The following is a 288,358-nucleotide window of genomic DNA, read 5'->3' on the forward strand; positions in this document are numbered from 1 at the left end:
TAAATTTTTAAAATAAAATTTTTAAAAAAGGGGGTTTGTTATTTTAAATTAACGTGGGGGGGGATAAAAAGGGGTTTTTTTTTTTTTTAAAAATTTTTTTTTTAAAGGTTTTTTAAAAAATTTTTTTTTTTAAAAATTTGTTTTAAAAAAATTTTCTTTTTTTAAAAATTTTTAAAAAAAATTAGGGTTTTTAAAAACCCCCCCTTGGAAAAATTTTTTTTTTTTTAGAAATAAAATTTAAAAATAAATTTTTTTTAAAATTTTTTTTAAAAATTTTTTACAAATTTTTAAAAATAAAGTAAACATTTTTTTAAAAAAAATTTTTCAAACCCTAACATTTAAATAAGTTTTGTGGGAAAATTTTAAATTTTAAAATTGAAAATTTTTTAAGTAGGGAAGTGTGTGCATTGAATAGGGACATACAGATGAATTATAGGAATGAACACAAGAAAAGAGGACAGGTGAAACATCCTAATGTACAGCAGATGAGGGCAGGTCAATGGAAGACATTTGTAACAGGAACACTAATCGCATATCAATATGGTACAGTACAGACTGCACAGTGAAAAAGTATATTATGTGACTGTCACACAAAGTGACACAACAATGGAGAATATATCTTTGTGAGATAAGCATCCTGACATGAACAATGCAGAGGACATCTATTAGTGATATTATATGCAACTGGGTTGGGTCATGTTGCAAAGATGTGAAAAATGATTTGCCTGAATATGACTATAATCCCAATAGAGGTCTCCAACAAGTGGGACACAGTTACAGGCTCATGGACAACAGTAAAAGAAGCATGCACAATCATGGACAATATCAGAATAATACCTCCAGTAATCGCATGTCTGTGACACAACATATGTGATTCTGAGTAACCACAGATGGTTCTGCACAAACATACTTCACAACTATTCTGACTTGTTAGCAGTCTGAGGGTAATACAAGCATGTTGCCCTGACATTGTAACATCTGCTGAAGGTAGTAGGAGAGACACTGCTATACCTGTATATAATATTAGGATCACTGAAGGCTAATTGACTGCTGTGAATGGCAAATAAATATGGCACAATCCAGACTGTCACAAATGTATCCCATGCCATCAGTGTTAACAAACAGCTATGTATGTACTGTGTGCATCACCAAAGCAGATATCACACATGCAGCAAGTATAATACCTTGATGGGTGTTCCGCACAGTCTGACAGTAATGTTTATGCAAAAGAAATAATGCCTAGGTAGGGCCAATAAGATGGGTGACAGCTGACTATACTAAAGGTGGTACACTTCAGTTACACATCACTGGAAGATGTGTTGGGAGGTGCATGAAGAAGGGTGCATTGTACTCATTTATTGGTGTAAACCAAGGAGGTAGTGTGGCCTTTGATGTCGATGTCCTTCACATACTCAGTTTTGTTACATACAAGGGAGTAGTCAGGACTGTGACCACATGTTGGTGGATGTTCTACATACCATCTACCCAAGGACACAAGTCACGTACCAGCTGGTCTGCTTATAGGGTGTGAGATTTACATTATCCTTGGGTTGTGTGTTTGTTTTCATAATGCAACCATTCCCCCCTGTTTTTGTTACATCTCATGTGTTGTCATGGCTGTGGCAACAATCTTTGGTTTATGCTGATAATGTCTGCATTATACTAATAGCACAGCTGGAGTCAATGATTGCCCACAATCTGTAGTCCTTCAGAAAGATGTTTGGACACAGGATGTGTTTGTCCTTTGTGACATTTATGACTTAAATAATGAACACGAAAGGGCCTAGCAGACAGACCTGATGTACAAACCTGATCATTGGACCTGAGATATAGATCACTTCACACATGTCAACAGATTTAGATGTCACGTATGTGATCTACTAGTCTACCCACTTGATGTGTTTATTGCCATATCTAAGAGGGTTGAGTGAATAACTCATTGTGGATTTCTGTCAAATGTCTTGACCTGGTGAAGTTCCACAGGATGATGGTGTTGTCATCATGCATGCCCTCAATGACATTTTAGGGCATCTGACAGATGTGACAGACATGGATGCAGCATTAACAACTCACAAATGTCTGTGCACACAGCCAGAATATTGCTAGTGTTGATTTAGAAAAGGTCCCTGATGACATGTTGGTCTGCCTCACAGATGAAGAGAATCAGGATGTGTCTATACATGCATGCATCATGTTCTGTCCCCCAAACTCAGATGGATGCATGCTGATGTACACCTTCTGTGGGAAGATACTACGTGGGGAGTGTTTATCCATCTGTGTCAGGTAGGTGTGTGTGCTGAGCCATGCCACAGGTAATCTGTGATGTCAAGGCCCACTGATTTTGTTTGATAGGCCTGGATGAAGGTAGGACAGTGTATACTGCCTATCTTGATCTGGCCTAGGATTAGACATGCTTGCCCAGTCAGGTATCATTGAGAAATTCTCCCAGCTAGGAATTTACCCTTACATCACTAGATGGTTAGCCAATTGGCTCACCAACAGAACACATACTGTGAAAGTTGGTGAATCAACCTCTACCAGCAGAGCTGTCACCACTGGTGTAACACAGGGATCTGTGCTTGGCCCTTTACTGTTTGGAATGTATTTCTTGACAGTCCTGGCTAAAGTATATGGCCTTTGGCTTACCAGTTTGCTGATTGAGTGATGATAACCTACTACAGCAGGGGTTAACACGGACAAATGATTGTTGCCAAAGCCACACATTTGCACATAAATGCAAAAATGTGTCATTATTTTTGCCTTCTGTAAATGGAGTTCCCTGCTAATTACAGCATTGATAATACTCTCCCTATGCTGAAACCCATTGGTGCAAGACCTGGTAACACATTTAGATACTAATCTGAACTTCGAACACCAAGTGTCCACAGTGGTATGTACAGGCTACGTTGTGCACCTCAAAAGTCAGGGCATCATATCCAGAGCTGAGATGATATAACAGCACTGTACTTGAACCTAATCAGGGCACTAATAGACTATAGTACTCCCTTTTGCATGCACCTCACCAAACACATGCAACAGCTGGACAGACTACAGGGGTTTCCAACCAAGAAAATACAGGGCCTACAAAACATGCCATGACATTTGTGGATAGATTGAAAGCCTTGCGACTGTAATCTCTATTGTGTAAGATGAGGTGACTTGTGCCAGGCCTAGACGCCAGTCTCTGACCTTGCCCTGATGGGAATACTGCACATCTGCAAATCAACTAAAGCGGATGACATCAGCAGAGTCTGGGGACAAGAAAATGGTAACAGCAGTGTCCTACATGCTGTTGTAAAATGCCCTCTCTAATGTCAAGTAATTGCACAAGCAAACACGCACACACACCTCCCAACTGACTGCAATGAGAATCAAACCCCTACCTATATAAGTACACTGAGTAGAGACCTCTGTATTTAAGGCAAGTGCCACAGCTCAAGTTAGACTTGGAGAGTGTCAAATAACAGTTTATGGGTGATGACATCAGCAGTGTCTTCCTCATCCTGATGAAACCCAAAGTTATATTGGTTTAGGATGAAATGCTAAATATTTTTATTTCTGTACAACCTACAGCTTTATACTGATGACTTATTATAGCATTTTATTATCTGTGTAACTCCATTTGATATTTGGAGGGTCCTACTTCTGGATTCTCCTTGGTGTTTTTCAAGTGAGCATGTGTGCAGTTTTGTGCCTCTACTTTTGTTGTTATTTGGGTATACATTCTAGCAACCACAAAATATAATTACAGATTGCTCAAAGTAATCTTTGCAATGTGCATATATTGCACATATGCTTGGCCCAAGTATGCTAATTACAGTTAACAGCAGGGCATTTAAGAGTTTAGGTTATGTAATATTATGAAGGAAATGCAGTATTGTATAGTTGCTACTCATGTTATTTGAGCCCGCAACCTCTGACTACAGTCTTACACTTCACTCCAAAAGCTGGTTTGTGCTACAGCCTTATGCATGCTTACTTGCTTTTACAGCTAGGATATGCATGCTCACTTTGCTACTACCATATAAAATACAAAAAACACAGCTATCATTAACATTTAAAGCTACAACAATACTTCTGTTTTGCTGCATACACATCACTTTCTTCCCTTAGTCTCCCCAGACATTCAGCATGAGCCTGACAATTCGACTCAATTTTGACATTAGCTGTGAAAAGATAAGATAAGAAAAGAAAAGAACATCATTATGAACATGAGTCTTGCTTATATTTAGCTTTCTATATATTAAAAATTATCCTCATTAGCATACTTACACAGCTGTGGGATGTCACAAGTTTGAAACTCACTGAAGTGGTGCCTACACTATTATCCAGTACATGGGATGCCAGTCACAATGGATTAGACTTAGCCAAACTACTCCAATTCTCAGACTTGTACTGGGAACCACAATAGTCCTGTTGCAGAAACCTTTAAATGTGGGGCTTTATTATGAGTCCAATAAATATTCTGGACTCCTGGACAGCCCATTTCTATGCACTAAACTGGAAACCGTCCTTTCTAACACCAGGCATGTCTAATACCAAAAGCAGAGCAATGGGAAATGATGAATTCCTGTTATTGCATTTACTGGAAGTGTGCAAACCCGAGAAATGATGCCAACCAGGTTTCCCAATGATAAGTGGAGAGCAGCAGCACCAAGCAGGGAGGAAAGCAATTTTTTGATATTAGAAAGTTAACCTGACACTTAACATTAGTTTGATGGTTGCCTCGTATTGTTACTGTTAGGTGAGTTAAACTTCCAGAAGTGCACTGGGGGCATAAATTCCATGACCTGACAAATTTTTGTTTTGACTTTATACAGTAATAAAGCTGACTTTTAAAGTGTGGGACGCAAACCTATGCATAAGGGACAAAATATTTTCTTCCACAATGGTGATTTTTTGCCTTTGCCACAGAAAACGTGCTGCACAGAGATAGTCATGAATCATTCATAAATACACCTGACAGTTGAGGTGTTAACCATGTATGTGTGTGATGTGACAAAGTTCTTGTATATAGATTAATTTGTGTATGTGTCTTATTTAAGTGTGAAGGCTATCCAAGTCCACATGGCAGAATTATATTACAGAAATATAGTAGACAGTATATCATCAGTCATACATCCGAAAACACAAGGGTGTCTTATCCCTCATACATATAATTCATATAAGCTCCACTATCTAAAGTATTATAAGTGGTATTGACTATAGTGTGAAATGGAGCAATAGTAAAAATGTCTGGAAGGTCCTGTATTAGAAGCCATGACCACGTGTATGGCAGCCCTCCACTTATAACTGTTGCCACAAGAGTTTATTTATTTATTTATTTATTTATTTAACATTTGTTTACCAGGAAAGTCTGACTGGACACAGGTCTTTTTTCAGTGGTGGCACAGGGAGAAAAGCTCTATGAGTAAAAGTAAATTTTAATGCACACATTATAATAGTCAATAAAGTATAAAGAAAGAATGCTGAAATAGTACTTATATATTTTTATGTTCATTATTATAAACTGGATTTTCACAATAGTAAAAATGTATTGCACTTTCTGTATATATGTGTGTGTATATATATATATATATATATATATATATATATATATATATATATATATATATATATATATATATATATATACACACACACACCAAGGACCATCTATATTACAGCCCTACACTTACACCTGCTGCCATAGGAATAGTTAAATGATAGTGTGTGTTAACTGCAACACAACACTGCTTAGTGTGTTTGTGTGGTGCCCTTCAGAATTAATAGAATGTATCCATTTTAAATTATTGATAATCTGCATTTTGGCTGCAGGTGTTTGATGGTTGCAGGTATTGGGGAACCTTGCTAACTGCTGCACAACATAGCTTAGCGGTGTTGCTCAAGGGAAAGCAAAAATCTCAACAATGTATCCTTTTTAACATTTACACTGCCTATGCCCTGTCTACAGGTGTTCTGTCTGCTTCCTGTGTGGGCTAGTAGTCCAGGTTTCCCCACTGTTAGGCATTGTATAAATGAGATAAGCACAGCTAAGCCTGGCATTTATTGTGTTTCTTCATTTCCCTTGTTAGTGCTAAGACAAATGTTTATTGGTACACATGAAATATATTTACACAGGTCACGATTTGAACTCTCTCTCCAATGAACCTCTAGAATATAGTAAGGGTGTTTACTCTCTCTTTGCCACACAAACAGCTTTGCATCAGGGAACTGAAATCATATCACATACAAAAAACTTCAAAATCATCCACAGTACTAACAAAACATATGACAGCTGTTTGCACAATGCATTACTTTCAAATGCAGTGCAATGAGTGATCACACAACCATTTATAACTATTGCTTGTAGAAATGCAGTTCTGTCTTATCTTATCTGTGTTTGTTGCACAATCTTGTCTTATCTGAGCAGTAATCTGAGACATGCAGTCTGTAAGGCATTCTGTATCATTGTCCTGAAGATGTGTGCAAATACTAAATGACAAGAATATACAGTTGTCAAAAAATGAAGGGGTGGTTGGATGTTACTGAACAGAAACTGTAAAATGTGTGGTGCTTACTTACATTTAAAACCTTGATATAATTACTTCTACACTTTGCAAGTCTAACCTGGCTGACACACATTGGAGGTAGGTCAGTCTTAATTGCTCTTGTGTTTTCCTTCTCCCTACCAGTAGCCATTCAGACTTGCAATCCATTAGCAACAAACACTGAGGGAGTGCCTGCAATATGTTTACATCTACTACATGGAGCGAGGTAATTGGGATACAGCAATTATAATGAGCTTTCACCTCATTTGCAACTTCTCTGTGCTCACAGCCCTGAATCTACACTATAAAAGGGGAACCATGTAACTAGGGATACTGAAGGTGAGGAAACTTGTTTATCTCGATAACACAGAAGAAGATATTACTTTGGGATATATCTGCACAGAGGACTACTGACCTAGACAAGATATGCATGCATTTTTCAGCTATATACAATATATGCTGAAATGTCATTAAGAAAAAAACACACGCACACACACACACACACACACACACACACACACACACACACACACACATACACACACACTAGCAAATTCTACTTTTATCTGTATGCATTTCTAAGAAATGCACTGATGGCATGGGCATGTTTGTCAGGGCATTTCACTTTCTCAGATGCACAGTCTTATTTAGCTGTCATCACATGTGCTGATGTTATAACCCTTTTTCTGTGTACACTCTTCTATTGTTATTTCCATGAAAAATATCCTATATTGCCAATGACACACGGGTGTTAGCCTTCTAAGATGGATCATACATACCTCTAGGAGAGTGCTGGCCACAGGTAGGCATGACTGGCAATAGCTTAAAATGGAATGTTCTCTATTAAATCTGTGCATTTGTTTCAGGGACAGTTCATTTGATTGCACTTTTAACATTTCTCTGATGGTTTGTTATTAAAATGTGTCATTTACCTGTTCTTTTTGGGGTGAGGGAGCAAAGTTGCAGTTCTGCTGTGGCACAAACAAGATATTTTGCTATTCTTACTCCCCTTGTTTTGGATCCAGCATTTTCTCTGTGCTCAACTACAAAATTCTTTATATATATATATATATATATATATATATATATATATATATATATATATATATATATTTCAGTATCTTAACTGTTTTATGTTTTTCCAGTGGGTAATAGTGAAATGTTACCTTTTTATGTGTTATCTGGAAACAGGACTTTTAGTTATGTGAGACTTATGCGTATTATCCTTCTGTTGTGTTTTAGGTCACCTAGGACTATGGCACCCCAAGTTTCCTAATCCCCCCCAAAAAAATCATCACTGAGCCTGAGAATCAGTTCATTGTGGAAGCTTTTAGGTGACTTGGTGCATTTCTAAATGGGGGAACATGGAAATATGTCAGACAGAATACAAATTTGGCAGCAATGGTTGCTGATGCGAATGCAGTAGGCCGCGACATTAGGACATATGATCAGGTGTGCTATACAGCCAATGATATAATTTCATCTGCACAGAGGAGAGCAGCTGCATTGGCTTGTGATCAGATGGATACTGGAGGGGACTGCTACAGAGCCACAACTAAGAGCAAAAGAAAAGCTCCTGTCCACTGTCAGGGATCCAGTCAGCTCCCTGGAAAGTGCAAAACAGCATGTCATTGACATTGGTGATTCTGTTCCAGGGAGAACGAGTATGTCCCAGAAAGAGCTTCCAAGTATGCTTGTGTATCTCAGTTGTTAAATACTCATAATAAAATATTGACAATAATACTTAAATTCTGTTAAGCAATCAGTTCATTTGTGGGGAGTTGTAGATTGATACATTTAACAACACATTTTGATTGATTACACATTGGCTTAGGTTGTACTTGTCATCCAAGCTCTTGTTAAATATAATGTTAATGGACATATAAAGGACAAACATTTTAACCCCCTGTATTGCTATCTGTGATGATGCTGTCCTTACCTTTTGCTTAACTTCTTCCTGGACCATCATCCATGGGAAGCAAAGCATCATCTGCACATGGTAAGCCAAACAGTTTTTAGTCAATAGTGATGAGCAGTTCAAAGAAATACATATTTTATCCATACATGTGATGTGGGAGTCAGGACTGTTCTGTACTGTGTGCAGTACTGGCACCACTGTTAGGTTGTTAGCATACATTTGACTATAGTGGTATAGCTATTAATTTCTATCCTGTGTTTGTTATTTATTATCACAAGTGATCTTGGCAGTGGAAGTGTAGGACTCTTGCCACCTGATGTCAGAGTATCAGCAGACTCTGATGATGATGGTGGCCAAACAGAGGCACAGTTGGGGGGGGGGGTGCAGAGGTTGAATCTGACAATGAGGTTGACATTCAGCTATCCTCTATAATTCCATCAGACACAGCCAGTAGGCCTACATGAACCATTCTAGTAAACCCTCAGAATTTGGACAGCTGGAGGGTGAGACACTCAATCAAGGAAGTGAAGTTAGTGTGGCTTCAGGGCCTGTTGACTCTGTCCATAGCCAAAGTGTGGGTGAGATGCCACACAGGAGGGTTGTTAAGGGTGCTCAGAGGAGGCCTGCTGTCCAACCTCCACCCAATCTAGTTATCTATTCCCATGCAACATGATATATGTTTAGGGCCCTCATGAAGGCACAGGCACATTCTCATAGGTCCTCCAGAAAAATGGGTTATAGATGTGGCTCAGGCTGACATGCATGACTGCTTCCACTGTGTTATTGATTCATTGGATTGGATGAATGACATATTGGAACATGCAGTGTTTGTGAAGAAATGACAGCTGTGAGAGGAATGGCATCCTCATGGGTATAAGTCAGCCACATCATCTGCTGTTAGCTGATGTGGTCATGCCCAATTACGATCCTATAGTGGCAGCACTTCCACTGCTCCATCAGTGGTTGAGTTGTTGACACCCAGACATGACAGGACTTCAGGTCATGGTCCAGGGTGTCCTCATGAGGGGAGCTCATCTAGCAGAGATGAGTCATATTCTGGATTGCAGCAGTGCATTTGACCATGGGCATGGAGATGCTAGTTCAACTCCTGGCAGAGCCAGTTCTCTGGGGCAGGTACAACAACAATAAACTGACATCTCTACCATGCATGGCTCACACCTGTCCAGCATACCAAGACATAGAGCTGGCACAGAGCTTGGCTGCATTCATGCAGACATTTACACACCAATTTCACCTGGTGGACCCAAAAAGACACAAATACAACAGTTACATGTTTCAGCTGTGAAGCATAAAGCTCATTTGTCTCACTGTCCTTGTTTTACTTTATCCAACTGTCTGCTTATTTCTCTTTCTTATTCACACACACTCACCAGCTTTTTGTGTCAGCCTAAGCCTTCTGCCCCCCCCACACACACACACACAGACAACACCCTGTGCAAGTGAAGATAACTGCCCCATATCCTTGCTTTCTATATTTTAAATTCAAGGATGCATAACATTTGTGTCTGATGCTCAGGATGCATAGCTGACTTAGTGCTTAGTATATCTGCATTTCTGATGTTGTTTTGCTAATTGTACATATGACATTTTTGGTCTTGGAAAGTTATATAGTTGATAGAATCAAATATTTTTTGCATCACTATGTTTAATAATCTTCTGAGGGTTGTGAAATGTGAGACTGAAATGTGTCTCATTACTTTCTAATTTCTCTCTGTAATGATCTTCCAGTACAAAAGTATGATGCTAAACTGTGGATATTCAGTGACTGTCAGTACTTTTGAGAGGTATGAATTTGATGTCTGAGGTCTACTACTTGATAGAGGACACATGTAGTCAAATAGGTCTCTGCTGTCACATGTTAAAGTAATTTCTATACAAATCACCCACCTTTTGCTTACATTACCAAGTAACAACATCCAAGGATATGCCATTCATTCATATTACACAGTACACTGCAGGTTCAACACTTGAAAGAAGAGGCACTCTCATTCTCGTGAAGAATTCCTCACTTCTGCCTAATGTAATGGATATGTATGTTGATAACCATGGTATGTTAAGCACCATTGTAATTGAATGGAATATGAAAATATATACATTGGTAAACTCTTACTGGATTCCAGGTCTAGGAGCTAAAGATGCAAAAAATTATTGAGACACCATAGCCTATTGTGTGAAAAGTGTGGTCATAATGGTTCATGCTTTTAACTGTATCTTATCTGACAAGGACAACACTGCAAATAAGAAATCTAGAATCATGTCTTCAGCTAAACACTTATCAAATTCTGTAAACCTTATGAACTTAAAGGACGCACATGGAATAAGAAACATAAATCCACTTCAATACACCCATTATTCTTCTAGATATGGAACTCAGAGAAATATTGACAAGTTTGTTGCAGGCAATTCAATTTCAAATATATGAGAAGTTTCCATAGTGCCATGTCCATTATCAGATCACAATGCTATTGTGTACAACATTATTTTAAAAATAATATCTTAATTCATCATACAAGACTATCAGCGTACATTTTTAGACTAAAATGATTTAAAGAGTGGTATGTAAATGAGATCAATACCTTTATAGAAATAAATACAAATGGTGAAATAAATGATATCATCCTTTGGGACTCACTACAGGCTTGCTTAAATGTTGGGTAGAATTACATGCTGGTATAGGATTAAAACAAAACAATGGGATGAATAATTACACATATTACAAACTGAAACAGATTTTAAAAAGTTCGACGTAAAACCAAATTACACTATTAGTCAGAATAAACTAAAAAAAGTTGAATACAACATTTTTGAAATTCTGTATCATGATGTGTCAATAACCCTGGAAAAACTAAAGCTTCAAATGTTTTCAGTGAATCTATCAAGCTTACATAAACTTGCTAATAGACCTAAGAAAATGAAAAGACTAAATCACAATAACAAAATTAGTTTTCAATTAATAACAAAAAAGAAAGGAAAACGGATATTAAGGGTATTCTTGAGTGCTTTAGAATGTTCTATGAACATATAAATAAAAATTCAAATATGTAGCTTAGTAAATGATGAGATAGTAGAAACTTTATTAAAGGAAAATGAACAAATTAACACATTAAATAAAATTGATACACCTTTTACTTTAAAAGAAATGAAAGTTCAAATTAAAAAGTTAAAAAAAGTACTAAGGCTCCTGGTTTAGATAGTCTTATACCTGAACTATATAAACTATTGCCAGATAATGCAGTCTTTATATTAGAAAAAGCTTTCAGGGAAATAAAAACTACTTTAGAGGTTCCCACATCATGGAAATATTTCCTAATTTCACTTATTCTAAAACAAGCCAAAGATCCTACACAATATTCTTTTTATAGACCCATTCACTCCTAAATGTTGACTATAAGATGTTCATGTCTAGTTTAGCAAACAAAATTAATCTAATAATATCAACATTTACTAACAATGATCAAACAAGTTTTATTTTCAATAGACAGATACAAAATAATAGAATAAGAATACATACACTAATAAACTATGCAAATAAAAATAAAAGGAACTTTCTATCATTACTCTTGATTTAGACAGATATTTTGATTCAGTCCATTTGCTTTATTTATTTAAAGCACTTAAATAATATAACTTCTCAGCTGAGTTAATTTCAAAGTTTTACATTACTTTTTGTGCTTATGTCTGAATAGGTACCTTTTCTCTAATTCCTTTACACTACAAACAGGTATTAAACAAGGTTGTTCAATATCTCCACTGCTTTTTGCACTAGTAATAGAAATGGTTGCTAACTTTACTAGGTAACACAAAAATATTTATGGTATAAAAATAGAAGATGATTTGCAGCTAAAGATTCAGCTTTTTGTAGATGACATTCTTCTTGCAATAGGAGATATAGAAAAATAAATGGAACATATAGCTTGTTTTCTGAGGCAATTTGAAATTATTTTAAACTTTAAATTTAATCTTAATAAAACAAGTACATTATTAATCAATAAGAAATTAAAAAAAACATATAAAATATTCTTATTTCAGTTGGAATAATTCTAAAATTAAATATTTTGGTATCATTATTATATCTAATAAGGAAATTATACAAGTGAATTTTCAGCAGGCTATTGATAAAATTATAAGTTTAGTCATAAGGTGGAATAAACTTTTTTTTAGTATGCAAGAACATTTAATGTTAATTAACATGGTAATTCTACATCAAATATTATTTGTTATGCAATCATTAACATTGTCACCACAAAAACAAATAAATAGCATCCTACTTGAGTATCTTTGTTATCCAAATAATCTGAGTTTCTTTTCATTGGCACACAAAAGGTTGAGGAAATGGTGGACTAGGATTCCCTGATATTCATTTGAATGCTACTTCAGTTATTGTAAACATTATTGTATTGTGGATAAATTTATCTTATGAATCAAAATGGAAACTAATGCATCAGATATTATTATCTAAAAGTAACAAATATATTACTAATTGTCATAAGCAAATTGATCCTTACATTTTCTTCTGGCCAATAAAAGATTATTGTTTAAACAGAAACATTTCTTCTAATCAAATTCCCTATATACATAATATTCTTTCTTCTTTCTGGAAATTTATATATTCTAATAATTGTATTAAGGACTTAATCATTTCACAATTTTCCAATAGCTTATACAAATGAATGCTTAGACAGCCACAGTTCACTGGAATTATAGATCTAAAAGGACAAAATAACTTAATTTATTGGTATCGATATTTAAATAGAACTGATAGAAAACATAATGTTTAAATGCAATCTCAGTTCTAATAAATGGTTCATACTACAAATAACTAGGGATTTTGTCAACTTGAAAAAAAAATGTTTAACTTGGATAAGAAAGCTTTCCCCCAAAACTGGAATTCTTAATTGATATTTATAATAAAACAAAAGAAAAATAAGTCTTACTTATAGATTTATAGAATTCCCGTATTAGAATTTTTATACTTAGATGATACTTTTTGGAATTATTCCACACAAATTAATAATGGAAATTTTATTGATGAAGATAAACAAATAACATTAAAGTCAATAGAAAAAAAACTACATCCTCTTTATATTGAATACTTTTAACCTGGAAGTTCTTGCACTGAGCATTTATTGCACCTAACAAAGTTACAATTATGTATAAATCAAGTATAATCAAATGCTGGAGATGTTATTCTGAGGTAATAGCTGATTGGATACATATGGTATATGAATGTGAGGTTGTCTTCCTTTTTGGAAAGAAATTAATAACATTATTCAAGCATAGTGGTTGAGTAGATATAATATTTCCAAGTAATTAATTTTATTTAATGCTTCAGTCCCTGAAATAATGCCAAGGACTCGAGTGCCTCTTCTTTGGTCTACAATAGCAATAGCTATGAAAATAATAACCAAGAACTAGTAGATTAAAACTATTTCCTCTTGTACTGAATTCCTTATTATGGCAAAAATTGTATGTTGTAGTGAGTTACATATGACTAGGATAAGAACTTCTAATATTAGTAATTACTTTAAGTTGTGACTAAAACTTAAAGATGTCTTGAAAATATTAACTGTTATTAATTTGCATTGCATTGATATATTGTATGTACATAGTTATTTGTATTATTTTACTCTGAATGTTCTTTGTTATGAAAATAAAATATTTTTCAAAAAAAAAAAAAGGAAAAGAACAGGCCATCACTGCACTCTCTAAAGTTAGAAACATGGCATCAAATGGCCCTGATGGAATCCTATGAAATAGCTTGAAATATGAGCTTGCAGACCCATTAAGATTTATATTTAATCACTATCTCCAGACAGGCTTTGTCCCAGTAGAGTAGAGGATAGCAACAGTCACCCTCTGCACTGGGGGGTGGGGGGCATCAACTGAACTAGAAACAATGACCAGTAAGGCTGACTAGCCTCATATGCAAGGCCATGGAAAAGAATAGCAATGTACCTGATTAATAATGACATAAGAAATCTCCAGACTCTAGACCCAGCCCAGTTCATCTTTGTCAAGGGAGTTCCTACCTGCTCAGTCTGGTGAACTTCTTTTAGAAGGTCAACAAGGCCAGGCATGAGGGCAAGATAGTGCATACCACCAACTTTGACCTGGCCAAGGCATTTGAGACAATATCCCACATGAGTATTTTAGATAAACTCAGAAAATTGGGCATAAACCTCTGCATCACCAGATGGATATCTAAATGGCTCACAGACAGGACACATTTTTTTAGAGTGGTGGAATCTATATCCAGCAAGAGAACAATCACCAATTGAGTACCACAGGGCTAAGTGGTGGATCCTTTCATGTTTTAAGTATACTTTTCAGATGTCAAAGCAAATGTAGATGGCCTCTGACTGACCAAGTTTGCTGATGACTGCAAGTTAGGGGCAATCATTTACTCTCCAAATGATATTGATATCCTACAGAAAGGTCTGATGTAGACTAATGATTGGTGTCTGAGCTATGGCCTCAGACTAATGCAAAGATGTGCATCATAACAACCTGAAAAATCAAGTACGCCATCAACTTACAACATTGATACCACTCCCCTAATAGTGGTGCCAGTGGTGAGAGATCTGGGTACTGAGATAGATGGATAATAATCTGAACTTTGACCACAATGTATCCATGCTGGTGAAGAAATCATTGTATGTGTCTCAACATATAAGTAAGGGTATGGCATCCAGATCTAAGATGGTCATAGAACCACTGTACTCAGCCATCATCAGACCAATAATCAAGTACAATGCACCCTTTGCCATGTATCTTGCCAGGCACCTGTAACAGCCAGAGTGCCTCAGGTTTCTCACCAAATAAAAAAAAAATACAGGATATAACCAACATGTCATATGTGGACCAACTAAAAACCCTATCACTATATTCAGTTTTCTCCAATTGAAGGGTGATCTGTGCCTGACCTACAAGGTAGTCTCTGACCCAGCCCTGATGGAAATGTTGCACATTTGCAAAACTAACTGCTTGAGGGTTACGCATTCCAAAAATCTAAACTTTGCCTCTGACATGTATAGATCATGCTGGATAGACAGATATGTGTCCCAAAGATTGCCCCTCCTCTCTAATAGGCTTCGTATTTACATGAGTCAGAACCCTTCCCTGACCATCTTCAAGTGCACCTTGGATGAATGGATAGGAAATCATAAATTCACTCCTGTGATAGCACCTATGTCCCTTGTGGACAGAGACAGTTTGTAAAAGAGTCAAAAAACTCACTTGCTGACTCTTATTATCTTTACCCTAGGGATAAAGAATTGGGTAAAATGTAGGTAAAACTGGCTAGGCTTATCAAGGTTTTTGAGCCATTAGCCTAGTAATCTCCTATGAACATATAAACCTAGAAAGGTGCATAGTCTTGATACTGTGTGTGTGTATTGGGCATTTTTAAATATTGTTATACTGTATTTCTTTGACTACATCATTACATTACCCGATGCATAAAAAGTATTACATTAAAAGGCAAATAACTATTTTATATATTTGTTTCACTTTTCTCCCACTCTTTGTTGACTATCACAACCATCTTTTTTAATAGGACCATTTGTTCCCCATCACAGGTACAAAGGTTAACTGACTGGGACTGTCATTTAGAAACCACTTGGGTGGTTGCCATTTTCATAGTTTTCTCTTGACTCTGACCTATGTACATTAGACTGTATTGTGTAGTGCGGCATGCACTGGACTCTCCATGGAGGAAATCCATTCACTTTAGCAAGGGGCATTCCCTCCAAGCTGCTCTGCAGCATGAGTAGTGATCCGTCTCTAATGTGAATCTGGGAAATCCCACTGCTGAGTGTGCCTCTAGGTATATGCAAACCCTACTAACCTCTAGAAGAGTCAGAGGCAATACCCCTACAACTTCCTTCCCTGTCTGTGTCCTACAGTACAGTATTGCTAACTAAATCCTGTTTGTACAGTCTGTATCCTTTTGTGCTACAGATGCAGGTCAGTATTTGCTGCAAAATGTAACCCTCTCGAGGACAGGATCATCCATTAATATTTTATCACTCACATTGAGACTGTGCTTTCAGTATCTTATGAGAAAATATGACACTTGATTCAATGAACTAACGGATTTAACAGCCATACTAAAAAACTAGGGATTCTGCATATTAAGCAATAGATTTTGCGCTGCTATGTGATAGCAATTTTACTGAAATATTGCATGGAAAATTCTTGTGTCTAAAGCTTCCCACAGTGGTCTCATCAGATCCTAATAGAAGGGAAGGCCAAGAGAGTAGAAACTGTTCTTTTTTTATTTTATTTTGCTTAGATGTTTGTTATTGAATTGAAAATAAAGGTCTCTGAAGACTGAAAACTTGTTCCATTGAAAAATTGATGGGAAAAGGGAAACTTATGCAAGCTAGAAAATTAGACAAATTATTTTATTTAATGAAACATATTAGTAAATTTAATACTCTTGCTTCATGCAAGTTTAAGAGTGTGCAACTGAAAAAAATGTCTAAATAAATAGTTGTAGAAGACTAAGCTTTATTATATGAACCAGATAGTAATACTCCAAATTATGTGGAGCACCTACAGATAAGGTATGTTTGGAGCAATTAAAAAAAATGACCCAAGAAGATAAAACAAAATAATTGCTGTTTCAAATATTTCACTCACAGGTACTTAAACAATTTCTATTCCATTATACATAATTCAATAAGACTATTGGAGGCTCACCTTGTAGGATCCTTCCCTGCTTGTAATATGATAGAAGTTAATGTTTTTTTTTTTTTTGAGTGGCAATGAAAATCTAATACCTATAGAAAATCTGCAGAGTAGCAATTGTCATTAGTTTTAAAAACCATGTTGAACCTTGTCATTCATTCAATATGAACAAGGTTCTTTTAAGCCATGTGTCACTTAATGTTAAAGAATAATTCAAAACAAGTAAACATTCTTAAGAAGAGAATTGGCAGGTATAGAAAACTGGGTAAAATGAATTGTGGATTTCTGTGGATGTGTACATTTCATAGGTTTATAGGTTCATAGGTAGGTACTAGACTATTGGCCCTAGGTCCTATATAAGCCTAGCCAAAAAGGTTCCCTGGCTTTCACCACCCAAGAAAATTATTTTCCTATGCCCCTGGCAAGCAGTGCTGCAGAAGTGATCTCCGGGATGAATTTTCTATTTCCCATCCAGTCGTCAAGGTTTTTCTTAGAGGCAAATTAAGCAGCCCCTGCATGTACGGCAACTGCACAACCCCAAAGTACTGAAATCCAAGTAGCAAAACAGGAGCCCAGCAGACTATGGAAAATCAATGTTTAATCATGTTAAATCATGACATAGAGGCAAAGAGTAATAAGAGACCGGTTTCGGATATAAAAAACACATAACCTTCATTGGTGTAATACAAAACAATAACTCCATTGCAATTTTTATACTAAACATGTCATAAAAATTAAACCTCATTGGTCCTTCAAAAATACTCATTGAGACCAGGTGGAAATAAACCACCCAACTTAATAATTCACTTCTTTTCCTTGGTGTTTAATATTGAGTGCCATCCGGCTTTATCAATACTTTTACCCGTGATCCTATCAATAACAATAAATTTGAAATTTGCATTCTTATGTGTCAATGAATGTTTATAAAGGGCATTACTGGGTTTTTTTGTTCTAATGTCACTGCAGTTCAGATATTCGTAACAGTAAAGGTCTGGATGTTTGCCCTACATAAAAGGCTGAGCAGGTGCATGTCGCAAGATAGATTACCCAATCAGTACCATAACTGGCAAAAAACCTGATGTCATATACAGTTCCCATGTTCTTACTAGTAAATTGTTTATATTTAGTAACCCCTCTGACAACGAGTGCAGTGTCTACAAGGGACGCAACCCACAAGCAGATCAACAGTCAAAGTTCTTTGTGAAACTCCTGATTGGTCCTGGGGCTATATTTGAAATGACTAAAATGTGAACCCAAAGTTCTTCCTCTTCGAATGGAAAAAGGCATCTGTACTGTAAAAACCCAGAAAGCCTACTATCTGCTAAAAGCATGTTCCAATATCTTTGGATGCTGTTCACTACTTGTCGGTATTCCTCCCTAACGTGGTTACCATATGAATCACTGATTCATTCCCTTGTTTTTTCTCTTTGTACCTCAAAAGATCACTCCTATCCTATAATGATGCCCAATTTCTGGCATTGAGAATGCTGCCCATTTGATAACCCCTGTCTTTAAATCTAGTCATTAAATCCTCCTTGAAATGTTCATAAGTGGCTGGATGTGAGCAAATGCAGTTCATCCGAAGAAACTGAGATTTGGGGATGTTCCTAGAAATGTGTGGTGGATGAAAACTAGAGGCATGAAGAAAGGATTTATATTGTGGGTATTTATGCTAAACCTCTGTCTCTAGGGTATGATCAACATTCCTAATGACTTGCGCATGCAAAAAAGTAATTTTCTGGACATTATGATTAGCTGTAAACTGTATACCCCATTTGTTGCCATTAAGGTACTCCACAAACGCCATAAGATATTCTGCAACAGATCTTCATACCACCCAACCCTCGTCAAGATAACTCCTCCAGATGTCAATTTAATCTAGATACATGTTGTGTGCATTATCATAAATGCGATGTTCCGCTAAATGAGCCATAAAGAGGTCAGCATAAATGTGGGCAAAAGATGCCCCCATAACTGTGCCCTGAACCTGCCAGTAGCATTTATTTTGATAATAGAATGCATTTTTAGTTAAAATGTGTTCGGCAAAGCAGATCAAAAAGGTGTTACAACCTAGTGGATAAAGTTCTGACTTATAAAGTCAATATCCAAGTGCTTGTAACCCAGCCCAATGAGGAATGTTGGTGTAAAGCACTAAAACATCTAAAATGCATAACAACCAACCCAGTTCCATTTGCATCTCTGAGATAATTTGAAAGAATTCTGTGGTATCTTGAATCCTCGACTGAACCAATTTTGGTAAAGGTTGTAAATACTTCATCAGGAATTGTTAAAGCGGTTCCGTGATGGTGCCCCTCTTTGAGACAATGGACCTACCTGGTAGATGATAAAGATCTTTATGTATTTTTGGAAGAAAATAGATGTATTGACTCTTGGGGTCGGACCCTGTTAAATGATATAAAGTTGTATCAGTTATAATGGCCTCCTCTTTGGCAGACAACAGGAATTCATCAATCTGCTTCTTAAAATTGAAGGTGGGGTCTAAAGGCATACATATATAATACCGCCCATCATTCAGCTGCCTGTTCACTTCAGCATTACATTGTGTCCAGTTCATAACGACCACCGCCCTGCCCTGGTCCACAGGTAGAACGACCAAATCCTTATGATTTTCCAATTCCTGTATAGCTTTTTGTTCGATCTTTGAGAAGTTGTGAGGCTAAATCCTGAATTCCTTGGGGTGACAAAAAAGCCAGGTATAAAATTCAAGCCTTTATTACGTGATTGTATATGAGTTTGTGACAATGGTGATGACGAGATGTTTAACATATTCTTGTTAACAGTTATTTTTGAATCATTAATCTGAATAATCCCTCCATGCTGTCTACCCTTGGGGTGTTTCTTCCCTGCCCTCCTCTGTTTACCCCTAAAGGGTTTTGTGAGTTACGTTTGGAATCCAGCAAGTCTGGGGTGTGCTTTGTATCTAGGTCGGTGACTGATGAGGAGCTATCCCCTGATGTATCATAGCAAGAGGACATGGACCTCTTGAGAATTGACCTAGGACATTTCCATTTCAAAACCTTCTTGTTCCCATTCTCAAACCTAACATGTTTAGTACTACTAAAGGGGTTACCCCTATTATAATCACTTAAATCCCTCTGGAACTTGTGCATTTTCCTCTCTTTAAGCTGTTGTTCCAGACTAAGTAGTTCCTGACTGAGTTTATTTAAACATGTAGTATATGAAGGTTGTCCTTCAAAATTCTTAGTTTCCTCACACATCTTGGCTACCTCAGTTATACCCTTATCAATGGTCCAATCATAATAGGCAGCCAAAACCTCTACGAACCCAATAGAGGCTTTTTGTTGGGGTGTGGCCCATTGTTCCACCAGTTCGGTATCAAACTCACCAAAGGTTGTATACGTACCCGAAGGCTGCTGGGTGAGATTCCTTTAGCCTGGTAGGCCTTAGAGTTTAGAATGCCACACATTAGTCCATAAAGACCTCATGCATTTAGTTAATCTTTGAAAATGGGAATCACACATATTTTCAAGTTCTAATGAATCCAAACCATTACTCTGATTATTGGAATGCCCCAACCAAAAATATCTAGATCATCCCGATCCGTTGATAGTCCCTGTAAAATCCTGGTCAAATCCATGGGTGATAAACTTAATCAATAAAGGTTGCAAAAAATAATGTATATGTGACTACAAACCAATAACCACCCATTAATATGTAGAGTTTACAAATCTATTTGTATATGTGGGAAGTATGAAACCCACAATATAGAAAAATTGAATATGGCCAGATATACGTACACACCTGAGAGAATAAATCCCAATGTACACAATATTCGGTATCAACCATTAATATTCATAAGGTTCCAGACACTGTTTTGATGACAGGTTAAGTATAAAATAGAGCAATGGAGTTATTGTTTTTTATTACATTGATGAAGGCTATGTGTTTTTTATAGCCAAAACTGTCTGTTATTGCTCTTTGCTTCTATGTCATGCTTTAACATGATTAAACATTGATTTTCAATAATCTGCTGGCCTCCTGTTTTGCTACTTGCTTTTCTTAAAGAGGGCCAATGAGAAGGTTTGCTTGACATGAATTGGTAGTTTGCTCCAGAGTATGGGAAATCTCTGGGACAGGAATCTATCCCCCCAGCATGTTCTGTTTATTGTAGTGACAAGGTTTAGGTCCCTTGAGCATGTGGTTCAGAGACTGGGATTTCCTTAAGTGTAGCATGTCTAACAGCTCTGGGTTTGACATAGCTTTGTATGTTAGGCAGAGATCGCCTCTGAGTAGGTGATATGCGACAGAGTAGAGCAAGAGGTTTTTGAGAAGGTCTGCATATAGCATCTGTTTGAGGCTGGTAATCCTCTTAGTGAGGTATTTCTGTGGACTTTCCAAATGTTGTAGGTGTCTTGTGAGATACATGCCAAATGGGGCATTGCACTCTATAATGGGTCTGATGAGGGATAAGTAGAGAGCAACAATGACCTCCTTTTCTAGAGGAGAACCCTTTTCTGAGGAGGTTTGCCACATAGAAGAATTTTTTGACTACTGTGGTGATGTAGTTATCAAAGGAGAGACTACTGTCCAACTGTGTCCCAAGGTCTCTTATCGCACTTTCAGTATTTAGGGAGCTACCACCTATATGGTAGTTCATGGGTACCGAGTTTTTCTCAAAGGGGATGACAATCCACTTTTTGGCATTGAGCTTGAGGCCATGACTATCACACCAAGCATCTGTCTCTGTGAGGCCCTTTTATAGAATGTCTACATCATTAGGTGATTCTATTATGGCTCCCAGTTTGCAGTCATCTGCAAACTTTGTTAGCCAAAGACCTTCTGTGTTGGCCTGCACTTCAGAGAAGAAGATGCCGAACAGGAGAGGACCCAAAACCGAATCCTGTAGTACTCCACTCATCACTGGTCTGAAGTCAGACTTGGAGTCAGCTACTTTTACTGTGTGGGTTCTGTCAGTGAGCCAGTTGGCCACCCATCTTGTGACATAGAGAGTCATACCCAGTTTAGTGAGTTTATCTATAATTCCAGAGTAGAGGATGGTATCAAAAGCCTTGGCGAGGTCAAGATAGGCTGTGTGCACTACCTTGCCCTCATCTACGGCTCTAGTGATTGCTTCAAAGAAGTCAATCAGGTTTAGTAGACATGATCTACCTATTACAAACCCAAACTGAGTGGGGTCCAGGGTTTGGAGGTTACCTATATCTTTGTTTATAAGCTCCAATATGATACATTCCATGGCCTTGCAGACCAGGCTCATCAGGCTAATGGGACGGTAGTTTCTGGGGTCCATGGTGGCACCCCCTTTGTGGAGTGTGATAACCATCACTGCATTCCATTCGGTAGGCACATAGCCTGAGGTGAGGCTATGATTGAACATGGTACTTAGGTGGGGTGCCAGTTCATTCTGTAGTTCGTGCAGTATGCAGCCTGGAAGTTGTCTGGTTGCATGGATGCTGTGTTCTTGGCTTTGGAGAGTGCAGTCTTTACTTGTTTATCCATGATTACAGTGGATTTGCATTTGTCTGGTGTTAAGATGAGCCCCTTGGAGGGTGAGAGGGGGTAAACTTAGCACTAAACCTATCTTCCAGGATGTTGACAATATCGGTTGGTTCTGTATATTTAATGCCATTGTGCTGTAGCTCAGAGCAGATCTGAGTGTTGTGATTGAGATTCTTGACATGGCTGTAGAATGCTTTGTGGTTGTCTTTGGAATTAGTGGCAATTTTATTTTCATAACTGGCTTTGAGGATTTATGAGGGATCTCAGCTTCTTGCTGAAGCTGACCAGGGAGTTCCTCCAATTTTGGTATTTTACTCTTTTTTGCAACAGCTTCGTCCTTCTGTTGTATAGTTTGTTCATGACAGGGATCACCAGACTGGCTTCCTTTTTTTGGTGGATAGCATCTTGGTTCTGTTGGGGATGGCACGATCCGTGCACTCGTGTATGTGCTTATACAGTGCATTTGTGTAAGATTCAGCAGTCTTACCTCTATTTTCCATCGGCAGGGGTGTTATGAAGTTTGCCACTTCTGTCTTAAGAAGCATGAATTTGGCTTTGGAGTAGTTTTTGATGGTGGTTTCCTTAATGGGGGGGTGGGGGTGGGATATGGATGTCTAGGAGGATTAGCTTGTGGTCAGACCTGACCATCAAGGAGTTGACCTCTGGTGTGGAACACCAGTTACCCATATTGGTAATGACCAGGTCCAGGATATTGCTGCCCCTGGTGGGAGTCTGGACAAGCTGATCCAAGGCATTGGAATTTATGAATCCTAGAAAACACTGAGTGAATGAGTTGGTACATGAATAGTTTTCCCAGCTGATGGTGCGGTAGTTGAAATCACCCATAATTAAGGTATTGGGTTGTACCTTAATATTTTCCAGTATCTTAAGAAATGAAGAGTGGAAATCCTGGGGCATGGTCGGGGATCTGTAACAAGCTACATCTTGGATTGCAGTCTTGCCCAGTGTTAGCTGCACTTGGATAATTTCAGATGCATTATGTTGAGCAGCTAGCCTGGAGGTGTGGATATCCTTAATGAATATGGACATGCCTCCACCTTTAGTGTTTCAGTCCAGGTTAGGTGGCCAAAATGTGTGGTATGAATTATAGCCTGGTAATGCAGGGGTGCTCTCTTGAGCTTGAACCAGGTCTCAGTCATTGCACAGATGTTGAATTTCTCCATTTTAAGGCATGCCTTGAGTGAGTGCATTTTAAGGTTTAGACTTCTAGCATTGAGTAGCATTATCCTCAGAGTTTGCTTGTTTGTACCTGTTACAGTGGTGAATTTAGCATTTGAACCTTGCCTAAAAAAGGCACTATGGGGTGGCAAGAGCCTTAGCCAGTATCCGGAATCCCAGGGGCAACAGGTTCAGAACATCTCTGGCAAAGCATTGTGATCTGTCGACCATGTTGTCCCCGGCAGACAGATACTGGATCCCCTTAGAATGACACCAGAAGCTTAGTCAATTGTTGAAGTCAGTCATTTTGTCCCTGTACTTTGGTATCATTCTGGTGATGGCAGGATGCTACTCAGGGCTAGGGTCATACCTGCCTGGCCTACAGGATCCAAGAGCTCCTCCATGTCTCTTTTCATGTAGTCCAGGGAGGTACATCTCAGGTCATTCACACCAACATGGACAATGACAGAGTCGTATTTGTACTTGTTGTGGAGTGACCTGAGTGCGTGCATTATGTGGTGGATTCTAGCACCCGACAGGCAGCTGACAGTAACTTTCTCTTTGTTTTGCCTGGTATGTGGGACATCAGTGTGCCTGACTACAGAATCACCTATGACTAGTGTGTTGGGTACGTTGTTTTGCCTTATGGGCTGAGGGTGAGTGGCACACTGATTTTTGTGGGCTATGTGTCATTTGGGTAGTGTTGGGGGTGGTGGTTGTCTGCGTTTCAGCTTGGGAGGTCTCTGTTGCTTGGGCAGGTCATTATTGAGAGCCTCCATGAATGTGAGTGTGTGCTTTGTCTTTTTATGTGTGGGTTTTGGTAGTGTGGGTTTTGAAGGGCTATGATTTGAGTGTGGTGTGGTGCAGGTGTTAACCTTCTCCTGTTGACTGTTTAGTCCAGTCTTGACTGGAGACAGCTTGGCTTCTAGTTTGGCTATACAAGTGCATCTCTCACAGGTTGTAGTGTTGGGGTGGTAGGAGGAAAGGGTTATCAGTGTACATGAGGCAATTGCTACATTGTCCCAAGAAGCCCAGATTCATCAGGTGGACAGGAGAAAACACCAGGAGCTGAACCATGGATATGCCTGGATAAGTGCTTATTAATTTAAGTACTAAGGACTGTTTTCCTCTTGACAAGTGAGGAAGTAGAGTGCTGTAGCAATTCTTAGTTTATTTAGTGCTTACAATGAGATTTGAGCAAGTGTTGAGCACAAGAAAACAGTTTTGAGTACTGAAACTAAAAAAATGGCTAGTTCTAGCTAAAACTAGCTAGTTTTAGCACCAGTCCCAAGAAGAGAAGTAGGCCATGGCCTGTTTGGTGATCCACAGTCTTGTCCCAGATGATGCAAGGGTCTGCAGGCTTGTAGCTTTTTTTCTGATAGATGCCTCGAATAGCAACCAGACAGTGAGGTAGGGTAAGCACAGACACTCACCCTCCAGCCAGAAAGAGTCAGGAATCAATGCACTCTGCTCCTACTGTCACCAGAATCCGAATATAAGCACAGGTTCTAAGCTGTCACCTATAAAGCAGTTATTCCGCTTTCTGGTGATCAGCAGTCTCCAGGAAATAATGTAACTGCACTCCTTCTCCACCAGGAGAAAACAGAAGCACTAATCCCAAGATGACTACTGAGAGGCAGAATGCGGGCTCTACAATAACTGGTCATCTTGGAATAGATGCTTAAAGGTAAGATGAAAAAAAAATCAGAGAAATTAATTTACCAAAAGCTTATAGATCTTTAAGACTGAGTTTAGACACTAATTAAGTTAGATGTCACCAAATTTATTTAGTTTGCTGAGTGCAATGTATTTTTATTTACCTGTTTTTTCCACCAAAGAACTCAAATAAGAATATAATGTGATTTTATTAAATGATAACTTGTTTTGTTATGCAAAATATGCATTTTTTTTAATCTTTAGACATTGATTGAAGTCTTAGGATTTGAATGACAATGTGATATGCATTAATTTCATTGAAGCATTTGTTGCAAGTCTTTTAATTAGGTACCCATTTTATCTCATAGAACTGCCTAATATGTGTTAATTGCTTTCTGATAGACTGTAAGATTATGCTCAACAAGATATTAAGGTTGAATGTAACTTTGCTACAAATATGCAACATAAGTATAAAATAAAGCTTGCTTAAATGTAGAAATAGAGTTTAGTAATATGTGATTGGCATCCATACTAAATGACCTTGGCTTAAAAAAATAAGGAACTTGCTTATGAGTGTATTACACACACATCAAGAAAGCTGACTTCTTACAGACATGACAAGAATGTAATTTGCTTTCTTTAAAGAACTGACAACAGGACATGTTTTTCTAAGAAAGTTTAAAAATGTGCTTTTCTAATCCACAAGGTGTTTCCTTGAAGACAGTTTACTTATCAAAATTTGCAAAAGAACAGATGTGTCAGCATTTGCATCACCAAGGCAGTATCTTTCCAAAACCAAGAGGGTGTGTGTTTAACTAAAAATATATATAAAGTCTGTATTAAATCCAGTTATGTTAGGGACACATTTTGTCCTGAGGTAAATGTTATATCTCTCACATAATCTGTACTATATGAGAAGTAAAGCAGAACATTTTCTCAAGCTGTAACAGAAGTATGTGTTGTTTATTATAAACCTACTGCTCTTAAAGACAGGTGCTGCAAAGTATATTTTCTCATCAGTGTATATTCTGCAAGTTTCTGTATGCAACAGACTGTGAATGCAACTATAACCAGACTTTGATTCCAACCAGCAAGACTGAGTGTCTTAAGAAGACTTCATATCCATCACAGTAAGCATCAGAGTAACAGCACAGTGTTTTGGAACATTAAAATTAATTTTTCAATGGCAAGCTAGCCTGCATTTGAACCTAATACCTGCATTTTAAACTAATACCTGCATTCAAACACAGAGGGAAGGGTAAGCCCTGCAGAGGGTTACTTCAATCCAATTGCAGTAACTAACATTTGTACGTATGTGTAAATCCTAAACAGAAGTATTCCAGTTTATGCAGCTTGCAGTAGTGCAGTTTTTTTTTCAGATGTCTGATTGAGCCTGAAGTCCGGGACAGTTGCAGTGTCATAAATTCTCCAAGAAAAGGTGGACATCTACTTACACAGCAGTCTGCTGCCTGTTGTGTTCCCTAGCATCTCAAGTGACTTTAAAAATGTTTCAACCATCAGCAATAACAGCCTGATCACCTGTTTTCTTGCTAACTGGTAAGACTTTTTTTTATGTCACATTTTTTAGTATGGATATTATTAGACAGTTTGGATATTAGAGAGTTTGCATATTATTAGACAGTTTGGATATTAGACAGTTTGGATATTATTAGACAATATGGATATTTTCATATATAATTCAAGCAAATGTAAAAAAATAAATCAGTTCTCAACGGTGTGGCAAAAGAATGGTGAAAGCAAATGCTTTAACGAACCTCAGGTACAATAAGAAATGTAGAATCCAGTCAAAATAGCGTACAAAACACTTTAATACACGCTTTCATCTCACAACTTCATCAGAATACATTCACTACCCCCTTCATCCTGTTTAAATATACAATCAATTAAACAAACAATTAAACAATTAACATCCTTGTTTAAAACTATTAATTAAAACCAATTTAAAACAATCCCTAGCTACTAAATAAATGAAGCACATTACATTTCTTATTTATTCCTAGTTTCCTATATTTTAAAAAAAACATCTCACATTTATTGTTTCATTCAAACCAGGAAACTTATCCGAATTTAACCTGACTTGCCATAGTGTTTCCCTCTGTTCTAAATAATTTTTGAAATCACCAGCTCTACTGTCAGGTTCACATATTTCAAGCACAGAAAATACAAATTTTTTAAAACAATGACATATGATAGAGTGTTTATATAAGGCATTTTTGTCATCTTTACATTTTATACTGTATAAATGTTCTTTAATGCGGGTGCTTAAACTACGAGTTGTCATTCCCACATAGAAAGCAGTATAAAATGTAAAGATGACAAAAATGCCTTATATATTACAATATTTGACTGGTATCTCAAAGAAAACCATGTGGGGTATGACAAATGTTGTTTATTGTGTGATTCAGATGTTAAACAGTTATGTCCTGTCACCACATGTGAGTTAAATCAGTTACTGACAAGACCTTTAGTACATTTTGTTACAAAATAATGTAATAAACTTCTAAGAGACGGACACAATGAGTTCAGGAAGTTTAGACAAGTTATACAAACATTTTTTCAAAAGTGCGTAGGAATTTCAGATTCAGCAGAACAGGTTCATGAGGTATATCTGGCAGACCATGAGGAGACTCAACAACAGTTAAAAGATGAAGAAAATAGATTAGCTAAACTGACAGACTGACTTCCTACATACATTGCGAAAGAGCAGAAAACTACAGCTGATATGTACAAAAGAGATAGATTTTATAATATGTTTGTGTTTTGAAAATGGTTAAGCATACATGGTAGGATGATAAAATACGAATCATTCTGAAATGTTTAAAACTTCCATTCAGTTAAAGCAAGATATTTATTACTACTACAGTAAAGTAGAGCGTATGACTGCTATTCTCATAGCATAGTCAAAAGGTAAACAAAACAGTCCTAGTGTATAAAAAATTAAATAAAAATAGTTAATGAGTAAAGATTTAAAGTCACAACACTGACATGCTTGTATAAAGATTTAAAGTCACAAGACTGACGAAGTGCATGTATTTTCTTTTTATACAATGCACAAAAATAACAGGCAGACAACAGCAACTATAAATAATGTAAATATAAATGTGCTAGTTAAGCTAATATCTATTTATTTTTTACATTGTTTATATAATTGTATAGTAACACAACACCAAACAGTTAAAGTTCTGAATTTTAAAAATAAATAAAATAACGGATGGTATTAGTCAAGCAGTCTTTGTAAAATGAATGGCAGGGCAGTAAAATATAAAAATACTGAAATGTGAACTCAGACCTTCCTAGACTAGATGAATAGTTACAGGAAATGTTGAGCAGATAAGATAAGAAACAAGACTGCCAGACAAGTGGCTTGAATTTTTCTAAAAAATTATTATTAAAACATAATTGTTAAAATTAAACCAAACACCATAAGCGTAATCCCCTGATGGCAATAAAACGCTGAATATAATTCAAGATGTAAGACACTGTATACACTTCTGCAAATTCAATAAACTTTTATTTCCAAGATAGAGTGAGTGCTTTCGCCAATGGGCTTCTTCAGACTCTTAATACAAACAGTGCACGGAATGTCCTTTAAGATTGACATTCGCTGACTTTATTAAATACAGTTAAATGATATATTTTTTAGTGTTTTTATAGAGTCAATTTGATTGAACAGGATAGATGAATTCAAATCCACCTATCTGTTCACCAGATATGTATAATATACTATTCAATTGTTTATTAAATACAGTTATTTATTTATTATTTTTAGGTTTTACTAGTATAGCTATAGATTGTAACATTCCCGTAAAGGTTTTTAAGAGATGTTATAATAAAAGTACAAATAGATATAAAACATACTTTTTTAATTGGTTAGGTTAGGTTATGTTTTATGAGTTATTATATGTTTAGATATTAGGTTATATGTAGCGTTTTGCACATGATGAAATACACCTTTCTAAATTGGTTAGGTTAGGTTATGTTTCACAAGTTTTTATGTGCTTAGATATTAGGTTATATGAAGCGTTTTGCACACGATGAAGTAATATCCTATATTAAGGTATACATTCAAATGATATATAACATGTTATCTATCCTATCCCCTTGTCTGTTAATACTTGTGTTTATATTTGCCATCTATAAACTTTGAATTTACGAAATTATTTACATTTCCAATATTATGAGTGTCTTTGCTGACGCTGTTGAAAGCGGAATGTCCTTGTTTTTATTTTTATTTTTAATAGTAGTTGTAACAGATTTGTACATTTATATGTTACAATTTGAACATAATGCTATTAATTCCGTTAGACATTAACATATACATCTTTTAGATATTAGTTTTCTTGACAGACCATGTGGTTTTAAGTTTGTGGAATAGTATGACATATGATGTATATACCACTTTAAAGAATTTTATAACAGTGATGAGTTTCGTAACCAATGAGAATCTATGGAGGGCTTTATAAAGAATTTTAAAAAATCTTTTTGTTTGTATTAAGAGTCTGAAGAAGCCCATTGGCGAAAGCGCTCACTCTATCTTGGAAATAAAAGTTTATTGAATTTGCAGAAGTGCATACAGTGTCTTACATCTTGAATTATATTCAGCGTTTTATTGCCATCAGGGGATTACGCTTATGGTGTTTGGTTTAATTCGTTGCATATTTTTTGCGTGGATCCCCGTCTCAGTCAGCGGCTGCTCTGCATTTGGATTGTGATAATTGTTAAAATGTTCACATGCAACACTATTTGGTAATTATAATAAAACAACACAATTGTGCATATATATATCACTGATAAAAATAAAAACATTACATCAAGTATAGCCAACAGATGGGTTATAGTATACATACAGTTCAAATCAATTATACAGGAGGGTACAAATAACTACTAGTAGAAAAAGACAGCAAAGGCAACAGAAAAAATAAATCAGACAAAGGTCTATAGTTTAATAACCTAATAAAGCAAATGTATAACCAAAGTGTTGGGCTGACATATATTATAAAGCAAATAAACAATACTGCAGTACTACAGGGGGAGGGGTACTTTCTTAGTTTTACACTGACTGTGAGCAGTATGTGTTGCAAAAGGGTCTGAAATAGAGCTACAGGAAGAAATAATATCTCATTCCTTCTTGACAATACTCTTTCAGGGGGAGGGAAAAACAGGTATTAGTGCATTAGAAATATTGGTAAACAGATTAAACCTGACAGGGTAAGATATTTTACAAGTTGCTAATAGCTATCATTCTAGTTATTATTGTATTGTTTAGTATTAAATTGTATTGTTTACTGTAAAGTTATACAAGAGATGACTTAAAATTGCTTTATTAAAGCTATACAAGAGAAAGGAAAGATATGTAAAAATTGAACAAGAATGGTCACTGTTTTTAATATGTTTTTGGCAAGACAATGTTGGTATGCAAAAAGCATAGTTGCCTCTGGTGGCAATTTCTAAAGAAACATAAGAATTTTCCAAGATTTTGCTTGATGTTAATGTTACTAAATTTGTAAAATTGGACTAAGTGTACTTTACAGACTTTGTATGTACAAATACAAAAGAATTCAGTATAAATGAAATTAATGTCTAGCAATGAATATGTGTGAAAATCCATGTTTAAAAAAAAAATTGGGTCCAGGATAGCTGGTAGATTGAAATGCATGAATAGCAAACAGTCTGTGTAAATACATACTGTACAGGATACATTGTAATAAGTTCAAAAGTAATTTGTCAAGTTGTAATATTATCACTGATTTTAAGTTGGAGTCTTATTATTGGTTTTTAGACCATCATTTTATCTGTACTAGTATTGGTTACCCCAGTTAAAGGAAAATTATATTAAAATATTGTATTCATACAGCTAATGGCGTGATATGTACATAACATTCTTTAGTATATACATCATGTTTTTTTTAAATCCTTAAGTATTAAACATACTGAAATAACTGCATTCAAATATTTATTATCTAAGCCCAGTTCAGTACTTTACTAAGAGCAGTTCAGAGACATGACCAAAATGTTATAGTTAAAATGACATTGAAACTGTATATTTTCAGCAGTGTATAAATGCTTGGAGTAGCACATAGTTTTTGTCTCTTATAGATATTAGTCTATCTCTAATCTTTTGATATAAAATAATCAGTAAAAGTAAAGAGTTAATTCAACAGTTGCCAAGAGTTAATGAGAGTTCTAAGAAAAAGTTGTTAAATATATCCAGTTTTAGTAGTAATACTTGATATCACTGTATTAACTATGTAAAATTGCATTTTGGCTTGTGTTTCTTAATATGTTTTCTATAAAAAATAATGAGAGGATTGTAAGATTATGCTCAACAAGACATTAAGGTTGAATGTAACTTTGCTACAAATATGCAACATAAGTATAAAATAAAGCTTGCTTAAATGTAGAAATACTACTGAACTGACAAAATGTGATGAAGAATGCCAATGCCACAATGTCTTGAGCCAAAACACACTTTATAAAACCATAATTCACTGTAGTAGAGACTACAAAAATCTCCACTGACAAAAACCACAGTTGACCATTCTAAAATAGTAAAAACCCGATGATTTAATGTAATATAAGATCAAATAAGTTAAGCACTTTCACCCGCTACATTACGGGCTTCATCAGAACTTCTATTGAAACTTAGAATAAATGCACATGTCATACCTTGATTCAATGTACTTTATCAGTATATAATCAATATAAAAAGAGAAGCAATATTACATATTAAATACTTGATCAAATCATTGTTTTATTCAGAATTAACACTAAAAGTTCTTTTACATATATAGATGATGTTTATCATAGTTTCATTCCTTTCCAATAACTTGTTGGGTTAATTTTATTTGAACAAAATGGAAGCTATGAAAAACTATAGTTATGTGTACAAATAGCTGTTATTTTGATGCTTGTATGTATATGAAATCTGCAATCTGTACAGATAACAGCTATTTTGAGATTTGTATGCATATAAAATCTACTGTATTGTGTGACTTTATTGCTGTGTTTAAAATCAATTTATAAAATTCTGTTATCAATGATGTACTATAAATGTTACTAAGTAGACAGTGGTTTGTGTGTTTTTACAATAGACATTATTTTGCTTATAGGTCTAATAATTTCCAAATTGGTGTTATAATTTTTTTTTTTTTGCTGTATCAAATTCAATATAATGTAATCCTATATGCTTAGATTCAAGATATGCTGCTTCAGTTAGAGGTGACAATGCAAAAAATAATCATAGTTATATTTTGGTTAATACCAGTAAAATTCATGCATGGATGTTAGATCTGTAAATATGCAATCCTAAAGTTATATCATATTTGATTGCATCAACACATATGTCTTGTTTCAACAGAACTTACAAATGGAAGAATATCTAAAACGATATCCAAATAATGCAATTGCTTTGAAAAGTTAATTATTTTAGTTCAATAAAGTATAAATAAACATGTTCAATAAAGTATAAATAAACATGCTCAATAAAGTATGAATAAATATATTGCTTCAACTTTTAAAGAATAAAACAGAAGGCACCTCCCTCCCCACACACAAGTATGGATAGATAGAACAATAGACAGACAGATATTTACATAGATACATAGATTGAAAAACAACACTATGGGAAGTATAGAAATATATATAAGAAAAATATTAATTTTATTTTCAAAATCCTTAACTGATGTGATAAAGTAGAGTTTGTATTATTATATATGTCATTGTATTCTGCCATAAAGATGTACATGATGATATGGATCTTTTATACAGTATGCCCATTTATTAATACATGCAACAGTAAATAAATGCAATAAAAGCAAGAAAAAATGTTTGCTTAAGTTTTCATGCAGTTTGAAAAGTTGTGTCCAGCTTCTATAACATTAAACTCAAGTGTTGGTGTGTGTGTGTGTGTGTGTGTGTGTGTGTGTGTGTGTGTGTGTGTGTGTGTGTGTGTGTGTGTGTATCAGAATGTACTGTATAATACTGTTTGCAGTTGGATTGCTCAGAACATTATGGCGGAACACTCCATGCGGCCTTCAAGATTGGAACCAGGCTATCTAACAGGTCTGAAGCAATGAGGCTTAACACAAGCCAAGTTGTCCTGGGACATCTTCAAAGGAGGTGGTAGGTTGCTATTAAAGGAAGTTCAATGGGTTGGGGTGGTGAAAGGGTGGGAGGGTTGATTGGACGGAAATAAGATAAGGGTGGGAGGTACTTAAGGGATTTAGATGAGTGTAGTTGGGTAAGTAATCACATCATACCTTTTCTAAATTCATGGTAAGAAGGCTAGCACAACTCTTTGCAGCTGATCCTTGTGCATTTGTGACATGCCTTATCTGTAACACTTGCATTAGTTTAGGGTCACAGGTAGAATCACAGGGGTGTATTAACATTCAATTAATATGATTGTGTTAAAATAAAATGTTGTAATGTTAATGACAATGATTGATCTTATGAGAGCTCAGTAGATAACTTCCTAGAAGAATAAGTCCAAAAGACATTATCTCCATACGTAGCATCTATTTTGTTGTGATAACAAGGTTTACTAAGGACAGCCATGCACTGCAAAATGTACACTAGGGGCTAAAAGTGGACAGTGTTTGCAGGCTAGGAACAGTGGCAGAAGGGAAAGGGCATTTAAAGGCTGTTAGAACTTCACTCTACAATGTTTATAAGTAGAAATTGTCCCAGAGTGACACATTTAACAGTTTTTGAAGCCTTTGATTTCAGCATTTGTTTCTGCTTGCTGGCCATACCTCTCCCTTGTCACTAAATTTGTAGAACATCCCTGATTTTGTCTTATAATTTTACCCTGGCTGTTTGGTAAATTTGGTAAATAATGCCCATTCATCAAAGTTAAATACTTCTTATTGTTCTGAAATTCATGTTAAAGCAAAACCAATTGTTGTGTTAAACGTTTAAGTTACTAAGAGCAATATATAGACGCTGTCCATAATTTTGATTCTTTTTCCACCTATTAATTTTGGTGTTGTCCAGAATTTTAAAGATAAGTAGTTGAGAAATATGTTGGTTGGTTTCAAAGTGCTTGCTCAAAGCTGGTAGTACACTTTACGTACTTATGCCTTTTCATTTTTTTCTCTGTGATTGGTGGTATATAGACAAAATAAATTTCCATACAAAGGATTATGATCAGGTCTCCAATCTTAGCCATCTATTATGTGCTCCTGACACGAATGCCAATATTATCCTATATAAGCTTTGCTCTAAAGGTTATATTTTCTATTAATTCTGTTATTTATTTTGTGTCAGTTGGGAGGTATAGTGTCAGAGTAATCTATGCATGGTCCACATTGTTTGCATAGCCGAGCAAGAAGTAGGCTGCAAGATAAATTATATTGGTTTATGAAGTGAGAAATAATACTCTTTAAGTACAATAGTTGCATTGAGGCCTTTATTATGACTTGGTGCAAGAGGTGATCACTGGGATGAATTTGCTATCTCCAATCCAATTATCAAGGTTCCTTTGAAGAGGTTCGAAGAGGCTTGACATGCATGGACAGTTTATTCCATTATCTGGGGAGGCTTTGGGTTAGGAATCTATCCCTCCAGCATGGTTTGTTCATGTTAATGACAAGGTTTAGATCCTTGGAGCATATGGCCCTGATACTTTTAATATATTCCACTGGTAGTTAAATTTATCTTGGGTATTTGATATGTTCATAGTAAGCATTGCTTCAGTTATGGCTGCTTTGTCATAGATTGAAGTGTCTGTGGTACATTTCTTCCTGGGTTCGCAGGATAGGTTGTCCTTGAAGATGTCTTGGAATGTGTTATGTATTTTGGATGTTTTACATGTCTTTTCTTTCTTGCAGATGGGGTCTTGGAATGCCGTGGCTATAGTTTGGAATAGGTGGGTATAAGGTGGAGCCTTGTTGTCCCTATCTGAAGGTTTAAATTTGTCTTTTTCTTTGTAGATGGTGGTGTGCCGAGTTCCAGTGGTGAGATAGTGAGTTTGGAGATGATCATGATTTGGTGTCGAATAAGTGATGGGGTCATTGGGTGAGTAATCAGAAATGGATAGGTTAAAAGACAAGCACAGTGATTCAGAAGAAGAAGAAAGAAGCACAACCAACTTTTTGATTACTCTAGAATAAGTAGTATGTTTTATAACCTCGTTTCATTGTCATAGGGAGAATGGTTTTGCTGCATGTCTAAATCTGAATGCATGTTTCAGTGGAAGTCCTGATCACATGGGTGGGCATATTGAGGTTACAGATGTAGTGCTGAGTGAGTAACAGTCAATGCCCTGATGGAAATGGACTTGAAAGGCAATGGTTTTGTTTTGTGGATGTTTTGAATGCTGTAGAGGCTATAGTGTAGTAGGTAATTTTATTCAGTGGTCATTAAGGCACATTACAATTGGGGCAGTTGTGATTTTTGCAGATGTAGAACATGTTTATTTATCCAGTTTGGGTAGGTTACTTTGGTAGGGTTAATAGTTAATGTAGCTTAACTTTTACATACGGGATGGGGTTGACATGTTACTAATCTTGTGTTGACCAGGTGGCATAGGACAATTTTCATTCTGGTATAGTCTGGTTTTGACCTGTGGTATAGGGCAATTTTAGTTTGGTATATTGTTAGTGGTATTCAAGGGTATTGATAGTAAAGAGGGGTCAGACTGATAAAGCCATCATAGGGTTTAGGTGTCTTATTTTTGATATGGGTAGTTGGTGTTGGCAAGGCCATTGTTAAAGGGAATGTTGAAGTTTTTCAGGGTCTGCATGTCATTGGCAAGTAAAAGGAATTGTTTGGGAAGGGGGATATGCAATTGCTTTAATTTGGTGGTTGGGGATGAGTATTTTTGCTCCTGTGGCATGTGATGCTTTGGTAAGCATTAGGTAATTGCCAGGGGCTGGTAATGTCCTGGTAATTATTGTACACTGCATGATGTTTGGCCTTATCCCCTAAGGGTGGCTAACTGATGAAAGTTGGTGGTGAGGCGGAACAGCCTGGGCAGGCTGATGGCAGAGAAGAGGGACAGACATGTCCTCTTCTGTTCCCCCTCTGGTGTCTGGTGGTGCATTTCAAGGAGTTTTGTTGAATAGATAAGCAAGCGAAGGTAAGGACGCTACTTATTTGGTTTGGTTTAGTAAGTGAGCAAAGGTATGGATGCTGCTTACTGGGTTGGATGAGTAGGTATACTGTCCTGATTAAATATTTGGTATGGACGCTGCTTACTGGACAATATGAGCAGGTATGCTGTCCTAGGTAAGTGAGCAAAGGTATGGGTGCTGCCTATTGGGGCAGGATGAGCAGGTACGCTGTCCTGATTAACATTGCAAGGATGTTTATAAGTAAAGTAAGCGAGCGAAGGTATGGATGCTGCTTACTGGATCGGATGAGCAGGTACGCTGTCCTTATTAACATTATAAAGATGTTTATGCTGTGTTTAGAATTGACTACACTATGTCCAGCTGTATTTAACAAATTTTGGTAATCAAAGTGATGTCATGGAAGTTTTAATAGAGGTCGTCAAATGTCATCTGGTGTGTTTTGTTTATTGAAGGGGACCGGGACAAGTGAATGTTGCTGGCACCCTCTCTGATAATAAAATTGTAACTAATGGGGTACTGCAGGGAATCATTGCTGATCTCTCTTCTGTTTGTCATCTATTTTGCATACATCATTTATTTTGCAGACATTTAAGCTAATAAAGCTGAATTGTGGTTGACCGAGTGTGTCATTGACTACAAGCTAAGCACTGTTATCCACTCACCCACTAATACTAAACTGTTCCAAGTGCAGCTAGAATATGCATATCAATTACAACCTCAAAATAATGACAAAAAGTATAAAGTGGTATTCTTTACATAAATACACCCATAAGAGAACTGCATACTTATGTGGACAACTTTCTCTCATTCAATCATTCTGTTTCCACAAAAGTCAGAAAATCCTTCTAAATGGTATGGTGCTGCCTATTGGGGCAGGATGAGCAGGTACGCTGTCCTGATTAACATTGCAAGGATGTTTATAAGTAAAGTAAGTGAGCGAAGGTATGGACGCTGCTTACTGGATCGGATGAGCAGGTACGCTGTCCTTATTAACATTATAAAGATGTTTATGCTGTGTTTAGAATTGACTACACTATGTCCAGCTGTATTTAACAAATTTTGGTAATCAAAGTGATGTCATGGAAGTTTTAATAAAGGTCATCAAATGTCATCTGGTGTGTTGTGTTTATTGAAGGGGACTGGGACAAGTGAATGTTGCTGGCACCCTCTCTAATAAAATTGTAACTAATGGGGTACTGCAGGGAATCATTGCTGATCTCTTCTGTTTGTCATCTATTTTGCATACATCATTTATTTTGCAGACATTTAAGCTAATAAAGCTGAATTGTGGTTGACCGAGTGTGTCAGTGACTACAAGCTAAGCACTGTTATCCACTCACCCACTAATACTAAACTGTTCCAAGTGCAGCTAGAATATGCATATCAATTACAACCTCAAACTAATGACAAAAAGTATAAAGTGGTATTCTTTACATAAATACACCCATAAGAGAACTGCATACATATGTGGACAACTTTCTCTCATTCAATCATTCTGTTTCCACAAAAGTCAGAAAATCCTTCTAAATGGCCCTGCTAATTTCCAAGGGAATATCTTCAAACTCCAAAGATGTCACCTTGCCATTGGACTATTAACATAGCAGACCCATCATCAAAAACAATGACCCCCATTAGAATTTACAAATCCCAGAATATTGCTCAGCTGGAAAGGATGCAGTACTTGCTAAACCAAATAATTAAAGATCATAAGTCTTTCAACCTTTCCAGTACAGCAGCACAGCTATCCCCATACACAGCAGCTTACATCTACTGGAAGTTTTCTTGCCATACTAGTTGACCACTAACATCTTCACAGTATCACTGGCTCTACAAATATTCATAATAGGGTTCTACATTTTCACCAACTGTTAAGATTCGTTGGAGGGATAATTTCAAGCATACTACTGCTTTGTCTATGTTTAAGGCTAGTCTTGATGACTGGATAAAAAATCCAAATAACCGTTAACGCTATACACAGACACAGAAGGAAGAATAATTGATGTATGCTGAAAAAATATTTAAAAAATGATGTTGAAAATACTTATTCTAAAAACAAGGTTAAGTGCATTTGTCCATTAGCATCAGTAATGGGAATAATCAGAACCTACAAGTTCACAGAATAAAACCAATTTACAAATGTGATCATAGGACTTCATGAAATAATACCAAGCATGCACCTTGCCCCTAATTCAGCTCATAAAGGTGAAGTAACCAAAAATGTATTAAATGAATAATAATAATGCTGACACATAAAAATACATCGTAGAATAAATTACACAAACTACTAAAGTATTGCCGACTTCATTTTCAATACATACAATTAATAGTAACAGTTATTATAGACATAAATTACTACACGGCTGTCACATACAAACCTCATTGATTTGGGTGGTCAGCATGCTTAAGTATACCTGAAGGGTGGTAAGATGCTTTAAGTGCACCTACTTAAAGGAGTATATAGCTAAGGCTTTTATGATCACTGCTATCACTTCCCTAGCATTGTTCCTGTGTGCTTATGCTCCTGCTATGGAGGTTCACTAGTTTTACTGACAAAGTCTCCATGGAGGTACAGCAGTGCAGGGGCATGGCTAATGCTAATTAACCATGGACATTTCTCAGGAACTATTTCCTAAGATAAGAATGGTGCAGTGGAGCAATTGAAAGAATATCTCTACCATGATGTTTGGGGAGTAAGGTAAGTATTGTAAAGTAGTGTGTATGTGTGTGTGTCTGCACGTGTGTGCAGGTGCCTGGGCAACTGCCTTGCGTAAGTAGACAATAACAACACTAGTGAGGTTACTGTAAGTATGCAGTGTTGGATTCAGAGACATGACAATAACACATTATGAGATGTCACTTCTTGCCTATTTATCATGTCTCTGAATCACAGAATATCATCAGAAAAGTGCAGTGGCCATGATATAATTTTATGAGTCCTAGCCAGTGAATTCTTTTTTACAAATGTATGGAAAAATAATAATTTCAAAATACTAAACCCAAATTAGGACTCTTGTTGTTTTCAGGAGAAAAAAATTACAACCCGCTTAACATTAATCACGTGATAAAGCAATCAATACTTTTCATTCATGTATAAGTCATTTGATTTGATTTGCAGACATATAAACAAATGAGCAAACTATTAACACATTTGTTTAGAAAAAAATCATAATTGTCTTGATTTATAAGTACATTATATTTTATTTCAATACAGGAAAGGTTTAAATCTGCTTTTGAAGCTCTTTAAATAAAACATACTTATGTAAATGCCTACAAAAAACTTTCCTCAAAGGCATTCTTGTAATAGTAATGGCATATCTTGACAAAACAAATCTTTCTGTTTTTATTATGTCTAAAACTGTGCATATATAATCAAGCATTCTTAGTTAACTATAAAAAGATATATTTTGATTTGTTAAACTGATATACTTATATAATGGATGTCAGTGAAATAAAAGTTTGTTACTGACATTTATTAAAACATCTTTTTTAAAGCATGTATGATGACATTTTTTTATGAACTTCTCTCTGTAATCCACCAAAACAATATTATGAATATACAATAAAATTACTACTTCCAGCTATTAGAAAGAGTTTTAGTTTGTAATTTCAGTTTAAATATCCAGTTTAAACATTAAACTTGATCGATGATGATGAAAACAGTTGCATTATGATTACAATGTGTCAGCATCATATAGCTATCAATCTGTCTATACACAAAAGAAGCACACACTCATGACTGTGCACACACACACATGCATGTGCACACATACGCATGCATGTGCACACTGACACACACATACAGACACACAGAGAAACAGGCATATACACACCACAGACTCACACACACACACACACGAACATAGACACATACAAGCACAGGAACAACGACACACGCACACACACACACACACACACACACACACACACACATATGTACAAATACAGACACACAGAAAAACAATGGCACATACAAACACACACAAATACAGACACACACACACACACACACACACACACACACACACACACACACACACACACACACACACACACACACACACACAAGTTTGATGCTACAGAAATTGGGAAACATGGTAAATTCTTTGTAAGAAACTCTATCACTTTTTCAGCAAGTCCAGTTTTCTGCTTCACAGTTATCTGTATCACTATTTACCACAATCAGTGTTAGTGCATAATTACATATTCAAATAAGCATGCAAAAACAAATATGTCTTTGTCTGAGGGTCCAAAAGTTCTATTAAATACCTGGCAAAATCAAATCACTAGTGATACTATACCTAAGATGATGGCTACATTGCACAGATGGGGTCTGATCTAATTCTCTACATTCCATGTTTTACCTTATATAGCATACTAGAAGCAGCACTGTGGTCTAGAACCACACAGGCCAAGGGCAAATGTATGCCCATAAAAAGTGATGGAGCATCATATACACAATCCCATGTGTCCAACAGGAAGTATATACATATGCAGTTACAGGTACATTGCAAATCACGTAGAACACAAAAAATTTGGCATTAATGAGTACCAAACTATGCTGCCTTTACATAGCAATGATGATGGCATGTCACAGAATGTCATGTCTGCAAAATGAGGAAGCTCAACAAATTACCAGTGTACTAGGTTACATTCCATGGGGTCGAGCAAGGAAATGTCATGCATTAATTAGATGCTAATGCATACGGAATGCTGAAGTTATCAATGCAGTATCAAGAAAAGCTTCTGTTATTGAAAATCATACTATGAAGTGTCCCTCAGCTGACTAATCAATGATCTCTCTATTGACTACTGTATGTTGTGGTGAAGTTACATGTTAGACAGCTCTGTTGTCATCCTTTATCTTCCTTCATAACCCAAACTTAAAGATTTACACCACTGTTTTTCAACTTTTGTTACAATGACAGAACACTACAGAAGTAATCATTTAAACTCGTGATACTATGTAATTTTACAAGGAAGTTTATGATTGTGTTGCTGATTCTAACCAGCTTGTTATGTCTTTATGACATGGATGCCAAGAAATTCACTCTTGAGCTGAATCGTGGCATCCACGTCAGGAACACATAATAGAAGGTTAGTTTGGTGGGCAAATGCAATGGTTTCTTGTATCAAGGGTGTAGGATTTGAATCCCTCACCCTTTCTACTTTTACTAATTCCAGGGACCTAAATATGGCCTGCAACTTAAATAGGACATGCTGGAGGGAAAGAACTATTCCCCCATTAACTAGGTCATCTTTGGAATGGGCTACCAGTTCATGTGAAACAGAGCACCTCCATGACACTGTTCAAGAGGAACAAGGATGAGTGGATGGGGCACCATAAATTCTTACCTGGGATAGAGTCCACAACCTTCCTGGACAAGCACAGTCATCACTAAATACAGTCTTGGGTACTGACTAGCATTTCTATGGTATTACATTGGGATGAAATGGCTAGGCTTAAAATGACCTCCAGGGTGATAGCCTACTAATCTCCTATGATTCTATGATCCTATGTGATATCCTACTAATCTCCTATGATTTGATGATCCTATGTGATATCCTACTAATCTCCTATGATTTGATGATCCTATGTGATAGCCTACTAATCTCCTATGATTCAATGATCCTATGTGATAGCCTACTAATCTCCTATGATTCGATGATCCTATGTGATAGCCTACTAATCTCTTATGATTCGATGATCCTTTGATCATACGTTTTTTGCAGTGCATGAAGGTTTATCTGCTCCATGTTCTACTAGTTACAGAAAAACAGAAAGAAAAAAAGTGCTAAGTATTTTGCCAGATTTCAAAGTCATGAAGCACTTAATAAGCATTGTCACTCCATGCCTTACATTTACATCCAACTTTCATCTTCCATGCCTCTCAACTGTTCAGATTTTTGAAGAATGTCCAGATTTTTTCCTCATATATTTGGTACATTCCTCATAAAGTCTGTGGCTTTTCAGTAAATTTCTGAGGACTGGATTTATGAAATAATGAAAGACATTTAAGTTTCATCCCCTGCATCCTTCAGAAAATACTGGCAAATATGCATCCTGTTATATTAGTAGATTTCTAAGTTTATAACAGAAAGGTGGGGACAAGTTACTGACATGCAGCAGGCAGAAACACATCTTTTATTCTGCCTTTGTCATTCACTGGTTAGTATTGGCAGATTTTACAGCCTATCCCAAAACCTAACCTTAATAACTTAAGCAAGGGGGGTGCTTAACATTTGTTATGGTTGGGTCTTGTTCCTCTGTAGCACATAACTAATGTCTTTTTTTCTGAATATTATAGTAATAACCCATGCCTGGGTGTGGGTAATGCTGGATTTACCCACGGTTGGTGTGGATTGGTCATGAGGGTGAAGCCCGAGTGGCCAAACAAAGGCAACCGTGGGTAAATCTAACATTACCCACACCCAGAAGTGGGTTATTGCTATTATACAATGACATTATTTAAGAAAAAAATACTTACTTTTCTTAAATAATGGGATTGTATAATGCCTCCTTGCTGCCTTTCAGCAGCTGTCTGGTATTCTGCGGCAGTTCTGATGTACTGCGCATGAGTATCCTTATGCAGTACATCATAACTGTGGGTGGAAGCAATGGAGAAAGCAAGATCTCCGTTGCTTTTTACAAAATGTCTCACTATGTTAAAGGAGTTTAACATAGCGAGACAGCTTTAAAAAAAAGCAACGGAGAATCTCTGTTGTTTTTTTTAAAGCTGTCTCACTATGTTAAACCTATTTAACATAGCGAGACACTTTTAAAAAAAGCAACAGAGAAAGGAAGATCTCCGTTACTTTTTTAAAGCTGTCTTGTTATGTTAAACTCCTTTAACATAGCGAGACAGTGTCTAAAAAGCAACGGAGATCTTGCGTTCTCCGTTGCTGTAAAAAAAGACTTATACTAATTGAAAAATCTGTGTGACCGGACCTTTTTCCATTAGTATAAGTCTGATTTACAACATGCACGCTGACCAATCAGTGTGCACATTTTGGAATATTAATGGGGGGTTGTTGTATAATGGTGTATAATCACCACACTCCATGCAGTACAATAATTTTATAACAATTCCTTATCTATTAATGAAAAGAAAGGCCATTGTATCAACTTACCTTTGAAAAATGTCTGTGGTCACAAGTTAAATATAAAAAAGTAAGTTCACTCAGGCTTGAAGATGAATACAGCTTACAATGGGGTTAAGTGATCATATGTACATATGTTTTTTCTTACGGTGTGTATTTTAGATATGCTCATGAATATGTCTTAAAATCAGTTTTTTCATCTGTGACTGAGCTTTTCTTTCTGAAAATGATTAACAAATATCCTTTTCAAATTCTGATAATGTGAAATTAAGGTGTATAGCCCATTCTTTTTTTCATTTAACATAAAATGGAAGTAGAAATCATTCTGTATAACTGCTATCTTGCTTCAACGGAGAGGACATATTTATACACTAAAGTACTTTCTTTGTCTTGTTTTCAAAGTATAGAAGAACGATTTGCATAAGAGAGAGAAACTTAAAAAAAAAAAAAAAAAAAAATTAAAAAAACTACCAATGTTGCACAGTGGCATGTTTATCCGTAATGCATGCTACCTTCCTCAGGGGGTTTGATGATGGCACATTTACTTCAGATAAAAAAAAAAAAGTCTTATGAGATTTTGAGATATAAAAGTCAGCACCCAGGAGTCTTCTGCATGTTACACTGTAACTTCTCCTGAGACAAAAAGCTAATGCTTGACTATTCTAAGCTACAAGCTTTTGTGATCTAAAGTTCCATATCAAAATAGAAGCTATGCAAGTACCTTTCAAACTTTGTTCTTTTTATTAAAAAAAAAATCTTTCATTTTGTTTCAAAATTAGTATCATTTAGTTGACTAAAAGAATGCAGAATTACTTCTATAGCAGTCAATAATTAAAAAGAAGAAAGGAAATTCAGACTAGTTGTATCCCATCTGTGTCACATTATTAAACAAAGAGGATGACATTTTAGTTTTTGAATGTCAAATTGTCCTGTACTATAGGATCTCTATCAAATGACTGAATTTTCAGAAACTCGAAATTCATATGTTAGGGACTATATGATCACGTTTCCGAAAACTCAAACATCCAAAAAAAAAACCACACATACAAAAATTATACTTTTTTGCATTTTTGCTGGGGGGTGGGGCAAGTCCCCCTGCACCCCCATGTGGACCCCCTGCAAATTAAATATACCAAATCCGAGCCCGCACTACAGTGAAGAAAAGGGTAAATTTCCCTTTCCACACTCTACCTCAATTTCCATTCAAAACCTTCAGTAACTCAATCATATGGTCTTGACCGAATGAATTTCAAGTTTTTGAAAACTCAGTCATCTGATAAGGATCCATATTATATATAATCCCAGTGGGTTTCTGAACATCAACAGCTGTAGGCCTTAGGAGACATACTAACTGCTAATTAATTTAAAGCAAAAAACAATTTCTGTTGAATTACTGTTATATTGCAAAATATTCTAAATTCCTTATTAAGGAATCAGTGAAGAGCGTGCATTCATGTAGTATAAGCCATATTTGTTTTCTACACAGCATATTTTTCATAAGACAATTAACCAGAAGCAGGCTTCTGTAAGCAGTAGCATACTTTAATGCAGAGTTGTGTTTGATATCAGCATTTCTCAGCTGCTGTTACCATCGACTGCTATATTATAAACCATTTTAATGAGCTACTTAGCATACCTAAATTAAGCTTTTTTTTTGCTTCATTTTATATGGTAATAATACAATAAAAATTCTGAGACTGCTCATTTTATGTTACTGATAATTAGATGCAAAGCAAATAAAAAGGAGAGATTCTGGAGAAAGTGAATGTAAAATGGATTAGTGCATTGTCAAAAAGGCGATATGTGGGTATAAAATTATTAGGCATGTAATGAGGTAGAATCAATTGCACTGTTTGTCTTTTTGTAACATTTTAATGATTTTTGATGTATCACCTTCTTTGGAAATTTAATTTCACACCTTTGTGATCTGCTTACAGATTTGTTTGAATATAATAACAATGCTAGAAACCTCCTTATCGTATATAAAGAAAAAATATTTTATAGCAATGCAGTGGCCGCTAAAACCAGAAATTTCATTTTAGAAAGTAAGCAGTAAAACATTTGCTTATATCAGGATCAAAGATGATATTTCATTCTATCACCACAGTAACAATTTATGACTCGTTCATTATACTAAAGACAGAAAGAACGTATCTTTTCTAGCCTCCAGGACATTGATAACTATGGAAAAGATGGAATACGGAGGAGAATCGTGCTTGCATTTACATATTTTACCAGACACAACCTTTTCTGTGAGATAGAATTTGCTTTAAACAGCCATGCAAAGTAAAATGTAGAAGACAAAAGCATTACAGCACATTTGTTATTGTATGCATCATAGTTTACAAGAGTATATCTCTGTAGGCATTACCCATTCCTGTGTGCATGCACGCACATGCATGAGCGCGCACACACACACACACACACACACACACACACACACACACAAACAAACAAAGAGATAGATAGATAGACAGATAAACTTGTGTGTATGTACACACACACACACACAAACAAAGAGATAGACAGATAAACTTGTGTGTATGCATGCACACACACACACACACACACACACACACACACACACACAAACAGAGATAGATAGACAGATAAACTTGTGTGTATGTACACACACACACAAAGATATAGATAGGCAGATATATTTGAGTGTATGTATATATACACACACACAAAAATGCATGTGTATATAGATATAGATATATAAAAATATCGCATTATTCCCCATTCAACCCACCATGTATGACTTTAACTACTGCACTATAAATTGGAAATCATACACAACCCCTAACATGTAGGGCTTTGTACACATAACAGTCTGGGCCAGACAGTCCATATGTCTACTACCATCCTAAAGCCAGTCCACACCAACTAAGGGGACACTGCACCCTCCTGTCTCCTTAGAAATAGAAATAAAATGTAGGACACCAGGTAACCCTGGAACTGTCAAAAAGTTATCCAGGACAAACTTCCTACTTCTAAATTGCATCCTTTCAAAATTTCAAACCCCATCCCCCCACAAAACCAGGAAACACTGTTCTCATTCCCTCCAGTACAGCTCTTTTGATTGTGCACCTTTAACTCCTAGTGGGCGTGGCTTGAGTCTTTAAAAAATAAAGTTATCACTGTACAATTCTAACAAATACTCATTGACATAGGTCAAATATCAATACAATTGTGTTTGCCATTATGTATGCTTCAAGATAAAATATTCTGATACCTCATATAGGGCATGGTTTTGGAATTATTAATGCAAATATGAACAAGCAATATTTGACGCCTAGAGGAGCAGTAGGAGGTAACTGCAGATGCACCTGGAGGCGTCACTCGGATGTAATACACATGAACCCTCTGTAATAATGCATACAGCTGTATGGAGGATGCACTATCTATGCCAAGTAAATTTAAAGCAAATTCTAAAAGAAAGTTACCCTGATGGAATCAAAAAAGTAATAGATTGTATAACAAAAGCATGAAAATCTGGGTCAAAAATAGGAAGTACATTGCCCAGTATGACAAGAACACCCTCATGAAACTAAATAAACAATTCAGGGAACTAATTCAGTGACACAATGGCAAATTTGAGGTAAACAACAAGGCATTCTTCAGTTATGTCAGAAACCGCAAATGCAAAACACAGTTATGTGCTTAACTAATTGTAAATGGAGCAACATATACTGAGCTTAAGGGCATAGCAAATGCACTGATAAATACATTCATCTCCAGTTTTATCCTTCTTCTCTCTAAAAATTCCCCAAATCAAAGCTACGCCAACTATCACCGGGTAACTGGGCCTCAATGCACACTCCAAGACAAAAAACACTGCATTAGTGGAACCTAATAATATCCTAGGATACCTCCTTAATAGCATGAAACATAACCTTTTGAGAGGATTTGGTCCACTATTTATTTGTAGCTTCTAAATAGGCTTCATGCCAAGCGAATGGAGGACTACAACTGTACCTGACTACATAGGGATGGGACATTCACTGACACAAAAAACTACAACCCATTAGCCTGACTAGTCTCATATGCAAGGCCATGGAAAAACTTATCATGGACGTGATAAATAATTGCCTAGAATACCTTCAGATACTGGATCAAACTCAGTTTGGTTTCATCAAGGGAAGGCTATGCTTATTCAACCTGGTGGACTTCTTTGAACAGGTCAGCAAAGCAATGGATGAGAGCAAAATCATGCATACTACCTACCTATCTTTGGCCAAAGCATTCAATACCTTTCCATACTTGAGCATTGTAGATAAGCTTATTGAATTAGGTATAAATCCCTCTGCCACCTACTGGTTATTCAAATGGAACACAGATAAGTGCCAAGAAGTTAAGACAGAAGAATCTCGAGTCACTAACAGAGTCTCTAAGGGCTCAGTGCTGGGGATGCTTCTGTTTGTCATCTACTTCTCTGAAGTTGACCAAAGACTCTGGGTACAGTTCCTGACCCCCTTACTTCGTGGTTAACCCATAACTGTGTTGTCTAAAATTTTTGATCAGGAATGACTGTATTATACTGTTGGTCAGAAACATCAGTTAGAATGTTTTAAGCTAACATCTGAAACATAGGAAAAAGTTTAATGAGCATAGACGCAAGGCAGATGAAAGTGTGTGTGAATATGTTGCTGAACGGAGCACTTATTTTCATAGGTGGGTGAGTGGATATCAGGTCACCACATCTGAAGGGCTGGCAGAACTTTTGGTGAGGGAACAAGCCCTTAACACTTTGCCTGAGGACATGAGAATCTGGTTAGCTGATAGACAACATGCTACCTCAGATGAGTTGGGGAAGAAGGGAGATGTATACCTAGCAAGCAGGGCATCCCTGCACAGGAAAGGGACCCCAATTACTGCTCATGGGTCTAAAGGAACCCATGGTGGGCAGCACAGACTGCCTCAACAGAATCTGCCAGTAGCAGGAGAAGCCACTAGTTCAGGTACATGTCCAGGACCTAGGGTTAAATATTTTGAATGCAACTAGTGGGGCCGTGTGGCATACAGATGTCCACAGAGACAAGGTAGGGAACAAAAGGTGAAGAAGCCAATAAGTGAGGAAGACAAAATGCCAGTAGTAGGTTGTCTTGAGACAACAGGGGCACTGAACTACCATCCTGCAGATGTCCTGATAGGGAAGGATTTGGATGAGGCAGCACCTTGTGTTAATGCAGTTACACACAGTCAGGCTTGGAGACAAGCATGTGGGTCTGGTAGCCTGGGAGAGACCCAGACAGATTACATACTTGCAGCCAGGACTGGTGAGGTGCTTACTTCAGGGAGGGAGCTACTCTATAGCAGTGAGACTGATGTGAGCAACAGCTGCTTGGAGGTACTGAAATTCCCTTGGACAGAGTGACTGCAAAGGTAGAGTTGAGTAATAATACCCAGGCTGACAGTGAGGCACCACTAACAGAGGATGCCGGACGTCCTGTGGAAGGGGACCTGAGAAGGGTTACAAAGAGAGTTGAGATAGGATCAGCTCTCAGACCCTACATTGCAAGGCCTAATGCAGGTAGCTAGTGAGGCACCTGATTCTCAAGGGAAGGGGGAATCTGTATACTGGGACAAAGGATTACTGTATAGAGGATAGACCACTGAGGGAGGGCTAGAAAGTGAGAGAGTACAGCAGTTGGTAGCACCTAGAGCCTACTTTTTGTGCTTCTAGTCATAGCCCATGATATTCTTTTTGTAGGTCATATGGGCATAAAATGCACAAAGAGACATATTATGCAGACCTTCCATTGGCCTGGAATTTCCAGGGAAGTAACAGGGTATTGCAAGACCTGTGATCAGTGCCAAAAGGTAAGCAAGGCAGGAGACAAGGTGAGAGCTCCTTTGATGCCTTTGCCTGTGACTGAGGAGCCATTTCAGAGGGTAGCATGGGTCCTGTGGGCCCTCTGAGTACCCCGAGTTCCAGAGGGAAAAAGTATATCCTAGTGGTAGTGGATTATGATACACAATAACATGAGCCATTGGCTTTGTCCTCCATTGAATCAGAAAAGGTGTCAAATTCTTTGCTAGAGATTTTCAGCAGGGTAGGTTTCCCAAAAGAAATACTGACTGACCGAGGTACCAATTTTATGTCTGACCTGCTGGTTTGTCTGTGGAAGTCCTGTGGGGTGAAGCACCTGAAGACCACCCCCAACCATCCCCTTACTAATGGTCTTGTTGAAAAGTTAAACTCAACAATCAACCCCATGCTATGGGCATTTGCAGGCCAGTTTAAGAGGGAGTGGGACAAATCTTTGCCCCATCCGTTATTTGCTTACAGAGAGGCTCCCCAGGAATCCACAGGATTTTCACCCTTTGAGTTGCTGTATGGACATAATGTGAGGGGATCTCTATATTTATTTTGTGATGAGTGGGAAGGTGAGTGTAAATCTCACAGGGAGTCTGTTGTGGCATATGTCCTAAATCTAGGCACAAGGCTCAGGGAACTCATGGGCTTGGCCCAGGAGAACCTGGCAGAAGCCAAACAACTGAAAAAGGCATAGTATGACAGGAATGCTTGAGCTAGAAAGTATACTGTAGGGCAGCAGGTAATGCTTTTCATTCCTGTCACACATAACAAGCTGCAAGCAGCTTGGGAAAGGCCCTACAAGGTGGTAAGAAAGGTAACTGATGTTAACTACATGGAACTGCTAGGCAGGAATCAGGGGCACAAATTGTACCATGTTAGCATGATGAAACCTTACCATGATAGGGAGGCCCTTGTGCTGTGCATTTGCAGTGGATTGCAGGAGGAGTCTGAGGAAGATCTGGTGACTGATCTCCTCAGTGAAGCTCGGACTGAAACCTCAGTGGAAGAGGTAGCAGTGTCCCGGCAGGTATCTCCTACCCAAGTTTGAGAAATTTGAGAAGTGTTACAGGGGTTTGGGGACATGTAAACTGGGAAACCAGGGTGCACCCACCTGGTGCAGCACCAGGTGGATACAGGACCCCAAAGGCCTATTAGGCAGGCCCATTGTAGGGTGCCTGCAAGAGTCAAACAGACTCTGAGGGAAGAGATTCAGGAAATGTTGTGACTAGGGGTAAGTCAAGAGTCCAACAGTCCCTGGGCTTCCCCAGTGGTGCTGGTGCCAAAGAAGGATAGCAGCATCAGCTTCTGAGTGGTCTACAGGAAATTAAATAGTCACACAGCTACAGATGCTTACCCCACAGTTAAGGACCTAGAGCAGCTTTGTGGGGCTAGGTATCTTACAACCATTGATCTTACCAAGGGTTACTAGCAGGTGCCCTTGACTCCCAGTGCTAGAGAGAAGTCAGCCATTGTGACTCTCTTTGGCTTGCATGAGTTCACAAAGATGCCCTTCGGGATGTAAAATGCCCCAGCAACTTTCCAGAGGCTGGTAGATCATATCCTAGCAGGAGAAGCAGGGTTTGCCCTTGGTTCCCCTAGATGGTATTGAAATCTACAGCCATTCCTGCCAAGAGCATCTTCAACATGTCAGGGAGGTGCTGGGAAGACTAAAGAGGACAGGATTGACCATTAAGCCCAGCAAATGTGAGGTGAGTATGGCAGAGGTCTCCTACCTGGGACATAGAGTGGGGAGTGGTAAGATCGGAACAGAACCTGCCAAAGCAGAAGCCATTCAGGCATGGCCTGCAACTGTTACCAAAAAGCAGGTGAGGAATTTCTTAGGGACAGCAGGGTACTACAGAAAGTTAATCTCCAGTGATAGTACCATAGCTGCTCCCCTCACAGACTTGACAAGAAAAAACAGGCCAGATAAGTTAGTGTGGACCCCAGCTTGTGAGCAGGCATTGCAGAAGTTTAAAGAAGCTTTGGGAGGACCCCCTGTGTTAGCCAGTCCAGATTACAGCAAATAATTTGTTGTGCAGGTGGATGCTTCAAACCATGGGGTTGGGGCTGTACTTAGCCAGATTTCTTCAGAGGGAGAAGAACACCCAGTGGTTTATCTCATTTGTAGGCTCCAATGCAGGGAGGAGTGCTATGCATCTGTAGAAAAGGAATGTCTAGCCATAGTGTGGGCACTGCAGAAACGTCAGCCTTATCTGTATGGAAGAAAATTCACTGTAGTGACAGATCACAATTCTCTAACATTGTTAAACAGAGCCAACCTGCAAAATGCCAAATTGCTAAGATGGAGCCTAGGGTTGCAATCATATATATCAGTGCAGCACCACAGCAGGATTAGCAATGCCAACACAGATGGGCTCTCAAGACAGGGAATGGGATAAGGTATACTCACATAGACTTAACTCTATCAAGCAACGTTCCTCAAGGGTCACTTGAAAAATTAGCTGGAGTTCTCCGGAGGGGAGATGTGTGAAGATAGGTGAAGGCTGCCAGCCTAGCTAGATAGAATTTTGTAGATAATTCTGTCATTTGTAAATAATAATGCAAGCCACAGGCTTGTTCTCTTAAATGTGAAAAGACTGTATGGGATGTTGAACTGCAAAAATGTAACAACAGTGCACTCTGCTGTAAGAAAGCTGATAAGTCAAGCATTGTGTAATTATTTGATCTAAAACTCGGAACAGAGTTAATGGCTAGAATTTACATGTAAAATTTATTTTATTGCTCTGGCTTCATGACCAGCTGCAAGATCAAAAAAGCTATTAACCTTTGAGATCTGTTAGCCTGTGAACCAGAAAGAAATGATGTAATCTGAAATGAATCAGTGGTGCTGTGTTATAAATTTAAGAACAGAAAGAATGAGAGCATTTTAAGCATTTCTCTTGAGAATATCCAACATCACCAGCACTGTCTTACTCTATATCTAAGTTTATTTTAGAACTGTGTTTTCTCTTAGATATAGCTAGGAAATAGGAAGATTAGATTAGTCTTTTTTCTGTATTGATGTCAGAACGTTTCTACTGTATTATTTTAAGTATTTCTCTGTAATCTCTGAACTGTTGACTAGCACTGTGTAGTAAAAAGTATTTTATGTGTTTTTATTGATTTTTAAATATGTGTAAACCTTTCATCTGTGACTGTTTTGTGTAGAGATAATTTAAGTTCTAGAGTACATTGCATGTATATAGTGATACTGTACAAAGTCACTCCAAATAAGCCTTGACTGTTCAGTTGCACTACCATTTGGATAATAATATTGCACAGTATAATTAGACACCTTTCATAAGGGCATATTGGTAGCTGATAAATATTTGTGTGGTGGGAACTGGTACTATCGTATAGTCTGAGTAAAAGGGGCACAACTGGAGGACCTTTGCCAGCCTTTCCCAGTAGTGTCTGTGTGGTTGTATATGACTCTTATCTCAAAGTGTGTGCGTGTCAGCTACTTGGGCAGGGACATGAAGCACTGGTTAGACAGAGAGGGTGCTGGAGGTTTTAGCTTGCCCACTAGGCTGAGATCTGGACCCTATAGCTGTGCCAATGGGGGGACTTATTTGGGACCTGGAGAGAAACGGAGAAACCAGCCCCAGACTGACTGTGATCTCTGTGTGCTCTTAAGGGAAATTCTACTCTACTGTGTTTGTATTTATTATTATTTCCCTATATGGATGCCCCTCACTGATGTTAGTGTTGAGGATTGAGGCTCCTTTATTGATGGGCCAGTGCTCGGGCATCACAGTTCCACTCTCCTCTGCTCTTATTAGATCAATCATCAATTAAAATGTACTCATTGTAGCATATACAACAATGGAGCAACCACAGAGTTTCCTAAAAAAAAATATATGGTATGCAGATAACCTCAAAGCATTGTCCTTTTATTCACTCGCCTACATGCTGTTGAGAAGTGGTCTATGCCTGGCCCATAAACATAAGTCTCAACCTTTTAGCACAAAAATTCTGGACAAAAACAAAAATAATGTAGGGGTGAAGCCTCAAAAATAGAGACACATTTTAAATATTGCCTTAGAAACTTAGAGCGTTGCTAGAATAAAAGGCCTTCCATTATCATGCATTTTGTGATGGATATGAAATCTGAAATTAAAGTGTCTGTCATTATTTAGTGAACTCAGGCTTTACTGATTTGCCATAGAAATTAAGAAAAGCACAAATTTCATAGGGAACAGATCCAAAATATGAGCAAAATATGGACAGTTGAGAGGCATGCCCACAAAGTCTCCTCTGATCCAGCCTTAATGGACCTGTTGCACATTTGCAAAACAAATTGCACCAAACACAGCTGATCCACATACCCAAACCTAGCCTGCAACATAAACAGGACATGCTAGAGGAACAAGTGTGTGTCTCAAAGGCTTCTGCTTCTCTATATGTTTAGCAAAGTTCTTCCCTGCATTTATTCATGTAGAACTTGGATCAGTGGATGGGAAATCACAAATTTACCCTTTGTCTGGCAAATATGTTTCATTAACAGAGTGGAAGCTTGCCACTGCTTGACTTTTCATACTCAGGTGTATACACCCCTCCATAAGTTATGGGACCAATAACACAAATAACTTCTAATATTTCTGTCATGTCTGAGCTTGAAAGGGCCTTTAGGGTCATAACCTAGTATTTTCCTACAATCCTATGATCCTATGATGTGGTATTATAAATTATATTAAGATGTACTTTAACTTAGTTAAAATTAAAAATGCCATTGTTCTATTTACTTTCAAACAGAGAAGATAGTTAAAGACTGTTTTACATGGAATTGCCTTATAATTCTCAGAACACTTGATAAAGATATTGTCAACAATTGCAGGGAATCATCCCTGACTAGATGTAGAGTAAAATCACTTAAAATGCCAGAATTTGGGGAGCAACATTTGTGTAAATACAGTATTCCTCTCTCTGAATACTATGGATAACAAGGCATTATCAAGCTTTGACCCTCCCCTAGAGCAGTACAATGTCCCAGTGCAAAGGTCAGTGCTGGACTAACATGTTGATGTTTTCATAAGATTTTCAAAACTGTATAAGTTATACTTGGAACTCATTACATACTGATCAAAAGTCCCTTCAAGGTAGTCTCTCAATTTACATTAAACAACTCAGAGGAATGTTCATTTTACCACTAAATGTATAATTTATAGGGTCATTCTGACTTTGCACTAGCATATACAAAGCTGACGGCTGAATTACTTGTGGTACAGGGCACACATTTCTCAGCCTCCATTTGTCAACTGTGTGACCTTGAGTAAGTCAATTAACCAGACATTCCTCCCAGGTCTCCCCCTGAAAAAAGGCTGTGTGGCTAGTTGGTATACCTGGTTAACAAATGTCTCTTATTATTAAACAACCAAGGGTAAAACTAAGACTACCACTAGAAAGTGAGAGGTTTGATTGTCATGAAACATCTGGCCTTTAATGCACAAGATCTTCCTGTTAGATAATTAACACAATGAGCTGCTAATGAGTCCACTTCCTATAGTCCAGGGTATGGTTCTCTCAGCCATCATTTGCCTACTGAGTAGTTATAACCTAGTCCCTGATCTAGAAAGAGTTCTAGACTGAGTGGGGAAAGTGTCACTGTTCTACTCATTTAAAAAGAAAATATATCAAAACATACACATATACATAAACAAATGAAGCCTTCATCCATTGATGAAAAATAATGCCAATTCATTCTCCTCTTCTAGAAATATAAACATCGCTGTTTGTTCAGACAGTGAGTTGGTGATGTGCTAATGAGATAGCAGGTCTGAGACTATTCATGGTGTTGTATAAACTATTGTTTCTTGTATACAACAAGCACATACCCATCAAAGCAACATTATACAAAAAAGAAAATTAGCATCAACGTGTTGTTATTGGACTGGCTCTATGGTATAACAGGAAGCTTCCTTAAAAATGAAACAGATAACATAGGTACATGTATGTTGGGAGATCCAGTGACAGAAGACCAGTGATAAGGATCTGCCTCACTTGGGGAGGAGATGGGACAGCATGTTTCAGTGGGTAGTATTTCAGCATGATCACTGTTGGAAAGTTGAGACTGCATAGGTGCATCTTTTGAAATAGATGATCAATCACAGAAATATAATGTGATGACCATCTTACAGTTCTTCAAAGCTGTGCTGACCTTTTACTAGGCACAACTCACTATCGTGTGAGTATTATGACATTATTTGCAAAATATTAACAGAAGTAAACTCATACTATTCGGCTCTAGCAATGGTGATTTAATCTCAAGTGAGCCAAGCACATGGCTACAAACATGGGTGGTATAGCCAATCTTGTCAGATGCTCAATACATGCTCTCCATGGAAACAAAACTTTTCAAACAATCTGCATTTCTAAACTGCAATCTAAACTCATCACTGTTAAAAAAGTGCAGGCATCCTAAACATGTTCTTAAGTTAGGGCTACCCCAATTTTGTTCATTTTCTGCTCTTCCTCACTATGCCTCTTTACTTCATAGCAGGGACCCCCATGAGGAAATCAGAAACTTCTCACTTTAGGACTTTTTTTTTACTTTGTCCACTTATTATTATTGTTCCTTACTGCCAGCTCACAAAAATTCCTGGCTGTCACCCCCCCAAAAAAAAATCTTTTTATATCCCACTAGTTTTTCAAAACATTTCAGCACAGGACATTAAGTGGTATGTTGTCTCTCCTTTCAGATATGCTTCCAACAACTATACTCATACAACCATCCTCTCTGCATACTTTTAGTGTGTTAGAAAGCTGACCATATCATTTCTTCTTCAAACTTATTAGTCTCAGTGTAACTCTGGTGAGCCACTTGATGGTACAACAGAGTCCATGGCTGTACTCTTGTAATTCTGGCATTTTTTGCTAGAGCAGGCAATTCCCACTGTCTGTCTTTGATAGTACACCTTTATCGAATTCGTCTTTTATCTTAACCATGTTTACTGACTGATCCTTAGCTGACACCTAGTTAGAGCATCCTGTTCTTATTCTCTTTATACTTATTTATTGTTTCTCTTACTTCATTCTGCCATCTTTTTTATTCTTCTATTTCCATCCATCACTTTCTTTCACTTATTTCTTTGTACCGCTTCTTACTTTTTTTTTTTTCAGTTTGGCATGCTAAATATCGATAACCTAACAAAGTGTATCTAACACCTTTATCCTAATTTATAATCTTTAAAGATGCTTATTTTGTTGTTTCTTTACAGTTAATGTGTTTTTGAACTAGTATTTTACAGCCTCATAACTTGTCCTCTTAATATAGATATTTACTGGTGTATAGTTTTTGTAAACATTCTCTGTCATTTGTAAACATATTATTCTGTTATATAGTAAGTTCTCTGTATTTATATGCCCTCTAGTCAGAGTTCATACTTTTGTTTTCACCCCTGTTGTACCTGGCAATCCATGTGCGTCCTTGTTTATGATATCCCGTCAGTGTTTACTTTGTTTCACACAGTGTTTTGCCCATCATCCAGCCTATACCCGAAATGCTTCTTTATCAGTCACTTCTTTAACACAGTTAAGAATGTTTAATTAATAAAACACTTAAATAATATACAAATAAATAAATGCATACATGTATTCATATATCATACATAAAATAATTAAACAGATGCTAATTATCTCTTCTCTCTGCTTTAACAGTTGTTCATCAGAATCTTCTTTATATTCTATAACATTACTTAAATGAGGATATGTTGGGTTTCTTAATGTAATCCAGATACTGTTGAAGTAAATTTTATAGAATGTTTTGCTTTGCTTTGTGAATGAAAAGAATAATTCAGAACCACACACAGGCATACATATACAAAACTTATTTATTCATCAACTAATTTGGACAGCGTCAGTATAACTGCAAACACTTTGTAACAAATATTATATTAGTATATCTTATATGATCAAGGTGTCCATCCCTCTGATATGTTCCTTGTAAATATGATTTTTTTAGAACAGTTCTTCTCATTCACAATACATTACCAGCAGCATTCAATGTCTGCAGCTGATAACAAAACATTACATATATATTTTTTTCATTTTTTTGTTACAAATTTTCAATGAAATTGATTAGAAACAAAGAAAATTTAATATGAGAAAATAATCACTTGATTCACTTCAGGCTATATTTCACAAGTCATCATTTCAAAATTCAAAAGTCTGTTGGTCTAAATGATGACTTGCTGTAAATAAAGATACATGATATTTGTGTACTTAATGTAAAAAAGGCTTTTACAATCTGTTCACTATTATACAAATAAGCAAAACAAATTTCAAGAACCTTATTGATGTTTTGAGAAGGTTCAACTTTCTTTTTATTTCTCAGTTTAGGTCTTGATTTGTTACTGTTATGCTTCTTTAATATTATTTTGACAAAAAAGTGCTGAGATCTACTGCAAGAAATCTTGTAACTAAAGCTCACATGTTTGCTACCTTCTGTTTGTATATGACAAGGATTCCAAGTGTTAAGCTTATGAATAACAAGTTACTTTTCTGATGATTTGAACCCTGGGTTAGTCTTCTGGTGACCGATCTCCTGGTGGAAGTGGTCTCACAATCCTAACTTCTTGGGTTGTATCTGTGAGCTGGCCAGACATCCAGCAAGTTATGTTGGGATTTATGCCTAGTTCAGAGAATTTGTCAATAATACCTGAGGAGGGTATTGTATGAAAAGCCTTGGCCAAGTTAATGTAGGTAGTATGCACCATTTTATCCTCATCCATAGCTTTGGTGACCCTCTCGAAGATGTCTACCAGATTAAGTAGGCAAGACCTCAACTTAACAAAACCAAACTGGGATGGGTCCACAGTCTGTAGGTTGCTAATGTCCTTGTTGATCATTTGCATAATAATTTTTTCAATGGCTTTGCATATTAGAATTATCTTACTGATGGGTCTGTGGTTCCCAGGATCAGTTGATGGTTCACTCTTATGAAGAGGGATGAAAATTGTGGACTTCCATTCACTTGGCACATAACCTGTTTTGAGGCTGTAGTTGAAGAGTGCTACAAGTGGTTCTGCTAGGTTAGGTTGTAGGCTATTTTGGAGACAATGAGACATATTATCTGGCCATTGAAGCAGTGTTTTTGGCCTTAGTGAGCACCTAAAGGACTTGCTCCCTTTTGATAGATGGGGGGAGTAGATGGGATTTCACATGGGGTAGTGAGATGGGAGTAGGGAGTGAAGTTAAAGTTAGCTTTAACAGCCAGAAGATTTACTACCTCACCTTGGTCAGTGAGGACTTTGCCATGATCATAGGTTCTTAGGTTCATAGGTAAGTACTAGGCTATCTGCCGAGGGCATCTATATGCCTAGCCAGAATGTGCTGGCTTTCACTGCCCCGTTAGATTAGTTCCCTGTGCCTCTGTCCAGCAGAGCCATTACTTCCCTGTGCCTCTGTCCAGCAGAGCCACTGCAGTGATCCCTGGGGTAAACTTTCTGTTTCCCATCCACTCATCAAGGTTTCTCTTGAAGAGGGTTAGCTAGGAGCTCTGCCTAATGTAGATTGGAATCTTGTTCCAGAGCATGGGAAGTCTCTGTGACAGGAATCTATCCCTCCAGCACATCCTATTCATTGTTGTGGTGAGGTTTAGATCCCTGGAGCGTGTGGCTTGAGAGGATATGGTTTTCTTAAGGTGGAGCATGTCCATCAATTCTGGGTTGGACATGGCCTTGTATGTCAGGCAGAGATCACCTTTGAGTAGGCAGTATGCAACCGTGTACAACTGGAGTTTCTTCAGTCGGGCTGCATAGGGCATCTGTTTGAGGCCAATAATCCTCTTGGTGAGGTACTTCTGTGGTCTTTCCAGCTGTTGCAGGTGTCTTGTAAGGTACATCCCAAATCGGGCATTGTACTCTATGATGGGTCTGATGAGTGAGAAGTAGAGGGGCACAATAACCTCTTTTATTCTAGATGCAATCCCTTTTGGGATTAGGTGGGTCACATAGAAGGATTTTCTAATGACTTTGGCAATATGATTATCAAAGGAGAGATGACTATCTACTTGGGGCCCCAGATCCCTTATTACATTTTGTGTATTTAGGGGACTACCACATATGTGGTAGTTCGTGGGTACTTTGTTTTTTTTCCAAAGGGGATGACTATGCGCTTTTTGGCATTTAGCTTGAGGCCATGATTTTGACACCAGGTATCCATCTCAGTGAGACCCTTCTGGAGGATGTCTGTATCAGCTGGAGAGTCAATTATGGCCCCCTGTTTGCAGTCGTCTGCAAACTTGGTCAGTCATAGTCCTCCTGTGCTTGCCTATACCGCTGAGAAGTATATACCGAACAGGAGGGGTCCCAGGACTGAACCCTAGAGGACGCCACTTGTAACCAGTTTAGAGTCAGACCTAGAGCCTGCAACTCTCACCATGTGGATTCTATCCATGAGCCAGTTGCAACCCATCTTGTGACGTAGGGGTTTATGTTCAGGCTGGTGAGTTTGTCTATAATACCAGAATGGGGAATGGTGTTGAAAGCCTTTGCAAGGTCTAGATAGGCTGTGTGGACCTCCTTTTCCTCGTGTAAAGCCTTTGTAGCTGTCTCAAAGATGTCCACCACATTTAGGAGACATGATCTGCTCTTAACAAAGCCAAACTGGGTAGGGTCCAATGTTTGGAGGTTCCCAATGTCTTTGTTAATGAGTTCCATGATGATGCACTCCATAGCCTTGCAGGCCAGGCTAGTCAGGCTTATAGGATGATAGTTCCCAGGGTCCGTTGTGGCTCCACCTTTGTGGAGTGGGATAACTGTTGCTGTGTGCCACTCTATGGGTATGTCACCTGTAGAGAGGCTGAGTTTGAGCCGTGTGTTTAGGTGAGGGGTTAGTTCATTTTGGAGCTTGTGTAAGATACAGCCTGGGACACTGTCCGGTCCCATTGAATCTGTGTTTTTGGCCTTGGATAGGGCTGTTTTAACTTGTGTATCAGTGATTGCCAGGGTTCTACATTCTTCTGGTATGGTTTGGGCCCTTTAGAGGGTGAGAGGGGAGTGATGTTTGCACTAAACCTGTCTGCCAGAATGTTGGCAATATCAGATGGTTCAGTGTATTTTGTGCCATTCTGCACTAACTCAGAGCAGATCTGAGAGTTTCCACTTAGGTTCTTGACATAGATAAAGAATGCCTTGTGGTTATCTTTGGAGTCCTTGGCAATTTTTCTTTCGAAGCTAGCCTTGGATGATTTTATGAGGGATTGTAGTTTCTTGCTGATACTGATCAGGGATGTCTTTCTGTTTTGGGATTTTACTCTTTTCTGTACTAGTTTCCTCCTTCTATTGTATAGCTTATTTATAGCAGGGGTCCACCAGACTGGTTTCCTTTTTTTGGAGGAGTGAGGCTTGGTTTTGCTTGGGATAGCACAATCCATGCATTTTTGCAGTTGCTCATAGAGTGCCTTTGTAAGGGATACAGCAGCTTGGACAGCATTGTCCTTTAGCATGGGGGCTGTGAACCTTTCCACCTTGGTCTTAAGTAACGTGAAGTTTGCTTTTGAAAAGTTTTTCACAATGGTTTCCTTGATTGGGGGTGGGGGCGGAATGTGGATATCCAGAGTGATTAGTCTAAGGTCTGATCTAACCAGCGAGGAGTTGACCTCAGGTTTAGAACACCAGTCACCCATGTTGGTGATGACCATGTCCAATATGTTGTCACCTCTGGTGGGGGTGTTGACCAGTTGATCCAGGGCATTTGAATTTATAAATTCTAGGAAGTGTTGGGCAAGGGAGTTAGCACTTGAGTAGTCCTCTCAGTTAATGTTTGGGTAATTGAAATCACCCAATATTAGGGCATTTGGTGGGACCTTCATATTTTCCAGTGTCTCCAGAAATGCGGAATGGGGGTACTGGGTCATGGTGGGTGATCAATAGCAAGCTACAATTTGAATTGCAGTTTTGCCCATTGTTAGTTGCACATGGATGATCTCTGAGGCATTGTGCTGTGCCACTAACCTGGAGGTGTGGGTATCCTTGATGAATATAGATACACCCCCACCTTTTGTGTTTCGGTCCAGGATCTGTGGCCGAAAAGTATGGTATGAGTTATAGCCTGGTAGTGTTGGGGTGCTCTCTGGAGCTTTAAACCAGGTTTCTGTTACTGCACAGATATTGATGTTCTCCATACGGAGGAGTGCCTCGAGTGCATGCATTTTGAGGTTTAGACTTCTGGCATTGAGTAGCATTACCCTCAGTTTTTGGTTATGTGTGCTATTTACGGTGGTGGGTTTATCTTTTGAGCCTTGCCTAAAAAGGCACTATGGGGGCGGCAAAAGCCTTGGCCAGTATTCAAAAGCCAAAGGGTGACAGGTGTAAGCTATCTCTTGCAAAGCAAACTGGCTTGTCGAGCATGTCATCCCAGTGAATGACACCATAAACTTAGCCAATTGTTGAAATTGATAATTTTTTCTTTATACTGTGGCATCATTCTTGGTGAGGGCAGGATTCTACTCAGGGTCAGGGTCATACCAGCCTGGGCTACATGATCAGAGATCTCTTCCATGTCTCTTTTCATGTAGTCCAGGGAGGTACGTCTCAGGTCATTCACACCAACATGGACAATGACAGTTTGTATTTATACTTGTTCTGGAGCAACCTGAGTGTTTGTGTTATGTGGAGGATCCTGGCACCCGACAAGCAGCTAACTGTAACCTTCTCCTTGTCCAGCCTAGTGAGTGGGACATCAGTGTGCCTGACTATAGAGTCACCTATTACTAGCATGTTGGGTATGTTATTTTGCCTTAAGGGCTGTGATTGTGTGGCACACTGGTTTTGTGAAGTATGTGTTTCATGGTTTGTGTTGGGGGGGGGTGGCAGTTGCTTGGATGTTTGCTTTGGAGGTCTCTGTTGCTTCTGCAGATTTTTATTTAGAGCCTACGAGTATGTTTTTGTGTATTTATGTGTGTTATTTGCCAGTGTTGGTTTAGTAGGTCTATGTGAGACTGGTGGTGTGTTGCAAGCATTTTCATTCTCTTGACTGTCAGTTCCAGTCTTGGGTTGAGAGAGCTTTGCCTCCAGTTTGGCTGTATAATTGCATCTCTCACATATATTAGTGTTTGGTGGTAGGAGGAGAGGGTTGTCTGTGTACATGAGTCAGTCCTGGCATCATAATTGGCCTTGTTGGGCTTTAGTAAACCTCTTGTTTTCTTGTATATTTGAATCAGAAAGCTCTTGTCTTTATAAGAGTTGCTCTTTCTGATTTTGGACATTTTTTTTTATATAACCTCTTACGTAAGGATTCCACCAGTGGGGTTTGCTTTTGGTGTTAGATTTGGGCTTACTTTTGAAAGGTATGGCAGCCTCAATGTATCCATTAACATGCTTGTACAGGCTTTCTGTGAATAATTCTGCATAAGTAACTGTGTTCTCAGGCTTTTGTGGCAACTTTTTTTTTTGGAGGGGAGGCATGAATTTTGTCAAACTATTGCTTAATAGGATATAGGACTGGGGCACCTGTTCCTCAGAATCCCCAACCACCCATATTAACCTGCATGCATTTACACAAATTATATCCACCCCTACCAGGATAGGTAAACCCAACCAAAAAGAAAGTATACTTGACTGGGGACTCATAAATAGTCACCCCCAACTGAACCCATCTGGTACCCTCCTTGATGGCCTAGGCGATCACCTTCTCACATATGTAATTAAGCAGAAAACTATTAATTCCCAACAACCCTTACTCAGAAAGGTTAGAAACAATAAAAACTTTGACCCTGCCAAATTCCAACAAGAACTAAACTCATGTAATTGGTCTATTCTAAAACACCTCCCCTTAGAGGAAGCAGTAGCATACTTTAACAACAAATTCCTTGAGATCCTTGATTTGCATGCACCTGTTCGTTCAAAGAGAACCAAGGCAAAAACTGCACCATGGCTTTCTAAAGAGTCTAAACTCAAAATTACCCTTAGAAACAAAGCATGGGCTTTATGGCATTCTTCTAAAGACCCTCAAGATCACATTAAATACAGGCAATCCAGGAACGAAACCAAAAATCAATTTTACAAGACAAAAAACAATACTACTGTAATTTAAAGACAGTAAATCAAAATAACCCTCAGAAGTTTTGGGCAGGTTTAAATAATCTACTACATCCTGGACAAACTTCAACCCCAATCCCTGCTGCTACTATTGATAAAACCCCTGAAGATGTTTCTGATAGTTTTAACCAATTCTTTACTGAGACAATTCAAGCCCTAGCTAGCCAAATACCTCCTAGCTCCCCTGGTCCTGAAAGTAGCACCCCTAGAAACCTACTCGCGTTCAGCTTCCAACCAATCACCACTTCACTTATCCGTACCTTGATCAAAAAATTAAAACCCACTACAATTTCTGCTGATCAACTCCCTGCCGAGTACCTACAAAAATCAGCTGATGCTATTGCTTACCCCGTCTCAATACTAATCAATCGAACCATAGTAGAAGCTAAAATTCCCACCATCTGGAAAATATCCTATGTAATCCCACTTCACAAAGGAAGCAGCTCTACTGAATTCTCCAATTATAGGCCAATAGCTATACTCTCTCCACTTGCAAAGATTATGTAAAAATGTATTCATAGACAACTCATGCACCACCTAATCCAGAATCACCTTATGGCAGACACTCAGCATGGCTTCCGTCCTCATCACAGCAGTACTTCAGCCCTCCTAGCCTTTACCAACACCATAAACCATAATTGCAACAATAATTATATATCCTCACCCTCTTCTTGGATCTTTCCAAGGCATTCGATATGGTTGGTCATCAACTTTTAATCCACACCCTGCAAACAATCTGTCTAGATACTGGAGCCCTCCAATGGTTTCAATCCTGCCTGAATGATTGACAGCAGGCTGTCTTCTGGCAGAACAAACTCTCTAACCTTCTACCTAACACCCTTGGAGTACCACAAGGCTCTATACAAGGGCCCTTGCTGTTCTCCATCTTCATTAATGACCTTTATACTGTCATCCCAAAAGTCAGCTGTATCCAGTATGCTGATGACTACTCTGATTTGCTCAGCCACATCTCAAGTAGAGTTATGGTCAGCTACCCAGACCACCTTTAATACAATAGAAAACTGGCTTTCTGAACATCGTCTGATCCTAAATCCCAAAAAAACTAAAATGCTGTTATTTTCACCAACATGTAGGTCTACCGCTTTCACCTTTACCATAAAATCAAATGATGGCACAATACTCTCCCCTGACCACTCTACAAAACTATTAGGTGTCATCATAGACAATAATCTAAAATTTCACCTACATGTTAACCAAACTATCAAAACCATCAATAAAAGCTGGGGTCACTTTACAGAATAAAAGCCTTCCTAACCCCTCCAGCTAAAATTGCCATAGCTCGCTCTCACCTTCTTTCAACCCTTCTGTAAGCATCCCCTCTACTCTCTAATTTAAACAAGACTGTCCTTAACAAACTCTCAGTTTGCTACAACCACATTGTCAGGTTTGCCACTGGGCTGCCTTTCAGGACACATCATTGCATCAATCTAAATCATCTTGGGTGGCTTGAACTACCCAGCCTAATCCAGTATAACCAATTGATTATGGGCTATAAAATCCTCTATTATCTGGACAATACTCCTGCACTTAAAAATATTATCACCCCCTATAACAATCCTAGACCGCTTCGATCCTCTAACAAACTACTAATTTAGACTAGCAAAATTAATAACACAGCCGGTGATTCTCTCTTTGCAAACTCTGTAAGTAGATCCTGGAACTCTCTTCCAGCTGATATTACCTTACTTTCCACCTTAGGTCAATTTAAAACTAGACTCAAACAACATTTGTCACTTAAATGGCTATGTCAATGTATCAAGCCTGGCTAACTCTCTCTAGAATGTGTAAAAATCTGTTAACCAGTTTACTGTGTAATTTAATTTAATCCTGACTTGCGCTCAGGATTAACTATAACCTGTGGAACTTGTTGAACCTGCTTACTTATGTAATCTCTGTAAATAGTCTGTCTGTAATATGTAATGCTGGTATTATGTAATGCTGTATCTGCTTACCCTTGGAGCTTTTCTCCCTGGGCCTCCGCTGAAAATGGACATGCATCCAGTCGGACTATCCCGGTCAACAAATGTAAAATAAATAAAATAAAAAATATAGTTTGTTTTAGAGAAGTTCCTAACTGTTACAGGCTTAGTTGTGTTTTCCATGTTTTTTATGTCAAAGGAAACAGCTTTCTAGTCCAACTTCACCAATGAGGATGTGACATAGGGAAGGGTAAAATGTTCTCCTGTGCCACTAGGTCCAATATGTTATGTCAATATAATTTACTATTGCCAATATTAATTTTTATTTCCATTTCTATTTTATATTTATTTGTTGCTTTCATTGTGCAGCAATGTCATTTTCCCCGACAACTGACTTAAGCGGTGTCTGAAAAATCATATTTCGTTCAGTGCCCTTAACAAATGCATAATTAAAGTAAATCAGTAAATTAATATTTTCATTTCTCCGGTATCATCTGAAAATATTTTATATACTTGTAAAAGTACTATGTAGGTAACTTTTAAAGAAATATTTTTTCCATAAAATATTCAGTTTACTTACACATGTGCTGGGATTCATCTGACTCATCATGGCAGTCTGTTATAGAATCACATAACCATGCCCGAGGAATGCATGTCTCTTCGTCATCACATAGAACTTCATCTGAACCACATATATGTCCTGAATGTAAAATATGTAATAAAAAATAATAATAACCATGGGATGGACTGATGACAAGATAAAAAAAAAAAAAAAATATATATATATATATATATATATATATATATATATATATATATTATATGAAATAAATAAAACTGTGTAATATACATGAAATGTGTTAATAACAAAATGAAGCTAGCAAAGTACATGGGAATTTAGTACTACTGCATTTATCCACTCCAAATGAATTATCCAGTATTGACTTGAATATCGGTCTGTATACTTCAAGCTCTGCATTTTGCCTGACACTGTCAGTATTAATTCTCTCACTAATAATCATCATTCTTGGTATATGCTTACTAGTTACTTAACAGATTTTTCAAAATGAAAAGGATTTTTTTAACCAGCATTCAGTACTGCTTACACAGATTGCAAATATATACTGAAATATTTTTATAAACAAAACTGTACTAATTAGAACTACATTTGTTGATATAAAAAGTACAACAAGAATGAAAATGCATTAGATAATTAAATCAAAATATAAATTCATTCTCAGTAATCCTGACAAGACTCACCATAATGCGTCTGAAAAAAGATAATCATGACAGATAAATGCATCAATCATTAAGGAAGCAATATCTGCTGAAGTATAGATAGTGGTGATGTTAATTAGCTGTGTAGTATGTATTAATGTATTCGTCATGTTCATTATTTAGTAATGTATCCCTAGCCTGGTTCCCAGTGCTGTCCTTATAGTTGCCCTATTGTAGAAAACAGTACTATGACTGGCCAGTCATAAACAAACATATATATATTTTTTTGCAGTCTGTAACACAAAGCATCTTTGATAAAATATTATTACAAACAATCTGGTCAGTTAGTGGAGAACGTCCTCTATATGGCATCAGGTGGAAAGGATAAATAGTATTAATAGACACCCACAACTCATTATGATTATTTAGGCAAACCCAAAGACACACCAGAGCCATAGCTGGCTCATGTAGCAACCTGTGCAAACTTGACCCCCCTCTCAGTTCTTCAAGAGCCAAAAAAAGGACTTCTGCTTATTGCAGAAAGTGATTGGGTTCCTACAGTTAAAAAGGTCAGTTGCAAACCTCCAAGTCTAAGCCCCAGCAGTTCTCAAGTAAATTGCTATCTACAGTGTGGCAGCCAGCCAATCCAGATCCACCAGTTCTTCAAGACAGGAGTACTATAAAAAATACACTCTTGTTCCTTTCCATTACAAAAAAAAAGGAGCTCTGTCACCCCCACTAACACTTGGTACCCAGGGCAATTTATCTCATTGCTCCATGCTTACTATGGGTACTGTAGACGTACACACACACACACACACACACACACACACACACACACACACACGCTAGCACAAGAAGCCTACACTATGTCGATAGACATACTGATCTCCGTATGATATCACAAAATGACAAATTTCAACACTCTAAGTGAAGAAATTCAGAATTATTTTATGCATAAACTGATTTTCTCCTCAAAAATTATATTTCTTTCTAATTAACAAAATCAGCAATTTATAGAGGAATAACAAGATGAGTGGAGCGCGCTGTGATTCATGAGATACTAACTATTATAACAGAATAAAAGAATGCAGCAAATCGCCTGTCGATTTTTTTTTATGGGAGGGGAGTGGACTTTAACTTGTTTACATGGAAACCTTCTGTACTGGTAGATAGCTGTTATGAGCTTACCTTTTTCACTGCCTTTATTGTTTTTATTAACAAATTTTAGATAATTATCATTTTTTAATATGTTATAATAACCACATAATTTGATTAACATTAACTAAAAGGTTTTAATGATGAATATTTATTATATATTTTTTTAACTAACATTTTTATAACAACATGGTTATTTTATATTGTGAATTTTGGAGTACAATTCAGTACACACACCACACTAATATACAAGTGTCCTATTTACCATAGTTATAAATTTACTTTTCTCATCTTATTCTTTTTTATATACTCATATGGTCTTCTATTTATATGTTTTTTCATCTATTAGCCCTGTCAAGTATACCTAACATTTATTATTTATAAGTCTTATTATATATAAGTCATATTATTTAAGTTTATTTTTTGGGATATAATAACCCACATTGTAGTTCAAAACGACATAATTATAATAAGAAATATATTTAAATGCCTAACTAATTAAAATATATCAGTACACATTAACAATATATAAATTATAAAATATATAATATAGGTAAGACAACATCAGTAGTTTTAAGTATTTATATGCACATTAGCACTTTTGACAGTGGATTAAATAGTAGAAACACACCAGTGGGTTAAATTCAGTTTGGATAACCTAACTAGTTATATTCATTGTTATATTAACTGGTTCATTGAATGATTGATTTGATTGTTGTAATTGATTAATTTGTTAATTATTGAATAATCACTGCAGTAACAGAATAGTATAAAAATGTGAGACACTGTTTATTAATTATTCTGATGAAGTCTGCTTAGGGCAGATGAAAGCGCTCAATTTGGTGGATTTTAAGCTACATTAAAGATTATCTGTTTGTCTGAACGGAGCTTCGGAGTATTCGTTTTTGGTTGCAGTTTGGCTTTTTCTACACTCATTTCTTATGTGATAAACTTGACATTAATGTTAGACATACAATCGCTTTGTCACCTTATGGATTCTCATGTCTTCTGTGACATATGTTGTGCTATTTATCTTTCAGGTGAGGATTTTATCTTTTTTGTTTGTCATATTTTTCCAGGTCAAGTATTTTGTTTTTTTCTCAATTTTTTGGAAAATAAATCATTTTATATAAAACAGATTAGAGATCCTTCTTTCAAATCACTCACTAGTCCTTCCCAAAATAACATTATCAACTTGAGCTGGTTGTATAGAAGAAGAATTTCCCGTTTAAGGTCTTAGTGGTCCAACCTTGATAAGCAGCTTGTTCACTTGATGGAGCAGCAAAAGAGGACAGGTGGGCTTATCCTGGAAGAAGAGATGGTGGTTCCTACTCAGTTCATACTGTAGCTCTTTCCACAGAGGCTTAGCTGGAGAGTCTCAACATGCTGTGGCACACTGCTACAGAGTAGATATGGACATGATCCCCCAGACTGTTGAAATTAGCCCCACTCATCACATTTGATGGTACATATAAGTGTGCAAAAACAGAATAGGTGGTACTTTCAATGATGCAAGTGTTCATGTTATCATCAGGGGATGGTTTAAACATGCAAATCCTACAGAGCTGTGGACTGAAACCACAATTACTCAAACAGAATCATATAGGAGAATAAATAATTTTGTTAACGAGATTTGACATTATGAAACATTTAAACAACAATTTCCCATTTCATATCATATGGCTTTATACCTACATTTATTTCCTGGAAAAACATTTTACATAAAAAAATGCCTCCACAAATTAGGATTTGTTTCTCAAAGATCATGTTTCTTACCTTGATGATGAACTTTGATTCAGCATTGCTACAGACAATTTTATAATGTTAGCAAATGTATGTTATGAGCTTAAATCATTAAAAAAAAAAAAAAAAATCAGTCAATTTTCAAAAGTAACATAGTTGTGAAATAGGTTGACGTGACAGCATTCCTTTCAACACTGTTGGCTATTCTGCTTAAATTAAGCCATGACCATAACAGCATTTTCATTTACTTTTCCTTTGTTGACTGGTTATTGTCATTAGGCTAGTAACCTCTATTCAGGGCAGATGCAAGACGGTATTTATACTACTAGGGAAATGTGGCCAGGCCTTTGGGAAACTTCCTTAAATGTTGTCAATAAGTGTTGTAAGATGTTATACCTGAAATGCTACCAACTCAGGCAGACTGGGCCTTGTTTTAATGTGTCATTCGAAAGACAACACAGTCCCCCTTCTGCTGCACTGCAGTGTCAGCAATCCAGCTCCCTGGTGTGGGAATATATCACACAGCCTTCTGCTCCAAAAATTGATGTGCTCCTCACTGAGCAAGTGACACAACAAAACATGTCATCAATTAAAACTGATGCCGACTTTCATACACAACCATAAGCCATTCTTTCAACTTTTCTTGTTACAAATGAAAAAATCTATTTCTCTCTGAAAATGTTGATTGGTGAAAAAATGTAAAAAAAAAATCTGAGTTGTTTCTACTCCAAATAAAACAGCAGATAACTAACAAATTAGATGCAAAAATATTACTCAAGGTGATTTAGCCTCTGGTACAGATGGGTTAGATGCCCATTTCTGTAAGCAACGTAATTATAATCTAATAACAATTATGTTAAAATTATATAATTATAGTAAAAATGAATGGCCTTACCAATCAATACTTTAACAATTTTATTTTCAAACCCAACATGGAAATTATAGTTTAACATGACTGACACATTTCCTTAATGTTTCTACTCATTAAAATTTAATTATCTATTTTAGCTAGAGAATTTATTGGTAACAAAGGCAGTATATTAGCTGTGGATACAAATAATGCCTTTGACACTGTTCATTATCCTTCCTTTTTTTGATGTTTTTAAAAGATCACTACCATATAGCTTTGTCTAAGCTTATAAATTCTGTATGACAAGAGTTTCTACTTATTTCTGAGTGAATGGCTGGCTGTCAGTTCCCACTATATATTCCATACAGGGATTCCCTTAGATATAATTTATTTTTATCATATAATTGGAATTTTAATTTAAAAAATTATCCTTAATCCTATGATAATGGGAAAAAAAATCTACAATAAGATATGATGTCTACTCTTTTGCATATAGTATTGTTTTATACTTTTAGAATCTATCAGACTTTCCCTGATAATTGAAAATCATCACTAATTACAGCACTGCATTCAAGTATAAGCTACACCTTGACAACATTTTTCCCCTTGAAGACACCATCAGCAATGCCAGAAGTCTTGATAACAGACTGTTATGTATTGAGTTTGTCCTGCATAAGAAGTACATCCATGCTACTGCAATTACTGAAACTTAGTTTAAATGTTCAGAAAGCAGTCCATCCATACTTGGTGTTGCACTTACTATGCTTTCAAACTCAGAGGTAACAGTGGAGGCATCTCCATATTTGTTAAGGAACATATCAACTCTAGGCAGTCACCAGAGATCCATAAACAGTGCTCATTGTGCTACAAAGTACACTAAAGAAAACCAGATATCAGTTTATAGCCTGTTACAGGACACCATCTATGCTCCCTGAAATTCATGAAATAGATGTAATTAAATTAACTCTCTTTCAACAAAAAATTCAATAATTTTAGGAGACTTTAACCACTCATCGATAAAATTATGTACCTAAACCACAAATGTTGGATATTCCCAAACATTCATAGATTTCATAAATAGAAGCTCCCTGGAATAAATTATTAAAAAAAACCTACTAAAGGTCAAAATATTCTTAACTTGCACCTTACAAACATAGCTTCTCCGTGTACTATTCTGCCAGTAGCTCCTTCCCAATGTACTATTTAAACATGTTAAATAGCCAAAGCACACTCGGGCTGCAGAAGAATTCTATAAATTCTGTTAAAATGAACTTTAATAGTACCAAAATAATAAAGATGAAATAAGAAGATCAGCACTTTCATCTTCAAATGAAAAGTTCAATAGATAATAAATTAAAAAAAAAAGCTCAATTTAAAATCAATCAACCAGATAGAATAGGTCACATGACCCCTGAGCCCTCTATGATGAAAGCTGTTATTTAAAGTGCATATTCTATTCGCTAAACATAAGCCTTATTTTTTTGTGAAAATCACAATGTAAAAATTATTTCAAAACTTATAAATAATGAAAATACTCAAAGATAACATAAAATAATTCAAATAACTCAAATAAATAATTAATAAATCATCTTTCCAGTGACTTTATTTTCAGCAAATAAGAAATTGAAATTTAGTCATTCAACCCCAGAGAGTTTATTGCATCCGGTCACAGTTGCCACTATAATTCATGTTTTTCCAATTTCAAAGACCATGGGGCACTGCTTAGGGTTGGTTCAATTTGTTCTATAATAAAGAATTTAAAAGCATGTTCAAGATACTCTGAAATATGTTTAGAGTGTGCATCTGTTACCTTCTTTGTTTTGATATCATAGATATGTTCATATAACCTATCCTGAAATCTTCTTTCATTTTTCCCTATGTAAAAACTATTACAGAAAGAACATTTAGAACAATAGATCACTTAAGCTGTATTGCAATTAAACTGTTTCTAATGTCTTATTTGGAATCCATTTCCAGGAAAAATATCCACCCTCTATACTTAGAATATGGGCAGCACCCAAATTTTGACATTCCATAGTTCCTAATCTCTTTTTTTTTCTCACATGGCTTTCAGATTTAATCCTTTCATAAAAACTACTTTAGGTACTGGTCTGACATTTTCCCTAAAGTGTTGATCATTACTGAGGATACTCTAGTTCTTATTTAAAATTTCTCTGATAAGGCAACTGTCTGGCCAAAAGACTGCAATAAAGAATTCTTAGTTCATAGTTTAGTACTAGGCTAACTGCCCTTGTGAGCCATTTTAAGCCTAGCCAGTTATCCCCTGTGAGATTCAAACCCTGTACCTTGGGCTTGTAAGGCAAACACCTTAACCATTAGGCCACCCTCCAAGGAACTGTTATCTTCCCCAGACATATTTAGTTCAATTGTTAATATATTTGACTGGTTTTGAGGAGATCCACTCAAAATGGGTACAAAATATTTGTGTTCACGCTTGTTGATAACCTCGACCATTATTTCATTAATAAATGTGTTATGATACCCACACTTTAAAAATAAGCCTCTCAAAAAATACATTCATCTGGGAAGCTGTCCTCACCAGTAACCATTTGAGCAGCCCAGACAAATTGTTCTTTAATGATAGCCTTTTTTTATGCCTGTAGATGTGAGCTTGTATAATGGAGGAAGTTATTGGAATATGTTTCCTTAAAGTAAATTTTAGATATGAAACATTAACTTTCATTGTCTTTGATGAGCCAAACATCTAAGTGGGCTATATTTTCATTGTGAACCTGGTGGGTACATTTCAAAAATTGAGTAGTGCTACTTATATACTCAATAAACTGTGGGATTACATTGCTGTCTCCTTCCCACAAAATAAAAACTTTGTCCAGGTATGTGATATAAAGTTTGTATGAATAACTGATTCAAAAATAAATTGTCTCTCCCACTGAATCATAAACACATTTGCAAAACCACCACCACACATTGGATCCATGGCAACACTTTGTTTTTATTTTTGTAAAAAACAATTGTTTTTCAAAAGAAATAAAATTATTGTTTAATACCAGTTCCATTAATTTCTCATACACATTAATATCATCCTGAGATAGACCTTTTTCAAATACAAAAAAAAAAAATCACAAAACCAATCCAAGCCATTCTGATGTGGAATTGTATTATAAATCTTTAACATCAATTGTTATGAATTTAAATGATTCATTAAAGGGAATATTGTTAATTTTCCCCCCAAAATTCCCTTAATCAAATGTTTAATTTTTACATTCAAAAACTTAGCTATTGGATGTGTTACGGAACCTCTAGCATCCACAAGTGGATGTAATGGTGGTTGAAGCATGTAAGTCAGATCATAAACTAATGTTCTGCACTATTAAAACCTCTAAACATAAGTATTCCAATATCTCATAATTCAAGGATTGCAGGCATATAGATCTCATTAAATTCTATGATGAAGTTTCAAGATTCACTTATTCTAGCAGAACCAAGGCACTCAACCCAGCAGTAAACCACAAAAAAATTATATATCCACTTAGATAAATGTATAGAATTGACAGTCCCCATTAGATCTTAATATAATTTGAAGTTTTAAAGCAAACAGCCTTGGTGGTATGTAATATAAATATAGTCTACAATAAAAGAAAAGCACTATAAAATATTCAGGAGATCTATTGACCTTCAAATCAAGGTAAAAATAAGAAAAGTGAGTAAAAACTTTGAAGAACTCATAGAAACACTATGCCAGTTCATGAGCTAAAGTTAGAGTCTGAAGCTAAAGACAATTACAAATCATTTGTTAATTACATTAGAAAACTAAAATTACAGTTCAAAAACAGCCTGCACAGTAAATCAGGACAACAAAACTAGTGTGCCCATTGTAAATCAATACCAACAGTAAAAGGTCCAGCCACTGAAGTATCATTGATTGACCAGACTTTCTTTTGCATGTGGTGAAAGATGAGCAAAAATATGGGAAAAATAAGGTATATTCTGCAAAATTAAAGAAATAGAGACATACTTAATTTCCCTTTGTTTGCAGTGCCCCACACAATATCTCTACTTTTTTAAACAGTTAAAAAAGTGCATATCATGTACAGTATATCAGCATATTGTACAGTTACCAGTAACCCTGAGATTTACTGATGATTGTGAATTAATGGGATGTGATTTGATGACAATGACAAATACTCATGTGTGACCAACTTCATACTCATTCATGAGCAGCTTCTAGTGTTATTGTATTTTATTCTTGCTTAGTTGGTGCCCAACAGCAAATAATAGTGGTACAATTTACATTAGCAAAGTAATGTCAGAGAGGATTTTATTTAACCTTGAGTCTCTTCAGCAAGAACACGTTTATTGGGAGAATAAAACACATCTCTTTGCAAAACTGGCTGTATTCTATAGATGTTTAGTACATGTTCACATGCATAAACACACACACACACATAAACACACACACACACACACATACAGAGTTCAATAGCAACAAAGAATTTCAGTATGCTAAGTTAAGCTTACTATAATGGGGTCCCAAGACTGCATGGCTATAATTAAGTGGATAGAAATTGCTTATAGTCATTCTGTGTTTTATTTATTTATTCAATCATGTATTTATTTATTTATTTACTGAGCTGTGTATCAAATAAGCATATAAATAAATACTAATGACTGTGATTTGTCCCTCAATTTTGCCATGAATAATTTAAAATGAAATACAGAGGAGCAATACTTGATATGGGACCAAGACTCATTTCCTTATATATGGCACTGCACTAAATATGTATGTTTTGACAATCTATATTCCATTTCTTTAGTCATTCTTTTTAATGCACCTTTGTTCCTTCCTTCCTTCATGTGTTTTTTTTTTTGATAACTAGTAGGATGGCATAGTAACTTGACTATAATTAGGCACATCCCAGCTTAATGGGAAAATTATAGCTGCTTACAGAGATATATATACTGAATTAAAATATATGTAGTAAATTCTTACACAATGTCAAATGCAGTACATACCTGAACTTCCTAGCTGAAAATTGGAATTGTAAAATAGTTACATAGAGAAAACAAATAATTTTTAAGTACTCCAACATATAGTTTTCTTCAAGCATTTGTTGCTCACAATAGGAGGAAATGTTTGGCTTTAAAATGTTCCCAGTCGTTTGTAAGAGTGAAATCTTCATACAATACTTTGAAATAAAATCATGTAATGATCTCCGATGGACTTCAAACTAAACACATTTATAGAATTCAGAGGAGAACTGGTAATAGCCTGACTAAACTTCTTCTAGCCAATCATGCAGAAATTGTGCAAATTCATTATGATTGGAGGATGGCATAATAGCACTACCCTTACAAAGAAATAGAGCAAGCTAGACACAACAATATTCTCCATGTATTTTACATCTGTAATAAATATATTTATGAAGAAGACAAAAATTGGTAAAATTTGGAGAATACTAAACATAATTTTAAAAGTATTGCATGTATATTGAGCTAGGCCAACAAATGCTCCTTTTACAAATATATGTTAATGGAAAATGTGTTAAATTTGTTATGCAAATTGTCATGCTGCTTGTTCAAACAATTGGTATTCACAGTAGTAGCAAATGTTGGGCCTCCAAAAATTATATAATGGCATGCATGTGGCAAGGGACAGGTATCAGTTCTTGCACAAAAAGAAGCATCTGCAAAATACATATAAAAGTACATAAAGTCCATGAGGGCCTAAAAGATTAAAACATATACATATATATATATATATATATATATATATATATATATATATATATAGATAGATAGATATATGTATATATATATATATATGTATATATATATGAAGAAAACAGGTCATAACCTCACTAGGCATTTCAAATAAATTATGGGAAATTTGTCAGATTCCTTTTCAAGGGAAGATGGCATATGTGACTCTCTTTGAGAAGAATAAGAGAAAGATGGATGCTTGAAACTACTGACTATTTTATTAGGTATCTGTTTTATGGAAAAAACAACAACTGGAATCATAACTGCAGAAATATTAAAAATGCATGAAAACTTTTTGTGCCACAAAGTTATTGGGTTAATAAAGGGCTGCTAAGTAGAGAGGGACACTTGATGTAGCTCTTAGGCATCTGTCATGCCACAATATAAAAGGCCAGTAAAAAGAGTAGATGGGTTTGAAATGAAATCTTTGCTGGTATCAACAACAAAACATTGACTTGGAAAAGTCTTCCAGAACCTGGAATGACACTCCCTCACTCAGAAAATTTGTATATGCTACTGAAGATTTCAAAACTGTTAACATACTGCCAATGGGCCTTTTCATGTTTCTGTCCCTATCACACACATATATTAGTATTATTTATTATTAATGCATTAAAGGAAAAGACTCTGTCACACAAACATATTATTACTCTTTCTTATACCCCATGGTCTATTAAGAGTGTTGTCCTGGCCTCCACCCACGCACACTTACAAGATTGGATCCAGCACTAGGCAAACTGGGCAGTTGCCTAGGGCTCTGTGCTGTTGGGGGGCCCAGCTACAACATTAAAAAGAAAAGTTGTCTTCCTTTGCAACCACCTGGTGATGTATCATTAAGAATTAAAATGCTTTGCAGCTTTGTTCACATCCATCTCCTACCCTGCTGTTTCTCCTTTCAGAGCAGAGATGAAGTGAGATTAGAAAGGGAGTGCAGCAAAAATATAGGTTCATAGGTTTGTACTAGGCTAACTGCCCTTGTGGGCCATTTTAAGCCTAGCTAATTATCCCATGTGAGAATCAAGCCCTGTGCCCTGTGCCTATAAGGTAAACAACTTAACCATTATCCCAACCTCCAACCCAAATTGAATATCTCTGCAATCGTCTTTCCCTGTGCCTCATATTATCTCCCTGGTCTACTATAGGGAAGAAGTCAGTTGTTATTTTCATATTCATTCATTTATAGGTCAAATGATTTATATATTTTTCTATTATACTTACTATGTGCAAAGTTGTTCATAGTATCATAAGTTCATATATTAGTACCTGGCTAGCTGCCCTTGTGGGCCATTCCAAGCCCAGCCAATTACCCCATGTCAGAATCAAACCCTGCACCTTGTGGCTATAAGGCGAACAACTTAACCACTATGCCAACCTCCCACCCTTTAGTGTTACAAATCCAATTAATCCTCCATAGCATTATGTTTGAAGTTACTATTCCAAGAACTCAGAAGCAAGTATGAGAAGTCATTATTTGTAGTTAGCATTTGGAGTAATGCTACCAAGTACAACCAAAAACTGGAAAGCAAGTGTAAGCAGGTATGAATGAACTGCACTATGTTTATGTCTATAGCAGGTAGGAGCAGACCAGAGTCCATATCAGGTATGGGCAAGCTGTGCTGATGTTGTGCCCATAGCAGTTACATATGAGCTGTGCTGAATTTGTGTCCATAGCAGGTCTGAACTCATATGTGTGTATGTGTGTGTGTAATGTCCCACATAGTTATGGAGATTGCTCAGAGTCAAACCCTGTACCTTAAGTACAGGGGGTAAGAGCCTTAATCCAACTGCTAGACCCATTCTGGTACAGAAGATACATGCTGATGCAAAATATGTTGCTCTGTTGTTTATTTAGTTATGTGTTTATTTATTTATTTGTAGAGTAGTCTGACAGAGAAGACCTAAAGAGGTCAAAATTAGATGTTTGTGACCTGTAAGCATGTAACCCCCCCCAACAAAAAATAGATAAATAAAACAGTAGCTATATGCAGTGATACTTCTGGTTTTTGTATGACTTCTAGGTTGTTGAGCAAACACTACTGCTGCAGCATTTATACTGTCTAAAATTGTTTTAATTATTGCACTTATGAATGAATTATGTAATATTGCCTAAACATGTTGGATTTTAGTAGTCAAAATATGATGCATTTTAGTAATATAGTTTCGCAGTACCTTCTTTAGAGACTCCAGCAACTGCAAAGGCTTTGTCATTGGTCATATAGATTCTGCATTATTTAGATGATCAGAACCATCTGATCTTCAGCATTTCATATGTAGTTGTTGCATATTATTGAGGTATACTCTTCTCTATAAGATCAGACTGTAAAGGATTTCTGTATTTAGGTAAAAGCTGTTAGTCTGGCAGTTAGCACAGAGGATTAAAGCTCTGATTTATTAATGAGCAGCTTCCTGAGGCAAGGGTACAGGGTTTGAATCTTTCCACCTTCATTTACCTCCTGCACATCACAGAGCAAGTCATTTAACCAGACAATGGCTTACAACAATTGGGAATTTCTGTAGGCTCCTGAATGGTCTTCAGGATCACATGCCCAGTAACTATGAGCACTTTCTATTGTATAGCTCACCTAGTTCAGGAAATATTATGGCAATATCACAAATGCACTATTTTTAATGTAACACAGGCAGTTTATTCTTCAAGAGCAATGAGCACTGCATCTGTAAATGAAGCACTGAAATGAAACTTTGCTTGCCAGGTGACATCACATCAGGTCATTTACAAATGATTTAGCACCTGTTTCCACATGAACATGAAGTGCACTGCTGGAGAGAGGTGGTCCCCTTACATCTGCACTCCAACCCAGTGACAATTGGCACTCCTCGCTGACCTTGCCATCGGCTATCCCTGGCCAAACAGAGATCTGAATCACTGTGGTATCATTGGGTTTAGGTGGGATTCTGACTTAGAGGCATTCAGTCATAATCCCACAGATGGTAGCTTTGCACCCTTGGCTCATCAGCCAAGTACATACACCAAATGTCTGAACCTATGGTTCCTCTCATACTGAGCAGGGTTACTATTGCAACAACACATCATCAGTAGGGTAAAACTAACATGTCTAATGATGGTCTAAGCTCAACTCACATCCCCTATTAGTGGGTGAAAAATCCAGTGCTTGGTGAATTCTGCTTAGATGACATTTACTTGTGTAAGAATTGTTCGTTTTGACAACATATTATCAGGTAGTTAATATTTCTTATGGTCTTCATAAATACTCTTCCATTTACAGTGTGCTACATATCGCTGATGCTAGTAATCTTAATGTCATGTAGTCCATCCAAAGGTACCAATAAAGTACCAGTGTTATACGCAGTCGACAAAGTGGCTATAAATGCTGGTGGTGGTTGATGCTGTCTGTGGACGAAAGTACCATATGATCCCCTCTGGTTATTTTAAACTGTCTTTAACCTGGCTTTGCAAGACAAGAATGTGTGTGTATCTGTGTGTGTATGTGCATGCGTGTGTATTAATTTGGAATAATTTGTCTGCTGTCTGATTGAGTGAAACAAATTTGAAATATGCAACTTCACTATTATTGTTTTTTTTTTTATTTTTTGACAGACATCTGAGATTTATTAGTATGCCGATATTGTAGTTTGCTAATAGACTAATTATCTCAGTGTGGCAGAAAGGGGACTATTAGAAATAAATGTCATCCTTGCATTTACTATGAATGTAAAGAATTAGGCCATGATTACAGAGCAGCCTAAACTGAATTAATCCTTCTCTTGCAACAGTTGTCTTTTCCTGAAAAAATTAATTTTATTAGCAACATGTTCTCTGAATTTTTGTGAATGTCTTTTGATTGTCCTCATCCAGCACATATTACCTGAATGCATTCTCAGAAATAAACCAAAAGAAATGCATTGTTCGACTTGACAGACATATACATGCCTTTACCTCAAATGTTGCAAATGCTGGTTAATTAACTCTGATGTGCTTGACATTTCATCAACATAATTTTAACTTCTGAATTAGTGTTTTGACAGGGAGAAAAGATATCTGACAAAATAATGCTACAATGTAGCTAAATGATGTCTTTAGAAAGACTACTGCAATAGTCATTACCTGATACCTAGCTTTAACGATAGTGACCGCAGTTGGGCACACAAAGGTTTTAAATGCCATGGTTGACAAAAGACATGTTTTCAAAGAGATATGCTTTAATCAATATGCATAGGTTCATAGGTTGGTACTAGGCTATCAGCCCTAGGACCTATACAAGCCTAGCCATAACAATTCCCTGGCTATTACTTCCCACACTATTTACTTCCCTGGACCCCTGTCTAGCAGGGCAACTGACGTGATCCCCAGGGTAAATTCCTTTCTCCCATCCAATCATCAAGGTTCCTTTTGAAGAGGGCCAAAGAGGCACTCTGCTTGACATGTATGGGCAATCTATTCCAGAGTCTGGGGAGTCTCTGGGTCAGGACCCTATCCCTCCAGCGTGTTGTTTATTGTGATGGCAAGGTTTAGATCCCTGGAGCATGTGGCTCTGAGGGATTGGGACTTCTTTAAGTGTAGCGTGTCCAACAGCTCTGGGTTTGACATGGCCGTGTATGTTAAGCAGAGATCACCTCTGAGTAGACGATATGCGACAGAGTATAGCTGAAGTTTTTTAAGGTGGTCAGCGTAGGGCATCTGCTTTAGGCCTGTGATTCTTTTAGTGAGGTATTTCTGTGGCCTTTCCAGTTGTTGCAGATGTCTTGAGAGGTACATACTAAACGGGGAATTGTATTCTATAATGGGTCTAATGAGGGATGAGTACAGAGGGACAATGACCTCCTTTTTTCCTGGATGAAAAGCCCTTAGTAATGAGGTGTGCCACATAGAAGGATTTCCTGACTGTTGTGGCAATCTGGTTATCGAAGATGAGACCATTGTCCACCTGTGTCCCTAAGTCTCTTATCACACTTTCAGTGTTTAGTGTACTGCCACCTATATGGTAATTCATGGATACATGTTTTTTCCCAAAGGGGATAACTATACATTTATTGGCATTGAACTTGTGCCCATGGGTCTGGCACAAAGCATCTGTTTCTGTAAGGCCCTTTTATAGAGTATCCACAAGATTTGGGAATTCAATAATGGCTCCCAGTTTGCAGTCATCTGAGAACTTTGTTAGCCAGAGTCCCTTAGTGTTGGTCTGTACTTCAGAGAAGTACATGCCAAACAAGAGAGGTCCCAGGACTGAACCCTGAGGTACTCCACTTGTCACTTGTCTGGAGCATGTTTGAGTTTTGAGAAGTAAAAAGTTAAACGGAAGATTCATAAGTATAGAGAATTGGGGAAGTAACCCACCAATGCTCTGCATAATCAAATTAATCTGACATATATGTAAATGATGGAATTATAGAAGTAGAAGCATCATTAAGAATAAATATAATCTGGGCACAGACTTATTTCTCCAGACACTCCCAGGGTCCTGGGGGGGGGGGGTGGCAGTATAAGGAGGAATTTTTTGAGAGTTGATAGATTTCGGTCAGTGAGGATGTTTAGTCGGTGAATGAAAGGCTAAACACTAAGAAAAATATAGTTTTACTTTAGGAAGTGATGTAAGGATGGGGAATTTTTTTTATATTTTATACGACTAAGTTAAGTTTTATAAAGCGCCTGGGTTTGTGCATCCATCTTCTTTTTATGTTGAGTTTTAGATGGGAGTAGTTTGATGGTGATGTAGGTTGCTTTATATGGGTTAGAGTAAGAGGTGTTCATTTGGAACCCCTTTTGTCTTCCCCCTTATTCAGATGTTTATCCATCCAAAAGTGAGTGGAAGTACACTGCTTCAGAACCTTTTGTGGCAACTTTTTACAATGATCAATGGGATCTAATGCTGCGTGAATGCGGATGGAAGGGAAATGTTTCCCCACATCAAACATGAATGTTTTCTGTTATTGTTAGTAACCTTGATTTTCGTTTATGTTATGTTAGTTATTTGTTATCAATGTGTTTTCGATAAAACTGGTCACAATGGCAAATTTGTTGTGTTAAATTCTGTCAGGGGTCTTTAGACAAATGCAGTGGAAATGGAGGTAATCAGCAGAGGCTGCAAAATTCCAGAATCCTCTTCAGCTGCTGTCATCCTCTTTATGATCCCTGACACTGTAGCGTTACATCGGACTGCAGTTGTCCATTATACAGAGTAATCATCTGAGGCCATCTGATTCTCAGAAATATCTGCAACTCCATAATTTTTGATAAGGGCAACTGTCAGGGCAACAGTCATTGAAATAAATCATAATTTACTGGTGTCACTCAGTTGACATATATCAGTTAAATGACATCATAATAGGGACCGCATAAAGACAATAAAAATATTAATATAATGGCGGGTTTATTCGGATTGTACATTCAAAACCTCAACAAATAAATTTAACATTATTTGCTAGAACATATTATGCAAAATCTCATTATTCTAAACTTTGAGAATCTCTCAAACAGGAACTCTCATAATTTGAGCTTTGTTAAAGGAATGTCCTGCCTCTTTACCGTTATTAACTTCCTTGAAAAAGTCACCAAAGGACAAGATGATAGCTACATAGTATATAGGAAATATCTGCATCTGGACAAGTCCTTTTACAAGATTCCCCATGCTGGTATTTTTGATAGGCATGCTATATGAATATAAATCCTTATATTGTGCAGTGGATAGCTAATTAGATGTCTGATCGAATCAATGTGGTTAAAGTCGCAGCTGTCACTTCTGAAAGCTAGATGGTAACCAGTAGTGTGCCACAGTGCTAAGTGTTGAGACCTCTCCAAATTGGCATCTATTTTGCAGACCATATAACCTATGGTTATCCAAGTTTGCAGACGACCTTAAATCAGGGATTGTTATTTAATGTTCTATTGGCTTACAGCTGCTCCAACATGGGTATGACTATGTCATCAGCAGAAGAAGGACAGCGTTCTCTAATTAAATATGAATTTATTTTGGTAAGCAGAGCACTTTCACAAACAATACAGGTGTTATAAGTCTCAAATCAGTCACTTTTACAAGGAATCTTGCTACTCTTGTCAATAATGCTTTATTGTTTCACAGTTCTTTGAAAGACACTCCATTTGCTCATGCAGTTTCCAAATGCATCTCTTCTAGATGCAAAGACATCTTAATTCCCATTTACACATCATTGAATGTAACACCCTATTTGTCATCTATTGGTTTAAACATATATCACCTTGAGAGACCTCAAAGATTCATAAAAAAGATCATTCTCCTCAGAATTCTTATTTATTAAGAATAGATTGTCATACCTCTCTCTTTCTCTCTTCTCAGTAATTAGTCTCTTACAAACTTTTCTATGTGGATGTGTGACTAGCCTTCTTCGTGTAGATGTGTGACTGGCCTTCTCTTTGGGGATGTGTGACTCACCATCTCTGTGGGAATGTGTGACTAACCTTCTCTGCGGGGATGTGTGACTTTTTTTTTCTGAAATTTGCTGCTTGTCTTCTCTGAAAAAGAGCTACCATTTTCAACTTGACCATGGAACAGATTGTCGGTCCCACTCTCAGTCTTTCTTCCAGCCAAGGAATGAAAAAGTTAACTAAACAGCCTTCATCACCATGGCAGACTAGCTATTTGCCTCAGATGCTGGTGGGTTACTCTGCTGTAGCTATCTGCTGTACCTCAGACTACTCATGTTTTACACTGAATACCTGTAGTGTAGCACCTACGGCCAGTGTGGACCAGGGGTTAGCCATGGCCTCTGAGGCTGTTAGAACCCCCTCACTTGGCAAGGAAGAGCCATTATTGTTTGTCCTGGGAGAAAAAGCAGGGAAGATGTCCCATTGTATCAGAGTGCTAATACCTGGGATAGCAGTGGTTGCCATTAGTAATACAGTTCACCCCATTTTTCCTGTCAAAAAGAAACAGAAAAGCAAATACATATCTACTCCTCCTGAAATTTATTTGAATAGGAATAGTTTAATGGGACTGGCTCAGGTCTATTGTTGGCCATCAAATGGGCTAACCATCCAATGGCTGAACATCGAACAATAAGCATCAAAAGTTCAATCAGCAAACTTCCGTTTCATTGACAGAGTAAGTGACTACTTGACTTCCCAGTCTCACGCATGAAAGTGTCAAACCCCTTTAGTCCACTGTAGTGCGGTCTTGGAGTTGTTATATATAGTAAGGGGTATGTGGGAGGTGTGAGAGTGAAGCTCCCCACCTTGGTGGGTTTGACACATTTCTGTGTCTGAGATAGAGAAGTAGTTATTTAACCTGTCAATGCAATGAAAGTTTGATGAGTGAACTTTTGATGTTTATTGTTCGATGTTCAGCCATTTGATGGTGGAACAAACAGCTGACTGGATCAAGGTTTAATTCAGGCTATTGATCTTTCTTGTATAGTAGTTTATGTTAAAAAAAAGAGGGATGCCTGTTTTCCTGAGGAGATTCAAGATTATGAATCTGAACAGAAATATGTAGGGATGGATTCAGGGTTTTGTCCTAAGATTTCTGATTCAGATTAAGAGGAAATCTGAGTTTCTGATTATTTCTGTGGGGTTTCTTTTTCTCTGAGAAAATTGTAAGAATGTCCCAGTTTTTTCAGTGGGAGAGCACTGAGGATTCTCAGTACCTCAGAAAATAATATGAGTTCATAAATTCAAAGGTTCATAAGCGATTACTAGGCTAATGGCACAAGAATTTTTACAAGCCTAGCCAATTATACTCAGGATTTCATAATATTATATCTTAATTCCTCAGATATGGGATAGGTAGTATTAGAGTAGTGTGTCTTTAGGTGTTAGAACCCTGAGTCATTTTTCAGACTGCCTCTGTCCATAAGGGACATGGGCATTACCACAGGAGTGAACCCTAAGGTTCCCCATTCACTTATCCAAATTCTTTTTGAAGATAGTGAAGGATGTGCTTTGATTTATGAAGATGGGAAGTTTATTCCATAGACGTGGTGGCCTTTGGCCCAGTAGGTTCTGTTAGAGTCACTAATAAGATTCAGGTCCATCGAACCTGTAACTCTTCTATTATTTTTCTTGCAAATATGTAACATTTTTTATCAGGGCTGGACCAGAGAATGGCTTGTACATCAGTCATGAGTTATATCTACATAAAAAATATATAAGATAGAATAAAGGGATAGGGCCTTATGCTTTGTGTTAGAAACATGTGTATTTGAATATATGAGAAATGCTAGTTTAAAAGCAAAGTAGTATATAATGCATTTTATTCTATTAATCATATAGTAGAGAGGATTAATTCATGTTTAAATGTAAAGTAGTTTTGAAACTGCAGTGTGGCTTGAAGCAAGCTGACCTTCGACCCTGGCAGATGCTAGCTTAGCAAGTTTTAATGTTTATGCTTTTCATAAGTGATTATCTGCTGGGTCAGGAAATTAAATGTGTGAAATAATGAAATCTTCTGCTCTTTCCTGCTGGGATGATTTGGCCTTGTATATGTATTACTGAGATAGCATGCAGCTGTGTGAGAAAGTGTAACAGAGAACAAAGATGTGTATTAAAAGACTGAATCTGCTATTGTATTCGAACTGATATGAAACCTTGAAGAAGTAACTTTACAGAAAGACATTATGTCTGACCAGGTGGATAGCAAGGCCGTATTGTTACCAGAGGAAAACTTTTTTAAAATATACAGCATCAGCAGTTTTAATGAATAGAGGACTGTAAGCTAAAGTGATGTAGATGCCCTGTGACATACCACGTCAGTAAGGTGGGCACAGCTTGAATGTTAAACCTATATAAAATTGTGTGCTTCCTGTTTCATGTTAGACAAAATTCTGTACTTGTACATTTTTTGTCTCCTGGTGTACACTAGTAAACTTTTGAATCTGAATACCTGTAGTGTAGCACCTACGGGCAGTGTGGACCAGGGGTTAGCCATGGCCTCTAAGGCTGTTAGAACCCCCTCACTTGGCAAGAAAGAGCCATTATTGTTTATCCTGGGAGAGAAAGCAGGGAAGATGTCCCATTGTATCAGAGTGCTAATACCTGGGATAGCAGTGGCTGCCATTAGTAATACAGTTCACTCCATTTTTGCTGTCAAAAAGAAACAGAAAAGCAAAAACATATCTACTCCTCCTGAAATTTCTTTGAATAGGAATAGTTTAATGGTTAACTGGTGTACACTAGTAAACTTTTGAATCTGAACCTCCTGTGTATTGAATTCTTGATTTTATTTAACAGTTTGGTCCTTCTTAGCCGGAATTCCCTCGGACAGCTGCAGATCAGAGCGTACCGGTGGTCGAATACTGTGCAGGAGAAGTTACCGAAACGGTTCTTCTTGGGTGAAAAGACCTCCGACTGAATTGTTGTTTAAAGAGGCTGGCCACTTTCTGATCTGTGGTCGAAGAGTGGATATTGGACGATTCAATACTGGAGGCTCAGGTAGGAAGAATTTGCCTTTTTTCTGTTTTAGATCAGGGACTAGGTTACAGTATATTGTTGTCAAGATTTGTTTTGCAGATCAGGGACAAAAGGAAGTACTGTATATTTGGTCATAGATCAGGGTAACAGAATAAGGTAGGCAGTTATTCTAGATAAACTGTGAACAGGAACTGAGAATTTGATATCACGTGATAAAAAAAGGGTTACGTAACATTTTCTTTACTATGGGAAATCAGTGCACTAAAACATTGCGAGATCCGCCTCTAACCGAAGACGCAAAATACATGCAATCGCAGCGTTCCGATAACGTTAGGTATTATACGAAATGGGTTAACAAATATGAATGTGATGGTAAACTAGATAAAACTTCACTAGTTAAACTCCTTAAGCAGCTTAAATCTGATGCAGGAGGTCAGGCAAAAAAGCAATGCCAATTAGGCATTCCTCAGGCACACAGGTGGATTGAGGAAGCAAATCGTAGAGAACAGAAGCTTAAGAATTCAAAAACATTGTTTTTAGAAAAAGAAGATAATAACTTGGTAATAGCAACAGCTCCTACTCCTCCTCCCTTGCCCCCTCCCTTACCCTTTTCAGGATATGAAGCGAGTGGACAGGCTGGTCCGCCTCCACGTTATCCTGAAGTTTCAGCAAGACTACAACCATTTATTAGAGATCCTATTGAAACTAGGTCCCGAACACGTAAAACACATAGGGACACAGAATCATATCAAATAGAAATAAACCTACAGGATGAGAGTGAGGAAGAAATATGCCCACTTATAGAAGTTCCAAATCCTCAGGCAGGACAGGAAGGGCAAAACCCAACACTCTTAGTATATAGACCATGGACACCAGAAGATATCCGGAAAGCTACTGAGGGAATCCCCCATCCGAAAGTTAATTTTACGAAATTTTTAGAAGATTTACAAGGCATGAGGTTGAGTTACCACTTGAATGGGGAAGAAGTAGAAAAAGTAGTAAGACAAATTATAGGTCCAGATTGGCACATGATTTGTGGCACCTGGAATCCTCGTAATGCAGAGCTTAAACCACTCCCACATAGTGACGCAGAGTTAGACAACAGAGTGAAAGGTCTAACAGACCAAATCTCTGAGAAATGGAAACCTAGAGCAGACTGGACTTGCATTAATCAATGCATACAACAGGAAAATGAGACAATAGAAGGGTACTATGCTAGATTATTAGAATGTCTTAATAATCATAGCGGTATGTCGGTTCCTGAGAACCAAACAAATGATTCCCCATATGAACAACAATTGCAAAATGCATTTTTGAAAGGTTGCATTGCACCTATTAGTAGTTTCATTACGAAGCATATGATAGACCATCGAACAGGGAGGCTACAAGTCTTACTTGAATACGCTAGACATGCTGAAAGACATTTTAATAGTAAAAAGAAAAAGAAGGCGCAAGTCTTCACTGCTGAAGACGGAACTGAAGTATTTGTGTTAGTCAGGTAAAAAGGGCAAGAAGAATGCCCAGGGAAACAAACAGTCTGACAAACGATCAGAAGATTTTGAAGAGAGAAAAAAGAGAGGTGAATGCTTCAAGTGTGGGAAAAAGGGACATCTAGCAAGGGATTGTAAGCAAAACAAAAAGGTAATTTTAGAAGATAAGGGAGATGAGGACTGACTATATGATAGTGAAGATACATCATGTGAAAGTCAGAAATCATCAGGAAAAGTTAATAAACAGAAAAAAAATGTAAATGTGATAGAAGGAGCAGAGGAAGTGCAAGTAGATATGGAGGATGAAGAAAGTGAAATTTTGGACTTAGCATTATTGAGCTTAGAGCTCTACTTAGCAGATACGAAACCGGAAGTTACACTTCTGGTGGAGGGAAGGGAAGTCAAATTCCTGTGTGACTCAGGAGCGTCTCGGACTTTGATACACCCCTCCAAGTTACCAGAACATTCCGAATCACCTGATTATATACTAGTAAAAGCAGCAAATGGATAGCTATACAGGGAACCACTTTCTCATGATATAGCAATAACTGACCCTGTTTCAGGTATGACCCAGAGAAGTAAAATTGTTGTTTCTGCAAAGTGTCCAGTAAACTTATTGGGCAGGGACCTTATGCAGATATTTGGCATAGCAGTAGTTCCAACTGTACAAGGTATGGAGGCACAGAGACAAATGGATACCTTTGTAGTGCGATTGGAGGGTGAAACTTTTTACTGGTACAGCCAGGACCTAGTCACGACTGGTCCAGGGGCAGTAACCGAGGAACTGATGAATGTAGCCATCAGTAAAGCCCCCTCCCTTGACACTGATCAACAGCATTTGTTACACTGTACTCTATACTACTGTACTACACCAGGACCTGATAGAGAGTATGAGCAAGAATTGTTCAGAAATCGAGCAACTAGATTGGTTTTGCGTACTTTGTACTGGGATACTGAGGGGAACAGTGTAGTTAGCTGTTCATTACCTCAAGAATTCCTTGCATTATATAGATCAAATCGATTACCACATGTCAGCTTGACAAAAAACAAAAGTGTAAAATGGGCAGACTTAGGAGAAAAAGTAACAAGATGGGAGAAACAGACTGATTTAAAACTATCAGAACAAGGGATACAAAAACAAAAACTGTATTGGTTAACAAAGACACATCCAGCTGTACACTTGCAATCTAGCGAGGACAGCTGATTAGCATTTTTATTAGAAGAAGAAGAAAATGTCTTATGTGAAATTCCAACAACTCTTTGGTCAACAGGCAAGTCAGATGTAGGACTTATTCGAACAGCAGGACCAGTTACAATTACCCCAAAGTCAGCTTTTAGACCACAGAAAAGACAATACCCTTTGAGAAAAGATGCAGAAATAGGAATTAAGCCTATAATAGCAGCATTACTCAAAGAAGGAGTACTGGTAGAATCTCCTGATTCACCATGTAATACACCCCTATTTCCTGTTAAAAAAGCAAACGGGGAATGGCGGATGGTACAAGATTTACAAGCTGTAAATAATGCAGTAATACCTAGAGCACCTACGGTGCCAGACCCACATACTTTGTTAAATGATTTAAAACCACAGCAGAAGTATTTCTCTGTGGTAGATATCAGCAATGCTTTCTTCTCGATACCTATACATCCTGATAGTCAATATTGGTTTGCATTTACATTTCAGGGTAAAAGGTATACATATACTCGACTACCACAGGGATATTGTGAGAGCCCAACAATATTTGCACAAGAAATGGCTAGCAACCTGGCAGGGTTTACCCACCGGAGGTAGTCAAATTCTACTTTATGTAGATGACATCTTGCTAGCAGCCCCCACCCAGCAACAATGCAGGGAGGATACTGTAACGTTATTAAAATTTTTAGCAACACAAGGACACAAAGTAAACAAAAGTAAGTTACAACTTTGGAGAAAACAAGTTAGATACTTGGGATATGTAATATCCAATGAAGGTAGAATATTAGACGAGGAAAGAAAAACAGCGATCTTGCAAGCACCCAAACCAACAACCAAGAAGGAAATGATGTCTTTCTTGGGTACAACTAATTTCTGTCGGAGCTGGATACCAAATTATGCTTTGGAATCTGCTCCACTGACTGACTTGATATATAAGTCACCAATGGCAGCACAAGATATCTTACAATGGACACCCGAAGCAGAAGTGGCTTTCTGCAGGTTGAAGCAGTTGATAACTTCTTCATTAGTTTTAGGACTTCCAAATTATCACAAATGGTTCTTTCAGACCGTAGATTGCAAGCAAAGATATATGACGTCAGTATTGATGCAACAACATGGGGATAAGCAACGGCCCATAGCCTATTATTCATCACAGTTAGATCCAGTGGCGCGATCTTTGCCTCACTGTGTACAAGCAGTAGTTGCAGCAGCAATGGCAGTACAGGCTTCGGACTCAGTGGTGTTATTCCACCCCCTCACATTGAGAGTGCCTCATGCAGTTGCAATAATTTTACTGCAAGAAAAAGTGGCATATCTTTCTCCTGCTAGACATCTTTCATGTATGACTATACTGCTGAGCCAATCTCATATGACAATTGAACGATGTACGACATTAAATCCATCAACATTACTTCCAACTCCTGCGGATGGCACACCACATAGCTGCCTGCAGGAAATTGAACAGTTAGCTTTACCTAGACAAGATCTCACAGATATGCCCTTGGATAATGCCGAGGTGACATATTACATGGACGGCTCATGCAGAAGGGGTCCTTCAGGGAAGAATCTGGTAGGGTATGCAGTAGTTACAGACACTGAAGTTTTAGAAGCCCAATCCTTACCACATAACTTATCTGCACAAGCAGCAGAATTGATAGCTTTGATGAGGGCATGTACTTTAGCAAAAAACAAGTGTGTAAACATATATACTGATAGTCAGTATGCTTTTTCTACAGTACATGTATTTGCACAACAATGGAAAAATAGAGGAATGATAACATCTAGTGGAAAACCTATTAATCATGTGCAATTTATTTTGGAGTTATTAGAATCCATCCAGTTACCTACCAAAGTAGCTATTTGTAAATGTGTAGCTCATACAAAACAACAGGATAAGATTTCGAAAGGCAATGCACGAGCTGATGCAGCTGCAAAGCATGCAGCCTCAGACTCAGAAACTTTACTTTTGAATGAGGAATTACAACCCTCTGAGATTTTAGATTTAGACATGTTAAAAAACAATGCAGACGCTTACTACAAAAGCATAAAAACAAAAATGGGTAAAACGAGGTGCAATTCTTGAGAATGGACTATACATTTCCAAAGAGAGAAAACTGATATTGCCGTCTAATTTATTTAGATATGCAGCTTTGTTGAGCCATGGGCAGTGCCATGTCTCAAAAGGGGGGATGGTACAGTTAGTAAACTGAATATTCCAAACATATGGATTCACAAATTACACACAAAAATTGTGTGCAGCTTGTCATACTTGTAACAAGCACCATGCACAAGGGGCATTTAAAACCAAGCAAGGAAGTTTTCCTATACCACCATACCCGTTCCATACTATTTGTATGGATTTCATAGAATTGAATAAGTGTGAAGGGAAAAAGTTTTGTTTAGTTATTGTAGACATGTTTTCCAAATGGGTAGAAGCTTTTCCAACCAAAAACCCGGATGCAGCAACAGTGGCGAAAGCCCTGATAAAAGAAGTAATCCCTAGATTTGGCATTCCGGAAAGGATTTATAGTGACAACGGCACTCATTTTGTAAACCAGACAATTCAGCAACTTGGGAGATTTTTTGGTATCTCCTTAAAGAACCATTGTGCCTACCACCCACAGTCAGCAGGACTGGTGGAAAGGTACAATGGTACCCTCAAAAATAAGCTTAGGAAGCTAGTTGAGGAGACTCAGAAGAATTGGATGCACTGTCTGCCTTTGGCACTGCTGAGTATGAGAATGGTTCCAAATGTAAAGGGTTTGACGCCCTTTGAAATGGTTTTTGGGAGAGCATATTATGTGCCTCAGTGGAAAGCTCTCATGCCTGCAGAGCAAGAGGCCGACAGTTCATTATCTAGTTATATGAGGAAACTGTTAACAAATAAATCTGTTTTGCAGTTTAACTCTTTTTCAGATAAGGAACAGACCAGACCGGTGGAAGCAGTCTTGGCCCCTGGGATGTTTGTGTGGCTGAAAGTGACGAAAAGGAAGAATTGGGCAAGTCCAAAGTGGGAGAGACCATACCAGGTTCTATTGGCAACGCCTACTGCAGTTAGAGTGGCCGAGAGGACATCCTGGGTTCATTTGACACATTGCAAACCGGTAAAGAACTTTCAACTTGATAAAAACTTTCTGACTGATACACAACCAGACCAAGATGGTCAAAAACAAAGCGAATAGAAATTTAGATCAAGCCCAGAGATGTTGCATAATCATTTTGTTGAGTGTACATTTATTGACTGTAATTGTGACAATTTTCCTCTTGTTGTGGTTTATCCTACACACAACCACACAAGTGAAAGTGGAAAGGCGTGATGAAACGTCTATAGACTGGCATCCAAACACATACCTAGCCATGAAACGTGTATATGCAGAGACTATGAACATTTCAAATTGCTGGGTTTGTACAGCTATACCAACAGCATATGGAGGACTGATAATGTCCGCTGTCCCTTTGGGGATAAATGAGACTTGGGAGAATTTACTCTTCGATACAGGAACTGTGAGATCACAGGACAAAATAGCTTTATTTTTACCTGTCACACAAAAAGGAATTGTATGTTTTTATAAAAATGATACCCTCCAGGTGGGCTGGAGCAATTGTAACATAACCATATCTTACCAATGTTATATTAAGAACAGTAATGGCAATACTTTTTGCAATACTAATTATGATTCATATTTGAACTCATTGAAAACAACCATGAATGACATTCGCAAGAATCCAGTTTTGTTTAAACAATTGTCAGTTATAGATCAGAAAATGTTTCATGCAGGGCTGATGCATATTAGTACTAAAGTAGAAAACTGTTATTTTATTTGTGGGAAAAAGGCATATAAATGGTTACCTGAGAATTGGTCCGGCAGTTGTTTTTTGGGTTATTTGGTTCCGGCAATAAGACATACTGCAGAATTACCTTTGGGTAAGATACGAAACGTGAGAGAAGCAGCTCGAAAACCCGAAGGTCCAGTTGAGAAACCTGTGAATCCAGTCAGGAAGATCGAAGCTGGCTGGAAAGATCATAATGCCGTGAAAGACAAAAGCAAATTGACTCATATGGACTTGAGTGACAGTGTTATATCTTGGGCAGGAATATTCCCAGCCTATGGAGCAGTCAAATCGATCTGGGAGCTGAGGAAGTTGTCGAAACTTCTCGAAGTAATGAGTAATGCAACTTTTTCTGCCCTAGAACTGGTGACTGATGAATTGAATGCAATGAGAACTGTTGTGCTACAAAATCGAATGGCTCTTGAATTCACCCTAGCGGCGAGAGGTGGTACGTGCGCGCTTATCAAAGAAGAATGCTGTGCGTATATACCAGATAACAGGCATGAAATTAATAATCACCTAGAGGTAATTCAGCAAGTATCAGCCATGACTGAACCAGGCCCAAACCCACTGATGGACTTTTTCCAGAATCTATTTGGGGGTGGGGTTCTATCCTAATGAATATTCTGATTGCCATTTGTGTGGGTATACTCCTAATAGGAGCATGTGTTTGCTGTGGAATTCCCTGCATGAAAAGATTAATCAAAGATTTTATTGATGTATCTGTTACTGAAACTTTGTACCAAGATATTGCGATTGAAAAATTGATCTCAGATGACATTTTTTCTGAAGTATAGATTGAATGACTCACCTAGCTGAAAATCCTAAGTGGAAGAAGTTGGGAGATGAAATGACACTATGCATACTTCAAAATAGAATAAAAAGTATTAATAGGGGGGAAAATGTTAGAAAAATGTGTATTTGAATATTTGAGAAATGCTAGTTTAAAAGCAAAGTAGTATATAATGCATTTTATTCTATTAATCATATAGTAGAGAGGATTAATTCATGTTTAAATGTAAAGTAGTTTTGAAACTGCAGTGTGGCTTGAAGCAAGCTGACCTTCGACCCTGGCAGATGCTAGCTTAGCAAGTTTTAATGTTTATGCTTTTCATAAGTGATTATCTGCTGGGTCAGGAAATTAAATGTGTGAAATAATGAAATCTTCTGCTCTTTCCTGCTGTGATGATTTGGCCTTGTATATGTATTACTGAGATAGCATGCAGCTGTGTGAGAAAGTGTAACAGAGAACAAAGATGTGTATTAAAAGATTGAATCTGCTATTGTATTCGAACTGATATGAAACCTTGAAGAAGTAACTTTACAGAATGACATTATGTCTGACCAGGTGGATAGCAAGGCCGTATTGTTACCAGAGGAAAACTTTTTTAAAATATACAGCATCAGCAGTTTTAATGACTAGAGGACTGTAAGCTAAAGTGATGTAGATGCCCTGTGACATACCACGTCAGTAAGGTGGGCACAGCTTGAATGTTAAACCTATATAAAATTGTGTGCTTCCTGTTTCATGTTAGACAAAATTCTGTACTTGTACGTTTTTTGCCTCCTGGTGTACACTAGTAAACTTTTGAATCTGAACCTCCTGCGTATTGAATTCTTGATTTTATTTAACACTTTGCATTTTTTTTTAGTGAGAAAGCACCGGGGCTACTCCAGTTGGTGTATGTGTCTTGTTAGGTAGATACAGAAATGAGCATTGTACTCAATTATGGGCCTGATGAAGGCTAAGTACAATGACACCATGACTTACTTTGATCTTGATGCCATGCCCTTACTAATAATTTGAACCACACAAAAGGATTTCCTCACTACTGTAGCTATCTTGTGGTCAAAGTCTGGATTACTATCTATCTGCATTCCTACGTCCCTCACCACTGGGTCTACTTTTAGGGGTGTGCTGTCAATATTATAATTTGCAGGGATATCTGATTACCAAAGGGTATGATTATACATTTTTTAGCATTTAGTCTTAAAGCATGGTTTTGGCATCAGTTGTTTGTCATTTTCAGGCAAGTTTGTAGGATGCCATCATCATCCAGGGAATCAATCATTGCTTCCAACTTTTAGTCATTGGCAAACATGGTGAGCCAGAGGCTTCCAAAATTGTCCCTCACTTTAGAGAAATATATACCAAACAAGAGAGGTCTCAGCACTGAACCCTGTAGGACACCACTAGTAACAGGTTTCTTATCTAAACTGGATTCACCTATCCGGACAACATGTCTGCGAGTCAGTTGGCTATCCATCTGACAATGTAAGGGTTTATGACTAACTCAGTAAGTTTATCTATGAACGCCAATTAGGGGATTGTGTTGAAAGCTTTACCCAGGTCTAGATAAGCAGTGTGTACCATTTTACTGTCATCCATGGCCCTGGTGACTTACTAGAAGAAAACCAACAGATTAAGCAAGCAAGCCGTCCCTTTGACAAAGCCAAATTGCAGCTGGTCCAATGTTTGCAGAGTTCCTGTGCTGTTATTGATCATGTCCATGATAATTCTTTCTATGGCCTTGCAAATAAAACTAGCTTATGGGTTTGTAGTTTCCTGGGTCAGTCGATGGGCCTTGCTTGTGCAGAGGGATGAATGTTGCAGTCCTCCATTCCTCTTGGACAAAGCCCATCCAGAGGCTGTGGTTAAAGATTTTTTCTAATGGCCCTGATACATTCTGTCTTAAGCTATTTAGGAAGTACTCTGATTGGTCTGTGCAGCAGCACAAAGTGGTGTGCCAGGGATCCTGGAATGTTGTTGTGACGTATGGAGGCTGTGTTTTTTGCTTTAGTGAGCACTGTAAGGACCTGTTCCACTGTAATGACTGGTAGTGAGATGGTTGTGGGTATTGGGTGTGGTAGGAGGTGAGGGGGGGAGAAGAAGTTTGAATTGAACTTGTTGGCCAGCAGGTTTGCTATGGTTTCAGCCTGTGTTTATGTGTTGCCATTCATGATTAACTCAGCACATTGCTGAGTTTTTCCCCTGAAGTTATGAACATAATTAAAAAAAGCATTATGGATATCTTTTAGCTGGGAGCCTATCTTTCCTTGTAGTTTACTTTGGCAAGCTTTACCAGTTCTGTAAATTGTTTATTTAGGCTGCTGAGTATATTTTTGCACTGTTTTGTCTGTCACGTCTTGGCTTTAAAAATGATTTATTTTCCCTTAGTTGAATAGCATATTTATGATAAGCACTTAATTAATTCCAATCCAACTCTCTCTAAAAAGGATGGAAAGATTATTGATAGGTGTGTGAAAAAGTGTATACTATTGCAACTTTGATTTTCAGAATTTTAAATTGTAAAGCTAATGTGTTAAAGTTTGTTCTACCACATTGTGAAGGTATGAAGAATATTTTATCTACAGTTTCTTCTTGGGAAGAAAAACACTGCTAACTTGGTTTCTTCGGTTTCACATTTCACTCACTACTCATTGTTTGCAGTGTGTGTATGACTCTGTTGATACTTCTTCCAGGGCTAAGACCACTGTTGTGGTTATAAAGGGGGATTCTTGGCTGTTTTCTCAGAGCCAGTCAGATGATTTGAAAAGAGAATTATAATTCTCCCATATTAGTGTTTGGTCCCCTGTTGAAGAGGTGATCAAAAAGCATGATGAAAGGGTAAGCTGATCCAGAGAATCTCTAAGAGTTTTTATCCCTCTTTTCCAAATTGTTCAAGAGATTTTCTTTCCATTCATCCAGTTTTGGCAAAAAACAGAATAAGCAGTCTCAGTAGAAAACAAGTAAAGATATGTTTAAGAAAATGTGGCAATATGTTCCAAAAGGAAGTCTCAGACTTCCTGAAGCCAAGAATAGTCCGACAAGTCTAAATGATTCTTCAAGAGACCTTGTGACCACCTCCCACCCTGCCTGTTTTCTCTTAGAGAAAGTCTGAATCTCCATTTTTCTTTTTGGCAAAAGACTGCTTCAGATAAATGAGTTCTGAAAATTATTCAGCAGGGTTAAAGATGGCAGTGGGAGGAAATTTCTTCTTTCCATGGGGTCATTCCCAATCCTGCAGATCAGACTCTTTTGTTTCCAAATGTTCTTCATCATATACTGCCCCAAGAAGTAACAGAACCAGTTCCTCCTTCCTAAGTGAAGAATGGGCTTTATTCATGGATTTTCCTAGTGCCAAAGAAAATGCTTGGAGACCAGTTCTGGATCTTTCTTTCCTAACCTGTTTGTAATAGTTTCCAAATTTCACAGCCTGGTGCCTCTTCTTCCTCTTTCAAGTTTCCTGGTACCAGTACACTTAAATGATGCTAATCATCACATCCCTACTCATCCAGGCATCTGTATTTTCTTAATGTTTTGTGTGTTTGGGTGACATTGTCAGCTTGCTGCCTACTGCACCAAAACTGTACACATACAGTCTATCTCCAATAATAGCTCATTGGAGGATATACAGTATCCACATTTTTCAATATTTAGAAGACTCACGTATCTTTGCAGTCTTTTTCAAAACACCAGGAATTTGTCTCTTGGACAAGAAATCTCTTGTACAAGCTGGGATTTCAAGGGAAGATTCAAAAGTCTTTCTTGACTTCCTCACACAAGACTGTCTCCCTGGGATATCAACTAGGTACCTTAATTCAAAGAGTTTTTCTTCCACAGGAAAAAAATAGATATTTATTTAGATTTATTTGTAATGTTTTTCACACAGATTTCAGTCACTGTAAGGGAATACCTCAGAATTTTGGGTTTCATGGAATCTATGATTCTCATGATACCCCTAGCAAAATACCCCATGAGAGAGATATAGTGGTATCTGAAATATCTTTCACACAAGTATCAACACCCTTTATCTTCTCATATGCAAGTACATTAGTTTGCCAGAAGAGATTTTAATTTTTGGTCGAGATGGCAGATATCCTTAAATGTGGGTCTCCCCTTCAGCCTCCCTACTCCAAAGCAGGCAGTCATCACAGGCACTTTGTACTGTGGGAGAGTTTCAGGAAGGATAAACGTGCAAGAGGTGTGGGACACCAGTGACAGATGCAAGCACATAAATATAAAGGAGTTGCTTGCCTGATCAAAGCACTCAACTTTCTGAATGCTCTTTTGTTCCCAGGACCTCTTCAAGTTGTTACAGACAATAGCTCAGTCATGTTGCACATCAACAAGCAAGTGGGAACCAGGTCATATCCCCTTTGCAGCCTAGCCATGTTGTCTTGAGCTATAGCTGCACAGCAGAGTCCCACTCTACAGGCATCATATATTCCATCAGAGAGAAAGCCTGGAAGACAGCTGACTTTTCTATGGGCAGGAATCTTATTGCATGCTTTTCCAGCATTCCCACTAATATGCAGGGTACTTCTAAAGATTCAGATGGAATCCCCCAAGATATTTGTGGTGTCTCCCTTGTTGCCCAGGCAACCATGATTCTCCCTTGTTTTGGAAATGTCCAGGGGCAATTACCACAAGCTTTCTCACAAAATGGATTGACTCACAAAAGAACATGTGTATTTAATAGACCCCAACATCAATAACCCTCAATTGACTGCCTGGATGATAGCGTCTAAAGTCATTTAAGGCACCTGTTTTTTGAGAATGTGCAGCAGGTAATAATGTTTTAAGGTTAGATTATAGATCTATATAATGGAGACAAGAGAGCTTCTGCTCAAAAATCATATACTAGCAAATGTAAAATGTTTTCTGTTTGGTTCCAACAACATAACTAGCACCCATTCAGGGCTAATTGTTCTCTGGTTTTACAATATTTGTGTGAATTACTGTTCTATGGCCTTTCTTATTCCTCTAGAAAGGTCTGTTTATCAGCCATGTGAGCATGCCTGCCAATGGATTCTCCACTTTCAAGGCAGTTTCATGTCAAAATGTATTTGAAAGGGGTTTTGCATAACATACCTCCAAGTAAACCAGTGGCCCCTCCTTAGGATATTAATTTTCTGTTAGAACCAGCAAATCTAGACAACTTGATGTTCATAACTTGTAAAACAATTTGACTGATTGCTCTCACCTCTGGAAAAAGGGTATGTGAGTTGCAGCCTTTTATATAGAGTCAACCCTACCACATTTTCCATAAAGACAGAGTTTCTTTGAGAGCTAATCCTTCATTTATGCCTAATGTGGTAGCCAAGTTTACATTAAACCAAACTATCCATCTCCTTTTCTTTCCTAAACCTAAAAATGAGGGAAAAGGATATTCCATACCTCAAATGTCCAGAGAAATCTCAGGTAGTATCATGACAGAACTAAATTTTTCAGATCAATTGTTCATTTCTTGTGAAGGTAAGAAGAGGTAACCTATGTTAAAACAAACCATTTATGAATGGTTGCCTAAAGGCTATCACCTTGTGTATTTTTCTCCATGACAAATCTATTCCAGGCAGGATCAAGGCCCACTCTACCAAGACCTTGGCTCCATCTATGACTTTTCGGAAAGAGTTGGTTTCTAGAAGTATCATTGAAGATGCTTGATTCCTTCTCTTGGACTTAATCAAGTTTTGCTAGGACCATTCCCAAGAGGCTCTTGGCCTCTTCTCCTTCCTCCTCCCAAATATAGTGCACCATGGTAATCTAGTCATATAGCTAAGGCAACTGCAGCAGTGATCAATTTCAGTATCAATATGAAAAACATAGTACAGTTATGTAAGTTGAACTTAGCATAACAGTAGATGCTCAAATGATCTCTGCTACAGTAGCTGCTCCCTCCCTCCATCCCCCTTGTTTTTGGTGTGTTTTTTTATGCCAGGGTGTACACATTTATTTTTGTTATTGCACGCATTGTCCTTTCAGGGTCCAGCCTCCTTTTATGAAGCTCTGAAGGGCTTTGTGTCCAAACTTGTCTTTTAGTCAGCTCATCTTGAGCTGAATGTCAGTTTATGCATGTGGAAGATGTCCTGAAGCTTTAGAAGCTGACCAATTGTTTTATGTTTGGCAGGATATAACCCCAAATAGCTAAGGCTACTGCAGCAGTGATCATTCAAACATCAACCATTATAGTAAGCTCAACTTAAACAACTGTATTTTATCTAGCCTGGCCCTGCTTCCCTGTGAGGTTAGTCATTTTTGAATCAGTTCTTGTGATCTCCTGTTTAAAGCATAGACACTGGTATACTTAGAAAGTAAGTGCTGTGGCTTGTCACTTAAAAGATTAATTTTGTGGGCTTGTATGCACTATCAATTTGTCAACCTATATATATGGGGCACTTTTTGTTCAGTCTCATAGTTGGCAGCTATTGTCTAATAACTCTCTCTATTTGACATCGAATTATACATCTTTCCTACCATCCTGCCAATGTTTCACTCTTTCCTGGCAGCATAGGTTCATAGGTTCATACTAGGATATTTGCCCTAGGGCATTTACAAGCCTAGCCAGAGTGTGTTTGGCTTTCACCACCCCTTGGAGTGAGTTTACTGTGCCCTTATTAAGGTTAGTTTACTGTGCCTCTGTCTAGCAGTGACATAGAAGTGATCCCCGGGGTAAACCTACGATCTCCCATCCACTCGTCAAGATTCTTCTTGAAGAGAGTCAGTGAGGGTCTCTGTCTAGCATGGACTGGGATTCTATTCCAGAGTGAAGGGAGCCCCTGGGTTATGAATCTGTCCCTCCAGCATGTCCTATTTATTTCTGTGCTGAGGTTCAAGTCTCTCGAGCGTGTAGCTCTAAGGGATTTGGATTTTCTGAGGTGGAGCATGTCCATTAATTCCGGGTTGGACATGGCTTTGTACGTCAGGCATAGATCGCCTCTGAGTAGGCGGTATGCAACTGAGTAGAGCTGGAGTTTCTTTAGCCGAGCAGCATATGGCATCTGTTTGAGTCCCTTGATCCTCTTTGTGAGGTACTTTTGGGGTCTTTCTAGTTGTTGCAGGTGTCGGGTAAGGTACATCCCAAATGGGGCATTGTACTCAATTATGGGCCTGATGAGGGATGAGTAAAGGGGCACAATGACCTCCCTTGATCTCGATGTGAATCCTTTCATGATAAGGAGGGCTACATAGAAGGTCTTTCTAACCACTTTGGCAATGTGGTTGTCAAAGGAGAGGTTACTATCAACTTGGGTCCCCAGGTTCCTAATTACTTTTTACGTACTTAATGGATTACCGCCTATGTGGTAATTTGTGGGCACTTTGTTTTTGCCAAAGGGTATGACTATACACTTTTTGGCGTTTAATTTAAAGCCATGGCGCTGGCACTAGTTATCCGTCTCTGTGAGACCCTTTTGGAGGATGCTTGTGTCAGCTGGAGAGTCAATTATGAGGCCCAGTTTGCAGTCATCTGCAAACTTGGTCAGCCACAGTCCTCCCATGTTAGCCTGTACCTCAGAAAAATATATACCGAATAAGAGAGGTCCCAGGACTGAGCCCTGTGGGACGCCACTTGTAACTGGTTTAGAGTCTGACATGGCTCCAGCAATTCTGACCATGTGGGTTCTGTCCTTGAGCCAGTTTGCAGCCCATCTTATGACAGAGGGGTTTATATTTCATCTGGAGAGTTTGTCTATGATGCCCGAGTGGGGTATTGTGTCAAAGGCTTTTGCGAGGTCCAGATAGGCTGTGTGAACTACCTTTCCCTCATCAATGGGCTTGGTAACTGTTTCAAAGAAGTCGACCAGGTTCAAGAGGCAGGATCTTCCCTTAACAAAGACGAATTGGGTAGGATCCAGTGTCTGTAGGTCCCCAATGTCCTTGTGTATGAGATCCATAATGATCCTCTCCATAGCTTTGCAGACCAGGCTAGTCAGGCTTATGGGGCGGTAGTTTTCAGGGTCCATAGAAGCACCTCCTTTGTGGAGTGGGACCACTGTTGCTGTACGCCATTCTTTGGGTACATGTCCTTTAGTAAGTCTGAGATTGAACAGCAGCTTTATGTAAGGGTTTAGCTCTTCTTGGACTTCATGTAGCACGCAGCCCGGGACACCGTCTGGTCCCATTGATGCTGTGTTTTTTTGCTTTGGAGAGGGCAGCTCTCACCTGGGCATCTGAGATGTCAGGGAGGCAACACTCTGCTGGGATAGATATTTGTCCTTTTGGGGGGGAGGGGGGAGAAGTTTGCACTGAACCTGTCTGCCAGGATGTTGGCAATGTCTGTGGGTTCAGTGTATTTTTTGTCATTATGGACTAACTCTGAGCATATCTGGGAGTTGCCACCCAGGTTTCTAACATAACTAAAGAAAGCCTTGTGATTATCCTTAGTGTCCTGTGCAATTTTTCTCTCGAAGCTGACCTTGGATGATTTTATGAGTGATCATAGTTTTTTGCTAGTACTGATCAGAGATGCCTTCCCTTTTAGGGATTTTGCTCTATCATGTAGTAGCTTCCTCCTTCTGTTGTATAGCTTGTTTAAGGCTGGGGTCCACCAGACAGGACGCCTGCCTTTGGGGGATTGGGTCTTGGTTTTATTTGGGATTGCATGATCCATGCATTCCTGAAGGTGTCCATAGAATGCGTTTATAAAGGATTCAGCAGATTGGGCTGCATAATGTTCCCTCCCTTCTATATTATTCCACTGTTATTCTGGTTTTATACCTGTTTGATTGTTGACTCTCTTCAAAAACATTTTTATTTATTTTTTAACAAATAAACAGAAGTACATTAATACAGCTATAAATAGCAACAAAACAATTGTAAAGAAAGGAAAATAGTCTATTTTTCCCCAAGAAAAAAATAAATACAATATACACAACTTGCCTGTGAGATATTAAGTAAAACAAAGTGTGGTACTCAAAAGAGTAAAGTTTAGTATATTAAGTAATAATGTATGTTACATAAACAATAAACATTTTGAAAATCAAATTCAGAAGGTAGAGTTCTTTTGAATAAATCAATTAGACATAATACTTTTGTCCAAATATTCATGACAAGTGTCTTAGGAAATAAACTACTTCCCTTTATTTTAATCTCAGTTAAAGCTATTTCTTTTATGGAAGATAACAATTGTTCAAAAGATGGTGGTGAAATTGATCTCCAATGCTTGTGATACTTTTCCTTGCCACTGCAAAAATTGTCAAGAGCAGATACAGATTCTCATTATTCAACTCATGACTACCATTTATATTAACTAGAATTAAACACCTAGTAAATTAAAAAGAGTCAAACCATACAGCTTTCATGAAATCTTCTATGGAATTCCAAAAATGTTTCAAAGGACAGTCAAAAAATATATGCATCCTATCTGTATTACAAATCTTGTACACCTCCAACATTTAATGGTGCTGTTTTATTTATTTTAGCCATTCTAACTGCAGTTACAAAAGATCTATATAAAAATGTTCATGTAAATATATGCTGATGTTGACAAGGAGAATGTTTTAATATAATTTTATATTTGGAATGTCTGCTCTTTATTAAGTTGTTGTTGTTACTGTTTGTCTTTCGGCTTTTCCCTTTAAGGGGTCGCCACAGCGGAACTCCGGTCTGCTAATGACTGGCAGTAGATTTTTACGAAATGCTGAGGTGCCAGCTCGACACACAACCTTCAATGAAGGCACGCCCATTTACGCACGAATGTCTTTCGAATGCTACCCAACCACGGGGAGGGCATGCTGACTCCACACAGAAGGCACTCCCAAGCCAAGCCGAGAATCGAACGGGAGAACCTCTTGCTGTGAGGTAACAATGCTACCACCGTGGCTAAATCTGCTCTTTATTAAGTAAAGAGTTATAATCTGATGTTTTACATTTCCAAAATTTTTCATTTAAATTAGCATTGTACTCTACCAGAATGTTATATAATTTAAAGATTAACTTTTGTACCTTAGATTTGTTGTATTGTATATCACAGGAAATTTGAAATAGTTTAGGATTTTCTTTATGGCATTAATGTGCAAGAAATTAACATTTGTCTTGGCCTTGTATTTTTATATTCTGTAAAAGTAACTAATCTTGTGGATCCAGATCATAATTATTTATAAACTGTTAAAGATTGTTTTACATTTAGATCTTTAAAATGTTGATGCCTGCAAGAAAAGCCAGACATCAAGTTTACGTATGGAGACTTTATTAAAGTTTAAAGGCTATTTTGCTGAGTATAAAATTTCTGAAATAATTTAAGATGTTACCTATAAAAGTAAAGGTTACAGGGTAAGAGAATTATATTGTATGGGAGGGTGGCCTAATGTTTAAGGTGCTTGCCTTACAAACACAAGGTGTAGGGTTTGAGTCTCACAAGGGATAAATTGGCTCGACTTAAAATGGCTCACAAGGGCAGTTAGCGTAGTACTAATCTATGAACCTATGTTGTTACAAAGATAATGTCAAAAACATTTATTCTGAATTATAATGCTATTATTTCCTGTTAAGTTATCATTTGTTTTAAGTAGGTTGAAATGTGAGGTATTCCAATTTGAATTATAATTAGGACCACTCTGATTTAGGATAGTTTTAACAATTGTTGGTTTAACATAGGTATCTATGTATATATACACACACACACTTGCATATGTATTTTTCCCTTTCTTATTTTCCTCTCTCCTTCAACTCCTTCAGCGTCCATCCCTCACACTCTCTTTTATTCTTTCATTCATTACAATTCCCTTTATTTTCCCATTTTTTCTTTTATTCACACTCTTTTCTATTTATTTTTTTCCTCTTACCCCTTCATTTACCCCCTGTTCCTTTACTTTAAAACATGTAAATTATTCCTACCCAGTACCACAATAAAATATTTGAATGAGAACAGATACCCAGCATGTAGCTCTTCCACAATCAGCTCCTTCTGTCTTGAAATAATGTAATGGCTTAAAACAACATTCTCTATGATCATGGAATATAAATAATTAGGATAAAGAAAGGCAATTTTGATTCTGTGTGGCATTCTGAGCCCAAGGTGATGAGAGAAACAGAAACCCTTTACTACCAAGGACAACTCTGCTTGGTATGTCAACGAATTAACTCAAGCAACAAAGCAACTCAACAAGACAGGGAAGCGCACATGCACTCCAAACAACTGAGTAAAATCTCTGTTGTCACCAAAACATGAAGAAAACATGAATACTAAAACAAACAGGCAATCATCTTTATGCCAGAAAAAAAAGATTCATAAAAAAATAAATAAATAAAAAATAAATAAAAAACCCTCTAGAAGCACGTTTAGCACTTTAGAAAATGATTTAAAACTTCTCCTGACCCATAGAACACCAGCGAGAGCAAAATGTGAATACCAGCAAGCCAATCCCAAAAGTGCTGTGCACTTCGCCAAGTGCTAAGAGATATGATAAAACAAGTACCACAACAGATTCTATGGAGTTACTAACTACAATCAGTTTGTCAGTTTAAGGCAGGAAATGTTCATATTAATGTTAGAAGTAATCTGTAATGTGACTGATATCTAAATGAGAAAGAAAGATGGTACCAACTTTTACAAACAAGTACAGGAAGTGATTAGGTAAATAAAATTTGAATCACTCTTGATATCTGATGAGACTCAGATTAATTTACAATTGTTAAATTACTAATTAGATTAGCTTGCACCAAGTGCAGAAAAGACAGAGTGCCAATTACCTGTAAGATGAGAAAGGATACTGTCTTACTTCCATAATTAGAGTGTCTCTATCTATAACTGTATATATATCTATACGTATAGATAGATAATTACACAAACACACACACACACACACACACACACACAAAAAGCAATTACTTGTATGTATGATGAGAATGGACATTGTTTTACTTCTTTAATTATAATATATATATATATATATATATATATATATATATATATATATATATATATACACATACATACTCCATTTTCTCACAAATGTCCCTTCATTTTCTTTCAATATTCCCTTTACTTACTTCTCTAAAGTGAATGGAATCAATGGAGAGTATTTGATATGACAATGTTAAGAAATGAGAGTCTTAACATCTTTTTTTAATAAATCCAGTACAATATCAACTTCCTCAATAAAAATCATCATCCACTGTCACCATCCTGGCCACCATCAGCAGCTGCCCCTGTTGGAGTTGAGAATGGATCCAAGTAAAAGGAGACTTATGTCAAGGGTTTATTAAAAGCCCAGATTTTCAGTCTCTTATCTTGACTATACCAGTGATAACCCTCAGTATCAGAAGAGATCTGTAGTAAAGGAGGAGCTGGTGAGGGCAGCCAGAATGGTCACAGTGGATGATGAATTTTTTTAAGAAAGTTGATTTTGCACTGGATTTATTAAAAAAGAGAAAAAGAGGATAGCGGTCTTTCGTTTACATTAACTCATAACAAAGACATTGCTACTCACTGTCAGCTTGTAAATAAAAATTGGAATTTATTAACCTTGGACAGGGCTGCAACAGATAAATTAGGTAATATACCTAGATTTATTTTCAAGAAAGATCAGCCCTTTAAGGACATTTTAGGAAGGAATGATTTGTGTAACAGTCTTCACGATAGTTTGACTAGCAGGAAAATGGGCAGTTTTAAATGTGATATGTGTAGTACACACACACACACACACACACACACACACACACACACACACACACACACACACACACACACACACACACACACACACACACACGGGGTATTTGTACGTGTGTGTGTGTGTGTGTGTGTGTGTAGCTTAGTATAGACTATCAATCAGTATATTTTTGGATGTGGGATAATATCCAGAATTCCCAATGAAAACCCTCAAAAAAATGGAGATTTCAGGAAACTCAGTCCACTGAACAAGAATCAAAATTGAACAGCAAAGCTGTGAGATAAAAACCTTACCACTGAGCCGCCAAGCTGATAAATATTTAAATGCAGTTTTCTGGCATACAGATTTCTGACATGAATGTAGAGTAAAGCTGATGTCACTTTCTGAAAAGACTGCCAATGAAATATATCTCCCCTTTAAAAGTATAGCACTGCAGTAGCCTTTGAATATGGTATATGGTATGCTTGGCTTTATGCCAGCTAGCCACAACTATATGCAGATGGGAAGAAGGACATATTCATATTGTAATAGAAAAAGAAATACATTAAGTGATACTTGCCATTTTATTAATTCAAAAAGTCCTGTAGTTAATCAAACCCAGATAAAGCATTACCACTGCATTACACTCACTGGTAAAAAAAAGGGTCAATATATCTATTAAGTTAATTAATATAATTATTATAACCTTATTAGCACATTAGCACTTTTATCAGATAGAGACTTTCCCTAAGGAATAAAATATTTTTCTTTAGATCTGTGCCTCTCTTTTTTACATAATTTGCAGTGGTAACTGAAAGAATGTATCCCAAAGGATCTTTTCAGGAAATATAACTTAATTTAATTTTGCCTGTTTATCACAACTGGATAAACTTTCACAAATTCATACGTCATTTCTATCTTCTGTCTCAGTTTATCAGTATATTTTTTCTGAAATTGATAGGCAAAGGTTGAGATTTGGAAAGGATTACAGCACGTGGTAAGCCTCACCATGAGTAGCTGGCCCCTTGAGTTAACCCTTTCTGATGAAGAACCCAGTTTGTTACAGTGATTTCCTTTGATCAATAGAATCAATGCCGTGTGTGGTCACACTGGCTGAAATAAAAGATAAGGAGACAATCCAGGACAAGCAACTAATCCCGATAAGGCATGTGATCTTCCTTAGAAATGCCTGTGACTACCCATATGCACTGCCAAGTGATTCAAATTACCATGGCTGGCTGAGGACATTTAACCACAAAAAGGCTGCAGTCATCAATTAACTTAATTTGAAGATAACATGGCTCTAATAAGAATAGCAGGGTTCGGTGGGCACAGTACCATTTCATATTGCTGAAGTATATTCTTGTTGAGCACATATTCAAATCCAAGTGATTAAATAACGTGCTTTGAAGGGAGAGTACATTAGCAGAGGGCTGATAGTGATATCACAGAATACAGCATCAGGTATTTTCACCTACTTAGCAGTGTTATGTGGTCTGGGAGTTATTTTAGGGGATGGCAAATATAGGGGTGTAAGTTTGCTCATCTACTGCAAAATCCATCAATAAATCAATAAAACAGTGAAGCTGAGATTTTTTTTTAATTTTTCCAATAATCTGCTGTTTAACTTATTTTACTTTTAAGGGTGGAGTTTGTTTAAACTATATTTTGATTGTTTGCCTACAATCCACAGAGATGTAGGGATGAAGGAGTGCGAGGGTGTGCATGTATGTGTCATAGCATGTGTGCATGTCTGCATCGTCATGCATGGAGTGGAATTATGTGTGAAAGTGTATCTGCCTGGGTAGTTGCAGTAGTTGAGTTATTAAAGGCATCACATATATGATTCTGTATTTGTGTGTGTGTGTGTGTGTGTGTGTGTGTGTGTGTGTGTGTGTGTGTGTGTGTGTGTGTGCACATGTCGCAGCATATATGTCAGTGAATATCAGTACTTCAGGTGTCTGGTAGAGTCTGGGTTTAGTGTGTGATACTGAATAGATTTCTGTGCATATGTTTATCTGTTTGTGACTGTGTATGTTTCTGTGTAAGTCTATGTGTGCATGTATACAAGTGTGTGTGTGTGTGTGTGTGTGTGTGTGTGTGTGTGTGTCTGCACATGTCTATCTGTGTAGAGAAGGGTGTTTGCAAACCTCTCATTGCCATTAAAGAAAACACATCATTTTTTAAACGTTAAGCTAATTTATTTAACAAATTAATATAACAACATGATTTGCATCAGCATACTTTTTATAAACAATAAGAAATATGAAAGTTTAAGAACTAGAATTATTGACTTAATGTAAGCCTCAGTCAATGACCAGATGCTTAAAAATTTTACAAGGGATTTGGAAGATTTATGATGCACTAGAGACATTCTGCTGACTTCTGGACTGCTGAAATATATGCAAACAATGTCAATGCAAAGTATGGTCTAAAAGAATACAACAGCTATATTATGAATTTAGCACAAAGCAAATCTTAGGAGTTTTGGAAAACTTAAAAATGGGAATTGAAACACTTTATTTTCCTCCAATGCTTCCATAAAGATATTAGAAAGTTTGGGTACCTTCAAGACATCTATTGCTATACCTGTAGTTTGTTGGAAGCATTTATTTATAAACAATGAAAAGTTAATAGTTAAGACTCTATCCAATATTGCACAATTCAAATCTACATTAATATTAGTTTTCTCACTAAAATTCTCAAAAAAGACTCTCACCATATAACATTGTAGACTACATCTAAATTCTTACAATCTGTGTTATTCATAGTAACATGATGTAATCTGTTAGCAAGACCATAAGCATCTTACATTATGTGAGAATGCATACCAACAACAAGTTTTAGAAAATGCTCAATCAATGTTAAAAAGGGTATTATTTTTGAAACTCTTGTAGATACAATTTGTAAAAGTAGGAACTTTTAGATTCTTATTGGTCTTATGAATGACAAAAATTAGTGGCAATCACATATGTTCATGTATTAATAAATTCAAAATATTGTTAGGCACTTTAATCCAATAACCAATGTTTTAAAAATTTGTAAAAATATGATCTTATCTACCTTCTTGTGTTTTGCAGAATTAATAGTGCATTCATACTTCCACAGTAGCCTTTTCTGCCCATAATAACAAATGATTCTCACATAATAGCAAGTATGATCTGAATAGAACTGTCCAGATTTAAAGTATGCAATGCCTGTTTCTCAATATCATTCAGTTATTAAAAAAAGCTTCCAATTATTAAAATTAGATTTTCTAAAATAATCCAAAAAAATCAAGTACAGATATCACCTGAAAAATATTAATGGCAAAGTCACTAGATTGACAAAAAAACATGATTTTCCCCCATTATGTTAATTGCCAAATTTAACTTGTTTGACAAAAATAAATACATAATAAAATAATAAAATAAAAGAAATAAAACCATAAAAATAAATAATTAAATTAAATTAAATTCAAGTTCCTTACAAATATATATAGGATGTCTGAACAGAACATTCAATACCTCTTACCTCCAATTAGGAAGAAATGTAAGCTTAGACAAAATTGCAACATGGTATAGGTTAGCTATCTTGCTCTTGAGCTAATGATATTAAAATAATTAGGTGTGTATCTATGTATGTATATATGGATGGACGGAGATATAGTTATAAAAGTGCATTTTCTGCTTGCATTGCATCCATTCACAGTCCCCTGCTGCAGTATTAGCTCCCATTGTCTCTTTTCCAGTACTGCAAGCTGCACTGAGGGTAACCTCTCTGAACCCTCACTCTACTTCCTCATTGGTTGAAACAACTATTGGACAATTTATTATAGCCACTTTTTTCCTCTTTCAGTAGGGATGGAGTATGTAATAATGATGCTGTTTTAAAAATATCTGGCTTGTTAGAAGATATTTTAGCTGTGACTGTTGTTTAATCTGCTTCTCAAAGCTTCTATTACTAGAAACAACAGAAGCATTTGTTAGCTGGTGCCCACCTCTCCTGTTGCTCAGAATTATTCCTGCAACTTCTGCATACATTTTCTTTTTCATTGTCATGAACTGATTTATTTTTTTAAGTTTTCTTATCCTGAAACAGTTTTTCTTTCATATTAGCCGCATCAGATATATGGTCATGTGTCATAAAACAAGTATCAACAGTGACTCTTTCAACTTGAACAGGTTCTAACTCAATTTAAAATAACTCCATTCCACATTCATTGCACAATTTAAGAATCTCCCATCAAAAAAATCCACAACTGCAGCAAATCATACCTTGCCACCCCACCACCATTCATCTCTCTCTCTTTTCTACTTCAAATGCATACAGCCCAAAAAGGCTTTATTCTACTTGAAAATATTCCACTGACTCCACTCAATAAGTTGACAACATAAACTGCTAGTTCATATGTCACTCCAAAGAGAATCTTTGTATTCCTGCCATCCACATATATAACCTCTCACACAAAATATCATTTTACAGATTTGGAAAACTGCTTTAATTAAACCCCTCCCAAAGCAAACTGACTCAAAAATAGTTCTCACTTCCATCCAATATCCATCCTCCCAATTCTAGGCAAACTTATTGTAAAGATATACCCAACTCTACCTCTATATCTAAAATTACCACTTTCTCTCTTCCAAACAAAATGGATTCTGGACTGGCCGAAATAGTATGACAGCACTTTGCCTGCTAACTTATTGTATCCTGCAAAACTGTGATAGTGGCCTTCTTACAGGTGCTCTATGTATAGACTTGAAAAGGCATTTGATCTCATTGACCACTATCTTCTCCAAAACAAACGGCATCAGCCCAAAAGTGGCTCCCTAGTTTAAAAAAGTCCACATTCACAGACGTTTCAGAATTAAAATAGGATCCTGCCAATCAAACTTTGCACCTGCTACCATAGGTATACCACAAGAATCCATTCCTGCCCCACTCCTCCTCTCCATAGACATTAAAAACATCCTTGTGACCTCCCCCATCTCCCTCTTACCCTCCTGGGTTGATGACTTGGTCATTTACCAATTAAGTCACCAACATTCAATGCCGACTCCAGTCAGACTTACATGAGCTCCATTAATGGATCTTATACCATAAACTACATCTCAACCTCACCAAGACCAAAACTATGCCTTTTGGAACTCCTCAGAAAATTTGTTAAGGAACTGATTTCTTAACTATCTTTGACCTACACAACCATTCCATAGACACAACCTCCACCTTCAAATATGTTGGACTACGGTTTGATCAGTCACTAAACTTCCACTTCCACATAGTCTGCCAATTAATTGCAAAGAGCATCACTGTATCACCCATGAAAATAGTCAAATCGCATCCGACAAGACAAGATATAACCTACTTTTAGGATCCCATCTCTACAAACTATTCGAGCTCCACAGTTACTTCCCTTGAAAGCAGACTTCATGAAAACACCTCCTCATACAACCTGAAACAATACTCATAAGCCAAACCAATCATTATTACCCCCTAGAACCAAACCCTACAGCACTGAACATTCTTTTTCTCTCATGCACATACTCTTTGGCAAGTTCTCTTCATTGACATTAAGGAAATTAACACCTATTTCAAATTCAGAATGGAACTCAAAAAGCACTTTTTCATCCAAGCCAAATGCTCCTGCTTCAACACAGGACATAACACTTAACCCATCTCTTTTCTTTTTGAGTTTCTTCTCCTCTCTAAAGATTCACTGAAGGTTGACCCGCTTTATAAACTAATGCATACATTGTACATTACACTCTGCTTGAGTGTACATTTTTCTGTGCTTGTTCAATAGAACGTATAAACACAGTTGTTTTCTATGTAATTAGTCTGAACTATTCTGTTATTTTTTTGTTTGTGAAATGTTTTATATTTCATCTGGGCTAAGCCTGTTATTGTCAGTATTGATCAGTGCACTGCCCTAGTAAAATATATGAATAAATAAATAAAGACATGATAGGTGCTGAATTCCATAAAAGAGCTAGACACCTGACAGTGTAAACCTTGGCTCTACATGAGTGGCGTTAAAACTGGCTTTAGAAGGTGCTCACTGTTGAAGTGACACCCTGACCCCAGGCTTGTGGATGGATGAATAGATGTTTGGATGGATGGATGGATGATAGGCACTGAATTATTGCTTTCATGACTAATTCTATCCATCCATCCATCCATCCACAATCCCTTTTTGCAGTTTTACATATGGCCTGGGTGTCACATCAACAGTGAGCATCTTTTAAAGTCAGTTTTAAGACCACATACATGTAGATGCAATCACACTTGCAGCCAATTTAGACAGACAATTCCACCTACTGCATGTCTTTGGAGTGTGGAAGGAAAATGATGCCCCCATAGAATTTGTATAGAGACACAAAGAGGACATGTAGGCTCTTGACAGAAAGCAATCCAGTCAAGAACTGAAGCAGAAACAATCTTGTTTTGAGGCAACAATGCTGCCTGCTGTACTATTGCACTGACCCTGTAATTAGTCATCAATCATGGTTAATTTAAAAAAGTGGTCAAAAGATACAAAATATAAAGCATAAAGGTAAATGGCTCTTAAGCCATATTGCATTGCTATTCTGTCTTGGACTGTTCAAGGACTAGGACATACTTTTTCAGAAAAAAAGAATTAGATCTAAAATTATGCAGAAAAGAAATGGTGCAGTAACCATCATCACGTTAACAGATGGGAAGTGTCAAGTGACAGCAACATTATAAAATGCTTGAGGGTCATGGAGAGTAAATAAAGTAACAGCTTTTTCTTTCAGGTTGTGGGGAGTCATGAATCATATACTCAAGTATTGAGGACAAGTTGTCATGATGTAACCCTTGTAATGTCTGTTGCAGTGCCTTACACTATCATGCATCACTATTCTTTGCTGTCTGCATCAAGGGCAAGGTGTAGTTAAGGAAAGACCATACAACAATACAAAAACTGAGGAAAACGTCACGCCGAATCTGTAACACTACTGAAAAAGGACACACACACACACACACACACACACACACACACACACACACACACACACACACACACACACACACACACACACACACACACACACACACACACATTGGTAGGGCATTGCATGCAATGGACATGCCAAACATCTGACATGATCATATCCACATAGATTAGGGAGAAGGCAAGGTATAGTCATCATCACTTGCATAGATTGATGAGGAATGCAGTGACTGGTGACTTAACCACTATAATATGACACAGGGTTTTGTAAAGTCATCATCACAGCAGCATACATTTGGAGGCTAAGAGGAGTTGGGGGGTCACAACATCTTGCTGTGGCATCAAGCCACTATGAAATAATTGCTGGCAGTGCCCATTATGGTGGCTTGCTTTGGTGATGCTTGATAATGTCCATGACAGGAAAGAGGCAAACAATGTCACCATGCACATATATCATGGGAGGGAATCCTGTGTCTTGAGATAGATGGCCATCACTGCCCATGACCTGAGTTTTGTCAGGCTGCTTGCTCACAGGTGACAGGAAAAGGTAGAAGTATGGGAATGTATACAGGTAATCTGATGATTCATCCAAAGTGTTGACATGGAGGAGTAATATTGTTCGTGACCTGGATGGCCTATACAACCCGAAGTGACATGCTGTGTTCCCTCAAGCATAACTAATGCTGTCTCAGCATCAACTTATATTAAAGCTCTCAAACTGAAATGAAAGTCAGAGTTGTATGAAGGGTAGAACATGTTCATGAGGACCTTAGTCTCAAAAACAAATAGAAATGCAACCTGTGCTCTTAGGAATGAAGTATAGTAGTTTTTCTCAATAGAATCCTGCTGGTTTGAGAGCTATTTGAAGAAGATATACATTTCAGATCTCTTCTCTGCATAGTCTGACTTGTAATTGTTTGTAGCCGAACATCTTATAGCTGTAAAGTTCTGCAGCTATGGAAGACATGGCGAGTGAAAGCAGACCAGATGATGTATACAATGAGTGTCCATAAGGTACCTATGGAGGCAACACTTGCCACTAACAGCCTAAATCTCCAATCCATTATGCAGTCAGTGTATGTCATCACTCTAGCCATAAAGCACACTTGCCATTTCCAAACCAGAAATTTGTGTCTGACCTTTGCATGGATCTTTGCATGAGTGTCCATTAGTTAATGCTATGTCTGGAAGGCATATCAGAGCTTCTACCATCAGATGGTAGCTAAGCCACAGAATATATATTCCCTGTGGTAGAAATTTGCCTCTCAGAGGATGTGCGCAATTTGGATGCTATGTGTTCTGTGTATCCAACTGGAGCATGTGAGGGACTTTCAGTTAAAAGTTATCCATCCTGCCATGGTGACATACTGAGGTCTGCCTAGATACCTATATAGACCTCTCTAATTGTGGATGTGGTTGCTGCCTCTACCGTTAGTCACTTGAATGCTGCCATCATCATCTGCCACAGGTAGCCTGTTGATGTCAGATCCAGTGTTACTTGTGAAAACATGGAACACAAACAAGATACCGGTCTGCCCCCACATATATGTCTCCTTAACCCCATGAGGCATGCATACTATTACACATTAAACTACAGTTATAAAGTATGTTGAAAGGCATACTTAATCATGCAGGATGTCATAGCTGCATGCTGGTGTTACACGGAAAGGCAGCTATTCTGATAGACCTTGATCAATCCGTCCTTTCAAACACGCAGAACAGTGTACTATATTGTACTGTAGTGGACACTACTAAAAATGGTATCACACCTAGTGACAGATAAAAGGTGGTGGCAACTCATCTTTCACATCTGAGCTTCCACTGGATATAAAAAGCTGTTCCCCTTGTGAATGACAGAAGCTGCTTACCTTGGCTATTGACTGATATCAAAAAACACCTCAATGCCCATGAGTCTCTTCAGTGTTGGTGGTACACCTATAGTGGACCTGTTTGTCACAAAGTCTTATAGGTTCATAGATTAGTACTAAGCTAACTGCCCTTGCGAGCCATTTTAAGCCTATCCAATTATCCCTTGTGAGACTCAAACCCTACACATTGTGTTTGTAAGGCAAACACCTTAACCATTAGGCCACCCTCCCAACTTATGTTTATTCCTTTGCACTGAGTATCCTATGAGTAACTCATTACAGCACTGGCTGTAGAGATCATTTATGGCCACCCATGGCATTCATACTCTGTACTACTCTCTTCTAAATTTACTCTCTATAAAGCTTGCCTGTGGCACCTTTGCCCAGGAGGTGCATGCAATGTGTGCAAGACAGCAATGACACTCGGTCACACTTTATTTTCCTTGCTAGTGAGCTTTTACAAGAACTATATTCCTTAGAATGTTATGCCAGCATCTGACTTCCTATGGGAGCACAGTAAACAAACTCATGGATTTAGGCATAAACCCTTATGTTACATGCTTCATAGCTAGGTGGCTATCAAATAGAACCCAAGAAGATAGGATATGGGAGACTACCTCCACAAACAGGCTGGTCACTAGCAGAGTCCCAAAGGGCTATGTGCTGGATCCACTCTTTTCCAGCAACTACTTCTCAAAAGGCGAGGCTGATGTCAAGGGCTTCTGGAGAAGATTGTAAACAAGAAGCAATCATATAATCTCTCAAACATTCTATAGGAAAGACAAACAATGACTCGTACTAAAACCACAGCTTAAAACTCAGTGCCAAGAAATGCAAAGTAGTACCATTTGGGAAGTCAGCCACCATAGGAAAGTACCTTATTGAATACAATATCCTAAAAGTAGAACCAGTAGTCAGGAATTTCATTATGTATGTAGATAGTAACCTAGCTTCTGACCAACATGTGTCTAAGGCAATAAAGTAATACTCTATGTTGCTCAAATTATAAGTAACAGCATGGCATCTAGGTCCAAGGAAGTCACTGGTCCACTGTATATGGCATTCATCATGTCCATCATTAAGTATAACCACCCCATGAAATGTACCTGACCAGGCACATGTGACAAATGGAACTTCCCCAGAGGTTCTTCACAAAAATAATACAGTGTGTAAGCAGCACGTCCTATGCAACCAAAGCCCACTCTCTATACTGTTTATTACAGACTGTTGAGGAGTGATCAATACATGGCCTACAAAGCATTCTTCAATCTCACTCAGATGGACTTTTTGCATATCCATAAGATTAACTGCATCAGAATTACTCAGTCTAGGAATTTAAACTTTGCCTGTGCTGTAAATAGGATATAATTTTATTGCTTTTATTACTTATATTGTTTTTAATAGATATCACTGTGAAACTTTGGCCTGGTGGTTTCTGTCTCTATTTTTACCTCTGCCTATACTGGAAAGCTGGTATGTGTCTCAGAAAGTTTCCCTTCTCTGGAACAGGTTTCCTATCCATGAGAAGCACAGATATTCCCTAACCCCCTTCAACAGAAACCTGGACCAGTAGATAGGAATTGAGGTAACTTGTAAATCTTGCTCTAGCTTACATATATCCCTTAAACTGACCCGTAAGATGCAAAATTTGCGGGATACAACTGGAATGCATGGCTAGACTTATAAAGGCCCCACTTGTGGTTAGCCTAGTATACAGCTATGACACTATGAACCTGTCACATGATGTACATGATATGCTGTAGATGTGCATACATACGGCTACAGTCACTCCTTATTTAAGTATCTGTTTATACATTGATGTTAGTGCTATGTACAATTACAACCATTTATTCACCTGTTTATCAGCTGCAGTTCTATGTACATCTCCCTGCTTATTTATATTCCTTGTTATGTTTTTGACTGGGATCCTATACCTCATAATGCACATCCTTCCCAAAGATTCCAATGTATACAGGCAGATGATACAATACCATGCTAGTTCTATGGTTTCACAGTTACTCATACACCATGACATCTGTCTCATTTTTAATGATACAAATCACAGAAATTGTTGTTTTTAAGGTAATTTACTTGGCAATACCTCTTTCTTAAGGTATAAAGCTTCAGCATTTACAAGATCAGTAATGAAATTCACATATTTCACAGCTCAGTGGTTGTGAATGCTGTTGCACAAAATGCTAACACCTTATACTCTATACACCAATGCAGAGTATTGCCACTTAAAGTAGCTGTCATGCTAATGAAACTGGTAATACTGTCTGTAAATTCCTGCTGTGCAATGCACTGTACAAATACGTTAAGGCTGACCACACACAGCACTATAACCATGAAGAATGTGAACAGTATGTCATGTGTACATCAGTATGTTCTTGTCTAGCACCATGGTACAGTGCTACATTATGTGATAAAAATGACGCCCTGGTATGATACTATATGCATGCGTTTACTATTCTATTCCCCAAGTAAACTTGAGTGAATATTCATAGCCACTACAGACATTGGAGAATACAGGACTCCTGCATGATATGCCACAGAGTGTAGTATTTTCCTCCTCTTACAGCAAGGAATACCTACCTACAGGGCAATAATTATAACCAGTTGTGCAAGGTGGATGTCTGTGGTGAGCTGTATGGAATGGTGATTGATACCTTATGGCATTACTCATTCTTATGAGCTATACTGACATATATACAGTGTTATAAAGTGGTGACACCCTGACCTGATCATCGATGGGAGGCCATTACTGATTTTGTCAGCATCTCTTAGACAAAGATGCCCTCCACTCCATTAACTCTGAGAAAATACTTACTGTTAGATATCACTAATGGGCATCTTTTAAAAATTTTTCATTTCTACGTTTTCAGATTCAAATAATACATAATAAAATATTTTACACTTTCTTTCTAATTGTTTAATTGATGAGTAATATATTATTACATTTTATAAGGGGTTAGTGAATTTGTTCAAAATTCTTATCATCAATGACGCAGCCCAATGAGATAGTTCTAAATAAAAGAAATTTTACACAATAAAAATGTATGTATTTATAGTCCTAAGACTAGAATTTGAAAAATAAAAGCATGACTACAGTAGCATTCATATGCTGTAGTTTTCAATGCATGCATAGTAAAAAAAAAAAAAATTAAGATCTACTTCCTAATGGTTTCAACAATGTATTAATACTTTTCTAACATATGTAACAGTACTACACAAAGCTATGTTCATGAGAACATGAATAGAATATAAAAATGAAGACAGTAGTAGTATTACACAATTGCCAAACACTGGTGACAAATATGAAAAATAATAAAAAATGAAGAGGAATGAGGATATTAAATGCAAATTTAAAATATTTACTTTATTTAGTAAGCATATAAAATCACCAAAAGGTCAAGCAATATAATTTTACGACAACTGGCATGATGTCATGATGGTGCACTCTAGCACAAACATCCATCTGTTTAAAAATGAGTGAGCTCTAATATCCTTTAAAATGACAATTGCAATAATCATAGGTTGCCAACAATATTTGAACCAGCTATAGGGATACAGATGAAAGAAGTGCTGGATAAACTTGTCAGTTAAGGACAAAATTTATATTATGATAGATTATGTTTTTTCAGATGTTTATTTTCCGTTAGTTATCAAACCTCAGTGACTTCTTTGTATATCAAATGACAAAATGTACTAAATGAAAGTTGCGTTATATAATTTTGGTCTTTATCTTTTTTTCCCTTATATATTCTGAGATGGTTTCTATTAGCTCTATTCTCTTACAATTATTTCTGTTTAACAGTATTTGATTATACTTTAAGATGCATTTTCCTAAGCTTCATGTGCTTGAATGTTTGTATCTGTTTAATTTTCTTCATCTGTCTAAAGTCCTCAAATTATTATTGTTATTATTATTATTATTATTATTATTATTATGAAGGAAGACTTTGCGTCTGCTACAGAATTTCACATATTACTGTTATAAGTTATTTATATTTACTTCTTTTTAGGTGGGTGATTTAGAATGGTTGCATTTTTTTAAATAAATGTTTTAGCACATCCTGGCTTTGGGGATCAATGTATTTCTTTGAGGTTTTGTATATTTCCTTGTTATTGAGGAAATATAATTTAAATCCATAATTACCAGCATGTTCTTTCTGTTAAGCAATAGCATAATATACACATTTTCACTTAAAAAACATCTCACTTTTAAATTATTTTAAACCTCATAAAAATATTTTGAAGAGCTTCAAAGAAACTCTTCTAGTACATCAAGCAGTCTCCCATCAAGTTTAATAATAGTTTATGGGTCATTTTAAGCCTAACCAATAACTTGAGGTTAGAATCAAACCCTGTGCGTTGTGTTTATAAGGTGGAAACTTCAACCATTATGCCAAATTTACCTCTAACTAAAATTCTCATTTTTCCTTTGATTCATCGTTTCCTAAGTTCATAACTAATTACTGGACTAGATTTCTTAATAGGCCATTTTAAGCCTAACCCATTGAGTGATGTAGGGATTTATGCCCAGCTTAAAAAGTTTGTCTATGATTCCTGAGTGAGGGATGGTGTCAAAGGCCTTGGCAAGGTCCAGATAGGCTGTGTGGACTAAATTACCCTTGTCCACGGCTCTGGAGACTGATTCGAAGAAGTCAATCAGGTTCAGGAGACAAGATCAGCCCTTCACGAACCCAAACTGGGTGGGATCTAGTGTTTTAAGGTTGCCAATATCGTTGTTTATAAGTTCCATGATAATGCATCTCATGCCCTTGCAGATCAGGCTCATCAGACTGATGGGACAGTAGTTCCCGGGATCCAAGGTGGATCCCCCCTTGTGGACTGGGATTACTGCAGCTGTACGCCACTCAGTGGGCATGAAGCCTGAGGTGAGGCTATGATTAAACATGATACTTAGCTGAGGTGCCAGTTCATTTTGTAGTTCATGTAGTACACAGCCCAGGATGTCATCTGGTCCCATGGATGCTGTATTCTTAGTTTTGGAGAGTGTGATTTCTACCTGTGTGGCCGTGATTACCAGAATTTGGCAATCTTTTGTTATTGAGATAGGCCATTTAGGGGATGAGAGGGCGTGAAGTTGGCACTAAATCGATGTGCCAGGATATTGGCAATATCCTTGGGATCAGTATATTTGATGCCATTCTGTTGTAGCTCAGAGCAGATCTGAGCATTGCCATTTAGATTCTTGACATAACTATAGAATGCTTTGTGGTTGTCTTTGGAATCTTTGGCAATTTTATTTTTGTAACTAGCTTTGGAGGATTTTATGAGGGATCTCAGCTTCTTACTGAGGCTAGTAAGGGAGTTTTTTTGCATCCTGGGATTTTCCTCTTTTCTGCAACAGTTTATTCCTTCTGTTGTATATTTTGTTTATGGCAGGGGACCACCAGATTGGCTTCCTTTTTTGGAGGAGAGTGTTTATTTGGGATGGCATGATTCATGCACGAGTGGATGTGCTCGTACAGTGCCTTAGTGTAGGATTCAGCAGTCGAACTTTCAGCTCCTGTCTGCATAGGTGTCATGAAGTTTGTCACGTCTGACTTTAGTAGCCTGAAGATGGCTTTGGAGAAGTTTTTTACAGAGCTTTCCTTACTGGGGGGTGGCGGTGGGATGTGGATGTCAAAGGTGATTTGCTTAAGGTCAGATCTGACCAATGAGATGGTGACTACTGGTGTGGAGCATCTATCTCCCATGTTGGTAATGACCAGGTCTAGGATATTGGAGCCCCTGGTGGGACTATGGATTATATGATCCAGGGAATTGAAATTTCTGAATTCTGAGAACCATTGGGAAAAGGTGTTGGTACCTGAGTAGTTTTCCCAGTTAGTGGCAGGGTAGTTGAAATCACCCAGTATTAGGGTGTTTGGTTGTATCTTAATATATTCCAGTATGTTTAGAAAGGTGTATTGAGAATCTTGGGGCATGGTGGGGGATCTGTAGCAAGCTTCAGTTTGGATTGCAGTCTTACCTAGTGTTAGTTGCAGCCAGAGAATTTCAGATGCATTGTGTTGGGCAACTAGCCTGGAGGCGTGAATATCCAGTTACCTATCAAAACATCTACTCTTCATAACATCTAAACTCAAAACATCAAGACCATAACATCTAAACTTCAAAACATCTAAAACTCATAGCATCGAATCTCAAAACATTGAAAACTACAAAGCAACTATAAATAACATCCCACACACTGTTTGCTACATTTATGCAGGGGGGCAAGCCCCCCTGCATCCCCCACCCCCCACCCCCCCGTAATTTAAATATACCAACTCCAAGGTTGCACTACAGTGGGTTAGGAAATTAACTTTTTCACCCACTGTAGTGCGACCTTGGAGTTGGTATATTTAATTTGTGGGGGGTGCAGGGGGGCTTGTCCCCCTGCATAAACATAGTAAAAACACTGTGGGATGTTATTTATAGCTGGTTTGTAGTTTTCAGTGTTTTGAGATTTGATGTTATGAGTTTTAGATGTTTTGAAGTTTAGATATTGTGGTCTTGATGTTTTGAATTTAGATGTTATGAAGAGTAGATGTTTTGATAGGTAACCAAATATCCTTGGTAAATATGGACACTCCTCCACCTTTAGTGTTTCGGTCTTGGTTTGGTGGCCAAAAAGTGTGGTAAGAGTTGTAGCCTGGTATTGCAGGGGTGCTCTCTGGAGCCTTGAACCAGGTCTCAGTTATTGCACAGATATTGATGTTCTCCATTTTTAGGAGTGTCTCAAGAGAATGCATTTTTAGGTTTAGACTTCTACCATTGAGTAACATTACCTTCAGACTTTGCATGCTTGTATCTGTTATGGTGGTGGTTTTGTCCTTTGAACCTTGCCTAAAAAAGGCACTATAGCTGTGGCAAGAGTTTTATCCAGTAACCTGAATCCCAGGGGTGACAGGTGCAGACCATCTCTGGCAAAGCATCATGGTTTGTCGATCATGTCATCCCAGGCAGACAGATACTGGATCCCCTTTGAATGACACCAAAAGCTTAGCCAATTGTTGGAAGTCAATCATTTTGTCCTTATACTGTGGTATCCTTCTAGGCAAAGACAGGATGTTACTCAGGACTAGGGTCATATGATTTGAGAGTTCTTCCATGTGTCTTTTCATGTAGTCCAGGGAGGTACATCTCAAGACATTCACTCCAACATGGACAATGATAGAGTTGTATTTGTACTTGTTGTGGAGTGACTTGAGTGCATATGTTATGTGGTGGATCCTGGCACCTGACAAGCAGCTGACTATAATTTTCTACTTGTTCAGCCTAGTGAGTGGGACATCAGTGTGTCTGACTATAGAGTCACCTATGACTAAAGTGTTGGGTACATTGTCTTGCCTTAGGGGCTGTTGTTTAGTGGCACACTGGTGTTGTGAGCTATGTGTCACTTTGGTTGTGACGATGTTTGTTTGCATTTCAGCTTCGGAAGTCCTTGTTGCTTGGGCAGGTTAATGTTAAGGGCCTCCTCATGTGGGTTTAGTGTTGCTATGTGTGGGTGTTGATGGTGTGGGTTTTGAAGGGCTATGTGTTGCTTGAGGTGTAGTGCAGGTGTTAACCTTCTCCTCTTGACTGTCTAGCACAATCTTGACTGGAGAGAGCTTTGCTTCCAGTTTGGCTATGTAAGTGCATCTCTCACATGTTGTAGTGTTGGGTGGTTGGAGGAGAGGGTTGTCTGTGTACGTGAGGCCCCACAGTGTTACATGATGCAAACAATGTGCAAACACGTGCATTTTTAAGCCAGAAAGTGGAAAGGGATAGAAATCAGCCCAAAATGGCTAATAAAATTACAATTTCAGATCTGGAAACCACTCCTCTAGTGTTAGATAGGCAGCACAATGCTCACCACTCCCACTGGTAAAGAGTAGGCCTTCCCTCTACCACAGCAAGGTCTGGATAACTCTGAACACAGAAAATAAAGTCCTAAAACCAGCAAAGCCTGGGATCTGTACTATACTAGCTAGGAAAGGCAGGAAACAACCAAACAAGATAGTATTTTTTTGTGTTTGTTTTTGGGGGGGTTTTGGTTAAAACAGGTTAAACAATGCAATAATACAGTAAATAAACACAGAAAAGGCTAATGCACTTGAGTATGTAGCTCTAAACAGTAAATACAATTAAAACTTCACAAAATTAGCAATTTAAAACTTTTTAAATGAAGCTAGGCAAGTGCACAACTGAAAAACGATTTAAGAGGCAGTAATACAGTAGAATAAGTAGCTAGTCTACATATACAGAAAAGTCTATATATACAGAAAAGCAGCTAAAACACACTAAAGCAGTTCAGATGCAATGCAACCTAAAGCACTTGAGTTGTAGCAATATTAAGGCAAATACAGTTTTAATAAATGCACTAAAATATAATCTATATTTCCAAAATGTTTGAGAAGTGCAGTCAGAGCACAAGGAGATTCAGGCATTTTTTTTTCTTTTTTTAAGAAAGGGAGAAAGGAGGAACAGAAGGAAAGAAACTACGTGGGTTGGCCTTCTCAGATGTTCTTTCTGTATTAGGTAGAATGAGCTAATGACAATAGATTGGGAGGAGTGTCCAAGATCAAATTTAGAGTAGGGGCGGGCAACTGCAAGGCCAGCTATTTTAGGCAGAAAACACTACAGGATGTTTATCACAGCAGAAAACCAACAGTGAGCCAATAGCTATGAAATACAGTACAAGTATGCAGTATACAATACAATTGCTATAGATTTTTGAATAAGCAATAACTACTACAAATAAGCAAAAAAACGGGCTACTTATTGCTATATATCACAGGTCAGGTGCTCCTCCTCAGATAGCTCTGTGTGCAATGGTTGAAACACTCAAATTAACTTCTTAATAGAAAGTTGAAACCTGAAACTACTTTAAAAAAAGCTGAAAAGAACCAATAAGGTGCTTTCTCCAAGCCATAGACCTGGCAACCCAACTAGACAATGACCATAAACACTAAACTCTCACTGACGTGGGGGATGGTCTTTGATAACTATGATAGCCTGGACTATGAGCTCAGAAAACAGCCTTTAACAAACAACTAGGCCTGCAACACAATCAGGAATATGGAGAATATTACAGCTACTACTTAAACTATTTTAGGCAGAATACACAACAGAAATGTTTGTCACAAACACAATCAGGAATATGGGCAATATTACAGCTACGACCTAAACAATTTTAGGCAGAAAACACTACAGAAATGTTTATCACAGCAGAAAACCAGCAGTGAGCCAATAGCTATGAAATACAGTACAAGTATGCAGTATACAATAAAATTGCTATAAATGTCTAGAATAAGCAATAACTACCACAAATAAGCAACAAAACAGGCTACTTATTGCTATATATCACAGATCATAGGTTCATAGGTTCATACTAGGCTATCTGCCCTAGGGCATTTATAAGCCTAGCCATAGTGTGTTTGGCTTTTGCCACCCATTTTAAATTAATTTTGCTATGCCCTTTTTCGAGGTTAGTATACTGTGCCTCTGTCTAACAGTGACACAGAAGTGATACCCGGGGTAAACCTACGATCTCCCATCCACTCATCAAGATTCCTCTTGAAGAGAGTCAATGAGGGACTCTGCCTAACCTGGACTGGGATTTTATTCCAGAGTGAAGGGAGCCTCTGGGTTATGAATCTGTTCCTCCAGCATGTCCTATTTATTTCAGTGCTGAGGTTCAAGTCTCTCGAGCACGTAGCTCGATGGGATTTGGATTTTCTGAGGTGCAGCATGTCCATTAATTCCGGGTTGGACATGGCTTTATACATCAGGCACAGATTGCCTCTGAGCAGGCGGTATGCCACTGAGTAGAGCTGGAGTTTCTTTAACCGGGCAGCATATGGCATCTGTTTGAGCCCTTTCATCCTCTTGGTGAGGTACTTTTGGGGTCTTACCAGTTGCTGCAGGTGTCTGGTAAGGTACATCCCAAAAGGGGCATTGTACACAATTATGGGCCTGATGAGGGATGAGTAAAGAGGCATGATGACCTCCCCTGAACTAGATGTGAATCCCTTCATGATTAGGTGGGCTATATAAAATGTTTTTCTAACCACTTTGGCCACGTGGTTGTCAAATGAGAGATTGCTATCAACTTGGGTCCCCAGGTCCCTAATTACTTCTTCTGTACTTAATGGATTACCACCTATGTGGTAATTTGTGGGCACTTTGTTTTTGCCAAAGGGGATGACTATACACTTTTTGGCGTTTAGCTTGAGGCCATGGCTGTGGCACCAGTTGTCTGTTTCTATGAGGCCCTTTTGGAGGATGCTTGTGTCGGCTGGAGTGTCAATTATGGCACCCAGTTTGCAGTCATCTGCAAACTTGATCAGCCACAGTCCTTCCGTGTTGGCCTGTACCTCCGAGAAATATATACCGAACAAGAGAGGTCCCAGGACTGGGCCTTGTGGGACGCCACTTGTAACTGGTTTGGAGTCTGACATGGCTCCAGCAATTCTAACCATGTGGGTTCTGTCCTTGAGCCAGTTTGCAACCCATCTAGTGACATAGGGGTTTATATTTAAGCTGGTGAGCTTATCTATAATGCCCGAGTGGGGTATTGTATCGAAGACTTTTGCGAGGTCCAGGTAGGCTGTGTGGACCACCTTCCCCTCGTCAATGGCCTTTGTGACTGTTTCAAAGAAATCAACCAGGTTTAACAGGCAGTATCTGCCCTTAACAAAGCCAAACTGGGTAGGATCCAGTGTCTGTAGGTCCCCAATATCTTTATTTATGAGGTCCATGATGATCCTTTCCATAGCTTTGCAGACCAAGCTAGTCAGGCTTATGGGGCGATAGTTTCCAGGATCTGTTGAAGCACCACATTTGTGGAGAGGGACCACTGTTGCTGTATGCCACTTTTTGGGTACATATCCTGTAGTAAGGCTGAGATTGAACAGTAGTTTTATGTTTGGGTTTAGCTCTTCTTGGAGTTCATGTAGGACGCAGCCTGGGACACCGTCTGGTCCCATTGATGCTGTGTATTTTGCTTTGGAGAGGGCAGCTCTTACCTGAGCATCTGAGATGTCAGGGGACAGCACTCTGCTGGGATAGATATTTGCCCTTTTGGTGGGGAGAAGTTTGCGCTGAACCTGTCAGCTAGGATGTTGGCAATGTCTGTGGGTTCGGTGTATTTTTTGTCATTTTGGACCAATTCTGAGCATATCTGGGAATTCCCACCCAGGTTCCTAACATAACTAAAGAAAGCCTTGTGATTATCCTTAGTGTCCTGTGCAATTTTTCTCTCAAAGCTGGCCTTGGACGATTTTATGAGTGCCCATAGTTTTTTGCTAATACTGATCAGAGATGCCTTCCCTTTTTGGGATTTTGCTCTATCATGTAGTAGCTTCCTCCTTCTGTTGTATAGTTTGTTTATGGCTGGGGTCCACCAGACAGGACGTCTGCCTTTGGAGGATTGGGGCTTGGTTTTATTTGGGATTGCATGATCCATGTATTCCTGAAGGTGTTCATAGAATGCGTTTATAAAGGATTCTGCGGTCTAGGCTGTATTTTCCACACGCCCGGGGGCTTTGAAAGATTCCACCTCAGTTTTGAGGAGTGCAAAATTTGCATTAGAGAAGTTTTTCACTGTGGTTTTCAGGGCAGGGGGTGGAGTCTGGATGTGAATATCCAGTGAGATTAGTTTATGGTCTGATCTTACCAATGAGGGATACACTTCTTTTCTGGATCATAGAGTCCCCATGTTGGTGATGATCAGGTCCAGTATGTTTTCCCCTCTTGTGGGAGTGGTAACAAGTTGTTCCATAGCATTTGAGTTTATAAATTCTAGGAACCTTTGGGCTAGGGTGTTGGAGCTAGAATAATGCTCCCAGTCTATGTTTGGGTAGTTGAAGTCGCCCAATATAATGGTGTTTGGAGAGACCTTCATATTTTCTAGTGTTCTCAGGAAGGCCGGGTGGGGTTCCTGGGTTTGGTTGGGTGGTCTGTAGCAGGCTATAAACTGGAAGGCAGTTTTTCCCACTGTTTTTTGCACATGGATAGTCTCTGATGCTTCGTGCTATGCCACCAACCTGGAGGTGTGGGTATCTTTGACGAATATAGATACTCCCCCTCCTTTTGTGGTTCGGTCCAAGTTTTGGGGCCGAAAAGCATGGTATGAGGTATAACCTGGTAGTGCTGGGGTGCTCTAGGGAGCCTTGAACCAGGTTTCTGTTACTGCACAGATATCAATGTTCTCCATGCTAAGGAGAGTTTCGAGTGCGTGCATCTTGAGGTTTAGACTTCTGGCATTGAGTAGCATTGCTCTTAGTTTCTTATCCCTTGTGATACCTATAGAGGTGGGTTTGTCTTTTGAGCCTTGCCTAAAAAAGGCACTGTGGGAGTAGCAAGAGCCTTTGCCAATATCCGAAAACCCAAGGGTGACAGGTGCAAGCTGTCTCTAGTGAAGCATTGTGGCTTGTCGAGCATGTCATCCCAGGCTGACAGGCATTGGATCCCCTTTGAATGACACCAATACTTAAGGCAGTTGTTGAAATTGATCATCTTGTCTTCATATTATGGCATCATTCTTGGTGAGGGTAAGATGCTACTCAAGGTCAGGGTCATACCGGCCTGGGCTACATGCTCAGAGAGCTCCTCTATGTCTCTTTTCATGTAGCCAGGGAGGTACGTCTCAGGTCATTCACACCAGCATGGACAATGACTGAGTCATATTTGTACTTGCCTTGGAGTGACCTGAGTGCTTGTGTTATCAGGTTATCCTCCTCAGATAGTTCTGTGTATAATAAATATCATATCAATATAATTAATACTGCTTATCCCAGGGATGTACTTACTGCTTATCCCAGGGATGTACTTATCCGAACCTTTTTATGTTATTTCTCTTTTTAGAAATAAAACAAACTCAAAACCAGATGAAAAATAAATGAACACCAGTGGAAGCAATAAATCCGAACACAGGACCGTAACTGAGTTAATAGTTAAGCGCTTTCACTGACTTTAATCAACATGAGCTTCTTCAGAAAGCTCATGTTGATTAAAGTGAGTGAAAGTGCTTAACTATTAACTCAGTTACGGTCCTGTGTTAGGATTTATTGCTTCCACTGGTGTTCATTCATTTTTTATCTGTTTCTCTTTTTAGTCAAAATCTCAAGGAATTAAATGACATAGATTGGAAATGCTATGAATTGTTCTTTTCCCATCATAGCCATTACAAATGTGCAATTTTATGTTTTACAGCTAAAATTTAACACATTGGCTTGTCAATATAATAATTTTGTGTATTTACATCATAAGATTTTCAAAATTATAATGCAACAGTTTTTGACATTTGAAAAGTGTGTTCCTTTTTATAAAGCAAGCAAGTAAATAAAGAGAAGAAATAAAATATATACCTTCCATTAGCTGTCTCCTGATATGTTGCCCTCAATGATTGTCATTCAGAGAGGGAATATTAAGCATTTTAAGGATATTGCTTGCTGGTGGCTGAATAAAATTAATGAGATGCTAACAGTGTATAAGCAATAGTATTAAGGCAGACTTTTGTAAAGATATTTGTCTAAGCTCTTGCAAGTAGTCTCAACTGCCCTTCTATATTTAGTCACATTAAGAACATTACAGTAATCTAACTGCATAAACTTAAGTTGGCAGCATGTTTATTTTATTTTTTTTTTCTTGGAAGATTTTATACACTTAAATATTTATTTATTTATTTATTTATTTATTAGTTTGTTTGTTTTTGTTTGTTTATTTATGTATTTATTTATTTATTTATTTATTTATTTATTTATTGCATTTGTTTACCAGGATAATCCACTGGGCCTGAAATGAGCCCATTTTCAGTGGAGGCCTGAAGAGAAAATCTCTACATTTAATTACATACATAAAAAATACACAACAATACAGAGTATATAAGACAGTAGTAGCACATTAAATCAAAGTTATGGCCACATAGAATAATTTGATAATAACATTGAATTAATTGATGTTTACAATCATGGTGCAACTGTGGGAATAGCAGTTTTAGATACTGAGTAAAATTATTGAGTAAGATTAGTATCAGATAGAAGAAATCACCTTAAAGGGCAACAACAAGGAGAAGGCTTAAGGTAGGGACAGCACAGGCTAAAGTGACAGCAGAAGGAGCTGGCATGCTTGAGAGAAGGGGAAGATAGACTAGCTATTGAGTGAAGAAGAGTATGGCTTCTGAAAGGGGGTCAAGTTTTGGGGTTGTCTGTAGGGGTGCAGGTGCATATCCAATGTGAGAAGAGATGAAGTTTAAGGGATTTTTTAAAGGCAGGAGGATTAGTGTTAGCTCTGAGTGAAGGAGGGAGATTATTCCATAGCTTGGAGACAGTAAAAGAGTACAGCATTTGGCAGGCTGAGAGCTTAGGTTTATCAATGTTTAATAGCATTTTGTTTTCCAACCTAAGGTGTCAATTAGGATGGTACATAGTCAGAATGCAGGGGAGGGATGGGCAGGCTGCTGGGTAGTAAATACATTTATGGGCAGTAGTTAGTTGTAGGTATATGAGGTGGTGGGGGAATTCGACCCAATTTAGTTGATGTATGCTCTATGTCTCTTACACTGGTAGTCCTCGACTGACATGTAGAATAAGACTTCTAAAGAATTACAAGGCCAATTAACCAGTTAAAAGCTGTAACATTCTAATACTGACAGAGGTATTACTCTCTCCATTTAGCTCCTTTCCCACAATGAACTAGCACCCCATCCAGGATTATTTTCACTGCCTCGTACTCATTAGTGACATAAGTAAATGCGGAGGCTTCTGAACCTGGAATCTGATTAAGTGGGCAATCAGTCAACAAATAAATTTAATTCTGTTGCACAGATATTCTTGATTTGCATTTTATAGCAAACATACTTGTTTTTGCAGCTACAGAAATTTCTTCTGTCAATCCCTAAGGCAACAATTCTACCATAGCGGTATATACTATGATATCTTTATTCCTTATTCTACTAAATTATTCTGAATGCTTTTTTTTTTTTTTTTAACCTAGTAATTGGTGTGATTTTTGTTAAACTTACTGCTGTGTATATCCCCACAGGTGCCTCAATTCTGAGTTGTAAGTATTGCTGCCTTTATTTACCCACCCTGTCCGCAGAACACATATAACTTTGGACTGGACAGTGGGTCTGTTACATAGTAGTATGAACGTTTTGGACTAAAGGACACTTATTTAATCTAGTATGCATCTACTCTGAGTGCAACAGTGAATAAAGATTTTTGAGAAAGACTTTGAGAAGATCACAAATTAATTCCATTATAAGATTTCAGAAATTGTTGGAATTGAGTCTTTACTTTTTAAACTTTGTTATCAGATGGGATGTCTTTAAGCCTATAGAAAGGTATTAACCTGAAATAAATCTATTTCATTTGATAGTCAGATGCTTTTGGTTTATGATGAAATCCTGAAATAAATTCATTATTATGAATTTTATAATCTGTGCATTATAAACTATAAAGTATAAGCTAACACGATCATGTCAGTGAATGAAGTTGCTGTGAATCACATGATCAGGGTCCATAAGATTGTCAAAATAATTCCCACATAAAGAAGTAGAAAGATGAAGTTAGGTCATGACTACATGGAGGGACTGTTGTAATTAGTACCTCCCACAGTTCAACATCACCATTGAATGCAGACTATTTGAAAGCATTCTATGTAAATAAGCCAAAGTAGCTATTCTTTTACTTTTTTATTTTTTTATCAAACATATTTTCGTTGCTTCAAGATAGTAATAAAGCTATTTTAAGAGACAAGTCTCTCCTTTAAAAACACCCTTTCTGACCCATAATCAACCTCAGTTCATATCCTTAACTGCTATGCTGGCAGTCCAACTCACTTTAGTAATTAATGCACTATATTATCAGGGCATGAGCACAGCATGGATCCAAATTTATAGTCCTCCATATGTGATCTATATTTCACTGAATGACATTAATTCCTTGATCTTTGCAGATAGCAAGGAGTCTACTTTCATTCTAAGTTAACCTCTAAAGGATATAGAACATGTTGGTCAAAAGTGTAATTTCTATGTGAGTTCATGCTGGAAAGGTTAAAGACTGAAAGCTGCCTTACAATTGAAAGATAGGACATTAATTTGATTTGTTCATTTTAACTTAATCTTGGTTATACTAAATTAATTTATTTCTCATTTTTACCACATCTCATTTTATTCTAACCATTGTTTACTGCATCAATATTAAGGATTAGTTTATTTGTGTTTAATGTTATGGAGAAATTATTTTAATAGCTGATGGCATGACCCTCACTTTGTTCTCACGTACATTATATCCCACCTGCTGCTGAATGTGACACCACTATAAACAACAGTAAATCAGTGTCCAGAGCAGATAAATGACATGGTAAAAATAGAGTAAGTTAATAGACCACTGTAAAACAAAACCAGTGAAGGATATTAAATGTTTATGAAGAAAATGTAGAGACAAGAGATGTAAATTAATGACAAGGTGAGGCAATTTAAGCTAGTAAATGGATGGGAAATCAAACTATTAGACTTTCCTGCATATTATATTAGGGCAAGTGAGCTAGACATTAATCACGTGCATTATAAATAAAATGTGACATTTAATTTTCAAGACAAAACACTTCTTCTTTCTAATAGGAATATAGACATGCTCTTGGTATTGTCTAGTCACTGATACAGAAAATTATAACTCATCAGCCATGTAACCTCTGGCAAAGACTTTCTCGCAACAAGAAAGCTTCAATCTAAAGAACAGTTGCCTGCATGTTGAAATATATACATATAGTACAGCACAAGTACCATTTTTTTAATTAGACTTAATATAAAAACTTCAAGAAAATAGACTTCAGTTTGTTTTTTGTTATTGTTAGTAAAGGAGTAATGTATTATGCCAACGCTACAAATGCCACAGTAATCTTACATGTTATGAGCTTGCATTGCGTGTGTGTAGGAACAGAGGAAAGCTGAAGTTGCCCTTTCTATATGCAGGTTTGCATGCTACAGAACTGACACCTGCATTATTGTCATTATCATACACCATTCATCATTCAAAGAAAAAAATATCTTGATGGCCTTTTGCAGTTAAGCTGGCTGGAGGACAAATCATTAAACAATATATTTTTTCTACCCTATCAAAATGGAGGCACTTTCATCTTAATATAATCTTACTGTTTAATAATTGTCATAAATATGTGTTTCACAAGCTTTAACACTTTTTTATTCTGTAAAGAATGCATTGATAAAACACACACACACACACACACACACACACACACACACACACACACACACACACACACACACACACACACACACACACACACAGGCACACACACACACACACACACACACACACACACACACACACACACACACACACACACACACACACACACACACACAACACACAGATGTAACAGTAATATTTAAGAAAGAAACAGAATGTTTTTGTCCACAACATGTTTGACAGTGATGAAATTAGTAGGATGGGCTGTTAACATGCTTCATTCTGCTATCCAGATTTTGAATTCTTTAGCTTCCACTTGCCTAATGAATGTCTCTATAGCAGTAACTTAAGCAGTGTTCCCCAGCAGTGGCTTACAATGTCTCCCTGTACATCAATCAACTACTCAGATAAACAATAATGAAACAAATACATAAATAAAATAGACATAACATGAGGAAGGTCATCTGTGAACATATACTGCCATCCAAATCATCATCAGTTAAAATGCATTTTATAGCTCCACTGTACAACAGTGAAGCACCATACAGCGAAGGTATGGTCTGCACTTGTCTCTTCTAGGCATCCAGATATTGGCCAAAACATTAGCCCTTCCTTAGTGCCTTTTTTTAGGCACTGACAATCTGACATGCCTTCAGTCTTAGAAAATTCTACTCAAGATAACCTAAAGATGTTACTGCTAAATGTTAGGGGTCTCAACAAGAAGCTCATCTCCCTGGAAGCGGTCCTAACACTGGAGAGTGCTGGCATCTGTGTAGTTACTGAGGCATGATTTAAAACAATGAAAGACACCACGACAGTGCAAATGTAGAATGACTTCCACACATTTAGACTATTTACAACACAAGAAGGGGCAAGAACTGGGGGTGTATCAATCTACATAAAAAACAGCTCGAGATTCATTAAACAATATGACATGCTTCAGCTACTTCTTATCCAACAAAGCTTAGCTAAAGTCCCACACAATATATTAGTTATCTATAACTTCCCGTCTATGACTCATGATAACCATACCACATGCCTGAATGTACTGGAGTCACTCACCATTCAGCCCAAGACCATATGAAGCAGTAACACATACACAGGCTCAAACATTCCTGGATTTTGTCAATGCAAATATTGTGAAATAGCTAGTCTGCACTCCTACTAGGAGTGCATATATCCTGGATCTGGTAATCACTAACATTAGGGAATTTTGCACTTCCCCCTAGTGTAATTTCCTCACTGGTCAGATTGGATGACAAAGTGGTCACATTGAAATAAATATAAAGCCAGAACTCTCAGAAAATCATAGAACTTTGCAGAACTTTTTCAAGGCTAACTACCTCCTATTAAGTGACGTAGCCTCAACAAACTGACAGAACAATGTGGTATATGCGGAAGTATTTAGTGAAACCCTTTACAATAATGTAAATAACTGCACAGAAATAGCACTACCAAACCAAATAAAACAGGGCAAACTCCAAAACAAGCACTCTGATTATGAACAGGTTGTACAAAAAAAAAAAAAAAAAAAAAGAAAGAAAATCCTGTCAAAAAATAGGAAGGGCTATGCCAAACAGACAAAACCTCACTCATAAGTCTCAACAAGTAACTAAACTAGTCCACTAAAGCACATGCTTTGGCAAATATAGCCTCCTAGGCTAAGGATAACCTTAAGGCATCGAATGTGTGCTGAGCTAATAGTAAATGGAACACCCTATACCAAACTGTAGGATATAGAAAAATTGATGACTAATATATTTAGTTCCAATTTCATCCTTCTCATCACCTCCATTTACCCATCATCATTTCTCCCCCACCATTCACAAAAGAGTAGTTCATTATTACATTCTACAAAGTTAAAAACACTGCATCAATGGCTCCTGATACCAACCCAGGATACCTCGAACATCACCTCTCAGGCCCGTTGAAATCTTTTTCAACCACAGCCTCCAGACAGCCTTCATCCCTAGGGAATGGAGTATCTGTATGACCATCCCACTTCACAAATTGCCACCATTAACAAACTCGAGGAAGTACAGCTCCATAAATTTAACTAGTCTGATATATAAGGTCATGGAAGGAATTGTCATGGATAAGATAAGGAATAACATTGAAAACCTTCAAAAACTGAACCCATCCCAGTTTGGCTTTGTCAAGGGCAGGTCAGGCCCAATAAATCTGGTAGACTTCTCTGAGAAGGTCACTAGAACCATGGATGAGGGCAAAATGTTGCATACTGCTTCCCCTCAACCTGGCAAAGCCATTTGACACAATACCTCACTCGTGTATTATAGACAAACTCTTAAATTAAGGCAGAAATCCCTATGTCATCCAATAGAGAGCCAAATGACTCATATTTAGGAGGCATGGAGTTAGTGTGGAGGAATCTACCCCCACAAAGAGGCCTTTTACTAATAATGTCTCACAAGTCTCTGTAGTCGGACCTCTCCTGTTTGGAATATACTTCTCTGAAGTCAAGGCAAATGTAGAGGGCCTTTGGCTTACCAGATTTGCTGATGACTGCAACCTGGGTGCAATCACTAAATCATTGAAATATGTAGATATCCTCCAGGAGGATCTGGCACAGACAAATATCTGGTGCCAGAGCTACGGTCTAAAACTCAGTGCAAAAAATGCATGATTATACATTCTGGTAAAATGACTACCCCTGCAAATTACGGCATTAACAACACTCCACTAAGAGTATACCCTGTGATAAGGGACTTGAGAATTTTTGTTGACAGCAACCTGCACTCTGATCATCATGTGTCTGCAGTGGTGACAAACAGTTAAGTACAATGCACCCTTTGGCATGTACCTGACCAGGCATTTGCAACAGCTTGGGCAGCCATAGAGGGTCTTCACTAAAAAAATACCGGGTGTAAATAACATGTCCTTTACTGACTGCCTCAAATCCCTGACCCTTTACTTGGTCTCCTAGAAACTAATGAGGTGTGATCTATGCCTAACCTACTAGGCATTCCCGGATCCAGCTTTGATAGATGTGCTACAGACTTGCAAAATAACCAGCACTAGATTACCAATCGTAGGATCTAAACCTCATCTGTGACATAAACATGTTGGAGGAATAGGTGTACTTCTCAGAGATTACACCTTCCCTGAAAAAGACTCCCCATTCATGTAAAGCTGAGCTCTACCCTAAGCCTATTCATATGTAATATGGACCAATGGATGGGAAACTGTAAATTCAACCCTTATGCACATGGATAATTTGTAGATGTCCTCAGACAAAGGCATATGCCAAAGCCATTTTTGTCTGTGGGCATTGATAAATGGGTAAAGGGTCTAGAGCTGTTAGCCTAGTAACATCCTATGATCCTACTGTGACTGTGGTATCTGGGCATGTTATAATGGGCTGAGACATTTCTGGAATGTGCTGCAGGAATATGAAACCGTAAGGGCATTGGCTTGCAAGACAATTTGCTCTCAGTGACATTAGGTGTGGCTGTGTGTGTGTGTGTGTGTGTGTGTGTGTGTGTGTGTGTGTGTGTGTGTGTGTGTGTGTGTGTGTGTGTGTGTGTGTGTGTGTGTGTGTGTGTGTGTGTGTGCACACATCTGTTATGTTAGAGTTTGGGCTACATGCAAGAATATAGCATAGAAGATGTATTGGAGCTAAACAGAGCTTAGGCAATTTATTTTTTATTTTATAATCTCAGCATTTATTCTAGTGATGTTGTGGTTCTGTGGTAGTGTAACCTGTTTGTGGTACTACTTGCAGACCATGCACTGGATAGAGATTAATTTAGATAAGTAAGAATATCTTTAATAGGTAAAGTCAGTATGGGTTAGAAAAAGTGAGCAATTAATAAAAATGAGGTAGTTGTTATAATACCTCAAAAATCTCATACTAATCATAGGATTATAGGAGGTTACTAGACAAATGGCCCTGGGCCCCTTACAAGCCTAGTTACAAGTCTGTTGTTTATCCCCAAAAAGAAACCTCAGTCAACACCTGTTGACCGTGTCAATGAGGGACACGTAGGATAATAGGCTAACTAAAGATAATTTTAAACTAGGCAGAGACTCCATAGTAACAGGAAATGCTTTTTGAGGTCAACTAGTAATATAGGTTACACATAATAGAACTAAAACTTCATACACACCTAAACTCAGTTCAAAAAGTGATGGTTGAGGGCACAAAATGTAAATTCATGTTAGTAACTGGGATGAATTTTGGATAAGAATTTTACTGAAGATAACTGGTTACAATTATAGTTATTTGTGAAGAGCCAATATTATGGCTCTGTGGAGCACAGTCAGGATTAATGAATATGACTAGTTTAAGTGGAGCGATTTCACAAGGTGATACATTTGTAGTCAGTAACAAGAAACAATGAAAGACAATGGCAGACAAATCAAGAGTCACTGGGTTTAAGAACATAATACTAACAGGGTAGGAGCGTAAGACATTTTCCAGGTAATATTCAGTTCTGTGGCAGTGGTAGTTCAAATGAACTTTCTCAGGGAAAACCCTTACATTTTTATAAATACAATTATTAGTCCCTAGTGCCTATCCCTGTTCAGATAATTGATATCACTAAGAGACAAAATGTTTTTTGTCCCAACTAGAACATTTAGTCGAAGGAGTGGGTCTTTACATAGCATACTACAATTAGAGCAACAAAAAGAAACATGTACACTTCAATCAAACAAGATAAAAAGAAATATGCTTTTCTGACATAGCAGTATAATCTGCAGCAGATGCATTTCACATTCATATACTTGCATTTATAATTTTTGAACAATACTGTAAAAAATATTATTTTGAAGAGATCATCCATAACTGTAGTACTTCTTAACATAGTATTTGGAAGTTTAAAAAATAGATTTCTAAATTGACAGCTAGTCCTCTGCAGTCTTTAAGTCAATGGGCGGTATTCTTAATTAGCAGTGCAGAAGAGTTAGAGAATGCTGGGGTGAGAGCAGACTCACGCAGCTAAGCAGCAATTCAGAGAGGCAGATTATGCAGATTTGCAGTGTCACCAAATGTAGGTATGCAAATGAGCACATAATGAGATGGTAATGAGAAGTGACCTAAATGTTCTTATACTTATTAAGGCTGATTTATGCCAATTGCAATTCATAGTTTTTCCCTCTTTCCTGCAGGTGTTTCAGATGCAGTATAAAAATGGAAAACTTGTCAAAAGTATCAGAGTTGCATTTGGAGAAAATGCTATCTCTTGCAGGGAGCTTTGCTATTTCTAGGTCACAGTTGCTTGAATGGGGTGGGCCAAAACCGTTTGCACCCAGTGGCACACTCCCACCAAGAAGGTGGAAACATAGGCAGAGGATTACTCATTTTAACTTTGACAATCAGGAAATCCTTGATAAGTTTAGAATGGACAGGGACATTATAAGGGTCTTAGTGGGTGTGTATGACCCCCATAGGAGCAGTGGAGGAGTGTGTGTACTTCCTCTTCCTTTGGACACAAAATTATGTATAGGCCTCACTATACTTGCTACAGGGAATTCTGGACACAGTTTGGGGACACCTTGAGGATCTCACAGGCTTCTGCATTAAGGATACTGAAGGAGTTCCTGGATGAAGTTGTGTCACATGAGGAACAGTACATCTTTTTCTGATGTCATTTCATGACCAAGCTCAGACTATGCATGCCATTTATGGGATTGCACATTTCCCTGAGGTACTTGGTGCAATAGATTGCATCCATGTCACAATTAGGGCCCCTCCTGGTCCACAGGGTTAGGGGTACTACAATAGGAAGCACCTCATTTCCATCAATTATCAGGTAGTGTGTGATGCATTGGGTGTGCATTATCAACGTCTCTGTCCAGCATCCTGGAAATGGATATGATTCTCATCTACCTCTTCCTGCATGGTAGGATGCCCAGTGGTCATCTTGTTGATGAGTGGAAATTTCCTTTTTGTAAGTACAAAGTTATGGTAATTGCTGTATATTAATCTTTATTTTCCTGTTTTGTTTTCTCCCCCCTTTTCTTCTATTTTATTTTATTTTTTTTAAGGGGGTGCCATATATCCACTGGACACATGGCTTATGACTTCAGTGAGAAATCTGTCTGGAGCTCCAGAGGAGAAATATAACACATTCCTGTCGCAAACCTGTATTGTGATTGACAAGATGTTTGGCCTTCTGAAAAGAAAGCTCAGGTGTCTGTCTGGTCTGAAGTCTGCCCTGTCCTTTCCTTTGTATAACCCACCTGTAGAGGTTTGCCCGTTTGTTGCCTGTTGCAGTCTACATAATATGATATGCACCAGTGTAGTGGTGAAGTCACCATGTTGTCACTGCATCTCCCAGTTCTAGTACCACTATGACTAATGATGACCAGCCAGCAGCAGTAGTAAGGGACCTCATGCACCAAGCTCATGTACAACATGTGGCTGCACAGGTTAAGAGGCAATGTCTAGTCTAGAACTATGCACCAGGACATCCAGGTTAGTTTTTTTTTTGAGGACTACTGATTCCTATGCAGTGATGCTAGAAAAACAAATATTAAAACAAATAAACACTGTATGTAATAACTTTTTTTTTTTTTTTATTTTTTTTATTATTTCCACATTCAAAATCAAACTTATGTCAAATTATTTCTTCAATTTTCTTTCAACATTTGAACTTTACAATTATTTGTAAACATCAGAACATACAACATCAATATATTTCAATATTAAATATTTGCAATATCCTGCAGTCTTTGTGCAGTTGTGACATATGTATGTATGTAACATGTGTATATAGACTTAGACTTCCCCCACAATAACAACACACACAACACAATTTACCATTTATAACACACAAACAACCTGAAAGAAGGGAAATGGAAGGAATAGTGGAAAGGTCAAATCTTACAATAACAACATTATCTCAATTACAAACAACAATTACACAATCCTTACACGTTTCATTACACAAACACACAAACAAATGTTAAATCCCAGTAGCTCTAGATCAAAGCAGTCATACAAATCACCTATTGATAGGACTGGGATGGCAGCAGATATCGAGGATGGGCTACCATAGGAAGTGTAAGGTAAGTTAGTCTGATGCTGTAGTGGAAGAATAAGGTGGACTTCTTGTTGTGAATGAACACTTGCTTCGCTTCAGATGGAAGCCAAAGAGGCTGGGGTTTGATGTTCTGTAATGATTGAAAGATGGTGACATCTCTCTGACCTCTGATATGTGATCTGTGGTAATAATAATCCGAAAATCTCGAAATCAATCAGAAAGGCATAAAGAACTCAAAGATAAAAGCACAAAATCAAGAACAATTGACGAAGTTCAGTGAAATTTGAATTCCCAAGTTCAGGGTGTTATGAAATTGTGAAATAATGATTTTTTTGTTTTATATATATGTTCAAGGGGTTTGGGGTAGCAGGTATTGTGTGTTTTGTAAGTGTGTTTGTGTGTGGTGTTGTTGTGTGTGTTTGTGTTTGTGTGTGTGGGGTGGGTGTGTTGAACGTATGGTGGTGTGGTTTGCTGGTTTGTCTGTGTATGAAGTTGTCTGTGTGTGGGGGTGTAGCAGTAGTTGTGTGTATGTATGTTATGGTCCCTCCCTAGTATACGTTGTAGCTTGTGTAGGTGTGTATGTGGGGTAGGTGTGTGGGTGTGTGTGTGGGTGATGTGTGTTTGTGTGTATGTGGTGTATGTTTTCAGTCAGGATTGGGTTCAAGGCTTTTGGGGTTCTGGTGTTATGATCTTTTGGCTTTTGACTGTCTTGTGAGCCAATGTGATCTTTCAGTATTCTCTGGACAGTGCCCATGCCCTGAAATGAACTGTGCAATGTACAGCTGGTGAGCCAATCTGATCTTCTTGTGTGAACCACAGCCAATGTGATCTTCATGCCCCCTTCCCTGGTTAGCCCACCATATTGCATGGTTGGACTCTGCCAATTCAAAGTACTGTTTGAAATCCTCATGCATACCATGTAGGACGATAATCATTCTTCGCCATCTCTCTGTTGAACTGGTTTGTGTCCTAGCTATATTGTGGCACATTTTCTGTCATGCTGCCAGTTCTTTACATGTTTTCTGAGGTAGTTTAAAGAAATTTCTGTGCCTAACATCTCTTTGTGATGTTGTAATCTGGCCGCAAACTGACAACCTTCATCCTGAAACTGTTCTTCTGCCTGTGGAGACTCTGGTGTAGACCTGCATTTTTGCTCCTGGTATGCAAGTATTTGTGGAATGTCAGCATGTGTTTGACTTTGTGATGCAGTGTCACTTTCTGTAGAGTTACTAATGTGCTATGGTGAGAGAGTCCGCCATTATACTGGGAGACTGACTGCCACCTCCCTCAGTGTGCCTCATAAATACAACTGCATCGTCATCATCATCAGTAACACCCATTCTACTCCTGGCTTCATCCATATGTATTGGTTCAGGTGAACTTTTTGTTTCTGATACTAATTCTGTAATAGAATCATTACAAAACATTAATAATACTGCAACAGCATACTGAATTGCATAGTTACGGGGGGCATTTACAATGAAGTCTGCCTTCATTTTCATTAGTTGCTGATGTACAGACATGACCTAATAATAATAAATTGTTACAAGTTTAATGACAACAGTGTTTGTCACCATTCAATGCTAAAAATTTACAAGGTGTATACTTTAAACTAACATTCAGGAGTGGATGAATACAAATGGTTCTGCATACTTTGGTTTGATGGAACAGTCTCTACAACACCTCTAATTATTCTCATCGCACTATTTTCTGTATCATAGTCATCCCCATGGATGGACAGAAGGAATTCATCACTGATGTTAACATAAGATTCGGATGTCCCCCGTATATTATTTGCCATTTTATTGCGCTGTGCCAGAGATCTGTTTCTGCCTCCAGCTGCATTGATTTGAACAACTACTTGGCTTCATGCTTTGATTCTCTCGGTTTGTCTGGGGCACTCTTTACCAAACAGCAGTTTGTCGTATGTCCGAAGTCCTGCCATGTGTATACAATTTAACTCCTAGCTAAAATTATCATGTCTATGCATGGATTCTTTATCTCCATCATAGGGCTACTGTCAGACACGTGCCGCAGTGCTGTCTGCATGACATCATTGTTAAAATGTAATCCACTGACCTGTTATTCCTGCCATACAACTGCACAAAAACAATGTAACACAATTGTGATTTTAAAGACAACTGCTGTTTCAATACAGAACTGCAGCACTGCCTGCCACTAATAGGTACTCATCCCTCACTGACATTACTGCAATAACAGGTGCACTACACACCTGTATGTCTGTCTTATGCACAGCAAGCATCGACACATTCAATAACAAGGTGTAAATTGAATAATAATGATGTGGTTAGTTATTACATTTTCAATGTAAAGAAGCACGTCAGACACACTACAACCATTTCCCAATACTTAAGCAGTCAGTGAATGTAAAAGCACAATACAGTTCAGAATACTTTGCAAGTGACCCTTAAGACACTATGGCAGAAACTCTTAATTGCATGTTAATGATTATTTCTTATTTATAAAGTTTTTCTTACTTTTAGATGACTGAGGTATTCTAAATCATTTGCCACCTATCTTGACTATACAAAAATCAATATGGTGCAGCACAGCCTTGTGGCATAAATTCAGGCTGAACTACAGGTTTGGTATACAAATTAGGCTAACTTATATATACATGAATTGTAGTAAAATACAAAAGTGTTATGAGGTGCATCAGTATATTCTGGATTTTTCCCAACTGTGAATGTGCAGGACATGCTAGATGAATAAATCTGAAAAGACATGGTGTGGACTGCAGTAATCTCCACAGCATTCCACTGAAATGTCAAGCTGTTCATGGACATGCACCCGTTGGCCAAAACTAGCTATTATACAGACATACTGGTGAAATTCAAAATGGAGTCATCTGAATGTCAGGTTCCAATGAATGTGAATATCAATCACTGACCATCGTGGTGTATATGTCACATACTAACAATATGCACATATAAAAAGTCTGAGAAATCCTTCCTCACTTTAGTATTGATATGCGTTCTCCACTACCTATTAACAAAAGAAAGGAAAAAAAATCTGTAGACAAAAAAAAGTGATATGTCCCATATGAATGCATGTCATCAAATACAGTCGTAAGAAAAATGTTGAAAATATTATGAATAAATATTAAGGAATGTGAATTTCCAGGATGCATGTCTCAGATATAGTTTTTGAGAGTGAGCTGGATGAGTTAAGAGTGAAGTTTAAGGATAAGGGATATACAGATAGGGTAAAGACCCTCTTTTTTGTGAAGTTATGCAGTTTGGGACAAACGAAGTTGTCCTGGACCCATGACTAAAGTGTAGGGGTGGGGGTGGGGAAGAGCTAGGCTAGGGATGAAGGGATTGGCTAATCATTAGAGTCATGGCAATGTAGGTATTTAAGGGGGATTGGAGTAGTTAAGGAAGTGAGGTAAGGAAAGGGTGGGACTCAGGATGGGTTTAAGTGTAGCAAGCTAAAGGAAGTAGTTACTTTTTGCATGAGTTGGTGGTGCAGTAACAGCTAGCTTACATCCAGACGACCTGTAAGTATTGTGGATGCAGATGGTTAGTTTACGAGAATTACAACAACGATGGCAGGCTATCGTAGCCCAAGCAGAAGAATTATTCCAGGATGAGACAAGGTCCGAGGTGGAGCCATAGCAAGCTTCAGGCAGGAAGAGAAGGCACCCTGTGATGAAAACTCCAGGCCAGGGTAAAAGGCAGCAGGCAGAGAAGCAGTAGAGGCTCCTGCTCCCAGTATATCACAAGGGGAAGGTGCAGGTAATGATATTAATTTATCAGTGGTTGGGGAACTAGGTGGTGAGGATGGTGAGGCACAGGCGGTTGATGATGTTTTGTTGGATGGGGATATGGAAAGGGGAGAAACAGTGTCAGACAGAGTGCAAAAGAGGGTGGTACTCATCCCTCACTGAGGCAACTGACCAGGTATGCGGGAAGACAGATGGCTGGAGTGGACCCGGGCTCTAAGGACAGCTTGACTGGCTCAGAGGAAGGATCAGATTTTGGGCTGCAGCCAGGGGACTGGTAGCTACTCAGCCTCTGGGACAGAACAATAGAGTGGTTATTTTAACTCTGCACATTCCGGGGACAGTGAAAGAAAAAGTCTGGAAAGGTGAGTATGTGGATGTGTTTGAGCTGCTAGATGCAGAAGGGGTCCAGAGGTTAGTGGAAGTAGAGTCAGACACTAGCACGGACTTTTTGGCAGCATTAGCAGCGTTGGGTAGGAAAAGGACAGGTAAGCCTAGACCCAGGACTTGGGGCAGCTGGGTGGTCGGCTTTATTTATTACATGGCAGTGCAGCTGGAGAAGGATGGAGCATTGGCTTTGCCCCTTTTGGGATATTTTCTCACCATTTGGAAGGCACAATGTTTGAGGCCAGGGAAAGCATGGTTGTGGTATGATGAGTAGTTCCATAAACTGAAAGCAGTTGACCAGTCTTTGCATTGGGAGGTGCGTCATCCTGATATATGGCTGGCTACGATGATGGACAGCTTTGGTGGGGTTTAATAGGATGAGCATGGGTGAGGCAGGTGGAGTGTGTTGGTCATTTAACAATGGTACTTGTTCATGGGTTGGGTGCAAATTTGCACACACTTGCTTAAGATGTGGAGGAAATCATTCCATGGCTTACTGTGGACGGCAGGGTTTTGCTTCATGGAACAACACTGGTATGGGCCGAGAGGGAGATTTTCTTTCCTCTAAAGGATTACAGACAGCTCGATGTAGGGGCAATTTTCATGGACCCAGGGGACTGGGATCCTTTAGAGGCAATAGGGGGAAAGGTGCCATTCCCCATTAAGGTGGAGGTATTGGAGGATATGCTTTGCCAGTGTCCTGATTTCATTCTTAAGACTGAGGTCATTCAAGGGTTTCAACAGGGTTTTCCTATTAAGTCCACTGTGGGGTTGAAGGGAGATGTAAGAACCTCCATTCAGTGCAAGGGAAAGAGGACATTTTTGAAGAGTTGGTAGGTAAGGAGTGGGGTCCATTTGATACGCCGCCTTTTATTAGCTACAAGGTGTCACCATTGGGATTAGTGCTGAAGAAATGGCCTGGGGAGTTTAGATTGATTCATCATCTTTCTTTTCCAGTAGGGAGGTCAATGAATGATTTTATTGGGGACGAAGAAGTTAGGGTGCGTTACACCTCTTTGGACGATGCAGTGCAGGTGATCAGGGAATTTCGGGAGCCGTGTTTGGTTAAGGTTGACATTGAATCAGCTTTTTGTTTGTTGCCCATTAGGAGGGAGGATTAGCAGTTGTTGAGGATGTAGGTAGGTGGTAAGTACTATTTTGACACTGCCATGCTGATGGGTTGTTCCATGGCATGTGTGACATTTCAGAAATTTAGTACCCTTTTACATTGGATTTGGAATCAGAGGGTTGAAACGCAGAAGGCGGTGCATTATTTGGATGATTTCCTGTTAGTAGGGGAAGGGAGGGTGGGGGCTCAGCAGGTGTTGCAGGAATTTACCAGTATGTGTGGAGACTTGGGTGTACCTTTGGCACAGCACAAGATAGAAGGTCCAGCAAGAGCGTTGGAGTTCCTGGGGTTAATGGTAGATGCAGAGCAAGGATTGTTTCATCTACCACAGGATAAGATAGAGAGGATGCAGTCAGCTATACGGGGAAGGTTGGACAAGAATAAGATTTGGGTTAGTTCAGTCATGGAACTGTTGGATCTTCTGAACTTTGCCTGTCGAGTGGTACATCCAGGGTGGATGTTTTGCAGGGCTTTAGCTTATATGCTAAAAGGGGGTAGGAGCAAACATCACTGGGTTAGGATGACCAGGCTAGTGCAGGAGGATTTGAAGTTGTGGGATGGTTCTGTGCAACAATTTAATGGGATTTCCTTTTGGCAATGGGATCGGGTGGGTCAGGAAGAACTTCAGTTGTTTATGGATGTAGTGGGGGGTATCGGCATGGGGGCTTACTTTGGGGGAAGATTGTTTGCAGCACAATGGCCTCCAGAATGGAATAAGGAATGGAAGCGTGATGTCACTTTTTTTAGAACTGATGCCGATATGGGCAGCTTTGATGGTGTGGAAAGAGCAGTTGAGGAACAAGCAGGTAGTTTTTCATTCCGATAATATGGTTGTGGTGAAGGTGTTACAAAAGAAGACAGCTAGAGTAGAATTGCTGTTGAGGATATTGCGGAAGTTGGTATTGTAGAGCCTGTTAATTATTTTTTCTTTTACAGCAGTACATGTGCCTGGTGTTAAGAATGATATTGCTGATAGCTTGTCCTGCTTTCAGTTTTGCAGGTTTCGAGGGTTGGCTCTGGGGGCAGTCGAGGTGCCGGAAACACTGCTGGAGGAGGTGTGGAATCTTGGGACAGGATAGTCAGCTGTCTGGTGCAGCATTGCTGGGCTTCTTCTATGAAGAAGGCATACGGTAGGGCTCTTTTTGATTTTAATCAATTTGTTTTGTGATTGCCAGACGAGGAAAGGGTATGGTCAGAGGAATTATTCTTAAGATATGTGGCTAGTGCTTGGGAGAAAGGTAAGGCTTTGCAGACAGTTAAAGTGGATCTGGTGGCTATTAGCAATTTTGCAGAGTTGGGGGGGTTGCAAGATTTTACGTAGTCCTGGACATTAGGCCATATGTTGAGAGGGTGGGGGAGGGTGATGGTGGAGCATAGGGATGCACAGTTGCCAGTTACAAGGGGAATATTGAAGATTTTATTATGGGGTTTAGGATTATTACATGGTGGGTCGCTGGATTATTTTATGTGGGACACTCTATGCATGTGGTTATATTTTGCTGCCTTCAGGTTATCGGAATTGTTAGTTTCCTTATGTTGGAAGGATGTCATAGTGACTGAGAGGGAGGTCAACATCGTAATACAGAAAAGCAAGATGGATCAGTTGGGTAGGGGATGTACGGTAGTGCTCAAAGCAGACAGGAACCTTTGCCTTTGCTCAGTAACTTGGACTACAGAATTTAGGAGTAGGAGGTTGAGGTGTTCAGAGAGGTTGGTGTTTTGTTCAGAGGATGGAAGGGTAGTTTCCAGTAGTAGGTTTATTACTTTAATTAGGAAGATTTTGGGTTGCATGGGATTTCCAGCTGAGAAGTTTGCAGCTCATTCTTTTAGAATTGGAAGGGCATCGGATTTGGCTAGACAGGGTAGTTCAGTTGAGGTTATTAAAAGAACAGGCAGGTGGTCCTCAAATGCCTTTTTATCTTATATTAGATAGTCGTGTTTGTGATTATTAACATTTTTTCTTTTTCTTTTAGGAAAGCATGTACTCATTTTGGGCCATTCCTATATCCACTGGGCTGAGAAGAGTGCTTTAATCAGGGAGGATGGAAGGAATTTGGGTTTATCTTATTTAGGATGCTCTGTGTTTTGGCATGGGGTTAGGGGTATGTGTTGTGATAGGTTGAAGTTTAAATTTCAGAAGGCTAAATCGTGGATATGGTGTCCTGATATAATAATAATTCATTTGGGAGGTAATGACTTGGGTATTTTGGCTAAGAAGCGTTTAGCAGAGATTATTTTGCAGGATTTGTGGAGACTACAGGATGGGTACCCGGGTATGCAAATTGTGTGTTCAGAGTTGATTCCTCGATTGTGGTGGAGGAAGGCATACAGTTATAAAGCAATTGAAAGAGCTTGTTTGTTAACCATACATTGTAGAGGCAGCTAAGAAACTCGGGGATACATATCATTCAACATGGAGACTTTGGGCAAGGAGACGTAGGTTGGTATCATACGGATGGAGTTCATCTGAATGAATTTGGTTTGGATTTGTTTAACTTACATCTCAAGCTGTTTTTACAAGAGATGCTGCAGGTTAAAGTTTAGGAGGGGGAACAGCCTGGGATCAGGCTGGTGGTGGAGAAGAGGGACAGGACTGTCCTCTTCTGTTCCCCCTCTAAGGATGCGGTCTGATTTGGCCAATGGTTTTGTGTGGTGGAAGGTGAGCAGGTACGCTGCCTATTATTTGTGGGGGGGGTGAGCAGGTACGTTGCCACGGTGAAGGAAGTTTCAGGGTGGGCAGGTACTCTGCCCTGAGGTGTAATTGAGCAGGGTGAGTTGTTACGCTGCCCTGAGGATCATTGTGGATGAAGGCAATTGATGTTTATATGTTTGAAGTTCATGTTATGAGAATATTCAATAAAGGTCGTCAAATGTCTTTGTGCGTTTAGAGTGGTTTGTTTGAAGGGGGCCAGGACAAATGCAGTTTGGGACAAACAAAGTTGTCCTGGACCCACGAGTAAATGTAGGGGAGGAAGAGCTAGGCTAGGGATGAAGGGATTGGCTAATCATTAGAGTTATGGCAATGTAGGTATTTATGGCGGATTGGAGTAGTTAAGGAAGTGAGGTAAGGAAAGGGTGGGACTCAGGATGGGTTTAAGTGTAGGAAGCTAAAGGAAGTAGTTACATTTGGTGTGAGTTGGTCCCTCCTGCCCCCCCCCCTTTCGGTGGAGGAAAATTTGGTTGGTTGGAGTGGAGAAGATGGACAGGATTGTCCTCTTCTGTTCCCCCTCTAAGGATGTGGTTTGATTTGGCCAATGGTTTTGTGTGGTGGAAGGTGAGCAGGTATGCTGCCTATTATTTGTGGGAGGGGGGGTGAGCAGGTATGCTGCCCCAGTGGAGGAAGTTTCAGGGTGAGCAGGTACGCTGCCCTCAGGTGTAATCGAGCAGGTTGAGTTGTTACACTGCCCTGAGGATCATTGTGGATGAAGGCAATTGATCTTGTTCATATGTTTGAAGTTCATGTTATGATAATATTCAATAAAGGTCATCAAACAGCTTTGTGTGTTTAGAGTGGTTTGTTCAAAGGGGGGCCTGGACAAAAGGGCTTAAGGAGTCGAGTATCTGAACCTTATTTTTCTGTGCAAGAGGGATAACATGGAGGACAGCATAAAATTTCAGCTGAAAGATCTGTACCTGTGACTATTCATTATTCAGCACGTTGTGATCAAATTATTCAGATTTATTTGAATCTCTGGGATATTTTGTTAGCTGAACCCAGGATTAAGGATATAATAGCCAATAGACCTGTTTTTGTTATAGAAATAAGAAGAATATGAAGAGAATGCTCTGTTACCCCAAAAATATTAGAGCTCCAGAACAGCCACATGTCATAGGTACTTCAGCATGTGGACACTGTAATTACTGTCCATATATCAGTACTGTTACTGGTTTTCAGCATCCTGATACAGGGCACTTTTTCAAACTCACAGTTACAGTGAATTGTGATAGTGAAAATGTTATTTACTTAGCTAGCTGTGAGCAATGTAAATCATTTTATATAGGAAAGACCAATAGAATTTTTAAACATCGTATCAGGGAGCATTTATATAACATCAGGGTGGGTAACATGAATAATGCATTATCGAAGCACCTTTTAGCAGAAGGAGCACATCACACCTTCAAGTTTATAGCTATTGATAAAATAATGTCTAAGGATAGGAAAAGTGACCTTAGGACTTATATTGAATCCATAAAAGCTAAGTGGATTATAAGACAAAGGGCTGACTGTGGGAAGGGTTAAATGACCGTGTTTCTTTATACCCCTTTCTTAAAATGAAAGGTATATGTTAGGGTCATATAAGGAATAAAACGTTTTAAATGTGTATCTCTTTCACTGTTTGATTAGCATTGATTATTGTTAATTATTGTCAATTAAGTGATTTATGATGTGCCTATTTAAATGGTTTAACTGCTCATGTGTTTTACGGTCTGACGATGCATTTTTTTGAAAGCGCTCACCTGGTATTAAAATATTTATATGCTATGACTATTTTGTCTTTTACTCTATAGAACAACTGCCTGGCTTCAGCATTGGTTCCACTATATGGTGTGTGGTTAATAAATATTACTGGCAACACCTAATTCATTTAGATAAATTTAGAAATTATCTGTTAGTAATTATGTACTCAAGTGATTGCCTTTAAGAAAAAAACAGGGTGCGACACAGCATTTGTGGTTACACCAAACCTGTCAATGTTATCTGGTCTAATGAGCTTACTGAGGTGACATTCTAAGATCCATTAAAAGGTTCGGTCAAGGTGATGTCACACCAGACAGGGAGTGGCTTTAACCCTGGTTAATACAGACCTCACTGGTGATGTCACACCAGACAGGGAGTGGCTTTAACCCTGGTTAATACAGACCTCACTGGTGATGTCACACCAGACAGGGAGTGGCTTTAACCCCGGTTAATACAGCCCTTACAATACATTCCTCATTCTGGTAATGGCACTTTGAATGATGGCAACACCTGTAAATGCACGAGGCCACAATCCTTGGTGATCTGAGAAACAGACCCTAATCATGCTATACCTTCTACATGACTGGTACCTGGAAAAGTTCCAGATGTGCACTTGGAAAAAACAATATCTGGTTGGAGTTAGATGACCAAATCAACCCTGACAGGTATAACTCACTCCAGTCAGCATTGCCATCACAGGTATGACTACTTGCAAAAGCTTATTGCTGACCAGCTGGCCAAATGGGTTGTTCAGGTTCACGTGAGAAGGACATAGTTCTACAGTAAGTACATTTTTTAATCCATACATAGCTGTATATATATATATATATATATATATATATATATATATATATATATATATATATATATACATATACACAAGGACTGCAAAATATTGTTCAAGTACATGTACTTCAGCGGTCAAATATCTTGGCCTTCAAATAAGTACTAGAGGTGACATTCTGAGATGCATTAAGAAAAAAATATTAAATAACATTTCATGTAGTCAGCCATCCATCTGTTCGTAACAGACAGATAATACCGCTGCTAACTATGAAGAAGTTAAAGTTATAAATACAAATGACAGTACAGAATACAAAATTTAGTAATCTGTCCAGCTAAGCCTGTAAATGTATTAGTTATTTTCAAATATTGATAATGCTGACTGCATGTATTACAGTTAGAAATAAAACTTGCAGTTATAGATGTAAAGAATTGTGTAATAGTGCACCAAAAAAGTTGTAAGACCTTTTTTCAATTATTACAAGAAGACAGCTTTTGTGAGAGGTAAGTAAATATAAGTAAAAATAATAATCTGTGTTGAAACTGTTTCCCCACCCCCACTCCTCCCTATTCTTGGTTGTAGTTTAAATTTGGTGGCTTTTGCAGTGCCCGCCCCACTGTAGATTTGATCTAAGACACTCCCCCAGGACATCTCTTTACCGCATTCTACCTAATAAACCCTTTCTGCACTTGCTTTTAGTCCTTTTTAATTTAATTACATTTTTTCAAACTGTGTGTGGACTAATATTGCTACATATTCAAGTGTGCCAGCTTGCACTGCATGAGAATTGTATTTACTACTGCTTTTGCTACTTTTCTAAAAAAAAAAAAAAAAAAAAAAAATTGTGTTTCTTCCTACTTTATTTTGCTTTTGCGTCATCTTAAAAGTTCTCAATTGTATTTATTACTGCTTGGTGTAACTCATTCTAAGCCTTTTAGTTTAAACACTTGGGCTTCAGACCAGTTGTTTTACATTGAGAGGGTTTGTGGTCTGCACTGTGGTGGCAGGACAGGTAGCTTTCATCCTTCTAAGTTGGGAACTGCTGATTGAGAGCTCAGTGTCTGTTATTCTTAAAGTGTATTAGCTCTGGTTTAAGCACTTGGGCTTCAGGCCAGTTATTTTACATTAAGAAGGTTCGTGGTCTGCACTCTTGTGGGAGGAGAGGCTGGACTCTGCCCTTTTGAGCTGGGAGTGTCTGGTTAAAGGTTTATAGAGCCTGAATATTTGAACTGTATCTTACTGAAATTGGTACACCGTGTTTGCTGTAGCATAGACTAGATCCAGGCCTGCTGAATCTAGCTTTGTTTGTATGCTTGTTATTTCCCTGGAACGCTAATTCCACCTAAAACGCGGCTTCTCAGCGCTTCTGTGGATCCCTAGTGATATCTGCATTGCTTACTGTACTTATTTCCTTGCTTCGCTTGAAAGAAAGTTACTGTTTGTCGCTTTTGCATTTAAGTTACCTGTAACACATTGCACTTGTTACCTGGCACTTGCTCACTAAAGCAATTATAAGTCAGCACTAAAAATTAAAAGCACTACACCCTCGCTCCCCATTGGCCCTTGTTTTCAATTATAAAGGAATTCCCAATATTATTCTAGCATGTCCAAAGGTCAGTTGTCAATCTCCTCTCCGGTCCAGCTGGTGAATATGGGAATCTTGAGGCAATGTTACAACTGCCTCATGTACACAGACAACCCTCTCCTCCTCCCAACAAATTCCAACACATGTGAGAGATGCAACCATATAGCCAAACTGGAGGCTAAGCTCTCTCAACTCAGTACTGGCATAACCAGTCAGGAGGAGAAGGAAACCACACTCACTACAATTCCAGTCTCACATAGACCTACCATGACAGCAAACCAAACCATAATCACACAAAAACATACTCGGAGGCTCTAAATAAAGATCTGCCTAAGCAGCAGAGACCTCCAAAGTAGACACCCAAGCAACCGCTACCCCAAAACAAAACACGTGCAACACATATCTCACAAAGCCAGTGTGCCGAACAGTCACAGCCCTTAAGGCTAAACAACACACCTGATACACTTGTAATAGGTGACTCTAACGTCAGGCACACTGACGTCCCACTCACCAGGCTGAACAAGGAGAAGGTCACGGTGAGCAGCCTGTCTGGCGCTAGGATCTGCCACATAACACAAGCACTCAGGTCACTCCAAGGCAACTACAAATATGACTCAGTCATTGTCCATGCTGGTGTAAATGACCTGAGACGTACCTCCCTGGACTACATGAAAAGAGACATAGAGGAGCTCTCTCAGCATGTAGCCCAGGCTGGTATGACCCTGACCTTGAGTAGCATCTTACCCTCACCAAGAATGATGCCACAATATGAAGACAAGATGATCAATTTCAACAATTGGCTTAAGTATTGGTGTCATTCAAAGGGGATCCAATGCCTGTCAGCTTGGGATGATATGCACGACAAGCCACGATGCTTTGCTAGGGACGGCTTGCACCTGTCACCCCTGGGCTTTCGGATATTGGCAAAGGCTCTTGCTACCCCCATAATGCCTTTTTTAGGCAAGGCTCAAAAGACAAACCCACCTCCATAGGTATCACAAGGGATAAGAAACTAAGAGTAATGCTACTCAACGCCAGAAATCTAAACCTCAAGATGCAAGCACTCGAAACTCTCCTTAGCATGGAGAACATCGATATCTGTGCAGTAACAGAAACCTGGTTCAGGACTCCCGAGAGCACCCCAGCACTACCAGGTTATACCTCATACCATGCTTTTCGGCCCCAAAACTTGGACCGAACCACAAAAGGAGGGGGAGTATCGATATTCATCAAAGATACCCACACCTCCAGGTTGGTGGCAAAGCATGAAGCATCAGAGACTATCCATGCGCAACTAGCAGTGGGCAAAACTGCCTTCCAGTTTATAGCCTGCTACAGACCACCCTCCCAAACCCAGGAACCCCACTCGGCCTTCCTGAGAACACTGGAAAATATGAAGGTCTCTCCGAACACCATTATATTGGGCGACTTCAACTACCCAAATATAGATTGGGAGCATTACTCTAGCTCCAACACCCTTGCCCAAAGGTTCCTAGAATTCATAAACTCAAATGCTATGGAACAACTTGTTACCACTCCCACAAGAGGGGAAAACATACTGGACCTGATCATCACCAACATGGGGACTCTATGCTCCTGACCAGAAGTGTATCCCTCACTGGTAAGATCAGACCATAAACTGATCTCACTGGATATTCACATCTCGACCCCACCCCCTGCCCAGAAAACCACAGTGAAAAACTTCTCTAAAGCAAATTTCACACTCCTCAAAACCAAGGTGGAATCCTTCAAAGCCCCCGGGCCTGTGGAAAATACGGCCCAGACCGCAGAATCCTTTATAAATGCATTCTATGAACACCTTCAGGAATGCATGGATCATGCAATCCCAAATAAAACCAAGACCCAATCCTCCAAAGGCAGACGACCTCTCTGGTGGACCCCAGCCATAAACAAACTATACAATAGAAGGAGGAAGCTACTACATGATAGACCAAAATCCCAAAAAGGGAAGGCATCTCTGATCAGTATTAGCAAAAAACTAAGGGCACTCATAAAATCGTCAAAGGCCAGCTTAGAGAGAAAAATTGCACAGGACACTAAGGATAATCACAAGGCTTTCTTTAGTTATGTTAGGAACCTGAGTGGGAATTCCCAGATATGCTCAGAATTAGTCCAAAATGACAAAAAATACACCAATCCCACAGACATTGCGAACATCCTAGCTGATAGGTTCAGCGCAAACCCCCCCCCTCCCCACCAAAAGGGCAAATATCTATCCCAGCAGAGTGCTGCCCCCCTGACATCTCAGATGCTCAGGTGGGAGCCGCCCTCTCCAAAGCAAAAAACACAGCATCAATGGGACCAGACGGTGTCCCAGGCTGCGACCTACATGAACTTCAAGAAGAGCTAAACCCAAACATAAAACTACTGTTCAATCTCAGCCTTACTACAGGATATGTACCCAAAGAGTGGCGTACAGCAACAGTGGTCCCTCTCCACAAAGGTGGTGCCTCAACGGACCCTGGAAACTATCGCCGCATAAGCCTGACTAGCCTGGTCTGCAAAGCTATGGAAAGGATCATCATGGACCTCATAAATAAAGATATTGGGAACCTACAGACACTGGATCCTACCCAGTTCGGCTTTGTTAAGGGCAGATCCTGCCTCTTAAACCTGGTTGACTTCTTTGAAACAGTCACCAAGGCCATTGACGAAGGGAAGGTGGTCCACACAGCCTATCTGGACCTCGCAAAAGCCTTCGATACAATACCCCACTCGGGCATTATAGATAAGCTCACCAGCTTAAATATAAACCCCTATGTCACTAGATGGGTTGCAAACTGGCTCAAGGACAGAACCCACATAGTTAGAATTGCTGGAGCCATGTCAGACTCCAAACCAGTTACAAGTGGCATCCCACAAGGCTCAGTCCTGGGACCTCTCTTGTTTGGTATATATTTCTTGGAGGTACAGGCCAACATGGAAGGACTGTGGCTGACCAAGTTCGTAGATGACTGCAAACTGGGCGCCATAATCTACTCTCCAGCCGACACAAGCATCCTCCAAAAGGGCCTCATAGAAACAGACAACTGGTGCCAGAGCCATGGCCTCAAGCTAAACGCCAAAAAGTGTATAGTCATCCCCTTTGGCAAAAACAAAGTGCCCACAAATTACCACATAGGTGGTAATCCATTAAGTACAGAAGAAGTAATTAGGGACCTGGGGACCCAAGTTGATAGCAAATCTCTCATTTGACAACCACGTGGCCAAAGTGGTTAGAAAAACATTTTATATAGCCCACCTAATCATGAAGGGATTCACATCTAGATTAGGGGAGGTCATCGTGCCTCTTTACTCATCCCTCATCAGGCCCATAATCAAGTACAATGCCCCTTTTGGGATGTACCTTACCAAACACCTGCAGCAACTGGAAAGACCCCAAAAGTACCTCACCAAGAGGATCAAAAGGGCTCAAATAGATGCCACATGCTGCCCAGTTAAAGAAACTCCAGCTCTACTCAGTGGCATACTGCCTGCTCAGAGGTGGCCTGTGCCTGACGTATAAGGCCATGTCCAACCCGGAATTAAGGGACATGCTGCACCTCAAAAAATCCAAATCCCATCGAGCTACACGCTCGAGAGACTTGAACCTCAGCACTGAAATAAATAGGACATGCTGGAGGGACAGATTCATAACCCAGAGGCTCCCTTCACTATGGAATAAAATCCCAGTCCAGGTTAGGCAGAGTCCCTCATTGACTCTCTTCAAGAGGAATCTTGATGAGTGGATGGGAGATCATAGGTTTACCCCGGGTATCACTACTGTGTCACTGTTAGACAGAGGCACAGTATACTAACCTCGAAAAAGGGCATAGCAAAATTAATTTAAAATGGGTGGCAAAAGCCAAACACACTCTGGCTAGGCTTATAAATGCCCTAGGGCAGATAGCCTAGTATGAATCTATGAACCTATGAACCTATGATGTACTTAGTTGTATTTCTTGCTGCAAACAGAACATGGCTGAAATAACACTCACACAGCCTAGTCAGACTGACTGTTGGGGGAGGGGAGTGGGGGTTACTTTGCTTTAATGATAACTTGCAGCTACCCCTTCAGACAACAAGCTGTTATACCTCAGTACTGTAAATTAGGCAAAGTACTACAGAAAAGAAAATCCACACTTTTCCGAATTGTTACATTTCAGCCTTTGCAGTGCAGGTTTTCTGCAGAGTTATAAATGCATTTTCTTAAACAAAAGACTGTCCCACTTTCATAATTCTTCATCACCCTACACAATGCAGGAGAATATTTCACTACTGAATTGTAACAATACAGACATATATGTATTCACCACTTACAATCTGATAGGATAAGATATAAATGAAAATGAATATAAGATGTGTAGTGGTGGTGCTGCTTTAGCGTTGTCACCTCACAGTAAGACGTTGTCCTGTTCGATTCTCAGCTAGAGCGTCTTCTGTGTAGAGACATGCAATAATGGGCGTACCTTCGTTGAAGGCTGTGCGTCAGGGCTGGCAACTCGGCACCTAAAAATCTACTACCAATCATTAGCTGACCAGAGTTCTGCTGTGGCGACCCCTAACTGGGAAAAGCCAAAAGACACAACAACAACATTTGTGGAATACAATCAAATACAGGTAAATATGATTATCCTTCTCTTTTTATTTGTAGCTGAGGAAGAAATTCAATATAATTCTCAACAACACAAGAAAAGATCATGAGGCTGGTGGAATCTTGTGGTAAGTGTAACAGGTGTCTATAACGTATTTAATAATTAAGTAACTGTACCAGATATGATTAGCATTAGTACACCAATGCTTTTAAAACTGATTTCAGTGGTAATCCTTCAAAGGTTGTTATACCTTTACAGCTGAAAGGAATTCAAAGGAAGACAAGAAGAATTGAAGGAAAATGTGCTATCCTGTCACTTTTAAGCATTATTTACTGCATTAAATAGTGATTCTTTCATGTTTGATAACTGTGCACTGTAAATAAGTTTGAGAAGTATGGAACTGAAACACAAAACCATTTCAAATCATCACAAGTATGCATAAGCACTACTGCTACACATGCGCTCAAGTTACATAAGCACATTCCCAATCAATGCTACCAGGTGTGCTCTTGTTTACCCTTTTTCAATCTTTCCTATCAACCCCCTTTCCATTCATTAATAAAACTATCAGGATAGCCACAAAAGGGTACCTCTAGAAAATTGCTGTAACCCCTTTCTTAAAACAAACAAAAAAAGCTTTTAGCTGCTGCACAGTCCACAGTTTTAAAGTTTTAGCTGCTGTGCAGTCTACAGCTCTGCTATAATGCTTTAAAAAGTTTTAGCTGCTGTGCAGTCCATAGCTTTGCTATAATGCTTTAAAATGTTTTAGCTGTTGTACAGTCCACAGCTTTGCTATAATGCTTTAACATGTTTTAGCTGTTGTGCAGTCCACAGCTTTGCTATAATTCTTTAAAAAGTTTTAGTTGCTGCACTGTCCACATCTTTGCTATAATGCTTTAAAAAGTTTTAACTGCTGCACATTCCACAGCTTTGCTATAAAAAAGCTTTTAGCTGCTGCACAGTCCACAGTTTTAAAGTTTTAGCTGCTGTACAGTCTACAGCTCTGCTATAATGCTTTAAAAAGTTTTAGCTGCTGTGCAGTCCACAGCTTTGCTATAATGCTTTAAAAAGTTTTAGCTGCTGTGCAGTCCACAGCTTTGCTATAATGCTTTAAAATGTTTTAGCTGTTGTGCAGTCCACAGCTTTGCTATAATTCTTTAAAAAGTTTTAGTTGCTGCACTGTCCACATCTTTGCTATAATGCTTTAAAAAGTTTTAACTGCTGCACATTCCACAGCTTTGCTATAAAAAAGTTTTAGCTGCTGTGCAGTCCACAGCTTTGCTATAATTCTTTAAAAAGTTTTAGTTGCTGCACTGTCCACATCTTTGCTATAATGCTTTAAAAGGTTTTAGCTGCTGCGCAGTCCACGGCTTTGCTATAAAAAAGTTTTAGCTGCTGTGTAGTCCACTACTTTGCTATAATGCTTTAAAAAGTTTAAGCTGCTGCACAGTCCACAGCTTTGCTATAATGCTTTAAACGTGAATGCACCAAGCAGCACTTGCCCGGGTTATGCCAATGCACATCCTATTTACGATGCTACAAAAATAGTTCACACATGTGAAAAGATGGCCTTTATGCAATTTACATATTTATAAAAAAAGGGTTTGATTACAGAATTTGCTTTGTGCTTCCACATTCAGTGTAACTATGTTAAGCTTATCTTATTTGCATATCCATGTAGTGCCACAGTTTGCAGATGTGCTGTATGTTCCTGCACAGCTCCGGACTATGAATACCACCCAATGTCTTTTTTAGCAACTTCATCCTTTCCTTTGCATGAAAATATATTTGGAAACTGCTACTATTACTTTGCCCCCAAATCATTGCTATTGACTTTGAGCTATTTCTCCTTGATATGTCAATATAGTAAAATGGCATGCCAAGCAGATAATATAAATTACTATGTATATTTGATCCAATTACGTGAAATTGCATGTGTGTGTGTGTGTGTGTGTGTGTGTGTGTGTGTGTGTGTGTGTGTTTGTGCGCATGTGTGTCTTTATGTGAAAAAATGCACACTTCAGCATTTCTGTAAAAACTCCAATAACTATTCCCATCTGATATCATCACTATGGCCTCAGTACACAGTACCTCCAGGTACATAAATTTTTGTCACTCTGTATATATCTACTTTTCAAAAAGCATATATTTTCATTCCATTGCTGACAGCAGTGACATTTCTGATTTATGTCCTGCACATTTCTGCATTTCTCTGCCTTTCAGCATTTTTATATAAGTTTTGCATTTTGCAATGATGCTTTATCTCTACCTTTGGATTTCACTCATTTAGATAGCCAAGAAAGACATGCAGAAAATGTAGACAGTAACTTTATACTTGTCTCTAACTTAGAAATTCTGCACATTTCAGCATTTAAATTCTTTTTGTCAGCAGGTCCATATATACTTTGATTTGTAGATCATATAACAATATTCAAAATTGCATTTTATTACACTGTATTAAAGGGATATTATACTGTTATTGCACTATATTAAATGTATATCTGTTAATGACAGAAAATAAAATCTACCATGACAAAATTCCCAAAGATGGAGAGAAACTTCACATTTTTTCTCTCAATGTACTCTATAAGTTAAATTTTAACATATGTCATGCTTGCAAAAAATAACACCACAACCACCCAAAGGTCTTGTTGAAAAAGACAAATTGTAAATGAACAAAGACTTAACAAAACCACCACAGCTTCCTGTGTGATAAAAAATCCAATTTATTGCATAAGACAAGCGCTTTCACTTAGACACTCTACGCTTCTTCAGATCCTTAAAACAATGCCCCAATACAAAACATTTTATAGCAGCAAAATCACAGTCCAAGTATCAATTAAATACCTGGATTTTTTGGATGTAAAATTGTATAAGGATAACCTGGGAAAATAGCTACAGGCTTGTTCTGTAAGGAATGTTGGCGTAATAGCTTGTTGGATCATTGCAGCATGCATCCTAAACACATTTTCCCTAACATTATGAAGGATCAATTGAATAGGGTGAAGAGGCTTTGTAGAGATAGATCTGTCCTGCAACAGGAAGTAAATACTTTGGAACAGTTATTTTTAGATAGAGACAACAGAGGGTCTGATTTTTCTAGGTTAAGGGATGAGATTATAAATGAGAGGGTGAGTTCCCCTGACAGAGATAACTTACCACATAGAGATACCACATGATGTGAAGGAAAATATGGAACTCATTTAGTAACTAGATATACTACAGATAATAAGAGGGTACATGAAATTATTAATAGAAATTGGCATTTTCTTATGGCGGATAGGGGTACTATAAAACTGGTTGGAGAACAGCCTAAGTTTATATATAAGTACAATCAGAATATGAAACAGATATTATCTGGTGATAGAACTTGCACTTTAACTCAATAGGGAGAACTTGGTACTTTCCCCTGTAAGAAGTGAAAGATGTGTAGTAGTATGACACGAGTTCAAAAGTTTAAGCATCCAACTCTATGTTATGAATATGAACCGAGATTTCGTACCTCCTGCAATACTACTAACCTCATTTACCTGGCTACATGTGATGGGTGCAGCTGTTTTTTTGTTGGCAAAACCACAAAACGTCTTAGGGATAGAGTGTACCACCATTTATATGATATTACGCATAGGAATTTATGCAATGCTCTAGCCAAGCACATAGTAGAATTTCTACTTCATACAATTAGTTGCATTGAATAAGAGAGGTGGTGATAATAACAATTTTATTGACCGCGTGGAACTGAAAAGGATTTTTAAGCTACAAGCACACATCTATCCTGGTTTGAACAGTAGCATTTGTATTAAACCAGAGTTGGATGCACGGCACTTTAAGTAAATGGTTTTAGCCTTTTATATGGAGGGTAATTAATGTCAGTTGTTCTGTTATTTAATTGTTTAATTATTTAATTGATACTTGGAATGTGATTTTGCTGCTATAAAATATTTTGCATTGGGGCATTGTTTTAAAGATCTGAAGAAGTGTAGAGTGTCTACATGAAAACTCTTGTCTTATGTAATAAATTGGGTTTTTTATCACATTGGAAGCCATGGTGGTTTTGTTAAGTCTTTGTTCATATGTCATGCTTCTAAATTAATGTACATTGGTCCAACTTACTAAATGGAAAACATGATGCTGTATAATATGTAAAGAGAGGCATTTATATCATTGCCAAATCAGAAATAAGTATCTGACTTTTACAAATTTCCTATTTAAAGAAATGGCAATATTTAATAAAGTGATGTTTTCATATGCCTTTGTGGAGTTTCATAAGAAATATTTTGAAAAAGCAGAGATGAGCCAATGGCTTGATTTATCTGTACAACTGAACAAAACATTTCTCATTGATTTAACTTCTGTACCCTTCCTTAATCTGACAGCCTGTACTAGACTAGTCAAGTTAAAACAAACATTTCTGAAGTCCAAAACCGGTAGCATAAATGTGAGAAAGTTAAAACAGTGCAAAGTGGATTCTTGTTGTCAGAGTTAGGAATCGACAGATCTTGGGTTTGGAAGGAGGGTTGGGAGGGTGGCCTAATGGTTAAGGTGTTTGTCTTACAAACACAAGGTACAGGGTTTGAATCTCACGGGGGATAATTGGCTAGGCTGAAAATGGCTCGCAAGGGCAGTTAGCCTAGTACTAACCTATGAACCTATGAAGGAATGCTGTTGGTATTTATGCCCCAGCTTCGGATATGTTGGTCATGATTATTGAACTGAATTTGCACATTAGAATGTTATGAAATTAACAAACTCATATTGCATGACATCTGCTAAGGCTGGAGAGGTAGTTTTAAAACCCTGAATGTGTTTATGCTATGGCTTCCATGTGAAAGTTGTTAAGAGAGGAAATATGCCAGATGAAGGTTTGCAGTAACTCTTAAAAGATGTGCTGCTCAAATACAATTAATCAAGCAATAGTGCTCAACAGGGTGTGTTATTGTGTAAATAATGCCTGCCCAGGGGTGTTCTGAGCAACGACACTGCCTAAGTGTTGAAAGGCAATAAGAAAGGCTACACTAGTCTAGTTAGACAGGGAGAATAAGTACCTAACCAGAAATTCTAATTCCATTTCTCTCTTTGTCAGACAGAATGAGACAGAAACCCTGAAATAAGAAAAGGCTGTAGGCAACATCACCTGCATATAAGGAAAAGTGAAACTGAAAGATCAGTGCTTCACTGATGGAGAGCAGCAATTGAGAGGATAGTGTTAGTGTTCATGCAGTATGAGTCAGAGGTTGAGGAAAATGACGGTGTACACAGACAGACAAGATAACCTTGAATGGACCCTCCGGTACAACACTACAGGGACATAAACAGAAACAACAGAGATATATGCATCAGGTTCATGAAGGAAAGGAAAAACACACATAAGACAGAGATTGTAATTTATACTAAATAATATTAATATGAGTTATCTTTCTTAATATATTTAGACACCGAGACACCAGTGTCTGTGTTAGGCAGTAGCTTCCACCTCATGACAGACTGAGCCAAATACAGAAACTCATTTAAGACTCATTCACAAAAATCCAGAAAAACTTAACCAGTTTGGAAAGATGACAAGTGACTAAAATGCCTTTCTTAAAACTGACTTCAGCTATCAACATATGAATTGGCAAACATAAATATGCCAAGAAATTTCTCAATGGTGTATATACTGAACAAATTGTACTCCTTCGAAACAAAGATGCTAATATTCTTGATCTTGTTCTCACAAATCAGTAATCAAGTCCAATCACTCCACTTTTCACCACTCCCGCATCAAACTTGGCCATCCTACTTTCTGAAAACCTGCTTTTTGCCCTTTTTACTTCTCTGTATTCAGGAATTACTCCCAAATCAATTATTCAGTATTTACTGGTCTTATTGATAATCTCACATGGTATAGCTCACAGCAAACATTGCACTAGAGGCTGCTGCCTTATCCTCTGAATTCAAAAACACTCTCCAGGCAATCTATAAAAGATCTCAATTTCATCATTATGAAAAAGGATTTATTTTCAGAAAGCAAGTCTCTCAAGCTTATCATTAGGAAATGCAAGGTCAGCTAGGAATACAAGGTTGCAGCTAATTTAAACAATGACCATATGTTTTTCCTTGGCTATATTAGGAAAAGTAGAAATAAGCAGAATTTCTGTACTGAACTTCTTTCTAATGGAACCCACCCCTTTTTCTGATCCTGAAGATATTAAAATTTTTTCAGACAAAATTTCTTCCATTGCCAACCACTTCCCCATTCCATCTGTTCTCCCTCAGACCCCCCCCCCCCACTTCCCACCTCTCCACTCTCTAAATCACAGTGGACATGTCTTGCTAGTTCTTTTGAAAAGTAAAAATGCCACCTTCTTGAATCTTGAAAAATTGCACCATATGTCTGCTGAGAATTATTAAGCCCCAGCTTGCAAAATATCTATATACAAGGGATTGAGAACAGATGTTGTAGTACTCTTGTATAAAGTTGGACCATCAACTAACATTGGTAATGGCAGATCATTTAATATCACTAGTATTATTCACAAGTCTATGGAATACATCTTAGCTGAACTAATAAATGATGATATGGGAGTCCTTATATCCCAGAATGTACAGTAGTTTAGCTTTGTTTTGCTTTTTCAACCTGGCTAATTTCTTTGAAAAGGTCAAAAAATGAACATGCTTATAAACAAATATTATAAAGACTCAGCAAAACTTTATTTAAACTTCATAGATAGCACTTTCACCCTAGCACTGATTTCATCAGACTGAATAAAAGACATACAATCCTCCTTTCAAAACACAAAAATCATGTGACATGATAATAGTTTAAGTCCCTCCTGCCTAAAAACACTTTCAGATTTTCTACATCACTAATTCCTGGTTCAAAGCAAGCATGCAGTCTCACCTGCCATCCATATTCTCTTCAATCTAATAAGTTTTCCACAGCCATTTTCCATACATTGAATTTACCTTGTCTAAAACAGCAAATTTAAAACTGCAGCTACCTATTACCAACACATACAAGTTGGTATCTAGTATAATTTGGATGTGGATTTCTAATTTGAAGTTGTTATAGCTGACCTGAAGGGCTAGATTATGTTGCATTCCTTCTACAGACTTGTCACCTAAAGTTTTTCTATATGGCTTGGGAAATCAGATAATATAGATAGAAGTCTTTTCAAACTACTACAGAGACAGGATGGTCAGATGATAAGGCATTATCAGTAAGAGTGTCTAGATACTGTATCACAGTGTCTGATTGAAGGGGTGTTTTACCTATATTGACACTGCTGTCGGCATCATCCCATGTTTCCCATTTTGTAAATGTGGTCAGATTGTTAAATCAACACGGACCATTACCTTGAGCTAATGTTGTGAAAATTATTTGCTTACCAAAATGAATTATGTTTCATTTTTTCACATTTATTTTGAGTCCACTATAGTTGTAGTGATTGTTAACATTGTCTAACCCATGTTGGAGTAACTATGAACAAGTGGAATGTTCAATAGCAACACCCAGTTTGCAGGCATCAGCAAATATATATATCCATAAGCCAGAAGTGTTTCCCAATGGTCTGTAAAATAGTGACCAGTACTGAGCAATGAGATGTACCACTAAAGGACTTTTTCTTTCAGAACACATCGGTTCTGCCAGACAACCAGGTAGCTATTCAACCACATCATAAGGGCTTATATTCAATTTTCAAGTCTGTCAATAAATCTTACCTCAAGCATAGTGTCTAAGGCCTTGACTAGGTCCAGGTATGTTATATGTACTGCATAGCTGTTATCCACTGCATCAGTTACTTTTTCAAATACATTAATGAAGTTAAAGAGGGTCTATATGATATGAACGAAAGTTCATAATATCGAATGCTCTAAAGAGGGAAAATAGCAGACCTCAAAGTGCTTCTTGTGGGATCGCAGTACAGTGAAGGTTGGAATAATTGCCCTTTCCTCAAGGTAGTGCAATCTTGGAGTTGGTATATATATATATATATATATATATATATATATATATATATATATATAGCGTGGGGGGTTGTGGGGGGCACAGCCCCCCACAATAAGGAGTTTGAGGTCAAGCATTTTCGCTCTTTAGAGCATTTGATATTATGAACTTTTGCTCATATAATATAGACCCGTTAAAGATACCAGTCATAAGCTCATAGGTAGGTACTAGGCCTAAATAAGCCTAGCCAACAAAGTTTCCTGGCTTACGCCAACCCAAGAAAGAAAGAAAGTCCTTCCTTTGCCGAAGCCAAATTGATGAGTGTCCAGGATTAAGAGATTTTAGTGTGCAAATTAATAAGGTCTGAGATAATACAGTTCATAGATTTATATATAATGCTAGAGACTAATGGGTCTATAATTGCCAGAATCCCTAGTTAGACCACCCTTATGTAATAGCATTGCAATTGCTGTTTTCCAGGCTTCAAGAATGTAACCAATGGGGAGGCATGGACTAAAAAAAGATTGCTGTCATTAGTGACATGGGTTTGATTATCAGTCATGAGCTAGTGACGATGCTTCGGGACAGCAGAATGAGTGTCTGATGGTTAGTATTATTTTCCAGGGAGGTAAACATTGGTCCAGGCACTGCTGCACAATCTCCTTGCTTACACTATGATTATCCATCTACATGATGTGTGCAGGAAATCAAGCCAATTATGTATGATATCAAACGAAGCAAAGCGATGTGTAAAAAAAGTGTAATTTAACCATAACACCTTGAGTTAACAAACTCTTCATATAGATAAAAACATAAAAAAACAATCCTCCAGTGTATATCACAGTTTAGATAATGGGTTAAAGGTACACTAATACCTTACTGAACAAAAAACACTCTTCAGCAGAATATTAATATATGTATATTGTCTGGTACAAAACAAGATCAAAATTGCATGGAAGCATATTAAGCTAATAAGAAAAACTGAGAGAAAAAAACAAATGAGGATCATTTTAATACTCACTAAATGTAGCTTTGCTGTTTAGTGAGCATAAAAAGTAAACACAAGAAAAATGTATGTGTGTGTATGTGTTTGAACATTTCTGTGTGCATGAGTGAGAGGGGCAGAGAGAGTGAGTGTGTGTGCATTTGTGTTTGTGTGTGCAGGTGTGTGTTTGAAACATTAGCTTAAGGAACTATTTTACATCAGAATATTTAAGGGTCATAATGCCCTCCAGTATGCACATTATAATACAAATCACAGTCCTTCAAAGGTAAGGCATTATTGCTTGCTTAATCCATGAGATGTCATCATTCTAAACTTCAAAATAAACATTGCCAATATTTTCAGTGATAATTCATTTTATAAATCAATGGATATCTAAAATTATCCGCCATTTGTCTTATAACAAAGAAAAATGTTACATATTGCACATCCCCATCATAGCATATCCACAAATAATTAGCAACTGAATTATTAAGATTAATATAATTAAAGACATTCAAATGTCCCATAATTCTTATCTTAACAGGATGCATTGTTTTACAAATACGTATTATACAATGGAACATCACAAGTTCCGAAAAATGAGCACATAGATTGGCGAGTCAAACCAGCATGCCTGTTGTAAATCCAGCATATACCAACAGGAAAAATTCTGGACGCTAAAGTATCATTAAGCGACTGAACTTTCCTGTTCGCATATGAAATATATTAAAACGTAGTAAAACCAGAAACACCACGATACAGCAATAAAGCAGTGCCATACCACTCAACCTCTAACCGTAAGAAATCTTTGCAAAGCCTGACATAATTGATAAACAAATGTCCAGAAATACAGACACATTTTAAATATTCTTCTTATAAACTTACCTCCTTGCTAGAATAACAGTATCTGTGTTAGAACATATTTCTTGAATGATAGGAAGCATGAAACTCAAATGCGTGCCTTTATTTAGTGACTTTAATCCTTAGACCACCCACAGACTTTTCAGAAAAACACAAATTTTATGTGAAAAGACCAAAAATATGAGGCAAAAATCTGGACAGTTGACAGTTATGAGCACTACATGAGCCATGCAGTTGAGTGAAGGTATACCAAACTACTTTCCCTGCTTAAGCCCAGTATATACACTGTGCATTTGCAGTAAAGTATATGTAGCAAACCTTATATTAAATAACTGTTTACATCTAACTTAAGTATGCAACTATTCAAAAAGGCATGACTAAAGAGATAGCAGTACTAACCACACTCCCATTTTCACTTTGAGCATGCACACACACTTTATACTTAACACAAAGAAAAACTGTTACAGCCTTAATAAACACTTAAAATAGCCACAACAGCCCATGCATTTTACCAACCAATATCTAATTAAATCAAAATAAAATAAACAATAAATTTCAACTAAAAGTCTGGGAATATTTTCTCTCAGAAAAAGTGGAAGAGTACAAAATAAAAGAAACAGAAACCTAAATAACAACAACACAAACATAACGCAAAAGTAACACCATTGTTTAATAGCAATAACCCACAGCTGGGTGTGTGTAATGCTGGATTTACCCACAGTTGGCTTGGTTTGTTCACTTAGGCTTCACCCTCATGACCAAACCACATCAACCATGGGTAAATCCAGCATTATCCACACCCAGTCATGGATTATTGCTATAATAATAAATGCACCAGATGGTAAAATCCATTGCACCTTAAAAATAACAAACCGACAGGCTTCACAACACCCACCAAAAAAAAAAGGTCCTAATGTGGTTTCCACAGAAAGACCATGGAAAATCAAACTTACTATGTACTTATCTATGAATCAGTATTTTACCCAAAGTTAGGCTTTACCTTAAATGAAATAAATTTATGGGAAGGCAGACCTTTAAACTCACCGGTGCTTTTTAACAAGAAGAATTAAGTCATTTGAAACATTAATATACTTAGGAACAAATAAAAGCATTTCACGTTGATCTAAAATTCTTTTTAAATGATAGCCAATTGCAATATGATGTCTACCAAAAATTGACATGAGAGACTCTAAAATCAGTATAACAACATCACTATCCAAAAATCTTCGCATCGTTTGCTTAAGTTCAATATGCAAACCATGGAGAGTATGACATAATCATGCAACCAAAATAAATTTTCCCTCAGGCACAAATTTCAACTGATGTAGTGCATGATGGACGGTTGCCTAAACAAAGTATCGCTAGCACTAGGTTTCTGTATAAAGAGCTAATAAACTTCCCCTTAGTAAAGCTAATGCTACCTTCCACAAATACAGCATTTATTAATCCATGCCCAATCTTTTAACAAAAGAAAAATATGCAATATCCATGATTATGTCATTGCAAAAAGAAAATCATTTGTAAATCTAGCATAAAAACACATTTTAATAATAATCAGAACTATAAATACAATTTTGCTTAATACAATTCATAAAGATATTAGCATATATCAAGATAAAATTAGCACTTCTTGCTGCTGTTCCCTGTAAAAAACTGCTATAAGAATAAAGGGAATGTGAAAATCACGGTAGCTTATAAAGGTTAAAGAAAATAAAAAAACAGCTTAACGTAAACATTATGACCCCCCCCCCCCCCCCAGGATGCCCTGTCATAAAATTTGTACAGTGGACTGGGGTGCACGGAGAGCTGGTAGTTCCAGCAAGGGACAACAGTGAACTGGGGTGTCTGGAGAGCTGGTAGCTCTAGCAAGGGACATGGGACACTGGGATGGCTGTCATAATGATGGGGAAAAAAAAGAAAATATTAGAATGAATATTTCATTTCCATTTTCCTAACTTTGCTAGGCTTTGAGGATATTTATTGTATTGGAAAGGCTCACCCAGACTCTGCCATAGTTTGCTATGTGGGAAAGGTTAGATTGCTTTTTATTTCTTGTATTTTGTATTACTTTATTGCCTTTTTCTATTTTGTATACTGTGATTTGTTTTCTATACACTGTGTTTTGCTTGTTTTCTGCTTTTAACTGCAAATTAAACCTGAAAAGATACCAAGGTTCTATCTCTTGTGAGTCAGACAGCTCTTAAACACCACTGTCTTTCTTGTTTCCTGCCTCTTATGTTTATTTGACCATATATCTCATTTCCTCTCTGCTTTTACTGGCTGGTGTGAGTAAGCATACAATTATCATTTTGTGAAACCACTCCCCTTCAACTATTTAAATTTATTGGCCATCCTACTGTATTCCATAGTACAAGAATACAAAAGTGCCCACTCCTTTCACTCTATCTTGCTCTTTTTAAAAATAGTGGTTCTCTACTAAAACTTAAATTTTTAGACAGGTAAAACTTAAGTTACCCACTTTCATATCTAACTGTTAGTGCACACTGCAGTGTTTAGAATAAACCATTTTTTTTTTTCATCTTACCTTTAAGCATCTATTGCAAGATCATCAGTTATTGGATAGCCCACATTCTGCAACTCAGTAGTCATCTTGGGATTAGTGTTTCTATTTTCTCCTGGTGAAAGACGGAGTATAGTGGCATTATTTCCTAGAGACTGTAGATCACCAGAAAACCTAATAACTGCTTTATAGGTGACAGCTGGGAATCTATGCTTATATGCTGATCCTGGTGAGAATAGGAGCAGAGTGCATTGATTCATGACTCTTTCTGGTTGGAGAGTGAGTGTCTGTGCTTAATGTACCTGATTGGTCTGGTTGCTGTTCGAAGCATCTACCAGAAAAATACAAGCATACAGACCCTTGCATCATCTGGGACAAGAATGTGGATCACCAAACAGGCTGTAACCTGCTTTTCTTCTTGGGATTGGTGCTAAAATTTTGCTTCTGGTGAGACAAGAAGCAAAGGAGGAATGTATCCCAACAGAGTGAAGTTGTGCTGAGACCAGCATTAGTAGTAACCAGGCAGAAGCAATTCCTGCATCTCCCCTCTTTTCATCATTCTTGACAAGCTAATTCTTTGTTTTCAGTAACTACTGCTTGATCTCTTTCTAACTTTAGAATGTCTGCCTAAATACTTCATCCTTAAATTTTCAGGGTCTACATATTAGTTTCCCCACAAGTGTTAGGCAGTGCTGTCCTCAAACTAAGACACCTTGAGTGACATTCTTCCTGTAAAAGCACAATTGAAATTTCTCCATTATCTAGTTACATACAGGACATCTTGTTTGCAGTGACAAGCACTGTCCACATAGTTGAAAACTGGATACTCCTAATGGTGACTGATTTTCTCACTACAACAGGTTAGTACTAAGCTACCTGCCCTAGCAAGCCATTTTAAGCCTAGCCAATTATCTCTTGTGAGACTCAAGCCCTGCACCTTGTGCTTGTAAGGCAAACACGTTAACCATTAGGTCACCCACCCAATCAATAAAAAAAAGGGTCTGTCACCATGGATATGAAGTTTTCTATTGTCTCCTTACTGGCTTAGTGGATATGGGCATCCTGAGGCAATGTAGAAATTGCTTGATGTTTACTGACAACCAGTTAATTCTCAAATAAATTGATACAGACACAACATCACTGGAGGCAAAGCTATCACATAAAGGTACTCCTAATGTGAATAAGATTGTCAGTAGTACATATGCTGCACCCATCGCACACAATTCAAAGCAAACATATAGACCCACATATACTGAGCCACTTACATGTAACCTTCTTAAACCACAGAGACCTCCTAGGCAAAGTACACATAAGAAATACCCTCAGCAGCTTCAAATGCACCCTTTCAAAACAACACCCACATCACTAGATAGAGCTACATTTCATAGAGCCTCTACCTCTAAGGCCATAAGGCAATTCACCACACAACCCAATATTCTAATCATTGGAGACTCCATTGTGAAACACACTGATGTCCCTCTCACCAGGCTGAGTAAGGAGAAAGTTACAGTCAGTTGCTTATGTGGGGCTAGGATCCATCACATTAAACATGCATTTAGGTCACTGGATCACAATTACCAATGTGACTCAGTCATAGTCCATGTGGGAGTAAATGACCTGAGATGTACCACCCTAGACAATATGAAGAGAGATATCATAGAGCTCTCGGAATATGTATTTCTGGCTGGTATGAGCTTAGCATTGAGCAGCATTTTACCTTCTCCGAGGATGATGCAACAGTAAGAACAAAAGATGATTGACTTTAATAATTGGCTTAGTTTCCAGTGTTATTCTAAGGGGTGCAATATTTGTCAGTATAGAAGGAGATGGTCAACAGACCACGCTGTTTTGCCAGAGATAGTCTACACCTCTCCTAGCTAGGCTTTTGAACATTAGCTAAAACATTGTCTTCCCCGTATTGTCTTTTTTAGGCAATGCCAAACTGAAAGCACTTCCAACATAACAAATCAAAACCAAGAAAATTTAAAGGTATTACTGCTCACTTCTAGGAGCCTAAACAAAAAACCCACTCCCTGGAAGCTTTCTTTACCCTAGAGAGTGCTGATGTCTGTGCGGTCTCTGAGACGTGGTTTAAAGGCACGGACAGCACACTGACAGTGCAGGGTTATAATGCCTTCCACACATTTAGACCAGCTACTTCACAGGCAGGGACTAAAAGTGGAGGTGTTTCTATTTACATCAAAAATAAATATACTTCAAGGCTGGTCAAACAAGACAATCCACTTGAGCTGCTCCATGTTTAAATCACCATAGGTAAAATCCAATACCTCTCCCTTGCAAGTTATAGGTCCCCCTCTCTGACCCAGGAAACCCATACCATGTATTTAAACTTATTAGAAACACTTACCCTCCAACCCAATGCCATATTCATGGGTGACTTTAATTAACCCATTATTAACAGGGAATCCTCTACAATATCAAACGTATATGCACAGAGATTCCTGGATTTTGTAAACACAAACTCCCTGGACCAGATAATCAATAAATCAACCAGGGGTGCAACCATACTGTATCTGGTCCTCACTAATATGGGAGAGTGCTGCACAACCCCTACTGTAAAGTCTTCCCTGGTAAGGTCAGACCACAAAATGGTCTTCTTTGAAGTAAAAAATAAAACCACCTGCTATTAAGTAAGAAACTGGCAAAATTTCAAGCCCCTATAAACCCTGAAAAGACTTCTACCTATGCAGAACTGTTCACAGAAACCCTGTACAAGCATGTTAATAGCTGCATAAAGACAGCTGCACCCACTGGGAAGAAGTACAGAATTAACTCAAAAAAACAAACCACCTTGGTAGAATCACAAAATCAATCAGATATATAACAGGAGGAAGAAAATCATGGTAAAAAGTAGGAGGTTCAACAACCAGCAGGATAAAAGCATTTTCATTAAACTAAACAAACAACTCAGAGGTCAAATTAAGTCTACCAAAGCCAAATTTGAGGTAAGTTTGGCCTCCCAGGCCAAGGACAGCCACAAAGCATTCTTTAGCTATGTCTGCAACCTCAAAGGCAACACACAATTGTGCGAAGAGCTAATTGTAAATAGAGCCACCTATACTGAGACAGAAGATATAGCAAACCTCCTGGCTGATAAATTCAGCTCCAGCTTTACTCCTCTCTCGCCCTCAACCTTCCCTCAGGAAATATCATCAAATATAACTCCTCCTACTATCACTAGGAAACAGGTCCTTAATGCTCTCTCTAAGACCAAAAGCATTGCATCAATGGGCCCAGACAATATCCTGGGATGCCTTATAAATCCCATGAAACATGACCAATCAGGTCCTCTGGACTTTTAATTTAACTGTAGCCTCCAAACAGGCTTCGTGCCTCATGAATGTAGAAAAGCAACAGCCATCCATGTGCACAAAGGTGGGCCATCAACAGACCCTGGAAACTACAGACCCATAAGTCTCACTAGTGTTATATGTAAAGCCATATAAAGAATTATCATGGAAATTATCAATAGAGATATAGTAAACCTCCAGGCACTGGACCCAACCCAGTATGGTTTTGTCAAAGGCAGATTATGCCTACTCATCCTGCTGGACTTCTTTGAGAAGGTCACCAAAGCAATGGATGAGGGCAAAATCATTCACACTGGCTACCTTGACCTGGTCAAGCATTTGACACAATACCCCACTCAGGCATTCTTGACAAACTCAGGAGGTTAGGTACAAACCTGTATGTCACCTGGTGGGTACCCAAATGGCTCACAGGCAGGACCCAGAAAGTTAGAATTGGGGAGTCCACCTCTACAAGGAGGCCAGTCACAAGTGGAGTCCCTCAGAGATCAGTCCTTGGGCTGCTCCTTTTTGGCATTCACTTCTCCAAAGTCAAGGCCAATGTCAGTGGTTTTTGGCTGACTAAATTTGCAGATGATTGCAAATTAGGAGCTGTTTGAATCTCACACTGACACAAATGTTCTCCAGGAGGGGCTTACACAGAGAAAAAAATGGTGTCAGAGTCATGAACTAAAATTAAATGCCAAGAAATGCATAATACTATCCTTTGGGAAGTCATCCATCCCTAGTAACTATCATACTGACAACATACCCCTTAGAGTTGACCCAGTAGTAAGGGACTTAGGGACACATATAGATAGTAATCTAGCCTTTAATCATCATATGTCCACAGTGGTGAGGAAATCACTCTATGTTGCTCAACTTATAAACAAAGGTATGGTATCTAAGTCCAAGGAAGTTATTGTTTCACTGTATCTGGCTTTCATCAAACATAATCATTGAGTACAATGCCCCCTTTGGTATGTATCTAATCAGGCGTATTCAACAACTGGAACATCCACAGAGGTTCATCACTAAATGAATACAGGCCATATGTCCTGTGCAGACCACCTCAAGGGCCTATCCCTGTATTCTGTCTCCTACAGGCTTTTGAGGGGAGATCTATGCCTGGCATACAAGGCATTGTCAGACCCACCCTCTGACGAACTTCCTGCATATCCACAAAACAAACAGCAATGGAATTACCCATTCTAAAGACTTAAACCTTGCCTGTAGTATAAATAGGACCTGCTGGAGAGATAAGTATGTATCCTAGAGACTACCCTATCTATGGAACAGGCTCCACATCCATGTGAAGCAGAGTTCCTCCCTAATCCAATTCAAGTGCAACTTGGACAATTGGATGGGAAACTGTAAATTCATCCCTGGTTTGGCATCTATGTCTCTGAAGCAAACAGGTAACCTGTAAATGGTTATTCTTCCAGCCCCATGCTTACACTTATCAAGGGTGTAAGAACTTGTCTGAGATTTGGGATACATGGCTAGGCTTAAAAAGGCCCTTGTGGTCATTAGCCTAGTAAATACCTATGAACCTGTGAACCTAAGTACTATGATAGCATTAGAAAATATCCACATGAAGTAGCCTTTTCTGATTCATAGACAGTGATTCTGCATTGGCTATAGAATCCCCACAGCAGACTGCCTCCAGAGCCATCCTAAATTCCTAAATACTAATGAGACATTCAGGAGGAGTGGTCTGTGCTAAGCCATGTGAATGCCTCCATTTGGAATAGTTACACATCCAATCAATTTCAGAGACCATGTGAAAGGCAAGATTAGGTAAGTAGCTGTGGAGATGTAGTAGTAAATGTAGGGGAGATCAGTGTGTCTAATGTGTGCATCTCTGTAGGATTATGCATGGTCTTGGGAGTGTGTGTGTGTGTGTGTGTGTGTGTGTGTGTGTGTGTGTGTGTGTGTGTGTGTGTGTGTGTGTGTGTGTGTATGTGGCGGGAAATAGATGTAATTTCTTTCAACTCCATGGACTAATGTGTAAAGCCTGTAATACTGGTAGGGGGTACTACACATCAGTGACACTTTTTAATATTACTCTAAGTCACATAAAACATTATTAGAATAACTATTTTTGCATCATTAAGCATTTTCTGAACAATAAGAAGTATAAAAATCTAATTTCTGACATCACTGATAGACCATAACTGTCTGGTTTATGAGAAGCAGGGTATTTAACAGAGGCAAATCAAAGAAATTCTGCAACTACCCTGCCATTAACTGGAAAAATGGGTTGATATCATAACATCGAAGTAGTAAAATGTCGAATGTTATAATATCGAACCCAAAACAGCGAACACTGAAAATAGCAAAGCTGCAGAAGATCAAATTCTTTCCTAGGGAAAAAATTCTGCGGGCTGTTTCTGCCGCTTCGCTATTTTCTCCACTGTGGTGCAAAGGTTACGGACCTGGTTAATGTAAGTGTGTAGACGGACCGGGTTAAGGTGAGTGTGGGAATGGGATAGTTAGGGACATTAGGGTTAAGGAGCGGGTAAGGTGAGTGTGTGATAGTTACAGACCTTAGGGTTAGGGAGCAGGTAAGGTGAGTGTGCAATAGTTACGGACCTTAGGGTTAGGGTTTGGGTTAAGGTAAGTGGACAGATAGTGGTGTATGTACAGTTTAGTGTAGGGTTAGAAGTAGGATTTTTAGTGTATATGTGTGGATTACTTTTTTTGGTGTGCTTGTGCTGTGTGTGTGATTCTCGGAACAGCAAATTTTTTCCCTGGGAAAATATTTGCTGTTCTGAGCTTTCGATTATATCACATTTTGACATTCCAAGTTCAAGCTTATGGTGTTCGATATTTTGGGATTTTGATTAAGTGATATACACCCAGGAAAACTACTCATGTACCTTTGCCCAATGGTTCTTGGAATTCATAAATTCCAATGACCTGGATCAACTATTCCATTGTCCCACCAGGGGCTCTAATATCCTAGACCTGGTTATTACAAACATGGGAAATCAATGCTCCACACCTCGTTGGTCAGGTCAGACCATAAGCTAATCACCCTTAACATCCACATCCCACCCCCACCCCCCTAGTAAGGAAACCTCGATAAAAAAGCTCTCCAAAGCCAACTTCATGCTACTCAAGTCAGAAGTTACAAACTTCATGACACCCACGCAGACGGGAACTGAAAGTTCAACTGCTGAGTCCTACACTAAGGCACTGTATGAGCACATCCACTCATGCATGAATCGTGCCATCCCAAATAGAACCAAGATGCTCTCCTTCAAAAAATGAAGCCAATCTGGTGGTCCCCCTGCCCTAAACAAATTTTACAACAAAAGCAAGGAACAGTTGCAGAAAAGAGGAAAATCCCAAGATGCAAAAAACTCCCTTACCAGCCTCAGTAAGAAGCTGAGATCCCTCTTAAAATCCTCCAAAGCTAGTTACGAAAATAAAATTGCCAAAGATTCCAAAGACAACCACAAGGCATTCTATAACTATGTCAAGAATCTAAATGGCAATGCTCAGATCTGCTCTGAGCTACAACAGAATGGCATTAAATATACTGATACCAAGGATATTGCCAATATCCTGGCAGATCGATTCAGTGCCAACTTCACCCCCCCTCTCACCCCCTAAATGGCCCATCTCAATACCAGAAGATTGCCAAATTCCGGTAATAATGGCCATACAGGTAAAAAACACACTCTCCAAAGCTAAGAATACAGCATCCATGGGACCAGATGACATCCCAGGCTGTGTACTATATGAACTACAAAATGAACTGGCACCTCACCTGAGTGTCATGTTTAATCATAGCCTCACCTCAGGCTTCATACCCACTGAGTGGTGCACAGCTATAGTTATCCCACTCCACAAGGGGGATCCACCTTGGATCCCAGGAACTACAGCCCCATCAGTCTGACGAGCCTGATCTGCAAGGCCATGGAAAGTATTATCATGGAACTTATAAACAAAGACATTGGCAACCTTCAAACACTGGAGCCCACCCAGTTTGGGTTCATGAAGGGCCGATCTTGTCTCCTGAACCTGATTGACTTCTTCAAATCAGTCTCCAGAGCCATGGACGAGGGTAAGATGGTCCACACAGCCTATTTGGACCTCGCCAAGCCCTTTGACACCATCCCCCACTCTGGAATAATAGATAAACTTACTAAGCTGTGCATTAATCCCTACGTCACTCGATGGGTTGCCTACTGGCTTACTGACAGAACCCCCACTGTAAAAGTAGCTGACTCCAAATCCAGCTCCAGACAAGTGACAAGTGGAGTACCTCAGGGTTCAGTCCTGGGACCACTCTTGTTTGGCATCTACTTCTCTGAAGTACAGGCCAATACTAAGGGACTCTGGCTAACAAATTTCGCAGATGACTGCAAACTGGGAGCCATTATTGAATCTCCAAATGATGTGGATGCTCTAAAAAGGGCCTTACAGAAACAGATGCTTGGTGCCAGAGCCATGGGCTCATGCTCAATGCCAAGAAATGTATAGTTACCCCCTTTGGGAAAAAACATGCACCCATGAATTACCACATAGGTGGCAGTACACTAAACAATGAAAGTGTGATAAGAGACTTAAGGACATAGGTGGAGAGTGGTCTCAACTTTGATAACCACATCGCCACAACAGTCAGGAAATCCTTCTATGTGGCACAGCTCATCACTAAGAGCTTTTCATCCAGATAAAAGGAGGTCATTGTCCCACTGTACTCATCCCTCATTAGACCCATTATAGAATACAATGCCCCATTTGGTATGTACCTCTCAAGACACCTGCAGCAACTGGAAAGGCCGCAGAAATACCTCACTAAAAGAATTACAGGCCTAAAGCAGATGCCCTATGCTGACTGCCTTAAAAAACTCCAGCTATACTCTGTCGCATATCATCTACTCAGAGGCAATCTCTGCTTAACATACAAGGCCATGTCAATCCCCGAGCTGTTGGACATGCTACACTTAAAGAAATCCCAATCCCTCAGAGCCACATGCTCCAGGGATCTAAACAATAAACAAAACACAAAACATGCTGGAGGGATAGGATTCTGACCCAGAGTCTCCACAGAATCTAGAATAGACTGCCCATACATGCCAAGCAGAGTGCCTCTTTGGCCCTCTTCAAAAGGAACCTTGACGACTGGATGGGAGAAAGGAAATTCACCTCAGGGATCATGTCAGTTGCCCTGCTAGACAGGGGTCCAGGAAGTAAATAGTGTGGGAAGAAATAGCCAGGAAATTGTTATGGCTAGGCTTGTATAGGCCCCAGGGCTGATAGCCTAGTACCAACCTATGAACCTATATCAGGGACAGTTTTGAAATGTGAGAGTGTGCCTTTATATGTGTGTGTCTTTATACCATTGAACATAGGTTCATAGTTTCTTGATTCTGTAATTGGCTAATGACCACTACAGCCTTTTTATATCTAGTCATGCATCCCAAATCTCTGACAAGTTCTAGTACCATTGATAAGTGTAAGCAGGGACTTGGGAGATGAAACATTTAGGTTCATAGACTAGTACTAGGTTAACTGCCCTTGTGAGCCATTTTAAGCCTAGCTAATTACCCCATGTGAGAATCAAACCCTGCATCTTGTGTGTATAAGGGAAACACCTTAATCATTATGCCAGCTTCCCACCCCCTTTAAAACATTGCCTGGGAGATTAACCATTTACAGGCTCCCTGTGTCCATTACAGACATAGGTGCCAAACCAGGGATGCATTTCCTGCTCTCCATACAATTGTCCAAGTTACACATAAATTGGGTTAGGGAGGAACTCTGCTTGCTTCTTAGAGCCTGTTTCAGAGAAGTGGTAGTCTCTGGGATATATAACTGTATCTCCAGCAGGTCCTATTTATGTCACAGTCAAAACCAAGTCTTTAAAAGTAGTAATGCTGGTGCTCTTTGTTTTGTGGATATGCAGGAGATCCATCAGCATGGGCACAGACAATGTTTGTGTGCCAGGCATAGACCTCCCCTCAACAGACTGAAGGGGACATAACATAGGTATAGGACTTTTAAGTGGTCTGCTTTTTAACATGTCATGATTTTGAAAAAAAAAAATAATAGTCACAAGAGGGAAAAAAAAGAGATGTTTCTTATCAGGATCTTAAGGCTTAAGGTACCGCAGGTATAATATTTTACATTTGTTTACCGGGATAGTCTGACTGGATACATGTCCATTTTCAGCAGAGGCCTGGGGAGAAAAGCTCCAAAAAGACATTCAACAAACTGTTACATTTTTACAGTTTAAAACACAAAATAAAACACAAATAAAATAATTTTTACACAGATGTAAACAAACACAAAAACAGATACACAAACAAATTATTACATTTTTACTCAGATAGAAAATTCTAGAGAGTGTTTTTAAGAATGATAGGGTACTGAAGGATAACCTGGTAGTAGATCCAAGGAGATCATAGGATTTATAAGTTAAGAAACAATAAAGTGTAGGCAGAAGACCTCCATGTGGACACGAGTGATGGTTAGAGTTAGTCTAGATTAGGACAAGGACATAGCTATCGTTTTGTAAAGTATTGAATCAGACTTTTCTTGAATTGAGGTAGAGTTCGTTCATATGTAAGATTAGCAGGAAGAGAATTCCAAGTTTTGCCAACAGAGTTAGCAAATAAAGATTTACTGGCTGTTTTGTTGAATTTGAGAGTTTGAACTAGTAGTCTTTCAGATGAACGAAGTGCGCTAAGGTTACCGTAGGGGGTGATGAGATTTTTAAGTACGGGTGTATTATCTGGTTGGTGCAGGATCTTGTGTACAACTATTAGTTGGTTAACCTGAAGTAGGTTAGGTAGTTCAAGCCATCCTAGTAGATTTAGGTTATGACAGTGATGAGTTCTGTAGGCTGCATCGGTAGCAAATCTAGCAATGTGATTGTAGCTGCTAGAAAGTTTATTAAAGTCAGTTTTGTTGAGGTTTGTAAATAGTGGGGTAGCATAGAGTAGGGTGGAGAGTAGATGTGTACGAGCAATTACAGTTCTGGCTAATGGCATTATATAGTGAGCAAAGTTTTTTATTAACTGTTTTAATAGTTTTATTGATATGCAGATCAAACTTAAGGTTATTATCTATTATAACTCCTAACAGTTTGGTTGAGGAATCTGGAGAAATAATGGTGCTGTTGTTGGATTTTAATGTAAAGGTTATAGGGGAAGACCTCTAAGTGGGGGAGAAAAGCAGCAGTTTGTTTTTATTAGGATTTAACATGAGACGATGGTTATGGAGCCAATTTTCAACTGTGTTAAAAGTATTTTGGGATAGAATTTGCAATTCTGTAGGTGAAGTGTCGGAGCATACTAAAGTGGAGTCATCCGCATATTGAATGCATGTTGCATTTGGCATGACCTTGTACAAATCATTGATGAAAATGGAAAATAATAGTGGGCATAGTATGGAGCCTTGGGGTACTCTGAGGATGATGGGTAAAAGGGTGGATAGTTTGCTCTGCCATAGAACAGCCTGTTGTCTACTACTGAGATATGATTGAAACCATTGGATGGCCGGGTCCTCTAGGGAGATGGATTTCAAAGTGTTTATGAGTATTTGGGGGTTTACCATATCAAAGACTTCTGAAAGATTGAGAAAGGTAGCAGAGGAAAGTTTATTATTGTTTTGGTGTTGGTTAATGATGTTAGAGAAGGACAGGAGGGCTGAAGTTGTACTATGGAATGGTCTAAAGCCATGTTGGGTGTAGGCTAGAAGATTATTATGGAAAAGATAGTTCAGCAGTTGATTGTGGTTGCATTTTTCCATAATTTTAGCCAAGGGTGACAGAATAGCTGTAGGTCTATAATTTGAAAGTTCAGTAGAGCTGCCCCTTTATGGAGTGGGATGACATGGGATGTCTTCCAGACGGAGGGAATGGACGCTTCAGTTATAGTTCTATTTAACAGGATAGTAATGGGGTATGCTATGGCATCTTCAGCTTTTTGTAGATATTCTGCAGTGAGAAGATCAGCCAACAGGGTGGTAAGTTTTAGTTTTTTAAGTAATTTTCAGACCAAAGATGTGCAAACTGGCTTGAGGTTAAAGGGGAGTTGGGAGCAGGGTGTAGTGGCTGGAGAATATGGACATCCATGGGATAATTGGTTAGCTAGGTTCTGGATGGTTGTTGTAAAGAAGCTGTTAAAGGTATTGGCAATTTCTGCTGGGGGGGGGGGTTAGTTAGAATCCAAGGGGGTATGAGTGGAAGTCTGTCCTGGACTAAGGAGTTTGTTTATACCTACCCAAAACTTTTGTGGCTTGTTTTGGTGTTTTTCTTGTAGATGACAGTAATAGTTTTTCTTGTCTAATGTGTTGGATTTTTTTTGTTTCATTTCTTATCTGTCTGTATCTAAGTTGATCTATGGGGGTTTTTTTTGTGGTCCTCGATGTGGCCCAAGCCCTATTTCTAAGTAGCATTCTATGTCTGGTTTCTTTTGAGAGCCAAGGAGCAACTTTTGTTTTGGTTCCATTAGTCCGTGCTGGTGCATGGGTGTCAAGGATGGATAGGAATTTGGTATTAAAATAATTTACTGCTTCTTCAAGTGCTAATTGTTTCAGAACTGACCAATTGCAAGATTTAAGTTCATTTTGGAAATGTGTGCAGTTGAAATTCTTATTGTTTCTTACTGTTTTAAAAATGGACTTCTTGTGGATATCAGCTTTTTTGCCTGATTAAATAGGTGAGGAGGAGATCACTTACATCACCACGCAGGGTCCCACTCTTGCATTTGAGGGGATGGGTGTTAACAAGAATTCAATCTCGAATGCTTGCTTTATTGTTGGGTTTACTGATCCTGGTGAGGGAGGATTTGACCTGTGAAAATCCATAAAGGTTATGGATGACTGGAAAGCTGATGAAAGTAAAACCCTGTGGTTCCCAGAGAAATTAGTGCATACAACGATTAACATACAGGATTACAATTGGGTTTGATTCATTCTGGGTCCCTATTAAATAAACGAAAAGTGGATATGTCGACCGGCCAAATAAACGAAAAGGTCATTACTCAATATCGCTATTGTAAGATCTTGGTACAGTGAAGGCTGGAAATGTTGCCCTTTCTTCAATGTAGTGCAATCTTAGAGTTGGTATATATAATTAGTGGGGGATGTGGGGGACACAGCCCCCCACAATATTCATTTTGAGGAACGGCCTTTTTGTTTATTTGGCCATTCCACATTTCCACTTTCCATTTATTTAATAGGGAAGCGATTCATTCCACCTTTGTTTGTCTATTATGTGACTCTGAAGAAGTCAATTAATGTGACAGTGTTCCCAGGTTACCCCTGAAGAGGCACAATTCTCCCCAGGGTGCTTACTTGGGCAATATAGATAAAAAAAATTTAAAATGTGCGAGGATCAGTAATGAGAGCACCAATGCTTAGTCTTCATATGTGACTTCACAGCTGGAACAGAGATTAGAAATAAATCTTTTTTGTAAATTACACTAATGTAAGTAAAGTCATAAAAAATGAGAGATGGATGCCTGAAAATAACCTTAGATGTTTTTAGAAGATGTATCGACAAAGGTCAATTTATGCTAGATAAAATCTGAAGTAAGAACTTTTTCTTGCAATGTCAAGATGAGAAATGTGAAACTCACAGGGTAGACATGAAGAAAAGAGGGAAGTCAAATACTTTGTATTAATAAATCTCAAAATTCTTCAAAGTGTTCTGCAGTACATTAATACAGTATTTCACTGACTCAGATGTCACAAGGTTTGCTAAGGTACATTCCATTACTAACAGCACCTCCTTTTTATTTATTTTGTGTGTGTGTGTGTGTGTGTGTGTGTGTGTGTGTGTGTGTGTGTGTGTGTGTGTGTGTGTGTGTGTGTGTGTTTATGTGGCTTTAGTGCACATTCACATATGATTCTAGGACTATACTAATTAGGGTTCTTTTATACGAAATGCACATGCTCTTATACCACTTTGACCATACCTTCAAAATGCTGTAGCTGTTGAAGATCTCTTATGAGAATCTAAAATGTATGCCTTTCTTTCCAGTGAAGAATGCAATTTGTATGACAGATGTTGTTCCATTAGTCCACAAGGTATTTTAACACATGTTTATTCCTAGGTAGTAAGTTAATGCTAAAGTGTGTTTCATAATTTAAATTTTTCATTAGAATTTTACAAGTGTTACTCATATTAACAGCATTGGGATATGGTATATTAGATGACCTACTTTACAACACAACATTCTAATTATTTCATCAGCAACATTTATCTTGTATACATAATTCTCTGTAACTCACTGATGGCATTCATAATTCATCGTTTTTTAGGAGATTACTAGGCTAACGGCTTAAGAACCTTTACAAGCCTAGCCAATATATAACCCGATTTTACCCAAAACATGGCCCCGGGGGCAAGAGGATGTCAGGTTTGTGCCAATGTCTTGAGTATTTTACATATTGCCCCTGTCTATAAGGGACATGAGCACTACTTTGAGTGTGAAATTTTCAATTCCCATCAATCCATCCACACTGTATTTGAAGAGGGCCAGGGAAGGGCAATGTTTAATGTAAATTGGAAGACTGTTCCAAAGAAGGGGTGATCTCTGCGACACATAGCTGTCACTCCAGCATGTTTTGCTTGATCGATTGAAGTTTTAATTCTGAGATTTGGCTACCCTCATGCTGCTTGTCTTGTGGATGTGTAGCACCCCCAAAAGGCTGGATCTGTGAGCGCCTTGACGTTAGGCATAGGTCACCCCTTAGTATTCGGTAGGAGACAAGGTAAAGAAATAGGGCTTTTAGTCTACCTGCATAGGACATAACCTTGTATTTTCTTTATGAAGAACCTCTGAAGTCACTCCAGATGTTTAAGTGCCTAGTCAAGTACATGACAAATGGCGCACTGTACTCAATCACTAGTCTAATGAGGCTGAGTACAGTGGGACTATAACTTCATTAGATCTGGATGCCATACCTTTTCTTATAAGCTATGTGATATAGATGGACTTCGACATCAGTGTGAACACATGGTGGTCAAAGTTCAAGCTACTATCTGTGTACCTAGGTCTCTCACCTCTGAGTCAACTCTTAGGACTGTGCTATTAATGTTGTAATTTGCAGGGATATTTGACTTTCCGAAGAGTATGGTAATGTATTTTTTTAATTTAGTTTTAGGCCATGGCTCTGGAACCAATCATTTGTCTGATTTGACCCTCCCAAAGGCTATCCGCATTGATGGGGGATTCAGTGATTGGCATCTACTTGCAGTCATCAGCAAACTTTGTCATCCAAAGACCTTGCACATTAATCTTTATTTCAGTGTATTCCAAACAGGGGTGGCTCCAGCACTGAACCCTGTGGCACACCACTAGTAAATTGCCTCTTGCTGGATCTGGATTTATACACTTTAACCACGTATCCTGTCCAAGCCAATTGGCTATCCATCTGGTGGCATACAGATTTGTACTCAGTTCTGTGAGTTTATTTGTAATTCCTGAATGGGAAATTGTGTCAAATGCTTTGGTCTGGACGAGGTAAGTGGTATGTACTGTTTTATCCTCATCCATGCCCTTAGTGACTTTTTCAAAGAAGTCCGCCAGTTTAGTAGGCATGGCCTGCCCTTCACAAAGCTGAATTAGTTCAGGTCCAGTCTTTGGAGGTTTCCTATGTAATTATTTATTAGGTCCATGATTATTCTTTCCATAGCCTTACATATAAGACTAGTAAAGCTTATAGTTCTGTAATTACCAGGGTCAGTTGATGGTATCCCTTTATGTAGATGGATGACCATTGCTGTCCTCCACTCTATCAGGACAAAGCTGGTCTGGAAGCTTTAGTTAAATAGGGATCATAATAACCCTGATAGGTCCTGAGTATAGCTGTTTAAAAGGCAACCTTGTATATCATCAGGCTGCATTGAAGCTATGTTTTTTAGCTTTAGAGAGAGCAGAGACAACTTGTTCTTTCTGATAATTAGCAGAGGAGTGGTGGGGGAATATTTCTTGGGGGAGAACTGGAAGTGATTGGCGGGTGAAATTTAAACTGAATTTATCAGCCAGCAGATTTGCTATACCTTCGACTGAGTATAAGTGATGCTGTCCCCAACTAATTTTGGAAATTGTTGGGTGTTGCCCTTAAAATTGCAGGCATAACTGAAAAATACCTTACTCTTATCTGTAGCTTTTGAGGGTATTTTTACTTCAAAGTCTACTTTCAGAGACTTGACTAGTTCCCTGTTTCACTTATTTAGACTAATGATGGCATGTTTGCTTTGTTGTGCACATTCACTCTTACTTCTTAACAAGATTTTCTTTCTTTTACTGAAAATCCTATTAATACCAGTGGTCCATCAGGGTGGCTTGCTTTTGCAATTTAACCTGGTTTATTTTGGGCTAGTACTGCCATTTCTATGCACTTGTATATATGATCATACAGGGCTTTTGTGTATCCTTCTCCATAGGCTTCTGTGATTTCTGGATTTGTGAGAGCTAGGAAACTATCTGTGCCACCCCTTAGTAGGAGGCAGCTTGCCTTAGAAAAGTCCTTGGGTTAGATGGACTATAACTGAATCATACTGGCACTTAAGGATAAGTGACCTGAGTGCATGCATGAACTGACTGATCCTGGCCCTTGACAGACAACTAACTGTAACCTTCTCCTTATTCAGACTGGTAAGAAGGATATCAGTGTGTCTCACAATGGAGTTTCCTATTACCAAAATATTGGGTCATGGAGTGTTTCCCCTTATGGGCTTGGTAATGTGGCTTTATGTGTTGCAGTGGGAATTATACAGGCAGAGTTTAGGCCATTAAGGTTTGGGTAAGGTTCATTGTGTACTTCCACACGTGGGTGCAATGAGTGGTCTATGTGAGTCACTGACAACTTGTCTGTTGCTTTCTTGTGTTTGTATATTTATTATTATTATTATTTGACATTTATTTATTGGGAAAGTCTGACTTGGTGGGTGCCCATTTTCAGCGGAGACCTGACAGAAAAGCTCCAAAGGCAACAATCATATATATTAGTTTACATTAGCTCATTACAGAACAACAATGAACATTTTTGCATACAAAAAAGAATATACAACAATGGACACCACATCATTTTTGCATATATTAGATGAAACACTTGCACATTAATTATAGACATTAGATATTACTAAGGAGACTATATGCATGAGACAAGTGGTCTTTACAATGTTATGATTCAGATCAGTATGATTCTGCTTGATAGTTAAAGAATTTTGTTTATTATAATATATTTAGTATACCTATCTTATAGTACAGGATTGAGAGTGGAGAGAAATTACAGGAGTGGGAAAGTAGGGGATAGAAGCATATGTCTTTATTAGTAAAGTGTGGGGTGTGGGGTATGGATAGAGAGGACCCAAAAGGGAGAAATAAATGTTAGGGGACTATGTAGTGATAATAGCAGTGTTAGACATAGGTAAAAAAGGCAATACATCATCAATTGTATAAAATATAATAACAATATGGAGGATAATGCTGTTGCAGTTCAAATTAAGGAGCTATTTGATTAACCTAGTGTAGAACATGACCAGATTAATGCCTTTTTAGATAGTTTTTAAGAGTGTGTGAAGGATTTGAAGGGTGTGTCTGTCCTTATAGATGTGGACATAGTATTCCATATTTTAGCTATGAAGTGAGAATGCAAAGAATACTGTGCTGGTTTAGTTGGTTTATACAGTGTGAGTTTAACTTGGTTGCTTGATCACAGGGGCCATTTAGAGAGTGTTTTTTGTAGTATAGAATTTAAGGTTGGGCAGGTGGCTGGGTAATGAGTGATTTTATGTGTGGTGATTAGCTGAATATATATTTAGGTAGTTGGGCAGTTCTAGCCAGTTAAGTGTTTTCAATGCAGTGCAATGGTGGGTATGGCAGTGAGAATTTGATGCAAATCTGATTATTTTATTTTAACATTCTTTAAGTTTTTGAGGGAGATTTGAAGATTAGTGAAGATGAGGGCTCCACAAAAAAGAGAAAGTAGAAGGTAACTATTTGTAAGGGTGTATCTGGATCCGGAGGTGAGGAAGTTTCTAGTCCTGTAGAGTGAGCCTAGTTTCTAGTGTGTGTTTTTGATGGCATTTTGTATGTGCAAATCAAATTTAAGGTTGTTGTCTATGGTGAAACCTAATAGTTTTGTATTGGTTACAACTTCCATAGAGCTATTATTGAGGGAGTATATTTTAAAGTTGCATTTTTCATGAGACCATGAGACAGATATTTAGGCTAAAAAAGTAAAATTTTGATTTCTTTGGGTTAAGCAGGAGTTGGGAGTTTTGTAACTATTTTTCAGCGGTAGTGAGGGATTCTTGTGTAATTTCATTGAGGTGTGTATGGTTGTTGGAAGTTAATTTAAGTGCTGAATCATCAGTGTAGTGTATGAGAGAAGCATGTTGTGTGCAAGTGTGAAGAGAACTTCTAAGGATATTAAAGAGGAGAGGAGGAAGGACTGATCCTTGTGGGATGCCAGCGTTGACAGGGAGAAAAGGTGAGAGCACTGATTGCCATTTTACTGATTGGCATCTATCAGTGAGATAACTCTTGCACCAATTTAGGACGTTTGGTGTTAGACCTAAGGAACTCGTTGAACACTATATCTGGGTTTCTTCACTTTATCTGTGAAAGCTACTGTATAAGAGCTGTATTTGTGCTATGAGAGGGTTGAAACCCATGCTGGGTTTGAATTAGAATCTTTGCCTAGTTGAGGTATTGTAGGAGTTGTTTGTAGATGCATTTTCTAAGAGTGTAGAGAGGTGCTGATAATATAGCTATCGGTCTGAAATTAGTGATGCCTTAGAAGTGTCACCTTTACGGAGGGGAATGATATGTGATTTTTTCCAGACTTTGTGGACATAGTTTTCCTGTATGGCTCTATTTTTGAATATGGATATAGGGTAGCATATGCCACTTGATGTTATTTTAAGGAATTCACTGGGTAGATTATCTGCAGAGGCAGAGCAGATTTTTATTTTGCTTAAGAATTGTCTTTTTTTATTTAGGCTGTAGATACCAGTTGAAGTATAAATGAGAAGGTAATAGATGTTTGTTGTTTGTGATCTGTAGTACTCTAAATTAACTGAACAAACAGATCAACTAAATTTTCTTGTAATAGATGCTATGCTCTTTGCAAAGTAGGCAGTAAGTTGTGTAGCAGTTTCCAGAGGTGTACTATTTGGACCTGGATTGGGATTATATTTTTGCAATGGTTGCAGTATTCTCTTGATGGTTGACCAGAATTTCTTGGGATTGGCTTTGAAATTATTTTGGGGTCCACTATAGTATTCTTTTTGTCAGAGATTGTCTGCCTTTTGGCCTGGCTATAAAGTGTTTCATATTGTTGGAGGTTTTATGGGGTTTTGTGTGTGTGCCTGTTTTTTCCAGGCTTTGTCTCTAGTTTGCATTAGTCTTCTTGTACTGTTACTTAACCATGATGCATCTCTTGTTTTTATTCTTTTATTTCTAGGCTTAGCGCTTCATTTAAGGTGTTAAGAAGTATTGAGTTAAATTTCTCAATGGTGTCATCCAGTGGGATATTTCTTAGTATATTCCAGTTTATTGAGGAGATGATATTGTTGAATGTCTGAGGGTTAACATTTGTTGTGTTCTGAATAGTTTTTATAGTCTGCTGTTTTGGAGGATTTTGTGTGTGACATTTGGCAAAGCCAGGGAGATGGTTACTGAGGAGATTTGCTAGAGTGACAGACAAGGCACATTTTGTGGGTGCAGATACTAAGATGTAGTCTAGTATGGAATTTGAGTTTTTGGAGTTTGTATCAATTGTTTGTATCCAAAAACTTGTTAAATTTATGAGAGGTAGATATAAGGTCAAGCCAATCAATATTAACATCTCCTGGAAGGACTGTTTCATGAGGGATGGAAGTTGAGTTCCAGAGCAGAAATGTTTTCTAATACATTGATATTATTGCCTGGGGAGATATATAAGGTAATGATAGAGATTTCTTTGTGTCTGTTTAGTTTGAGGAATGTGATAAGAGGTCCTGCATTATTGAATTTTGATATGGGGAAATTATAAGGGATTAGGTTGAGACAAACTAGGTATATTATTGCTACATCACCAGCTTTCTTTTTAGTTCAGTCATTCCTAAGTATGTTATAGTTTGGTGGTAATATTTCAGTGTTGTTAATATTTGGTTGTAGCCATATTTCTGTTATGGCTAGGATACTAGGTTTTTGAACAGATATCCAAGCACATAGTTCAGTGATTTTATTACAAATCCTTCTACCATTTAGAGTAATAAAAGTTAGTTGACTGCTGTTAAATGGATAAGATGCTGTTTGAGTTTGTTCAGTACTATTGACTTTATTTTCATTTGAGATGAGTTTTGATGGGCTTGGATTAGGATGAATATAGCCATTGGTTAGGACTGATGTGAGCTTGACTAATATTTTTACATATGCTATTTTAAGTTTACTTGATGGTACATTGAGCAGTTTAAGTTTGAAATAGAGGTGCAGTGTGCCCTGATAGATGTTGGCTGTTATTATGATGTTAACATTAGGTGGGGTAGATTTATCTGGTATGTACTTGATTGGGGAGATGGTAGTGTAAATCTGGTGCCTTTGGTACCAGGTAAAGTGGCTAAGGCATAGCAGCAGCACTCTCAAGCCTATAGTTAAGCACTTTGTACTGCTATTGTAACTTACTTTGCATGTGATGGATATAGGGTAAATACTAGGCTAGCAATTTGAAGACTGTTCCAAGCCTAGCCAATATCCAGGTCAGAATCAAACCCTGTGCCTTGTATGTGTGAGGTTAAGACCTTAACCATTATGTCAACCCTCCTGCCCTAAATGGGATAAGTAGTTTGGGGGAGAAATTGTGGATTTTGTAAGTAATATACATTTGATGATGGAATAGATAGTATGTAAGAGGCATGAAAGTAGTTATTGGTTATATGTGCAGTGGAGGTAACAAGGAAGCAGTGATGAAAGACTCACCTACAACCAGCAGTGATGAGTAATAGGAAGGTAAGTGATGATGGAACCTTAAGGGCTATGGGTTTAAGCAGGATGGGAGGGGTTAGTATTACTGATTGGGTGTGGCTGGATTGTGTAAATGGAGATGTAGGGGGTCGGGGGAATTGAGGGTAGAGTAGGGGAGAAAAGTGGAGCCTGAGCAGGGCACAAACTTGGTGTATGTACTTATGAAAAACTGTCTGAAAGGACTTAGTTTGTCAAGGTAAGACTGTTGGTGGTTAATGCATTAGTACAGCATTCAACATTTGTAATAGGCAATTTCTGTTAAAAAATTAAAAAATGCAATGTGCCTTACAATCAAGTAAATCAACTGGATGGAAAGAAGTTCACTTGGGTCATAGCACAGAGAAGTGATTTTGAATTTTGAGCCACAAAGGCAAAAGTAGTTGGAGAACAATCCAGACAAGAGGAGGACCAATAAGGTACTTCAATGGACTGCAGTCCCCCCACACACACACAGATGGTTTACCACCAAATACATTCAGTGAAGTAGAATGTTTATAGATACAAAAACAAGGTCATTGAATGTTAAATACCTGATGTCAAGTCACAGCATTTAATTTTATTGTTAAGGGGTTTTATTGCCTTTACAGGGAAATTTTTGCACTGCTACAGTAAAAATGCTAATGTGTTAATTTAGCTTCACCTTCAGCAGTATAAGGCCTAGGAGTGGGTTGGGAGTGTCGTCCCAGCAGATTTAATATTACAGTATTTATGACAGTGTGGGTTGAGTGCTTACTTGATGTAATATGCAGCTAACTTAATCAGCGATGCTGCCCAGTGCCCAAGCCAGATGCTCTTTGAGGAGAGATAGTCCTGGCTGCTGTAATAAGGTAATGTAGACCTGAATAGTCATAACTAAATGTGTAAATGCTGCTCAGAACTCAAACTAGCTGTCCTGTGAGTAGCTGAGGACTAAGGTAAAGTTCCATGGCAGTTTTTATAGGGAAGTTTCAACTTCTGGTGATTGCGTATATACAAGTCATCATTAACCACTACTTCATGAAGAGTAGCTTTCTGCAAATGCAAGGCTTATATATGATCAGAAAAAAAACAAGTTATGTACTAACTATGCCCACAGATCAATCAGGTAAGCATGCAGTAAGTTTTCCTCTGGTAATTCCCAGCTCAGATAAATGAAATAAGCCCATTCTTGCCAAAAGAGTGCATACTTTAACCATCTTAATTTTAAATGACTGGTTTGGAGCACAAGTGTAAAGAAAACACAAACAGGTGCCTAATACTACCTCAGATGCATTAGTTTTCTACTTTGATTTATATGTGTTTATATTCAAAAAATATAGGTCATGACATTAGCTTATAAAATAAAGTATAAACTATGGCAATTTAAGTCCTTTATAATAAATGAGTCAATACAATGCATTATCAAGTGTGTTATTGTGCAAAAGTATTACTTCTGTTTAACAGTATCATTAAATTTTGAAACACCAAAGCATTGCTATGATTTCATTCGTGTATGGGTTTAATTGATATCCAACACAATGTCAACACAATCTTATTCTACTGAACATTGTAATGCTTTTCATGTATTCTTTTGAAAACTCGTCTCTAATATTTGGAGTCAGATAATTCATAGTAGCCATTATAAGACAATAAACCATTTTAAAAGCATAGGAAATTCATTAAGTATATCCACATAGTTTTAAAGAAGATATTAATCGGAAATCATGTTGTTTATTTTTTTGCTCACAGCTTGAGTAAAGTATGGTGTTTCTTTGATTAGTAAATGGTAGCAAAAAATTCAGATGACTATTATAAATCATATATCATCAGAGAGATTGGTGATGCAAGTAATATAAATATTAAAGAAAAGCTATGAGTATTAACACTTAACAAAAACAAACAAATATACAAAAATCTCTGCTCACAAAAAAGGAATAATGATAATTCAAAACGTATGCGACTGAGCCATGGGCCATCCAACGAAAACTGATTTTAATAACAAAAAGTCAAAAGAAGTTACGAATGAAACTTCTAATAATATAGAGGCATGCATTCAGTGCTTAACGTTTTTTTTTTCTAATAGACAGAGCTGATTGCTATATAACAGAATCAGTCTATTTTGTAGATTTAGTTCTGCACACGAAACATGTTATATATGAAATTCAATTCAACTTTTAATGCAGATATTTGATATACCTCCAAATAAAAAATATTTATAATATCCTTATTATACATTAGAACTGAGATTACTTATGTTTTCACATGAGTATAATATTAGGTTGTCCACAAGTGTAACTATTTCTTATCTCCATAATCTTATGCAAAGTCCACCCCCATATTTCCCTTTTACTTTCTTAATTTTTGCAACTTTAATTTGAATAATTTAGATTTATTTGTGTAACTAATCAATTAAAACTACATGGGGGTTTATGCCCATAAAATGTTAGTATTTACTTTCATGTTGTATGCTGCATAATGTTTTATGCACAAATTGTGAATTTTCACAATTTCTGTCCACAAAAAATGATAATTTATACCATTATGTATAAAACATTTATTTGATTATAACCAATTTGTGCACTACTACTGAGTTAGAATTAATTTTAGAGCAACAGTGAATTATGATTACTTAAAATTTTGTTACTTCTTTTCTGATCTTCCATACCCTCATGTGATGAAACTTTCACACTAAACAGCACAAAAATTCTATCAAGTAGTTTCACTTAAGACTTGCAAATTGCAGTTCTTAATTGTTTAACTTAGAAATAAACATTTTATTATCAATATTCTCTTTAAGACTTCTCACAGAAACTGTTTTTGGCCAAAACACACATGCCGAAAACCCATTTCATGTCAAACATACATTCCAAAATTAAACCAAAAAAAAAAAAACAGTATGACTTTTCAGGTCAGTTTAATAAGCATACACGTTTGATCATATTTCTTTGTGACCTCTATATTATGTGATCAAAAGATTACAAACTACAACTACTGGTCCAAGCAATTCCTTTTTGCTTTATTGATATATATATATATATATATATATATATATATATATATATATATATATATATATATATATATATAAATATACATATATTTATTTATTATTTTGTTCATTATATCCTGATTAACACATCTAAAAAATTGTATTAGTTACTAATTTGCCATCATTTACTAATTGCATAATTATTAAAAATCATCACTGTACGTTTCTGATAAGCAATAAATGATCATCCAACAGAAAGCACACAGTATTAAAACTTTTTTTTTATCTTTCACACATTTATTTTTATAGTCTTGCAATATATGGTAGATAAAAATTAATTCAGTATGATTACAAATTAGATTATATGGAAGTCAGTAATCTTACCTATAGATTGATGCCTTGTCTGTCTTTGATGCAAAGCTCCTGTTAAAAATGATACAAAATAGTCCAATTAGTTATATATTTAATTTATACTTCATTTAAGTATTTTACACAGATGATCTTCAGCTCAATGAATATTCTTAGCCTGTTTGGTTATTTGATAACTAACTATTGTAGGTGTTTTATATATATCTATATATATATATATATATATATATATATATATATATATATATATATATATATATATATACACACACACACACACACACACACACACACACACACACATATGGATTCACTTTATGTCCTCGATATACTGAAATATCGAAATTCAGTATTTTGAGACTATAAAGTCAAAACCTGAAAACAATGAAAACTCATAAGCACGAAATTCAAAATCTTGCACACTGGAGATTTTGAATTAGCGTTTCTACTCCACACACACACACACACACACACACACACACATACACACACACACACACACACACACACACACACACACACACACACCTTCCTGCCGACACAAACACAAGCTCTCTACTACATAAAAGCCCCCCTGCATCCCACACACCCCCCACTTAAATATTCTAACTCAGTGGTCGCACTATATACAAACGCACACAAAACACCACCACACAAGCTACATTCCCTTACACACACACACACATCACAGCAACAAAACACACGAACACACACCACAGCCCCTACCCAAAACCCTTAACAAATAAACACTTACCTGAATCCAGAACCACAGTGAAACACCAGAAGCACTAATTCAAAATCTCCAGTGTGTGAGGTTTTGAATTTCGCGCTTCAGAGGTTTCGTTGTTTTCAGGATTCTACTTTAAGGGCTCAAAATACTGAATTTTGATATTTCAGTATTTCGAGCTTCTAAAGTGAAATATATATATATATATATATATATATATATATATATATATATATATATATGAATATATAAAATTTTTTTTTTTAGACTGCATATTCTACATGTTTAATTCCCTGTATTGCCATGTGGGTTGTTCTTCTGGTAAAGCAACAGAAATAGCAGCATGTCAAATGTATAATCTCGGTATATCAATGAGGGAACATGTTATTGCTTCACTAGAAATATTGCAATGAAATAGCGGCCATAATTTTCAGAATATACATAGTAATACAAATGAAAAGTTTGTTGGAACATCAGAACATATCCTTTATGTTTCACTTTAAAATACTGACTGAGAGGCTTAAAGCAACATTTTAAAAGAAACACAATAAGCAAATGTGAGATCAAAAATGTTGTGAAATATTTAAAATGATGCAGAAGAATACCAAAGGTGCTACTGCAAGTCAGTGATGCATTATACTCTTGAATGATTTGTTTCTATGTTAGGGTTTTGCAAACCACAGCTACAGAAATAATATCTGAATGATAGGAAACACACGTCATGCATTACTCTACATTTATAAATCAACTATGTTTTATCACACTGTTTGAATAATACTGTCTATCTCTGTATGTATGGTTATTTTAAAAAGGAAACAATGTCCATTTAGTTTTAAAATATTTTCTCATATAATCTATTGTTTTGAAACAAAATCAATGTAGAATAGTAAGGTCATTATCCTTAAGATCAAGATTAAGATCAAGAACAAGCAGCAATACCACACACCACCTGCATTCTATATGCAGATGACTCTACCATTATCTGTACAGGCTCCTCTGAAACTGAACTTAAAACTCTAACCTAAAAAGCTTTTAATACTGTAGAACAATGGTTCTTAAAGCGCTGTCTCCTTCCCAACCCCCAAAAAACAAAATTCTTACTTTTCACACCAACCTGAAAATCCACCCCTATACATCTCACACATATATCAAATGATGGCACCATCATTTGTCCCGACCTAACCACTAAACTCTTAGGAATAACAATTAACAACAACCTCAACTTTGATACCCATATAAACAACACAATAAAATCAGTGAACAAAAAACTGGGATCCCTTTACAGAATTAAGCCTTTTCTTACTCCAGTAGCTAGGACTGTTGCAGCCAGAACCCACTTAATCTGAACTCTATTCTATGCCCCCCCCTTATATACTAACCTTTCTAAAAACAACCTCAAAAAACTGGCCACATTCAATAATAATATTGCAAGATTTGCCACAGGCTCCCCTTTCAAAACTCATCACTGTCTGAATCTAAAACAACTAGACTGGTTAGAATTTCACAATCAGCTTAAATTTCTACAGCTCCCCATAGTTCACAAGGCCCTGTATAAACCCACCCACACCCCGATACTCTCTACCCTCATTGCTCCTTATAATAATAATAAAAAGAACCTACGCTCCTCAGATAAACTACTTATTAATACTTCAAGATCCACTCACTCAGCTGGCGATTCCCTATACTCTAACTCTGTAGGAAAGCTATGGAATGTACTACCCTCTGAACTAACATCACAAAGTTCTCTTTCACTCTTTAAAAAGAATCTAAAACTATTCCTAAAGAAACACTGGCTATGCTCCTGTACTAAGCCCGACTAACCTCTCTCCTTCTGAACTACAACTACTCCTTACTCTAAAATTTTTTTCCTAAACAAACAAAATACCATGTTATCATAAAGAATATGTACGTTTACATGGATATTGTATCTTATGTACAATCCCCTTGATTCCTACTGCAAATTCCATTCCTGCTAAGACTAATTATTTTGTAAAAAAAAAAAAAAAATTATTATTTTGTAACAACTGCTTTTTTATGTAATATTTTTTTTTTTTACATTTTGCACATTTTATCAGCTACTATTTTTATCTGTTATTAGTCTTAAAGTATGTATGTATGTATTATTATTTCTATTTTTTATTTTTGGAGCTTTTCTCCCCAGGCCTCTTCTGAAAATGGACATGCATCCAGCTAGACTAGGCCGGTCAGCAAATGTAAAATAAAATAAATAAGATCATCTATTGTGTTTCTGTCTGTCTGAGTATCTCTCCATCTCTGCATCTATGCATATATTTACTGTCTGCCTTTTATTCTATCTGCCTGTTCTTTGACCAGGGGCCTTTGTATGTCAGTCTCATTTTTATTTGTTTGCCTATTTTTGAATGCCTGCTGCTTATTTAGCTACACAAGCACAGATGCACAAACACACACATCAGTGTGCACACATGCATACATATACACATTTATCCACATACGTATACTTACACAAACATGCACAAGTATATGCACACACACACACACACACACACACACACACACACACACACACACACACACACACACACAGATGTATGCATAATTATACATAACAATGTCCTACATTACAAAGCATATCAGGATTGTACCATTCAGCACAATAATTGAAGCAGGTAATATTCATGAAAGATCTGCTTACTTTTCTGCCTCCAAGTATGTGTGTGTGTGTGTGTGTGTGTGTGTGTGTGTGTGTGTGTGTGTGTGTGTGTGTGTGTGTGTGTGTGTGTGTGTGTGTGTGTGTGTGTGTGTGTGTGTGTGTGTGTGTGTGTTTTTGTGCCTCATACTTAAATTGACTTCTGTTGTTATTCAGTCCCTGCTGTGACCATTGTTGTTTTTCTATATGGTAAAATTTTTCAGCTGGAGACAATGTTTACATACAGACCAGCCACATTCAGAGTGTAACTGCACATCGTCTTGAAATATTGTAACTGTATTTGTCAGCCTTTTCACTCAACACTTCTATGTGCAAGTTAAGCCAAAAATAATAGCAGGCCACTTTTAATGGATAGTACAGTATATAAAATATTTGCAGTTTATATAGCTGACATGATGATGAGGTTTATGAAATTAAATGAAGCTGGTGTTGTGTTCTGGGTAGAAGCTGCTAAATGTGTCTGGAACTGGTGGCAATGTTTGCATGTTCATGTCTTTCTCTTTGAAGTTAATGTCTTCAGAGATACTAATACATATAATATCTATCCAGCTAACATTGCCACCAGTTCCCGCTATTATCTCTTTTCCCCTCCCCCTTGGCCCCAACACTCCAACTCACCTTATAAATATACCCTATTTTATAGCGACGCCATCTTTCTTCCACCCTTATCCCACCTGGCTGCTGTGAGCTCCGCTCCTGTGTGTGCAATAAAGTAAGTGTGACAACTATTGTAAAGTCTAAATGTAAGATCTGTTATGCCACTGTCGGTGCCTAGGATGAAATCTGATGTACTATGGTAGTCTTACTGCTTTTTATTTTATTTTCAACATATGCTGCTACGTTGTAGGTGTCGCACACGTGGCTTGTATTTTGCGGAACTTAGTGTATCCATAGGATCCACACTGATATCTGTTCTATCTAGAGTTTATTGATATGTGGTACACGTCCTTGGTTTTTTAATCGTGGTTTCGTGATGCGATTATATTCAGTATTGAAACGCCGTACAAACGGCTTGTAGTAGTTGTTATGAATGCTAGGTTTATATTTAATGTACTGTTGTGCTTAATTTGTTGTTTTCGCTAGTATTTTGATCTTCTTATGTTATACAAACTCTAGCCTGTGGTTGAAAATACTTCCACTATCAGAGTGGTGTGTGAGGACCTCGTTATATATGTGACCAACCCTATTATTCCAATGATGTACTGTTTTGAGGCTACATTTAGCGTTTGACTGCTAACAAAGCTATTTTAATACGGTACAGCTTTAATTTTGATCCAAACGCTCCCTCTAATGGAGCGCTATACACGTTTGTTGATCTTAATGCTATGTTAATACTTATGTACTGTTAGGGGCTACAAATAGTGTTTTCACTGCTCTCATACTTAATTTAATGGGACACAGCTTTACTTTTTAACTAGATGCAGCCACAGACTGAGTGCTGTAAGCGCTTGTAGTTCTTAAAGCTCCTACTATCTGAGCAGTTTGCTTAGGGTTTTTAATTACTTTAATGGGACACAGCTTTACTTTCTAGTCAGATGCAGCCACGGACTGAGCGCTGTATGCGCTTGTAATTCATAAAGCTCCCACTATCTGAGAAGACTGCTTGGGGCTTCTATTTAAATTTAATGGGACACAGCTTTACTGTTTAAACAGAGGCAGCTACGGACTGAGCGCTGTACGCGCTTGTACTTCTCATGGCTCCCACTATCTGAGCGGCTTGCTTGAGGCTTCTAATGGAAGTAATTAGCCCTATGTTTTTAACTTATCCGGTATTTGGGACTTCAGTTAGCATTTAATCTGTGATTTACTATGCTACTTGAGGATATTCCTATGTTTTTGGGCATGTCTAGCGGTTAAACTGTTAGCTAAAGCAATTAACTTGACTACTGTCCCCATATATGTTCTAAACGCTGAGGCTTTTAATGCATTGTGCTTATGGATTGTAGTGGATGTACCTAGCTCTCACTACACCCTCAGTAGGTTAATTTGCTTCTACTTGGAATGTTCCACCTGAGCCGCCAATACTATGAAATACCCTGGCCATGCTCTCTTAGCTTGTAACAGGTCATTGCTCACACTGTTATTACTGCCCTGACTTGTAATGCTTTTGATATTTATAGAGCGATGAATACTAGACTGTGTTGTTTTTACTGCTCTGATTCTTAATACTTTTGATGTTTACAGAGTGAAGAATACTAGACTGTGCTGTAACTTACTGTTTACTGTATTTGTATATGCATCTGAGTCTGCTTTATACCTACACCTACTTCCTATTGAACTTACACTGTGATTTACTTCTTTTCTCTCTCTTTCTATCCTACCAGCACTGTGTTCCAGCTTGGTCCAACACCAAACACCTGAATAACACCAGCCAGGTCCTTTTGAACAGTAGTGTAGACTAAGACACTTACCCTTCAACTACAAGTGTTACCTCTCCTTGGGAAAGGCTTTGAATGTACGTATTGATACTGTACCTCATATATTACTGTTAAAACTTCAGTTGAATCTCAGGTAGCCTAGCCAGCAGCCGGACCCCCCCCCCACTACTCCCACCATTCTGTATACTACCCACTTGGCCCTCTATACTCAATCCTTCTCCCTGCCTAGACCTTCTCCCCTTGCAGGTTACCTATCCCCTGCTATATACCTGCTGCCCACTAGGTGGCGTCCTCATACTTTATCCTTCTAAATCACTACCTTTCAACACTCTCTCTTCTAACCTACCCCTGCATCTTTGCCCCCAGTACCTCTGTTCCCAGCCTTTATTCGGGCTCACATATATTATCTCTTACTGTCCTAAGACATCCTTATAACTATCATCTCCAGTTTCCCCTGCATTTATACCTTTTAACCTCTTATTATTGCCCACCTTCCTCTACCTTTAGAACGACCTACAGAGTCTTCCTCCTCTCTGATTGTCTTCAGCCTACTTCTGCTGGCCCCGCCTCCCCACCCTACCCCCATATCCCACCCACCCCTAGGGCTCCTACATTTATTCCTCCATTCACCACACCCCTACTTACTCCCACCAATCAGACGCAACGACCCTAAACCACTCCCACCCCTACCTATAATCAAACTAAACTATCCCACACCCACCCCTACTTCTTAGCAAAACACCTACTACATCACCATGACTATGACTATCTTCCAGTCACAACTGAAAATAGCTATCTCCTTCTTACTACTTTCCTCAATTATGACTACTTACTTCCTAACATCCTACGAACACTCTATAACTGTTTCTCTCTCACTTCCTTCAAAACATACCTCTACAGACACAACATCCCAATCCTCTTCCTTCTTACATACCTCCTCAGAAACTACATACATTCTTCCCAAATACCATAGGCCACTACACTATAAACTACTTAAATCAAAAACAAAAAAAATTATTGAAACTTTCCAAAAATTTAAACCAGAAAGATATGCTACAGTACTCCTTCTACTACAAGATGGCGACATACACCCCAACCCAGGCCCAGAAAATAATAAAACCACAACACATAAAAATCATACCAAACCCTTCTCTCCCTCTTCCTCCAAACCCACTAACCGACTATCCATAGCCCACCTCAATATACGTAGCATCTGTAACAAAATTAGTCAACTCCATGCCCTACTTGAAATACACAACTTTGACATCTTATGCTTAACAGAAACCTGGCTAAAACCTGCAATTAAAGACATTGAGATTACCCCACCTGGTTATAGCATTGTAAGATTTGATCGCTCCACCAAGAAAGGTGGAGGAGTAGCAATTATATATAGAACTAACCTAAAACTTACTCTTCTTGACCTTTCCTTCTCCCAAAACTACAATGCTGAAATAATTTGCTCAAAAATACAAATCAACAATAGTAAAGCAATAAACATCATCTGTGCATATATCCCCAGGTAATAACATCCCTACCCTAGAACACATTCTAGAACAAATCTCTAACAAACTTCCTCAAGAAACACTATTTCTTGGGGACTTTAACATTGATTGGATATCATGTAGCAATATTAACCCTACCTCTCATATAAACCTTAATGGTTTTAAACAACTCATTAATAGTCCGACCAGAACCAACAAAAAAAGCAAAAAAGAAACCACCTTGGACTGGATCCTTACTAACTCCCCCCTACAAAACTACCAAACTGGCATCCTTCCTGACGACATTAGCGATCACTCCCTCATTTACGTAGTCAGAGCCAAAACTAACCTAAACTTTCCTACCACTCACAAAACACTATACTCCAAAAAAAATTTTATTCCTGAACAGTTTCAAACAGAACTTTCACAATATAACTGGACCCCTCTAAAACACCTCACACTTAACAAAGCCGTTGAATACTTCAATTCAGCATTCCTTGCAATCCTAAATCAACATGCCCCAAGTCGCACTATTAGAACAAAGACTAAGACAGCACCCTGGCTAACCTCCAATACTAAGCATAAAATTATTCTCAGAAATAAATCTTGGAATAAATGGCGTTCCTCTAGAAACCCAACAGATCATCAAACCTTTAGAGAGCTCAGAAACAGTACCAAAAAAGCTATCATAACAGATAAAAAGAATTTTTACTTTGAACTACAACAATCCACCAATAAAGAACCAAAAAAATTCTGGTCTACTATTAACAATCTAATTACCCCAGGCAAATTAGTCACACCCAATCCCAGGACGAGACCCAAGATCCCACTTTAATAGCCAATAATTTCAATACTTTCTTTACTTCATCCATACAAAGTCTTGCTAACCACCTATCTCCTGATACCTCTCAACTGCTCTTAAGTAGCTTCAATGACTCTCTTCCTCTCCTTCAATTACAACCCATACCCACCTCTTATATACAATCTCTATTACACAAACTTAAACCCACTACCCCCTCAGCAGACAAGCTTCCTGCTGAATTCCTGCAAGTAGCAGCTAAAGCTATTGCCTATCCTGTCTCTATTCTAATAAACAGATCCATAAAAGAAAGTACTTTCCCAGCAATTTGGAAAATATCACACATCATACCCTTACACAAAGGAGGCAAATCTACTGACCTTTCTAACTTTCTACCAATTGCACTGTTATCTCCTCTAGCAAAAATTATGGAAAAATGTATACATAAACAACTACTAAACCATCTCCTCCTTAACAATCTACTAGCTGACACCCAACATGGATTTAGGCCTTCACATAGTACTACCACTGCACTACTCTCTTTCACCAATACCATCAACTGTAACCGTAATAACAACAAACTAACCTCTTCTCTATTTCTAGACCTGTCAAAGCCTTCGATATGGTAAACCATACACTTCTTCTCCACATACTGAAATCCCTTGCCTTGGATGACTCTTCTTTAACCTGGTTCTCATCATATCTAGAAGATCGACATCAAGCAGTACTCTGGAAACATTCTCTATCTACTCTATTACCTATCTCATTAGGAGTACCACAGGGATCTATACTAGGCCCACTTTTATTCTCCATCTTTATTAATGATCTCCAATCATCTATCCAAAACACTACCTGCATACAATATGCAGATGACTCCACTTTAATCTGTACAGCCTCCTCTCAACCAGAACTCCAATCCCTTACACAAGCAACCTTTTCAACCGTTGAACAATGGTTCTCTAAAAGATGTCTTCTCCTTAACCCCAAGAAAACAAAACTATTACTTTTTTCGCCTACAAACAAATCTACCCAACTACATTTTACTATCACTGCAAGTGATAACTCTCACATTACTCCGACTCCACTACAAAACTGCTTGGTGTTACTATTGATAATAATCTTAGCTTTGACCACCACATTAATAACACAATAAAACAGTTAATAAAAGATTGGTTCACTATACAGAATAAAACCATTCCTTACACCCAAGGCACGGACTACCTTAGCACAATCACATCTTATCTCTACCCTTCTGTATGCATCCTCGATCTACACTAATCTATCTAAAGGTAACCTTAGAAAACTGTCTACATCCTACCACAACATAGCTCGATTTGCCACTGCATCTCAATATAGAACTCACCACTGCATAAACTTAAAACTTCTACACTGGCTGGAGCTTCCCAACAAGATTATCTATCAACAACTCTTAATAGCACATAAAATTTTATATCAACCCTCAAAAACACCTGCTCTTAGCAACCTCTTGACTCCCTATAATAATTTAAAACAACTACGCTCCTCCCAAAAGCTACAAGTTAACATGACCAGAATTTCAAACTCTGCAGGGAACTGCCTTTTCTCCAACTCAGTTGGCAAAATATGGAATAAACTTCCCTTACATATCTCCTTTCTAGCCACTTTTCCTTTCTTTAAGAAGCAACTTCTTTCACATCTGAATAACTTCTGGCTCTGCTCTTGTACCAATCCAGACTAACCTACTTTCATCTTTCAACTATATTTGCATTTTATTTAACACTCCAATCTCTCTCTCAAATCATAAATAACATTATGATTCTTCTGTTACTACAAAACCCATTATTATTTTTATTTTCATGTTTTAATTACATAATTTGTATTACATGGTTAGTATTATCTATTTGTTATTAGAATAGCATCACCTGACCTGAACTAATTTCCTTGTATTATTGCTCTTTGCCTATATCATAAGTGTTTTTTTACATGTATTTCTATAAACATGCTTTAATCTGTGGAGCTTTTCTCCCCGGGCCTCCACTGAAAATGGACAATGATCCAGTTGGACTAGCCCGGTCAACAAATGTAAAATAAAATAAATAAATAAAATAAAAATAAATCAGTATTTAACACTGGAAATTTTAATTGATGAGTCTTCTTTACAGAAAGTCATTTCATCCACTTGAAGAGACTATACACATCTGTCCAGACTAACTGTGATCATAAAAAGTGATAAGTTGAATTGCTAATGCATTTTTGACAAGTGCTTTGCAGGCATTACTTTGCAGAAACATAAAGTTTTGGGCAGGTATTAACTAACTTCTTCATCCATTACAATCTATTACCCCAACCCCATCAAACTACACCCATAAATCCCCAGAAACTGTTGCCACTGCCTTTAATAACTTTTTCACTGAAACTATTCAGTCCTTAGCTAACCAACTTACTCCCACCCACTCTAACTCTACCACTAAAACACCCACTTCTCATCCCCCCTTTAATTTCCAACCTGACTTTACCACTTTTATTCGATCCCTTATCAAAAACTAAAACCAACCACCTTTCTGCTGACCTCCTTCCTGCAGAGTACCTACATAAAGATGCTGATGCCATAGCATTCCCCATCTCTATCCTAATCAATGGAACACTAAATGAAGGAACTATCCCCTCAATTTGGAAAATATCCCATGTTATCCCATTCCACAAAAGTGGAAGTTCAGCAGAACTGTCCAGCTACAGACCCATTGTCATTCTCTCACCATCAAATTAATGGAGAAGTGCATTCATAAGCAGCTTATGGACTGTCTCATTCAGAATGGTCTGCTTGCAACTCTCAGCATGGCTTTAGGCTACATCACAGCACCACCTCCACCCTCCTTTCTTTTACAAATACCATATTCCAAAAAAGGAACAACAACAGGCTATCTTCAGCCCTATTTCCAGGCCTGTCAAAGGCCTTTGGTATGGTCAATCACAAATTACTCATCCATTCCCTAAAATACATCTCCCTAGATAACAATGCTATTCAGTGGTTCCTATCTATCCGAATGGCAGACAACAGGCTGTATTATAGCAGGGCAAACTGTCCACCCTGCTACCTCTCACCCTTGGTGTTCCTCAGGGCTCTATTCCAGGTCCTCCACTCTTTTCTGTCTTCATCAGCAATCTTCATACTGCCATCCCTGATGCAACCTGCATTCAATATGCAAACAATTCTACCCTGATCTGTACAGCCTCCTCCCATTTAAACCTGCAAACCTTAACACAAAACACATTTAACATGGTTGAAAATTGGCTCTCTAATCACTGTTTGTTTTTAAATCCCAAAAAAACTAAACTGCTCCTCTTTACCCCCACTAGTAGATCCACCCCATATTCCTTCTCCGTAACATCTAACAATGGTACCTCTATCTCTTCAGATGACCATACTAAGCTTTTAGGAGTAATAGTGGACAATAATCTCAAATTTGATCTGCATATCAATAAAACTATAAAAACCGTTAATAAGAAGCTTTGCTCATTATATAGAAGCAAACCTTTTCTAACTCCATTAGCTAGGACTGCAATCGCCTGCTCACACCTACTCTCTACCCTTCTATATGCCTCCCCCATACTCTCCAATTTGAGCACAACTGAACTTGGTATGCTCTCTCACTGTTACAGCCTTATTGCCAGATTTTCCATAGGCTCAACATATAGAACACATCACTGTCAAAACCTCAGTCTTCTTGGGTGGCTAGACCTGCCTGGCCTACTTCTGTTCAATCAGCTTATAGTAGCACACAAAATTCTGTACCCCCCTGAAAATACACTGGCACTCAAAAATATCATAAAACCATACAGTAATTCAAGGCAACTACGATTATCCAATAAAGTGCTGGTCCAAACCCACAAAACCATTAACTCAGCCAGTGACTCCCTGTTTGCCAACATTGTTGGTAAAACTTGGAATTCACTTCCATCTAACCTTACCCTCGAACCGTTTATAAGTCTCTTCAAAAAAGGCCTCAAACAGCATTTTAAAGAGCACAGGCTCTGTCCCTCTACTAACTGTGATTAATCACTACTTATTCAATGCCTTATTTAAAGTAATATTGTATGCATATCTTGCGCATAATAGCTTGCTGCAACCTGTTGTTTTTGTATACTATTACACACTGTGTATATTGCGAGTACCTACTAGAAGACTTTGTAAATATGTTTGCCTCATATCTGTTATGTTTTGTCTGTGTTATCTGGAGCTTTTCTCCCTGGGCCTACACTGAAAATGGACATATATCCAGTCGGACTATCCCGGTCAACAAATGTAAAATAAAATAATAAATAAATAAATATCAGTATCAGATTAATAAATACTAAAAAAGGGTAGTCCTGGTAACCCAATGTCAGCTATTTCTGGATAAAGTGACATAGTAGTGCTCTGCATGACTGTATAAAGTAGAAAATATTAACAAATACTGGATGACTAAGATAGGTAAAAACAAAGGCATTACCAGTTTTGGAAAATGGGTTCTTTTATTTACATTGTCTCTTCTGTGAGTTAATTGCATTCTGTTGATTGAAGCAATATTTCCTTGGGAAAAATCCTTCTTGGTATTTGTCTTTGTGTGTAAGTTAAGGCAAGCGATGTATCAAGCCAGATTAGGATTCTTTTAATCTATGAAGCTTATGTAACGTTTAGTCTATGCGATGTATGAGTTTATTCAGCACTGCTTAAACCTTCACAACAGGTACTGGAACCACAGGTATGAACAGGAGCCATTCTAGATGGATCTGTACCACTTGTTTCATAGCAGGAGCTATTGACGAAGGAATAACCATGCAACACCCAACATGCAGCTTACCTTTACAAGTACTGCACTTAATGAGCTATGCAATATTTTGTACTAAAGCAATGCATATTATATACAAAAGAATAAATTGCACTGACTGCACTATCACATATGGAATACAATGCAAATCTTATCATTACTTCAGATGGCACTATATAACATGTAAGCTATAGTCACAAATATGTATAACAGCTGAAATTATAATTCTTTTGCTTCAGAACTGACACCCTGATCTTTCCACCCTGTAGGCGCCTTGTTCTTTGTCTCCCTTCAAGTCATCTCTTCATTTCTACAGCTACCGAAATTGCTTTCAAGACTAAGTACTTTTCTTTACCCTCCATTCATGTCTGTCCTACCTTTAACGTATTCCCCCTACCATAATAAACAGTTACATTTTTGGTAATTTTTCAAGCCTGTTTCTTCCGATTGCTTTCCAGACATATTCAAAATGCCTGCCAACATTCCCTAAACATTCTCCAGTTGTACCATTTAATTATTTGCAAAGGTATTTCAATTACGTCTTTCTTACTTCCCTAACTGTTCAAGTAATGCCTCACTCTCTGTGCCAGGTTTCTATTATAGTAAGGAACAAACTTAAAGATCACTCTTGTATTGACCCCATAGTGCCACACTATCTCAGGCACACCCATTAACTATAATCCTAATCACTGGTCAGTTATACTTGGACATTATTGTCTACAGGAGCCTTCATTATCCAACCACCTGACTAAACGCTCTGATCTAAGCCTGCCAATGAACCAGATGAAATGATTCTTGATATTAATACTATTCCATTCTCACAGGCTTTGACTCTCTGTTTTTCTGACAATGTTTAATAACATGTCGAATTGTCATGCCAATAATCTCTATACCACAAAATCTGCCTATACTTCTGCAACTACCTTAGGAAAATAGTATTTTGGTCTAGCCACTAATAGCCTAGTGCATTGTGTGATATCTGCATTACATAGTGAGAATAGTCCAAAGTTCACTGAATCCTCAAGATCCATGTTTTAATTTGGGTAAAACCTCCACAGATGCTTCTTCATAGATTATGGAGTGTTTTCTTTACACATAGCATTACTAAATATTTCAGTTAGCATCTCCTTACTTCATAATCTCCCTTTTTGAAAAAGTCAGGCATCTCTTCTCCCACCTTGCCTACATATGATCTTCATAATATTACTCCGTTACTAATCAACTATGTAACTTAGTATGTGCATGCACCGCTTTTCTAGTAATACTAGTCATGTTAATTCTGGTCATAATTCTATTAAAAATAATAATATACACTATGTCTTGACATATAATCATAGATCAGAGGGTGTTAAGAATATTATTCAAAACAATTGGGGTATTCTTAAAAACATGCCTGAGATAATCAGAATAGTTGGAGAGGCACCCATATTCTCATATCATATCTGTCCAAATTTGAAACAAAGATTATGCTATAAAGACTTTAAAAATAATACAAATTTGAACATAAGTAGAAAACAGGGTGCATTTCCTTGTTATAATTGCATATGTTGTGATGATATCGATATAAGTTGTGAATTTATGGTCTATATCATGAGATTGACATCTTAAAATGTTGAATCTCAGTTGTTTGACATGAAAATGTTGAACTCCAACTTTCCTGAATGGCCAAATCACCGATTTCTTTCCAACAGATAGAAATTGGTTGGCCAAACATCAATGCCACACAAAAGCAAACATATTTAAGTGGGGGCTTCACCCCTCACACCCACTGTGCCCCTCACATACCCCCTAACTAAATATTCTAACTCCGAGACCTCACCACAATCAGCGAAAGGGCAGGTGTAACAGAACGGCCAACCAATTTATTTCCGTTGGAAAGAAATTGGTGATTTGGTCGTTCAGGAAAGTTGGAGTTTGACATTTTCATGTCAAACAAATGGGAGTCGACATTTTAATATGTCGATCTCATGATATAGACCCGTGAATTTATACATCTTATCACTAAGAAGAAATATACTTTCAAGTGTTTTGCAACTTGTAATACCACTGCTATTGTATATATGGCATTCTGTAAGGTGTGTCAAGCACTCTACATAGGGAAATGCACAAGAAGGTTGAAGAAGAGAATTATTGAACACAAATCTGAAATACGTAGAGTGGTAGCAACTAATGCTTTGGGCAAGCATATGCGGGAGGAAGAAGCACACATACATTTAACTTTAGACTGATTGACATCAGCCAGAAGGAAAAAGTGGGGGAGGGGTCTTAATGAGTTAGAAGTATGTGAATTCTCATGGACCACACATTTAGAAGCTGATTGTTTTCCAGGTTTAAATACACCTGTAAACATTAAACCTATTTTAAAAAGAAGACAGTTAACTTTGAAATAACATATTGTGTGGATGGGTCTTAGTTAATTGTTTTATTTATTTTATGGCTATACTGAACTTCAATAACATTTTACCTGTATGAGTGTCTTTAAACTGATGTGTTTAATACAACTGTGTCATGTGATTAGTTTTATGGTTTGAATTTGCTATTTTATTTAAGGCATTTGATTTCTTTTTTACACACTGATGAAAGGTTGATCCCGAAAGCTTTGTGATTTTTTTTCCTGTTTGGAATAAATGTTACATTTTACCTCAACATTTCCAGGTTTTGAATTTTTTTACTACTGTTTTGCATTTTGTATTCTGCCTGATTTACCTATGTGCTGTTCTTGTTTCTTTGGATTTTTTGTTGCTTTCCAAAAAAACACCCATAATGGAAAATCTCCTAAAAGGTAATATCTTTCCTTCTGTCTAAGGACCAGGAATTAGATCATTTGGCTGCAAACCAGCTACCACTGAGGTACCCTCCCATCCCAACGCCAGCTGCAGCATTGTTGAATACTTGCAAGTTGCTGGAAAGTACCTAGTGCAATTGCCAGAATGATACTGTTTTGCACTGATTCAAAAAGGTGAACAATAAGCGGAGGTCCTCTTTGACTCATTATCCTCACTTTGTAATACTTGGGTTTGTTGCTTTTTAACAAATTTGAGCTGGCTTGAAGAAAAGTTTGCCCAGGCCGATAGCCCTGCATGCAAAGTTTAACAAGCCATGCAGCTGCATTCCCTCAGCTAGTTTAGCTCTGTTGGGGTTACAGATTTGAGATGACCCAGCTTGTCTTCTAGAATCTTGAGAAACTTAGAAATAATGTCTAACACCAAACCTAGAAATACCAATTTTTATGGGAGTCCCTACAATTTATCCTTCATCAAAGGAACACCCCCCCCCCGGGTGGTGCAAATGTCCCTAAATATTGCCATCCCTTCCACAGCCCCTACTTTATCCTCACCCATTATAAAAAAAATCATTCAGGTAATGGATTGCCAATTGCTTTGGTGCTTCTGATGCCAGCACCAATGAAATGCTAAATTCTTCAAAGGTGGCACAGCCTATTGAACACCCCTTTGGCATGGCCATATTAAAATAAAGCTTCCCATACAACTGAAAGCCTAATAAAGATCATTCTGCATGTCTTATTAGAAGCAGACAAATGGCCAACTGAAAGTTTAAGTTGCAGAGCCTTGGGTCATTGAAACTTGAGATCTCTTGAGCAACTCATTCCAAAGATGAGTATTGCACATTAAATTGATCCCTGTCGATGACATTATTGACAGATGCCCTATCTGGGAGTGAAAGATAATAGATCAAGTCACCGTCCTTCCTTTTAGTGACTAAACTGATAGGCAAGATTTTAAAGGCGGGCTGGGGAATTGTAAAAATGGGCCCAAAACCTTACTAGCTGCTATTTCTTTCTCAAGTAGATGTAAAGCAATGTCCTCATGACCCTTGTTTGATAACAGGCTCCTATCTGGTCTAGAATATAAAGCAACCACAGGACTTTTCTTAAAATCATTACCAAATCCTTCTACGAGAAACTCAGCAGCTTTAACATTAGGGTAATCTGTTAAAAACTGAACCAACTTATCTAGTTTAACTAGGGACAGGGAATGACTGTACCCTAACCAGAACCCTTGAAGTACTGACTCTTGAGCCCCAAAAATTATGGTTTCTCCTGGATGGGTTACTAGCAAAAATGCTACATTATTCTCCTTATATGGAGTATGACTATTAAAAGACACATAGCTCAACTTATCTTAGCATCTGCCGGATGAATACCCTTTAACAAAGTGTGAACACAAGTGGGAAAATGTACAGGAAGACAAAAAGCACTTGCCACTTTTGAAAGCCAATAGAACTTACTTGGCTAGGATCTCTAGTAAAGCCATCATTCTCTAGTGTATTAGGTTTATCCAGCATGGCACTTAGCCAAATATTGGGATGCCCCTGCTCCCATTTGATGGCTCTAGCAATGGCTTTCAGGTTCTCTAACCACTGATGATATGTCAACCATGCTGTGCCACCTTTAATGGGATGTGCTTCTCTGTTTGACAAAAAGTAGGTAAGCAATAGTAAAGCCTGACTGTGGATATTTTCAATAATAACACCAATAAATACCACAAAGTCTATTGGCCCAATTTCTACTTAAAACATTGCCAAAGCTTTCCTCCCAATTGTCCTTTGCCCAAGTGTTATCAGCATCCATTATCAACAGATGGCCTCAGAGTCACCTAAATCAAATAAACCAGTGGAGTCCCCTTAACAAATTTTTTTCTTTAATGCAGTGCAGGACATGAGCAGTGATGTGGGAGCCTGGCATCTGTAGTGCAGGCATGGTTTAAGACAACCATGGGTGCCAAAAAGTGGGTGATGTTGAGAGGAGGGTCAGATGAAACCAGATCCTTTATATAACTTGGGGTGGGGGGGGCAGATTCCATCTGTTATCTTGTTTAAGTTAAGGAAAAATCCTGCCCTGGGGAGACCCTTTCAGATAGACTGTTAGCCTGTATGGGCACAGAACAAAGATTCCTCTCCAAAGTCATTTCAAAAATTATCACCCTCCCTTCCTCTAGAAGAGAATTGATAAACTCATCAAGATATTGGTAATATTAGTTAAAGGCAAAACATACAATGAAATTTGTAAGAAATAGAAGAAGCCCTTCTTCTAGGTTTCTTTGGGGGATTGGACCCTGTTGCCACCTCATCTTCCAACACACTGTAAAGGTACGCTTCCTTTCCACTGGAATCTATTCTTGCAAATGGGCCTGTTCTAACACCAGAAACAGGCCTTGTGCCTCTTGCGTTATCTGCTACAACCTGTCTTTTAGAATCTGCAGGGACTAGGGGGCTGTAATTCAAATTAAAAATGTTAGTTATGAGACAGGAATAAAACATAAAAACATTAAAATTGAATTACCTGTAATAGAAAACTAAATGCCAACTAAAGCATGCTTTTATTAAACCTTGTTACCAAGTCATATATACAAATCCTAATTAAGTATATTGTGCAGAAATCAATTCATTATTAATTTAACATTTTATTTTTTATATATATTTATATTTTTAAAATATCCATACAACTGAAATCTGTTAGACATATACTCCTGGAAATGCCCCAAATAAGCTAACCTCAGAGATAATATTAATATAGACGTAATGCAGTAGTCCCTAATTCCAACAGATGCGCCAAAAAACATTCTAATGGCAATGCTGCTGAAAGGATTCTAGAATACTAACAAGAAATCCCTTTGACAAGCTGTCTTCCTGATCAGCTACAAAAGTAAAGCACATTCTGCAATAACAGCTCCAGGGGAATTAGACCTATAAAAAAAAAAAAAAAAAAAAAAACACCACCCCTTACATATTCTGTTACAGACCTGGAACATGGACCCAACAATAGTCCACAAACCTCATACCAAACATATTGCCACAGGCTAAAAGAAGAATGGCCAAAATAATCCTGTTTTTCAAGAATCACTAGCAAACAGAAAATACAAAATAGACCAACATCAAAATTCACTTCACTCTCACTGTTTCTCACAAACATCACCCATCTTGAGAATCAAACCATACCTCTCAACCAGTATTTCCCAGTTTTGAGGGGGTGTCATGAATTCCTTAGTGGCCCCTTCAAATCCCATTTTTTTTTTTATTTAGAATTTGTAGTTACCTCTGACATCATCACACATTGCCAGCATATTGTGCAACATCATAAACATGGGAGGCATGCGTGATGACATCAGCATCATGAGACAGTGTCTGATAGGGCTAATTTTACACTACTGGTTGCTAGTCTTACAAACTGACAAGATCAATAATGCTTAGTGGACAGTATCCATTACAACTCCTAATGCTTTGACAATGGTGTTGACCCCATCCAGAGGTTTTGCAGGTCTGATTCTTGCTGAAATATCTAGATGTGTTGCTGATCTGGAAAATGAGTCTGGAGTTCTTAAAAGTGGAACTTTCTAGAAATATGGAGGGGATAGTCACTCTGGAGTTGGAGAGGTGCAAATATATGGGGCAGCAGAGTACTCAACAGCCCCAGAACGAGCCTTAGTTTCTCTTCAAGTAAAAAGTAAAACAAAGTCACCACAGAAGCCAAAAAAACAGTGTGTCCAGGAGCCCCTCACAACAGAATGACAGCTAACACATAAAAAAAAAAAAAAAAAAAAAAATTACAAAAGACAGGATTCTACAGTGCATGCAGACACCTTTGCGACATTTTGCAGTCCTGGTAATAACTTAGTAGTTTTTCACTCACTGGTGTCATACTTTTCTCAGCTTTTATTCCCAAAACAAAAGAGAGTGTCATGGTGCTAGCCACTGTAACCTGGGAGAAGAACTAGATGAACATTGATAAACATTTTCTGCAAACTGAAATGTATGCAATTGAGAAGTTTAGAAGAAACAGTAAAGTTCTATGGTGAAGCAAGGATATGAGAAGCTTGAGTCATTAAATGGGTGCAAGGCATTTTTTGGCACTCATTATTTAATATCACAAGTTGCATTTTTTTAATGACTCTAAATGTATGGCAACTTTGCCAGTTTTATAATGAACAGGGGTAACAACCTACCTGTATGTAAGCTCCAAGGGCAAAATAGAGTCCCATAAAAATGTTACAGAATCTCCAACAGATTGCCACAAGGAGTTACCCAAACCACAGCACCCTTCAACCAGCCCATAGCCATGTACACCATCCATTCTCTTATGGTCAATCTCCATGCATTCTTACTACTACCTGCTGGTAAATACTGCACTGTTTTTTGACGGTGATAAAATGTTTCTACCTACCAATTGTGCGATTTGTGTACAATACTTGTTGATGCTACGCAATCTAACTAGTACGACTTTTGTGCCAGTGCATCTGGAGTCTGTGTGGCCAAGGAAAACGAAGGGTGATTCTCTTACTCCCCTAATTGTGCCAGTTATGTAGTATTTTGATTTCATTTTCAAACATCTAACAGCTTATATTGGTTTATTGATTTGTTTTAAACTCACATTGTTGAAATTCCAAGGATTTTGTTTTGACTTTTTACATTTATTTATTGTTTGCTAACTCTGTGAGTGAACTATATTTATAACCATATATTGTTTTATATATATTTATATAACCATATACATTTATCTCTCAAATGTTGTTTGTTCTCTGTATTTGATCTTAGCTTAAACCTACTAAAGGACTCTGTACAAGTTTATCTTACCTACAATTTAAACAATGTGCTGTAACTCATTTTACTATTCGTATATATTGTATGCTTTGTCACTGCCGATGCTTGGAGCTTTTCTCCCCGGGCCTCTACTGAAAATGAACATATATCCAGTTAGACTAGCCCGGTCAACAAATGTAAAATAAAATAAATAAATAAATAAACTGCTCTAAACAGCCTTTTCAGCCAAGACCCAGATCAAGGGTCACCACCAAGTTACTAATAATTACTATCACTATTATTATTACCATCATTCCCTTTGTTCCCATGCTCCGTGGGGTCGAGTGTCTATCAACAGTCACCATCTCCCTTGATCAGTGCCACTCTCCTTGGCCAATCACACCTATACCTCTCAACTATCCAGATTTTTGCAGAATGCCTTTATATTTTTTTGTCTGGCCCTCATACAAATTTTGGTTTTCTGACAGCAAATTGCTATCTGATTATTGAGGACTGAATTCAGAAAATAATGGCAATCATTTCAGTTTCAGACTTCATACCCTTCAGAAAAATCCATGCTCATGCAAGACTTGTTATTCTGTCGACTCAGTTTGTAAGAGCAATATTTAAATAGTGTTCTTATTTCCAGGCCTTTGTCCCACCATTTTCATGGCTTCATCCAGATTTCTAGCTCTAAGAGGTTGAAAGGTATGTCTTTCTTTACCTTCCTCTTCCTCCTCATTTAATCCTTTATCATTTAACCTTTCGACCTTTCGATACCTTTACCTATCTAAATATGTCACTCTTTCTTGGATTTCAATCCAGATTGCTAAATGATCTTAAAATTCTGTCTTCCCTTCTTGTGTAATTTTCAAACTTTCATAAAATAATATATCTCTTTCCTTATTTTATTTCCTTTATATGGCTACTGTTTATTATCCCATACATATTATTTCCAGATTTTAATATCTCTGTGATTGTCTTAACATCACTTCTCTCATTTCTTCTTCTTTATAAATCACAATTAAAGTCTCCCAGTAATATTATCTCAATATTCACACTAACATAATTAAAAAAAATGTAAACATAACCTCTCTTTCATTTTTGGCGATGTATGCATACACTGCAATAATTCTAGTCTCCTTCCTTTTCCACCTTACTTCTATAACTATTATTCTGCCCGACATAACTAAAGTATAATCCAGCATTTTTATTTCTTGTCAGCACAATATACTACTATATACTAATATAATCTACAACATCAACCAAATTCAATAAACTCTGCATAGGTTCTGCATAGAGCCTACTCAGAGTGTTTTTGAATATGCGATCTTGATTATTGTGCAGCGTCACACCATGAATATTAATGATGTGCAGTGTGCTTAAGCAAGGTATCACAGCTCACACCAGTGCTGCTGGCCGTAAAACCTGTATTCTAAATGCGGATCATACCTCTCAAACTTTTAGTGCAAGATATCTGGACAAAGACTAAACTAATGGGGGGACAAAAGGTGAAACATAGGGACAAATTTACTACATTGTTCTGATAACCATAGAATGTAGGTTGAATAATAGGCTGTGTTTCTGAAGGATATAAAATATGAAACTGAAATGTCTGCCATTATGTATTGACATCAATCTTAAGCAATTTTCCAGAAAACCACACATTTTGCAAGGAACAACCCAAAAATATGATGCAAACATCTGGACATTCTGCAAAATTCTGGAAAGTTGTTAGATATGATGTGGTTGCCATGCATCTATATTACATAATCAAACTTTTAAAAGTTCGAGCATCATATGGTCGACACCACATGATCGAATTTTTAAAAGTTTGAAAATGTAATAAAAAAATAAACCAAAGAAAAACCTACCTGAATGGTTTAAGCAGGGGGGCAAACCCCCATGCACCACCCATGCAGCCCACCACACCCGCCGCTCTTTAAATATACCAACTCCAAGATCGCACTACAGTGCAGAAAAGGAAATCTTCCCATTCTGCACTGTATTGAGATCTCCATTGAAATGTTCAAACTTTTAAAAGTTTGATCATATGGTGTCGACCGTAAGAGAATCCAACTTTTCAAAGTTTGACAATGTGATATAGACCCAGTTACTATTTCTGTGTAAGGTTGCTGGTCACGGAAATAGATTTAGGATACCACGGCAGCTGCTTCTCCCTTATATGAGCTGTCTTCATTTGGGGCACTGACATAGATTGTTTTTCTTCATTTAACTATGTCTCCTTTTTGCATTTTTTTTTTTTTTTGGTTGAGGCCAGTGTTTGTTCTTATGTATGACACACTGCTTAGCAAAAACATGTTTGGCTGTGCTCTTCTGTTTGGGCTAAGACGAGCAGCACACAAACTGGAGGAATGGACCACCCAGGTTGCAGACAGGACCCAGAAAGCCATAAACTTAAACTGGATGCATTCAATTAATACCACATGCCATCGCGCAAACATGGTAAATGGCATTGTTCTGTGATTAACAGCAGGAACTTTAAAATAAATACAAAGAGAGGGCATATCATGTCACTAATCCTGTGGCAGCAGGTGTTAAATGTAGGTGTGGTGTGCAGATGATTCAGGGTTCTGGTAGAGGGTGTGCAAATTTTGTTTTACTATAGTAGAGATTGTAGAGTGTAGCAATGAAGTGCAACACACACAGCTGTTTTCTCAAACTTCTTTTGGCAATAGCTGCAGGTATAGGAGAACTGTAGATTTGATCCATTTGACTAGCACATTTATTCAAGTGCTTGTATACCAAATAATCTTGAAATTGCAGTTCTTGCCACTATTGTACATCGCTTAACATACAAATACAGTGCCTGGCAGTGCGCACCCTCACCTACCATGTTTGCACAATGGTAAGCAATGTGGAATGTTTTCAAATGTTGCAAAACCAAAAAGTGCGCACTCTCAGCTTCAGCTATAGTAGACATGTCTGGTGTTAATGGTGAACGATGTGCTTACAGGAGCAGAGGTGGGGTGTTCAGGAGTCTAAAATCTTTACTGGACTCCTAGTTAAGGAGCATGGGTCCTGATTGCTGCAGTGGGACTATTCAGGCACAGAATACAAGTCTGAAGCCTGGAATAGTATTGCCTGGGCTTTGACCAGTGTTGCAGGTATCCCCCATATTGGTGAGCAATGCCGACATCACTTTGATGACCTCAAGAGGAGGAAGCAGGATATCCTTGGCCATCTGATTGAGAAATTTAGTACAGGACACCCCTCAGATATGTAAGTATCAATTCCAGTGAGTAATTTTAAGAGTTAAAAGCCGAATATAGTCAACATTGGTATTCATAATGGTGTTCTGTTCTGCTCTGTTCTATTCTGTTTTTTTCCACAGCTGCTACAGAGCAAGCCTCAAAAGTCAGGTCCCATGCAGCACATTTATGAATGTGAGAAGCATTTGTTATGCATTCATCAGAACAGTACTGCTCTAAATAGTAATTTAATAATAATAATAATTTTAATAGTAATTTAGTAGCATTAAAAGGTAAGGACCACTTAGTTAGTATTTAATACAGCTGTATCAAATTGAGCATGCATATCCCAACTGTAAAATAAAGTATGCATGACTTAGTCTGTTGCATAAAGCAACAGTTCCATATTCTCAAATAACAGAGAGCATGCATCTGTAAACTGTAAAAGAAAAGTATGCATGCAGTAGTCTGTATGACAAAATAACAGTACAGTATTAGAGAGTGGTCAGTGGTAGTGAGTTCAAAAACCACACTTCCCAAATATGCAATACTGTTAGGTTATTATCATTATTGCAATGAAACATCAGACCTCTATATCAGTGGGACAAATGGCCTGCTGTAAACTCAAATCAGTATAACTGGAACATGCATATGTGCAATATATGCACATATCAAGGATTGTTGGCTGCAGTCTGTACTATTGTGTGCCTCTGTTATTAACTGGGTAGTCTTAAAAGTAATGAAAAAATTTGTTAGGAGTTTGTAGTGTTAAAAGTAAAGGTAACAGAATAGAGTCAAATAAATGTATCAGTGCTTTGCATGTCGCATACAAAGTTACTAATGCTCTTCCTTTTTTCTCTCACCCCAACCCTTATCTTCTCTCGCTTTTTTTTAATTTCTTTTATTTTTTTTGTTTTTCCTTCCCACAGAACAGTGGGCTAGGCCTGCCCCATGAGATCCTCCTGCCCCACTCCACTGGCTACAGCAACTTTGCCCAGCACATCTGGTGCACAAACTGGCAGCACCACTCTGCTGCCCCTGCACTACTGGGCCCCCTCAATTAGTTCTACTCCATCCTGTTTCAGATTACCCATAGGAGACATAGACATTTGGCACTGATGCCAGTGGTGCAGTGAGGAGACAATGATGACAGTTCACTCGGTGGGGGCTAGATTCTCCCAGTCAACCAGCTTGATGTGCATGGGACCTGGATTTCCCACCTTTCATGTCCTTCACCATTCCTGTCTCTTGACTTGTCTGTCTGCAGTTGCTTCCTCACCTACCTAACTTACCACACCTAGCCATTCCTGCATTCCTTCCTCAACATTCCTCTCTCTGCAAAAAAGAAAGAGGAACCTGTCCCACAAAAAATGTCCCAATTTCTACACAACATGATTGTGTTGTTGTCATCCCTCTATCTGGAGGTGACATTTCAAATTCAATTAATATTTTGATTATATAATCGTGTTTTATTCTTAAAGGACTGGATAGTTGTGGTTCTTTCCTACATCTTTCCTTTCACTTTGTGTTTCCCCTTGTTTGCTCCCCATTTAACCACTATTCTGTCTTCCCCATTTTTTTCTTTAAAGAATAATTGCACAATAGTGCCCATTGTGCACCAGTTCTAAGCAATGGTAAACATCAGCAATATAAGTAGATGTATTGAAAGCATCATACACACTTCTAAAATTACTACTTACACCCATATTCTAATCCAGTAACATCTGCCTTCAACAACAGTGCATTGATACTTGCTGCCTCAGTAAGATATGAGATGTATTTTATACAAACAATAGTAACTGACACAGTTTAGCAAGGATTTCCCTTTGTACTCCCCTGTACTTGTTCCCCATATCACCAATGCCATATGTTCCCCATTAATTTCATATGAAGCAATATTGCGTGATCCCCAGTAAAGTTTTATAAAACAATATTTCATGATACCCATTTAGTTTTATAAAGCATTAGTGCAGAATGGTGAGCGATGGTGCACATCCCACACCATCAATAAGCAACACTAATACAAAAGTACTTCTGTGTACTAGCGACAACTGCATTCAGAACCAATACCATCTTGCCTCAAAAAAGGAATGCATTACTGCATTAAGTGAATTAATACTGCACCCAGAGAGTCACTTAAGTAGTAGGTGTATGCAACAGCAGTTAAGTCTGCCATTTTGCTATTCACTCTCTAAAATACACCTGCTACATAATTGAGTCTGTATCACCATCTGTTAATGCATTGATCCATTCATGTTTTAGAGCCAGATGGTACTGGCTTTGAATCCAGGTATATGCAACAGTTTCAAACACTTTTACATGTAAATCCAAATTTTGAGTTGTGATAGTCGGTATGGAGTCTCTAAAATTTTTCTAGATGGTACTGTTTTCCAATATAGCTGTATATAACACTTATAACTGCTCTTTGCCATATCCATGTATTAATCTGTGATGTGCATCATTGCACAATGGCAAAGACAGGAAAGTCTTGAAATGGGGAGCAAGTAGGGAAAAAAAACAAAGTAAAAAGAGGACAGGAATGTGCAGGAGGGATTTAGGAAAGAACCATAGCTACCCATTTCTTCAACAATAAAACATGATCATATATGCAAAATATTAGCTGATTTTGGACTGTCACCTCCAGAGAGAGGGGTGACCATAACATAAACATGTTGTATAGCCAATTGGACCAAATCAAGTGTGTTGTGAACACACATACAAAATGAACAGCTTCATATGGGATGACTTTTTGGTGGGACAAATGCACATTTTTTTTTTTTTTTGAAGAGAGGAATGTTGGGGAAGGGATGTAGGAATGCCTGGAGGAGGTAATTTGGGTAAGTGAGGAAGAAATTGTAGACAGACAAGACAACCATGACAAGAAACAGGGATGGTAAATGATATAAGAGGTGGGTGCACAGCTTGGTTGAGGATAGGGTGGGGATACTGTGGACTCATAGATGTCAAGCTGGGTAAAAGTGAGAAAAATTGAGTCATCACCCGCTGGACTAGCATCACTGTCACCTCACTGTGCCAGTGTCTGCAACCTCCAATGTTTCCTTGTGTTATTCAGTATAATGATGGAGAGCAGTGTCTCCATCTGGTGTAGGCATTTACCATCTTTGTGGTGCACAATCCTATGTACCAACCCTGGCAGTTCACCACTGGTGATAAAATCACCACCTCTACCACAGATCCCAGAGTTGACAGCTGAATGCTCAATTTGACAGATCTCTATAATAAAGCAATACAAGTGTATTTACTTTTAATGCTAAAATAACAGCACTGCTTGGATGCATACATGCTTCTCACATCCATGCCAATTTAGTGGCATGAGTTTGCACTTTCAGTTCTCAATCTGAGATGGCTGCAGAAAAAAAACAGAACAGAATACCATTGTGAATAACAATCCTGACAATATCCAGCTTTTAATTCTTACAAGTAGTCTCTGTAAGTGATACTTACACATTTGTAGGGTGCCCCCAGTCCTACATTCCTTGATTCAACAGTTGAAGGTATCCATCTTCATCATCCAGAGGTCTCTGTATTGATTCCTGCATTGCTCACCAGTTTGGGGGATACAAGTTGCACTCGTCAGAATCTGGGCCAGAATATTCCATCCCTCTGCCTTGTAAGCCAAGCCAAAATAGCCCCTCTGCAAAAGCCTGAACCCATGTTCATTCACTAGGAGTCCAACAAACACTTTTCTCCTGGATACCACTATCTTTGAGCAAAGAATCTCAAAACCTCTCCACGAACACCTACTATACCTACCACAGATCAAGACCAATGTAGAATGATGTTTTCCTCCAATTTCAAGTATCACACTTACAGGAAGTGCACACTGTTTGGTTTTACAACATTTGAAAGTGTTATGCATCACTTACCATCACACAATACACTAAGCAAGGGTATGCACTGCCAGGCAATGTGTTTGCACAATGCCCGATAGTGTCAATCAAATGCATCCGGTGTATGTTTGTGGCTGTCTGGGTCCTGTCTGATATACTGGTCCATTCATCCAGTTTATGCATTGCCACTCTCCATGCAAATGAGACGAGCATACCAAAGCTGTTTGCACTAAGCGGCAGATCACACAGTGTCCCCTAAAAAAAATGTAAATAAATGAGAAAGATTTGAAATGAATAAAATCAATCTATGACATACAAAGTCGAAAATATTAGTACACATGAGCTTTGTCTAGATAGGTCTGGATCTCACCTCTCACTCCAATGCACCTTCAGAAAAAAGGATGGGGGACATTCCATCTTTGCAGCACAAACATCTTTGCAGCGCAGAAATAAAGTAATTCCTCTCACAACTAAGTGCAACTGAATGCACACTGATATCAAGGCATAACCTGTTATTTGTAAATGCATTATATTTAATATATTCGGATGTAGTGCAATTACTAATCACACAACCTGTTATAATTATGCCTTACAAATATACAGCTCTGTCTTACCTTTCTGTCTTTCTTGGTCATTCATCAGTTATCTAAACAGTACGCAGAGACATGCAGTGTGTAAGCCAGTCTATATCATTTACCTTAAAATATGTGACGATATTAACTGGGAATACTATGATATGCATTTGTCATCAAATGTAGGTCAGGTTGGATGGCACAAACAAACATAGACTGCTCTTTTGGAGGGGAGCAAAGGTGAGTTCCTTTTTTGACACATGCAATGGTACACTGTTCTTTTAAGAGGGTGGACTGTAGTTGAGCTACTGCTATGGCACAAACAAGGATATGTTGCTCTTGTTACTCTCTTTGTTTTGCATCCTGCCTGTTTGATCTTGTGAGGGTTGTGAAGTCAGAAACTACAATGTGTCTGATTACTTTCTAACTTTTCTCCGTGATTTCCCATTACAAACATATGGTGCAAAAATAAGAGCATGCAATGATCATCAGTACTTTTGAGAGGTATGAATGTCTAAATCTTTGTTGCCTGAAGCCTACTACTTGCTAATGGACACATACAAGTCAAATAATTCTCTGCTGTCTCATGTTACATTAATTTGTGTACAAATCTTCTACCTTTTACCTGCTTACTGTACCAAGTGATGAAATACAAGGATATACATTATTATCATTATACAATACAGTACATGTTCAGGACTTACCTTGTAAATGTAGCAGTTGCCACAGTGTTAGTTAGGTGCTGAATGTAATGCAAACAGTACACAGCCAATACAATGGGAGTTAAAGGCAAAGGCTCTGGCTCTGAGCTGAGGCTGGCAAGGTTTGCAGAGTTCATGTAGTGTGTCCCTGTCCACCTTATAGCATTCTACAATGTCCATATCGTATATGTTGTGATAAGTTAAATGTGGCCTGATTCTCTGTCTTGGCCTAGGGCTATTGGCAGAAGCAGCAGCAGCATTGCCTACAGCCTGTAGCACATACAAATGGAGTTAAGCAGCAGCAGCAGCAGCTCCTAACATTCTGTCTATTTAGACTTTCTGCATTTGCACTCCACTACTTTTGAAATCCACAGGAAAAAGCAGCATGGAGTCTACATGGTTGCTTTATAACCTGATGAATATCTTCATCAGATTGGTTAATTAGCATGAAATTCGGCTGCTTATGCTGTAATTAACATCTCTGAAACACAGGCTAAAACAGATGCAAACCATTAAAAAATCTACTCCATTCTAAAAAGACAAATGTGTAGCTAAACAAACTGATGGAGAGGAGGACATTTGCTACATGTTTTCAGTACTTCACCAAAGCAAATTTGTTCCAAATATTTCTTTACAGAGGAGTAGTGAACTCCAGGAAGTATGCTGGCATTTTGTTACATAGTTAATGCATATGCTGGAATACATTAATAAATAATGTGAAGCAAAGGCTTTTACACTTTTATCTGTATGCATTAGTTAGAAGTGTATTGATGTCATGGTCATGTTTGTCAAGCCACTTCAGAGGTAAACATGATTGACAATGCATAAATATAGAAAGCTGTTTGATACATATAGGTTCATAGGTTGGTACTAGGCTAACGGCCCTAGAGCCTATACAAGCCTAGCCATAACAATTCCCTGACTATTTCTTATATATGTACAAATGTTCCAGGGACAGTTTTTTTAAAGCACTTTTAGCATTTCAAAGATATTTAATTAGAAAAAGGGTTCATGTCCCTGTTCTTTTGTGGGTGGGGGCAGAAAAGAAAAGTTACAAAGTAAAATAAACTGTTCTTTTGAGGGGAGCATAGTTGAGTCAGTGCTATGGCACATGCAGGGATATGTTGCTCTTGCTAGAATCCCTGTTTGTCATCCTGCTTGTTGTTAGTATTTCAGATCTTTAGACTGTTTTATGTTTTTCCAGTGGGTACTACTGACTGACAACCTTTAGTGTTTTATATGGAAGCAGTTACTTTGTAGTTATGTGATGCTTATGTGTAGTATCAATGTGTTGTCTTTTAGGACACAAACAATGTTAGTGAGGTGCAGACCCCTCTGCAGTGAAGCAGAGAACAATATCATTGTTGATGCTCTCCATCAACATGAGGCATTTCTGTTGGGAAGGTTTCTGCCCAATATGCAAGAAAGGCTGCAAATATGGCAGCAGATTGTTGCCAACATCTATTCTGTGGGTGGCCACAGCCGGACATATGAACAGTTATGCCACAGGATGACGGATATGATCACCTCTGCATAGAGGCTAACAGCTGCTGTTGTCTGGGACTAACGGGTAACCAGTGGAGGAAATGCTACAGAACCAACTCTTACCCCAGGTGAAGAATTCCTGGCCAATATCCAACATGAGAGCTTACAGCAGAGTTGACCACAGAGTGTTCCAGGAGGAGTTTCCTGGTAGGCTTTGTTATATGACCAGTTGAATACTGCTGTATAGTTAAACAACTGAAATAACAGTTACTTCTGTGTCACATGTCTTTCTTTTGGCAGAGGGGATTGATGACTGGTACAATGATAAGCTCAGTTTGCAGGTGTCAGACACATTCTTGTTGAATGTACAGTTAATGCAGGTGTAAAGGAGTACATGTAGTACCCCTCCCTTAATGTTAAATGTGATGATGTTGCTCTTACCTCTTGCTTAACTTATTTCAGGGTCATCAATCATCCAGTGATGTATTGCTCCTGCAGATGGTAAGCCAAATAAATATATGTCAGTACTTCAGATCAATTTAAAGAAATATCAAAATATGTCATTTTAGGCCTGTTGTGTGTATTGCTGTACTGTCTATAATAGTGGCAACACAATTAGTTGTTTAGCATATATTGCACCATAGTAGTGCATGTATGTGTCTCATCAGACAATGATGGTGATGGTAGTGAAACTGAGGTACAGTCAGAGGTGCAGACTTTGAATCTGACACAGAGGTTGACATCTAACTACCCCCTTCATTTTCCCCAGACACAGCCAGTAGGCCCATGCCCACTCAGTCCACTGAGTCCACAGATATTGGACAGGTGGTGGGTGAGAACATTGAGAAGGGAAGTGTGGCTACTGTGGTCATAGGCAAAGTGTTGATGAGATGCCAAACAGGAGGGTTGAGATTGCTTGGAGGGGTCCTGTTGTCCCTCCTCCATCTGGTGCAGGTGTCTCTTCTGTTTCACTCAACGCATTTTTACAGACATCATTGAGGCACAGGTATGTTCAGAAAGGTGCTCAAGACAAATGCTCAGGGTTGTAGACGTGGCACAGTCTGACACGCATGACTGCCTCCACCAAGTTGCAGATTCACTGAATTAGATGAATGATAACGGAATGAGGGGTGTCTGTGATGGACCAAGGTCTGTCTGTTATGGAATGAGCCATGTCTGTGATGAAATGTCTGCTGGCAGGGTAACAGCATCCGCGTTTGTGTAAGTCAGCAACAACATCTGTTGATAGCCTACATGGCCATGCCCAATCATGCTTCCATTGTGTCAGTGCTTTTGTTGGTCCATTGGTGAGTGTGCTGTCCACACCCAGATGTAGCAGACCATGGGGTCATGTTTCTGGGCTTTCCTGTGAAGGTAGCATGTCTAGCAGACATCAATCACATTCAGGTAGCAGCACTGCATCTAACTTTGGGTGTGGAGGTGCCAGTGCAACTCCTGGAAGAGACAGTTCTCATGGTCAGGGGTGAATATGATGAACTGCCAACTCTACTATGCATGGCTCACACCCGACCAGAATACCAAAACATAGAGCTTTCAATGAGCTTGGCTGTGTTAATGCAGAATCTCACACACCACTTTCACATGGAGGACCCCTACAGACACACACAACAGTTGCATGGTTCAGCCTGCCTGTTTCCCTTTCTTGCTCACACATACACACTTACTGACCTTTTTTGTCAGCCTAGCCCCTCCCTCACACAACACCTTGTGCAAGTGACGATAACTGTGCCATATCCCTGTTTTCTCTCTTTTGGATTCAGGGATACAAAAGCTTTGTGTCTGATGCACAGGGGGCATAGCTACATTAGTAGCTAGTATATCTGCATTTGTGTTGTTGAACTGATAATTGCACCTGTCACTTATACTTGCTTTGCCAAATTATACAGTGGATAACATCATCATGTCATTACTTTCTAGTGTGTTCATTTGTAAGGGTTGTGAAATCAGGAACTGCAATGTGTCTCATTTCTTTCTAACTTTTTTCTTTAATGTTTTCCAGTATATACATATGGGGCACATCATAAGACACACCTTCACATTCAGATCTCAGGACTGTATGACAAAACTGTAGTCAAACTCATCAGAACAGTAATACAGTATAGTGCTCTCTTTTGCATGAACCTCGCCAGACATATGCAGCAGCTGGACAGAATACAGGGATTTATTATCAAGATAACACAGGGCCTACTATCTATGCCATGATGTATGTGAATAGATTAAAACACGTGTCAATGTCATCTGTCTGGTATTGCATTAAATTGTAACTGTTATTCTAAGCCTCCTAGTTTTGGTTTAAACACTTGGGCTTCTGGCCAGTTGTTTTACTTTAAGAAGATTTGTAGTCTACACTCTTGTAGGAGGAGAGGGTAGCCTATGCCATGTTGAGCTGGGAATTTCCTGGTTGAAGGCTTATTGTGTCTGTAATTCTGAAATTGTCTTAGTTCTGATTTAGGTACTTGGGCTCCAAACCAGTTATTTTACATTGGGAATGTTTGTGGTTTAGACTCTTGTGGCAGGAGAGTGTAGCCTACACCCTTCTAAGTTAGCAATTGCTAGGTGAATTCTTATTGTTCCTGTTATTCTAAGTGTTTTTGTTCTAGTTTAAGCACTTTGGTTCCAGAACAGTTATTTCACGCTAGGGAGGTTTGTGGTCTACACTCTTGTGGGAGAATTCTACTGAATTGGTGTTTTACTGAAACTGTTTTTTGTTTGTTTTTTTTTTCTTTTGCTGTCATGACTGCAATTTTCTGCACTTTGAATTTTGAGTACTGCTGCATTTTATAGCAAAGGATAGATTCAGGCTTGCTGAATCTAGACTGTATGGTATCAGTTGAGCACTAAAACTAGCCATCTTACACTAAGAATGCCCCCCTGCACCCTTGTGGCAGGAGTGTGCGGCCAAGAAGACTTAGTGTTGGGCTTTTCCTTTGGTTACTTTATTAAAATCATTTAACTTCACTTGAATTTAAACATCATGTTTTACTGCTTTGGGCTCAGTTTACTGGATATGCTCAGAGACTGCACTGCTGCCCTGTGAACAACTCAATTGTGCACTGTGAAGCATTGATGCAGTTTTCTACCCTTAGCCATCCATAGAATAGCCACTTTTTGTTAGTATTACAGCAAAACCTGGTCCATCTAGCCCACTCCCCACTAATTAATACAGTTTATACCTGCCATAATGGATGGACAGTTTTCCACCATTTCTCCAGCCAGACTGAATGAAATGGGCAACCTGTGGCAAAGCAGAATTTACCTAATGTATACTGACAACCAGTTATTTTTATAACAAAAAAATGCAACATGTGAGAGCTGTATCTAAACTATGAATTTGGAATCAATTATCTGACATAAAAAACAAACAGATATCAAATAAGTTGTCATCACATACACTTCACTTCTTGCACATAACAAGCTCACAACATATAAGCCCACATACGTGGAGGAACTTGCTAGCAGCCTACATAAAGATTAGAGACCTCCCAAGCACAAATCTACTGCACACACTGCAGACCCAACAGAACCCACTACACATAATAATACACACAACAGTGTCTCAGCCAATATGCCACTATGGCAAAACATCTCAAAACCAAATGTTAACATCTGAAAGCCAAAGGCTACTCCATAGTGAGACACACAGATGCCACCCTCACCAGTCTGGACAAGGAGAATGTCATGGTCTGCTGCCTGTCAGGTGCCAGGATCCATCAGATCACACACACACTTAAGTCTCTCAACAACAAGTACCGTTATAACTCTGTCATAGTCCACGTTAGATTGAATGACTGGAGACATACCTCACTGGATTATATGAAAAGAGACATGACTGAGGTCTCAGATTATGTGTCCCAGGTAGGTATGTCCCTAGCCCTAATCAACCATGATGCCCAATATAAACAAAAAATGATTGAATTCAACAATTGGCTAAGATTCTGGTGTCAATCCGGGTGGATACAGTATCTGTCAGGCTGGGAAGACATGGTTGACACACCATGCTGCTTTGCCAGAGATGGTCTTCACCTGTCGCCCCTTTAGGCAATGTCATAACTACAAAATTTCTGAAAAATCCACTAGAGACAAACTCAAATTATGCTGCTTAATTCTAGGAGACTAAATCAGAAACTGCACTCATTGGAAGCACTCCTTACCTTGGAAGATGACATCGTCTGTACAGTTAGTCACACATACATGGTTCAAGGCTGCAGAGAGTCCCCCAGCCATGCAAGGCTACAATGCCTTCCACATGCTCAGACCGCAAAATGAGCATGAAAGAAACAAAGGCAGACGTGTATCCATCTTCATTAAAGTCAAATACACTTGAAGACTGGTCAGATAGTACAACTCCCTAGAGCTACTCCAGGTCCAAATAACTGTAGGTACAACCCCCTTCCATATTAGTGTTAGCTATAGATTCCCCACCATGAACCACAAGAACCACTCTGCCTACCTCAGTCTAATTGATTCACTCACTATACAGCCAAACACCCTGGTCATGGGTGATTTCAACTATCCTTCCATCAGTTGGAAGTCATATATGATCAAAAACATGCTTGCCCTAAAGTTCTTGGACTTTGTTAATACAAATGCTCTGGAACAGATAGTCTGTGTATTACTCTCCCTGATAACGTCTGATCATAAATCAGACTCGTTTGAATTAATGATCATACCTGACCCCCCCCCCCTCCCAAGAACAAAAAGGATGAAAAATTTCTCCAAAGCAAGCTATAGCCTCCTAAGCAATGGTATAAATAGTTTCAAACTGCCTGCTACCACTGTCAGCAATAACTGCTATACAGATGTGTACACAAATGCTCTGTATAAACACATATACAAATGTATAGACTTGGCTACACCTGAATGGATCAAAATAGCATACTCAAAAAAAGCAAGCCTCCCTCGTAAGCCTCAAGACTAAATAGGTTATACAACAAGATGAAGAAACTAATGTCTAAGAACAAGAGGGAACTGACTCAGCAGAGAAAGGACATCCTCCAAAGCTTGAACAAGCAAATTATATAGCTTGTAAAGTCCTCTAAAGCCAATTATGAAAGTAAACTAACATCCCTAGCTAAGGATAATCACAAGGCATACTTTAGCTATGTCAGAAATCTAAAAGGGAATGCTTAGCTTTGTGCAAAACTCCTAATGACCCTGAGGACATTGCCAACCTGCTACCAGACAGATTTGGTGAAAACTTCACTCCCTGTCCCCACCAGACATACCCCAAAGCATACCTGTCACCAGTCCTCTACCTATTATCTCCAAAGAGCAGATCATAAGCACACTGACCATGGCCAAACACAGCCTATAAGGGACCAGATAATATCCCAGGCTGCCTACTAAATGGTCTAAAAGAAGACCTAGCAGAACTACTTGGCACGCTCTTCAACCACAGTCTAAGTACTGACTTTGTCCCAGCAGAGTGGAAAACATCAACAGTAGTAACCTTGTACAAAAGGGGTACATCAGCTGACACTGGGAACTATAGACCTGTAAGGCTAACAAGCCTTATCTCCAAGCCATGGAGAGAATCATCATGGACCCTATCAGTAAAGACATATGTGCCCTACAAACTCTTGAACCGACCCAGCTTGGCTTTGTTAAGGGCAGATCATGCTTATTAAACCTGTTGGACTTCTTTGAGAAATACACCAAACCCCTGATGAAGGCAAAACAGTACATAAAGCCTATCTTGACTTAGCCAAGGCTTCTGACACAACACCCCATTCAAGCATCATTGCCATAAGTCACCCAGTTGAGAATTAACCCATACACCAGTGGTCACCCCCTCATTGGTGAGGTCTGACCATAAGCAAATCACCCTTGACATCCACATCCCACCCCCACCCCCCAGTAAGGAAACTTCCTTAAAAACTACTCCAAAGCCAACTTCATGCTACTGAAGTCAGAAGTGACAAACTTCACGACATCCATGCAGACGGGATCTGAAAGTTCGACTGCAGAATCCTACACTGTACGAGCACATCCACTCGTGCATAAATCGTGCCATCCCATATAGAACCAAAATGCTCTTCTCCAAAAAAGGAAGCCAATCTGGTGGTTCCCTGCTATAAACAAATTATACAACAGAAGGAAGAAACTGTTGCAGAAAAGAGGAAAATCCCAGGATGCAAAAAACTCCCTCACCAGCCTCAGCAAGAAGCTGAGATCCCTCATAAAATCCACAAAAGCTGGTTACGAAAATAAAATTGCTAAAGATTCCAAAGACAACCACAAGGCATTCTATAGTTATGTCAAGAATCTAAATGGCAATCATAGATCTGCTCTGAGCTACAACAGAATGGCATCCCAAGCATATTGCCAATATCCTGGCAGATCGATTCAGTGCCAACGTCACTCCCCTCTCACTCCCTAAAGGGCCCATCTCAATACCAAAAGATTGCCAAATTCTGGTAATCACAGCCACACAGGTAGAAACCGCACTCTCCAAAGCTAAGAATACAGCATCCATGGGACCAGATAACATCCCAGGCTGTGTACTACATGAACTACAAAATGAACTGGCACCTCACCTAAGTGTCATGTTTAATCATAGCCTCACCTCAGGCTTCGTGCCCACTGAGTGGTGCACAGCTACATTTATCCCACCCCACAAGGGGGGATGCACCTTAGATCCCAGGAACTACCATCCCATCAGTCTGACAAGCCTGATCTGCAAGGGCATTTAACGCATTATCATGGAACTTATAAAAAAAGACATTGGCAACCATCAAACACTGGACCCCACCCAGTTTGGGTTTGTGAAGAGCCAATCATGTCTCCTGAATCTGATTGACTTCTTCGAACCAGTCTCCATAGCTGTGGACAAGGGTAAGGCGGTCCACACAGCCTATCTGGACCTCGACAAGGCCTTCGACATCATCCCCCACTCTGGAATCATAGATAAAATTACTAAGCTGGGCATAAATCCCTACATCACTTGATGGGTTGCCAACTGGCTTACTGACAGGACCCAGACTGTAAAGGTAGCCGACTCCAAATCCAGCTCCAGACAAGTGACATGTGGAGTACCTCAGGGTTCAGTCCTGGGACCACTCTTGTTTGGCATCTAGTTCTCTGAAGTACAGGCCAACACTAAGGGACTCTGGCTAACAAAGTTCGCAGATGACTGCAAACTGGGAGCCATTATTGAATCCCCAAATTATGTGGATATTCTACAAAAGGGCCTTACAGAAACAGATGCCTGGTGCCAGTGCCATGGACTCAAGCTTAATGCCAAGAAATGCATAGTTATCCCCTTTGGAAAAAAACATGTACCCATGAATTACCACATAGGTGGCAGGACACTAAACATCGAAAGTGTGATGAGAAACTTAGAGACACAGGTGGACAGTGGTCTCACTTTCGATAACCACATCACCACAACAGTCAGGAAATCCTTCTATGTGGCACACCTCATCACTAAGGGCTTTTCATCCAGAAAAAAGGAGGTCTTTGTCCCACTGTACTCATCCCTCATTAGACCCATTATAGAGTCTGCCTACTAAATGGTCTTGTTTAGTATGGACCTCACAAGACATCTGCAACAGCTGGAAAGGACACAGAAATACCTCACTAAAAGAATCACTGGACTAAAGCAGATGCCATATGTTGACCATCTAAAAAAACTCCAGCCATTCTCTGTGGCATATCATCTACTCAGAGACAATCTCTGCTTAACATACAAGGCCATGTCAAACCCTGAGCTGTTGGACATGCTCCACTTAAAGAAATCCCAATCCCTCAGAGCCACACACTCCAGGGATCTAAATCTTGTCATCACAATGAACAAAACATGCTGGAGGGATAGGTTCCTGACCCAGAGACTCCCCATACTCTGGAATAGACTGCCCATACATGTCAAGCAGAGCGCCTCATTGGCCCTCTTCAAAAGGAACCTTGATGATTGGATGGGAGATAGGAAATTCACCCCAGGGATCATGTCAGTCACCCTGCTAGACAGGGGTCCAGAGAAGTAAATATTGTGGGAAGAAATATCCAGGGAATTGTTATGGCTAGGCTTGTATAGGCCCTAGGGCCGATAGCCTAGTACCAACCTATGAACCTATGAACCTATATGTCACTAGATAGGATGCCAACTGGCTTACCAACAGAATGCATATAATCCAATTTGGGGATTCCACCTCTATCAGCAGACCAGTTATCAGTGGTGTACCACAAGGATCTGTGCTGGGCCCCTACTGTTTGGAATCTATTTCTCAGAAGTCCTGGCAAAAATAGATTGTCTGTGGCTTACCAGGTTCAACGATGTCTGCAAACTGGGTGCAATAATTGAGTCCTCCAATGATGCTGACATACTACAAAAAGGGCTTACACAGACAAGTGATTAGTGCCAAAGCCACGGACTTAAACTGAATATAAAAAAAATACATTATCATCCATTTTGGTAAAGGAGTAGTCCCTGCAAATTACAATATTAACAGTACTCCGCATTTAGCTCAAACCCTGTGATGAGGGATTTGGGAACACAGGTTAATAGCAGCCTTAACTTCGATCACCATGTGTCCACAGTGGTAAGGGAGGCCTTCTATGCTGCACATCTTATACTTAAGGGTATCCCATTCAGAAACCTTAGAGGTTTCTCACCATGAAAATTCAGGGCCTTCAACATATGACCTACATGGACAGACTGTAGGCCCTGTCACTGCATTCTGTATCTTATAGGCTGCTGCGAGGTGACTTGTGTCTGCACTACAGAGCAGTCTCTGACCCTGCTCTAATGGAAATGATGCACATCTGTAAGTCACATGGGACAAGATTCACTCACTCTAGGGATCTAAACCTAGCCTGTGACATTAACAGGACATGCTGGACAGACAGATATGTCTCCCAGAGATTGCCACTCCTCTGGAACAAACTCCTAATTCACATAAAACAGAGCTTCTCAATGACCCCATTTAAGCATAACTTACACAACTGGATGGGAGACCATAAATTTGTCCAAGGGTGTCACCTATGTCCTTCTTGGATAATGGTAGCTGGTGATGACTTTAGACTTGCACTGCAAATATAGACCATACTACTTGGTCAATAAGAGACCAAGGGAATAACATGGCTGGGCTTATAAAGGCCCTAGGAACAATAGCCTAGTAACCTCCTATTAAAATTAGAATCTAAGATGATGTATTCCTAGGCTCCAGGCTAGTGTCTGATAATGCCCTGTTGGGATGACTGCATATGCAATAATCTGATATAGCTAATGACATCAACGTTGTCTGTTGAGCACATGGTGATAACAGTATCCCACATGCTGGTGTAAAAGGCTATTTGTAATGTCAAGTAACAGCTCACACAAACACACCCTGTTGACAGCAGTAAGATTAGAATCTGTACCTATCTAAGTGCACAGACTACAAAGCACTATACTTTATGCATGTGCCATGGCACAAGTCTGACTTGTAAATGTCTGCAGGTCAACTTATATTCGATGACATCAGCAGGCCTTGTGGAAGACTAGAGGTTGGGGGTGCTGCATGAAACTGATGTGTAGGCTTGTACAAATATTAAAAGAATGGCAAGCCATGTCATTGGAGAATTAACTGTAGGATAGCACGTTTAGTCTGCTGAGTAGTGATACACACACACACACACACACACACACACACACACACACACACACAGACACACATACACACACATACACCCACACACACACACACACAGTTGACTACTATGAAAACAGAATCCATACCTATCTAAGTACAAAGACTATAGATAAAGAATGCAGCACTTTATGCAAGGTCCAGAGCACAAATCTGACTTTTACATGTCTGCAGGTCAACTTATAGTGGATGGATATTTAGGCGGGTGTAAGTATCAAAATACTGCCAAGCCATGTCATTGGAGAAGTAACTGTAGGATAGCACATCTACTCTGCTGAATAGAGACACACACCAAGTTTACTGTAGTGAGAACAGAATCCCTACTTATCTAAGTGCACAGACTACACAACACGGAACTCTACACAAGTGCCATGGTACCAGCCTGACTTTTATATCGCTGCAGGTCAACTTATAGTGGATTACATCAGCAGTGCAGGTTGGAGAGAAGAAGGTGGGAGGCCTGAATGAATAGATGTGTAGACAGGTGCAAATATCAAAATACTGTCAATTTATGGGACTGAGCAGTAACTGGAAGATGCATACTTGCTCTTCTCGGTAGACACACACACACACACACACACACACACACACACACACACACACACACACACACACAAACACCCCCACACACACACACACACACACACACACACACACACACACACACACACACACACACTGAAATTATGCACAGTTGACTGCAGTAAGAATAGTATCCTTACTTAAGTACAAAGACTACAGAACTTAGTACTTTACACAAGTGCCACACCACAAGTCTGACATTTACATGGCTGCAGGTCAACTTATATCAGATGACATCAGCAGGCTATGCAGGGGATAACACGTTGGGATGCCATAGGTTCATAGGTTCATGTGATGCCAGTAGCCTAACAGCACTAGGGTGTGTAGAAGCCTATTTGTGTAAAAATGCAAGTACCCTTATTGAGCATAGTTGGATGGTTGTTTTTAGTAGAACAAAGCTGTCAGCACCACACCACCAACTGTCCCTGTTGATGAGGGAGCACACAATATTATATATTACAGTTTGAGGTTAATATATGTGTGTAAAAAATATTGAGCTCCCATGGCTGTACTGCTTTGGGGGACAACACATGTATGTATTGTGAAGATATGATGTATACATAGAATGTGCCCTCAATTTGCAATGTTTCCACATGTAGTTTTATGTCATACAAAGGAAATGGACAATAAACACCGATAAGAAGTCATCATATATACAGTTCCAGAGCTCAATGAGCAGTGGATTTGCTCAATGGTTAACAAAGTGTGCACTCTTGTGGGTTACATCTGTTTGCTGTAGGTAAGCAGTGCATAAACACAAGCTGCATTTCTAATGTCTGCCAAGCAGAATGCAGCAGTGGCAAGCAATTTCATGTATAGGCAGTTCTGTATGTGTTTTATTTCAAAACTTAAAGCCAGCCATGCTAGTCAAAATAGCAGGAGCACACTTACAGGACTATAGGACCCATTATACCCACAGTCATACATTTGATGATAAATGTGATAATGCATAGATTGCTCTATTAGTAAAAAAAAATTAAACCTGTTGCCACAAGAATGTTGAGGGAAAAGTTATATATGTTGCACTTCATTGCTGTAAACTGCAATATCATAGCAGTAAAACAAAGGTTGCACTCACTGTACTAGACCCCAGTACCATCTGTACTCCAGCCTGGGATTTTATGATGGACAAGGGAATTAATTGAATGCATCCGGTTACTGGTTTGGCTGTCTGCTTCCTAGGTGGTCTGCCGCACTTCTAGTCAACCAAATAAGTGCAGCCCTTCCCCAGTTCTGCTATTTGCACTATGCAGCAAATTGCACAAAAAGTGAAATTAAAATGAAAAGAATAAGAAAGAAAAGCTTAGTAATGCACACTTATAAGTAAAACAAGTCTCTGCTGTCACACGTTAAGGTACGTTCGGTACAAATCCACTACTAGTTACTTCATTACTGCACCGAGTTAAAATGTACAAGGATATGCCATAAAATTATTAAAGAATGCATATTAAGTTCAGAGTACTGAGCAACATTACAAAACAACCACTCTTCTTTTAATATTCTTAATACTATTCACATTTATAGCTAAAATTCTCAACCTCTTTCTTTTATTGTTTGTTGTATCATTTCTTCTATCCATTGCCTTTTTTATTTTCTCTCATACCCAAGCTTTTGAATTTTTGTTTTCTATACTTTAACATTTTCCCATTAAGATTCTTCATTCTCTTGATCACACTCCAGTTGATATCTTCTTCTTGACTTAACTCACCCTTTCTCCCTCCACGTTTTGTTGTTCTCTTTCTTTTTGTTCCCCTTCGTGTTACTTTTTCTTCATCTTTATTGTCTTCTATTCTTTTTTGTTCTTGCTCTTCTACTTCTGTATTTTGTTCTTGTTTATTCCCTTGCTCTTGCTCTTGTCTATCATCCTTTCTCTCTTTATTTTCTGTATTTTCATTAAAATACACCCAAGAGTGCCCTGTCCACACTTTCTATATTTCATATCTCATTTTTTTTTGCTTCATGTCCCACCCTACCACAAATCAAACATTTCTTTTATCACAGTTACTGATTAAATTATATTTTTTTCCACAAAAAATGTTTTCAGTTGTCCCAATATTTCACAGTACCCCTATTTCCATTGCCATTTATCATATGTATCATATTCTGAATAGGTATAATTCTTTCATTTGCCATTTTTAATATAACCCCACATTCTCAGCCCCCAGTCCATATACCTCTATTATGATACATTTTTGTAATGTCCGTAACACCTTTACATACAATTTTTAAAAAGTCTTTCAATACTTCTTCTTCCACTTCCATTTTTGAACTGTATATACATTATTTTTGTCTCTCTGTTAAATATTTGTATCAAATAAGCATTCCAAGGGGTACATTTTTTAAAATTTCATAATGTTCTAAGAATTTTTCCGTGTACTGTCTTGTCTCAGAAAGAATATTTTTTTAATATGCATAAAAACGTTTACCCCCTTTGGTGATATGCCTAATAGGGCAATTATATTATACTGAATGTTGTACCTCTCAAGTTCTTTCTTTTCCTTACTGCTTATCTTTACTAATCATTTCTCCCTTGTCTCTTCCATCTTTTCCTTTCTCCTTCTTTCACAGTCTGTGCATACAACCTCTTCTTCTGTCTTCTAATTTCTTCCATCTCTTCATCTTGTATTCTGTCCATAATTTTGACAAATGATACAGCTTTCTCACTTTGTGGTTCGCTTTGCTGTATAAGTTCATTTGAGTATACATCCCACAACAATCACAACTGGAGGGCTGTAATAATACATTCCAACTGCGACCTTCTTCCTTCTGCAAACTGATCTTCTTGGAACAAGATTTCTGAATCTTGCAATGACTCGACTACCCTTACAACATTCTGCTAACTCATTTGATTCCTCTTGCACAGCATTTCTATGCCTTCTTGCTCTTCATTTGTCACTACTTATTTTTGCAAAGAATCGACTTCCTTTGCATTTGTATATGCATTCAACATAACTCATCCAGCTGCACTTTCTACTACCGCCTCCAATATCTCTGTGCTGGCCATACATCTTCCTACTTCTCCAAGCTGACTAAGCGCCTGGGCAGGAAACAAGATGCCCAAACCACAAACAACATCCCAGCTCGCAAAAGTATGTGAAGATCCCCAGTGCCCTTGCGAAATTTCCCCCTACTCAGTATGAATAACACCTCAGATCTCACCTGAAATGAGGCCATTGGCCTAGTGAGAATAATCTGATCAACAAAGTGCAAATAAATAAATAAATAAATGCATAAATGGAATGGAATGTTGTTAGATGTAGCCCAGAATAAGTTCTTGTGTCTCTCATACTAAATTTGTAATGCTCTGCTGTCACACTTTAAGTGCTTAGAAATTGCAAAGGAAGGTGACTCAGTAGCATATTCTTGGGACTTGGACTTTTGTGGAATCTAATGCACTAGACAAGGACCCTTCTATGGTAGCTTTACCTGAGAAAATGCACTACAGTTCTGGACATCATTGTTTTGTACTCATCAAACATAATTAGAAGCTCTTGATTGGTTGGAAAAAAAAGACAAAATAGCCATAGGCTAAGCTGTAAAATAGGTATCAGAGGCTCAAGAGCATAGCTAACAAGTAAAGTATATGCCTAATTAAACAGGTTTCACCCACTGATCACATTCTCACTATTTGTTGTGCATAGGAGTTTTCAGTCTATTCACAAAGGAAGAAATCATTTCAATGTCAGATAACTGTATTTTTGTTATGCAGTTGCAAGACTTGCATTTGTGTGACTCATTTAATAGAAATGATCCTTGTGCTTCAAAATGTTCAGTCCCAAGTCTGATTATTTTATTGGAGCAGTCCCTGCTTTAATTTGTTTCACCATATGCTGCCAGGGAGAGGATTTCACCTGGCTATTTGAATGAAGAAGAGGGGCATGTTAATTATTTTAAAACTTAATATCGCATGAGAATAATTTGAGGTCGCAAGGACTGCACAACTGAACAAGTGAATGCAAATAGCGTAAGTTCTTGAAATGTGAGTGATTAATTTTTATGCATCAAGATCTAGATGACAGTGCTTCCAGGAACATGATAAGAATCAATATACAGTTCTAAAAATGTGAGTATTTATGATACATTTTGATTACATTTTACGATCTGCATTTGAAACTTAATATGATTTTTTCTTACTCTGAAGTAACTTTTTTTTCAAGTGTCTATTCATTGTAAATCTGATCTAATTTCTATGGCAGAATAACAACATGTTCTGTCAGCATGCTGCCTGTTTAAAGGAAATGTCAGTCTATTAAATCATATCACAGCTTTTTATATGTTTGAAGACAGAAACATCTTGTTGAAAGCATCTCATGTGGGAATAAACTGATTTAATGTAAGATAAAAGCAAGCATCGATATGATGGATATAAAACAAATCATAAAATGAACAATTTGCTGCCAAATGAAGACGATTCTTCCAAAACTGACAAACTGGCTATTTCTTTTGCAATATTCCAGATTTGATTTTTCTCTATTTTTTTTCAAAATGCAAATATAAAAATTCATATATTTTGGTACTTCAGTAACTATGATATTATAAACAAAGAAGCTAAATTACAAAACTCCAGTCACAAAACAGGGACTGAACAGGAATGTAAACACCTTTGACAAAAGTAAAATCAAAACCACCATCACACCGCCCCTACACACAGATATATATATATATATATATATATATATATATATATATATATATATGCGTGTGTGTGTGTGTGTGTGTGTGTGTGTGTGTGTGTGTGTGTGTCTGTGTGTGTGTGTGTGTCTGTGTGTGTGTGTGTGTGTGTGTGTGTGTGTGTGTGTGTGTGTGTGTGTGTGTGTGTGTGTGTGTGCATGTGTGTGTGTGTGCACGCGCACATATGTGTATAAACGTTGAGGTTACTCTAACTCAGAAAAAGCAAAAATACATGATGACATGATACACAGTGTATTCTCATTCTTGCTGAAAAGCATCTGGCAGTGACATATTAGTGATGGTACATAAAAATATGAATCAGTAATGTTTTGTGTCAAAGTTTGGTTTCTAATATGAGGTATATCAAAGAAAAAATGCGAGCAAGCAAAGTAATAAAATGGGTGCTTAACCCTGATATTTATGAAGGAAGAAAGGGAGAAAGCGAGGAAGATTGACAGAACTACAGGAATAAGATGGACAGTTGCTGTCATTCAGTGTCTGCTGAAAGTGTGGCTAAAGTAGAGGGATTAGGTAAGCTGTCTTTGACGGTCCTTTGTAATATAACCAGTGATGAAGTACACCACTGAGCAGCAGAGATGGGCCTGAAATATAGAAGAAGGCATGGTCGGTGTCCCTGATAAAGAGGTGGCAGACAAAAAAAGGTGACAGCAATATGTCTGTTTTCCTAAGTGCAGTGACAGAGGTAGTGAGAGCCAATCACAATGGCCAGTGGCATTGATGAAGTCAGTCTATGAGACAGAATGGTAAGCTGTGGACACACTGACTGAATCACAGCAGAGTCTGGCAAAGGTGTATGAGTAAACATAGCTGACTAGAACTTCAGAAATGCCTTTGAAGCAGACTTATATATGTGGCAGGTAAGAAAAACTGCATATTTTTGTGGTAAAATTATGTCTGAGGAATTAAGCTGCAACATAGCGTGATGGTAGGACAAAAATGTTTGTAATGTCAAGGATGTTATTGGGAAAGAGGGAAGTGACCAGTGAAATGAGTGTATTTGCTTCAGATGTATTTGATATATGAAGGAATAGAAGACAAAATCATCATTTTTCTAGACTGCAAAATGTACAACACTTGAAAATTGCATCTAAAGAATGATGCAGCAAAGCTGACAGAGGCAAAAGAAAGGGGTCTACTTGAAAGGACCAAAAGCCCATTTAATTGAAGATGAAAAGGCCGAGACATCATCACTGAATTTTTATTTAGATGACTCCTCTCATAACAGCCAATTTAGCGAGGGAACGGAAGCAGTCAGCCAACATTTGAAAGTTTCCCTTTTACAAACTATAGTGTGATCTCTGAGTTGGCGTAATTAGTTGAGGGGGTGGGGATGGTGGGTTTGGAGTGCTTCTATACGGTTTCTTGCAATTGTTGGTCATCCGCTTCCTTTTCCAGGGTAAAATGTTGGTTATGTCAGGAGTCATTTAAATGAAGATTCGGTGATGTTCTCTTGGTCTTTTTGTCGTCAGGTAAGTGGGCTTTCAGTCTTTTCATGTAGAAAGAATGATATCAGTTAAGGATGTGTACAAGCAAATGAAACTGACTACTCTTGTGACACAACAGCTCCCAAATGCAATATCGTGTGGTGGAGTAGAACTGATGATGGCAGAGCAGAAAATTACTCTGGGGATGACTGCTACACCTTCAATAGGCCACCAGCTTTTCAGAGGCTTAGATTCTAGAAAAAATAAATGACAATCTTCCACGCATTACTCAAACTACACTTTGATTCCTTCTGGCAATTTTGGAGGCCATACCATGAGATGAAGATTAGAAGTCTGGAAGCAATCTTCAGGCAAGCCTCTGGAATGATGCAGGGGGTGAAAGTGAGTGAGAGAAAGATAGAAAAATTACATTGGCTGAACGTCTTGTTTGCAAATGAGAACATAATATCGCCAGTAGATGACTGTGTTAAAGCCCAAATGTTAACAGGTCATAACAACTGTGATCATTGATCTTAGGTAGGCCTTTTCTGTAATGCAAAGTATATACTGGGGATAATATTCTTCTTTTTTGTTGGTAATGTGATCCTGCCATCAGTGACGATATTTGGCATCATACATGAGTATTTCCAAAGGATGATTGTTATTGAAAGCCAAGAAACATTTCTTAAAAATAAATTATTAGTATTCCACATTAAGAAGAAAAAAAAATACTTAAAAGTATATAAAATCTTACATTTGTAAAAAAGACTAAAGTAAATAATTGCATTAATATGGTAGACTAACATCTTTGCAGGCATTTATTTATTTTATTATTTATTATTATTATAAAAGCAACGTTTTAAAATATTAAGCCATATAAATCCTTAGTTTTACAAAGGATCTAAAAGACGACAGAAGATATAGGAACATGGGAACATACAAAGCTACTAAGCATATACTCAGAATTACCATAAGAAACCCAGAACTTAAATAACCCAGACTGGAAGAAGCTTAGTCCTAAACATGTTCAACAATAACCTAACTAGCCCTTAAAAACAAATAGGAAAAGAGATTCAGATATAAAACACATTCAAGAATAACACACAGATAAAACTGGCAATGCTATTTCTAATGCTAATGTTTCATATTTTTAAGACGTAATGCCTTGCCTTAAATGTGTGGCTCTCTAGGTTTGCTTTAAAAGCAGCCATAGTGCTCTGCCTGATACACAGGGGAAGACTGTTCCATAGATTCGAACTGCTTTTTGGTCATGAACCTCAAGTTTTGTTAATTTGCTAGTGTAGATTAATGTCTTTGTATATATGTTAGTATCTTTCTAAGGTATAGGAGTTCAAACAGAACTCATTTATGCATGGTAATTTAAATATTGGTTACCACAAAACTACCTGTAGGTGAATGAGTATAGTTGAGGCGATCCATCAGAATAGCTGAGGGTTTCAAGCTTTTCATGTCCTTTGTTAGAAATCTCTGTTGTTTAGTTTGCTGGATATGAATTAGACCACAGAGAAATATTTCCCTAGTTGTGGCAGAAGCATGTCAGTTACCAAGCAGAATTGAACTGAATTTTTTAGCTTTTGGCTTTAAACCCTTTTCTAAATATTGGGTTTGGTCACCGATCAGCACCAATGGAGCTGTTTGGTATCCATGGGGGACTGAATAATAATAAGCAGCTTGAAGACATCAGGAAACATAGATAGCCAATCAGGAAACATGGATAGCATAATCATGTGGCTTTGGACTGGATGTCAGAAAAAAAGAAATGTACAATACAGTGGAATGATTAGAGTATGTACAACTCATCAAATGATAACATAAGGGATAAGTTATGTACATACACCCAGAACCAAAGAGAAGATGTGATAGGTGAAAAAAGGGGTGAAAAGAAGAATTAGATAAAACAAGGAAGAGTTGTGGCATAGAGATAGCATGAGTAGTGTTACCATGGGAGAGTTTGAGTTTCTACCATAGGGGATTTGATAAAATTAAGAAGGGAGAGAAAATTGAGGGAGAAGAGGTAAATTGTGTTATTTGTTTGAAAATATTAATTTTGACATCACAGTTAAAATGTTGCTTATTTTTAGAAATAAATGCTCAGTCCATAAACAATAAAAGTAAAACGGAGACAACGCTTACTTCTGACAGTCATAACTTATCAATCTGACATTTCTAATAATTAATAATTATTTGTTAACTTTGTGGCAAAGGTACTAGAAACTACACTTTTTTTTTTTTAAAGTGAGCGATCCATGCCATATTATCTTCTTAGGGCAGTTGTTATTTTTGGTTAATTGACTGGCAGAAAGGAATTACATAAATCAATGCAGTGTAGAAAACTCTTTTCCTTGCTTTTTCACTTATTAATGAGATTACAAAATAACTATGTAGATACATTGATAGAATTATACAGGGACACATTTTGGACCTGGTACTCAGAAATATGGGAGAACACTGCAATTCACCACCCACCCTACCCAAGTATCATACACTGTCTGGTAAGGTCAGACCACAAAGCAGTCTTCTTTGAAATAAGCATCAGTCCTGTAACCCCAGCAAACCCTGAAACGTTTTGAAACTACTCCAAGGCAAATTGCATTATATAAAGTGATAACCTGTCAAAATTTCAAGCCCTTATAAACCCAGATACCAGAGCAGCCTGTGCAGAATTATTCACAGAGGCTCTGTATAACCTGATCAATGACTGCATAGATGATACCATGCCTAGCAGAAGTAAGCCTGAAGCTAACTAAAAAAAAAACTTCTGATGGGATCCAAAATTAAACAGATTGTACAACAATGACAAAACAACAGCAAAAGATATAGGTAAAATTAGGAAGTGTAACACAAAAAAGATAAAAACACGGGTATCATATTGAATAGTCAACTAAGTGTACTAATTAAGTCCAATGAAGCAAATTTTGATGTAAAGATAGAGTCTCAGGCCACTGAAACAAAAAGAACTTCATTAGCTATGTCAAAACATCAAAGGTAACACAAAACAGTGAGCAAACTGTTGATAACTGGAGCCGTGTTCACAGAACCAGGAGATATAGCAGATCTACTGACTCACAAATTCATCTAAAACCTTACCACCATCTCACTCCTAGCTACCCCCAGAAAATGCCATCTAACACAATCCCTCAAACTATCAGTAGGGAGCACATCTTGGCTGCACTGTCTAACACCAAGAGTACAGCTTCAGTGGGCCATAATAGCATTCAAGGATGCCTTGCAAATAGCCTGAAATATGACTTATCAAAGCCATTGGTGTCAGTATTCATCAATAGGCTCTGCACAGACTTCATGCCACATGACTGGTAAAGAGAACACAGGAAGTTAGAATTGAAGAGTCCACCTCCACAATGATGCCAGTCCCAGGGCTCTGTGCTGTGTCCACTTTTCTTTGACATCTAATTTTAAGAACGCAAGACCAAAGTCAAGAGCCACAGCTTACCAAGATTGCAGATGAATGCAAACAAGGAGCAATCATAGAACCCCCCCCCCCCCAAGATACTAGTATCTTACAGGATGATCTGACACAGACAAATGACTAGTGTCAAAGCCACAGCATAAAACTCAATGACAATAAATGTATAGAAGTACCTTTTGGGAATTTGGCTTCCCAATGAAACTACCTCATTGATAAACTCTCTGTTAAGTTAGACACAATAGTCAGGGATTTGTTGACTCATGAAGATAGTAACCTGACTTTTGACTAACATGTGTCTATGGTTGTGAGAAAGTTGTTCTATGTCACTCAGCTTTTAAGCAAATGCATGGCCTTTAGGTCCAGGGAAGTCATTGTACTCAGACCTTATCAGAACAGCACCAGAACAACAGCATCTAACAAATTAGATTTTGCTTGCGACTTAACTAGGACATGTTGGAGGGACAGGTATATGTGCCTCAGAAAATCAGCCTTTCGAATAGGCTTTCCATACAGGTGAAGTAAAAAACTTCCGTAATCTTATTTAAGCACAAGAGAAATATGATATTCACCTCTGTTCTGACACCTATGTCTCTGACAGACAGAGGCAGCTGTTAAATCATCCCTAACATACCCATTAAGATATCTTCTAAGGCAAAATAACTCAAGGGATACATTTGGGTTGCTTAGTCATGTGTGGGGTGTGAGAGTGCGCATAGGTATGAATGTGAATGCGACTGTGTGCATATTTGTGGTGTGTGTGTGTGTGTGTGTGTGTGTGTGTGTGTGTGTGTGTGTGTGTGTGTGTGTGTGTGTGTGTGTGTGTGTGTGTGTGTTTGGGTGAGTGTGTGTGGGGGTATAGGTATATACATATTTGATATGTATATATATATATATATATATATATATATATATATATATATATATATATATATATATATATATATATATATATATATATATGGGATCCATACAGATCCCCAGCGGCACTTTCTGCCAAAGCAGAAATCACCGAACATACTTAACCGAGAGTGCTGTTCACCTAAGCAGCACTTTCGGATAAGTATGCTCATTGTGCCGGTCGCAATACATAGTCCTAGATCCATATATATATATATATATATATATATATATATATATATATATATCTATATATATCTATATATATATATATATATATATATATATATATATATATATATATATATATATATATATATATATATATATATATATATATATATATATATATATATATAGATATATATATATATATATATATATATATATATATATATATATATATATATATATATACACACACACACATACACACACACACACACACACACACATACATACATATATATATATATATATATATATATATATATATATATATATATATATATATATATATATATGGTTTACTATGGTTTGTGAGAACGACATTCTGTCAGCAGCACTGCTGCCGAATATCAGAATGTCGTGCACAAAACATAAATGGATGGGATAGTCGAACACACTTATTTGAATGCAGTAGTGCATTCGCATAAGTGTATTTGACTATCTGCATGGAGATCGCAGTACAGTGGGGATTAAAAATTCATCAATATCCCCTCTATAGTGCGATCTCAGAGTTAGAATATATTAGTAGGGGGTGTGTGGAGGGGCAGCCCCCCCACAGGAGGGTGCAGGGGGACTTTCCCCCCTGTAAAAACATGATATATCATGTAGGAGTCTGATTTACATCAGCTCCTATATGACTATCACATGATGGTTTCGGCCACAATGTCGACTCAAATCTCTCAATCATTGTGGCCTGTGGGAATGTTTGCATTCGGGTTTACTGTTCATTGTTTCGAATGGCAAATGTTTTGCTGTTCGAACAAACAACAGTAAACCTATATACATATATATATATATATATATATATATATATATATATATTGATATATTATATAAAAGTCAGTTAGGGAAAATTACAAAAAAAAAAAGAAAATAAAGCTTGGTACTACAAGTTGTTTTCTTTATGAACTGCCATATTTTTCAGTTCAGTAGTTCCGTATTCACATTTGCTTTCAAGATTAGTATGCCATATAACTGAGGTGATTTCCACCAGTTTCAATTTACTTGTTATGCATTTTAGTTCCTTTTCCCAAATTTCAACTTGTGTTTAACTTCCCACAGATTTCACTGTGATTGGGATTTCAATGCCACAAATTACTGAGTTCTTATTAACTTTAAGCTTATTCTCAAGTTTTAGGCCACCTGGTTTTAGAAGCACCTTTTGACCCTACTGGATTTTCTGTCTTTCTGACAATAGCTGTAAAACCCACTTTCTTCATGGGTCTCCTTTTTGCTTTAGCAATGTTCCTTTTGAAAGAAAGAGTGACCTTTTCTGTACCTCCACTGTAGAGCACTGACATCCCTCTGTATTGCTCAGTTCTTGTCACTGCATTTTCTGCACATTTTAATAGGATAATTTATACCCAAGGGAGGGTAGAACATCACAATACATATATGTATATTTTTGTGAACGTGTGTGTGTGTGTGTGTGTGTGTGTGTGTGTGTGTGTGTGTGTGTGTGTGTGTGTGTGTGTGTGTGTGTGTGTGTGTGCTTGTCGACACACTTTTCATTAGTCAGTCTGTCTGTTTGCTGTCCATTCCAGACCCATGGTAAGACTTACTGAATAAAAATTATGGTGTGTAACATGTGTTAATGATTCGTATTTTGAGATTTTAAATAAAGGAAATGTAAGGCATGTTTAATTTAGGATCAGAATGTGTATGCCTCTCCACTGTGATTCAGTGATTCAACTTTTTATTGTCTGTTTACCATTCTGGAAATGACGTGCTTCTACATTGCAGTCAACATTCTTCTCCATTAACATTTCTTATACTTTTAATGCAATTATTTGTTGCTCACTTTTATAAATAATATGAATGGAAAAGTCAGTATTGAGTTAGGTAGCCTTTATTTCAAACTGTATTAAATATAAAAAAGTAAAATTTATATTCTCAAGACAATATTTATTTTCATGTACTTTGCAGTGCTTACATTAACTTAGAACAACCACGTTTTCTCTTTGCCCCAGTGTCCCATTATAAGTAAGAATTAATACAAAATTACAGCAAAATGTAAATTTTGTTAAAGAAAAATATAAATAAAACATGCTAAAACAATGCAAAATTAATGTTCAAAATTCAAGTGCATGGAACAGAATGACGGGACATTTTAATACTAGTCATTAGATTTCTTGTATTTTTACTCTGTAAGTAATGATATTTATGTATTTACTTACATGAACTTTAAAGTAGTTCTGAATTAACAGAGAACTAAAGTAAAACTGAAACATAATCAAATAGCCATACTGGATTTTTTGTTTTACTAGAACTAAAGTAATAAAAGAAACTAAAAAAAAAAAAAAAAAAAAAAAAAAAACAACTGTGAATAACATAGTATGTTATTACTCTCACTTCCATAAGCAATGTTAAAAGTTATTTATCTGAAGTACATATACAATTCTGTATTTTGGCAGTAACCATAAAATAGAACAATCATGCTAACAAGATGATGTGCACCAGGATAATGCAAGAAAAATATATGTTTTATTTTTGAATAAGTGTTTTAGTCTATATACAAGTTGAATCAGACTTTATCAGAATCTGCTGTATACAAATGAAAGTGCTTAATCATAATAAAGCATATTTCATCTTGGAGTATCTTGGTGCACCTCTTCTTGTCAGCATGGCTGTTTTATTTTGATTCCTGTTTAACATGCTTAGTTGTGGAACAAACAGTTACTGCATTTCTGGCAGTAACCATCCTATCAAAAATGGTATAAGTCACATGCAGTACATTGTATAAGCAATGCCTTTTTTTATAAAGGAATGCAATCAAAAATAAATGAGATTTTAGTAAATATTTTGCTGTTAATTTTACAATTTACAATGAATTTAATAATAACATTAGATTAAAAATAGCCAGACTATATCAGTAGTATATATATATATATATATATATATATATATATATATATATATATATATATATATATATATATATATATATATATATATATATATATATATATATATATCACATAATTTCACATATACATGATAAATAATTAATACTCTGCTTTTATTTAATAAAGAACTTTGACTTTTTTGTAGACATGTGTACATATGTACATATCTGTCCAAACATATGAGACAGCTTGAAAAGCTCCAGATCTTCTTCAACAAGAGAATCAAGCAAATGATACCCATGAGTTGCAAAGATCACCATCTTCTCTACCTAGTACAGATTCCTAAGTAGTGACTTCTTCCTTGCCTACAAGGCCTCAGATGACCCTGTCCTATATGGCCTTCTACACATTCCAAAGAAACTGTAAAACCATGAACACCATTCAAAAGATCTAAGCCTCCCGCAAAATATAATCACTGTTGTCTGGAATAGATTCACATTTCACGTCCCAAATTCTGAAATAAAATGTTCTTTCAAAAGAGCAATGGAGAGAAATGCAGGAGGCAACAAAACAAAGATAATTAAAGAGTGAGAGGGTTAACTGGAATGTAACAATTAGACTTAATAAAATTAACTTGGTGAGATGGTAACCACTTGAAATGTCGGAACCCGCTACAGTGAGCCCCAAAATGTGGTGGAGACTGAATGGAATGGACTTATATACTAAATCAAAGATGCCATTTCTTGGAATATTCCCTTTTTCCCCCGAGATGAGCACTGCTCAGAAAAGAGTTGCTGTTACACATCTAAGCTATGATTTCCTACGATGGGGTAATTTCTCAATTAGTGCTTCCCCGAGTTAGCCTTTGTTTCTCTGTGAGAAATTGAGAGGACATGAATGTTCTTAATATTATGTGCCTGTGTTTTTGTACTGTTAACATTGTCTGTGTTCCATGTACTTCTTTTCACTTTGTAGATCTATTTTTGGGACGCGGCAAGATACTTGTTTTATAGAGTTTTAATGTTCTTTTCTCTTTGAACTGTGTGGGAAGCTTCTTCAAGTGCTGTTCTAAAAATATTTTTTTACATTCAGCTAAAGGTTTTGCATTTGTAAGTATGAATGCCATTTTGATTTTGTATGTTGTGATACTTTATATTCGTAACTTTTTATAACCTTACATGTACTCTGAGATCTGATACTTCTCTTTTTAAACATGTGAAGTAGAAAACATGAAGGGGCTAATGTTGCAGTTATTGTTTTTAACTTTAAATTATGTAGATCTTTTTTTTATTATATTTTTGCTCATTTCCTTATTTTTATTTTGTATATTTTAGTAGTTGGTTCTCATTATTAATTATGAATCTTAGTGAAACCGATGTTTTTTGTGCAGTAAGTGAATTGTTGTATTTTAATTTATTCGTCTATTTTAAAATATTGGCAGGATGCTAAAAAGATATTCCCCAGGATTCATGAAGCTCGGCACAAGGACGGTTTTAGCCTTGCACCGAGCATCCTTCTTACAGATGGTGGAGCAGCACCATATGAATATTTATGAGGGTGTGCAGCTGCACACTCGACGTGCACAGGTAACGTGTGTGAGTGCAGGGGGTGTTTTTAAGTGCTCTACAGAGGCTTAAGCATGCCCCCACAGTTGCACAACCTACAATGCTTACTATTAGCGCCCACCTCTAATAATAAGCAATTAATTCAGTGTACGTGGATACTGAAATGTATGCTAAGCATGCAAGAGTGTCTACAAACACTGAAATAAAATCAAAGTAGTAAACACCCAAGCACTTAGTGACAATGTTGAGCCACATCCCTTGAACTATCACAGTTAGATTTCCCCGTATCCTTATTTTACATTTGTATTGCTTCATTATTGAAAGTGTAAGCGAAGAGCAGCGTGCTTGCGCGTCGCTGCCCTCTGTTTAGTGTAGCTTACACATCAAAATCATCCAAATAGAAAAAAACATGCGGAATCAACATTAACGTCAATAGTGTAGTGGCTAGATTATCAGCCTAATGAACAGGCATGCACGGTTCGAGTCCCTCTATGGTGCATATCATTTTCCATGTGGAATGTGTATATGCGCATATGTATACATCTTTTTGCTGTATAACCTACATAATAACATGTAAATGTGAACTGGAGTACTGCATGAAATGTTTGACTAATGCTATTTAATCAAAGTGGTAGTGTCATAATGAATAAGGCACTAAGTAAGCAGGTGTAAGCACAAATAAGCAGTAGTAAACATATATATATATATATATATATATATATAAGTACCAGTAAGCAAGTCTAAGTGTGTTTGCATGGGTGTAAGCAGTGCCCACACACATTAAGCTTAGTAGAAGTTAACTGAATTTAAGAAACTGTAACTGGAAGATAGAACAGTCTACAGTCACGCAAACACATACGCACCAGCTCACAACTGCTTAAAAGTGTTTTAATCACTCTGTATCCAATGGCCCTTGTTCTGGCCAGCAACAAAATAAATGGCCTCTGCAAAGGTCAAACCCAGAACCCTGCACACCATAGCCAATGTGATTTACCACTAAGCCATGGCAGATATACATAAATTAGATGTTTTCACAAACATATTGTCCACCACAGTCATGTAACAGCATAGGAAATGTATATAATTATGTCAATGTATGTGCATGTGTATGTACAGATATATAATACACACACACACACACACACACATATATATATATATATATATATATATATATATATATATATATATATATGAAGAATGAACGTCGTGACAATAAAGCATACAAAAATAATGAGAAGCAAATCAACAGCAACTCCAGTATTATTTAGTGCTGTCAGCTTATGTCATATCAAGCTGGGCAGGGGTGAGCAAATCACTGCTACTCAAACCACAGGCAGGATACTACCAGAGGGAAAAACATTGTTGATCTGCTAAGTCTACTTTACAAACAATTACAGGTAGTCCCTGGTGGGACTACCCAAAAATTGCTAGGCGGTGTGGACTTCCGACCATTACACAAGCAAGGGCAGGTATGTTCAAGGACCAAATGGTGGGAGAGCCTGATGATACATGGGTTGGGACAACATACGTGTAGGGCCCCTAATGCTGGGGAGAGGGCAATCTGTGGAGGTGTGTCATGGCTGTGATAGCAACCAGAGAATGGATGCGTGTATGTATACTCGGGTGGGGTAGAGGAACCATGGGTATGAAATTATGGATCTGGGCATGTCAGGGTTGGATGGCCTGGTTCTAATTGGACCGGCTCGTGGAGGTCAGCGAGTTTGTTATAAGTATATATGCAATACACACATGCATACATCTATATGTAGAAGTACATTCCCTGCAACACATTCATTCCTTTTGCAGACATAAATAACATGAAAGTGCCCCTACAAACCTTGACAGTAGATAGAATAGTAGGTTGTGCATAAGAGTGAAGGGATGAATCTGCAAAAATGCAGAAGTGTGTACTTTGTCCGAAGTCAGTGCTGTTCTCAAAAAATAAAATAGTGGAATCATTCCTGTGATCTGCCTACTACAGCAATGCCAATCAATAAACCGGTCCTATTTGTAATATAATTTCACCTAACTCATACATTATTAGCTCTCATTGTTGTGTCTTGTTAATGGGAGTAATGATGTAATGAAATATAGAGTCTGTTCTTGAAATAAAGACATGTGTGTCCCAGGTGAGACAACCCAAAAATTGTGAATAGTGTCCTATTGGTCACTCATTTCACCAATGTCTGTAGACTAAAAGGTTGGGATGTCTGAGGATACGTGGAGTGAGTCAACCCATGGGATGGGTCTAAAGGAGTAGGGAGTGGCCAATGTATAGTGGTGTGGATACACCGTGTATCCAACTGGAAAATGGATGACTGCTGTGTCAGTGAAGTGTTGGGGTGGGTGTTTGGGGAACTAGGATCCATGGGTATATGGGTATATAAGCAAATGAAGCAGCACAGCAATGGTGTAGTGGTTAGAGCATCCACCTATCTAACAGACATTCCCGTTTTGAATCCCACTGCAGCACATACCATTTTCCATTGGTAATCTGTATATTAACATATTTTGACATCTGTCTGCTGTATAACCTGCATAATAACAATTAAAAGTGAACTGGAGTGAAGTGTCAGTGTCCTAATGAATAAGGCACTAGTAAGCAGGTTTAGGCATAAATTAGCAGTAGTAAGCATATATAAGCACCAGTAAGCATGTTTATGTGTGTTTGCATGGGGGTATGCATTGACTACACAGATTAAGCAAAGTAGAAGCTAAGTGAGTGTAAGAAACTGTAACCAGAGTTTAGCATTGCTTAGCTCTGCGCAAACCCGCGCACACCCACTCACAACTGCTTTAAAGTGCCTTAATCACTCTGTACCCAATGGCTCGTGTACTGGCCAGAAACAAAATAAACAGCCTCAGCAAGGCTAGAACTCAGGACCCTGTACATCACAGTCACAGTAGTTAACCACTACGCCATGATAGCAATACATATAAAGGAGGTATCAGCAAACTAATCCTCACCACAGGGAAATCAAATCAAACATGTGAACTGAATCTATGTACAGTGTAATGTTCTATAACCCACCACAGACCATAAATATGTGAATTGGAGTACTGCAGTAAACAGAGTTGAGGTGTCACTGTAATAAAGTTTTGAAGTCCCCAGGACCACATACAGTGTATGTACACATGAATCACAGATACCAGACACATATATACCCTGTAATGAATAAGACATCATTGACAAAAGGCAAATATAATGCTAGATAACCAATAAGCAATGCTAACCGCAGAACAGCCCATCTAAGTAATTGTAAGCAATGTGTAAGGAAGCCAATACAATATGCACACAGGTACACCTCTTTAAGCAGTGCCAACCTGAAGTAAGCAGGTGCGCCCATAGCTTAGCCTTTTTGAAACCAGCCAATTACAGAAAAGTGTGGGAATCTGGCCTTACTTAAACTGAAAAGGTGGAAATATGGTTCATAACTGGTTGTAGTAGTCCCCTGCAGGCAGAATGGCTGAAGTGGGAGAAGGCACTCACTTTACAGCGCAGTGCTGGGGCATCCAGGAGTCCAAATTCATGGTATGGCTCCTTGTAAAGCACCATGATAGGAGACTACTGCAGGGCCAGTACCAGGGCTCCGAGTACAAAATGGAGGCCTGGGACAGTCTCGCCCGAGAACCTCACTAGTGCCACAGGTATCCCCCGGACTAGTGAGCAGGTCAGGCACCACCATGCAGACCTGAAGCGTGGGAGGGGGGATGTCCTGGAACAGTGGATCAAGGAAGCAAGGCAGATGCAGAATGCCCCAGAACTGTGTAAGTACTCCTTCCACTATGTAGTTAATAATTGCCTAGCTTGTGTATAATATGGATAGGTATGGCTAAATATCACTGTACCTCTGACAGCTGCAGATGAGTGTGCTGTGAACCAGCAAGCCTATGATGCTAGGCTGCAAAGGATGGGTCGTGAGGCAGGTTAGTAAATAGCCTGCATGTACTGTCATAACAAATAAATTTAAGTGCCTCAGAACGTTTTGTACCAGTATACAGAATTGTGTAATATGCTGCAAATAAAGGTGTAACCCCTGCATTGCTTCTGTTTACTCTGCAGTCATATGTTGTTGTACTGTTGCGGTTATTAAATAGTACTGTTGTAGTAAGCAATGTTAACCACGCTGTGGTATGCAGATAAAATGTGTATGAAGTGCTGTATAACAATGTTGGAAGTGCAAACAGGTCAGTCATATTAAACAACATACATAGCAAAGCCTCACAACAGTTGTCTGATAGCATAGTGTACAGTGATCTTAACTGTAATGCTTTTGTCACACACAGCAGGACTTTGGATCCCAAGAGCACTAGTAAGTTGTATGCATAATCATTCCACAAAACTGCACACATTTTGTTAGAAAGTTTAGAGAGAAAGCTGTATGCATATATACACTTAACAACCACACAGATTTTGATAGAATGCTCAAATAGAAAGTGGTATGCATATTCATACCCCTCAACTGTTCCAATCTGCCCAGTATGTCCTGATAAATGGCCCATATCACCTGACTGTTGCCCTGTTCCCTTGATAAATTAGAGTGATGATCCAAGAAATGTAGGCAGCTGTTGACATATAACTGATTTGTACATAGTCAGAGAATGTACATGCAAACATACCTGTCATCCCAGCATCTCACATAAAGTGTATGACAGCAGTCTCAAAACTTGTTGCAATAACACCTGCATCTTGTCAAGCCTGTACATAAGACACAGGTCCCATACATACTAATCTAGAAACATACCATTGTACAATATAGCGCCATTGGGTAGTGTAATAATAGATGTAAGGAACAGACCACTGCAGTGACAACAAATGTTGTGAAAACTACGAGGATTTATTAGTTGTTAATTGAACTCGCTCTCTTTCTCTCTCTCTCTCTCACCCCTACCATATGTGCAAAAATAACTGATTTACACAACTCATTTGGAATGTCTACACCCCTAACCTTTGTTGGGACATATGTCCTATTGGTTTATAAATATTCACATCTGTTTTTATGTGTGTGCCATGTTAAAATACTCCCATATTGGTGGCCTGTTGCCATCAATGAAACCTGCATATTGTTGTAATGGCCACTGTTTACACATACTGGCATGTGTTCTGCCTGCTCTGCAACTATTTATATCTAGTGCCCTGGGTAATGGGAATACCTATGCATGCAGTTATAACTAATCATGAATGCTGTTGACTATTACTAACCCATATCTGCCTTAAACATGCTACAACATTGCTCGTATGGGAAGGCCGGTCCCAGCGGACCCACCTGTCCCACCTCAGCTGGCCATGGCACCGGGCACTAGCACATCTAGGGCCCAGCCTGGGACCTCCTCATCCATTGGCCCTGCACCACCTTTGGGAGGAACCGCTGCAGGGGATGGGGCTCACCCCCCCCCCAGAGCGGGAGCAGACAGGAACCTGTCACCCATTGTACGGTTCGGGCCGTGTTGCATAGAGAGCTCGACAGGGAGATTCGAGACCACCTATGCCAGCTTGAGGGCCAAGTGGCACTACTAGAGGGTGAGCCTTCCCCTCCTATACAGCCCCCAGCACAGCCACCTTCTGGGCTGTAAAGGTGCATGGGTGACTGCCCATGGATGGGGACCTCAGTCCCACTGTATCCATTTGTGGGCTCATGGGCTTGCAACTTCCAAACACCCCTCCCCGTCCAAGGTGCCCCCCCCACATGTGTCATATACCACCCCTGTATGCATCTTGTTTGTCTTGTCTGTCATCCTACCTAACCTATCCTCCCTGATCATACCTACTCTCCTTCCCCAACATCCCACTCTCACCTAAACATAAAAGAAAAAAAGGGCAATCTGTTCCCGCAAAAAAAACACGCCCCATACATAGCTGTCCATTCTGCACACGTGTCTACTGGACTCATGTAAACATTTCTAACTGGCATCACAACATACTATTGTTGTCCTCACCCCTCTCTCAGGGTTGTGAGTGTCCAAATGTGCCGCCAAATTTATTGCATATGCACAGCCGTTGCTGCAGAAGAAATGGACAGCTATGGACCTTCCCTACACCCTTCCTGCACACCCCTAGCTACCTTGCCTACTGTCTTTCCCTCTTTGTGCCCCTTTTTCACCACTTTCCTATCACCCTTTTTTTCTTTTCTTTTAAAGAAATTAGTGTGGGAGTAAGCGCTTTTAATTAGCAGTGAGTGTGTTTCAGCCAGTTTGCATGGGGGTAAGCACTACCTACACAGGTTAAGCAATCAGGAAAGTAACTGAGTGTAAGTAACTGTAACCAAAAGTAACCACTGCTTACCATCACTCAAAGCTGCGCACACCTGCTCACAACTGCTTAAAAGTGCCTTAATCACTCCATATCCAATGGCCCTTGTTCTGCCCATCAACAAAATAAATGGCCTCTGCAAGGCTCGAAACCAGGACCCTAACACCACAGCCAATGTGATTTACCACTAAGCCATGGCAGATATACAGACATTGGATGTTATCACAAACATATCATCCAGCACAGTCATTCAACAGTATAGGAAATGTATTTCATTATGTAGATGTATGTGTGTGTGTTTATGTCCAGATATATATACATACATACATAGATATAGATATATATAGAGATATATCAATAACAAACCATGTGACAACAAAGCGTTAAAAAAGAATGAAAAGGAAAACACCAGTAACTCCTGTATTATGTAGAGGTGTTGTCCTATGTAATATCAAGACTCCCTCAAACAGACATGTGTCATTAATACACGCAAACATTTGTACATTGCCCAAATACATTACTTTGTGCATTTTATTTGCATTAACAAAGCAGTTCCTGTCCAGTCATTATGTGAGAACAGTACAATTGCAAGGTGCTGTGTGCAACATCATCATCATTAAAAAGTTAAATGGGGTAACCATAGAGGGACCGGTAGTGTCATGTTTACACTGGGGTCATCTGCATCACGTGTACCTGGAACCTTTAAGAGTCATGTGCATACCAGGATTGTGTGCCTGAGAGAGGGGTGAGGGCAACAGTAGTATGTTGTGATGCAAATTAAAAAGGTTATATCTGTCCAGTGGACACGTGTGTGAAATGGACAGCTGTGTATGGGGCAAAAGTTGTTCTGGGAACAGATTGGCCTCTTGTTTCTGTTTTTGTAAGGTGAGAGTGGGATGTTGGGGAAGGAGAGTGGGTATGCTCGTGGAAGATGGGTTGGGTAAGATGACAGACAAGACAGCATACAGGGGTGGTATATGACACATGTGGGGGGGCACCTTGGACAGGGAGGGGTGTTTGGCAGTCACAAGCCCATGAGCCCCCAAATAGAAACAGTTGGACGGAGGTCCCCACCCATGGGCAGCCACCACTGCACCTTCACAGCCGCAAAGGTGGCTGTGCTGGGGGCTGTCTAGGAAGGGCAGGCTCACCCTCTAAATGTGCCACTCTGCCCTCGATCTGGTGTAACTCACCTCGAAACCCCTTATTGAGCTCCCTACACACCACAGCCTGGGCCATACAATGGCTGACAAGTACCTGTCTGGACCTGCTCCCAGCGGGGGCAAGCCCCATCCTCAGTGGTGGTTCCTCCTGAAGATGGTGCAGAGCCAACAGAGGTGGAGGTGCAAGGCTGGGCCCCAGACATGCTGGTGCCCAGTGCCATGGCCAGCTGAAGTGGGACAGTTGGTTCCGCCGGGACATCCAATTCCATACAGCCTATGGTGTTGCAGTTGTAACACAGATAAGGCTTAGTAATAGTCAACAGCATTCAGGATTACGTATAACAGCATGCATAGATATTACCATCAACCCAAGACAACAGATGTCATACATTTGCAGAGGGAGCACAATACATGCATATATACTGCATGACATCTGTACAAAGCGTAGATGACTTGTGACTGCAGCTATGAACAGTGGCCCATTATTGGCATGTCACTGTGATAACCTCAGACAGTGACTGTCATACCACTGTTTCATGTGACATATGTCCAATCAGGGATGCAATGGCAGTAACTCTCATCACTGTCACCGTGTACTGACTGCAATCCTCACACTATGTTTCTGCAGATGTGTGTTCTGTGAGTAACACAAAAAACAAATGGTTCCACACACTGACCAGTCCACAGATGACCCTACAGATGGGGGTTTCCTCACAAACAGAGCACCGTCTTGTCAGTTATTAAAACATGCAGACTAGCGATGCTGATTGAAGGCCCAGTGTCTGCTATTCTAAAAGTGTATTAGTTTTAGCTTAAGCACTTGGGCTTCAGGTCAGTTATTCTACATTAAGAAGGTTTGTGGTCTCCACTCTTGTGGGAGGAGAGGCTGGATTCCGCCCTTCTGAGCTGGGAATATCTGGTCACAGGCTTATTGTGCCTGCTTATTTGAACTGTTTCTCTCTATAATTGGTGCGGCTTGTTGCTGTAGCATAGATCAGATTCAGGCCTGCTGAATCTAGCTTTGTTTGTATAACTTGAGCACTGATCCAGGCCATCTTTTTTTGGAGAAGGTTCCCCTGCACCCTAGTAAGCAGGGGTGTGCAGTTAGAACTTGTCTGATTGAAGACTGCTGGAACAGGGCTCAGTTTTGAGCTTTTTATCTGGTTAATTGGGCAACTTTTTTTGTTTAAATCAGTTTGTTCATTTTCTATTGTTTTATATATATATATACATATAGATACATTGACTACAGCTGTGATCTGCGATATATAAGTATCCTTTTCTGTGCATTTAAAGTGTTTTTTGAGTGTATCTACTTTATTTTCTAAAAAAAAGATATATATATATATATATATATATGTATATATATATATATATATATATATATATATATATATATATATATATATATATATATATATATATATATATATATATATATATATATACTTGTTTCCCACCTTTCTAAGCTAGTATAGTCCAGTTTTCAGGTTAGTGCTGAATTCAGGGCTGTATTACAAATCTCTGTGTTTGCCCATACCTTTCTTGGATAGAAGGAAGTTCTCTGTTCACCTGTCAGAGAGGGGAGCTTTGAGCAGCCTGTCTGTCCCTGGAGGAGTGGTTTCAGCCCAGGAATTAGTAGTTTAATGGCCATGTTGGGCTAATTTCTATCTCTTTCATTTCCCTGCTATAAATACCGTATTTGCCTGGTTTTGCGCCCCTGTTAGTTAGCTAGGGTAAAACTATTCCCGGTTCCACAAAGTCTCCTCTTCAATTTTTCCCTTGGAACTAGACAAACTTTCAACTTAAGCACTCAAGCCACTCATTTCTCAGCATGGCACTTAATCAAAACTTATAGCAAGCACTTATAAACCCTAGCACTAGACCCTCCTGTACTGTAGAGAAGGACAAGGCTCTCTATTCGACCTTACCAGCCATCCAGTAAAACAGTTCACTGTACCTATACAGGCATGTCCAAAGGGCAGTTTCAGGTGTACTCTCCAGTACAACTGGTGAATCTAAGCATTTAGAGGCAATGTTACAACTGCCTTATGTACACAGACAGCCCCCTCCTCCTACCACCAAACACTAATACATGCGAGAGATGCAATTATACAGCCAAACTGGAGGCTAAGCTGTCTCAACCCAAGACTGGATCAGACAGTCAGGAGGAGAAGGGAAATACTTGCATCACACCACCAGTCTCACATAAACCCATTAAAGCAGCATTGGAAAAAAACACACATAAATACATGAAAACATACTCTGAGGCTCTAAATAAAAATCTGCAAAACCAACAGAGACCTCCAAAGCAAACATCCAAGCAACCTCCACCCCCCAACACAAACCATGAAACACATACTTCACAAAACCAGTTTGCATGCAATCACAGCCCTTAAGGCAAAATAACATACCCAACATACTAGTAATAGGTGACTCTATAGTCAGGCACACTGATGTCCCACTCACTAGACTGAATAAGGAGAAGGTTACTGTTAGCTGCCTGTCGGGTGCCAGAATCCGCCACATAACACAAGCACTCAGGTCACTACAGAACAAGTACAAATATAACTCTGTCATTGTCCATGTTGGTGTGAATGACCTGAGCCATACCTCTCTGGACTACATGAAAAGAGACATGGAAGAGCTCTCTGATCACGTAGCCCAGGCCAGTATGACCCTGACCCTGAGTAGCATCCTGCCCTCACCAAAAATGATACCACGGTATAAAGAAAAAATTCTCAATTTCAACAATTTGATAAGTTTCTGGTGTCATTCAAAGGGGATCCAGTGTCTGTCAGCCTGGGATGACATGCTCAACAAGCCACACTGCTTTGCTAGAGATGGCTTGCACCTGTCACCCTTAAGCTTTTGAATACTGGCCAAGGCTCTTGCCACCCACATAGTACCTTTTTTAGGCAAGGCTTAAAAGACAAACCCACTGCCGTAAATAGCACAAGTAACAAAAAACTGAGGGTAATGCTACTCAATGCCAGAAGTCTGAACCTCAAAATGCATGCACTCGAGGCACTCCTCAGTATGAAGAAAATCAATATATGTGCAGTAACAGAAACCTGGTTTAAGGCTTCAGAGAGCAACCCAGCACTACCAGGCTACAACTCATACCATACATTTTGGCCACAGAACCCAAACCGAAATACAAAAGGCGGGGGCGTATCCATATTCATCAAGGATACCCACACCTCCAGGTTAGTGGCACAGCATGATGCTTCAGAGATCATCCAATGGGCTAAACTGCAATTCAAATTGTAGCTTGCTACAGATCACCCACCATGTCCCAGGACCCCCATTCCACATTTCTGGAAACACTGGGAAACATAAAGGTTCTACCAAACACCCTAATATTGGGTGATTTCAATTATCCAAACATTAACTGGGAGAACTACTCAAGTACTAACTCCCTTGCCCAACATTTCCTAGAATTTATAAACTCAAACACCCTGGTTCAACTGGTCAATGCTCCCACCAGAGCTGACAACATATTGGACCTGGTCATCACCAACATGGGCGATCTGACCATAAACAAATCACTTTGGATATCCACATTCTGCCCCCACCCTGGACAAGAAAACCACCGTGAAAAACTTTTCAAAAGCAAACTTCACGTTACTTAAGACCGAGGTGGAAAGGTTCAAAGCCCCCATGCTGAAGGATAATGCTGTACAAGCTGTAAAATCCTTTACTAATGCATTCTATGGGCACCTACAAGAATGCATGGATCATGCTACTTCAAGCAAAACCAAGACTAACTCCTCCAAGAAAAGGAAACCAGTCTGGTGGACTCCTGCCATAAACAAGCTATATAATAGAAGGAGGAAACTAGTACAGAAAAGAGAAAAATCCCAAGAAGGGAAGACATCCCTGATCAGTATCAGCAAGAAACTACGATCCCTAATAAAATCATCCAAGGCAATCTTTGAAAGAAAAATTTCCAAGGACTCAAAAGATAACCACAAGGCATTCTTTAGCTATGTCAAGAATCTAAGTGGCAATGCTCAGATCTGCTAGGAGTTAGTGCAGAATGGCACAAAATACACTGAACCAACTGATATCACCAATATCCTGGCAGACAAGTTCAGCACAAACTTCACCCCCCTCTCACCCCAAAGAGGGCCCATAACCATACCAGAAGAATGTAGAGTCCCTGAAATCATAGACACTCAGGTTATAACAGCCCTCTTCAAAGCCAAAAACACAGCATCAATGGGAATGGACGGTGTCCCAGGCTGTGTCCTACACAAGCTCAAACACAAACTAACCCCTCACCTAAACACACTGTTCAAACTCAGCCTCTCCACAGGCTACATACCCATACAGTGGTGCACAGCAGCAGTTATTCCACTCCACAAAGGTGTAGCCACAACAGACCCTGGGAACTATCGCCCTATATGCCTGACTAGCTTGGTCTGCAAGGCTATGGAGCGCATCATCATGGAACTCATTAACAGAGACATTAGGAACCTCCAAACACTGGACCCTACCCAGTTCGGCTTTGTTAAGGGCAGATCATGCCTCCTAAACCTGGTGGACTTTTTTGAGACAGTTACCAAGGCTATAGATGAGGGAAAGGTGGTACACACAGCCTACCTAAGCCTTGCAAAGGCCTTCGACACCATTCCCCATGCTGGTATTATAGACAAGCTCACCAGCCTGAACATAAACCCCTACGTCAAAAGATGGGTTGCCAACTGGCTCATGGACAGAATCCACATGGTGTGAGTTGTGGGAGCTAGGTCCAACTCTAAATCGGTTACAAGTGGAGTTCCCCAGGGCTCAGTCCTAGGACCACTCCTGTTCGGCATATACTTCTCAGAGGTACAGGCAAGCACAGGAGGACTACGGCTGACCAAGGTCACATTCAACTGCAAATTAGGGGCTATAAATGATGCTCCAGCTGACACATACATCCTCCAAAAGGGTGTCACTGAGACGGATACCTGATGTCAAAATCATGGCCTCAAGCTAAATGCCAAAAAGTGCATAGTCATCCCCTTTGGAAAAAACAAAGTACCCACAAACTACCACATAGGTGGTAGTCCCCGAAATACGGATGACGTAATAAGGGATCTGGGGACCCAAGAAGATAGTAATCTCACCTTTGATACACATTGCCAAAGTGGTTAGAAAATCCTTTTACGTGGCTCACTTAATCACAAAAGGATTTGCATCCAGATCAAAAGAGGTCATTGTGCCCCTCTACTCATCACTCATCAGACCCATCATAAAGTACAATGCCCCATTTGGGATGTACCTTACAAGACACCTGTAACAGCTGGAAAGACCACAGAAGTACCTCACCAAGAGGATCACTGGCCTCAAATAGATGTCCTATGCAGCTCGACTGAAGAAATTACAGCTGTACTCAATTGCATACCGCCTACTCAGAGGTGATCTCTGCCTGACATACAAGGCCATGTCCAACCCAGAATTGATGGACATGCTCCACCTAAAGAAAACCTTATCCCCGCGAACCACATGCTCTAGGGATATAAACCTCACCACAACAATAAATAGGATGTGCTGGAGGGATAGATTCCTGTCCCAGAGACTTCACATGCTTTGGAACAAGATCCCAATCTACATTAGGCAGAGCTCCTCGCTAACACTCTTCAAAAAAAATCTTGACGAGTGGATGGGAAACAGAAAGTTTACCTCGGGGATCACTTCAGTGGCTCTGCTATACAGAGGCACAGGCAAGTAATCTAAGGGGGCGGCAAAAGCCACCACATTCTGGCTAGGCTTATAAATACCTTCGGGCAGATACCCTAGTACCTACCTAAGAACCTATTACCACACACAACCTGTTAACCTGACAGTAGTCTGAATGAAGCATAGCTACACTTACATGCTGTAGTCATGTCTCGCACATCACCCTCCTGTCTTTAGGCTATTTTCCACTGTGTATATTGTTTGAGGAATATCCAGGTTTCATCTGTGATGCTTTTTACCAAACACCAGATCCAGGTTCTACTCACAGCGACTGTCATGGGCAAACACAAACATGATGTTCCTAGATATTGTACTGTGTTTCCATGCAATTGGCTATGGGAATGTCACCACAGCTGTTCCACATGCAATCAGCTAGAGGAGGACTATAATAGGTGCAGAGGCCATCACCTGATCATGACCATCACTTACAAAACACAAGCTGCTGCTGAGCAGGTGTACATCTCCACATCCACCTGTGAGTGTGGGGGAGGGACAGACAGAGGCAAAGTACATCAGAGAAAGGCTGGAAGTCTAAAACCTAAGCATCTTCTGTCACACACATACCAGTAAAGGGGTTCAAACCCCTGACTGACTAGTCTTTACTATTACAAGTACATGCAGTTACTCCATGTTCCACAAAACTGACATGTTGGTATGCTGTATGAACATATATGTGTGCTGGTGAGCGACATCTGCAGCAAAGATATAGTAGACATACATTAGGTGTAGCACACATGGCTGTCCACATGAACAGATATCATTGTCAACACAGCCACACTCTCTAAGGGACTCAGACACATTGGCACACATTGGAAGGCTCATAAATACACCTCCTAACTACTTAGTTTGCCACACTACAGTAATGCACAGGTATTACATGCACCACAGGAGTTATCCTGAGATTCTATGGGCTTGAGCATGTGAACATGTCTGATATCAGTCAGTATGCCAATGGGAGTTATAACGGGTGTGACTGTGGTTGGAAACATCATACCCCACATGCAGAAACAAGGCGACAGTACTGACATGCATGTGTGCATTGCTTCATGGGTGTGTAGTGGTTGGCTGTGCAAGATGGCTGTACAAGACTGGGTGATGGGTAATCCTTGGCATCAGGCCACCTGACAATGGTCTGTAGTGTGGTTCCGGGGTGTAGTGTCTGCAATGTCCCATACAGATGGATGTTGTATTAACCGTCCTGTCATCCTGGTTACTATTGTGTGTGGCCATTGCTTTGTAATGCATGCCATGTCTGTGTTTGATTGTCCTTGACATGGACATTGCCTGGGATGTGCATGTCTCACATTAATTTACAGTGACATGTTTAAGCATACCTGGTTTGCCTGGCACATGTTATGTACACAGACTGTAATCATCAGATGTGCCAATCCTGGCCTGGTGTGGCAGAACCTGCTAATAGACAGCAGGTTGACCCTGCACCTGCATTGATAGCATGATACAGGTATTCCTGGTGTCAGTGTCATCTGTCCATACAGGGCATGTGTGTAAGGCATTGTATGTCCTTTGTGGATCACATTTGATGGCACCACATATGTTGCGGGTGTCCAGTGGGTGCATTGTCCACAATTATGTGCCTATTGTACTGGTGGACAGGGTGCCATGCCCTCTGCAGCCCACTGCAATCACACCATGCCTACTATCAACAATGTGCAGGGTACTAGCATCATAGTGGGATATTTCTATGCAAGTGTGTTTGTGTATGACACATGGGTTCAGACCATATTCTGGGTAATAGTAGGGTTGCTTACTTTGTTCACCTTTGCCAGATGTAGGGGTATGGTTTGCCAACCCAGTCTCTTGGCTGATTGAAATCTGTAATTCTCGTGAGGTGGACATTGTGACATATAATATGGCCACCATATAGGAAAAATACAAAACCCGCTCCTCAACATGTCCAGTGATTAGACAGTCACAGCCAACTTCACACAGGATATGACTGACAAACGAACACAAACACCTCTCATGTCTCGGAATAGAACGCCTACCTAACTAGTTTATCACACTACAGCATTACGCAGTTATAGCATGGGCTACAGAGATTACTGGTCTCCCCCATCCCCAAAGGTGTATTTCACAAGGAATGACATCAGCAGGTTTACCAAAGTAGGGCATTTCAAATTTCCTACAAGTGAGTAGCTCAAAATGCATTGCTCACAAAACAGACAGTGAGACACACAGAAAACACCCCCAACTGACATGTGTGGGTATAGAACCCATGACCAAGATCTATATCATACTACTGCATGGATATGTTATAGGACACACCACAAAGATTACTAGGGAACTCGTTCCCCAGAGGTGTATTTGACAAGGAATGACATCAGCAGGATTACCAAAGTAGGGCATTGTAAATGTCCTGTGAGTGAGTAGACTATAATGCATTGCTTCCTACACAGACATTGAAACACACACAAAACATACATAACTGCCATGGTTGTGGATGGAACCCTACCACAGTTCTAAATCACACTCCAGCAGTATGCCATTACCCAACGCGCTACAGAGATTACTGGGTTACAGCATTCCCAGAGGTGTATTTCTAGGTGGGTGACATCAGCAGCCTTGCCAAAGTTGAGTATATGAATTGTAAGGAGTGTGCGTACTCTAGAAAGCATTGTTCCCTTCTCAGGCAAACAGACACACATGCACACAGTTGGCAAGTCTGCGATTAGAACACCTACCAAATTAGTTTATCACACTACAGCATTACGCAGTTACAGGATGCTCTACAGAGATTGCCGGGTTACAGCAGTCCCAGAGGTGTATTTCTAGGTTGGTGACATCAGCAGCCTTGCCAATGTTGAGTATATGAATTGTAAGGAGTGTGCATACTCTAAAAAGCATTGTTCCCTTCTCTTTCAGACAGACACACACAGTTGGCAAGTCTGGGATTAGAGCACCTACCAAACTAATTTATCACAGTACAGCATTACACAGTTACAGGACATGCTACAGAGATTATTGGGTCACAGTAGTCCCAGAGGTGTATTTCTAGGTGGGTAACATCAGCAGGATTGCCAAAGTAGGGCCAATTAATTGTAGTGAGTGCGACTAGCCAAACATGCAGCACTCTACACAGGCATAGGAACAGACAACAAAGAATCTACAACTCCCATGTGTGAGGCTAGAACCCATACCAGAGTTCTATATCACACTACAGCATTACACTGTTATAGCATGCATCACAGAGATTGCTGGAGTACTCTCTTCCCCAAAGGTGTACTCCCCAGTGATTGACAGCAGGATTGCCAATGTAGGGCCTTTGAATTGTATTAAGTGTGACCAACCTAATTTCCACAAATGGTCTGTATGCATTACTTGCTGTCCTGGCCGGACAACAATACCCCACCTTTGCAGGTCATGAACCCAGGACACTGTACATTATAGTCACAGTAACTAACCACTAAGCCATCACAGCAGTACATGAGACTGAGGTTTCACCACAGTAATTCCAGTATAGGCTAATCAAAGTGAATATGTGAATGGAATGTATACAGTTGTCCATGAAAGACCTCCCCAAAGCCAGCTTCATGCTACACAAGGCAGAAGTGACAATGTTTGTGACACCCATGGAGACAGGAGCTGACAGATCTACATATGAAACCTGTATTAAGGTACTGTATGAGCACATCCAGTTGTGCATGATTCCTGGCATCCCACATGGAACCACAATGCTCACCTCCCAAATAAGTAAGCCACTCTGGTGGTCTCCTGCCATTAACAGATATTACAACAGAAGGTAGACACTGTTGAAGCAAAAAGGATACTCCAAGGATGCAAACAACTCCCTTACCAGCCACAGTAAGATGATGAGATCCCCCATGGAATCCTCCAAAGCTGGTTATGTAACTAAAATCATCACAGATTCCACAGACAACCACACATAATTCTATAGTTATGTCCTGAATCTAACAGGCAATGCTGAGACATGCTCTGAGTATGGCATTACATAGATTGCTCCCACGGATAGTGTCAGTATCCTGGCAGATTGGTTTAGTGCCACAATCACCCCCTCTCACCACCAAAAGGCCAATGGCAATATGAACAGAGTTCCATTGGCCAATAATCATGGTCACACAGGCAGAAACTGCACTATCCACAGCTAAGAATACATCATCTATGGGACCAGACTGTCGTGTGTAATCATAACCTCGCTTCAGGCCTGGTGCCCACTGAGTGGTGCATAGCTGCCGTTATCCCACTCCACAAGGGGAGATCCACCTTGGATCCCTGGAACTACTGTCACATTGGTGTAATGAGCGGTTTACCTTCATAACAGTGAAACACAGTGGTGCGATTGCTCATATGAGCGAATTGTAACCACGAAACTTAAAATAGCGACAGTTGTAAATGTTCGAAAATCAGCAAATCAAAGAGCCGATTCGCTGATTTTCTAACATTAATGTTGAAAAAAATTAGATAAAGTGTAATGCAGGCCCCTGCACCCCCCACACACCCCCTACTTTATTATTCTAACTCCGAGATCACACTACAGTGGGGAAAGGAACCATTTTCCGATCCCAACTATAGTGCAATCTGCCCCAGAATGTCGAATGTGCAATGAGCGAATCTCTCACACATAGAGGGCCCCACACAGACTGGGCTCATGGAGGGCCAGTCATGTCTCTTAAAATGGATTGTCTGCTTTGACTCAGTCTGCATAGCTGTTGAAGAGGGTAAGGCAGTCCACAATGCCTATGTGGACCTCGCCAAGCCCTTCAATACCATACACCAGTCTGGAAACACAGATTAACATACTAATATGGCCATACATCCCTATGCCACTCAATGGTTTGCCACATGGCTTACTGACAGAACCCAAACTGTAGGTGTAACTGTCTCCAAATCCATCCCCAGACAAGTGACAGGTGGAGTACCTCAGGGTTCAGTCCTGGGACCACTGTTGTTTGAATTCTACATCTCTGTAGTACAGGCCAACAGTACGGGACTCTGGCTAACAAAGGTAACAGATGACTGCAAAATGGGAGTCATTATAAGCCTGACTGTACTACATGATATGTTACTGATACCAGCCTGACATCATGCAGGTGGGCTGGGGTACTGTTAACATCTTGTGGCCTTGTTGTGTAAGGTCCTGGTTATGGGATCTGCAACAGTTGGTAATGTATTGCAGGTCAGACATGTTTTGTTGTGGGGGGATACCTATTCGTGCATGACATATGTTGTTTGTGCCTGTCAACCGCATTCATGGTACATGTGGACATATATGTTTCTGCTATGTTACCACCTTATCTACAGATGTATGTCTGTATATACCTATATAGATATAAATATCTGCATGGTACATGTGGACATATATGATTCTGCTATTTTACCACCTTATCTACAGATGTATGTCCGTATATACCTATATAGATATAAATATCTGTTTACACATATTTATATCTACTCCCCTCCACTCCCTTCTGAAACCTGGCACTATCACTACCCCCACTCCTTCCACCTCCATAGAAAACAACAATGATATAGCTTCCCAGTTTAATTGTTATTTCATAAACTCAATCCAATCTCTGTCCAACCAAATACAAAACTCCAACAACTCATCACCCACAATTGCTGAAACCCCCTCATCTAGTACCACTAATCTTCCATCTTTCTCTCTCTCACCTGTCCCTACATCTAAAATTAAACAACTCCTTCAAATCCTAAAGCCCACTACTCTGGCAGCAGACAGAATACCTGCAAAATTCCTAAAAATCGGAGCGGACTCCCTATCCTACCCTGTATCAATCCTAATAAACAGATCCATTCAAGAAGCATATGTACCTCAACTATGGAAAATATCCTACATTATACCTCTACATAAAGGTGGAAAATCTTATGACTTTTCCAACTATCGTCCTATAGCTATACTATCCCCCCTATCCAAGCTCTTAGAGAAATGCATACATTACCAAACCATGCAATACCTGAAAACAAACAATCTTCTCTCCCACACCCAACATGGTTTCCGACCTCACTACAGTACAACTTCTGCCCTTCTCTCCTTTACCAATCAAATTAACTATCAGAGAAACAACAATGACTATGTACCTGCAATCTTCTTGGACCTGTCAAAGGCATTTTACATGGTCTCACATCCAAAACTATTGGATACGCTCCACTCACTATCCTTTATGTCCCCCACTATCTCCTGGTTCAAAAGTTATGTATCAGATAGGAAACAATCTGTGCAATGGCAAAATCAACTACCACCCCTCTCCCTAACTCTGTAGGGGTACCACAAGGCTCAATATTAGGCCCACTTCTGTTCTCTATTTTTACTAACAACTTACATACCGCCTCAAAACAACCCTCACTAATACAGTACGCAGATGATTCGACACTCATCTGCACAGCCCCATCTATCAACATCTTGTTAGAACAAGCCCAAGAATCATTCTCTTCTATAGAAACTTGGATCACAGGCATCCAACTTATCCTAAACCCTAACAAAACAAAACAACTCTTGTTCACCCCTAACAAAACAAAAACTACTCCCAATGATTTTTCCATCTTATCTGAAAACGGAACTATCATTTCCCCATGCACCCATACAAAGCTCCTAGGGATAGAAATAGACAACAACCTATCCTTTGATTTGCACATAGCTCAAACTATCCAGAAAGTTCATAAAAAAATGGGAACCCTTTATAGACACAAAAACTTCCTCACAGACAAAGCAAGACTCACTCTAGCACAAACTCACCTCCTATCAACACTTACATTCGCTGCTCCAATACTGACACATATCAAAAAATCTCTTCTGGACAAACTAGAGTCATGTTATAAAATAGCCAAGTTTACTAACAACTCCCCTTTCAGAACACATCACTGCCAAGTACTAAAACAAATGGCTAGAATTCCCTCACCTACTATCTTACTTACATCTTACTTATGCCTACAACATCATAAATTACCCAGAGAAAACTCCAGCCTTGCAACAGCTACTAACCTCCTACTCTCCTAGTCCCCTCTTCGCTCATCAAACAAACCTCTCCTAAGTATCACATCTGCAAACAACACTGCTGGCAAAGCCCTTTTCTCCCACATTATAGCCAAAAAATGGAACAACCTTCCTTCTAATATATCCTCAACAACAACAAACTATAACTTTAAAAAAACTATTAAAACCACATCTCAGGAAAAACTGGCTCTGTCCATGTATTACTTGAAAATTATTATATCCACACTCCTCCTCCACAACAATCTTAATATTATTTTTCACTAGCGCTTCCACACTTACATACCCTCAATCCCTATCAAGCCACACTGGTCTTTTACCACTTTCTCAGTACACTTACTAGAAAATGTAATCAAACTATTAATAGCAAATGTAGTCTCTACCTTCTCTTAAATATTTTGTCTACAGATATAGTAAGATACTGCTATTCTCATGTAACCCTATATGAAATATTGTGCTAGATTCTTTCATATGTATTTTTTGCTTATTATTTACTTGTCCTACTGTATTGCTTATTTTTTGCTTATTTTTACTTATTTTTCTTGTCAAACATGGAGCTTTTCTCCCCGGGCATCCACTGAAAATGGACCTGGTCCAGTTGGATCTTTCCCGGTTAACAAATGTAAAATAAAATAAATAAATAAATAAATAAATGTGGATATATATATATATATATATATATATATATATATATATATATATATATATATATATCCCTCTCTCTCTCTCTCTCTCTCTCTCTCTCTCTCTCTCTATATATATATATATATATATATATATATATATATATATACACACACACACACATACATTTGTAAGACATTAATATATTTTCACACACACACATACATCTGCATGTTAGAATGCATACTCTGTACTGTTGAATGACTGGGCCAGATGATATGTTTGTGAATACAGCAGGGTTATGCATATTAGAGGTGGCTTAGAGGTAAACCACTTTGGACCCTCCCAAACCCAGGAACCCCACTCAGCCTTCCTGAGAACACTGCAAAATATGAAGGTCTCTCCAAACATCATTATATTGGGCAACTTCAACTACCCAAACATAGACTGGGAGCATTACTCTAGCTCCAACACCCTAGCCCAAAGGTTCCTAAAATTTACAAACTCAAATGCTATGGAACAACTTGTTACCACTCCCACAAGAGGGGAAAGCATACTGGACCTGATCATCACCAACATGGGGGGACTCTATGCTCCAGACCAGAAGTGTATCCCTCACTGGTAAGATCAGACCATAAACTAATCTCACTGGATATTCACATCCCGACCCCACCCCCTGCCCAGAAAACCACAGTGAAAAACTTCTCTAAAGCAAATTTCACACTCCTCAAAACCGAGGTGGAATCCTTCAAAGTCCCTGGGCCTGTGGAAAATATGGCCCAGACCCAAATAAAACCAAGACCCAATCCTCCAAAGGCAGATGTCCTGTCTGGTGGACCCCAGCCATAAACAAACTATAAAATAGAAGGAGGAAGCTACTACATGATAGAGCAAAATCCCAAAAAGAGAAGGCATCTCTGATCAGGATTAGCAAAAAACTACGGGCACTCATAAAATCGTCTAAGGCCAGCTTCGAGAGAAAAATTGCACAGGACACTAAGGATAATCACAAGGCTTTCTTTAGTTATGTTAGGAAACTGGGTGGGAATTCCCAGATATGCTCAGAATTAGTCCAAAATGACATAAAATACACCGAACCCACAGACATTGCCAACATCCTAGCTGACAGGTTCAGCGCAAACTTCTCCCCCGCCTCCCCATCAAAAGGGAAAATATCTATCCCAGCAGAGTGCTGCCCCCTGACATCTCAGATGCTCAGGTAAGAGCCACCCTCTCTGAAGCAAAAAACACAGCATTAGTGGGACCAGATGGTGTCCCAAGCTGCATCCTACATGAACTCCAAGAAGAGCTAAACCCAAACATAAAACTACTGTTCAATCTCAGCCTTACTACAGGATATGTACCCAAAGAGTGGCGTACAGCAACAGTGGTCCCTCTCCACAAAGGTGGTGCCTCAATGGATCCTGGAAACTATCGCCCCATAAGCCTGACTAGCTTGGTCTGCAAAGCTATGAAAAGGATCATCATGGACCTCATAAATAAAGATATTGGGGACCTACAGACACTGGATCCTTCCCAGTTCAGCTTTGTTAAGGGCAGATCCTGCCTCTTAAACCTGGTTGATTTCTTTGAAACAGTCACCAAGGACATTGACAAGGGGAAGGTGGTCCACACAGCCTACCTGGACCTCGCAAAAGCCTTCGATACAATACCCCACTCGGGCATTATAGATAAGCTCACCAGCTTAAATATAAACTCCTATGTCACTAGATGGATTGCAAACTGGCTCAAGGACAGAACCCACATGGTTAGAATTGCTGGAGCCATGTCAGACTCCAAACCTGTTACAAGTGGCGTCCCACAAGGCTCAGTCCTGGGACCTCTATTGTTCGGTATATATTTCTCGGAGGTACAGGCCAACATGCAAGGACTGTGGCTGACCAAGTTCGCAGATGTCTGCGAACCGGGTGCCATAATTGACTCTCCAGCTGACACAAGCATCCTCTAAAAGGGCCTCATAGAAACAGACAACTGGTGCCAGAGCCATGGCCTCAAGCTAAACGCCAAAAAGTGTATAGTCATCCCTTTGGCAAAAACAAAGTGCCCACAAATTACCATATAGGTGGTAATCCATTAAGTACAGAAGAAGTAATTAGGGACCTGGGGACCCAAGTTGATAGCAATCTCTCATTTGACAACCACGTGGCCAAAGTGGTTAGAAAAACATTTTATATAGCCCACCTAATCATGAAGGGATTCACATCTAGATCAGGGAGGTCATCGTGCCTCTTTACTCATCCCTCATCAGGCCCATAATTTAGTACAATGCCCTTTTGGGATGTACCTTACCAGACACCTGCAGCAACTGGAAAGACCCCAAAAGTACCTCACCAAGAGGATCAAAGGGCTCAAACAGATGCCATATGCTGCCGGTTAAAGAAACTCCAGCTCTACTCAGTGGCATACTGCCTGCTCAGAGGCGATCTGTGCCTGACGTATAAAGCCATGTCCAACCCGGAATTAATGGACATGCTGCACCTCAGAAAATCCAAATCCCATCGAGCTACACGCTCGAGAGACTTGAACCTCAGCACTGAAATAAATAGGACATGCTGGAGGGACAGATTCATAACCCAGAGGCTCCCTTCACTCTGGAAAAAAATCCCAGTCCAGGTTAGGGAGAGTCCCTCATTGACTCTCTTCAAGAGGAATCTTGATTAGTGGATGGGAGATCATAGGTTTACCCCGGGTATCACTTCTGTGTCACTGTTAGACAGAGGCACAGTATACTAACCTCGTAAAAGGGCATAGCAAAATTAATTTTAAATGTGTGGTGAAAGCCAAACACACTCTGATTAGGCTTATAAATGCCCTAGGGCAGATAGGCTAGTATGAACCTATGAACCTATGGTGTGCATAGTCCTGGGTTCAAGCCTAGCAGACATTGTTTATTTTGTTGTTAGGCAAAACAAGGGCAGATGGATACAGTGATTAAGGCACTGTAAAGTGGTTGTAAGCATGTTGTTAGGCATGGTATGTCCGTTGTGAGTCACATGTGAAGGCACCATAGGTGGTGCAGGTGTCCATTGGGGAACATGGTGGAGGTGCACTGTGTGCATGTACGTGCATATTGGACAGATGGTCAGGGTGACATGCCATCTGCAGCCCACTGCTATTACCGCATAGCTACTATCATTGGCCAATATGCAGTGTACTACCCACATATTAACTGTTGCCTAGCCATGTGTGTGTGTATGACACATGGGTGAGTGTGTGCTCTGGGTAATAGTGGGGTTGCTATCTGTGATTGGCTGGCCTTGATGTCACATGAATGGGTATGGCTTTGCACCCCAGCTTCACAGCTAATGTACATATGCTATCCCTGTAATGTTTACATTGTGATATAGAGTACAGCCAACATAAAATATATGCAAAACCCCTTCCACATTGCCCACAGGTGTCACATACTTACAACCACCAATACAGAGGGTATAAGTCACACACACACACACACACACACACACACACACACACACACACACACACACACACACACACACACCTGTCATATCTGGTATTGGAACCCCTGCCTAACTAGTTTCTTACACTACAGCAGTACTCAGTTATAGTACGTGCCACAAGTGAAGTACTTCTTACCCAATGGTATATCGCAATGAATGACATCAGCAGGATTACCAAAGAAGGGCATTTCAAGTGCACTGCGAGTTGTACATGTCTTTTAACTGTGGGTACCCACTGCTTTCTGTTGCAAAAACACATTTACACCTGCTTAAAAGTGCCTTATTCAGTCCTAAATGACATTATCAACAACCCTTGAACCCCGGACCATGCACACCATGGTCACTGGACTTACCACTATGCCATCTGGAGTGTATACATGTTTCATTGTTTTTATAATACACATTTTACTATAGGTATTCTACAGTACTGAAAACAAATGGAACAGTCTCTTTGTGTACATATGTACATAACCCTTGAATGTACTATACCCTGTGAAAGAACATAAACAAGACTGCATATGTACAACTGTTATAAATAAATACTAAATACATATATGCACTTACAGGATGTGTACACACACACACACACACACACACACACACACACACACACAGACACACACATATATATATATATATATATATATATATATATATATATATATATATATAAATACATACATATACACAGACACAGCTATAGCCATATATATAAACATGTCTGAACACCCTTTGTGACAGAGAAGGGTTCCAAAGGAATTGACGTATACACAAAACAGAGGCAACTCTTGTATTATTTATTTATTTATTTATTTTATTTTACATTTGTTGACCGGGCTAGTCCAGCTGGATACATATCCCTTTTCAGTCAGTAGAGGGGAAGAAAAGAAAAGCTTTCATACATGATGAGAGGATTGAGCAGGCAAATACAAGAATAATAATAACATATAAATAATATAGACTTAATATAGCAAAGCAGGCAAAGCAACAGGGTTATAAACTAGGGTTGTATAGGATAAATACACAGGGGAATGGAAATAAGTTAAATTAGTTATTATCAGGCAAATTATGTGTCAGGAGATTTGATAAGTTAGTCAGGTTCTGTGCATGGGCATAGCCATTGTTGCTTAAGTTTTTTTTTTGTTGTTTTGAACTGTTTATGTGAGGTCATGAGTCTAAGGAGGGTTTTGAGGGAGTTCAGGGCTTTCTTCCAATGGGGCATACAGGGGGGGCATCACACCTGAGTTCTTAGCTTTAGTTGTTAAGATCTGGACATTATTAGTGATCCTAAGGAGGGGGAGTTGAGTAGGGGGGTCAAAATAGTACACAGTGAGGGTTCTGTAGCCGATTTGGGATGGTATTATTTTAAGTTGGTGAGTTAGTTGGATTTGAGAGATTGGGTATCCATCCGAGTTTCCTAAGGTTATGAGTTAAGGCAGTGGTGGGTGGGAACCTAGAAATGAATTGAGTAATATGGCTATAGCAACAGAGACAGAGGCATGAATGCTATTGTTGTTGAGAGGAAAAAACTGGGGATGCATATAGTAGGAGATGAGGGGAGATCACGTTTGGGGGCAATAGTATTTATTGGTCAAGTCAAGGGGAAGTAAGTTTTTTGTATGTACATTTCCAAGTTTTTTTTTGTTTTAATGGTTTGGGGTTTGTGGATGTGTAAAATAGCTTATTATAGTCATGGTAATAGCCTAGGTAATTAATTTGGTGATGGTTACTACGATGGAATGATATGATGTTGTTATTGGGATTAGTTTGCCTGTTCATTGCCAGGGTGTATTGGCGTGGTTCAAAAGTAATTAATTTTGTTTGTTGAGAGTAATGGGAGTTTGTGGTTTTTGAACCATTAGTAGTTTAAAAGCAGTTGAAAAGTATTCTCAACTAAAGAAAACAGTTTTAGTGACAGTTTTGGTTTTTTTCAAAGAACATCAGGACAGATCATGGGTGGAGTCATGAGCATGGTATGTGTGAAGATGAATGAGGGGGATGACTGAGGATGGGGAGCCCTGAGAAAACCTATACCAAGTTTGAAGTATGGGCCCTGAGGAACACTTTTGGTGTTTGAGGGCAGGTCCGCAAAGTGCTGCAGGCCAGCTTAGAGCTGTTGTTGCAGGTAGGCTAGTGGCTTTATAGGTAGCTTAGTGTGAGGGGTGCTAGATGTAGGCTTTTCTAGGTATTAAGTAGGAGGGCGGAGGATATTAGTTTGTTGTTCACGATTGTGGGAAATGGAACGAGTAAAGGGAGGATAGGCGGTGGTAGTGGTACTGTGGTAAGGGAGAAAGGATTAAGGGTTAGATAAGATAGTGTATTAGGGTGGTGAGTGAGGAGTTGTTGCTGAACATGCTCCATAATTTTTCGCTGTGGTTAAGTATTGCAGGATTTCTGTAGTTCGACATTTTTATATTTATTTTATTATTGAGAGAGATATGATATTTTCAAGAAAGTGGGATGAGTATGAGTGGTATGTTTGTATATGATGATAGAAAGATATGATGAGGGATGGCGATTCCAGTAAGTATATTTAATCGTATTCAGTGATCAGGTGATCAGATTTGGATGGTTGGTTGGTTATAGGTAACAAGAGAGGAGGAAGAGGATGGGCTAGGGTTAAAGGTAGGTTTTAAGGGAGTGAGCAGCTGAGGAGGGAGGTAGGTTAGAGTTAGGTTAGAGGTTAGTTGGGAGGCAGAGACAGTGAAGAAGAGTTTGAGGTGTTGCAGTAAGGCTCACCATCTTTCGATGTGCTTCTGGGGGGGTGGTTTTAGTTTGGGTGAAGGGTTGTAAGAGTTAATTATCAGACTCTTTGGTTGTCTCAGTGGTTTTGTATTATCTTTGTCCTGGATTGTTTTGTCCTGTAGTAGCTGTTGATTTGGTAAGTTTTATTTAGTGTTTGGATTTTTATGCACGATCTATTGTCGTTTGTAACTTTTTTTGTTGGGTCGGTGGTAGGTTGCTTTTGGGTTGGTTTGGTTTTGGTTGTTACTTAAAGGTGCTATTTTTGTTTACTCTTGCTCTGTCTGTTGGGCATGTTTTTTCTAGTAGTTAAGGAATGTTTTAGTAAATCTCTAAAAGGTCTTCTAGGTAGAGATTTTAAAATGCTCTGGTTTAGGGAATGGATTTCTAGCAGGGAGAGGTATCTGTAAGGAAAGTTCTTTTGTTTTTTAATTTGTGGGGTATTAGGTTATATATGGATGTTTAAGGGCATAATTGGTGGTGTGTCAAATAAGGCAATTATAAAAGTGGTATAGTTGGGAGATTCTTATATGGTTAAGGTAATTGATAGTTGATTCTTATGGGTTAGGTTGCCATCTGGTTCTGGGAAGTATATTTTATTTTATTGGTTGTTGCCATATATGTTTGTTGTAGGTTTTTGGATGGGTAGAACAGTGTGGCCAGGTAGCATCCCCCGTGCCATGGTGGTTATGGGGTAACAAGGGTTGTATGGGTGACAGTGGACAGGAGTTGTATCAAGACATTATTTTTTGGTATATTATTTCTAACAAAAGATAAGTTGATATATAGGTGTATGAGGTTGATGCATTTTTAAGCAAATTTAAAGGACTAGAGGGCATCATATGTTAGATTAGAGATTTTTGGAGGTTTGTGTATTCAACAATGATATTATACCTCCACCCTGCTCTTTTATGTACTCTTTTGAAGATATTATACGTTAAGGAGGGATTTCAATGGGATTGGTGGGTTTTCTTCATCCTTCCTTTGGTCTTTGCCATTTTAGAGGGAGACACATATTGTGTTCTGGGTTTAGTGTTTGTGTAGCTGCTTCCAAGGTAGAGGTGTAGTACTAGGTTTCCCTTATGGTAGTCTGGGGAAATAAGTATGGGGGAACTGCTAAACTAGTTATAGGTTAGGGGTTAGGGATGGAGGTGACAGTACAGGTAATGTCATTTTTTATTACCATAAATGGTATATACTAGTTTGAAATTAATAGTCTAGTATTTTTAGTTTTAATTTTTGGGTTATGAATTTGGTGAGTTATTTTGGGGTGGGGGGGGTAGTTAACTGTTGGGGGCATTTGGTGTTTTGTTTAGACAGCCATGGACAAAATGGGGACAAATAGGCTGCTTAGGAAGGCTTAAAGTTTGAATTTTTCTTTTAGGTTTATTATTTGATAAAGTTTAAGTTTCATACTTTGGTAAAAAATAGCAAGTGAGGGTGCTTAGGAGTGTTGTTGAGGTGGGAAATGGCAGAGGAAGGAGGCTTGGAAGGATAGGAGGGTATAGTTTTGGAATTGAATAGGGAGAGGATTGGTTTTATCTTGAGATATGGGAGGAAAGAGAAGGAGGAGGGGTTTGTGAAGGGGATTTTGGTTTGCAAGGGGCGGGTGGGATATTCCTAGGGGGAGGGGAGGAGAGGAGGATTAGCGGGTGGGGGGGGGAGCGGGGAGGAAGGGGGAGGGAGAGGGGAGGCGCAAGAAATGTATGCAATGCAACCGGAAGAGAGTACCAGTGCAAGAGGTAAGCAATAAATGAGGCAGCAGTAATGGAGGTGGAGTGCATACTAGTGGGTGGGGCAGGAGAGACACTTTTGAGAGAGTCTTTCAAGAGAATAGGGTAAACTTTTTTTCGGAGGCCAGGTTTTTGCAACAACTTTACACAGTGACAATTTTAAAGAGGAGGGGGAATGACTCGCGTTGTTAGAGGAAGGGTGCTTGCAGGCTGGGAGATTTTGAGAGAGGAGAGCAATTAGTTTCTTCGTAGGAGTAGTATTTTTTCAGAGGTGTCTGTAGAGAGCGGGGGAGGTGTGGTAGTAATGCTGGGCTTTTAATCTTGTCATATAGTATCTGAGTTAGTGTGTCTGTCAGTATGGTCTAGTCAAGATGTTTTCAATGTGGGAAGTGTTACAGTAGAACAGATAGTCAGTGGTTAGACAAAGATGAGATAGAATTAGCAATGGAATTAGATGGTATAACACATGGCATAAATTAGGATAGATAGTAGAATGGGTATTACATACAAAGATAGCAGACATAAAATAATCAGCAATACAATACATAATCCAGTTTAAAAGACAGAAGAAAGAAGGTGTCAGTATATAAACATTTAAATCTTAATCTGTTCACCAGAGAAGGGATGGCTGTTGTGTATGAGGAGTTTGGGTGGGGGAATGATGGGTATGGAAATACACCCCAGGGTCCGCTTCTATGTCACTGTTCGACAGTGGCACAGGAAAATAACATACCCAACAGTAGTCATTCTTGACTGTCTATTCTTTTCTATTCATAACTATGTAACAATTTGTAGACTTCACTCACCACAAATGACTACCATGGTGTGCAGCATGTTAAAAGACATAACACATCTGTATTCCTGGCTACAGGGTAGTCACACACACACAAACACGCACACACTTGCCAGTATTGTGCTTACATGTAATGCCTATGTAAAGATAACTAGTAGAGTGGTATGCAGTTTTTAGTATGTGCCACAGAACCCATACAATTACACTTAATCTGATTCTGCTTCTGAGCTGGGTGACATCACAGGACTGATTACTTGCAGTGGGGAGAGGGGAAAAGGGTGGTTTAGCAGATGACAAGGATAAAGGCCAGTGCAAAAGGTGGTTTCTCTTTGGAAAGCAGTAAAACCCACTGTCATGACAGGATGCAGGCACAAATACACACAGTTGCCAGTGGTGGGATGAGAACTCCTCGCCTTCTACAGATCACTATTACAGTACTACAGAGTTAAGCGACGCGCCACAGAGATTACACATTTCAAGACAGTCAGAATGCCCTTCTAAGATTGAGGACATCAACAGGGATACTGACAGTTAAGATGTACATAGCTGTAAACCTGTGCGTTTAAAGTAGGAGTCCATTACAACCTGTATGCACAAACAAGACACATCATAGGTTCATAGGTTTTTTCTAGGCTATCTGCCCTAGGGCATTTATAAGCCTAGCCAGAGTGTGTGTGGCTTTCACCACCCCTTAGGATGAGAATACTACACCCATTTAGGGTTTAGTTTGCTGTGCCTCTGTCTAGTAGTGACACAGAGATGACCCTTGGGGTAAACCTATGATCTTCCATCCACTCGTCAAGATGTCTCTTGAATAGAGTTAATGAGGGGCTCTGCCTAACATGGATTGGGATTCTGTTCCAGAGTGTAGGGAGCCTCTGGGTTATGAATCTGTCCATCCAGCACATCCTATTTATTTCTGTGTTGAGGTTTAAGTCTCTTGCTCTCGTGGCTCTGATGGATTTGGATTTTCTGAGGTGGAGCATGTCCATTAATTCCATATGGGACATGGCCTTGTACGTCAGGCACAGATCACCTCTGAGTAGGCGGTATGCAACTGAATAGAGCTGGAGTTTTTTTCATTCGGGCAGCATATGACATATGTTAAGACTCTTTATCCTCTTGGTGAGGAACTTTTGGGGTCTTTCCAACTGCTGCAGGTGTCGGGTAAGATACATCCCAAATGGGGCATTGTACTCAATCATTGGCCTGATAAGAGAAGAGTACAGGGGCACAATGACCTCTCTTGATCTAGATGTGAAACCCTTCATGATAAGGTGGGCAATATAGAAGGTCTTCCTAACCACTTTGGCAATGTGAGTGTCAAATGAGGGGTTACTGTCAACCTGGGTCCCTAGGTCCCTGATTACCTCTTCCATACTTAATGGATTACCACCTATGTGGTAATTTGTGGGTACCTTGTTTTTCCCAAAGGGTATGACTATACATTTTTGGCGTTCAGCTTAAGGCCATGGCTCTGGCACCAATTATCCATTTCTATGAGGCCTCTGAAGGATGTTTGTGTCCACTGGAGTATCAATTATGGCGCCCAGTTTGCAGTCATCTGTGAACTTTGTCAGCCACAATCCTCCTATGTTTGCCTGTACCTCGGAAAAACAAATGCCAAACAAGAGGGGTCCCAGGCCTGAGCCCTGTGGGACAATGCTTGTGACTGGCTTAGAATCTGACATAGCTCCAGCAACTCTGACCCTGTGGGTTCTGTCCTTGAGCCAGTTTGCAACCCATCTTGTGATATATGGGTTTACATTTAAGCTGGTGAATTTGTCTATGATGCCCGAGTGGGGTATTCTGTCAAAGGCTTTTGCAAGGTCAAGGTAGGCTGTGTGAACTGCCTTACCCTCATCAATGGCCTTAGTGACTGTTTCAAAAAAGTTGACCAAGTTCAAAAGGCAGGATCTGCCCTTGACAAAGCCAAATTGGGTAGGATCCAATGTCTGTAGGTCCCCAATGTTTTTGTTTATGAGTTCCATAATGATCCTCTCCATAGCTTTGCAGACCAGGCTCATCAAGCTTATCATCTGCAGGTAAGACATAGGTAGGCCTGAGAGGTATAGTTCTAGCACAACAAGCCCTGAACTGGAGTATGCCCATTTGTGGACAACTACTATCACTGTACAGGGTTACAGTGGTCATGCTCATACACATAGAATCACAGGACTTGTTTGGATGCACTGACTCCAATTACACAAGGTGACAGTGGGCATGCTCATACACTTAGTAGCACAGGGCCATTTGGTATGCACTCTGACTCCAACTACACAATATTATACTGGGCATGCTCATACACTTAGTAACAAAGGGCTTGTTTGGATGCACTGACTTAAATGACACAAGGTGGCAGTGGGTACGCTCATATACTTAGTAGCACAGAGCTGTTTGGGATGCACTCTGATTGTAACCACAGAAGGCCATAGTGTGCATGCTCATACACTTAGATGTACAGAACACATTATAATGGACTCCTATTATAAACACACAGGTTTACAGCTATGTACATCTTAACTGTCAGTATATATGCACATCATACAGGTTTTCTACCAGATACCTGTATGTGGCCTGTAAATTATATTTCTGCATCTGTGCTGTGTGATACAAATGCATACATGTACATGATGTACTGCCATATATATGTGAAGAATACACAATCATGCACGTGTGGAAGTGACAGACAATTGGTTAACTGGGACATACTGGGGGATGCAAAGTACAGGATGTGTCACACACATTGCTGCCCTGAAAGGCATACATTGATATCAGGTTGTGGAAAGTGGCATTATACTTGGAACAGTGGCATGTGCAAGCATAATATGTGAGCCCCATTGTCTAATGGTACTGAGGTGCAGGTGTCAAGATGACCACTCATGGCTGTGTTAGTAGTTGTCATTATTAGCAGGACCACTCCACTAAGTACATTGGTCATCTACACAAAGTCTGTTGCTGTCCATCACCTTAGATGTAGCATTTGATACCAAGCACGATACAGCCACTCGCAGTGATGTCATGGTACAAGTGGCAACTGCTTGACCAAAACAATGAGCAAATGTCCTACTGTAATTATCAGGTTGTCCAGTGTCTGTCATTCCGGGATGACATGACTGAAAGAAGACAAGCCTTTGTCACAGATCACATGCATCCATGATTCAAGGCAGTGTGGATAATACCTAGGTCGCATTTACCCATATAGTGCCATTCCAAGGCAAATGTCCTAAACACATAAGAACACCCTGACACCTACAAGACAATTGCACTGGATGCTTATGCTAACCAGTGCTAGATGTGTGGCATTTGTAATCCATTTGCTCAATGCAGAACCTACAATGGGGAATACTGACATCTGTGCAGTGGGGAACACCTCGCTGAAGGCTCTGTAGTGCACAATATCACTACCACCATATAACTCAGATCCAGACATGTGGGCCATAACACTGGTATGGGCCACTCCAGGTGGTGGTGTCCACATATTCATAAAGGCTACTCACAAGTAAGGACCACTACTCCAACATAATTCATCACAGATGAGTCAGGTACAGGTGACAGTGGCAAAAGCTACATTCTAGGTTGTATCCTCATATACATCCACCACCATGTCCTCAGACTACCAACACACATCCATAAATGTGGTATGAAATATTATGGTACAACACCAAATAACCTTCGACTGGTGGACTGTACCTAGCCCTACATCAACTGTGCAAAGTACCCATGTACTGTGTATTATGCAATGCAATAATATCACTGTTTGTAACCAGGTCAGTTGTACACATACCAGGGTCACTCAGATGTTGTCAGCATTAGCACAGTTGACTGTTGCTGTACACCAGTAAACAACACCCTCATGGTTGGATATGACCTAGATGTACCTGCCCTGGATATGTACATCCCACACTGATACAACATAAATGAAAATACCATAGCTGTTGTTGTCCTTTGTACATACAGGTGGCTACATTCATTACACACATGCACATGGAAGATAGGGCCATGGCCGCTGAATGCTAACAGTACATAAGGTTTGATATCTATGTTGACAGAAGTAATATTCCCTCTCTACTGGTCACCCATGACACCTATCATATCATACAACAATCCATGTGGCATGTATGTTATTAGACATGTCCACCAAATGCAATACCTACAAACAGAGCCAAATAACAGGATTGTAGGACCTACACACATGGCCAGTATTGACAGACTCAGGGAAATACAGCTATGCTCTGTATGTTCCTGAGTAGTTACAGGTGAAATGTCCATGACATGTACAGCCATGTGTGACCCACAGTTCCTACATATACCCCATGTCAACAATTGCAAGCCATGCATGCTGTGTCCTGTCTGGACATTAACCTTATTACCACAATAGCCAGAACGTGCTGGGGTGAGATGTTTATAAGCCACAGACTTCACACATGCTTGAATAAGTGTAATGCCTAGCTCAAACAGAGCACATTGCTGGCACTCTTCCAGTAATGATGAGGTGTGTGTGGCAAATATAATGTGTGTGTGTGGTAAATATGATGTGCTCACTGTTGACCATTACAGTGCCCTGGCTTCACAGTGGAACTCTCAATTAACAGTTTGTGAGATCATGACATGGAATATTGCTGTGTGTTTGTGTCTTGCTGATATGTGCTGTTGGCATAAATGTATATTTAGCTACTCAGTGAAGTTGGTTGTGTGTCCTACCAGTACATGAATACAACATCCATTATGGTTTAATGCTCAGCTATGTTTCACACATGGTGTGGGGAAGGTGTGTAATGTATCCTCTTGACCTGCTAGTCCACTTACTGATGGAGACTGCATGTGTGTACATGTATTGATGTGTGTTTAGATTCTATGCTTGTTCAGTGTCTGATGTTTGAAGGTGACTGTTGTCTTAGTACATCATGCAGTTGCAATGCAGCCTCAACATTGCCAACTGTATATGGTGATATGCTCAAAGTACAGTAAGCTGTACTTTAGTTATGGACAGATGTTTGGACATAACTACTAAGTGGTGGGACTACTTTGCAGATGAATGATTACTGAGGACAGTTCACAGGTGTGTTACAACCATTCCTACAATAACCTGTGTAACTGCTAAGCTATGGTTTTGTTAATTGAAGGGGAAGACATACAACATAGAATGCAGTAAGGGTGACACTGAAGACAAACCTCTTGACACCTGTAACAGTAACACCTCCCCTGTGCATATATTATGCATATATCAACACAGTTGGCAAAGGAAAGAGTCAGTATGCTTTGTAGCATGTGCGATAGTGCTGTAACTCTGTAATACCTATCATGAGATAGGCAGGTGTTTTATTCACACACAGGCATGTGTGGGTGTGTGGGTGTCCATAAATGTCACGTATGGTGGGGAATACATCCCAAATGTTTTTCAATCTCCTGTACACTGTTGTAGACATCTGTACAGAGTGAAGTGTAGAAAGCAAGACATAGGCAGGGATTTGAATCTCACACATGTCAAGTGTATGTATGTGTGCGACATAGGTGTATATTTTTGTGAATGCCACAATGTGTGTGTGTGTGTGTGTGTGTGTGTGTGTGTGTGTGTGTGTGTGTGTGTGTGTGTGTGTGTGTGTGTATGGCTGTCTGGTCCCTGGAATGAGGGTGTATTTTACCATAGTGAAATGATAAGACCCCCCTCCCCCCATCCACTTATTGCAATCTAGTATCTCTGTTGATGTCCTCGATCTTAGGTCATTCTGACTACCTGTACATGTGGAATCTCTGTGGAGCATCTTGTAATTGTGTAGTACTATAATAATGATTTGCACATAGGCAGGGGTTCTCATTCCAACACTGGCAACTGTATGTATGTGTTTGTGTGTGTGTGTGTGTGTGTGTGTGTGTGTGTGTGTGTGTGTGTGTGTGTGTGTGTGTGTGTGTGTGTTACTGTGTCTGTGAATCCCTGAGTGTGTGGGTACGTTACTGTGTCTGTGAATGTGTGGGTGTGTATGTGTGTTTGCATCCTGTCATGAGAGCGGGTATTACTGCTTCCCAATGAGAAACCACTTTTTCTACTGGCCTTAACACTTGTCATCTGCTAAACCACTCTTTTACCTCCTCCCCACTTCAGGTAACTATACCTGTAATGTCATCCACTATGGATGTGACGGCTCTGGCTATAGTAGCTTACTACACAGCTATCATGCTCTTGGATCATTAGATCAGTAAACATGTTTGGAACTTGGGAGATTATAACTGTGATGTGGAAGCTACAAAGTGCATGCAGGTATTGTCATACAGACCTGTGAGTAGTCTACATTTACATATGGGACACTAACTGCAAACACTGACATCCCCAGGCACATGCAATTACACCTGAAAGAGGAAGGCAGAACATCAAGATCAACATGCAGTTACTGTTGTTGCACATGATACATACTGTCAAAGTACAAAATGCATTCAAAAACTGTAGTACATCGTATGTCTGCTTGCCTGTCAACACTACTCAACAATGGTAATCTACAATTGTCTTCCTAGTATGCTCACCCTGTGCATCAAGCCATATGAGCATGTCCCTGCACCGATGGTGTGGATGATAGGCATGTGGCATAGGCATCATCATATGCACAGGGTGACATTGCTCATCATAGGCCTAGGCTGCGCCACTGGATGACATCATGTTTGTGGGTTAGGGCCTTTGATCTCATTGGACATGTGCGGATGTTATGTGTAGGTGTTGAGGTGCCCTACATTTGTTTTTGATGTGTGTGTGTGTGTGTGTGTGTGTGTGTGTGTGTGTGTGTGTGTGTGTGTGTGTGTGTGTGTGTGTGTGTGTGTGTGTGTGTGTGTGTGTGTGTGTGTGTGTGTGTGTGTGTGTGTGTGTGTGTGTGTGTGTGTGCACACAGGTCTGGCATGTGGCTGGCCTACACAGGGGAATTATTGACAGCTGTAGACTGTACAGGGCAGATTTTACAGTTCACAGTGTCCGGCCACAGCCAGGTGACCTGCGCCTGCCAGGGATTGCACGGCCACTACCAGGCAGAGGTCCAGATTGAGTACTGTCTGATGATACATGTCCACTGGAACCGCATCCCTTTTGGGGCCATCCAGGACCATGTGCACATGGCCTGCTGTGGCCTGGTGTGGACAGCGCAGCACCAGCTGCACTGCTGCTGCTCCCGCCAATATGGGAGCGGGCATGTGAAATAGCATGTTCACGTAGACCTTCAACAGGTGATGTAGCTGACCTATGTCCATGTGCCCGACGCCTCAATCCCACCAAATGGTCCAGTAAAGACATTCCACACTCGAGGATTGACATGCCATGGTCAAGGACACCCACCATGTCACCCAATTGTCTATCCAAAACATCTGCAAGATGATGGTGAGCATTTGCAATTCCCTGGATGTTGTCAGTTAAAGAATGGACAGCAGCCCTCTGAAGCCTCAGACCTTCTCTGTTGTGCCATTCACACATGCCTGTGCCTCCATTACAGCCTGAAACATGTGTCTGATGACAACAGCTGATGTGCTATGTCTTGCAGGGGCATGTCGGCCAGAAGTCCTCCTACGAGCAGCCCTTGGCACATGCCTGTGTGGGACATCACCAGTCAGTTGGCTGGGATCATGGTGTGCAGGCACAGCACCCATAGTCTCCACACTTTCCTGTTCCATGCTACCACCCGCCAACTGTCCTTCCACTATGGCCACTGGTGATGGGGTATGTGTAGGCATGAGAACTGTGTGCGAGGATGAGGGGGATACAGGTGGAGTGACAACCAATGGCACAGATTCAGCCCCTGAAATCCCTGCCTGTGCCTTAATCATATTTTCATCATCACTGCTAGAGTCTGTGGGGACACTAACATCAGGTGGACTGCAGGAGGGCAATGCACCTACATCAACACCTGTGAGGGGCAGACAAGAACTGTACATTACAAGTTATACAGCACAGACACACAGACAGACACAGACACAGAGACACATGATATGGCACCCAGCGGCATGCAACATGCATGTGATATGGCAGAAGGCATTCAGCTTAGACAATCTTAGTGGTAGTTATCATACATCCCTGAGCTGCACACAACAGCATGCATGTGTTTTAGCAGAAGGCATGCACCTTACACAATTATAGTAGTAGTTAGCATACATCCCTTTGTTGCACCATTTGTGTTAGTAGGTTATGCCTCAAACCTGCAACACAATGCATGCACTATGCATCGTTGCACCGCACTGCAATGTTTTGTGCAACATACCCCACATTTTAGCAGACCATTGCTGACCTGTGTACATCTGCCACTGATGCTTTGTGCTGGCTACTGCCCCTATGTGTGAGGAGGACATGAGCAGAAGGGTATGTTGAGTGAGTTTGCTTGAGCCCTAGCTTGCATATCTCCCCCAAAAGCAGTGCATGTCTGTTCAACATAATTCTGCTTACCCCTGAGCTGAGTCTACAGACAATGTCATGTGGCTGTAAACACATGTTTGACATGGCTGTCCCTACTTTGCAATGGTGCCACAGGCCAGCACAGGTTAACAGTACAGCAGCCTGATGTGTGGCATATGACCTTGCCAATCACATGTAGTATGACATGTCTTCTGCTGACGTGTTAAATGACATGCATACATATTTAACACAATGGTGTCCTTTCAAATATACAGTGAGGTAATGGTGTCCCAATGCAGGGACGTGTTATACTAGCATGGATCTTCAGCTGACATAATATTGTCAGTCCGCCCTACAGATATACAGTGACATACTGCACATTGAGCTGATGTGCATAGCCATTGCAGGGCATCTTGTGGCTTCACTATTGCTATACAGTGTGAGTTACAGACACAGTTCATAGCCATGACTGTGTTCAGCTACAATACATATCTAATGTGGAGTGTGACCCACATCACTGAGGTTTATACACACTAAACCCTAATGTGGAATGTGTGACACAGGTCACTGAAGGGTATACAGTTGACACCCCTGCACATCTGCAAACATATTGCTGATGCCTGGCAACTATGCCCAGACATGGCTAACTTAGCAGTACTCCATATCCCACATGCCATCTGTGTACCTCACACACATGAGGAGCAAGCATGACAGTGATGTCTGACACCAGCAAGGTGGATGTACTGTATCTGTGGCCTGATGTGGTTGTATGTGTATGTTGTGCAACACATGTATGTATTTGGATACTGTATAGGTGAAAGCTTTCATGTCGTGACACACTCAAGATGTTCAGGACATGTTATGTGGTGGTTTGTTGTCATGGCTACACAAGCTGTGCACAGGCCTGTATGATGTTTAGTGTGTCACATCTGCAATATCACCATTACACAAAGGCCATAGTTGTATTGTGTCAAGCCAATGTACAACAGAGTGCACACACATGTACATCCCTTCTACTGTGTGTGTTGCTTTGTGTCTCTGACCATCCTCCATGGCCATGTGTAAACATGTTTTGTCCAGTGGTTGTGACAGGCATCTATTTCACATAACAGTGTTGTCCCATATGACATACACCCGTAGATGTCATATGCTCCACTGAGGACAGGGTTATGCAGACAAAGGGTGGTATGTTTGGGATGTGAGATATCATGTTTTGCAGGATAGTTAACCAGTGTTGCATAAGCTCACAAAATGTCATGGACATGTCAGATAGCACATGACATTGTGTGACATTCATAGCAAGGGTATAATCCACAAGGGTGAATCCTGTGGGCTGCTCATACTCCAGCTCCAAAACATTTAGAGTGTGTGCACACATATGCTCTCTGTATAGTACTGTTTGTATTTCCCACATGTGTAATGCTAATATGTAGTACATGTCCCTACAGTGAACCACACTTCCACCATTGTATTTACAGCTGTCCACACATCTGGCAATGACAGTTTGCAAGATTTAGTGTAGGTGTTTCATATAGTCTTCAATTATTCCACATGGGTAATCTCTGTGATGCACTGCAGGTCTGACCTGTATATATTAACAGGACCACCATACATTATGTGTACATGTGTTAAATGGCCACATGGCAGATAGCATGCAATTAATATGATCTGTGTATTATCAAGTCTGATAAATAACAATCTCACCTGCAACAGGCTGCCATCGCAGCAAAACACCAGAGGTACCTAAATAGGAGTGTCACAGCAGTAAGATCATTAACCACACCTGTGTGATAGCTACAGGGTGCAATGTGCATGTTAGCACATAAGCCAGTACAATAGACTACACTACGGAGTATGCACATCTGTGCATACATAGAGTAGCAAACTATAGTATATGGCATGGGTGCATACGTGCCTTGCATATGATGTTACATTAAATATTGTACAGTAACACATGTAACTATATGAAATATAGTTGTGTTATATGTGCAGTAGTGACTTACCAGGCAACTCCTGGCTCAGTGGCAAAGTTTGTGGATGGAGTTCTGCAGGTGGCCCCAGGTTGGCCAGTAGCTCCTCGGTGCATTTGAGTGGGGGCTGGGTGAGTGGCCCCCACCTGTTGCAGCTAGTTCCTTGGCAATGACATTTGCACACTGTTTTGTCCATCTAATGAGGTCAGTGCAGTGTCGGCGCACCTACTGATAGGTGCGATTGTGGCCGCCATCGTTTACCCTCTTGCGAAGTTCCTCCCACTGGGCATCCCGCTGCTGTGCATCCTGCGGCACATGGCTGAAGAGTGTTTCATGGTTGTCAAGGAGGTATGGAATGAGGACCTCATCCTCCAAGTGGGTTTATGGTGGCAGCCTGGCACACGACATACCTGGAAGACATAATGATGGAGACAGGTCACAGTAACTCACAGAAAAGTACAGAAGTACAGCTAAACATACATGAGTATCACATTTATTATGATTACAAATATGTCTTTGCAAATCTGCATGACACTAACACCATTGACATGTTTAACTCACACGCATTTGACACTTACTTGTGATTTGATGTTATCACCATATATGTGTGTGTGTCAAGCGATGACATTGCTCATACTCGATGTGGATGTTGTTTTGATGTGGGCATGTCTGTTTGCCTGTACTGGTGTCTTTAACTATCAGCACATCCCTGGATGTGTTCACATTAATGCAAGAGACCTTAATGCTGTGTATATGTAACATGAATAGTCATACACACATGACCCTGCAGACTTGTTCATGGAAAGATTTACATGTATGTGTTTTGCCATATATATCTACATGACACTGTACAGCTGTATAGCATCCTGCCATGTATTACCTGTGTTGCACATGTGAA

This window comes from Protopterus annectens, chromosome 6.part0 (assembly GCF_019279795.1).
Source record: "Protopterus annectens isolate FY-2018-M chromosome 6.part0, PAN1.0, whole genome shotgun sequence".
NCBI classification, from domain to species: domain Eukaryota; kingdom Metazoa; phylum Chordata; order Ceratodontiformes; family Protopteridae; genus Protopterus; species Protopterus annectens.